This window comes from Mobula hypostoma, chromosome 29 (genome assembly GCF_963921235.1).
Source record: "Mobula hypostoma chromosome 29, sMobHyp1.1, whole genome shotgun sequence".
Lineage (NCBI taxonomy): Eukaryota > Metazoa > Chordata > Chondrichthyes > Myliobatiformes > Myliobatidae > Mobula > Mobula hypostoma.
Genome location: NC_086125.1, coordinates 21,694,551 through 21,918,558, shown reverse-complemented (window position 1 = coordinate 21,918,558; position 224,008 = coordinate 21,694,551). Strand labels below are relative to the sequence as shown.

Below are 224,008 nucleotides of genomic sequence, written 5' to 3'. Positions count from 1 at the left end.
TATGCAGAGAGTGGTGAATGCGTGGAATGGGCTGCTAGTGACGGTGGTGGAGGCAGATACGATAGGGTCTTTTAAGAGACTCCTGGACAGGTACATGGAGCTTAGAAAAACAGAAGACTGTGGGTAACCCTCGATAATTTCTAAAGTAAGTACATGTTCAGCACAGCATTGTGCTGTAGGTTTTCTATGTTTCTATGTCAAATTTACAGAAACGGGGCTCAAGGCTTGGGCTGATATTTAGATCAGCCCTGGGCAGTGAGAACACAGGATACGGTGTGAATGAGGAGTGAGAGCATTCGAGTACTGTGGAAACCACTTTAACAGCATCCACATCTCCTGCTGACTGCTCCTACCCTTCAAAGAGCTGCTGCTAGGAGGGCTTGCTGAAAAATGACTGCATCCAGGGCAGGAGGTGCCACTCTCACACTGTTAGCTGCTAAAAGTTTGTTATCACTCAGGAAACTACACGTACACACCAACATCCATGTATGGAGGGGAGGTGGTGGAGAAAATCTGCAGCCTGCATTTTGCCTCTGGGGACAGCAAGGAGCGATGTTGTGTTGGATCCATCTTGTTTATATATTTTGTCCAATCACCTACACCCAGTGGCCACTTTATGAGTTACCTCCTGTACACAATAAAGTGGCCATGAAATGTATATTCTTGGTCTTCTGCTGCTGTAGCACACACACTTCACATAAAATGTGTTCTGCATTCAGAGATGCTCTCCTGTACAGCAATGTTGCAATGCATAGTTATTTGAATTACTGTTGCCTTCCTGTCATCTTGAACCAGTCTGGCCATTCTCCTCCGACATCTCTCAGTAACAAGATGTTTTTCACCCACAGAACTGCTGCTCACTGAATGGTTTTAGTTTTTCACACCATTCTCTGTCAACTTTGGAGACTGTTGTGCGTGAAAATACCAGGAAATCAACTCTTTCTGAGAAACCCAAACCACCCCATTTGGCAACAAAAATCATTCCGCAATCAGTCACTTAAATCATTTTTCATTCCCATTCTGACATTCCGTCTGAACCCTTTGACCCTGTCTGCATGTTTTTATGCATTGAGTTGCTGCCACATGATGGCTGATGAGATACTCACATTAATGGGCAGGTATACAGGTGTAGCTAATAAAATGGCCACTGAGTGTGTGTCCCATAGTGGTGGACAGCTTCACCATGGGGAAATAGTTTTGTACTTTCTGCCCCAGTTATGCTGCCTGTGAGTTCCAGTTAAAATAAGATCAGATGTGATCCCTGAGGAATTGATTCTTGCTGCTGTTTCCTGATGGTGAGGAAGTGCAACGATCAGTAACTTTTGCAGTGTTGGGTTGGACTGGGGCAACACTATCACAGCTCGGGGTGTCAGAGTTCAGAGTTCAATTCCAGTGTTGTCTGTAAGGAGTTGCCTCCACAGTCCAAAGACTCTCTGATTGGTGGGTTAATTGGTCATTGTAAATTGTCCTGTGATTGTGCTTGGGCTAAATCGGTGTATTATTGGGAGATGTAGTTTGGCCAGAAGAGCCTGTTCCATCCACACTGTAGCTCTACATAAAATAGACAAAATAATTATTATTTCCCTTGTAGTTCAATTTTCTTATGCTTGCTGGTATTTTATATAATCAACTTTATATATGTAATTGCTCATTGTGTTTTTAGTGCCTTTGCATCATTCTAGAAACTTCTCAGTTTCGGTGGTGGGAATCACATTACTTGAATCGGGGCTTTCTTATTGGTTAATCTAGGCAATGGAATTTGAGTGGTACTGGTATAAGAGGACCAGACCATGTTGGTTTGTTCTCTTTTGTCTCATCTTCCCTTGGCCACTGGGCTTTGCTTTTGCTCTCCACTATCGTCCTTTGTTCTTGTAACAATTAATGAAATGTTTGTAAGTGGCAAGTCTTATGCCTCATTCTTAAATTCTGAATTGTTGAATTGCAAAAACATCAGGATATGACGCAGAGGACATCACACCATGAGCAGTTAAATCTATCACCTCCTCATCTCCTTTGCCGTGTGTGTGTGTATATATACACGTGTGTGTCCCTGCATAATTCTTTCAGATGTCCTTTATCAGAATCAGATTTATGTTGTAAAATTTGTTGCTTTCTGACAACAGTACAGTGCAATATATTTTTAAAAATCACAATAGTATATATATATATCTTCACGGAATGTTGCCGCAATAAAGTGGGGATATTGTCAGGAATTCCTGCCACCCTTTGCTATTCCCTTTTCTCTCTTCTACCTTCTGGGAGAAGACACAGGAACTTGAAAGCCCAGAACTCAAACTCAAAAACAGATTCTTCCCCACTGCAGTCAGATTCCTGGACCAGTCACCTCTTTCACACACCCTTTCCGATGATGCTACCACATGCTCGGACTCTTCACTTGACCTCTCTCGGTACCTTTTGCGTTGCTTTCAGTACCGTTTAGAATGCATGGCCATCGTTGTGTCATTCTGTTGTCCTGTGCTCATGTTGGATTTACATTCAGTGACCGCTTTATGCGGGGCGCCTGCATACCTGCCCTTTAATGCAAATATCTCATCAGCCAATCATGCGGTGGCAACTCAATGCATAAAAGCATACAGACATGGTCAAGAGGTTCAGTTGTGAGTTTCTCAGAAAGAGTTGACTGCCTGGTATTTTCACACACAACAGTCTCCAGAGTTTACAGAGAATGGTGCAAAAACCTAAAACCATCCAGTGAGCAGCAGTTCTGTGGGTGAAAGTGCCTTGCTAATGAGAGAGGTCAGAGGAGAATGGCCAGATTTGTTCAAGTTGACAGGAAGACAATAGTAACTCAAATACAGCATGTTACAACAGTGTTGAGCAGGAGATCATTTCCAAACACACAACACATGGAGAGGCTACAGCAGCAGAAGACCACAAATGTACAGAGATACACTCAGTGGTGTAGGGTAATGTACAGTGGTGTTAGAGAGTGTGTGAACCCGATAGAATGTTCCCTATTTATATATATATATGACCTAAAATGTAATCAGATCATCGCCCAAGTCCGAAAGCTAGATAAGGGAACCCAATTCAATAAATAACATAGAAACTTCATACTTGTTCGTTTATTTATTGGGAAAATGATCCAATATTAAATGTATTTGTTGGAAATAGTATGTGAAACTTTGCTTTCAGTAATTGGTGTAACCCCTTGTACAGCAATAACTTCAACCAAACGTTTCTGGTAACTGTTGATCAGTCCTGCACATCGGCTTGAAGGAATTTTAGGCCATTCCTCTTTACAAAACTGCTTCAACTCTGGCATGTTGATGGGCTTCCTTGCATAAACTGCTTGCTTCAGGTCCTTCCACAACATTACTATAGGATTAAGGTCAGGACTTTGACTCGGCCATACCAAAATACTAATTTTCTTCTTTTTAACCCATTCTGTTGTTGATTTACTCTTGACTTTCAGATTATTGTTTTGTTGCATTATCCAACTTCTACTGAGCTTCAGGTGATGGACTGATCCCCTGACATTCTGCCATAAAATATCTCAACACAATTTTGAATTCATTGTTTTCTCAACAATTGCAAGCTGTCCAGGCCCTGAGGCAGCTCCAAACCATTGTGCTCCTTCCACCATGCTTCACAGTTGTGATGAGGTTTCGGTGTTGGTGTGCAGTGACATTTTTCCTCCAAACGTAGCAATGTGCATTTCTGCCAAAGAGTTAAACTTCTTTCTCATCTGTCCACAGAACATTATCCCAAAAGTGTTGTAGAACATCCAGGTAGTCTTTTGCAAACTTCAGATTGCAGCAATGTGTTTTTTTTTTGGAGAGCAGTGTTTCCTTTGTGGTGTCCTTCCATGAACATCATTCTTGTTCAGTGCTTTTCTTCTAGTGGACACACGAACAGAGACTTTCGCAGCTTTTAGATTTCTGCAGGTCTTTTGCTGTTACCCTTGAGTCCTTTTCCACATCCTTCAGCATTGCATGTTGTGCTCTCGGTGTGATCTTTGCAGGGTACCTACTCCTAGGGAGAGGAGCAACAGTACTGAATTTTCTCCATTTGTAGATAATTTCTCTTACTGTGGACAGACAAACACTCATATCTTTAGAAATGCTTTTGTAAAAGACAGAGAGAAAATAAACACCTGTGGAATTGGGACAATAGATGTAAGTGACCATGCACCTATATATTTATCTGATTTTGACCTACAACCAAAGAATACTATTTAGAAAGTAAAATCAAGTCTACTCAATGATCCCTACTTTAAGGAACAAATTAAAAAAGAAATTGGTCTTTACTTAGAATTCAGTGATGATGGAAATACTCTGAACACTGTCATAAGAGGGAAAATTATAGCGATATCTTCATATAAGAAAAAAATAAGGAATAAAGCTTTAGAGGAATTACAAAATGGGCTGAAGGAAGTAGAAAAAACACAAATTGAATTTGGCACAGGATACATTAGAGGAAATTTTTAAAATTAGGAATGAAATTAATAGTTTGGCTATGCAAGAAATCAGGAAAAATTTAACGTTTCTGAAACAGAGATATTATGAAAGTGGATCTAAGTCTATGAAAATACTGGCATGGAAACTGCAGAAAACGATAGCAAAAAATACAATTCGTAGAATTAGGGATCCAAGAACAAAAAAGACAAAAAATAAGCTAAGTGAAATTCAAGAAGTTTTTGAAGTGTTTTACAAAACTCTATATTCCAAAGTTCCAGGGGGAAGCATAACCCAAATTGACACTTTCCTGAATTCTCTAGAGTTACCCACTTTAAGCGAAGAACAAAATAGAACGATGACTGCTGACATAACTGAAGTTGAACTGAAAGCTGCAATTAGTAGGCTTAAATGAAGCAAGGCAGGTGGGTATACGGCAGAGTGGTACAAAGAATTTAAAAATGAGTTAATTCCTTACTCTCCACACTGAACTGGGCTCTAAAAAAGGCACAAATGCCACCCAGCTGGAAGGAAGCGATAATCTCAGCTATACCAAAAGAAGGCAAGGATAAAATGGAATGTGGTCATTTAGACCAATACCCATTCTTAATGTAGATTATAGATTATTTACCTCCATCATGGCCAAATGATGAGAAGAGTTTCTACCCATACTGATACTTAAGGATCAGACAGGTTTTATACAACAACGCCAAACGCAAGACAATATACGAAGGACACTTCACATTATACAAAAAAAATATAATCGAAGCAATAGTGATAAGCGTGGACTCTGAAAAGGCATTTGATTTGGTTAATTGGAATTTTCTTTACAAAGTTTTACATAGATTTGGTTTATATGACACAATTATTAAAACTATACAGGCACTATATGACAATCCTACTGCTAGGATTGTCATATAGAACTGCTGTGTACCAGTTCACAGAAATGGAGGGAGATTGGATGGAAAAACTTCCACATCTTTCCTATAGCGAGGCAGCCAGAACTGAGCACAGTGCTCCAAGTGGGGTCTGACCAGGGTCCTATATAGCTGCAACATTACCTCTCGGCTCCTAAATTCAATTCCATAATTGATGAAGGCCAATACACCATATGCCTTCTTAACCACAGAGTCAACCTGCGCAGCTGCATTGAGCATCCTATGGACTCGGACTCCAAGATCCCTCTGATTCTCCACGCTGCCAAGAGTCTTACCATTAATTCTATATTCTGCCATCGTATTTCACCTACCAAAATGAACCACTCCACACTTAACTGGGTTGAATTCCATCTGCCACTTCTCAGCCCAGTTTTGCATCCTATCTATGTCCCACTGTAACCTCTGACAGCCCTTCACACTATCAACAACACCTCCAACCTTTGTGTCATCAGCAAACTTACTAACCCATCCCTCCACTTCCTCATCCAGGTCATTTATAAAAATCGCAAAGAATAAGGGTGCCAGAATAGATCCCTGAGGCACACCACTGGTCACCGACCTCCATGCAGAAAATGACCCGTCTACAACCAATAGGAGCAGGAGTAGGCCATCTGGCCCGTCGAACCTGCTCCAACATTCCATAAGATGATGGAAGCAGTCTCCCAATCTACATTGGGTCTCACCGATACACAAAAGGCCAAGCAAGAGCACCGGACGCGGTATACAACCCCAACAGACTCGCGGGTGAAGTGTTACCTCACCTGAAAGGACTGTTTGGGACCCTAAATGATAGTAAGGGAGGAGGTGTAGGGGCAGGTGTAGCATTTGTTCCTCTTGGAAACGTAAGTGCCAGGAGAGAGATCAGTGGGAAGGGACAAATGGACAAGGGAGTCACATTGGAACTGATCCCTGTGGAAAGCAGGAAGTGGGGGAGAGGGAAAGATGTGCTCGGTGGTGAGATCTCGCTGGAGATGGCGGAAGTTCCAGAGAATTATGTGCTGAACGCATAGGCTGGTGGGATAGTAGGTGAGAACAAGAGGAACCCTATCCCTGGGAGGGTAATAGGAGGATGGGCTGAGAGCAGACATGTGTGAAATGGAAGAAATGCAGCTGAGGGCAGCTTTGATGGTGGAGGAAGGGAGCCCCTTTCTTTGAAGAAGGAGGGCATCTCCTTCATTCTGGAATGAAAAGACACATCCCGAGAGCAGATGCGGCTGAGATGGAGGAATTGAGAGAAGTGGATGGTGTTTTACAGATAACAGGAATGGGAAGAGTTATAGGCAAGGTAGCTGTGAGGGACTCTGGGTTTATAATAGATATCAGTAGATAAGCTGTCTCCAGAGAAAGACAGAGGGATTGGGACAGGGGAGGGAAGTGGTGGAAATGGACCAAGTAAATTTGAGGGCAGGGTGGAAGTTGGAGGTAAAGTTGATGAAGTCAATGAGCTTGGCATGGGTACATAATTCATAACCACTGACATTGAATTGGAGTTCAGGTTGCTGAAAATTTACCTTATACAGACTTCTGGATTATCGGAGTCTGTGCACACAAAACAGTTGTTGTCCTTGCCCGACTTCAGCAATGCTATTCCATTGGAGCTAATGGAACACATGTTGTCTCTCCTGGGAAATCACCATCCTCATTTTATTTTTAAAGAACTTTCATACAGCAAATGCCTATTCAAGTTTGCATAGCCCTCAATAACGCACCCGTGAAGGACTATAGTGAGCTTGCTAAAATGGTTGATAGTCTACACTCAGCTAGGCAGCCATGCATCATTCCTCCTCTTCCCCTTCCCTGCTTCAGTAAGCCCCGTCAGCAGGGCCCCTAGCATAAGGACGACCGTGGCTGTGAAACAGATGATGCTGGGTCTGTGTTTTTACCACGTTTGCTTTGATACGAACGCCAGGAAGTGCTGACTGCCTTACATCTTCGACAGTGCCAGTGCATCGGAATGTCAGAGGTCTGAGAACACCATGGGTTCCAGCTGCCTGGGTGGTCTGCTGTTTATTATGGACACCCTTTCATGGTGACGCTTCCTGTGTGACATGGGTGCTCAAGTGAGTCTGCTGTTAGCATTGCCTAATGATGAGAAACCAACGAGTGACGATACCTCGCTGGAGGCTGCCAACAGCAACACAACCCAGACTTAACAGGACACGACGGGTGACGCTCTGCTTCAGTGGGCGGTTACTTGTGGGACTTTGTCCTGTCTAAAATGACTAGACCTCTGCTTGGTGCGGACTTCCTGCGTGCCCAAGGACTGTTAGTCGATGGTTAGTCGAACTGCCGGATTGTGGATGTCAAGGATGTTGGGTCGTTACCCTGCTCCCCCAGTAAGTTCCCCACAACGACAGGAGTTTATAGGCATGGTGAATTTCTATCACCGCTTCATTCCACAAGCTGCTGACCTTAGCCTCACCCTGTATACCTGTATAGTGCACTTAAAGGCAACGTCCCTAATCACATGCTTGACGGGTCATGGATTTGACCAGGGAATTTGATGATACCAGATAAGCTCTTTCCAACGCGACCCTACTGGCACACCCGCCTCCCAACGCACCTGTAGCCATTACTATTGATGCTTCAGATGATGCTGTGGGTGCTGTGCACGAACAGTTGGTCGGAGGCGTGTGGCAGCCCCTTGCCTTCTTCAGCCGGCAGCTCCATCCCCCTGAAAGGAAGTACAACGTGTTTGACTATAAGTTTCTTGGTCTCTATCTGGCTGTCCACCATCATCATTTTCTTCCAGAGGGTCGCCATTTCACAGCATTCATTGACACAAAACCCTCGTGCATGCGATGGCCAAAGTATCAGACCCTTGGTCTGCAAGGCAGCAACACCACCTGGACTACATATCAGAGTTCTCAACTGAAATATTGCATATCAAGGGGAAAAATAATGCTGTGGCTGATGGTCTCTCAGGGCCAACCACTGAGGCCATACACACAGGGGTTGACTATGCTGGCATGGCAGCCAACCAAGCTACTAACCCCGAGCTCCAGGCTTATTAAACAACAGTCACGGGCCTGCGGTTTGCTGACATTAAGTTTGGGGAAGCTGTGGTTTCTCTCCTGTGCAATATCTCAGCCAGTCACCCTCACCCCACAGTGCCCACAAACTAGAGACGGACTGTTTTGGACTCCGTACAGGGCCGCTCATGTACAGGCCGGAAGGCCTCACAGAAACTGTTTGCACTAAAGTTTGTGTGGCACGGCCTTAGGAAGGATGTACGTGACTGGACTGCAGCCTGTGTGGAGTGCCCGTGGGCAAAAATTAACCATCATGTTCAAGTGCCATTGGCATCGTCTGAGGTTCCTGAGCAACATTTGACCATGTCAATGTGGACCTTCTTGGTCCTCTTTCCCCATCCCATGGTTTCACATCCCTCCTTACCGTGGTGAATCCTACCACGAGGTAGACAGGGGGGTCATCTCTCCAGCATCGACAACGGCCACAGATGTGGCTCAGGCTTTCGTCAGCCCCTGGGTCGCTCGGTTTGGTACACCGTCTGATATTTCCTCTGACCTCTATCCCCAATTCATATCAAACCTCTGGGCTGCAATGACCCAGAACCTCGGGGTGAGGTTACATCACACCACAGTGTATCACATGCAGTCCAATGGCCTTCCCGAGCAGTTTCACCTCTGCTTAAAGGCTGTTCTGAGGGCCTCCCCGATGGATGAGTGTTAGCATGATCATCTCCCGTGGATCCTGCTGGGGCTCAGAACAGCTCTACAAGAGAAGCTGCAGTCATCCTCTGCTGAGTTGGTACATGGGCAGCCGTAACGAGTGCCTGGTGATTTCATTCCTGACACCGTGACTGTCTGGTCAGACTCTCAACAGCATTCCACCCTCCTCAGTAAATTCAATTCCTCTGTACCTATTCCTGCCTCCCTCATGGTGTACAACACTCTTGGGTTCCTGTTGACCCACATTCCATCTCATTTGTTTTTGTCCTCCATGAGGCACACTGACATCTTCTGAGGCCCCCTTACGATGCTCAACACACCTGTGGTTCCTCCACCCCTGGAACATGGGATCCGAGCCGGGCGGCTCGTCTGAGCTCCGGACGGGCTCACAATGCCAGTTTTAGTGAATTCTGAGGGGGACTGTGTATGGCAATGTAATTGGTGGAAACATACAGAAATCACAACCACTGACAATCAGTTGGGATTCACTTTAAGAGGCTGTTCTGACGTGATGACATATTACATGGAATTTTGTCACCGCACTTTGTGTTCAGTGTTTTGGGATATAATAAATGAATTGTTACCATTTTTCATAAACGTAAAACACCTCACATCATTTTATTTGTGAAAATATACAGTGGTCACTTAATTAGGTACAGGAGACACAGAATAATGTGGCCCTTCAGTGTATTATTGCTGTGCATACTGGTAAATCTGTGGGCTTCTTGCAAACAAGGAACTTCATTGCAGCCTGTATATAATAACAGGATAAGCCAGGCTAATCTAGAGGCGGACATATTAGGGAAAGTTAAGTAACCCTTAGACAGGTACGTGGATGATAGAAAAATGGTGGGCTATGTTGCAGGAAAAGGTTATTTTGGTCTTAGAGTAGGTTAAAGGGTTAGGACAATATAGTGGACTGAAAGGCCTGTACTATGTTGATTTGTTCTATGTTCTAACCTACTTGGAAGTGCTCAAGTATTCCTGGCATTTGTGTGTTTCACTGAGCCTCATGGCTAAGGTCTTGATCACAATCTGATGGACAGACCTGATTCACCGGTGTAGGGTCCTGTGCAGCCGATGTTGTTGTTGGTGCAGGTGGAAGGGTTTCAGGGACCTAGACAAAGCAACTTGTGTTTTAATGAGGATTATTTCAGGGAAGTGGATTTTTACAGAAGAAAGTCTGATTGTCAAGTTTCACAAAGATCCTGCAGATCTCCTGTCCACCTCACCCTCACATTCTTCAACAGGACAGTGGGGTGAACTAGTTATAAAGGGGTATAAGAGCATTCTAACTGGTTGCATCACTGTCTGGTTTGGAGGGGCCACTATACAGCACTGGGAAAAGCTGCAGAAGGTTCACACTCAGTCAGCTCCACCATGAGCACTATCCTCCCCAGTATCGAGGACATCTTCAAAAGATGATGCTTCAAGAAGACGGCATTTATCACTGGGGACTCCCATCACTCCCGACATGCTCTCTCCTCATTGCTGCCATCGGGGAGGAGGTACAGGAGCATGAAGATACACACCGAACATTTTAGGAACAGCTTTGTCCTCTCCACATTGTATTTCTGAACAGACAATCAACCAACCCATGAACACCCCCTCATTATCTTTGTTCAGATTTATTATTGTAATTTACAGTTTTCAATGTATTGCACTGTTCTGCTGCAGAAAAACAACAAATTGCATGACATAGGCCAGTGACATTAAACCTAATTCTGATTCTGAATAAAGGACAGTTTGAAGAATTGTGCAGGGACAGACACACACAGTAAAGATTAAATAGATTAGAAACCACAAGGAAATCTGCAGTTGCTAGAAATCTAAAGCAACACACACAAAATGCTGGAGGAACTCAGCAGGCCAGGCAGCATTTCTGAAAAAGAGTAAACAGTTGACGTTTTGGGCTGAGACCTTCCCCTCCCACCCAACTTCTTATTCTGACTTCCTGCCTTTGATTCTGGCTGGTCTGCTAAGTTCCTCCAGCATTTTGTGTGTATTGCTTTAAATAGATTAGAGCTGTGTTCTTTATGGCTTAGAGAAATTGTAGGGATCTCATTGAAACTTACCAACTCTTATTGCTAGAGAGCCTGCATGATGATGGGGTAAGTTCAGAGGAGATATATGGGAAAAGTTATTTTACACAGAGAGTTGTGGGTGATGCTGGGGTGGTGGTGGAGGCATATACTGTACGACAGAGGTGTTTCAGAAGCTCTTAAACGAGCATATGAATGTGCCGAGGATGGAGGGATATGGACGTTGTGTAGGCACAGTAGTGTAGTGGTTCGCACAACACTTTTCAGTACAGGTGACCCAGGTTCAATTCCCGCTGCTGCCTGTAAGGTGTTTGTACATTCCTCCCATGAACACGTTCATTTCCATCTGGTGCTCTGGTTTCCTCCCACAGTCCAAAGTTGTACCAGTTGGTGGGTTAATTGGTCATTGTAAATTTTCGTGTGATTAGTCTCAGATTAAATCGGGGAATTGCTGGGCAGTGCAGCTCGAAGGGCCGGATTGGTCTATTCCACACTGCATCTCAGTAATAATAAATAAAAGAAGGGATTAAAAACGCAAACACGAGGAATTCTGCAGGTGCTGGAAATTCAAACAACACACATCAAAGTTGCTGGTGAATGCAGCAGGCCAGGCAGCATCTCTAGGAAGAGATACAGTCGACGTTTCAGGCCGAGACCCTTCGTCAGCACTAACTGAAGGAAGAGCTAGTAAGAGATTTGAAAGTGGGAGGGGGAGGGGGAGATCCAAAATGACAGGAGGGGGAGGGATGGAGCCAAGAGCTGGACAGGTGATTGGCAAAAGGGATATGAGAGGATCATGGGACAGGAGGCCCAGGGAGAAGGAAAAGGGGGAGGGGGGAAAACCAGAGGATGTGCAAGGGGTATAGTGAGAGGGACAGAGGGAGAAAAAGGAGAGTGAGAGAAAGTGTGTGTATATAAATAAATAATGGATGGGGTACGAGGGGGAGGTGAGGCATTAACGGAAGTTAGAGAAGTCAATATTCATGCCATCAGGTTGGAGGCTACCCAGACGGAATATAAGGTGTTGTTCCTCCAACCTGAGTGTGGCTTCATCTTTACAGTAGAGGAGGCCATGGATAGACATATCAGAATGGGAACGGGATGTGGAATCAAAATGTGTGGCCACTGGGAGATCCTGCTTTCTCTGGCGGACAGAGCGTAGGCGTTCAGCAAAACGATCTCTCAGTCTGCGTCGGGTCTTGCCAATATATAGAAGCCCACATCGGGAGCACCGGACGCAGTATATCACCCCAGCCGACTCACAGGTGAAGTGTCACCTCACCTGGAAGGACTGTCTGGGGCCCTGAATGGTGGTAAGGGAGGAAGTGTAAGGGCATGTGTAGCACTTGTTCCGCTTACAAGGATAAGTGCCAGGAGGGAGATCGGCGGGGAGGGATGGGGGGAACGAATGAACAAGGGAGTCGCGTAGGGAGTGATCCTTGCGGAAAGCAGAGTGGGGGAGGGAAAGATGTGCTTAGTGGTGGGATCCCATTGGAGGTGGTGGAAGTTACGGAGAATAATATGTTGGACCCGGAGGCTGGTGGGGTGGTAGGTGAGGACCAGGGGAACCCTATTCCTAGTGGGGTGGCGGGAGGATGGAGTGAGAGCAGATGTGCGTGAAATGGGGAGATGCGTTTGAGAGCAGAGTTGATGGTGGAGGAAGGGAAGCCCCTTTCTTTAAAAAAGGAGGGCATCTCCCTCGTCCTGGAATGAAAAGCCTCATCCTGAGAGCAGATGCGGCGGAGACGGAGGAATTGCGAGAAGGGGATGGCATTTTTGCAAGTGATAGGGTGAGAAGAGGAATAGTCCAGATAGCTGTGAGAGTCAGTAGGCTTCTAGTAGACATCACTAAATAAGCTGTCTCCAGAGATAGAGACAGAAAGACAGAAAGGGGAGGGAGGTGTCAGAAATGGACCAGGTAAACTTGAGGGCAGGGTGAAAGTTGGAGGCAAAGTAAATAAAGTCAACGTGCTCTGCATGCGTGCAGGAAGCAGCACCAATGCGGTCGTCGATGTAGTGAAGGAAAAGTTGGGGACAGATACCAGAATAGGTTTGGAACATGGATTGTTCCACAAAGCCAACAAAAAGGCAGGCATAGCTCGGACCCATACGGGTGCCCATAGCTACACCTTTAGTTTGGAGGAAGTGGGAGGAGCCAAAGGAGAAATTATTAAGAGTAAGGACTAATTCCGCTAGACGGAGCAAAGTGGTGGTAGAGGGAAACTGATTAGGTCTGGAATCCAAAAAGAAGCGGAGAGCTTTGAGACCTTCCTGATTGGGGATGGAAGTATTTCGGGACTGGACATCCATGGTGAAAATAAAGCGGTGGGGGCCAGGGAACTTAAAATCATCGAAAGGGATTAGGTTAGTTAGGCATTTCCCTAGTTTATCAGTTCAGTACAACACTGTGGGCTGACTGGCCTGTTCCTGTGCTGTACTGATCCTATAGTACTTTCTGCCCGTTACACCGCTGGCATTTAGGGCAGCAATGAAATTCCTCCGTCTGTCTGTGTAGAAGGTTTCTTCATTGCTGTTTCTGTAACAATTGTTTCTTACCAGTCAGGGTGGTTAGTCCAGCGCATAACCTCCGAACGTGGAGAACCAGTGAAACAACTCTTCATCTGGCCTCTACCCTTTGACCTGTTTAGCATGGGTAGCCCTACGAGCACAATGTCCTGACTCCACCCAACATTGCTCTCAGAATCATTGAGGCACACGAGTCTCCAAACCACAACCAGGTTGTGATCCTCTTGGAGGAAGTTACTATCGGTCCCAACAGAAATAGTGTGAAAGTAGAGGATGAGCCATGATGTGGATGAACGGAGGAGCAGATCTGAAGGGTCAGATGTCCTGTGCCTGCTCCTTATTCTTCTCCTCTTCTGACCCAGCTGATCAGAACTGGGACAGGATTGTTCATTGGGCTTGAACTGGGAGGTGGGAATTGAAATTCCACGGGCTCCTGTGTTCCACACTGTGAGAACAGGTTTGAATGGGAGAAACCAAAACTGAGATAAAGACATTATCCGATCAGCAGAATTTGATAATCTTCATGGCTTACACAGCTGTAACGTTCATCCATTTTAAAATGATTTTTGGATCACCCTTTCTCTGTGAGACAAGTGGCTCCCAGTATTGACTGTCCCCCGAAATCACACATGACTGTAGCTGGTAGAGCTTCTGCCTCATATCTCCAGTGATCCAGGTTTGATCCTTACCTCAGGAACTGTCGGTGTGGAGCTTGAGTTTGTTACCTCCCCTTAGCAGAAGCTGGTAGACCAACCCCCATCCATCAGATGTAAAGATCTCACCACCATGGAGTACATTTACATGGAGTTCTGCCGCAAGAAAGCAGCAGCCATCAACAAGGACCCCCACCATCCAGGCCAGGCTCTCTTCTCACTACTACATCATGCAGAAGGTACAGCAGCCATAAGTCCCACACCATCAGGTTCAAGAACAGTTATTATCCCTTCAACTATCAGGCTCCTGAATTGGTGTGGATAACTTCATTCACCTCAACTCTGAAAAGATTCCACAACCTACAGACCCACTTTTAAGAACTCAACAACACATGTTCTCAGTATTACTTATTTTTATTTCTGCTATTTATCCACCTTAGCATATTGGTTGTTTGTCTGTCCATGTTTAAGTATAATTTTTCACAAATTCTATTGCATTTATTTTCCTGTAAATGCCTGCGAAAGTGAATCTCAGGGTAGTGTATGGTAACATACAAATACTTTAATAAGTTTATTTTGACTTTTTTGATCATTCAGTTCATGAACTTACCAGCAAAACCTTAGTCACTCCCTCACCACAACAACACTATGACTCCTTAGCGCTACAGTAAACGTTTTCTCCAAACTTCTAATTGTAACATATTGTAATTATCTAATCTGATGCACGATATGCTACCCTAAACAACAAATTTCACAGCATAAGTGATTATAAACCTGACCCTGTTTCTTTTCTTTCTTGCATAGTTTGATAATTAATGTTAATTTATGATTCTCTTGTGAGTGTTGTGTAACTGATGCAATGTGCCTGTGATATTATTGCAAGTATGTTTTTCATTGCACTGTCCATACATGAATTGTACACATGACAATAAACTGGACTTTGATGCATTGTGCAACAGAAAATGTGTCGAAGCGGTCACCACCCATTTCAATTCTACTCCCCATTCCCATTCCGGCATGTCAGTCCATGGCTTCCTCTACAGCCACAATGAGGCCACACTCAGGTTGGAGGAGCAATATATTATATTCTGTCTGGGTAGCCTCCAGCCTGATGCCATGAATATCAATTTCTCAAACTTTTGGCAATTTCCCCCCCGCCCCCTCCCACCCTTCACTGTTCCCCATTCTTGTTTCCTCTCACACTTTCTCTTCTAACCTCCCTTCGGTTCTCCTTCCCATTCCCTTTCTTCCATGGTCTTCTGTCGGATTCCCCCTTCTCTAGTTCTTTATCTCTTCCACCAATCAACTTCCCAGCTCTTTACTTCACTCCCTGTTTCTGAATATGCCCACAAGAAAAATAACCTCAGGGTTGTATGTGGTGACATGTACGTACTCTGACAATAACTTTCACTTTGAGCTCTGCCACCTTGCACTCCTTCCTCCCTTCCACCCACCTTCTTAATCCGACTGCTTCCCCCTTCCTAGCAATGCACACAAAATGCTGGAGGAACTCAGCAGGCCAGGCAGCATCTATGGAAAGAAGTACAGTTGATGTTTCAGCAGGACTGGAGAAAAAAAGATGAGAGTAGATTTTAAAGGTGGGGAGGGGAAAGAGAAACACAAAGTGATTGGTGAAACCAGGAAGGAGAAACCATGAAGTAAAGAGCTGGGAAGCCGATTGGTGAAAGAGTTACAAGGCTGGAGATGGGGGAGTCTGATAGGTGAGGATCGAAGGCCATGGAAGAAAGAAAGGGGAAGGGGAGAAGAGCACCAAAGGGAGGCGATGGGCGGCCAAGGAGATAAAGTGAGGGAGAGAAATAGGAATGGTGAATGGTGAAGGGGGGAGGCAGTACCAGAAGTTCAAGAAATCGATGTTCATGCGATCAGGTTGGAAGTTACCCAGATGGAATAAAAGATGTCTCCATCCAGGGGGTCAGTGTGGACATGCTGGAGGATTACAAATACCTGGGGATACGAATTGACAATAAACTGGACTGGTCAAAGAACACTGAGGCTGTCTACAAGAAGGGTCAGGACCGTCTCTATTTCCTGAGGAGACTGAGGTCCTTTAATATCTGCCAGACGATGCTGAGGATGTTCTACGAGTCTGTGGTGGCCAGTGCTATCGTGTTTGCTGTTGTGTGCTGGGGCAGTAGGTTGAGGGTAGCAGACACCAACAGAATCAACAAACTCATTCATAAGGCCAGTGATGTTGTGGGGATGGAACTGGACTCTCTCACGGTGGTGTCTGAAAAGAGGATGCTGTCCAAGTTGCATGCCATCTTGGACAATGTCTCCCATCCATTACATAATGTACTGGTTGGGCACAGGAGTACATTCAGCCAGAGACTCATTACACCAAGATGCAACACAGAGCGTCATAGGAAGTCATTCCTGCCTGTAGCCATCAAACTTTACAACTCCTCCCTTGGAGGGTCAGACACCCTGAGCCAATAGGCTGGTCCTGGACTTATTTCCATCTGGCATAATTTACATATTATTATTTAATTATTTATGGTTTTATATTGCTATATTTATACTCTATTCTTGGTTGGTGCAACTGTAACGAAACCCAGTTTCCCTCGGGATCAATAAAGTATGTCTGTCTGTCTGTCGTTCCTCCAACCTGAGTGGCCTCATCGTGACAGTAGAGGAGGCCATGGATGGAAAGTGGAATTAAAATTGGTGGCCACTGGGAGATCCTGCTTCTTCTGGTGGGTGAAGCTTAGGTGCTCAGTGAAACGGTCTCCCAGTCTACATCAGGTCTCACTGAGGAGGCCACAGTGGGAGCAATGGACACAGTATATGACCCCAGCAGACTCACAGGTGAAGTGTCGCCTCACCTGGAAGGACTATTTGGGGCTCTGAATGGTAGTGAGGGAGGAGGTGTAGGGGCAGGTGTAGCATTTGTTCTGCTTGCAAGGGTAAGTGCCAGGAGGGAGATCAGTGGGGAGGGACAAATGGACAAGGGAGTCGCGTCGGGAGCAATCCCTGCGGAAAGCAGAAAGTGGGGGGGAAGATGTGCTTGGTGGTGGGATCCCATTGAAGATGGCAGAAGTTTCGGGGAATTATGTACCGGATGCGGAGGCTGGTGGGATTTTAGGTAAGACAAGAGGAACCCTAGCCCTGGTAGGGTGGCAGGAGGATGGGGCAAGAGCAGACCTGCATGAAATGGAAGAGATGCAGTTGAGGACAGTGTTGGTAGTGAAGGAAGGGAAGCCCCTTTCTCTGAAGAAGGAGGACATCTCCTTCGTTCTAAAATGAAAAGCCTCATCGTAAGAGCAGATGCGGCGGAGACGAAAGAATTGAGAGAAGAGGGTGGCGTTTTTACAAGTAACTGGGTGAGATGAGGTATAGTACAGGTGAGAGTCCATGGGTTTATAATAGACATCAGTAGGTAGGCTGTCTCCAGAGATAGAGACAGTGAGATCGAAAGGGGAGGGAGGTGTTGGAAATGGACCAGCTGAATTTGAGGGCAGGGTAGAACCTGGGGGCAAGGTTGATGAAGTCGATAAGCTCAGCAGGAGTGCAGGAAGCAGCACCAACGCAGTGGTCAATGTAGCGCAGGAAAAGCGGGTGACGGACACCAGTGTAGGCTTGGAACATGGGCTGGTCCACATAGCCGACAAAAAAGCAGGCATAGCTGGGACCCACGCGAGTGCTCGTTCCTTTTGTTTGAAGGAAGTGGGAGGCGCCAAGGGAGAAATTATTGAGAATGAGGACGGGTACCACCAGATGGAAGAGGGTGGTGATGGAGGGGAACTCTTTGGGTCTTGTGTCCGGAAAGAAGCGGGGAGCTTTGAGACCTTCCTGGTGGGGGACGGAGGTATATAGGGACTGGACAGCCACAGTGAAAATATGATGGGGGCCAGGAAACTTGAATCAATGAAAAATCCATAGCTTGTGAAGTGTCACAGATATCTTGTAGGAAGGGACTGAACTGGCAGGGAGGCGAGGGGGAGAAATAAGACGGAGTCCAGGTATGCAGATATCAGTTCAGTGGGGCAGAAACAAGCTGAAACAATGGGTCTACCTGGACAAACGGGTTGGTGGATCTTGTGCAGGAGGTTGAAACAAGAGTTGCGGCTTGCAGGGCTTGTAAGGGGTCTCAGCTCAAAATGTCAACTGTTTATTCTGATTCATAAATGCTGCCTGACCTGCTGAGCTCCTCCAGCACATTGTGTGTATCACTCTCGATCTCCAGCATGGTGCAGTATCTCGTGTGTCTGTGTGGCTGACTGGCGCCACCTACTGAGCTTTATTGATACTGCAGCGCTTTTTGCCATTAATTCCAATACATGAATGCTCACCAACCTGCAGGTAATGGAAGGAGTTTTTCTTTTATGGTTCTCAGATCTTATTGTAGCTGCTGTAACATTGTCTTCTTGTAAAAAATGTCTAACTTAGAAATATCATAAGAACCTGTACAGGTTTCCATCTGGTTATACAGAACGCACACACAGAGACAGACTGTCGAGCCTGTGGCAGTGTTTCTCTTCCTCAAAATCCACGCCCACTATCAGACCATCATTCTGTCCCTTTATCCATTGTTACGTACCCCGTAACTGGGTTGCCAAACCAGCAGAAATGGAAAACTCAGTTGGAGTCTGGATTACTAGATCTAAGAAAGTTTTATTAAAGAAACAAGCAACACAGTAATCGAAAGGATAATAAATGCAACAGTTCAGCAATGATAAACACACATGTGCACAGAATTAAGATAACAGGATCAACCAAGCTCTATCGTTGTCTAGGAGTAAATGACCAATTTCAAAGTGACACAAAGTCCAGTTCAATTTAGTTCAGTTCGCAGTAATCGTTGCCATGGTGATGGACAACGTGGGGGGGGGAAGGAGAGAGAGAACAAGAACGAATGATCGTTCAGAACGGCTTCCACACACAGACCAGCGATATTGCTCACAAGCAGCTTTCGGGCGAGTCCTTTGTGATGTCACCTGAGGTCACCGACTGTGACCCCTCCTCCAGATGCAGTCGATCCTCTGCAGTGAACCTGGCACCCAAGCAAGGGCGGACACACACCGGGTTCCCGCTGATCGTACCTTTCCACCCTGTGCGTTTATGGCCCGGTACTTCCCACCGACTCGTGAGAGGCGCACCGCTTCCAGGGTCTCGTTACCTCGAGTGTCATATGTGCCCTGCCTTAGCGAACCTGTCCCTTTTTATCCCCCTGCTGGGTATCGCCTGTCCATCACTTCAAACAGTTCAGGGTTCAAAGGGGCAGCCACTCTAGACAGCTCTCTCTCCCGTCCCTTCATTACACATCTCCAAATCGCCTGTCCATCACTTCAAACAGTTCAGGGTTCAAAGGGGCAGCCGATCTTGACAATACCCAGACTGATGGCTCCTTCGTTAACATCTCCAAATGCTGCTTCATTGTGTTCCTTATCTCTCCCTCCCCTGAGGACAGGTGGCAGACCAACTGCTGATGCCACTGGTGCTAGCCCAGGCCAGCAAACATCTTAATTTATGTGTATTCTCGTCACACCATCTTCCCTCTAAATTTTTCAATTCCATTCACCCCAACTCAGAGCGGTTTCCACATACCATCCAATCGATAGGTAAAGAGGTTTATCCATAAACCATAAGACATAGGAGCAGAATTAGGCCATTTGGCCCATCGAGTCTGCTCTGCAATTCAATGATGACTGGATTTTTAAGCCCATTCTCCCACCTTCTCCCTGTAACCCTTAAAACCCCTTACCAATCAACAATTTATCAATCTAACTTAAATCCACACAATGACTTTGCCTCCACAGCTACCTGTAGTAATGAATTCCATTGATTCACCACCCTCTAACCTTGTCCAGTCTGAGGCTGTGCCCTTGCACCCTACCAATGGAAATATCCTCTCCATCTACATAGGTGAGGCCAGTGTTCTGTACTGGGTGTCGGATGTGGGATGTCTGGGAGACACCCAGCCTCCCGAACGGCCACTTCTGCGCCAGGTGCGTCGAGCTGCAGCTCCTTAGGGACTGGGTTAGGAATCTGGAGATGCAGCTCAATGACCTTCGTCTGGTCAGGGAAAGTGAGGAGGTGATAGAGAGGAGCTATAGGCAAGTAGTCATACCACGGCCTCGGGAGACAGATAAGTGACTAACAGTCAGGAGAGGGAAGGGCAGGAGTCAGATACTAGAGAGTATCCCAGTGGCTGTCCCCCTTAAGAATAAGTACTCCTGTTTGAGTACTGTTGGGGGGTGGAGCGTGGTGGGAAGAGACAGCCTACCTGGGGGAAGCAACAGTGGCCGTGCTTCTGGTACGGAGTCTGGCCCTGCAGCTCAGAAGGGTAGAAGGGTAAAAGGAAGAAGGCAGCAGTGATAGAGGACTCTATAGTTAGGGGGTCAGATGGGCGATTCTGTGGTTGCAGGAAAGAAACATGGATGGTAGTTTGCCTCCCAGGTACCAGGGTCCGGGATGTCGTGTCCATGATATCCTGAAGTGGGAAAGTGAACAGCCCGAGGTCGTGGTACATATTGGTGCCAAGACATAGGTAGGAAAAGGGAGGAGGTTCTGAAAAAAGACTACAGGGAGTTAGGAAGGAAGTTGAGAAACAGGACGGCAAAGGTAGTGATCTCGGGATTACTGCCTGTGCCACGTGACCGTGAGTATAGGAATAGAGTGAGGTGGAGGATAAATGCGTGGCTGAGGGATTGGAGCAGGGGGCAAGGATTCAGATTTCTGGGTCATTGGAACCTCTTTTGGGGCAGGTGTGATCTGTACAAAAAGGACAGGTTGCACTTGAATCCCAGGGGGACCAATATCCTGGAGGGGAGGTTTGCTAAGGCTACTGGGGAGAGTTTAAACTAGAATTGCTGGGGGATGGGAACTGAACTGAAGTGACGGAGGAAGGGGCGGTTGGCTCACAAGTACAGAAAGCTTGGAGACAGTGAGAGAGGGTAGATAGGCAGGTGATAGAGAAGGGATATGCTCAGACCGATGATTTGCGACATGTCTATTTTAATGCAAAGCAGATGAGCTTAGAACGTGGGTCAGCACTTGGAGCTATGATGTTGTGGCCATTACAGAGACTAGGATGGCTCAGGGGCAGGAATGGTTACTTAGAGTGCCAGTCTTTAAATGTTTCAGAAAGGATAGGGAGGGAGGCAAAAGAGGTGGGGGCGTGGCACTGCTGATCAGAGATAGTGTCACGGCTGCAGAAAAGGAGGAAGTCATGGAGGGGTTGTCCACTGAGTCTCTGTGGGTGGAAGTTAGAAACAGGAAGGGGTCAATAACTCTACTGGGTTTTTTTTATATATAAACAACCCAATAGTAAAAGGGACATCGAGGAGCAGACAGGGAGACAGATTCTAGAAAGGTGTAATAATAACAGGGTTGTTGTGGTGGGAGATTTTAATTTCCCATATATTGATTGGCATCTCCCTAGAGCAAGGGGTTTAAATGGGGTGGAGTTTGTTAGGTATGTTTCGGAGGGTTTCCTGACACAATACGTAGATAAGCCAACAAGAGGAGAGGCTGTACTTGATCTGGTATTAGGAAATGAACCTGGTCAGGTGTCAGATCTCTCAGTGGGAGAGCATCTTGGAGATAGAGATCACAATTCTATCTCCTTTACCATAGCATTGGAGAGGGATAGGAACAGACAAGTTAGGAAAGTGTTTAATTGGACTAAGGGGAAATATGAAGCTATCAGGCAGGAACTTGGAAGCATAGATTGGGAACAGATGTTCTCAGGGAAATGTACAGCCGAAATGTGGCAAATGTTCAGAGGATATTTGCGTGTGTCAGGACACTGGAACGGGGATCCAATCGCAGACCCAGTACTGTGCACACAGTGATATTAATTGAGAAACAAATCCCGAGGTGCAAACAAAGTTGGTGTCAAAGTTCAGGCAGAGATCAAGAAGTCCAGAGAAATCGAAAAAACAGTATTGGGAAACAGGCAAAGCCTATATTCAGATGGACCAAGTGCAGATACAAATGCTGGAAAGGCTCAGGAAAACTCACTGGCACAATCTGGCAACAAACAGGTGAAAACACAGGACTGAAATACACTGAGCAATAAACAGAGAGGCAGATGATAGGTGGAGCAAAATGAGACACAGGGGGCAGCAATACAGGTAATAATGAGAAACCAATAAGAGACAGAGTACTCAGTAATACAGGGGCTGGAGTAGAGCAGGAGCGGGGACAGGAGCAGATGGCAATACAAAACCACAGACTGACAGCTAGGGGGAAACACACAGAAAGAGAGTTCAACTGGAGGTACTGACGGGATGGCGTTCTGCATAGATGCATTCCAATGAGACAGGGAAAGGATGGTAGGGTGCAGGAACCGTGGTGTACAAAGTCTGTTGAAAGTCTAGTCAAGAAAAGCTTACAAAAGGTTCAGGAAACTAGGTAATGATAGAGATCTAGAAGATTATAAGGCTAGAAGGCAGGAGCTTAAGAATGAAATTAGGAGAGCCAGAAGGGGCCATGAGGAGGCCTTGGCGGACAGGATTAAGGAAAACCCCAAGGCATTCTACAAGTATGTGAAGAGCAAGAGGATAAGACATGAGAGAATAGGACCAATCAAGTGTGACAGTGGAAAAGTGTGTATGGAAACATAGAAACATAGAAAATAGGTGCAGGAGTAGGTCATTCGGCCCTTCGAGCCTGCACCGCCATTCAGTATGATCATGGCTGATCATCCAACTCAGAACCCTGTACCAGCCTTCCCTCCATACTCCCTGATCCCTTTAGCCACAACGGCCATATCTAACTCCCTCTTAAATATAGCCAATGAATTGGCCTCAACTGTTTCCTGTGGCAGAGAATTCCACAGATTCACCACTCTCTGTGTGAAGAAGTTTTTCCTAATCTCAGTCCTAAAAGGCTTCCCCTTTATCCTCAAACTGTGACCCCTCGTTCTGGACTTCCCCAACATCGGGAACAATCTTCCTGCATCTAGCCTGTCCAATCCCTTTAGGATTTTATATGTTTCAATCAGATCCCCCCTCAATCTTCTAAATTCCAATGAGTATAAGCCTAGTTCATCCAGTCTTTCATCATATGAAAGTCCTGCCATCCCAGGAATTAATCTGGTATGGAACCAGAGGAGATGGCAGAGGTTCTTAATGAATACTTTGTTTCAGTATTCACTACGGAAAAGGATGTTGGCGATTATAGGGATGACTTAAAGTGGATTGAAAAGCTTGAGCATATGGTCATTAAGAAAGAGGATGTGCTGGAGCTTTTGGAAAGCATCAAGTTGGATAAGTCTCCGGGACCAGACGAGATATACCGCAGTCTACTTTGGGAGGCGAGGGAGGAGATTGCCGAGCTTCTGGCAATGATCTTTGCATCATCAACAGTGTCGGAGGAAGTTCCGAAGGATTGGAGGGTTGCAGATGTTGTTCCATTATTCAAGAAAGGGAGTAGAGATAGCTCAGGAAATTATAGGGAGTGAGTCTTACTTCAGAGGTTGGTAAGTTGATGGAAAACATCCTGAGGGAGGATTTATGAACATTTTGTCATGGGGGGGGTGCTGTTGGCAGACCCAAATGCAAGACACAGACACTGAAGTACTAGGAACAGGACTTGACTAGAGAGTTGGGACAAGAACACAGACTAGGGTTAGGACATTGGCTAGGCAAGCGGGACCAGGACAAGGAACTGGGAACTGGGAGCCTGGGCTTGGACTCCGAGCCAGAGACTGGACAAGGACCCAGAACCTGGGTCTTAGCTCGGGCTGGGACTCCAGAACTAGGCAAAGACATGATGTGGTCTTGGGAGACAGGACATGAACACAGAGCCTTGGTCTAGAGCACAGGAACACAGAGCCCTGGACTTGAGAGACAGGAACACAGACATGGAACACAGAGCCAGGACCTGTCCTTGGGAACAGGACTTGGGGCCGGGGCTCTACACAGAGTCAGGACCCCACCTAGAGAGCAGGACATAGGGCCAGGACTCATACACAGAACACAGAGAGGCAGTTCCCAACACAAGGTAGCGGCAAACAGCCAGACCAACCTAGCAAAGGCAGTTGAACTTGACAGCAGTGCAGGCGAATGTTACAGGCAAGGCTTCAGATACAGGTTGCAGGGGCATAGCGAGGCTTCAGGAGGAAGGGGCAGAGAGGGAACAGGAACAATGCAGCAACTGAAGCTGAACCAAGGAGCTATTTATGTAGCCAGCCAAAAATGTGTATCAGCTGCCTCAATCAGAGCACCCAACAGAAAAAGGGAAAACCAGAAAACCTGGAATAAGGAACGATGGACCGGACCGTGAACCGGAATCCAGACTTCACGGACCAGACCGTAACACATTTGAAGAGGCATAATATGATTGGGAATAGTCAGCATGGTTTTGTCAAAGGTAGGTCGTGCCTTACGAGCCTGTTGAATTTTCTGAGGATGTGACTAAACACATTGATGAAGGTAGAGCAGTAGATGTAGTGTATATGGATTTCAGCAAGGCAATTGTTAAAGTACCCATGCAAGGCTTATTGAGAAAGTAAGAAGGCATGGGATCCAAGGGGACCTTGTTTTGTGGATCCAGAACTGGCTTGCCCACAGAAGGCAAAGAGTGGTTGTAGACGGGTCATATTCTACATGGAGGTCGATCACCAGTAGTGTGCCTCAGGGATCTGTTCTGGGACCCCTGCTCTTTGTGATTTTAATAAATGACCTGGATGAGGAAGTGGAGGGATGGGTTAGTAAATTTACTGATGACACAAAGGTTGGGGGTGTTGTGTATAGTGTGGAGGACTGTCAGAGAAATTGATAGGATGCAAAACTGGGCTGAGAAGTGGGAGATAGAGTTCAACACAAATAAGTGTGAGGTTCATTTGGTATGTCAAATACAATGGCAGAATATAGTATTAATGGTAAGACTCTTGACAGTGTGGAGGATCAGAAGGATCTTGGGGTCCAAGTACATAGGACACTCAAAGCTGTTGCACAGGTTGACTCTGTGGTTAAGAAGACATACGATGAATTGGCCTTCATCAACAGTGAGATTGAATTTAAGAGCCGAGAGGTAATGTTACAGCTATATAGGACCCTGGTCAGACCCCACTTGGAGTACTGTGCTCAGTTCAGTTCAGTTCAGTACAGAAAGGATGTGGAAACTATAGAAAGAGTGCAGAGGGGATTTACAAGGATGTTTCCTGGTTTGGGGAGCATGCCTTGTGAGAATAGGTTGGGTGAACTTGGCCTTTTCTCCTTGGAGCGACAGAGGGTGAGGTGACCTGATAGAGGTGTATAAGATGATGAGAGGCATTGATTGTGTGGAAGGTCAGAGACTTTTTCCCAGGGCTGAAATGGCTAGCACAAGAGGGCATGGTTTTAAGGTGCTTGGAAGTAGGTACAGAGATATCAGGGGTACGTTTTTTACGTAGAGAGTGGTAAGTGCATGGAATGGGCTGCCGATAGGGTCTTTTAAGAGATTCCTGGATAGGTACATGGAGCTTTGAAAAATAGAGGGCTATGGGTAACATAGTTACCATGGTTAACATGGTTCCATACCCAGTCGGCATTTCAGTAAATCTGATCACTTGGCTGTCCTTCTCCTACCTGCCTACAGGCAGAGGCTAAAGATCAAAGTTCCAGAGATCAGGAGAACAAGGGGGTGGCCACGGGAGGCAGAGGAGCAGCTACAGGATTGGTGGATTAGATCACGTTCAAGGACTCATCTGGGGATCTGAATCAATACACCATGGTTGGAACAGACTTTATGAAAACAGTTGTAGGCGAGTGTGTCCCACAAAATCATTCCAAGTCTTCCTCAATCAGAAGCCCTGGATGAACCATGAGATCTGCAATCTGCTGAGGGCCAGATCAGAGGTATTCAAGTCTGGTGACCAAGGAAGTTACAAGAGCTCCAGGTACAAGCTCGGGAAGCCACCCCATGGGTGAAGTGGCAATTCCAGATTAAACTTGAATCAACAAAGAATGGTCAACTACTGTAGCAGGGCTTGAATACGATCACCTCTTGTGTTGTTAAATCAAGTGACAAATGACAACAGGGCTTCGCTTCTAGGTGGGCTCAATGCCCTTTACGCTTGTTTTGACCATTAAAACAAGGAGGAATCATTAAAAACTCCCTCAGCCCCTGATGATCCTGTGATTTCGGTCACAGAAGCCGATATGAAAACAGCCTTCAGAAGGGTGAACCCACAACAAGCAACCAGCCCAGAAGGGGCATCTGGCCAGGTACTAAAAACCTGTACTGATCAGCTGGCTGCAGTGTTCACTGAGATCTTTAACCTCTCATTTCAGCAGTCTGAGGTACTTCACTGCTTCAAGCAGGTTTCAATTATACCGGTGCCTAAAAAGAACATGGTAACCTGCCTCATCCAGGAGCACTTACATCCAGAGTCATGAAGTGTTTTGAGAGGTTGCTGATGAAATATATCAACTCCTGCCTGAGAAGCGACTTAATTCTGCTCCAATTTGTCTACCAGAGATGCCATCTTACTGGCTCTTCACTCAACCTTGGAACATCTGGACAGCAAAGTTACATACATCACGATGCTCTTTATCAACTACAGCTTTATCGATGCTCTTGTTCAATTGAAGCCTTGATTTCCTCACTGAAAGACCTCAGCAAGTTTGAATTGGGAACAACATCTCCTCCACAATCTCCATGACCACATGTGCACCATAAGGCTGCGTGCTTAGACCCCAGCTCAACTTGCTTTGCATTTATGACTACGTGGCTAAACACAGCTCCAATGCCATGTTCCAGTTTTCTGATGACACTACAGTCGTAGGCCAAATTGAAGGTGGTAATGAGTCATTATGTAGGAGGGAGACCGAAAATCTGGCTGAGTGGTGCCATAACAACAACTTCTTACTCAACGTTAGCGAGACCAAGGATCTGATTATTTTCTTCAGGAAAGGGAAATCAGAGGTCCATGAGCCAGTCCTCATCCGAGGATCAGAGGTGGAGAGAGTCAGAAAGTTTAAATTTCGCTGTGTTATTATTTCAGAGGACCTGTCCTGGGCCCAAGCAAATAAGTGCAATTATGAAGAAAGCACCATAGTGCCTCTTACTTCCTGAGAAGTTTGTGACATCTAAAACTTTGACAAACTTCCATGGATGGGTAGTGGAGAGTATATTGACTGGCTGCACCACAACCTGGTATGGAAGCACCAATGCCCTTGAACTCTGACCAACGACGAGCCTGGATGTCAGAAGTTTGCGGGGAGAGGAATTCATCCAGGTCCACAGTCCGAGTCACAAAAAGGCAGTGCTGGATTGCGGCAGCTTATCCGAGCTCTGACCAGCAACCGTTCAGTGTTTGGGATTGATGAGCAAGAGCAAATTGAAGGAAGGCGGGGGAAGGCACAGCAGCCGTAGTTTGAGTGGATAGAGTTAAGAGTGGTGAGGCTTTAGCTCGACGAGGCTTCAACAAGGAGAGGCTTCAGTCAGAGAACACGGAAAAAAAAGCTCCAGGTGAAGTTTTTTTCTGCCCTTCCCTTCTTTACACCCGCTCATGCCAGACAGGATAGTTGAATGCTCCTCTTGCAGGAAGTGGTGAGGCAGGGAGGTCTCCAGTGTCCTTGACGACTACAAATGAGAGAAGTGCATCCAGTTGCAGCTTCTAACAGTCTGCGTGACATATGGAGAGGTAGTTAACCTAAGGTGCTGGACTCAGGAAACTGGGTGACAGTCAGGAAGGGGAAAGGGGAAAAGAAGGTTAAGGACAGGACCTCCAGGGTTATGATCCCAGGACTGCTACCCATGCCATGTGCAAGTCAGGCCAGAACTAGGAATATTATGCAGATTAACATGTGGCTGAGGAGTTGGTGTAGAAGAGAGGGCATTAGATTTTCGGATCATTGGGCTCTCTCCCAGGGAAGGTGGAACCTGTACAAAATGGATGTTTTACACCGGAACTGGATGGGAACTAATATGCTAGAGGGAAGGTTTGTTAATGCTGCACGGTGGGATTTAAACTAGAGTTGCAGTGGGGTGGGAAGCAGAATGTTAGAACAGTTAGTAGAGAGGTTGTGGAGATGGATGTTGATAAGACCTCAGACTAAGTCAGGAATCATAAGGTTGAGCAGGGTGCGACTAGTGTCCTGAGCTGCAGATATTTCAATGCAAGAAGAATCATAGGAAAGGTGGATGAGCTCAGGCCATGGAACAACACCTGGAGTTATGACGTTGTGGCCATCGGTGAGACTTGGTTGCAGGAGGGGCAGGACTGACAGCTCAGTATTCCGGGGTTCCGTTGTTTTAGATGTGACAGAACAGGAGGGGTTACGGGAAGAGGGGTGCTATTACTAGTCAAGGGAAATGTCACGTCAGTATTCTGTCAGGTCAGACTGGAGAACTTGACTAATATAGTATTATGGATGGAACTGAGAAATAAGAAAGGTATGACCACATTAATAGTGCTATATTGCTGACCACCCAACAGTCATAGGGATTTAGTGGATCAAATTTGTAAAGAGATTGTAGAACATAAGAACATTTAAGAAATAGGAGCAGGAGTAGTCCATCTGGCCCATCGAGCCTGCTCCACCATTCAATAAGATTATGGCTGATCTGGCCATGGACTCATCTCCACCTACCTGCCTTTTCCCCATAACCTTTAATTCCCCTAATATACAAAAATCTTTCCAACTTTGTCTTAAATATATTTACTGAGGTCACCTCCACTGCTTCATTGGCCAGAGAGTTCCACAGATTCACCACTCTCTGGGAAAAGCAGTTCCTCCTCATCTCCATCCTAAATTTACTCCCCTGAATCTTGAGGCTATGTCCCCTATTTCTAGTCTTAACTACCAGTGGAGACAACTTTCCTGCCTCTATCTTATCTGCCCATTTCATAATTTAAGATGTTTCTCTAAGATCTCCTCTCACTCTTCTGAATTCCAGTGAGTACAGACCCAGGTGACTCAATCTCTCCTCATGGTCTAACCCCGTCATCTCTGGAACCAACCTAGTGAACCTCCTCTGCACCACCTCTAAAGCCAGTATATCCTTCTTCAAATAAGGAGACCAGAACTATACACAGTACTCCAGATGTGGCCTCACCAGTACCCTGTACAGTTGCAGGATAACCTCCCTGCTCTCAAATTCAATCCCTCTAGCAATGAAGGCCAACATTCCATTTACCTTCCTGATAGCCTGCTGCACTTGCAAACCAACATAAGGTTGTTATAGTAGGTGATTTTAACTTTCCACGTATTGACTATGAGTCCTATACTATAAAAGGACGAGATGGGATAGAGTTTGTCAAATGTGCTCAGAAAAGTTTCCTCCATCAATACATAGAAGTCCCTACAAGAGAGTGTGCGATACTGGATCTGCTATTAGGGAATGAGACAGGGCAGGTCTTATTAGTTTGTGTAGGGGAACACTTTGATTCCAGTGACCACGATGCCATTAGTTTTAAAGTAAATATGCAAAAAGATAGACCTGGTCCATAGGTTGAGCTTCTAAATTGGAGAAAGGCCAACTTTGATGGTATCAGAAATGATCTGGCAAGGGTGCATTGGAACAGACTGGTTTCTGACAAAGGTGTACTTGGTAAGTGGGGAGGTCTTCAAAAATGGAAGTTTGAGAGTACAAAGCTTGTTTGTGCCTGTCAGAATAACAGGAAAAGCTAACAAGTGCAGGGAACTTTGGTTTTCAAGAGATATTTAGGACCTCATTAAGAAAAAAAAGGAGGTACATAGCAGGTATGGGCAAGCAAGAACAAATGAGGTGCTTGTGGAGTATAAGAAATGCAAGAAACACTTAAGAAAGAAATCAGGAGGGCTAAAAGAAGCATGAAGCTGCTTTATCAGGCAAGGTGAAGGAGAATCCTAAGGGATTCTACAGATATATTAAGAGCAAAAGGATTGGTCCTCTGGAAGACCTAAATGGCAATCCATGTTGCAGTCAAAACAGGTGGAGGAGATCTTAAATGAATTTTTTGCATCTGTATTTACTCAGGAGATGGACACAGATTCTATAGAAGTGAGGCAAAGCAGCATCAAGTTCATGAACCCTGTACAGATTACAGAGGAGGAGGTGTTTGTTACCCTGAGGCAAATCAGGGTGGATAAGTCCCTAGGGCCTGACAAGGTGTCCCCTCGGACCCTGTGGGAGGCAAATACAGAAATTGCCGGGGCCCTAGTACAGATATTTAAATCATCCTTAGCAACAGGGGAGGTGCCAGAGGATTGGAGGATAGCCCATGTTACTCCACTGTTTAAAACAGGCTCTAAGCCAGGAAATTAGAGGCTGCTGAGTGTGATATCAGTTGTGGGAAAGTTATTGGGAGCTATTCTAAGGGACCATATACATAAGTATTTGGATAGACATGGACGGATTAAGGATAGTCAGCATGGTTTCATGTGTGGTGGGTCATGTCTAACCAATCTTGTAGAGTTTTTTGAGGAAGTTACCAAGAAAGTAGATGAAGGCAAAGGCAGTGGATGTTGTCTACTTGTACTTTAGTAAGGCATTAACAAGTTGGTCAAGAAGATTCAGTCACTCAGCATTCAAGATGAAGTGGTAAATTAGATTAAACATTGGCTTTGTGGGAGAAGCCAGGGTGTGGCAGTAGATGGTTGCCTCTCTGATTGGAGGCCTGTGACTAGTGTTGTGCCACGGGGATTAGTACTGGTTCCTTTGTTGTTTGTCATCTATATCAATGATCTGGATGATAATGTGATTAACTGGATCAGCAAATTTGTGGATGACACCAAGATTGGGGGTGTAGTGGACAGTGAGGAAGGCTATCATGCCTTGCAGATGGATCTACATAAGCTGAAAAGATGGGTTGAAAAATGGTAGATGGAATTTAACGCAGACAAGTGTGAGGTTTGCACTTTGGTAGGACCAACCAGGGTAGGTCTTGCACAGTAAACGGTAGGGCACTGAGGAGTGTGGTAGATCAAAGAGATCTGGGAATACAGGCACATAATTTGTTGAAAGTGGCTTCACAGGTAGATAGGATTGTAAAGAAAGCTTTTGGGATATTGGCCTTCATAAATCAAAGTATTTTATGTTATGTGGGATGAGATGTTATGTTGAAGTTGTATAAGACATTGGTGAGGCCTAATTTGGAGTATTGTATGCAGTTTTGGTCACCTACCTACAGGAAAGATGCAAACAAGATTGAAAGAATACAGAGAAAATTTACAAGGATGTTGCCGGGTCTGGAGAACCTGAGTTAGAAAGAAGGTTGAATAGCTTAGGACGGTATTCCTTGGAACGTAAAAGATTGAGTGGAGATTTGATAGAAGTATACAAAATTATGAGGGGTATAGATAGGGTAAATGTAAACAGGCTTTTTCCACTGAGATTGGGTAGGACTGCAACCTGAGGCTATGGGTTAAGGGTGAAAGGTGAAAAGTTTAAGGGAAACATGAGGGGAAACTTCTTCACTCAGAGGGTCGTGAGAGTGTGGAATGAGCTGCCAGCACAACTGGTGCATGCGAGCTTAATTTAAACATTTAAGAGAAGTTTGGATAGGTACATGGATAGTAGGGGTATGGAGAGCTATGGTCCCTGTGCAGATCAATGGCAGTGGGCAGGTTAAGTGGTTTTGGCGTGGAATAGATGAGCTGAAGAGCCTGTTTCTCTGCTGTACTTCTCTAAGACCCTATAAATGGAAAATCCCACAAAAGGTAGTGGATATGGCTCAGTCCATCACAGATACAGGACTCGCACCAACAGGTTCAGGAACAGTCATTACCCCTCAACCATCAGGGTCTTGAACCAAATGGAGATAACTTCACTTACCCCATCATTGAAATGTTCCCACAACCTATGGAATCACTCTTAAGGACTCTTCTTCTCATGTTCTTGATATTTATAGCTTATTTATTTATTTATTATTATAAAAGCACTTTTTTCTCAGTTCAAGCTGGTAAAACCTGAGATGCCAGCAGAGCCAAGCACACTCGTTTCTCAATTGCCAGGAACTTTCAGACTATTCTGGTGGTGTTTAGTATTGTGGTTTTCTGAAAATTTACAGTACAAAGACATTGCTATGTAGCCATAATTGTTTAATGCTATTGTGTAGTGCCTTTGGGATGATACCAGTTGTAGATATTACTATTGGGATCATGTACACCCTGTTCAAGTTCCATAGTCTTTCAATTTCCTCTTCTAATTCTGCATATTTCTGGTGTTTTTCCACTTACTGATTTCTGTAAGTTGTGTGTGTTTGAAATGGCTATATCTATTAAGTAAGTTGTTCTTGCTTGTTTATCCTGTATTATTATATCCAGACAGTTATTATGGATTGTCCTGTCTGTAATAACAGATTGGTTGTAACTTGTGGGATTCTGAATCCAAAACTGAATGAGGCTTGTATTTATAGTAAGGTGTGATTTCTTTTATGAGTTTGTATTTTAAAGCAAGATTGTGGTGAATGATGTTTGCCACTTGATTGTGCCTGTGTAAGTAACCAGACTGTGTTAAACTACTACAGAATCCTGTAATGCAGGGGTCCCCAGCCTCCGGGCCGCAGACCGATACATTGCCGTGAAGCATGCAGTGGTGCAGTGGTAGTCGGAACACACCCAGCGCATCTTTAAGAAAAAAGCCAAAATAAACAAGCTAATTAATTAGGTGCTACCCGGCACGTAAGTGATCAGGATCTGGGCCAACATTTACGTGCCGGGCGGCACCTAATTAATTAAGATCCCAGATGTTGGCAGATGAGATACAACGTTGACAAATGTACGGTTGTACATTTTGGAAGAAGAAATAATCCGGCAGATTATTATTTAGATGGGGAGAAAATTCAAAAATCGGAGGTGCAAAGGGACTTGGGGGTCCTCGTGCAGGATACCCTAAAGGTTAACAACCAAGTTGGATTGGCGGTAAGGAAAACAAATGCTATGTTGGCACTCATTTCAAGAGGAATAGTGTATAAGAGTAAGGAGGTGTTGATGAGGCTCTATGGGGCATTAGTGAGAACTCATTTGGAATACTGTGTGCAGTTTTGGGCCCCCTATCTTAGAAAGGATGTACTGATGTTGGAGAGAGTTCAGAGAAGATTTACAAGGATGATTCCTGGATTGCAGGGGCTAACATATGAGGAGCGTCTGTCGGCTCTTGGATTGTATTCATTAGAGTATAGAAGAATGAGAGGGGATCTCATAGGAACGTTTCGAATGTTAAAAGAGTTGGACAGAGTAGATGTGGAAAGGTTGTTTCCCTTGGTGGGTGAGTCCAGGACAAGAGGCCATAGTCTTAGAATTAGAGGGTACCCAGTTAAAACAGAGATGAAGAGAAATTTTTTTTAGCCAGAGGGTAGTGGATTTGTGGAATTCATTGCCACATACAGCTGTGGAGGCCCGATCATTAAGGGTGTTTAAGGAGGAGATTGACAGGTATCTAATTAGTCAGGGTATCAAGGGACATTGGGGAAAAAGCCGGAAATTGGAACTAGATGGGAGAATAGTTTAGCACATGGGGGAGCTGCAGAGCAGACTCGATGGGCCGAATGGCCTACTTCTGCTCCTTTGTCTTGTGAAACCATAGTGGACTTAGAGAGTCACCTTGGGAAATGCCTTGGTTTATAACAGTGGTTGTTCTTTTTTGGTTGTTAATAGATAGCGTGGTTATAGTATGACTATTATTATTATTTCTTGCTTTTTGTATTTCCACAGTTTGCTGCCTTTTGCACACTGGTTGAATGTCCAAGTTTCACTGATTCAAAGTTCAAAGCAAAAATTATTGTCAGAGTACATACATGTCACCACATACAACCCTGAGATTCTTTTTCTATGGGCATACTTAGCAAATCTATAGAACAGTAACTGTAAGCTGTAGACATCAGGAACTGTTAACTGTAAATAAACTGTGTAAATGCAGATATAAATAAATAGCAATAAATAACAAGCATGAAATAACAGAAACTTTAAATGAGTGTAGCTATCCCCTTTTGTTCGAAAGACTGAAGGCTGAGTGGTAGTAACTGTTCTTGAACCTGGTGGTGCGAGTCCTGAGAATCTTGTACTTTCTGTCTGATGGCAGCAGTGAGAAAAGAGCATGACCGGGTGACGAGGATCTTTGATGATGTTACTGCTTTTCTAAGGCAATGTTTCATGTAGATGTGCTCAGTGGTTGGGAGGGTTTTATCCGTGATGTATTATGGTTATTATTTTATTAATGATTTATTGAGTATGCCCACAAGAAAACGAATCTCAGGATTGCATATGGTGACAGTTGCAAGAATAAGTTGTGAAACCTTTGCCATTTCCTGGTTTTCTGCATTAATTACTCATAAAATGTGGTCTGAACTTCATCTAAATCACAATAATAGACAAACACAATCTACCTAAATGAATAACACACTGACAATTGTACTTCTTCTGGTCAATACTGAGTACACCATTTAAACAATCACAGTCGAGGTTCAAAAAGGGATGTGAACCTCTGGGGTAACGCCTGCTACAAAAGCTACTTAGAGTCGGGTGTTCCAATCAATGAGAGGGGATTGGAGGTGTGGGTTGTAGAGGTGCCCTGCCCTATAAAAAAAGGCACACAAAGTCAGGTTACTGACAGAGCCTGCTCTTCTCAAGAAAAATCTCTTTATGTACGCCATGCCTCAATCAAAACTACTTTCAGAGGACCTTGGAAGAAGAATTGTACAGCTGCATGAAGCTGGAAAAGCCTACAAAAGCTTACCTAAAGACCTGAGTGTTCATCAGTCCACAGTAAGAGAAATTGTCTCCAAATGGAGGAAATTCAGTCCTGTTGCTATTCTCCCTGAGAGTGGCCATCCTGCAAAGATCACATCAAGAGCACAACATGCAATGCTGAAGGAGGTGACAGAGAACCCAAGAGTAACAGCAAAAGACCTGTAGAAATCTCTAGAACTTGCTAAAATCTCTATTCATGTGTCCACTATAAGAAAAGCACTGAGAAGGCCTTGGCAGATAGGATTAATGAAAACCCCAAGGCATTCTACAAGTCTGTGAAGTGCAAGAGGATAAGACGTGAGAGAATAGGACCAATCAAATGTGACAGTGGAAAAGTGTGCATGGAACAGGAGGAGATAGCAGAGATACTTAATGAATACTTTGCTTCAGTATTTACTATGGAAAAGGATCTTGGCGATTGTAGAGATGATTTACAGTGGACTGAAAAGCTTAAGCATGTAGATATTAAGAAAGAGGATGTGCTGGAGCTGTTGGAAAGCATCAAGTTGGATAAGCTGCCGGGACCAGATGAAATGTACCCCAGGCTACTGTGGGAGGTGAAGGAGGAGATTGTTGAGCCTCTAGCGATGATCTTTGCATTATCAATGGGGACGACAGATGTTCCAGAGGATTGGAGGGTTGCAGATGTTGTTCCATTATTCACGAAAGAGAGTAGAGATAGCCCAGGAAATTATAGACCAATGAGTCTTGCTACAGTGGTTGGTAAGTTGATGGAGGAGATCCTGAGAGGCAGGATTTATGAACATTTGGAGAGGCATAGTGTGATTAGAAATTGTCAGCATGGCTTTGGGAAAGGCAGATCACGCCTTACAAGCCTGATTGAATTTTTTGAGGATGTGACTAAACACATTCATGAAGGTAGAGCAGTAGATGTAGTGTATATGGATTTCAGCAAGGCATTTGACAAGGTACCCCATGCAAGGCCTATTGAGAAAGTAAGGAAGCATGGGATCCAAGGAGACGTTGCTTTGTAGATCCAGAACTGGCTTACTCACAGAAGGCAAAGAGTAGTTGTAGACGGGTCATATTCTGCATGGAGGTCAGTCACTAGTGGTGTGCCTCAGGGATCTGTTCTGGGACCCTTACTCTTCATGATTTTTATAAATGACCTGGATGAGGAAGTGGAGGGATGGGTTAGTAAATTTGCTGATGACACAAAGGTTGTGGGTGTTGTGGATAGTGTGGAGGGCTATTAGAGGTTACAGCGGGACATTGATAGGATGCAAAGCTGGAGCTGAGAAATGGCAGATGGAGTTCAATCCAGGTAAGTGTGAGGTGGTTCATTTTGGTGGGTCAAATATGATGACAGAATATAGTATTAATGGTAAGACTCTTGGCAGTGTGGAGGATCAGAGGGATCTTGGGGTCTGAGTCCATAGGACACTCAAACCTGCTGCACAGGTTGACTCTGTGGTTAAGAAAGCATACAGTGCATTGGCCTTCATCAATTGTGAGATTGAGTTTAGGAGCTGAGAGGTAATGTTGCAGCTATATAGGACCCTGGTCAGACCACACTTGGAGTACTGTGCTCAGTTCTGGTCACCTCATTATAGGAAGGATGTGGAAGCCATAGAAAGGGTGCAGAGAAGATTTACAAGGATGTTGCCTGGATTGGGGAGCATGCCTTATGAGAATAGGTTGAGTGAACTTGGCCTTTTTTCCTTGGAGCGACGGAGGATGAGAGTTGACCTGATAGAGGTGTACTAGATGATGAGAGGCATCGATCGTGTGGATAGTCTGAGGCTTTTCCCCAGGGCTGAAATGGCTAGCACGAGAGCGCACAGTTTTAAGATGCTTTGAATTAGGTACAGAGGAGATATCAGGGTAAGTTTTTTTTACAGGGTGGTGAGTGGGTGGAATGGGCTGCCAGTGACGGTGGTGGAGGCGGATATGATAGTGTTTTTTAAGAGACTCCCGGTCAGGTACTTGGAGCTCAGAAAAATAGAGGGCTATGGGTAACCCTCAGTAATTTTTAAGGTAGGGACATGTTCGGCACAGCTTTGCGGGCCGAAGGGCCTGTGTTGTGCTGTAGGTTTTCTATGTTTCTGTTTCTAATATGTACCTACCTCTTTAGAATGTTGTGGACCCGATCCTGGAACCTGGGAGACAACATAGCATCTGGGCATCTCTTCCACTTCCACAGAATCTCCTGGGGGGGGGTGCTTTTTTAATTATGGGACCCCCTATCATTACTACGTACCTCTTGTCCCCCATTCCCTTCTGAGCCACCAAGACAGACACTGCCAGAGACCTGGTCGCTGCAGCTTCCCTCTGGTAGGTAATCACCCCCAACAGTTTTGAAAATCATATACTGTACTTATTATTGAGGGGAACTGCCACAGGGATGCTCAACATGGGCTGCCTTTTCCCTTTCCCTATCCTGACAGTCACCCAGCTACCTGCCTCCTGCAACTTAGGCATGACTATCTCCCTGTAGCTCCTATCTATCACCTTATTCTCCTGAATGAGCCGCAGGTCATCCATCTGCAGCTCCAGTTCCTTAACACCATCTCTAAGGAGCAGCAGCTCAATGCACTTGTGCCGATGTAGTTATCAGGGAAACTAGAGGTCTCCCAGAGCTCCCACATTTCACACAAAGAACTTACCACTAACCCTGGGTCCATTCTCAAAGCTGGTGGGCTTTGTACTAACAGACAAAGAAAGGCGGGGAAGCCTCTGCCTGTCCTTGCCTCAGCCTGTTGAGTCGAAGCCTCTCACTCTAACCCTGGCCCTCTCACACAATGGCTGCTCCACTTACTCCTCACTTTTTATTGGCCCTTGCTAAGTTTCTAATAAGCCGGGCAATCTCCCACCCCACAGAGGTCCCGTCAGGCCACGCTCACCTTCGAAAACTGGCACATAAACTCCACAAGGGACTGTCTCCAACTCTCTCTGCCACCTCCTGCTGTGCCAATACTTCAGAGCACCAGCAGAGTTCAATCCCCACCGCTGTCTGTAAGGAACTTGTACATTCTCCCCATGACCACTGGCTTTCCTCCGGTGCTCTGGACTCTTCCTGCTTTAGTAGATCAATTGGTCACGTGGGTGTAATTGGGCAGCGTGGGCTCATTGGACCAGACGGGCCGGTTACCATGCTGCAAGTGTCTAAACAATACAAATAAGTAAGTAAATTACATGGTTTGTGGCAGAGTTTTAGGAGTGCAGATTAGGGTTAATAAGTTGTGGGCGTGTTATGTCAGAGGCAGAAACGTGGCAACACCTCTGGTCTGTCCCCAGCACATCCCCAGATGTGTTGGCCATTGACACAAACAATGCATTTCACTTTATGTTTTACTGTACATGTGATAAATAAAGCTAATCTTTTCACTTAATTTCCCCCTCCCCCTACCCCCCACCCCGCACCTGGTCTCACCTACCAACTGCTAGCTTATACTCCTACCCTCCTCCCCCACCCCAAACACCTTTCTCTTCTGGCTTCTGTTCCAGTCCTGCTTAAGGGTCTCGGCCCCATACATCGACTGCTTATTCCTCTCCATAGATACTGCCTGACTTGCTGAGTTCCTCCAGCGTTGTGTAGGCTGGAGACCTGAGTCGAGGCTGGAGGCTAGAGACTTGAGGCGAGGCTGTAGACTGGAGACTTGAGCTGTGGCTGGAGGATGGAGGTTGGGGACTTGAGGTGAGGCGAGGCTGGAGACTTGAGGTGAGGCGAGGCTGGAGACTTGAGGTGAGGCCAGGCTGGAGATTTGAGGTGAGGCTGGAGGTTAGAGGCTGGAGACTTCAGGTGAGGCAGGAGACTTCAGGTGAGGCAGGAGACTGGAGACTTGAGGTGAGGCTGGAGGTTGGAGGCTGGAGACAAGGTGAGTCTGGATGCTGGAGGCTGGAGACTTGAGGCGAGGCTGGAGACTGGAGACGAGGCAAGGCTGGATGCTGTAGACTTGAGGTGAGGCTGGAGGCTGGAGACTTGAGGCAAGGCTGGAGGCTGGCGACTTGAGGCGAGGATGGAGGCTGGAGACTTGAAACGAGGCTGGAGGCTGGAGAATTGAGGCGAGGCTGGAGGCTAGAGACTTGAGGCAAGACTGTAGGCTGGAGACTTGAGGTGAGGTTGAAGGCTGGAGGCTGGAGAGTTGAGACGAGGCTGGAAGCTGGAGACTTGAGGCGAGGCTGAAGACTTGAGGCGAGGCTAGAGTCTGGAGACTTGAGGCGAGGCTGGAGGCTGGAGACTTGAGGTGAGCATGCATGGTCGAAGCTGGAGGCTTGAGGCGAGGCTGGAGAGGTGAGGCGAGGTTGAAGGCTAGAGGCTGGAGACTTGAGACGAGGCTGGAAGCTGGAGACTTGAGGCGAGGTTGGAGACTTAAGGGGAAGCTAGAGTCTGGAGACTTGAGGCGAGGCTCGAAGCTGGAGACTTGAGGCGAGGCTGTAGGCTGAAAACCTGAGGCGAGGATGAAGACCTGAGGAGAGGCTGGAGGCTGGAGGCTGATGATTTGAGGCGAGGCTGGAAGCTGGAGACTTGAGGCAAGGCTGGAGGCTGGGGGCTGGTGACTTGAGGTGAGGCTGGAGGCTGGAGTCTGGAGGCTGGAGACTTGAGGCAAGGCTGGAGGCTGGACACGAGGCGAGGCTGGAGGCTGGAGACCTGAGGCGAGGCTGGAGGCTGGAAACTTGAGGCAAGGCTGGATGCTGGAGACTGAAGGCAAGGCTCCAGGCTGGAGACTTCAGGCGAAGTGAGTCTAGAGACTTGAGGCAAGGTTATGCTGGTGGCTGGAGACTTGAGGCGTGGCCGGAGGCTGGAGACTTAAGGTGAGTATGGAGGCTGGAAGCTGGAGAATTGAGGCAAGGAAGGAGGCTGGAGACTTGAGGCGAAGATGGATGCTGGAGGTTGGAGACTTGAGGTGAGGCGAGGCAAAGCTGGAAATGAGGTGAGGCGAGGCTAGGGACTTGAGGTGAGGCTGGAGGCTGGAGAATTGTGGCGAGACTGGAGAGTGGAGGCTGTAGACTTGAGGCGAGGATGGAGGCTAGAGGCTAGAGACTTCAGGAGAGTCGAGGCTGGAGACTTGAGGCAAGGGTATGCTGGCGGCTGGAGACTTGAGGCGAGTCCGGAGGCTGGAGACGTGAGGCGAGGATGGAGGCTGGAGGCTGGAGAATTGAGGCGAGGATAGAGGCTGGAGGCTGGAGACGAGGCGAGGATGGATGCTGGAGGTTGGAGACTTGAGGCATGGTGAGGCGAGGCTGGAGACTTGAGGTGCGGCAAGGTTGGGGACTTGAGGTGAGGCTGGAGGCTGTATAATTGTGGCGAGGCTGGAGGGTGGAGGCTGTAGACTTGAGGCGAGGATGGAGGCTGGAGGCAGGAGACTTGAGGCGAGGCTGGAGGCTGGAGACTGAAGACGAGGCGAAGCTGGAGACTTGAGACTTGAGGCAAGGCTGAAGGACGGAGACTTGAAACGAGGCTGGTGGCTGGAGACTTGAGGCATGGCTGGAGGCTGGAGACTTGAGGTGAGGCTAGAGGCGGGAGACTTGAGGCGAGGCTGGAGGCTGGAGACTTGATGCAAGGCTGGAGACGAGGCGAGGCTGGAGGCTGGAGACCTGAGGCGAGGCTGTAGGCTGAAAACATGAGGCGTGGCTGGAGGGTGGAGACCTGAGGAGAGGATGGAGGCTGATGGATGATGACTTGAGGTGAGGCTGGAAGCTGGAGACTTGAGGCGAGGCTGGAGCCTGGAGACTTGAGTCAAGGCTGGAGGCTGGAAACTTGAGGCAAGGCTGGATGCTGGAGACTTGAGGCAAGGCAGGATGCTGGAGACTTGAGGCAAGGCTGGAGACTTGAGGTGAGGCTGGAGTCTTGAGGCGAGGGTGGAGGCTGGAGACTTGAGGTGAAGCTGGAGGCTGGAGGCTGGAGACTTGAGGTGAGGCTGGAGGCTGGAGACGAGATGAGGCTGGAGGCTGGAGATTTGAGGCAAGGCTGGATGCTGGAGACGAGGTGAGGCTGGAGGCTGGAGACGAGATGAGGCTGGAGGCTGGAGATTTGAGGCAAGGCTGGATGCTGGAGACTTGAGGTGAGGCTGGAGGCTGGAAACTTGAGGTGAGGCTGGAGGCTGGAGACAAGATGAGGCTGGAGGCTGGAGATTTGAGGCAAGGCTGGATGCTGGAGACTTGAGGTGAGGCTGAAGGCTGGAAACTTGAGGCAAGGCTGTAGGCTGGAGACTTGTGTCGAGGCTGGAGGCTAGAGACTTGAGGCGAGGCTGTAGACTGGAGACTTGAGGTGTGGCTGGAGGATGGACTCTTGAGGCGAGGCTGGAGGCTGGAGGCTGGTGGCTGGAGACTTGAGGGGAAACTGGATGCTGGAGGCTGGAGACTTGAGGCGAGGCTGGAGGCTGGCGACTTGAGGCGAGGCTGGAGGCTGGAGACCTGAGACAAGGCTGGAAGCTGGAGTCTGGAGAATTGAGGCGAGGCTGGAGGATGGAGATTTGAGGAAAGGCTGTAGGCTGGAGACTTGTGTCGAGGCTGGAGGCTAGAGACTTGAGGCGAGGCTGTAGACTGGAGACTTGAGGTGTGGCTGGAGGATGGACTCTTGAGGCGAGGCTGGAGGCTGGAGGCTGGTGGCTGGAGACTTGAGGGGAAACTGGATGCTGGAGGCTGGAGACTTGAGGCGAGGCTGTAGACTGGAGACTTGAGGTGTGGCTGGAGGATGGACTCTTGAGGCGAGGCTGGAGGCTGGAGGCTGGTGGCTGGAGACTTGAGGGGAAACTGGATGCTGGAGGCTGGAGACTTGAGGCGAAGCTGGAGACTTGAGACTTGAGGCAAGGCTGAAGGACGGAGACTTGAAACGAGGCTGGTGGCTGGAGACCTGAGGCGTGGCTGGAGGCTGGAGACTTGAGGCGAGGCTGGAGGCTGGAGACTTGATGCAAGGCTGGAGACGAGGCAAGGCTGGAGGCTGGAGACCTGAGGCGAGGCTGTAGGCTGAAAACATGAGGCGAGGCTGGAGCCTGGAGACTTGGGTCAAGGCTGGAGGCTGGAAACTTGAGGCAAGTCTGGATGCTGGAGACTTGAGTCAAGGCAGGATGCTGGAGACTTGAGGCAAGGCTGGAGACTTGAGGTGAGGCTGGAGGCTGGAGATTTGAGGCGAGGCTGGAGGCTGGAGACTTTAGGTGAGGCTGGAGGCTGGAGGCTGGAGACTTGAGGGGAGACTGGATGCTGGAGGCTGGAGACTTGAGGTGAGGCTGAAGGCTGGAGACGAGATGAGGCTGGAGGCTGGAGATTTGAGGCAAGGCTGGATGCTGGAGACTTGAGGTGAGGCTGGAGGCTGGTGACTTGAGGCGAGGCTGGAGGATGGAGACCTGAGACAAGGCTGGAAGCTGGAGGCTGGAGAATTGAGGCGAAGCTGGAGACTTGAGACTTGAGGCAAGGCTGAAGGACGGAGACTTGAAACGAGGCTGGTGGCTGGAGACTTGAGGCATGGCTGGTGGCTGGAGACTTGAGGTGTGGCTAGAGGCTGGAGACTTGAGGCGAGGCTGGAGGATGGAGACTTGATGCAAGGCTGGAGATGAGGCGAGGCTGGAGGCTGGAGACCTGAGGCGAGGCTGTAGGCTGAAAACATGAGGCGTGGCTGGAGGGTGGAGACCTGAGGAGAGGCTGGAGGCTGGAGGATGATGACTTGAGGTGAGGCTGGAAGCTGGAGACTTGAGGCGAGGCTGGAGCCTGGAGACTTGAGTCAAGGCTGGAGGCTGGAAACTTGAGGCAAAGCTGGATGCTGGAGACTTGAGGCAAGGCAGGATGCTGGAGACTTGAGGCAAGGCTGGAGACTTGAGGTGAGGCTGGAGTCTTGAGGCGAGGGTGGAGGCTGGAGACTTGAGGTGAAGCTGGAGGCTGGAGAGTGGAGATGAGATGAGGCTGAAGGCTGGAGATTTGAGGCAAGGCTGGTTGCTGGAGACTTGAAGTGAGGCTGGAGGCTGGTGACTTGAGGCGAGGCTGGAGGCTGGAGACATGAAACAAGGCTGGAAGCTGGAGGCTGGAGAATTGAGACGAGGCTGGAGGCTGGAGACTTGAGGCAAGGCTGTAGGCTGGAGACTGAAGACGAGGCAAAGCTGGAGACTTGAGACGAGGCAAGGCTGAAGGACGGAGACTTGAAACGAGGCTGGTGGCTGGAGACTTGAGGCGTGGCTGGTGGCTGGAGACTTGAGGCGTGGCTGGAGGCTGGAGACGAGGTGAGGCTAGAGGCTGGAGACTTGAGGCGAGGCTGGAGGCTAAAGACGAGGCGAAGCTGGAGACTTGAGACTTGAGGCAAGGCTGAAGGATGGAGACTTGAAACGAGGCTGGTGGCTGGAGATCTGAGGCATGGCTGGAGGCTGGAGACTTGAGGCGAGGCTGGAGGCTGGAGACTTGATGCAAGGCTGGAGATGAGGTGAGGCTGGAGGCTGGAGACCTGAGGCGAGGCTGTAGGCTGAAAACATGAGGCGAGGCTGGAGGCTGGAGATCTGAGGAGAGGCTGGAGGCTGGAGGATGATGTCTTGAGGTGAGGCTGGAAGCTGGAGACTTGAGGCGAGGCTGGAGCCTGGAGATTTGAGTCAAGGCTGGAGGCTGGAAACTTGAGGCAAGTCTGGATGCTGGAGACTTGAGTCAAGGCAGGATGCTGGAGACTTGAGGCAAGGCTGGAGACGAGGTGAGGCTGGAGTCTTGAGGCGAAGGTGGAGGCTGGAGACTTGAGGTGAAGCTGGAGGCTGGAGATTTGAGGCGAGGCTGGAGGCTGGAGACTTTAGGTGAGACTGGAGGCTGGAGGCTGGAGACTTGAGGGGAGACTGGATGCTGGAGGCTGGAGACTTGAGGTGAGGCTGGAGGCTGGAGACGAGATGAGGCTGGAGGCTGGAGGCTGGAGATTTGAGGCAAGGCTGGATGCTGGAGACTTGAGGTGAGGCTGGAGGCTGGAAACTTGAGGCGAGGCTGGAGGCTGGTGACTTGAGGCGAGGCTGGAGGCTGGAGACCTGAGACAAGGCTGGAAGCTGGAGGCTGGAGAATTGAGGCGAGGCTGGAGGCTGGAGACTTGAGGCAAGGCTGTAGGCTGGAGACCTGAGTCGAGGCTGGAGGCTAGAGACTTGAGGCGAGCTGTAGACTGGAGACTTGAGGTGTGGCTGGAGGATGGACTCTTGAGGCGAGGTTTGAGGCTGGAGGCTGGAGACTTGAGGGGAAACTGGATGCTGGAGGCTGGAGACTTGAGGCGAGGCTGGAGGCTGGAGACTTGAGATGAGGCTGGAGACTGGAGATTTGAGGCAAGGCTAATGCTGAAGACTTGAGGTGAGGCTGGAGGCTGGACTCTTGAGGTGAAGCTGGAGGCGGGAGACTTCAGGCAAGGCTGGAGTCTGGAGGCTAGAGACTTGAGGCGAGGCTGGAGGCTGGAGAATTGAGGTGAGCCTGGATGCTGGAGGCTGGAGACTTGAGGCGAGGCTGGAGGCTGGAGACTTGAGATGAGGCTGGAGGCTGGAGGCTTGCGGTGAGGCTGAAGGCTGGAGACTTGAGGCGAGGCTGGAGGCTGGAGACTTGAGGCGAGGCTGGAGGCTGGAGACTTGAGATGAGGCTGGAGGCTGGAGGCTTGCGGTGAGGCTGAAGGCTGGAGACTTGAGGCGAGGCTGGAGGCTGGAGACTTGAGGCGAGGCTGGAGTCTGGGGCCTGGTGACTTGAGACGAGGCTGGAGGCTAGAGACTTGAGGCGAGGCTGGAGGCTGGAGACTTCAGGTGAGGCTGGAGTCTTGAGGCCAGGGTGGAGGCTGGAGACTTGAGGTGAAGCTGGAGGCTGGAGATTTGAGTCAAGGCTGGAGACGAGGCGAGGCTGGAGGCAGGAGGCTGTAGACTTGAGGCGAGGCTGGAGGCTGGAGACTTGAGGCGAGGCTGGAGGCTGGAGACTTCAGGCCAGGCGAGTGCACTGCTCTCCATCCACTGGACTTGGTTACACCTACTCTAAAGTCTCTGCAGTAATTGTGGGTAAACAGTTAAGGGTTTTTATATATTCATTTAGTTTCCTAGGAGATTTTCTTTCTGTCAGTGGGAGTGCAATGCCTAAAATTGATTTTGGGTATCCCAAATTTTGGCATATGGGAATTTATTTTTGAGCATTTTAAGTCATCTCTGCAGTTGTTTAATAGCAGGCTGGGATCTTTGTGGGTGGTTATTAATGCTAATTGAGAAGTTAACATATTAAATTTCTGGGCTTAGTTCCAACATCTCCAGCACAAATTTAGCATGAATAAATTTGGCTATTTGGAAACTGTCCAATTGTTTGCACTAGGATTAGGGTGAGGGTTAGGTTTCTGATTAGGGTGAGGGTTTTGATGAGGGTGAGGGTTAGGTTTCTGATTAGGGTGAGGGTTTTGATTGGGGTGAGGGTTAGGGTAGTAAAAAGGATGTATCAATCAAATGGGAGCAGCCATCATTCTAACCATGAGTAAGGAGTTAGGGCTCAAAGCAAGTGCCAAGTTCTCAGTGAGAAGATTTCCTACCTAGGGAAATGAAACTGAGAACCAAACATGATTATATTTCCATTCATGGTGATGGATATGTACAGTAAGAAAAGATGAACTTATAGAGAATCCTTCAAGATTTTTCAAGGCACACTACAACCAATGAATGGTAGAATGTAGAACACAGATTGCATTGATGAAATAATCCTATTCAATAGAGACACCTCCTCCCTCATCACCAATCAGGGCCCTAAACAGTCCTTCCAGCTGAGGCAGCACTTCACTCATAGGTCTGTTGGGGTCAACTACTGTATCCGGTGTTCCCGGTGTGGCCTCCACTACATCGGTAAGACCCAGATACAGATTGAGGGATCGTTCCACGAGCACCCTCACTCCATCTGCCGCAGCAGGTTCTCCGAGTGTTCACCCATTTCAATTCCACACTGACGTGCTTGTCCACGGCCTCCTCTACCGCCATGTTGAAGCCAGGTGCAGGTTGAAGGAGCAACACCTCATATTCCATCTCGGTAGTCTCCAATTTGACAGCATCAACTTCAATTTCTCTAACTTCTGCTAACCACTCCCCTCTGTTTTCCTCCCCCCACCCCAGCTTGTTTTCCATCATTCCTGTAGCATCCACACCACTTCTCTCCCACTACCCTGCCCTCATAACATGCTCCTCTTCTGTCTCAGGTTCTCCACCTCCTTCCCTTTATTCCATGGTCAACTGACCTCTCCAATCAGATTCCTCCTTCAGCCCTTTACCTTTTCCACCTATCAACTCCCAGATTATCACATCATTCACTGCTGTCCCACCCACCTACCTTCCCCCTCTCATTTGGACTCACCTATCACCTGCCTGTTTGTGCTCCTTCTCCTCCCCTACCTTTTATTCTGGCTTCTGCCCTCTTCCTTTCCAGTCCTAATGAAGGGTCTCGGCCCAAAATGTCAAATGTTCATTTCCCTCCATAAAAGCTGCCTGACCTGCTGAGTTCTTCCTGTTTATTTCGGCCCAGGGAGAAAGAAAAGGGGGAGGAGGGGAAAAACCCAGAGGATGGGCAAGGGGTATAGTGAGAGGGACAGAGGGAGAAAAAGGAGAGAGAGATCCCTGGGCCTCCTGTCCCATGATCCTCTCATATCCCTTTTGCCAATCAACTGTCCAGCTCTTGACTCCATCCCTCCCCCTCCTGTCTTCTCCTATCATTTCAGATCTCCCCCTCTCCCTCCCACTTTCAAATCTCTTACTAGCTCTTCTTTCAGTTAGTCCTGATGAAAGGTCTCGACCCAAAATGTCGACTGTACCTCTTCCTAGAGATGCTGCCTGGCCTGCTGTGTCCACCAGCAACTTTGATGTGTGTTACTTGAAATTCCAGAATCTGCAGAGTTCCTCGTGTTTGCATCCTCCAAACCTTCATTGTCATTGTAATATTCCAGACGATTGTCAGTACCTTCAAATTAAGTGGCATAGTGTCCCAAATAAATGAAGAGCATTCCAGCTATTTTCTCAATTAGTTTTTGTTTTTTAAGATTTGCGCCAAATAGGCCACTGCCCTAATTAACCGATGGCCCAATTAATTTGAATTCACTGTACATGTAAATGTATATGGCGAATAAAATTGATCCTTGATCCATGATATTGGAATACTGATAAAGCAGACTCACATCAATGGATTACTCAGAACAAATTGAAAACTTCCAAAGTAAGCCATTGTACAACATTAATATTATCTTATACTTGTTGCTGAGTCAAGTCAACCCAGTGCAAGGAATGGATTAAACTTGGTAGGCTTGGAGTTCCCCCTCATGTGTTGGTCATCTTTAGAGCTACTGTGAGAAGTGGCCTTGATTCCTCTTTCCATGTTTTGAGAGGCTACGATAAGCATTAGTTCGATGTGCTCTTGCCTAGGGTGGAAATTGCATCCAGAAAGTGTGAAGAGACATTTTCTAGAATAGTATTTGAACTTATTTGATTTGGGGGGAGGGGGGGGTTCTTCGTTTTTTTTTGCCTCTTCCAGAGAATAAGAGTGGTGAGCATGCAAGTAACTTGGTGAATTGTCCTGAGTGAGTGAGAGAGTGTGTGTGTGTGTGTGTGTGTGTGTGTGTGTGTGTATGTGTGTATGTATGTATGTGTCAGGCTTAATGGTCCAGCTGGTTTCTAGATCAAGTCTATAGTCATGTGCACAAGTACAAGGAAAAACTTATAGCAGCGTCACAGGCAAATACTCTTATGGCCACCTGTACACCTGTTTGTTAATGCAACTATTTAATCAGCCAATCATGTGGCAGCAGCTCAGTGCAAACATGGTCAAGAGATTCAGTTGTTGTTCAGACCAAACAGCAGGATGGGGAAGAAATGTGATCTAAGTGACTTTGACCATGGAAGAATGTTCTGTCAAATGGGGTGGTTTGAGTATTTAAAGAAACTGCTTGCAGGAGTTCTGTGTTACGCGTTTATTGTGATTATTATAGTCAGACTAGCGGGGACGTGGTAAGAGCAAAGGAAATGAGTCGTGCTGATTTTGTAGCAGTTTGTGGCTTGTGACTGGCAGAGGTCATATTGTTGCTGATCACTTGATATCACTGAGATAATACTTAATACCGCTTCATGATTGTATGTTTGCTAATTGCTAATAAAAGATCGATATAACGAATTCGACTCTTTCGAAGAATCATTTCACTGGAGCTGAGGGTGTGTCATGCAGGTATAAAAACCCCGTGGCAGTCGCAGGCTAGTGGTAATTATTTTGATTTGTGGGTTCGTTCTTGCTACAACATTCCTGGGATTTTCGTGCACAGCAGACTACAGAGTTTACAGAGAATGGCGTGGAAAAACAAACAGCATCCAGCGAGTGACAATTCTGTGAATGAAATCGCGTTGTTAATGAGCGAGCTCAGAGGAGAGTGGTCAAACTGGTTCAAACTGACAGGAAAGCAAATCTGAGGAAAGACATTCTTGCCATAGAGGGAGTACAAAGAAGGTTCACCAGATTGATTCCTGGGATGGCAGGACTTTCATATGATGAAAGACTGGATTGACTAGGTTTATACTCGTTGGAATTTAGAAGATTGAGGGGGGATCTGATTGAAACGTATAAAATTCTGAAGGGATTGGACAGGCTAGATGCAGGAAGATTGTTCCCGATGTTGGGGAAGTCCAGAACGAGGGGTCACAGTTTGAGGATAGAGGGGAAGCCTTTTAGGACCGAGATGAGGAAAAACTTCTTCACACAGAGAGTGGTGAATCTGTGGAATTCTCTCCCACAGGAAACAGTTGAGGTCAGTTCATTGGCTATATTTAAGAGGGAGTTAGATATGGCCCTTGTGGTTAAAGGGATCAGGGGGTATGGAGGGAAGGCTGGTGCAGGGTTCTGAGTTGGATGATCAGCCATGATCATACTGAATGGCGGTGCAGGCTCGAAGGGCCGAGTGGCCTACTCCTGCACCTAGTTTCTATGTTTCTATGTAACAGTAACTCAAATAACCACATGTTACAACACTGATGTGCAGAAGAGCGTCGCTAAACACACAACACATCGAACCTTGAAGTGGATGGGCTACAACAGCAGAAGATCATGAAAATACACTCAGTGGCCACTTTATTAGGTACAGTACAGGAGGTACCTAATAAGGTGGCCACTGAGTGTATACTCAGGGTTAAGGACTGTAAACTGTATTGCCACAGATATGCTTATCCAAAGCAAATTTTCCTTCAAGGTTAGTTTGACGTCCGGGGAAGATAACAGTATGATTGGCAAAGATGAGTTTGGGTTTCCACCCATCCAGGATTATCTTGGATTCTCTAGGAATTGGAAGGCAACCTGTCGGATGCTGCCTCAGCCATCAAACCCCAGAAGTAATGGTGGCATCAAACAAATACATTGCTGATGTTTCGAAGAGAAATCTTTCACTGGATAGGGTAGGTAAAGGTATGATATCAAGCGATCAAAACTCCTGTAATATGTCAAACCAACCTTGATAACCCTAGGCTCAAACAGGTCAAACTTAAACAAAACATGGAAAATTCTGGGGAGGAACTCAGCAGGTCAGGCAATATGTGTGGAGAGAGAGAGAGAGACCAGGTTACTATTTCAGGTTGAGAGTTGGATTTATTTATCACACATACATTTGGAAACTACAGCGAAATGCATTGTTTGTGTTAACAACCAAGGGTGTGCTGAGGGCAGCCCGCAAGTGTTACCACATATTCCAGTGCCACAGTGCTCAGCAGAAAACACAGGACATACCAAACAACAAAGCAGCAACAGCACCATATTAAAGATATAAAATTGGGAGAAAATTGTGTAGACGATGCTGGTGATGTTGGAATTAGAGAAGGCAACACATCTCCACCACATCCCACTGAATCTGCAAACCACACGCTGAAATGAAAGGTGGGGGAGTAGCATTGCTTGTTGGGGAAAATATTACAGCAGTGCTCAGGCAGGACAGATTAGAGGGCTTGTCTACTGAGTCCTTATGGGTGGAGCTGAGAAACAGGAAAGGTATGGCCACATTAGTGGGATTGTATTACAGACCACCCAATAGTCAACGAGACTTGGAAGAGCAAATCTGCAGAGAGATAGCAGGCAACTGCAGGAAACATAAAGTTGTGGTGGTAGAGGATTTTAATTTTCCATACATTGATTGGGACTCCCATACGGTTAGGGGTCTAGATGGTTTAGAGTTTGTAAAATGTGTTCAGGAAAGTTTTCTAAATCAATATATAGAGGGACCAACTAGAGGGGATGCAATATTGGATCTCCTGTTAGGAAACGAATTAGGGCAAGTGACGGAAGTTTGTGTAGGGGAGCACTTTGGTTCCAGTGATCATAACACCATTAGTTTCAATTTGATCATGGACCAGGATAGATCTGGTCCTAGGGTTGAGGTTCTGAACTGGAAGAAGGCCAAATTTGAAGAAATGAGAAAGGATCTAAAAAGCGTGGATTGGGACAGGTTGTTCTCTGGCAAAGATGTGATTGGTAGGTGGGAAGCCTTCAAAGGGGAAATTTTGAGAGTGCAGAGTTTGTATGTTCCTGTCAGGATTAAAGGCAAATTGAACAGGAATAACGAACCTTGGTTCTCAAGGGATATTGCAACTCTGATAAAGAAGAAGAGGGAGTTGTATGAAATGTATAGGAAACAGGGGGTAAATCAGGTGCTTGAGGAGTATAAGAAGTGCAAGAAAATACTTAAGAAAGAAATCAGGAGGGCTAAAAGAAGACATGAGGTTGCCTTGGCAGTCAAAGTGAAGGATAATCCAAAGAGCTTTTACAGGTATATTAAGAGAAAAAGGATTGTAAGGGATAAAATTGGTCCTCTTGAAGATCAGAGTGGTCGGCTTTGTGCGGAACCAAAGGAAATGGGGGAGATCTTAAATAGGTTTTTTGCATCTGTATTTACTAAGGAAGCTGGCATGAAATCTATGGAATTGAGGGAATCAAGTAGTAAGACCATGGAAACTGTACAGATTGAAAAGGAGGAGGTGCTTGCTGTCTTGGGGAAAATTAAAGTGGATAACTCCCCGGGACCTGACAGAGTGTTCCCTCGGACCTTGAAGGAGACTAGTGTTGAAATTGCGGGGGCCCTGGCAGAAATATTTAAAATGTCGCTGTCTACGGGTGAAGTGCCGGAGGATTGGAGAGTGGCTCATGTTGTTCCGTTGTTTAAAAAAGGATCAAAAAGTAATCTGGGAAATTATAGGCCGGAGAGTTTAACGTCAGTAGTAGGTAAGTTATTGGAGGGAGTACTAAGAGACAGAATCCACAAGCATTTGGATAGACAGGGGCTTATTAGGGAGAGTCAACATGGCTTTGTGCGTGGTAGGTCTTGTTTGACCAATCTGTTGGAGTTTTTCAAGGAGGTTACCAGGAAAGTGGATGAAGGGAAGGCAGTGGATATTGTCTACATGGACTTCAGTAAGGCCTTTGACAAGGTCCCGCATGGGAGGTTAGTTAGGAAAATTCAGTTGCTATGTATACATGGAGAGATGGTAAATTGGATTAGACATTGGCTTGATGGAAGAAGCCAGAGAGCAGTGGTAGAGAATTGCTTCTCTGAGTGGAGGCCTGTGACTAGTGGTGTGCCACAGGGATCAGTGCTGGGTCCATTGTTATTTGTCATCTATATCAATGATCTGGATGATAATGTGGTAAATTGGATCAGCAAGTTTGCTGATGATACAAAGATTGGAGGTGTAGTAGACAGTGAGGAAGGTTTTCAGAGCCTGCAGAGGGACTTGGACCAGCTGGGAAAATGGGCTGAAAAATGACAGATGGAGATTAATACTGACAAGTGTGAGGTATTGCACGTTGGAAGGACAAACCAACGTAGAACATACAGGGTTAATGGTAAGGCACTGAGGAGTGCAGTGGAACAGAGGGATCTGGGAATACAGATACAAAATTCCCTAAAAGTGTCGTCACAGGTAGATAGGGTCGTAAAGAGAGCTTTTGGTACATTGGCCTTTATTAATCGAAGTATTGAGTATAAGAGCTGGAATGTTATGATGAGGTTGTGTAAGGCATTGGTGAGGCTGAATCTGGAATATTGTGTTCAGTTTTGGTCACCAAATTACAGGAAAGATATAAATAAGGTTGAAAAAGTGCAGAGAAGGTTTACAAGGATGTTGCCGGGACTTGAGAAACTCAGTTACAGAGAAAGGTTGAATAGGTTAGGACTTTATTCCCTGGAACGTAGAAGAATGGGGGGAGATTTGATAAAGGTATATAAAATTATGATGGGTATAGATAGAGTGAATGCAAGCAGGCTTTTTCCACTGAGGCAAGGGGAGAAAAAAACCAGAGGACATGGGTTAAGGGTGAGGGGGGAAAAGTTTAAAGGGAACATTAGTGGGGGCTTCTTCACACAGAGAGTGGTGGGAGTATGGAATGAGCTGCCAGACGAGGTGGTAAATGCGGGTTCTTTTTTAACATTTAAGAATAAATTGGACAGATGCATGGATGGGAGGTGTATGGAGGGATATGGTCTGTGTGCAGGTCACTGGGACTAGGCAGAAAATGGTTTGGCACAGCCAAGAAGGGCCAAAGGGCCTGTTTCTGTGCTGTAGCTTCTATGGTTCTATGGTTCTATGGGAAATAATGTATGTGGTGCACCACAGAATGATTTCTGCATTGTCTGTTACACAAGCAACTCATCCAAGTCTGTTCTCGCAATGTGTTGTCGCAGCACAGAAGCGTAGCAGTCAGCATTACGCTTTACAGTGCTGGTTATTAGCGATCGGGTTTCCAGTCCCGCCGCTGTCTGTGAGGGGTTTGTACACTCTCCCTGTGACTATGTTGGTTTCCTCTGGATTCTCCAGCTTTCTCCCACATTCCACAGACACATGGGTTGGAGCTAGTAGGTTGTGGGCACACTATGTTGATGCTGGAAGCTTGGCGACACTTGTGGACTGCCCTCGGCACAATCCTCAGAAAGCAAAACGCTGCATTTCACTGTATGTTTCAATGTGCTGTACGTGTTACAAATAAAACTCACTTTTAATCATGCAGCTAGTCCGATCCATGCAGCAACCACAACACTCCAACATCCTTACACTTGGAAGTCATTGTCATACTGGTGGAGGGTGTAAACTTCAAGAGCAACCAAGCCCCAGCTATATCCAACCAACACTGCTGCAGATATAATAATCTAAATAATGTGATTGTGTGTGGGCAAGTGTTTAAGGCATTGGACTAGCAACCTGAAGGTCGTGAGTTCGAGCCCCAGCCGAGGGAATGTGTTGTGTCCTTGAGCAAGGCACTTAATCATATATTGCTCTGCGACGACACCGGTGCCAAGCTGTATGGGTCCTAATGCCCTTCCCTTGGACAACATTGGTGTCGTGGCGAGGGGAGACTTGCAGCATGGGCAGCTGCTGGTCTTCCATACAACCTTGCCCAGGCCTGCGCCCTGGAGATTGAAGACTTTCCAGGTGCAGATCCATGGTCTTGCAAGACTAACGGATGACTAAAAATAAATGTGATTGTAAAATATTAATTACAAGCAGAGGACCCGCATTGTCATGGTGGTCTGGATGAAGTACTGTGCACCTATAGAATTTTGTCAAAATTTGAGATGACATGGCAAAATTGCACAACTTCTCTATTCCCTTAGAAGTTTGCTCAGATTCAGCATGTTATCTGAAACTCTAACAAACTTTTATTGATGCACAGTGGAGAGTATCCTGACTGGTAGCATCACAGCCTGGTATGGAAACACCAATGCCCAAGCCTGCAAAACATGGTGGATACAGCCCAGGCCATCACAGGCAAAGTCCTTCCCACCATTGAGCACATCTACAAGAAGCACCACCACCAGAAAGCAGCATCCATCATCAAGGTCATCCCACTATCCAGACCATGCTCCCTCCTCACTGCTGCCATTTGACAAGAGGTACAGGAGCCTTAATTCTTGTACCACCAGGTTCACTAACTGTTATTATCCTTCAACCATCAGACTCCTGAACAGAATGGGCAACTTCACTCACCTTAGCACTGAACTGATCGGAGAACACAAACGACAGACACCTCACTTTCAAGTCATGTTCTCTGTATTACTGATTCACTGATTCATTATTATTATTTTTTGTATTTGCATGGTCTGTCTTTTGCACATTGGTTGAGTGTCAGTCTGTTTGTGGGTAGTTTTTAATTGATTCCATTGTATTTCTTTGTTCTACTGTGAATGCCTGCAAGAAAATGGATCTCAATGTAGAATATGGTGACATGTATGTACTTTGAACTTTGAGCAGGATTGGCAGGACACCCTGATCTAACTGGAATGTTGTTTTAGAATATCTAACCAACATGAATTTGACACATTTAGTTTGATCTCATTGTACTAAGATTGAGGAATTAGGCTTTGCAGAGTCGATGACGGAAGGGAAAGGATGGGGAGGGGTGTTGTCTACTGCTTTCAAGGAAGATGTATGTCAGCAGACTGCAGAAAGTTTTCAAAGTTTTAGAAGAGATAGAGGGGGAGGTAAAGGAGGTGGGGGGAGTTGCACCAATATCACAGCTGTACTCAGGGGAGACATGGTGGAGGGGTCAGACACTGAGTCCATTTGGGCGGAACTCAGGAATAGGAAGGGTGCAATCACACTGATAGATTTGTACTTCAGACCAGGACATTGAGGAATGGATATGTAATCAGATTAAGGAAATGTGTAAAAATAATAGGGTTGGTGTCATGGGAGAATTTCAACTTTCCTAATATAACCATATAACAATTACAGCACGGAAACAGGCCATCTCGGCCCTTCTAGTTCTTAGTGTAAGAAGTTCAGAGTGTATCCAGGAAGGTTTTTTTAAATCGATAGGTAGACGTCCAACGAGAGGAGGGGCCATAGTGGACCTGGTGTTGGGTAATGAGCCTGGCCAGGTAACTGACCTTTCAGTGAATGAACAGTTAGGGAACAGTGATCACAACTCCCAAGTTTCAGGATATCTATAGGTAAAGATAGGCATGGTCGTTGTGGAGAGTTTTAAATGGGAGTAGGGCAAATTGCGAGGACATTAGGCAGGAACTAAGAAGCACAATTTTTTATGGCAAGTCCACATCAGACACATGGAGTGTGTTTAAAGATCAACTGCACAGAGTGCAGGAAAGTTATGTTCCTGTTCGAAGGAGGGACAGGGATGGAAAGACAAGAGAACTTTGGATTTCCAGAGAGGTGATGAATTTAGTCAAGAAGAAAAGGGAAAAGTAAGTAAAGCTTCGGAAGTTAGGATCAAACAAAGCACACGAGGAGTATAAGGAATCCAGAAAAGAACTAAAGAAGGGAATTAGGAAAGCCAGGAGGGGCCACGAACAGTCCTTGGCAAGTAGGATTAAGGTGAATCCCAAGGCATCAAGAGGAAAAGGATAACTAGGGAGAAGGTGGGACCACTCAAGTATAAAGGGGGGAACATTTGCATGAATATGGAGAATGTGAGTGAGGGACTTAATGAGTACTTTACTTCAGTATTTACCAAGGAAAAGGATATGGAGGACCTGGAGATCAGTGCAGAATGTATAAATGTATGAGGGCATTTAGAGTTCAAGGAGGAGGAAGTGTTGGGTCTCCTAATGAGTATTAAGGTAGATGAGTCCCTAGGGTCTGATGGGATTTACCCCAGGTTATTGAAAGAGGCAAGAGATGAGATTGCTGGGCCCTTGACTCGTACCTCCATGTCCTGTCTAGTCACGGGCCAGGTTCCAGAGGACTGGCAAGTGGTTAATGTTATACCTCTATTTAAGAAGGAAACAACTATAGTTTGGTGAGCCTCACGTCAGTTGTAGGGAAATTGCTGGAGAAAATTCTTAGTGATAGGATATATGAGCATTTGGAAACCCCTGGCCTAATTAGGGAGAGCCAGTATGGCCCTGTGTGTGGCAGGTCATATCTAACCAATCTGATTGAGTTGCTTGACAAGGTGAGGAGAGAGATTGATGAGGGGTAGGGCAGTGGATGGTGTCTACATGGATTCTAGTAAGGCGTTTGACAAAGTTCCTCACTGGAGGCTAATCCAGAAAACGCAGGGAATCTGCGACAAACAGGCGGTTTGGGTTCAGGATTGGTGTGCACATAGAAGACACAGAGTGGTGGTTGAAGGGATTCATTCGAGCTGGAGGTCTGCAACTACTGGGGTTCCGCAGGGATCTGTGCTGGGACCTCTGCTGTTTGTCATGATAATGAATAACCTGGATGAAAATGTAAATGAGTGGGTTAGTAAATTTGAAGATAACACCAAGATTGGTGGAGCTGTAGATATTGTAGAAGACTGACAAATAATACAGCACAATATAGATCAGTTGCAGATATGGGCAGAGAAATGGCAGATGGAGTTTAACCCAGATGAATGTGAGGTGTTGCACCTTGGCAGGGCAAATGCAAGGAGACAGTACACTATTAGGGGCAAGATCCTGAACAGTGTTGCTGAGCAGAGAGATCTTGGGATCCCAGTTCATAGCTTGTTGGCAGTGGTTGCACAGGTTGATCAGGTGGTTAAGAAAACTTATGGAATTCTTGCTTGTCGAAGCATTGAGTTCAAAAGTCAGGAGGTTATGTTAAAACTTTATAAAACTCTGGTTAGGCCACATCTGGAGTATTGCATACAGCTCTAGTTGCCCCACTATAAGGAAGGATGTTTAGGCTTTGGAGATGGTGTAGAAAAAGTTTATCAAGATGCTCTCTGGCTTAGAGGGCATGTGATGTCACGAGAGGCTGGATAAACGTGTTGCTTTCTCTGGAGTGCCAGAGGCCGAGTGGAGGTCTGATAGAGGTTTACAAGATTATGATTGACATAGATAGAGTGGACAGAGAATATCAGTCTCCCAGGATTGAAATGTCTAACACCAGAGGGCATGCATTGAATGTGCGAGGGGATAGGTTCAAGGGGGATGTGAGGGATAATTTTTTCTTTTTACTCAGGGAGTGGTGGATACCTGGTGTGGTGGTAGAGGCTTTTGAGAGATGTTTGGATAGGCATATGGATGTGAGGGAGATGGAGGGATGTGGACATGGTGTAGGTACGAACGATTAGAGGTTGGGTGTTTTTGATTTGCTTTTTAGCTGGGTCAGCACAACAATGCGGGCCAAATGGCCCATTCCTGTGCTGTACTGTTCTATATTCTAAGGAGTGGACATTAAGTGAGAGGATGTAAGGGTGGCAGAGGAGTGAGCAATCTTACCCTCTCTCACCCCTTTAAGTTCCACCATCAGTAACTTCATCTCTTTAGTTCCCACTTTTTCATACTTCCCTCCACGTCCCACCACTTCCACCAAGGATGGCCCTCCCCACAATTGAAAGTACAGCCATGAGGCACGGCCTCAAGAAAGTAGCTTCTCCCCTCAAAGATCCCCACTGTCTGGGTCAGGACCTCCCCTCACAGCGGCCTGCCTCCCAAACCACCAGGCTCAGCTACAGCTACTTTCTTGAAGTGACCTTCACAACCCTAATTCTGCCTCAGAAAAACTACAGTCCACCTTTTGCATGACCATGGGGCTGTCCCTGATCGTGCTATTGCTTGCACTAATGCCTTGTGTTACATTTTTGAATAATTTATATCCCATGTTTTGTGTGAAACTACATGCCTGTGATGTTGCTGCAGACATGGTCTTTCATTGTACCTGTAGCTCACCATGCGTGTGCACGTGACAATGAACTCAGCTTGACTTGACTCCCAATTCCAGTCGGTGAGAAGAGCTGTAAATGCAGATTGATATTGGGTTTGTTTCTGCATCATACCTCGTGGCACAAATACAAGTTAAATGCTACTTTCTGTATAACATCAAACCACTACCACAGTGCTGTACACTGTGTTGGACATCTCATTACAGGAACAGGCAATGAGAAGGCGAAAGGATGACTGACAGTGCTGGGGATGGAGACTGGTTGGCCAGGCTGGTTTTTCACTGAAGAAAGATGTCATTAGAAATATCACAAACCACCCCAGTCTCTCCATCACCCTCTTCATCCCCAACCCTTCTAGACTCACCCCACCATCAACTCCATAACCCAAGCCTCGGCTACCAAATTGAAATCTTTGATCTCACTCAGACTTCGCTGTACACGCCCCACCCTGACCCCAAACTCATGCCACCTTTGTGATTCTTGAGCCTTTCCTGCCTTACATCCCAACCTTGCACCCTACTTTGTATTTACCCTTGTTGCTTTGTGATCTTCCCTTCTACACCCTACATTGTGCCCCCTTATGCACCTCATTTATTGCTCCCTCTTTGTGCACCCCACTTTATTGCTCCCTCTTCGTGCACCCCACTTTTTGCACCCACGTTGGTTCCCCCCTTGTGTGATTCCCTCCTGAGTACCCTACTGTATGCTATCTTGTTCCTTCAGCTGTATGGTTTCCCCCCAATACATCCCACTGTGTGAAACCAGGCCCCCTCCCGCACTGTGCATCCCATTCTAAGGTCCCACTGTTCTCTGAATTTATGACCCTCCCCTCCCCTCTTGCACCCCAGCCACCATCGCTGTCATTCCGTGCAGAACGGAAACACAGGGCCCGGACGCGTGACTGGCAGCCAGCCCGGCCAATCCCAGCCGGCGGTCCTCCCCTTGGGACCCCGGCCACTCTCTCGCTACCGGCCAATGGACGGGGTGGAGAGGCGGGCTCCTGGCCCGACGGACGGACGCGCGCCCAATAGGACACGTCGGTGGGCGGTACGTCCGCCCCAGCGCGTTGGGGCTGAGCCTGGGATTTCCCAGCCAGTAATGGATGCCACTTGGCTGGGATTGCAATGGAGCAGCACTGAGATTGTAGCAGGGTCTGCAGTTTCCAGCAACATTCAGCAGGCTCTGAGTGCAGGGACCCAACAAGGAGAGAGTGCAGCCTGAGGGATTTCAGGTGCAAAAACCCATCTTCCTCCAAAGCCCTGTATGTGGTTTATCCCATTGCAAAACAAAAGTGGGATTTGATTGTCTTGAATGAAAAAGTGCATATTGGCATTGAAGTGGTTTTCATTGTACAGTGACATTGCACTGAGCTGCACTTACATTTCTTGGCTGTAAAGTTTCAGGTGCATAGAAATTAATTTTGGAGAATTGAAGATTGAAGAGTGTGTCTTTATTGTAGTTGCTGAACTGTGAATCTTGGTACAGTGACTGTTGTAAAGTGGACCTCTTAAAGAAATGTTCCCCACCCAGACTATGGATGGTGTTATTGTGTCTTCCAAGGGCAAGGTGTCTATTGTGATCTGTTGCGAGGGAGGGGTTGGATTCACAGCTAAGCGCTGTCTCAGAGCTAAATGTGTGAATGAGCCGTGACACGTAAAGGTGGATTCTCGTTGCATTGTCTCGTTGCTGTCCCCTGCGTGGACGAACCCTGAAGTTGCAACCATCTGAATTATTTGATTATGATCAGTTGTCTTGTGTTTAAATTAAATTGATCAAATACCATTTTTCTTTAAATGTCTATGTTGTGTCACCTGTACAATAAGGGAATTGTTAGTCCCCTAGAATGTCATTATGCAGCTGTTGTACTTTGAAATACTGTGCATGTCTATTAAATGAATAAGAGAGTGAAGCATTGTTTCTGAATGATGTAAAGGAAATAACATGCTATTTTAATATTGTATTGAGGTACTGGCTGGTATTTAGGCTGGTGTTTGAAACAATACAATTGGGCTTTCACAGCCCTGATCCAGCCAGGGCAATAGGGCAGTGCTCCCATTCTTAATCACAGTGAGTGTGAAAATTGTGCTTATGTCACTGTTGGGCGAAGGGCAGGTTTTGGTTTGATTGCGGTTTTTACTGCTCAGCACTGGTCACCCATGCATCATTACCTCAAACAGGAGAGCAAAGAGAGGATTAAATAAAGGACAGTACTCTGTTATTACATTGTGTGAAACTGTGCTATTTTCGTATATAATGTGAAACTATACTATTTCTGTATGTTGTGCTGGCAGGTCTCCTGTGACATTGCTCAAGACAGTTTGGATAATGCACTGCTCTATAAAGACCACACAGTTCCACCACATAATGCAAAATGTATATTTCAACTCCTAAGGTAAATTTCTGATTAAGCCTTGCAGCTGGTTTTGATTTTTAAAGACATCAGTATTTGTAAGACTTCCAGAATGATTGTAATTTTCATCTACTGTATCAGTGATAGCTCCATTTTGCTCATTTTACAATAACAATAGCTTAAATTTGTTACAAGTATTGCAGTAAATTCTAACTAGAGTTGTTTTGAACTAGTAGAAGCATATACAGTCAGTGGCCACTGTATTATGTATCCTCAGTTCAAATGGTCCAATTTAATGTCAGAGAATGGATACAGTATACAATCTGAAATCCTTGCTCTTTATCGACATCCATAAAACAAAAAAAAACAAAGAATTAACAACAGAAAAATATTAGAACCCCGAAGACCTCCTTCCTTCCCCTCCCATGTGCAAGCAAAGCATCAACCCACCCTCCGCTTGTCCCAGCAGAAAGCATCAGCCCCCACCACCACTCACCAAGTCCCCAAAGACCATGATCTATAGTCCATCAAGGACTAGTATTCATTCCAAAACCCCAACATCTCAATAGGCTCTCTCTCTCACTAACGAGGGCGAGAGTGATATCCCTCCTGCCACTGTGAGAGGGGAGGCCGACAGCCCACTGGTTCGATGTTACGGTCTGCAGCGTCACTTATAAAGTACCTAAAATAAAGAGGCCGCTGAGTATATGCTTGTGGTCTTCTGCCCGTCCACTTCAAGGTTCAACATGTTGTGCGTTCAGAGATGCCCTTCTGCACTCCACCGTTGTAATGTGTGGTCATTTGAGTTACTGTTGCTTTGAGCCTCTGCTCTCTCTCAGTGACAAGGTACTATCACCCACAGGACTGCCGCTCACTGGATACAATCCTTGTTTCGCGCACCATTCCCTCTAAACTCGAGAGACTGTTCTGCGTGAAAATCCCGGGAGATCACCAGTTTTCAGGCCGCTCAAACCTCCCTGTCTGGCACCAATAATCATTCCACAGTCAAAGACACTCGGATCACATTTTCCTTCGCATTCGGGCGTTGGTCTGAACAACAACTGAACCTCTTGACCATGTCTGCATGCTCTTATGCATTGAGATGCTGCCACATGATTGGCTGATTAGATATTTGCACTAATGAGCAGGTTTACCTGATAAAGTGGACACTGAGTTCATCTCTCAGTATTGCAAAGAGTATGCTTATAGTTCCATGTAATGCACAGTGTCTTTTGCACATTGGTTGTTTGTCAATCTTTGTTTATTTTCAGTTTTCAAAATGCTATCGTATTTCATTATTTTTCTGTAGATGCCTGCAAGAAATGAATGTCAAGGTAGTATATGGTGATATGTAGGTACTTTCATAATAAATTTACTTGGGCCTTACTTTCAATTTCAAAGAGAGCTCTATTTCCTCCAGTACCAATTTCCTACTTTCAAGCGGAGACTTTTTGTCGGGGCATACTCAGTAGTCCTTTTCCACTGTTGTGTAGATCATGTAGCGTAGAGCACCAGAAGTCCAGTAGCAAAAACTAGTTAAAGTTCGATGAAGGTGTAATGTGTCAGGTGCTGCTTGATTAATGTAAAATATGAGCCACTCAGCCTGATTGCTGGGACCAAGGGCAGATGATGTCATCCACCGTCCTTGATGTTTCTGGTTTGACCTGATGCCCGTAATACATAAAAGCATATAATAAGGCCATTCGTCCTGTCAAGTCTGCTCTGCTGTTCTGTCAAGTCTGCTCTGTTGTTCCCTCATGGCTGACTTATTATCCTTCTCAACCCCATTCTCCTGCCTTCTCCCTGTAACCTTTTGAAGTCCTTACTAATCAAGAACCAATCAACCTCTGCTTTAAAGACACCCAAGGACTTGGCCTCCACAGCTGTCTGTGGTAATGAATTCCACAGGTTCAGCACCCTCTGGCGAAAGAAATTCTTCCTCATCTCTCAAAGTCATTTTCTTCCCTGAGTCATAGTCATACTTTACTGATCCCGGGGGAAATTGGTTTTGTTACAGTTGCACCATAAATAATTAAATAGTAATAGAACCATAAATAGTTAAATAGTAATATGTAAATTATGCCAGTAAATTATGAAATAAGTCCAGGACCAGCCTATTGGCTCAGGACGGCTGACCCTCCAAGGGAGGAGTTGTAAAGTTTGATGGCCACAGGCAGGAATGGCTTCCTATGACGCTCTGTGTTGCATCTCGGTGGAATGAGTCTCTGGCTGAATGTACTCCTGTGCCCAACCAGTACATTTTCTTTCATTTTCTTTCAGGCTTTTATAGGAAAATAAAGAAATGATAGAATTTATGAAAAGCTATACGTAAAGACTTGTCAAGCAACCGATGTGCAAAAGAGAACAATTTGTGCAATAAATAAATAATACAGAGAACATGAGTTGGAGAGTCCTTGAGAGTGAGTCTGTAGGGTTCAGTGCTGAGTTGAGTGAAGTTATCCACACCGGTTCAGAAGCCGATGGAATTGGTTTATTACTGTCACGTGTACAGGGAGAAGCTTGTCTTGCTCACTGTTCATACAGATCAGATCATTGCACAGTGCATTACGGTAAAATGATCATGCAGGATGCTTGTACTCTTCCCCTGCCCCCACCACCTTATTCTGGCTTCTTTCCCCCTTCCCTTGCAGGCTCGTTGAAGCGTCTTGGCCGTCTGTTTACTCCCCTCCGTAGATGCTGCCCGTCCTGCTGAGTTCCTCCAGCACTTTGTGTGCGTGGCTCTGGATTTCCAACACCTCTTGTGTTAACAATGCAGAATAAAGTGCGACAGCCAAAGAGGAAGTGCCGTGCCAGTAGACAATAAGGCGCAAGATCACAATGAGGTACATTGTGAAATCGAGAGTCCATTTTGTCACACTGCTGTGTGGCTATGACGTTCCCCTCTGGGGCTAGTGATTGGGGCAATGATACGTTGCTAAGGTGAGGACAAGAGAAAAGAAGCTGAAGTAATCTGGGAACAGTGTTACTTAGTGTGTACAGGAGAAAGTCTGTCAGGGGCTGGTAACATATTATCTCTGTTCCGTGTTTCTTAAGGACAACCTTTCGATAACCAGCATCGGCTCATTATGGATGTTGTTGCAGAGGGATTCAACAGAGATGGTGACTAATGGAGGACCCCATCAATTGAGAAACTGGCAGTCATGATGTCTGTCACAGATAGATCTTACCCTTCCTCAACGACAGAGTGACAGGTCAGATCTCTCTCTTTTTCTCTTCCCTGAGCGATTCTACCCAGGGGTTTTTTTAATCATAATTTGAGTGGGGAGATTGCTGTGGAACTGTCTCAGTTTGTGGAAGTAATAATAATAAATGATCTGCTGGGGGAGATCAGCATCTATCGGGAGGAAGGACCTGTCGAGGTTTTGGGTTGAAACCCTGCATTGAGATTCTGGCAGGGTTTTGACCCGAAAAGTTGAAAATTCCTCTGCCACTCATTGACCTACTGATCTCCAGGTACAACTCAGTATTATTTATTTACTTCTATTTATGATTTGCTCATTTTGTTTTCTTTTGCACACTGGTTGTTTGTCAATCTGTGTAATTTAGTCTTTCACAAATTCTCTTATATTCCTGCAAGGAAACGAATCTCCGGCTTGTGTTACGGTGACCTGCATGTACTTCGATAATAAATTTACTTTGAACTTTTGAGTTCCTCCAGCAGATGGTTTGTGGCTCTGGATTCCAGCATTTGCATCTCTTGCCAGCTGAAAGTAAAAATCGGATGAGTTTACGGAAAGTTGTTGGGTGGTACTAATCAGACTCTGATTATCCACGCTTTGCTTTCACCTTTTTGTTGCAAAGAAGTTCCCTGTGGAAACGTGCCAAACAACCGGATGCGTCGCGGGCAGGAAGTGGCTCTGGTTCCCGCTGGCCTGTTTGCACCCCACCATTCTTACCCAGCTGTTCACTAATTTTAGAAACCGCGTGCAGGTGTATCGATCGTGTACAAAGCTGCGTACGACATTTATTGCCTTTCTCTGTCTTTCATTTTTGTCGTCTCAGGCAGGCTGTAGGGGACCCCCTTTCACCCTCCCCACCAGCTCCCTGCTCACACCTAGCTTTATCTGCCTCTGTTTTCTCATTGTCTTCAACCTGTCGGCCATGACCACCTGCCACAGTCACTCACCCTCACCCCCCTCCTCCCCTACCCGGCCCGTTATCCGTCCCATTCCCCCAGTAACCTAGGGCCTCTGTCTCACCAGAGCTTCCTTGGATGTGATCGGACTAGGATACGCTACTGGTAATGTTCACACCGAGGAACCTGAAGCTCTCAACCCCAACACTGTTGATGTAAACAGGAGCATTTGCACCGGAACCCCCTTGGCTGGTGTGCAGATGAGCCTTGGGGGGGGGGGGGGGGGAAGCTGATGAGGACGTGGGGAGAGTTGGAAAAAGGTGGATTAGTATAGGGTTAGTGTACCAGAGGACCTGTTTCTGAGCTGCAGCTCAGCCCTGGGTTACGAAAGGATGCTATTCCTGAGAACTGTCTGTGCCCCGGACTGTCCATGAGTCAGGAATGTGGCCTCCTGGCAATAAATATATCTAAATAAAAACACAAGCCAACCAAGGGAAACCTGTGGCTGATGGAGAGCATTTAATTTAAAATTGAGTCAGATTTCTCTGCACAACGCAGCGATACAGTTCCCACACAGCAGATGCTACCTGCAGTTTTTCAGCAGCCAGCAGATTCAACCCACTGACCTGCCAGACTCTCGCCCGTTTGTCCGGATTGTGCATAAGTCGAGTGTTTGTAACCTGGGAGGACCAGTATAGGAGTCCTTGGCTGTCTATGAGTTGATCATAGCGTATTACACCAAACCAGGCCCTTTGGCCCATCTAGTCCATGCCTCGTCCCATCTACCTGCACCCAGACCGTTTCCGGGATGCACCTGTCCAAAATTTGCTTAAATGTTGCAGTTGAACCTGCAGCTGCCATCTCTGCTGGCAGCTTGTTCCACACACACACACACCACCCTCTGAATGAAGAAGATCCCCGTCAACATTTCACCTTTCACCCTGAACCTGTGGCCCCGAGTTCTGGTCTCGCCCACCCCGAGGGGGATAAGCCTGCTGCAGAGTCTTGTTGGCCCAAGTAAAGATCTGATGTTGGCTCATTAATCCTGCTCCGATCAGGATGCAGTAGAGACCCGCTTGTTTCAGATGCATTAGACGTAGAACAGTACCCCACAGTTCAGTCCTTTTGGTCCATGATGTTGTGCTGACCTTTTAACCAACTCCAAGACCAGCCTAACATCCTCCACCACCGTGCCTGGCAGAGCATTACATGCATTCACCACTCTGTGTGGAAAAAAAAGAAACAAAACACAAATTGTTCTGACATCTCCCCCCTATACTTTCTTGCAATCACCTTGAAAATATGTCCTCTCGTATAGGTTATTGCCACCCCGGGAAAAAGCACTGGCTGTCCACTCTTATCTATGCCTCTTATCAGCTTGTGAACTTCTATCACTAATTCTCTCATCCTCCTTCACTTCAAAAAAAAAATCCCAGGAGGCAACAAGATTTATTTGCTGGAAGGTATATGCTTGATGTGCTGACAGTTGGCTTGCGGAGAATCATCACACCTCCACAAGCCAGCTACCACTACGCCAAACATTTAGCCAGGGTGAACGAGAACAGGAGAAAATAGGAGTGGGGGTAGGCCTTTCAGCCCCTCTGGCCTCTGCTTCCATCCAGTTTGATCATGGCTGATTACTCCAGGTCGTCTCTGTACCAGATTCCCATGGACCTAATTTTTCAAAGTTATCTACCTGCAGTTTAGACACTTACAATGGGCTTGCCTCCATGGCACAGAGTTCCAGATGTTAACTATCGTCTGCGAGAAGGGGATAGCTTTAAATGGCTCCGTGTCCCCTCATTTAAGGAGCTCCCACAAGTGAGAACATCTCAGCATCAGCTTTGGCACCAACTAAAGCCCATGTGTGTCGTGAGCTTTTCTGAATACCCAGCTCTCCGTCACTTTATTGTGTGACCGGCAGTGGCGATTGCATGATCAAATCAGTTACTAAGAAAGAAATTTGCACACGAGCCACCAAGGCTACCAGTGATATATTAAACATGAAGTGAGTATTTCCCTCTGCATGCTGGGTTCATCCAGCGTTTGTGTGTGGTCTTGGGATTTCCAACAGCTGCAGAATCCCTCGTGCCTCTGATCGCACGAAGACGCACGCTCAACACAGATGGCACCAGGGTGGAAGTGGCTAATACGAGGGGGGATAATTTTAAGATGATTGGAGGAAAGTATGGTGGGGGGGGGGTGTGCAGAAACATCAGAAACACAAGAGTTCCTGCAGATGCCGGAAATCCAGAGTTGACACACAAAATGCTGGAGCAACTCAGCAGGTCAGACAGCTTCTATGGAGAGGAATAAACAGTCAACGTTTCAGGTTGAGACCCTTCACCAGGACTGGAAAGGGAGGAGGAAGAAGCCAGGATAAGAAGGTGGGGGCAGGGAGGGAAGGAGTGCAGGCTGCCACTCGGTGAAGCCGGGGGATGAGCAAGGTGGGAGAGAGGGGCTGGAGTGAGGAGCTGGCAGGTGATGGGTGGAAAAGGTAAAGGGCTGAAGAAGAAGAATCTGATAAGAGAGGAGATCAGAGGTAGTTATTTTTCAATTACTCAGTGTGGTGGGTGTGTGGAATGCACTGTCAGGGGTGGCGGTAGAGGCAGATATATTAAGGTCACTTAAGAGACTCTGAGATCGGCGTGTGAATGAAATGAGAATGAAGGGCTGTGTGGGAGTAGATTAAAATGTTAGCACAACATCATGAGCCAAAAGGCCTGTACTATACAGTAGTACTGTTCAATAAATATCACTACTTGCCACCAAGACTGAGCGAATTCTGAGGCTGACACCAGAATGTTATGTGAATCAGTTCAAGAACCCGTCATTCTTCCAGACTCCAGACTCCAAAGAACGAAGGAGTCACGGAGTCTCACGGTGCAGAAGCAGGACATCCTATCCCTTCCCCACACACCAGAGCTCCTTAAACCACCACTCACCTTCCCTCCGCCATAACTCCCCCCACCCCCATTTTTCTTTCATTCAGGTGTCGATTCCCACCACTGTCCCGTAAGGAGTTTGTACGTTCTCCCCGTGACCGCATGGGATTCCTCCGGGCGCTCCGGTTTCCTCCCACAGTGCAAAGGCGTCAGTTAGGGTTGGTAAATTGTGGGCATGCAGTGTTGGCATTGGAAGTGTTCTCCCTAGCACAATCCTCACCGCTTTGATTTGACGCAAACAAAGCCTTTCACTGTATGTTTCAATGTACATTTGACAAATAAAACTGATCTTTTACTTCTATCTTTACACTCTAATCTTTATACCCAGCACCCGAGGTCGGGAACAAATCCATTGTAGGTGTGAGGCAGCAGTACTCTGCTGTGGTAGAGTAGCCTGTAAGATGTCCTACTGAATTTGACTTCCCTTTTATTTTAGCTTAACAGCTTTAGAATGGGTTCTAAATTGTCAATTAATTGTTGGCAACAGAGAGGTTCCAGGTGAAGGGTCTGGGCCCAAAAAAATTGATGATCTGTTTCCCTCCGCAGAAACTGCCTGACCTGCTGAGTTCCTTCGGCACCTTTTGTGTACTTCAAGGTTCCTTTCACCCAATCTCCAACCGCAAAGTAAGAGTAGGAGCAAGTGTGTGTTTGGGCAGTCGAGTCAGGTTTGTGTAGAAACTAACAGCATTATAGCAGTCCTTCCCACCTCCCTCCCCCCACCACCTGACTTCACCCATCACTTTCCAGCTTGTATTCTTTCCTCTACCCACTTCTTTCTCCTTCCTTTCCAATCCTGATGCGGTTGTGGCGGGGGGCGGGGGGGTGTCACAGCCTGAAACAACAACTCTTTATTCCCCTCCATAGATGCTGCCTTACCTGCTGAGTTCCACCAACGTTGTGTGTGTTACTTAGCATCACAGCAGATTGTGTTTGTCAGTGTGTTTCTGCTCTGTACATACCCACATTATCTCACCAGCCACATTTCCTTCCATCCCTTTTCCCTCGTGCATCTCACTTTCCCTTAATATATTAATGACTTTTGCCTCGAGCACTCTATGTACCAATAGCTCCAGTCAGGAGAACATAGAACACTGCAGCACAGTACAAACCCTTCACCCCTGATATCGTATTGACCTTGTAACCTACTCCAAGATCAATCTAGGCCTTCCCTCCCATATAGCCCTCCAATTCTCTTTCATGCACATGGCTATCAAAGGGTCTCTTAAATGTCCCTAATGAATTGGCATCCACCCCATCCAGTCCATGCATTTACCAAGCTCAATGTAAAAACAACTGCCTCAGTCATCCTCGTGCTGTCCTCCAATCATCTTAAAATTATGCCCTCCTGTATTAACCATTGCTTCTCTGGGGAAAAGGTGCTGGATCTCAGTCTAGTCATCTTGTGTATCTCCAGCAAGTTGCCTCTCACCCTGCTTCACCCCAAAGAGAGAAGCCCTAGCTCATTCAAAGTCATTCAGGGAGTATTCATGTGAACTTCTTTTCTAAAACTTCCACGTTCTTCCTACTCTATAATGAGTAAGTAAAGAACTTACTGAAATTCTTAGTAGGTGAGTTATCAATCACTTTACCCTCTAGGCACCAGCTCTGCCAGATAAGCGTACCTGCCCTATCAACGTCTTTCATAGGCTTCCACTGGATCTGATGAAGTGAAGCAAAGCCATTGAGTTTACACCAGCTGTCAAGGTCCCACTTATACTGAGGCTACACAAATCCCACTTCATTCTTTCCACTTTCCTCCACCCATTGTCTACCTCTCCTCCCACGCCTGATTCCAACACACCTCTACACACGGGCGGTTCTTAAAGCTCACTGCGTGGGTTTCCTCAAGGTGCTTTGGTTTCCTCCCACAGTCCAAAGACCTGCCAATTGGTAGGTAAATTAGTCATTGTAAATTGTCCTGTGATTACATTGGGGAATTGCTGGGCATATTCCCTTTCTCCCAGTTTTCCCTATCACCTGCCGCCTTGTACTTCTTCCTCCCCTCCTCCTATTTATCTTACTACTTGGATTTCTCCGCTTTTTTTTCCAGACCTGATGAAGAGTCTCAGGCAGAAACGTTGACTGTTTACTCTTTTCCTTAGATGCTGCCTCGCCTGCTGAGTTCCTCCAGCACTCTGTGTGTGTGTGTGTGTGTGTGTGTGTGTGTGTGTGTGTGTGTGTGTAGTTTTGGATTTCCATCATCTGCAGATTTTCTCATGTTTGGGAAATAAAAAAAAATCCCAGGAGATCAGCAATTTTTGAGATACTCAAACCACTCTGGCATCAATAATCATTGAAAGCTCAAAATTAAAAGTGAATTTGTTATCAAAGTATATATATGTCACTACATACAACCCTGAGATTCATTTTCTTGTGGACATACTTAATAAATCTATAACAGAGTGATAACCATAATAGAATCAAATTGGGTGTTCAATCAGTGTGCATAAGACAACACGGTGTGCAAATGCAAAAAGCAAAAAATAGTAATAATAAATAAATAAATAAGCAATAAATATTGAGAACATGAGATGAAGAGTCCTTGAAAATGAGTCCATAGGTTGTGGGAACATTTCAGTGACTGGGCGAGTGAAGTTATCACCTTTGGTTAAAGAGTCTGATGGTTGAGGGATTCCATGGCAAAGTCACTAACATCACATTTCTTCCCCACTCTCGTGCTTGGTCTGAACAATAATTGAACCTTTTTATCATGTTTCAATTCCCACTCATGTTTGTAAGTTCTCCCCGTGACTGCGTGGATCTCCGGGTGGCGCGGTTTCCCCCCACGTCCCAAAGGCGTGCGAGTTAGTAGGTTAGTTGGTCACATGGGTGTAATTGGGTGGCATTGGTTGTTGGGCCTGAAGGGCCTGTTACCATGCTGGATCTCTAAAATAAATTTTTTTTAAAAAAGAAATCGATCTGAGATTTGTGTAAATGGCCGGTTGATGGTCCACATGGAATTGATAGGCTGAAGAGCCTGTTTCTGTACCTCTCTACGGCTCTGCAACTTCTAGCCAGCAATGACGATTCTTGCCCTTCAATCACAATGTTTGTACAGAGCACAATGCCAAATTAAACCACGACCCCTGTAAGAGAGCTCGCCGCACACATTCCCTTAGAGCTTTTCTCCCTTCTCCCTTTAATGCGTATTCTCTAGCTCTGTGATTCCTATGCTATGTGACAGCGATGCTGCTGCAAGTGAGCTTTACATTGCACCTATGCCTACACGTGCATGTGACAATAAACTTAGGTTTCACTTCAGAAGAAGGGCATCAAAACAGAATTAATATGTATGGCTACAGGGCTACCCCTTGGACAGATTAGTAGCCGCTAATCAGGCTCGGACACGGGCGAAGTTTGTCAATGGAAAAGGAGAAGGAGAGGAATGTAAAATTAGTGAGTTATGGCCAGTCTGACATCTGGCAAGAAGATCATATCCCACAGGGCCTCACACTGTGCTCTATTTATAGATAAGTGTTAAAGGTTAATTAAGCAAAGGTGTAAAAATGTTGGGTTTAATGAGGCATGGTGTTCCTTTGTGGGTTGATTCCAATGGAGCCAGCGGCATAGAAGGTGCTAATTAATTTAGGAAGATATGAAGGAATTTGGAATTTATTTTGCGGTACGTTTCTCTCTGCTCCTGGATCGGGGAGTGGAAGCCGCTCTCTCCAACTGTCAACGGGTGAACTTGACGCTCAAATTGGACAGCAGCAGTTAAAGAGAAGAGGGGTTTTAATGATAGCTCGTCAACGTTTAGGGTGCCACGCGGTACCGCAGCAGTCAGTGCAGAGCTACAGCCCGGGGCATCGGATTTCAGAGTTCAATTCTGGCGTCTCTGTAATGATGCCCATATGCTTTACCCATGGGCACATGGTTTCCTCCGGTTGCTCCAGTTTCCTCCCACAATCCAAAGACGTCCCTGTTGATAGGTTTATTGGTCACTGTAAATTGTCCTGTGATTAGATTGGAGTTAAATAGGTGGGTTGCGAGTGGTGAGGCTCGTTGGGCCGGAAGGGTGTGTTCTGCGCCCTATCCCTAAATAAGCAAACTGAAATAAAACATCTATCCTGCAAAAAATACAAAAGCAGAAAACACTGGGAACACTCAGCAGGTCAGGCAGCATCTGTGGAGAATGAAACACAAGTTAACACTTCAGGTCAAAGACTCTTCATCAATAAGAATCACGATTCTTTATCATAGAACATAGAACAGGCCCTTGGACCCACAATGGTGTGCCGAACCAATTAAATTAGTCACCTAATAACCAACTAAGCTAATCTCTTCTGTATACACAATGTCCATATCCTTCCATTCTTCTCACAGTTCCATGTCTATTAAAAGTCCGGACTGTATCTGCCACTACTACCACCCCAGGTAGCACATTCCAGGCACACACCACTCTCTCTAAAATAAAACTTGTCCCTCACATGTCTCCTTTGAAATTACCCCCTCTCACCTTCAGTGCATGCCCTCTGGTATTAGACATTTCAACCCTGGGAAAATGATACAACCAGTTTACTCTGACTGTGCCTCTCATAATCTTGTAAACCTGTATCAGATCTCCCCTCGGCCTCTGCTGCCCCAAGAGAAAACAACCAAGTTTGTTCAACCTCTTGGTGAAATGTACTCATTGGAAAATACAGAGAAATCTGTCATTTGCATTAACAATTCACAAACCTGAGAATGTGCTGGGGACAGCCTGCAAGTATGGCCACACGTTCCAGTGTCAAGAAAAGATTAAGTCGCAAGGAGTGGGTGAATGGCAGGGGAATATTTCAAGAGGATGAGGTCAGGATTATCGTGGTAATCTGGTGTTGGTGAAGCCGTCCTTATGAGTTGCTGATGTAGTCAATGTTACTAAAACGGAAACAATTATCTGGGTCACCGACACACTGTTGTTTGCTTCTTGTCTGTGCTAGGTAATAGAGATTTCACAGGGTTTATCCCTTAATATTTTACAATTAGACAGTTGCTTCAGACTAGCAACCGTAAGCAAAGAAGAAGCACAAAAATAGTCAGAAAGGTTACCCATATGAGAATGGATAAGGTTAACTAAGTTTGGACAGCCTCTCATTATACCTCTTGCCCATCCTCTGGGCTCCCCCCCACCCCCTTTCCTTCTCCCTGGGCCTCCTGTCCCATGATCCTCTCATATCCCTTTTGCCAATCACCTGCCCAGCTCTTGGCTCCACCCCTCTCCCTCATGTCTTCTCCTATCATTTCGGCTCTCCCCCTCCCCCTCCCACTTTCAAATCTCTTACTAGCTCTTCTTTCAGTTAGTCCTGACGGAGGGTCTCGGCCCGAAACGTCGACTGTACCTCTTCCAATAGATGCTGCCTGGCCTGCTGCATTCACCAGCAATTTTTATGTGTGTTGCTTGAAATTCCAGCATCTGCAGATTTCCTCGTGTTTGCAGAGTAAGGCCATTTGGTCCATCAAGTCTGCTACACCATTTGATCATGGATTTTCCCACTCAACCCCATTCTCCCGCCTTCTCCCTGTGACCTTTGACATCCTCGCTAATCAAGAACCTACCAGCCTCTGCTTTAAATATACCCGATGACTTGTCCTCCACACCTCTCTGTGGCAGTGAATTTAAGATTCACCACCCTCTGGCTGAAAGAAATCCACTTCATCTCTGTTCTAAATCTTTCTATTCTGAGGCTGTGCCTTCTGGTCCGAGACTGCCTCACAATTGGAAACATACTCTCCACATCCACTCTATTATGGCCTTTCAGTATTTAGTATGTTTCAGTGAGAACGCCCCCTCATTCTTCTAAACTGCAGCAAGTACAGGCTCAGAGCCATCAAACACTCCTCTTCATTCCTGGGATCATTTCCATAACCCTCCTCTGGCTCCTTAAATGGGCCATGATTGAACCCATGGGTATTGGGAGAAGAGCGTTTCCATCTATGGGAGCAGAGAGAAGAAATTGACAAATAAATGACAAATCTCTTCATATTTTCCAGCATATAGCTCAATTAGTGATGTGTTCCAAAGATCTATAAAGCTGCACCTATCTGATGTTTTTCACTCCTCGGGATATCCCAATCCGTTTCAAAGCAAATTAATTACACTAGCACAAAGTTGTGATGTAGGAATACAACAGCTCTCACAGGCAGCAATGTGCTAAGGGGAAGACACAAGATGCTGGACATCTTGGACAGCACACTCAAAATGGTGGAGACACTCAGTAGGTCAGGCACCATCTACTGTGGGGAGGGTGGGGGAAGAAGAACAGCTATGTTCTTTGGTAGGAGCTAAAGAATAAATATTGGCTCAGGTTTCAGGGCCAAGGAACTGCTCCTCTTTGAAACGGCGTCTTACTAACATTAAACTGCAGGTGAGGGTGGTCTGGGGCTCAGTTAAGGTCACATCTGAAAGATGTCACCTCACTCACGTACTCAGCTCTCTGGAGTGAGAGATGAACCCACTGCCACCTTGCACTGATGTGAGGACAAGACCCACCGAATAACCTCAGACCCTCATAAAGTCAACAAACAATGATTTCGTTGTTCTCCATTTTTACCCCATTTTGAAGTTTTCCTTAGCAAACTACTGAAGACATCAAACTGATGCAGATAGGGTGAAATATTCCCTATCAGGAAGCTCATGTTAATGGCCTATTGAGTGATTGTTGGCAGCGCATTGAGAATGTTTAAGAGAAACATATAAATCAAATCCATCATGTAATGTAACTTCCCATTCACTGAAGCATCTGCACTCAGGAAAGCAGCCAACATAACCAAGGACCACCTTACAGCCTGGTCTTTTTCCATTTCTCCTCTCTCTTGATGGGCATAAAATACAAAGGCTTATGAGAGCACGAACCATCAGGCTCAAGGACACTTCTGTCTCACTGGTCAGACTCTTGAATAGACCTCATGCACTAAAAGGTGAAGCCTTGATCTCCCAATTTACCTCGTCATGGCCTTTGCACTTTATTTGCCCACTTGCACTTCCTCTAGAACATAGAATAGTACAGCACAGTACAGGCCCTTTGGCCCACAATGTTGTGCCAACCCTCAAACCCTGCCTCCCATATAACCCCCCACCTTAAATTCCTCTATATATCTGTCTAGTAGTGCCTTAAATTTCACTAGTGTATCTGCCTCCACCACTGACTCAGGCAGTGCATTCCACGCACCAACTACTCTCTGAGTAAAAAAAACCTTCCTCTAATATCCCCCCTGAACTTCCCACCCCTTACCTTAAAGCCATGTCCTCTTGTATTGAGCAGTGGTGCCCTGGGGAAGAGGTGCTGGCTGTCCACTCTATCTATTCCTCTTAATATCTTGTACACCTCTATCATGTCTCCTCCCATCCTCCTTCTCTCCAAAGAGTAAAACCCTAGCTCCCTTAATCTCTGATCATAATGCGTGCTCTCTAAACCAGGCAGCATCCTGGTAAATCTCCTCTGTACCCTTTCCAATGCTTCCACATCCTTCCTATAGTGAAGCGACCAGAACTGGACACAGTATTCCAAGTGTGGCCTAACCAGAGTTTTAGAGCTGCATCATTACATCGCAACTCTTAAACTCTATCCCTCAACTTATGAAAGCCAACACCCCATAAGCTTTCTTAACTACCCTATCCACCTGTGAGGCAACTTTCAGGGATCTGTGGAGAGTTAGATCTCTCTGACTACAACACGATATTTTGCATTCTGCTTTCTTTTTACCACGTCATTGTGATAGTGTGTGGCTGGATCTGTCTGGATCAAAGCCCAAAGTGCATTAATTATCGAAGTATGTATACCTTATACAAACCTCGAGATATGTCTTCTTGCAGGCAGCCACAAGACAAAGAAACACAGTAAGAATCCACAAAAGAAAACCCACACAACAAAGACTGTCAAAAATCCTGTGTCTTTAAAAAAAAAACAAACGTGCAAACAATAAAAAAAGCAAACAGTTAATACAGGATGCTGCAATGTCAGGTCGTACAGTCATTTTAAAAGCCCAACTCCCAAAGGGAAATTACAGGCTGCAGATTACAGTGATTGTACTCCAGAAGAAGTATACTTAATAAAATAGTGGTTTCCTTTGCTGCCTGCAAAATGTCGCTGTGTCTTGCCAGCACCAACTTTGTCAGAATTGTCCCTGTCAAGCTTTTCACAGTATATGACAATAATAAACTAAACCAAACCAATCACAGGTGTCCCTGATTGTTTTCCTCCCACCTTCTTATCCTAGCTTCTACCCCTTTTCTTTCCGGAGCCGATGAAGGGTCTTGGCCTGAAATATCAACTCTTTATTCCCTTCCATCAATGCTGACTCCCTCTGCCATCTTGTGTTTGTTGCTCAAGAGTGGAGCTTGTCGATTTTCAAGGTAGAGCTTGTGGGGGGGGGGGCGGGGGTGGGAATGCAATTTAAGACAAAAGGCTGTATGGAGTTTGGTAAAGACTCGCAATATATTAGTAGTCCACTAATTAATTGATTTTTGGGCCCTTTATCCAAGAAAGGATGGTGCTGGTATTGGGGAGAGTCCAGAGGAGGGTCATGAGAGTGATCCCAGCAATGAAAGGGTTAATGTATGAGGAGCATTTGATGGCTCTGGGCCGGTACTCACTGGAGCTTAGACGAATTGGAGTAGGGTGTGAGGAGAGATCTAATTGAAATATCAAATATTGAAAGGCCTAGATAGAGTGGACTTGGAGAGGATGTTTTGTGTAGTGGGGGAGTCTAGGATCAGAGGACACAGCCTCAGAGTAGGAGGGCATCTTTAAATTTCTTTAGCCAAGGGTGGTAAATCTGGTGAATATATTGTACACATGGCTGTGGAGGCCAAGTCATTGGGTATATATAAAGCTGAGGTGTTAAGTTCTTGATTGGTAAGGGTGTAAAAGGTTATGGGGAGAAGGCAGGAGAATGGAATTGAGAGGGTAATAAATCAGCTGTGATCGAATGGCAGAGCAGACTCGATGGACTGAAGGGCCTGATTCTGCTCCTGTGTCTTATGGCATTATGATCTAATTAGAATCATTGATGAGATTGAATTTGGTGAATAAACCACATGATTATTGGACTTAGAAGTAATGATATTATAAATCTCTTCTCTTCCAGCTGCCAAGATCATTAGAAGTATAAAGACAGTTTGCAAGAGGACACGGTTGTTGCATCAGTTCAATGGAGAAAAACAGTCATCAGGAATTAATACAATGGGACGAAGAGCTGCAGACCAACATCAACAAGGGGTTTTGCAGTCCCGATGACGTGTTGAATCTGTCCGGAGATCAAGTCATCAACGCCAGACTTTTGCAACGTAATCCGGGAGGGGAGGGTGGTGCCAGTTTGCATGTGAGGGGCATGGGGGAGACGTGTGGTGGAACCGCCTGTCTTCCGGAGTGTGAACAGTCCCTTGGGGGTGTCCCGGCATTGCTGACGACTCCGCCAGGCTCGAGACCCAGGGTGGAATTTGAGAGCCAGTACTCGGACTGCCCGAGCTACAAGCCGATGAGCCCGTTAGAGCCACAGGTCCACGTTGGGCACAAGGAACAAATTCACGCCGACCCAGAGCCCGTGAGAACCAAAGTTGGACCCGCTCCAACGCACCCCATGTTAAACGAGAACTTGGCGTCTGGCCCAAGCCGCTGTGGCCAATCAAGTTCTTTCTCCGCTTGTCTGCCGGAGAATATCCTGGACGGAATAAATCTGAACATGTCGGAAGTGGGAGGTAAGGAATTGTTGGCAACCTACATGCAAGATGAACAGGACATGCACGCATTAAATACGGTTCGTGGCAGTGCTGTGGATGGGATATTGTATAGGTTTGATTTGTCTTGTGAGAGAGAGGGAAGCCAGTACACACCTCTGGATCAGATGACCTATGAGTATGACGTAGCCTGCGGAGAGGAGGTGCAATATACTTCCTTGGATCCTGTCTCTTACAGCTTCGATGTGTCTTGTGAGCCCGGAGAAGACATAGACACTTCTGTCAATCCAATGTCCTATGAGTTTGAAGTTGCTTGTGCAGGAGACGATGAGGAAATGGAGTGCTTTGATCAAGGTTCCCTTGGCGACGGCAAGGAAGATGCTGCGATGTCAGCTGACAGCGGTGGAAAGTCGAGTGGTGATTCGCACAACGCTCTCTGCTCCTGGCCCGAAGCACAGCTTGTCACCAGCCCTCTCAAGCATCAGAGTAATGTGGAGAGTTCCTCCAGCATTACGTCTGTAAGGAATGAAGGCGGCTCCAAGGTCATGGCTGCGAATGAGATTTCCGTCATTATGTCTCGAGACCAGGCATTGCCGGTGATGGAGGTTCATCAGACAGATCGAGCTCTGTCGAGTCTGGGCACAGGTAATAGTGCTAAGTCAAAAAGACCCAATGCAGAATTTAAAACACCCCAGGTACTAGGATTGGTTCATTATTGGCATACATATGTACCAAGATACAATGAAACGCTTGTCTTGCATGCACAGTTCCTCCAGCATTGTGTATGTGTTGTTTTGCATACTGTTCATACAAATCAGAATCATTACATAGTACATCGAGGTAGAACAATGCAAAATAAAGTGCAAAAGCTACTGAGAAAGTGCATAATGTTCATAGTGAAGTAGATGGTGAGGTCAAGGGTCCAATTTATTGTGTAAGAGGTCCATTCAATGGTATAACAGTGGGATAGAAGCTGTCCCTGAGCCTGATGGTATGTGCTTTCAGGCTTTCTTTTGCCCTTTGGGAGAGGGGAGTATAGAGTCCGGGGTGGGTGGGGTCTTTGATTATGCTGGCTGCTTTACTGAGGCAGCGAGAAATATAGACAGGTCGTGGAGGACAGGCTGGTTTGCATGATGTGTTGAGCTGAGTCCACAACTCTCTGCCATTTCTTACAGTTGCACGACATAATGCTTTCTGTGCTGCATCGACAAAAATTGGCCAAGAGCAAAAGGAGAAACCACACAGCTCTTAAATAAATTTTAGAATGTTCAACAAAAATATAAAGAAAGAGAAGGGCAGACCATGGAAGAAGGATTGATACCTGGATTGGAATGAGGGAATACCTAGTAAAGGTGTTCATGATCCTACTTGACCATTACGTCAATGTGATTGGATGAGTACAGGTTATTGGTACTGTACATTCCCAGGATCCTAAAACTCTCAACCCTCTCAACCTCAAAATCAAAAGACTATTCCAGAAAATGCTTCTGCACAACTTTGTGAAACGATTTCCAACACGGGCAAGAAGATGTTGGTAAACCTCAGTGCTGATGAGGATTTGCTGTTTTTTGTAGAGGTTCTCTCTCCACAGATGCTGCCTGGCCTGTTGAGCTTTCCAACATCTTCTGTTTTTGTTTCATAAGGCCATAAAGCTGTAAGACATTGGAGCAGAATTAGGCCATTCGGTCCATCGAGTCTGGTCTGCCATTCCAACATGGCTGATTTATTATCCCTCTCAACCCCATTCTCTTGCCTTCATCTTGTAAACCTTTTGACACCCTGACTAATCAACAACCTCTGCTTTAAGTATACCCGATAACTTGGCATCCACAGCCGTCCATGGCAATGAATTCCACAGGTTCACTACCCTCTGGCTAAAGAAACTACTCCTCACCTTGGTTCTAAAGGGTTGTCCTTGTATTTTGAGACTGGTCCTAGATTCCCCCAACATTCTATCTAGGCCTTTCAATATTCGATAGGTTTCAGTGAGATTCCCCGTCCCCACCATGCTTCAAAAGAATGAGTTTCAGATCTGCAGCATTGGGATTTTGTTTTGATGTGTGATGCAGAATTTAATCTGTTCACATTTCTAAACAAACATGCTAAATGCGTCTTGAATGTAACAATGTATATGCTTGATGCTGGCGTTAAAATTGGAAATGCATTCCTCTTCATTTAGAAAAGAATTCTTTGCTGATAGTTCCCTGTGCATTACTTCTTGCTGGAATATTGCAGAATACTTCCTTATCGGAGTCCTGATGAAGGGTCTCAGTCCAAAACGTTGACTATTTATTCCCCTCCGTAGATGCCACCTGATCTGCTGAGCTCCTCCAGAACTTTGTACTTGCTCATGTGCTCTTTAAACACAGAGGCTCAGACCATGTGCACGTCCATGACTGACAGTTCCACTGTGTTGAAGTAGTGAAATTGTTTCTGGCATCTCCAAGCCTGAATGCGTGAAACCTCAGAAATCAAAACAGTTCTGAATTGTCTTACCACTTATTTCTTGCCAACTATCAGTGACAAAAACCACTTTTTTTTAAACACGAACACACACAACTAACGCTATTTAAAAAGCTGTTTGCTTTAAGCAGGGAGTAGAGTATAACAGCCACACAAGTAGTGCACATGACTGCCGCTAGCTAGAAACTGTTCAACAACAGTCTCCTGTCCCAATTAAGTGGCATAGTGTCCCAAATAAATGAAGAGCATTCCAGCTATTTTCTCAATTAGTTTTTGTTTTTTAAGATTTGCGCTAAATAGGCCACTGCCCTAATTAACCGATGGCCCAATTAATTTGAATTCACCGTACATGTAAATGTATATGGCGAATAAAATTGATCCTTGATCCATGATATTAGAATACTGATAAAGCAGACTCACATCAATGGATTACTCAGAACAAATTGAAAACTTCCAAAGTAAGCCAGTGTACAACATTAATATTATCTTATACTTGTTGCTGAGTCAAGTTAACCCAGTGCAAGGAATGGATTAAACTTGGTAGGCTTGGAGTTCCCCCTCATGTGTTGGTCATCTTTAGAGCTACTGTGAGAAGTGGCCTTGATTCCTCTTTCCATGTTTTGAGAGGCTACGATAAGCATTAGTTCGATGTGCTCTTGCCTAGGGTGGAAATTGCATCCAGAAAGTGTGAAGAGACATTTTCTAGAATAGTATTTGAACTTATTTGATTTGGGGGGAGGGGGGGGTCTTCATTTTTTTTTGTCTCTTCCAGAGAATAAGAGTGGTGAGCATGCGAGTAACTTGGTGAATTGTCCTGAGTGAGTGAGAGAGTGTGTGTGTGTGTGTGTGTGTGTGTGTGTGTATGTGTGTATGTATGTATGTGTCAGGCTTAATGGTCCAGCTGGTTTCTAGATCAAGTCTATAGTCATGTGCACAAGTACAAGGAAAAACTTACAGCAGCGTCACAGGCAAATACTCTTATGGCCACCTGTACACCTGTTTGTTAATGCAACTATTTAATCAACTAATCATGTGGCAGCAACTCAAGTGCTAACATGGTCAAGAGATTCAGTTGTTGTTCAGACCAAACAGCAGGATGGGGATGGAATATGATCTGAGTGACTTTGACTGTGGAATGATTGTTGGAGCCAGACGAGGTGGTTTGAGTATCTCAGAAACTGCTGATCTCCTGGGATTTTCACACTCAACAGCCTCCAGAGAATGGTGCAAAAAACTTTTTTTAAAAATCCAGTGAACAGTAGTTCTGTGGGCACAAATGCCTTGTTAACGAGAGAGGTCAGAGGAGAATGGTGAAACCAGTTCAAGCTGACAGGAAGTTGACAGTAACTCAAATAACCACACGTTACAGCAGTGGTGTGCAGAGGCACACTGATCAGCATCAGGCCTTGAAGTGGATAGGCTGCAGCAGCAGAAGACCATGAACATACACTCAGTCGTGACATTATTAGATACAGGAGATACCTTATAAAATGGCTACTGAGTGCAGGTTCAGGCAGAAATTCACACAGAAATTAAATTATATAAAGGCAGTGGCTGCAGTCTACCTTCACTGCAGGACTTGTATGTGTCCTGGACAAAGTAAAATCATTGCAGGCTCTACTCACCCTGCAAACTGCCTTTTCCAAAAACTCCCTTCTAGAAAGTGCTGTAGGGCCATTAAAATAAAAATTTCATGCTACCTTAGAAGTTTCTTCCCCCGGGCAGTTAATCTGATCAACTGGTTCACTTAGCTCCCCCACCCTCCTCTATCTACTACCCTGACCCTGCATTGTAAACACTTTAAACCATTGTTTACATTGTACATACATGCTGGCATTTACGTATTCATGCACGTTTTATTCAATATCTGTACTTTAACCTCTAAATTATTTTTATATAATTCATTATTCTTAATTGTTGAATATTGTTTTGCGTTGCATGTCGTGCCCAGGCCAACACACTACAGTAAATTCCGATTACATGTAAATATATATATATGGCAAATAAATTGATATAAATTGTACAAGATTTAAAAAAAAACTGCAAAACCAGGCATAGTGCAAGAAAATCACAATCAGTCCATGGTAGTGTACTGTTCCATAGTGTTCAGTTGCTGAAGTAGGGTTAGGGTTGTACAGGTTAGTTCAAGAACCTGATGATTGTACAAAGTATGTAGCTGTGGGTGATCCTGGTGGTTTGGGACTTCAGGCTTCTGTACGGCAGCAGTGAGAAGAGGGTATGACCCGGATGGTGAGGATCATTGATGACAGAGGCCACCTTTGTTGCCATTGTAGTGATACATTAATAAAAGCTTTGGCTAGCGTGTGGTTTCCAGGGTTACTGTGTCTCCAGCACTTAGGTTTCAGTTTGTAACCTGACAGTCGCTACAAGACATCCTGCTGAATGTGTGGCCCAGTTACGGTTGTATCAAATGTCAGCATTCCTCAAACTGCTACTTGCTCTGAATGAAATATTGTTGCAAAGTCTCCTTTCTCCGAGGAGCCAGCAGCCACCCACGTGGGTTCTTTCTGCTGCAGTTACAATGTTTCCAGTGTACAGTATGCACCCCCAGGAACAACTGAATCAGCAGGGCAGATAGCAGCTTCAAATTGTAAATGGGCACTGCGCTGACTTCCCGCTGTCGCTGTCCTCTCCTCCGCCGGCCCTGGGCATCTCAGCTGAAAAAAACTGGAGATTTGTTTTTGTCTAGTTCCCAGGGTGCGGTAGAAAACCTAAAACACAAGAGATTCTGCAGATGTTGGAAGTCCAGAGCTACACACACAAAATACTGGAATAACTCAGCAGGTCAGGCAGCATCTATAAATAGTTGGCGTATTAGGCCAAAACCCTTCACCAGGACTGACGGGGGGGGGTGGGGAGAAACCAGAATAAGAAAGTGGGGGTATGGGGGTACAAGCTGGCAGATGATCAGTAAAACCAGCTGAGGGGGAAGCTGTGTAGGTGAAGTGATAGGAGAAAAAGGTAAAGCTAAGCTGCCAGATGATAGGTGAAGAAGAAGAAGAAGATTATATCCGATAGGAAAGGAGAGTGGGCCATTGGCACTATTCCCTCTAAGCTGTGTGGGTGCGCAGCAGTGCAATAACTGAAATGCTCCCGCGCACATTGCCTTCGTTGCCTAGCAACTGGAATTTTCTTTTATATAGAGTTAATATGGTTGTGAAATACCTTGCAATTATTTCTCTGTTAATTAATACAATCCATACATTTTCAAAATAATAAATGTAACATAACCTTTACTTTGAAGCAATTTAGGGCTTCAATGTATTTACATTGTCAGTGTTGCAAGTTACAACATTGTTACAAATTGTAACAATAAACACAGAATGGAAGTTGGTAGCTCATTATTAATAAACTGCTAGCCCGCTGAACACCGACACCATCTCGTCAAAATATTTTACTTTTGGCATTATGTCTGTCAATTGTTTTGATTGCCTGACATAATTTATCTGCAACAACCCCTCATTTTTTCCCCCAGCTACGTGGACCAACCATTGTTCTGAGCAGGAAATTTTTCCATGGCCTGAAAACCACATGGCACTTTAGACCATAGGATATAGGAGCAGAATGAGGCCATTTGGCCCGTAGTTGGAGACTACTCCACCATTTCATCATGGCCTGTCCAATTTTCTTCTCAGCCCCAATCTTCTGCCTCCTCCCCCCCCCCCATATCCCTTCATGTCCTGACCAATCAAGGTCCTAACAACCTCTGCCTTAAATATATGTAAAGTCTTGGATTCTGCAGTTTCCTTTCACAAATAATTCCACAGATTTATCACTCTCTGGCTAAAGAAATTCCTCCTCATCTCTATTCTAAGGGTCTTAGACTCTCCCACGATAGGGAACATCCTCTCCACATCCACTCTATCAAGGCCTTTCACCATTCAATAGGTTTCAATGAGGTCATCCCTCATTCTTCTGAATTCTAGTGAATACAGGCCCACAGCCATCAAACGCTCTTCATATGACAAGCCGTTCAATCTTGAACTCATTTTTGTGAACCTCCTTTGAACCCTCTTCAATTTCAGCACATCCTTTCGGAGATAAGGGGCCCAAAACTACTCACAATACTTCAAAGTGAGGCCTCACTGGTGCTTTATAAAGCTTCAACATTACATCCTTGCTTTTATATTCTAGCCCTCTTGAAATGAATGCTAACATCACATTTGCCTTCCTCACCACAGATTCAACCTGCAAATTAACCTTTAGGGAATCCTGCACAAGGACTCCCAAGTCTCTCTGCACCACAGTTGTTTTTTTGTATTTTCTCTCCAAATAGTCAACCCTTTCTTTTCTACCAAAGTGCATGATCATACCCTTCCCGACACTGAATACCACCTGCCACTTCTTTGCCCATTCTCCTAATCTGACTTAAGTCCTTATGTAGCCCCTCTACTTCCTCAAAACTACCTACCCCTCCACCTATCTTCCTATCGCCTGCAAACTTTGTAACAAAGTCATCAATTCCATCATCAAAATCATTGGCACATAACGTAAAAATAATCAGTCCCAATCCTGTGGAACGTCACTAGTCACCGCAGCCAACCAGAAAAGACTCCCTTTATTCCCACTCTTTGCCTCCTGCCAATCAGTCTCTGCACGGTCCATGCTAGAATCTTTCCTGTAATAACATGGGCTCGTAGCTTATTAAGTAGCCTCATGTGTGACATCAAAGGCCTTCTGAAAATGCAAGTACACAACATCAACCAATTCTCATAAAAAGTTGCTGATGAATGCAGTAGGTCAGGCAATATCTCTAGGAAGAGGTACAGTCGACGTTTCAGGCCAAGACCCTTCACCAGCAACTTTTATGTGTGTTGCTTGAAATTCCAGCATCTGCAGATTTCCTCGTATCAACCAATTCTCCTTTGTTTATTGTGCTTGTTATTTCTTCAAAGAATTCCAACAGATTTGTCAAGCAAGATTTTCCCTTGAGGAAATGATGCTGACTGTGGCCTGTTTTATCAAGTGGCTCCAAGTACTCTGAGACCTCATCCTTTATAATTGACTCCAACATCTTCCCAACTACTGACATCAGACTAACTGGTCTATAATTTCCTTTATTTTGCCTCTCTCCCTTCTTTAAGAGTGGAGTGACATTTGCAATTTTCCAGTGCACCAGAACCAATCCAAAATCTAGTAATTCTTGAAAGATCCGTGCTAGTGCCTCCACAATCTCTCCAGCCACCTCTTTCAGAAACTTGGGGTGTACACCATCTGGTCCAGGTGACTTATCGGCCTTCAGACCTTTTGGTTTCCCAAGAATGTTCTCTTTAGTAATGGTAACTTCACACACTTCATGACTCTAACACCCGGAGCTTTCACCATACTGCTAGTCTCCCACAGTGAAGTCTAATGCTTATTCAGTTTGTCCACCATTTCATAATCCCCTAGTATTACCTCTCCAGCATTGCTTTCCAGCAGTCCGAAACCCACTCTCAGCTCTCTTTACACTTTATGCAACTCAAGAAACTTTTGGCATCCTCTTTAATATTATTGGCTAGCTTACTTTCGTATTCCATCTTTACCTTCTTAGTAACTTTTTTAGTTGTCTTCTGTTAATTTTTAAAAGCTTCCCAATGCTCTAATTTCCCTCTAATTTTTGTTATTTTTTATGCTCTCTCTTTGGCTTTTATGTTGGCTCACTCTTGTTGTGTCATCTTGCCTTTAGAATACTTCTTCCTCTTTGGGATGTATATATCCCGTGTCTTCTGAATTGCTTCCAGAAATTCCAGCCATTGCTGCTCTGCCATCATCCCTGCCAGTGTTCTTTCCCAATCAGTTCTGGCCAACTCCTCTCACGTGCCTCTATAATCTCCTTTACTCCACTGTGATACTGATATATCTGACTTTAGCTTCTCCTTCTCAAATTTCAGGGTGAATTTGATCGTATAATGATCACTTGCCCCTAAGGGTTCTTTTCCCTTTAAGCTCGCTAATCAGTTCCGGTTCATTGCACAACACACAGTCTGGAATAGCTGAATCCCTAGTGGGCTCAATCATGAACTGCTCCAAAAAGCCATCTCGTTGGCATTCTAGAAATTCTCCCTCTTGGAATCCAATACCTACCTGATTTTCCCAATCTACCTGCGTATTGAAATTCCCCATGACTATTGTAACATTGTTCTTTTGGCATTCATTTTCTATGTCCCATTGTAATTTGTAGACCACAAATTAGACCACATCCTTACTACTGTTTGGGGGTCTGTATACAACTCCCACCAGGGTCTTTTTACCCTTACAGTTCCTTAGCTCTATCAAAAATGATTCAACACCTTCCAACCTCTTTCTAATTATTTGATTTCATTTCTACCAACAGAGCAGTGCTGCCTCCTCTGCCTTCCTCCCTGCCCTTTTGCTACAATGTGGGAGCTGGACATTAAGCTCCCAGCTGTGATCGTCTTTCAGCCATGATTTAGTGATTTCTACGGCATCATACATGCCAATCTGTAACTGTGCTACAAGTTCATATATCTTATTCCATATACTGCGCGCTTTCAAATATACACCTTCAGTCCTGTATTCACCCTTTTCGATTTTGTCCACCTTTTGCTTTGCAACTCATCCTGTTGACTGCAATTTTGCCCTATCAACAGCCTCTCCTCACTACACATTGCCTCTGTTTGTAAACCGAGAACCTCATCTTTGATACTATCACTCTGATTCCCATCCCCCTGCCAAATTAGTTTAAACCCACCTGAACAGCCCTAGCCAACTTGCCCGCAAGGATATTGGACTTCCTCTGGTTCAGGTGTAACCCATCCCTTTTGTACAGGTCATACCTGCCCCAGAAGAGATACCAATGATCCATAAATCTGAAACCCTGCCCCCTACACCAGTTACTTCGCCACGCATTCACCTGGCAAACTCTTCTATTCTTACCCTCACTGGCACATGGCCAGAGATTACTACACTTAAGATCCTGTTTCTCATCTTTCTGCCGAGCTTCCTAAAATCTCTCATCAGGACCTCCTCACCTTGTCACTATGTCATTGATGCCAATATGTACCAAGAATTCTGGCCGCTCATACTTACCATTGAGAATGCCATGGACACAATCCAAGATATCCCAGATCTTGGCGCCAGGGAGGCAACATACCATTGGGATGTCTCTATTGCACCCACAGAACCTTGTCTCTGTTTCTCTGACTAGGTAATCTCCTATCAACACTGCAGTCCTCCTCACCTCTCTGCTCTTCCAAGCCACAGCAGCAGATTAAATGCCAGAGAGCTGGTGACTGTGGCTCCCCCTCAATCTCAATGGTATCTAAAGTTATATACTTATTATTGAGAGGAATGGCCACAGGTGTTCTCTGCACTGGCTGTGCATTTCCACTCTTTCTCCTGACAGTCACCTGTCTCCTACACCCTAGGGGTGACTACCTCCCTGTAGCTCCTATAACCTCCTCATTCTCCCATATGAGATGAAAGTCTTTAATGCAGTTCCTTTATATATTCTCTCAGGAGCTGCAGTTTGGTGCACCTGGTGCAGATGTGCTTATCTGGGTGACCTTAACTGTTAAGAATATTCCAGCTGCATAGCAACAAAGGCTATGTGCACGGGGGCATTTCAGTTAATGCGCGGCCATGCACCCACGCAGCTTAGAGTGAACAGTGCTTACTTGTGTTGTAAATTGTGGTTTGTGTTTGTTTGATGTGAAATATTGTATTTTTTAACTTTCTAGTAAGATATCTTTCAAAAAATTATAATATAATAATAATTTTAATTAAAAATTGTTAGAACAAAAAAACCATGCAGTTATCAGGCCATGTAAAACTTTTCTCCTCGGAGCAATGGTTGGTCTTTGCAGCTGTTTTAAAAAAAAATAGAGGGAATGGTAATCATGGAAGTATGGGAAGGAGGAGGGTCACCAGAGGGAGATGATGGGCAGGTGAGGAAAAGGGATGGGTTAAGAGGGGTAAACATAAGGAAATCTGCAGATGCTGGAAATTCAAGCAACACACACAAAAAAGGCTGGTGAATGCAGCAGGCCAGGCAGCATCTACCTCTTCATATAGATGCTGCTTGGCCTGCTGCGTTCACCAGCATTTTTTGTGTGGGTTAAGAGGGGAGCCAGAATGGTGAATGGAAAAAAGTTGGGGGGGGCGGGGAGTGATTACTGGAAGTTAGAAAAGTTGATGTTCATGCCGTCAGGTTGGAGGCTACCTAGACAGAATATGAGGTGTTGTTCCTCCAACCTGAGAGTGGCCTCATCATGGGAGTGGGGGAGGCCATGGACCAATGTGTCAGAATGGGAAGTAGAATTACCTTGTTTGTCATTAAACCAAGATATTATATGACAAAGGGTTAACGTGGAACAGTGCAGCACGAGAACGGTCCCATCAGCTACAATATCTGCACAGAACACATTGACAAATCAATGTCTCTTTTGCCTGTACATGATCTCTATCCCTCCATCCCTTGTATATTCATGCGTCTGTCTAACAGCTAAATGCCACAATCCTATCTGCTTCCCCAACAGCACATTCCACTCTCACTTTTTAAAAAAAACTTGCCGTACACATCCCTGTAAATCTTCCCTCCCTCTCACTTTAGACATATGCCCCCTAGCGCTTGACATTTTTCCCCCTGGGGAATAGACTGTGACCACCTACCCAATCTATGCTACTCATAAGTTTACAAACTTTATCAGGTCTCCCCTCAGCCTCTGCTGCTCCAGAGAAGATGACCCAAGTTTGTTAAAACCTCATGCCCTCTAATCCGGGCAGCATCTTGGTAACCCTCTTCCATAGCCTTTCCAAAGCCTCCACATCCTTCCCATAATGGGACAACCAGAACTCACACAAGGACAGCCACTTCCCTTCAACCATTTGGTTCTTGAACCAATCGACACAACCTTAAACTCCACAGTTTAGCTACACTATGACCACTTTACACTAAAAATTAATATTCTAATTGTGTTCTTTCCTGTACATGATTGGGAGTCAAAGCTGAGTTTAGTCAGCGTTGAATGTATTGTCATATGAAGTAAATAAGGTTTTATACAGCTACGTTATGACTTTGTTACTCTTATACTCTGTGTCCTGATAAATGAAGGCAAGCACGCCATGTGCTCTCTTTACCATCCTATCTACGTGCACAGCCACTTTGAGGGAGCTGTGGATTTGGACCCCAAGATAGAATAAATAAGGAGAGAGATATCTGCTGGGGTCTTTGGCAGGTAACAAAGATTTTGGCTGATTGGCAAAAGGCTGAATGTGACCCCCAAAAAAGTGTGATGGAAGCAGATTGAATGTTCCTTTTTTTTTAAGTAAGGGTATTACACCTAAGGAGGAATATCCAGGTTGTAGGGAGGAGAAATAATTAGCATAGGTTCGATGGGCCAGAAGGAAAAAAAGAGTTAACTTAAGTTGTTGAACTCAGCGTGAGAACGGAGAACCATATGCAGAGGCAGAAGATGAGCTGCTGGTTTCCATTGGACCATAAGACACTGGAGTAGAGTTAGGACATTCAGGCCCCATCAGGTCTGCCCTGCCGTTCCAGCATGGCTGATTTATTTTACCCCTCCCCCTTTCTTTCTCCCTAAGCCTCCTGTCCCATGATCCTCTCATATCCCTTTTGCCGATCAACTGTCCAGCTCTTGGCTCCATCCCTGCCCCTCCTATCTTCTCCTATCATTTCAGATCTCCCCCTCCCACTTTCAAATCTCTTACTAGCTCATCCTTCAGTTAGTCCTGACGAAGGGTCTCGGCCAGAAACGTCGACTGTACCTCTTCCTAAAGATGCTGCCTGGCCTGCTGCGTTCACCAGCAACTCTTATGTGTGTTGATTTATTGTCCCTCTCGTTGCACTGATCATTCCAGCGGCTCTGCTCAACGTGACCTAGAGCGGCGGGTGGGTTGAGGGGTTCGGACCAAGCTTTCCCACGGACTTAACCTCATTTCTACCCGCAGAGATAAAGCAGTCTCCGGACAGCGGTGAACCAGTGACGCTTCGCTACCACCGGTATCTGAGCACCCCACAGGACGTGGAGCCGAGTCAGTAAGTGCCAATCCGCTACAGCTTCCTTGTTTCGCCTTCCCTGTTTAGCGGCATTTGTGTAAGCGAGTTATCATGTCATTCTGAACCAGAAAACCAGGAGGATGCTGCAGCGTTCCAACCGCTTTGATGTCTTTCTTCAATGGCCCTAGTGATCTCGTGAACTGGTCTAAGGGCAGTCACATTCAAACTGCCCCGAGATTCATTTTCTTGCAGGTGTTACAGGACAGAAAAAGAAATGCAACAGAATTATCAAAGAAAAACTATGCATAAGCAGACAAAGACTGACAAACAGCCAGTGGGCGAAAGAAGACAGACAGTGCAAGTAAAAGTGAGAATGAGAACTTGACCCCTTGAAAATGAGTCTGTAGGTTGTAGAATCAGTTCAGAATTGAAGTAAGTGAAGTTCGCTCTAGTTGAGGAGCCTAATGGTTGTAGGGTAATAACTGTTCCTGAACCTGCTGGTGTGCTACCAAAGGCTCCAGTACCTCCTACCCAACGGTAGTAGCAAGAAGAGAGCATGGCCTGGGTGGTGGGACCTTGTAGCAGACCTCCATGTAAATGGGCTCAGTGGTGGAGAGGGCCTTGTCTGTGTTGGACCGGTCTCTTTTCTGTTTCCTGAATTCAAACTACTTACTGTCTCTGGGTATCATTCCTCTTGCAGGAGAGTAGTGGCTGCAGGGAAGGGTTGGGTGGAAGAGGGTGTACAGGGATAAGGCAGAGAGTAATTATTTAGTCTTGATGCTTTAAGTGCTCTTAACACCGTGTGTCGGCATTATGACAAGTTGACTGTCCATTGTATGCCACCTCTCTTTGCGATTGGAAGGTTGGGACTGGTGTTGTACCACTGGAATCATTTGTTGTGTACACTCAGTGGCCACTTTATTAGGCACACCTCTAGCCAATCACGTGGCAGCAACTCAATGCATAAAAGCATGCAGGCATGGTCAAGAGATTCGGTAGTTGTTCAGCCCAAACATCAGAATGAGGAAGAAATGTGATCTCAGTGACTTTAACTGTGGAATAATTGTTGGTGCCAGACAGGGTGGCTTGAGTATCTCAAATACTGTTGATCTTCTGGAATTCTAATGCACAACAGTCTCTGGAATTTACAGAGAATGGTGTGAAAAACAAAAAAAAAGGCAACCCGTGAACGGCAGTTCCATGGGTGAAAACAACTTGTTAATGAGAGAGGTCAGGTCAGAGGAGAATGGGCAGACTAGTTCAAGCTAACAGGAGGGCAACATTAACTCAAATAACCATACATCAGCGGTCCCCAACCACCGGGCCGCAAAGCATGTGGTCACGCACTGTTGAACTTGAACATGGGGTTGCCAACTGTCCCGTATTTGCCGGGACATCCCGTATATTGGGCTAAATTGGTTTGTCCCATATGGGACCCCCCTTGTCCCGTATTTTCCCCGCTAAGGTAGAGCGTTCCTATGAAACCTTTTGTGCTGAAATGGCGTGAAGCGAAGAAGCAATTACCATTTATTTATATGGGAAAATTTTTTGAGCATTCCCAAACCCAAAAAATAACCTAACAAATCATACCAAATAACACATAAAACCAAAAATAAATAACACTAACATGGAGTAAAAGCAGGAATGATATGATAAATACACAGCCTATATAAAGTAGAAATAATGTATGTGCAGTATAGTCGGGAAGATGAAGGCAAAACCAATTTGTGGGAGAAAAATCGACACGCATGCGCACACAGGTGCCCGCACAAGGCTTTATGGTTATAGTAGTCTTTCCCAGGGTAAAGTGTCCCGGAATTTGACTGCTACTTTTGTCCCTTATTTGGGAGTGAGAAAGTTGGCAACCCTAACTGTAAAAGACATGTTGAGGTGAGTTTAACCCTACTTGAACACCCACCCCCCCCCCACCCCCGGTCGGCCGGTCCGCAAGAATATTGTCAATATTAAACCGGTCCGCGGTGCAAAAAAGGTTGAGGACCCCGGCCATACATTACAACAGTGGTGTGCAGAAGAGCGTCTCTGAATGCACAATCTGTTGAACCTGGAAGTGGATGGGCTACAGCAGCAGAAGACCTTGAACATACACGAATACACCCAGTGGCCAGTTTATTAGGAATCTCCTGTACCTAATAAAGAGGCTAACCGAGTGTATATGGAGGATTTGGATGTGAATGTAGCAGGAGCAGTTAGTACATTTGCAGACGGCACAAAAATTAGTGGGGTTTTCAATAGCGAGGGGGTTAGTCATAGGCAACAGGATGGTATTGGTCAATTGGTTGTCAGAGCAATGGAAGATGCAGCTTAGTCCTGATAAGTGTGAGGTGATGCCTTGCAGCGTGTTCCACACACCCACCACTCTCTATCTAAAAGTAATTTACCCCTGATATCCCTTCCTATGCTTTCCATCAATCACCTTAAAAGTTATGCCTTCTCATTCTTGGTCAGTACATTACGTAGTGTAAGCATTACGGAGAAAAAGAAAAAAAAACACAAAAGCAGAGATAGCATCGTAGCCTTGATCTGGCCCCCTGAGATGATCAAAATTGGATTATAGTCATTCTTCAGTGCACAAGTGTAAAGGAGAACAAAATGATCGTTCCTCCAGATCTGATGCAGCATAAATAATGCAATAAAAAAAAGATAAATATAAAAGTAATCCAGTGAAACAATGTGCAAGCAAATACTTGATGCTCCCTGCCGTTGCTCGAGGGGCTTCCCCACCCAACTCCTGCCCAAACCTTAACATTTGTTCTGGACTTCACTTAACATCTGTGATTGATGGAGGAGGGATGTAGTCTTTTCAAAGACTGAGAGTGGATTGTATTGCATGATTAATGAGTTGTGGGTGAAGCCACAATGGTGTTGCATGCTCACTGCCATTGGCCTAATGCAAAGCAAGGGGTGGGGAGAAGGTCGCACTCATCTGTTGCCTTGCTGCGGGCGCACGTACAAAATAAAGGAGAGCTGCTGTTCCCGGTAACGCTGTCTCGCTCTGTGTCTCTGCACAGGTCAAGGATGGACGAGCACTTCTCTGGGCAGTGTGTTGATGGCAGCACAGAAGCGACCAATGCCTCGGTGGCCAGCTATGCCCCAAGCCTTTGTCAAGCTGCGTCCTGGGACAGTGCAACGGCCACAAGAGTGGACGGTGTGGGAAGCCCCACCCTATCCGCAGGAGGGATCTCTGCGGGATGTGACGGTGAATCTTCGGGGGCCGGCTCGGCTCTTCAGCTAAGCAGAAGTCCTCCGGCTGTTGATGGTGACCCTCCTGTCCTCGCTGCCTTGGGCAGCCCTGAGGGGCCCAGACCAAGTGGCCAGGTGGTGCAGGCCACTGAAGGAGAAACTGAGACAACTCCACCGGCATACTCTCTGTTTGCTGAGAAGGAGAGATTTCAGGGAGGGTTTGCTGGTCAAAATGGTGATGTCCTGACTGAAGGTGCGTTGGTCCAAACAGACGTGACATTGAGTCCGTCCAGACAGGGTCAGCACAGTGGAGAAGGTCTGGAGTCACCCCCAGCCGATTGCCCTGGCCTTTTCTCACTGCAGGTTTCCATGGCGAGGGAGCCCTCCATACCACGTTCAGCCTCAATGGAGTCCTTATACAGGCCAGCAGCTAAGACATTCGGGAAGGAGAACCTGGGAGGAACGGGAGAAGATATGAGGGCAAGTTCTGACTCTGACTCCGAAGAGACATCTGAAAAGCTCCATTCACCTGTAAACGAGGAGGGAATTCCGTCCGAAGAGTCAGGAGCACCGGAGTTGGCCTCCTCATCCAATGTGTCAGCTTTAGTTGTCAGCCAAGAACCAGGTTTGAAACAGTTGGATGATTGTCCAGAAATGCCTGAAAAAGCCCAGGCAAAAGTACGGCAGGAGTGTGAGAATGAGGAGCAAGGCACTGAGGGGCAGCAAGACTGGGAGAGCCGAGAACTTGTGGTAGAATGTGATGCAACTTCTAAAGAGACGCTACCCCCAATTTCTGGTCCAGAGTCAGAAGAACCGTTAGAGCCACGAGCTAACCTCCCAGACCAGCACAAGGTCAATAAGCACCAGAACATTGGCACAGATTACCAGATGGAATGCGCCAAGCCCGTGGAGGAACAGATGGTGGCCAGTGTGTGTGATGGGGTGGAAGGTTCCCAGATGGCATCCGCTGAGGTGCCGGGGAAGGCCGGAGCCTTTGGCGAACCCGTCCAGCTTTACACCTGCACCAAGTGCAGCGTTTACTTCCAGGTCAAGGGGCACCTTCACAGGCACATGCTCGACCACTTTGATGGGCAGGGCGGTGAGGGCTCGGTGGGGGGGCCGCACCCTTTCAGCTGCCAGGAGTGCGGCTATTCCTTCTGTGAGCCGGCATCCCTCCAGTCCCACATGAGCCAGCACCAGGCGCGCAGGGTAAGCTTCATGGAGGCCATCCAGGAGCTGGCAGAGCCCCGATCAAAGGGCTCTATCCGCACCACTGGTGCCAGCCCCCCTGCCTCGCTGGGGGAGCTGGAGGGGGTACACTCCCACCCAGGAAAGCTCTGCAAGGCCCAGGCGACAGCAGGCAAAGAGCAGCAGGAGCACAGTTTGCTCCTCCAGCCGGACGTTTCTCGGGAGGTCAATGTTCCGTGTCAGCCCGGCCCCAGGCCGCCACCTCCGGCCGCTAGGGGCGACCCGCATGTGGGCAAGGACTATCCCCACACCCGCCGGGACGAGGCAGGTTGCGTGAAGCTGGGTCAGCCTCCCCTCTATCAGCGGAAGCCCGGCTGGTCCCCGGGCAGAACAGCTTGGCTACCTGCTCACCAGGGGTCTGGGGAACCACCTGGGCCCTCCGACAAATGGGAAGGCCCCCAAAGGTTTCTGCCATGCATCCCGGAGCGGGTGCTACCACCTTCCGCTGCCAAGGACCCGTGCCACTATCGGGCCAGGCAGCCCCTGCTGCAAGGCGGAATAAAGAGCACCGGTTTCAAAATGCACTCCACCATAGGCACGGCCAGGAAGGTCCGTCCGCATGTTGTCCAGTACACGTCGCCCGTGGGCCTGTGCCAGTACCCTGGGTTGCAAGAAGGTGCCAGGCCGTCCCTTCTCCTCTTGCCCGAAGAAAGTTATCATCCTCAGAAAACAGACTCCTCTGCCGACCTGCACTGGAAGGGAATGGAGGCGGGCAACGAAGTGGGCACAAATCTCGGAGGCGCCTTAACCTACAGGAAAGTAGTAATTGACCACTTCTTGCCCAGGACGAGTGGCAGTGGCCCTGCAGCCCACAAGGCTTTGGAGGCAGGAGACGCGGAAGCAGCAGTGGGAGGTAGAGCCTGTCACGTTCCGGCAGAGCCTTGGCCGGAGGATTCCGAGCAGAAGGCGTCAGGGTCAGCGGGGCTCGCTGGCGGTGCACGAAGCCCTCGCGCGAGAAAGAGAAGGAAATCTGGAGAGCCGTCTGCAGCTTCCTGCAGGCCCAGGGTGGTGAAGAGGCGCACGAAGGAGATGCTGGCAGCCGTCAACATTCCCTCAGACCTCCCTGTCGACCAACGGCAGCAGCTGATGAGGATGACACCATTAATATTGCTGGAGAAAATAGACAACCAGTCAGAAAGCAAATCTGCTTCGGATGACCAGGGGCTGGAACCCAATTTAGAACCATTAGGCATCTGTCTAGAGAATGAACTTGCAAATGGTCTTTCACAGGAGCCAACAGAAACGCATTTGGTTCACAAACCTACAGATGTCTTTTCTCAGCTTGAACCCATGGACACCCAATCACACTGTAAACCTGCCAACAACCACTCGCAACCCAAGTCCATTGAAACCCATTCGTATGACTCAGCAGAAGACCAGTCACCATGTAAATCCTTAAACAGCCACCCACAGCACAAGTCTTTAGAGACCCATTCACATGAACCCATAGAAATCCATTCACTTTACAACCCCGCTAATAGTCATTCACTGCAAGAGAAAATGCTTTCACGTTGTGAATCTGTCTGCAGCCATTCACAGCCTGATGTCTTGAGCAACTGTTCCCAGTCCCACCCCTTCTCTGAAGAGAGAGAATTGGATTCTTCTTTGGAGGTGCAAGCTGACAGGGCAATCTTCTGGGAAGTACCCAGTGAAGATATGACAATAGATCTGATGAAAAAATCGAAAGATCTCTTGAGCCGGAACTTATTACGGATGTTCCCACTGGAAGAGAGAGAATGCCCCTACTGTCCAGATAAATTCCACACCGGGATTGGCCTGGCCAATCATGTGCGAGGACACCTCAAACGGGTTGGCATTAGCTACAACACACGCCATTTTGTTAGTGCAGAAGAAGTCACCGCTATCGAAAAGCAATTCTCGTTACAGAAGCTGAAGAGGAAAGGTAACTTCACTTGCATGTACTATGCATTGACCAGATTGTTGTGTGTGCTGGTTGTGACCTACACGCAGCTGCCACGTTTGTAAATGTGTGCGTAGTTTAGTATTTAGATTAACGAGTCCCTCATTCAGGCTGTAGCTCCAGTGAGCCCTGTGGTACGTGAAAAGAGGCAGACGACTATCATTGCCCACTCCGCCTTCCCAAGTGAATTCTGTAGATGAGCAACACACCCACACAAAGTGCTGGAGGATCTAGTAGGTCAGGCAGCATCAATGGACAGGAGTAAGCAGGCAATGCTGCCTGACCTGCTGAGTTCCTCCAGCAGTTTGTGCTGGGTTCCAAGTTATACGTTCCCAGTGATGTTCAGCCTTGTACACTGAACTTGGGAAATATTCCTTGTAGTGTATGCCTTGGAAATATTCCACATTCCTTGTAATCTTTGGTTAACAGGAATCTGCTTATCTCAGTTTTAAGGTGGATTGTTAACCTCCCTCCCCAATTTTTGCTAAAGATTTCTGCGGCCTATGCATCTCCAGTGTTATCCAACAACACCGCTGAAAGATCTGATTTAATTTTTTAGAGTTTACCATCTCTCTTGTGTGATTTAATCTTCTGGAATCCAGCTGCAATTCCAGTAGATGGTCACTGCACTCTCTCCAATGAGAAGTCCTTCCCAAGGCGTGTGCCCAGAAGTGAACACAGAAGCCCGGGTGTGCTCTGCACATGCCGTGGAACATTTCTATCAGAATTACTGCTGAGTAGTCCAGAGAGCTGGGGAGTTGTTTTACTGGGATCAGTTAGGACACAGAATGTACAGCTGAGGATTTGGGAAAGTTGTCAGGGCAAGCGCGTGTGGGGGAGTTTACTTGGGTTTGGTCATGTAGGAAAAATTTTTTCGCTGTGAGGGGTAATTTTGCTCCACTGTTCCCCTTTCTTAGCCCTTAAATTCCGTGGTGGTGTCGTGGAAAAGTGCAACCTGTGTGGTGCCAGTTTCGATTCCCGGGCAGGCATGTCAAGCCACGCGCGCGCTCACCTGCGGGAGCTGGGCGTGATGACCTGGAGTGCGACCAGCTCCCCCATTGACCTACTGAACGAGCTCCTTCAGGACCAGGCCCCTCCCAGCCAGACTGACGGCCAGCCCGTCCCAGACAGTGCCTCTGCAGGAACCCCCACCCACGGGCCAGGAGCCATGGCGGGGGGGTCAGAGGCTCCGAGCCCTCGCCCGCTGGGTAAACCCTTCGCATCCATCAACTGCAGTTCACCACCGCCAAGAAACAAGGGTGAGTTGTACAGTAAACATCGTGTCTGTGTGAAAAATTGTAAACTCTTCTTGTGTATTGTTACCATGGCTATTGCTCCAATATCACTCATCTCTTCCAGGAACACACATGCTCAATTTAGTCTCATAATTAGCCTTGTGGGAATAAATGATTGTTGTGCCAAGATTTATGTCATTAAGCTGGAAACAGTGCAAAGAAAGTTTACAACGATGCTGCCAGGACTTGAGAGGCTTGAGTATTAATGAGAGGTTGGGCTAGCTGGTACGCCGCGCCAAACCAGACGGTAATGACTGACATGAGGATGCGCTCTCTGACGGCATTGTAGGTTGCCCCAGCATGGTCCGGGGAAGATGGAGTTTAATCAACTGTCTCGAGAGTACATCCTGTGCTGAGACTTTTTGTTACTGAGGCAGATATGGTTCTCCCACATGAGGCTGCGTGCAGAGATGATGCCTAGGAGCCCGAAATTTAGACTGTGCTAGTTGTTGGTAATGAGTGGGTGGAGAGGAAACACATTTCTCCTGACGTGAATATGCATCTTCGTGGTTTTGAGGGCATTCAGCCATGAGTTGTGGTTACACGTGGACACAAGCCTGTTTACTTTTTCGCCCATCGGAAGGCCAGCTCTGAGGACAAAGGTTAAGTCAGTGGTCAAGAGAAAGGCAAATAGAGCAAAATGTGGTGAAATGTAAACTTGCTTTAAAATAGATTGCTACACTCAGTGGCCACTTTATTAGTTACAGGAGTGTAACTAATAAAGTGGCCACAGGAGTTGAACGCAGTCTGATCTGCTCTGCTGCTGTAGCCTATCCACTCAAAGGTTTGACGTATTGCACATTCAGAGGTGCTCTTAGACCATAAGACATAGAGCAGAATTAGGCCATTCAGCCCATCGAGTCTGCTCCACCATTCCATCATGACTGATCCCGGATCCCATTCAACCCCATACACCTGCCTTCTCTCCACATCCTTTAACCGATCAGGAAACTACAGCTTCCGCCCTAAATGCACCCAAGGACTTGTCCTCCACCGCAGTCCGTGGCAGAGCATTCCACAGGTTCACTACTCGCTGGCTAAAAAAAATCCTCTTTACCTCTGTTCTAGAGGGTTGCCCCTCAATTTCGAGACTGTGCCCTCTAGTTCTGGATATCCCTACCATAGGAAACATCATCATCACATCCACCCTTTCTAGTCCATTTAACATTCAGTAGGTTTTAATGAGATTTCCCCTGCATCCTTCTAAATTCCAGTGAGTACAGACCCAAAGCTGCCAAATGCTCCCCATATGTTAACCCCTTCATGCCCAGAATCATCCTTGTGAACAGCCTGTGCACTCTTTCCAATGACAACACATCCTTTCTGAGATTTGGAACCCAGAACTGTTGACAGTACTCTAAGTTCTGCCTGACTAGTGCCTTATAAAGGATCAGCATTATCTCCTTGCTTTTATATCCTATTCCCCTGGAAATAAATACCAACATTGCATTTGCCTTCTTTACCACAGACTCAACCTGTAAATTAACCTTCTGGGAGTCTTGCACAAAGACTTCTAAGTCCCTCTGCACCTCTGATGTTTGAACCTTCTCCTCATTTAGATAAAAATCTGCACTATTCTTACTTTTACCATAAAGCATCATCATACGTTTCTCAACACTGCATTCCATCTGCCACTTTTTTGCCCATTCTTCCAATCTGTCTAAGTCCAGTTGCAATTACATTGCTTCCTCAGCACTACCTACCCCTCCACCTATCTTGGTATCATCTGCAAACTTTGCCACAAACCCATCAATCCCATTATCTCATCATTGATAAACAATGTGAAAAGTAGCAGTCCCTATACTGACCCCTGAGGAACACCACTGGTAACTGGCAGCCAACCAGAAAAGGCCCCTTTTATTCCCACTCGCTGCCTCCTGCCTGTCAGTCATTCCTCTATCCATGTCAGTGTCTTTCCTGTAATGCCACAGGATTTTATTGTGTTAAGCAGCCTCTTGTGTGGCACCTTATCAAATGCCTTCTGAAAATCCAAGTGAATGACATTCACTGTCTCTCCTTTGTCCACCCTGCTTGTTACTTCCTCGAAGAACTCTAACAGATTTGTCAGGCAGGATTTCCCTTCACAGAAACCATGCTGATTTTGACTTATTTTATCATTAGTCACCAAGTACCCCGAAACCTCATCCTTAATAATAGACTCCAACGCTTTCCCAACCTCTGAAGTTAGGATAACTGGCCTATAATTTTCTTTCTTTTGCCTTCCTCCCTTCTTAAAGAGTGGAGTGAAATTTGCAATCTTCCAGTCCTCCAGAACCATGCCAGAATCGAGTGATTCTTGAAAGATCATGACCAATTTGTCTGTTATCTCTTCAGTAACTTCTCCCAGGACTCTGGGATGTAGTCCATCTGGTCCAGATGTCTTATCTACCTTAAGACCTTTGAGTTTGCCTAGCACTTTTTCCTTTGTAATAGCAATGGCACTCACTCCTGCTCCCCGACACTCACGGACTTCGGGGACACTGCTAGTGTCTTCCACAGTGAAGACTGATGCAAAGTCCCCATTAAGTTCATCTGCCATTTCTTTGTCCCCCATCACTACCTCACCAGTATCATTTTCCAGTGCTCCAATATCAACTCTCACCTCCCTTTTACTCTTTATATATCTGAAAAAACTTCTAGTATCCTGCTTTACGTTATTGTCTAGATTGCCCTCATATTTCATCTTTTCCCTTCCTATAGCTTTTTTTATTTTCTTCTTGTTGGATTTTAAAAGCTTCCCAATCATCCAGCTTCTCACTCACTTTTACTACCTTGTATGCCCTTTCCTTGGCTTTATGCAGTCCCTAACTTCCCTTGACAGACACGGTTGCCTACCCCTGCCATTTGAGGACGACTTCTTTTGTGGGACGTATCTATCCTGCACCTTATGAACTATTCCCGGAAACATCTGTCATCTCTGCTCTGCAGTCATCCCTGCTAGTATCATCCTCCAGTCCACCTGGGCAAGTTCCTCTCTCATGCCTCTGTAATTCCCTTTATTCCATTGCATTACTGATACATCTGACTTGTGCTTCTCCCTCTCAAAATGCAGTGTGAATTCAATCATAGTATGATCACTGTCTCCTAAGGGTTCATTTACATTAAGCTCTCTAATAAGATCTGGGTTATTACACAACACCCAGTCTAAGATAACCTTTCCCCAAGTAGGCTCAAACACAAGCTGCTCTAAAAAGTCATCCCGTAGGCATTCAACAAATTCCCTCTCTTGCGAACCAACACCAACCTGATTTTCCCAATCCCCTTGCATATTGAAGTCCCCCATTACAATTGTGACATTACCCTTATTATATGTCTTTTCCAGCTTCCTTTGCAATCTTAACTCCACATTTTGGCTACTATTTGGAGGCCTATATATCGGGGGTCCCCAACCACCGGGCCGCAGAGCATGCGCTACCGGGCCGCGAAGAAGCGATATGATTTGGTTAGCTGCACCTTTCCTCATTCCCTGTCACGGCCACTGATCAGCCATTATGCATGCGAGGTCATGACCCGCGCGTCATCCGTGTCAGGGCGGGAAGGCGATCAACTCCTCGAGCTTGCAAATGACGACGGGCTGAAAAGTATGTCTGACATAACATCTCTGTCGACAGTTTGGATCAAAGTCAAGGCTAAATATCCTGAGATAGCCACGAAAGCACTGAAAATGTTGCTTCCATTTCCAACATTTTTCTGCGAAGCGGAGTTTTCTGCAGTGAATGCAATGAAAACTAAACTGAGGAATAGACTGGACATCAGGAACCCCCTTCGAGTATCGATGTCTCTCATCACCCCTCGATAGGACGGTGTTGTTGCAGGAAAACAAGCCCAGGGCTCCCACTGATTCAGCGATATTGGTGTGTTGCAATGATTTTATATATTCATACGGGGAAAATATGTGCTGTGCATTTAATATCCAAATATTACTTAAAATGTTATGATGCTATTGACTTATAAGTGACCTATATAACCATATAACCATATCACAATTACAGCATGGAAACAGGCGATCTCGGCCCTTCTGTTCCGTGCCGAACGCTACTCTCACCTAGTCCCGCCGACCTGCACTCAGCCCATAACCCTCCATTCCTTTCCTGTCCATATACCTATCCAATTTTTCCTTAAACGATCATATCGAACCTGCTTCTGCCACTTCTACTGGAAGTTCGTTCAAAACTTACTTCAAGCTCCCCCAATAATTGACTTATCATTATATCCATGCGAGGAAAATATGCGCTCTGCGTTTAATATTAAATTTGTTAGATAAACCTTTTTAGAAACAAAATTGAGTATATTACCCACTTATCACCTATATTCCGGTAGTGATTAACACCCACCCCCACGAACAAAATCGTCAAAAAGGATTTGCTTGGGAGGGGCGGGGGGGAGGAATCGGCAGGTCACGACGCGCATGCGCATTGGTGCCCACGCACGGCTTCATGGTCATTGTAGTCTTTTGGGTAAATAATGCATTTGACCGCTACTCTTGACTGCTATTCGTTGGCAACCCTACCCCCCGTCGGCCGGTCCGCAAGAATATTGTCAATATTAAACCGGTCCGCAGTGCCAAAAAGGTTGGGGACCCCTGCTATATATGATTCCCATAATGGTTTTTTTAACCCTTGCAGTTTCTTAACTCCACCCACAAAGATTTGACATTCTCTGACCCTGTGTCACCTCTTTCTAAAGATGTAATTCCATCTCTTACCAACAGAGCCACACCACTGCCTATGCTTTCCTGCTTGTCCTTTCAATACAAAGTATATCCTTTAATGCTAATCTCCAAACTGTGGCCTCGTTTCAGCCATGTCTCAGTGATGCCCACAACGTCTCACCAACAATCTCTATTTGTGCCACAAGTTCGTCGACCTTATTCCGAATGCTAGGCCAGCGGTCCCCAACCTTTTTTGCACCGCAGACCGGTTTAATATTGACAATATTCTTGCAGACTGGCTGACCTGGGGTGGCGGGGGGGTGTGGGTAGGGTTGCCAACGGACAAGAGTAGCAGTCAAGTACGTCGTGGTTACCCCGAGAAAGACTACCATGACCACATGACCATGAAGCCTTGCGCGGGCACCTGTGTGCGCATGCGTGTACGTGCCAATTTTTTTCTACAAATCGTTTGTGGCAATTCTGTTCGGGGGGGTGTTAATCACGATTGGAATATAGATGATAAGTGGCTAATACACTCAATTTCGTTTCTAAAAGAGTTTATCTAACGAATTTAATATTAAACACACAGCGCTATTTTCCTCGCATCAATATAGTGATAAGTCAATTATCAGGGGACAGGGGAGCTTGAAGTAAGTGTTGAACGAACTTCCAGTAGAAATGGTAGAGGCAGGTTCGATATTATCATTTAAAGAAAAATTGGATAGGTATATGGACAGGAAGGGAATGGCGGGTTATGGGCTGAATGCAGGTTGGTGGGACTAGGTGAGAGTAGCGTTTGACACGGACTAGGAGGACAGAGATGGCCTGTTTCCGTGCTGTAATTGTTATATGGTTATATGTCAATAGCATCATAACATTTTAAGTAACATTTGGATATTAAACACACAGCACATATTTTCCCCGTATGAATATATAAAATCATTGCAACACACCAATATCGCTGTATCAGTGGGAGCCCTGGGCTTGTTTTCCTGCAACAAGATGGTTCTATCGAGGGGTGATGGGAGACAGCGATACTAGTTTTCGTTGCATTCATTGCAGAGATATGTTGGAAATGGAAGCAACGTTTTCAGTGCTTTCGTGGCTATCTCAGGATATTCAGCCTTGACTGATCTGGAATGCTGACAGAGATGTTATGTCAAACATACTTTTCAGCCCACCGTCATTTGCAAGCTCGAGGAGTTGATCTCCTTCCCACGCTGACGTGGATGACGCGCGGGTTATGACCTCGCATGCATAATGGCTCAACAGTGCGTGGCAGGGAATGAGAAAAGATGCAGCTGACTCATATCGCCAAATCATATCGTTTCCTCGCAGCCTGGTACCAATTCGTGGCCTGGTGGTTGGGGATCGCTGTGCTAGGCGCATTTAAATTTAAGTACAGCGCTTTCAGTCCTGCATTCTTAGCCCTTTTGAATTTTGCGTCTGTGGAGCAACTTAACTCTTTACTTTGTCTGCATTTGTCCCCAATCCTTCCTCACTGTCATGTTACATCCATCATCTACCTGTAAACCTGCTGCCTGATCCTCAGCTCTATCATACTAGTGCCCATCCCCCTGCCATATTACTTTAAACCACTCCCAACAACTGTAGTAAACCTGCCCGCAAGAATATTGGTCCCCCTCGGATTCAAGTGCAACCTGTCCCTTTTGTACAGGTCACACTTGCCCTAGAAGAGGTCCCAATTATCCAGAAATCCGAATCCCTGACCCCCCCCTGCCAGCTCCAATTCTTCAGCCACACATTTATCTGTCACCTCATTCTATTCCCATCCTCACTGTCGCGTGACACAGGCAGCAATCCCGAGATCACTAGTTAAGTCTGCACACTGCTAAATGTGTTTGAAATGTTGCTGCAGTGGCGAAAGAATTTTCCACTTGGGATCAATAAAATATTTTTTATTATTACTATTATTATTATTACCACCGCCAGGGCTGGACTTTAGGCAGGGCTAGGCTGGGCTACAGTTCAGGGGCCAGAGCTGCAGGGGGGCCCAAATTAGGTAGCTATCATCACGGCGGACAAAAAAAAACACGAGAGTGGAGCACAGAAAAGAAAAAAGAAACAAGAAAAAGAGGAACGTGAGAAAGAAGCATTAAAAAAGACATTGAAATTGACAGAATTTTTTAGACCTGTTCTCGATGATGCAGCAGTACCATCGCTCTTGTCGCAGTCTGAGACCGGTGGGCAAACGGAGACTTGTTCAACAGCTAGTGCCAGCACCAGCGTTAGCACAGGACCACCGTCCTTTAACAGTCAGTCCATCTTCGAAACTGGCTTTAGCGACTGGAAACATGCTGCTGAGCACATAGGAGAGCATGAAAATAGCGAAAACACCACAGGAAACTGATACTGACCTACATTATACTGGCGTCTGACAGCGGAAGAAAAGATAGAGAACTGCAAAAACAGTTCGAGTCAGATTGTGTCTCCTGGACCGAGTCTGACGTATTGAGAAGATTGGTGGCGATTGTGAAGTTTTTGGTGGAGAGGAGACTGGTTATCCGAGGCTCCAGTGACATATTTGGCGGGCCTGATAACGGCAACTACATGGGCATTCTAGGGGTAATAAGTGAGTTTGACCCGTTTTTGAAGGCGCACATACAAAATCTGGAAATGCAGGATCAGGCACCCCTTCATATCTTTCACCTAAAACGTGAGGAGTTTATTGAGCTCATGAGCGATCGAGTTCTGTCAGAGATCGTCAGTGCAGTCAAAATGGCCAAATACTTTTAAAACCATATAACATTACAGCACAGGAACAGGCCTTTTGGCCCTCCTTGGCTATGCCGAACCATTTTCCTGCCTAGTCCCACTGACCTGCACCTGGTCCATATCCCTCCATACACCTCTCATCGATGTACCTGTCCATCTTTTTCTTAAATGTTAAAAGTGAGCCCGCATTTACCACTTCATCTGGCAGCTCATTCCACACTCCCACCACTCGCTGTTTGAAGAAGCCCCCCCCCATGTTCCCTTTAAACTTTTCCCCCTTCACCCTTAACCTATGTCCTTTTTTTTTCTCCCCTAGCCTCAGTGGAAAAAGTCTGCTTGCATTCGCTCTATCTATACCCATCATAATTTTATATACCTCTATCAAATCTCCCCTCATTCTTCTACGCTCCAGAGAGTAAAGTCCTAACCTATTTAACCTTTCTCTGTAACTCAGTTTCTCAAGTCCCGGCAACATCCTTGTAAACCTTCTCTGCACTCTTTCAACCTTATTAATATCCTCCCTGTAATTTGGTGACCAAAACTGTACACAATACTCCAAATTCGGCCTCACCAATGCCTTATACAACCTCACCATAACATTCCAACTCTTATACTCAATACTTTGATTTATAAAAGCCAATGTACCAAAAGCTCTCTTTACGACCCTATCTACCTGTGACACCACTTTTAGGGAATTTTGTATCTGTATTCTCAGATCCCTCTGTTCTACTGCACTCCTCAGTGCCCTACCATTTACTTTGTATGTTCTACCTTGGTTTGTCCTTCCAAAGTGCAATACCTCACACTTGTCTGTATTAAACTCCATCTGCCATTTTTCAGCCCATTTTTCCAGTTGGTCCAAATTCCTCTGCAAGCTTTGAAAACCTTCCTCACTGTCCACTACACCTCCAATCTTTGTATCATCAGCAAATTTGCTGATCCAATTTACCACATTATCATCCAGATCATTGATACAGATGACAAATAACAATGGACCCAGCACTGATCGCTGTGGCACACCACTAGTCACAGGCCTCCACTCAGAGAAGCAATCCTCCACTACCACTTTCTGGCTTCTTCCATTGAGCCAATGACTAATCCAATTTACTACCTCCCCATGTCGACCTAGCGACTGAATCTTCCTAACTAACCTCCCATGCGAGACCTTGTCAAAGGCCTTACTGAAGTCCATGTAGACAACATCCACTGCCTTTGATTTCTACTAGCATCGATTCAAGCACAGATGTTGCAAACATAGATCAGCTCACATTCATTTTACGTTATGTGTCAACTGATGGAAAATTTCTGGAGCAATTCTTACGATTTCTACCCATTGAGAGTCACATAGGGGAGACTTTATGTGAGTCTGTGCTCAAAGTTTTAGGAGAGATGAATATTGACATAAGCAACTGCAGGGGGCAGTGCTGTGACAATGCTGCAAATATGTCCGGTGCATACAAAGGCTTACAATCCCGCATCAAGGAAATCAATCCACTTGCTGAGTGGGTTCCACGTGCAGAACACACATTGAATCTCATTGGAATCAACAGTGTCAACTATTGTGTTGAAACAGCTGATTTTTTCAGCTTCATGCAGAATGCGTTCAACTTCTGCTCCAAGCCAACTTCTAGGTGGAAGTTGGTGACCGCAGGACTTCAGCCTAATGCGAACAAGCGCATTGAATCTCTGGTCTCTCTCTAATACGAGATGGGCTGCACACGCAGAAGGCACACAGGCATGGTGTGGAAATTATGCCAATATTCAAGATTCGTTAAAGAGCATTGCAGATGACATTGATCAGAATGTGGCAACTAGAAATGAAGCAAGGTCACTATACAAAAAAATGGACAAGCTTGAGATAGCCTTTCTGAGCAAATTGTGGCATTGCATTCTTCAGCACTTTGAAAGGACAAGTGTTGCATTGCAATCTGTAAATCTAGACCTGTGTGATGCTGTGGATTTGGTGAGATCACTACGGGGATTAATAGCAGGCTTGCGTGATCAATTTGATACTTTTGAGATCTAAACTAAAACTATGTCTCAAACAGTCTCACAAGTGTACAAAGACACCCAACGACAAAGAAAACGTAAAGCCTTTCTGGGTGAACCCACAACACTTGATGTTGGCTTGTCAGCCAGAGAACAATTCTCAGCTACTGTTTTTTTGGTCGTGATGGATAGCTTATTTGCGGAAATTGATTGCCGGTTTGCATCATATAATGACCCTAACAATACATTTGGCATCCTAAACAATATCCCTTCTCTCTCTGTACAAGATCTGCGCAAGAGAGCATCTGATCTCCAAAGCAGATATTCAGCTGACCTGGAGTTAGACTTTGTGGAGGAGATTGTCCATTTCAGGGAATTTGTAAGTGGCAAAGACATTTCATCCGTAACAGAGCTTTTATGCTTCCTCGGAGAAAAAAACTTGCAGGTCATCTTTCCAAATGTGAGCATTGCTTTGAAGCTTTACCTGACTGTCCCTGTCGCAAATGCAAGTGGTGAGCGATCTTTCTCCAAGCTCAAACTAGTGAAGAATAGGCTGAGATCCACAATGGGACAGGACAGGCTGAATCATCTTACCCTGATGTCACTTGAAAGTGATCTTGTTTGGAAACTGGATTTTAGTGATCTGATCAAGGACTTTGGTGCGAAGAAATTCAGAAGAACTAGGCTTTAATTTTGAAAAACAAGCATCTGACTTTGTAAATATCTAGGCTTGTGTGTCAGTGCTGTTCCTGTTTTTGTGGCAATAGGCTAATAGTTGACTGTTTACAAACCTAGTAATAAATGGTCATTACTCTGCAAGCCACAGTAACAGGTTAGTAAGTGCTAGATCTCATTTTTCAAAAAGATTGTTGGATTATTGTCAAGTTTCCTAGTTCGCCATAGTGCCATCTCTCTTGGCCTTTTTGTCTCTCATTTCCATTTTACTTTCTCAGAACCAATGTTCCCTCTAATTTTTAGTAGTCAGTGTGCGCAAAAATCTTATGTTGTGCAAATTTTTTTCCTGTGACAAAAGTATGTGCACACTGAATGCACGCATGGCACAGTTTATGTAGGTTTACAAAATACTTGACATAAAACTGCACAGAATAACAACAAAATAACACACATATTTAAGTCACACACACAAAAATTGCTGGTGAACACAGCAGGCCAGGCAGCATCTATAGGAAGAGGTACAGTTGACGTTTCAGGCCGAGACCCTTCGTCAGGACTAACTGAAAGAAGACGTGGTAAGAGATTTGAAAGCGGGAGGGGGAGAGGGAGATCGGAAATGATAGGAGAAGACAGGAGGGGGAGGGATGGAGCCAAGAGCTGGACAGATGATTGGCAAAAGGGATACGAGGCTGGAGAAGGAAGAGGATCATGGGACGGGAGGCCTAGGGAGAAAGAAAGGGCGGGGGGAAGCCCAGAGGATGGGCAAGGAGTTATAGTGAGAGGGACAGAGAGAGAAAAAAGAAAGAAAAAAAGGGGAAAGAAAAAAAATCATAATAATGATAATAATAAATAAATAAGGGATGGGGTATGAAGGGGAGGAGGGGCATTAACGGAAGTTAGAGAAGTCAATGTTCATGCCATCATGTTGGAGATATTTAACTTTTATCATATTTAAGTCACAGTTATTTTTTCTCTCTCCTGTCTTTGGCATTTACCCATTCTTTGTAAACTCTATCTCGACTAATAGAACTTCCGTGGCATTGATAGATTTTGATTCTCATTAACATATCCAAATGACATTCACCTAAACGGTTTCTCAGCTTGTTTTTGAGTTGATTCATTAGGCTAAAACCTCGCTCACAGTCCGCACTAGACGCAAGAAAGGTTCCCCCAATGTCCATCAACTGTGCAAGGTCGCAAAACTGTTCACTTTGAAGTACAGATGCCACCATTTGAGAAAAGTTTGAAATCGGTTTGGATTTAATTTTTTCTTGCACGGAAAATTTCAAATCAGTAAACTGTCTAACTATTACAATATTTTCAGCTAGAAAATCATGATATTTTAGACATAAGGCATTAACTTGTTCATCGCCAAATGTGAAGTCACAATCTGCAATTGCGGAGAAATCAAAAGCTGACCATTCTTCTACCTCAACTTTGATCTCCTCTGAGTTCAATCGTTTTCGTTTTCGCTCGTCTGCACTCAACCGTAACATGCGTAGCGGATAATGATGGGTTCTGTTGCCTGAGCTTTTGTACACCATCCAAATGCAATTTACTTGCCAAATGACGCTTCAAAAAGTCAAGTTTCCAAATATCATCCCACTTCTTTCCACTAGCAAATTCTCCAGCAACTTCCGCATCACGACAATACAAACATAACTCCAGTTTCCGAATCATACATAAATATTTCTCGTAGCTGAATGTCCATGACCTCATGAGCTTTCGGTGTAACAGTTTCTACTATTTTGTTAAGCCATTTAACTTTAAACAAATTTGCAGTTCTTTTGCGCTTCACGCCCTTCACTTCTTTTGAATTCGACATAGTGAATCAATATTTTTTCCAATAAAAACTTAGTAAGCTATCTACAGGATTTGAAACAGATCTTTGTAAACTTTACGATATGAACACTGTCCACCAAACATGGCTGCCGCCGTGATGCAGCTGTACAAACCGGAACAGGAAAGGTGAGGTGACGTAAATTAGTGACGTGCATTGTGGTATTTGAAAAACCGACTAACTAGTTAACAGAAACAGTTAGCTAAAAGATGTATAATTATTAACTACTACATTATTTTAGGTAACTAACCTTTTGTGCGCACATTCATTTCCTTTGTGCGCTGGTTGTAAAACGTGTGTGCGCACGCACACGCGCACAGCTTAGAGGAAACTATGCTCAGAACACACGGTTGAGAAAAATACCTAGATAAGAATGCTTTGGCATTGTTCGAGAAATAAGGCCTATGGTATGTGCAGCACTAGCTAAATAAAGATTTAAGATTGGGTACATCATACTTCGTCTCCCTCATAACTCTACTAAGCCAAATAAGCCTAGGTCAATTTTTGAGTGCTCTAGATGCTGTCCTTCAAACTAAGAATTTGTGTTACTTTCTGTCCTCCGTCATAAGGCCTGTAAGTTAGACCAGTATGACCTTTGCTCTTGTTCTTGCCTTTTTTTTGCTTGGTACAGCAGCATTTTACAATGTTGGCAGGGGCCCAGGCCCCACTAAATCTGGCCCTGACCACTGCCACCCTCGAGTTCCTGCTTTTCAGTTTCCCTCCTAACTCCTTGTATTCTGTTTTCAGGACCTCCTCCCTTTTCCTAACTATGTCGTTGGTACCAATATGTACCACGATTTCTGGCCGCTCACCCTCCCTTTTCAGGATATTGCAAACGCGTTCAGAAAAATCATGGACCCTGCACATCACGTTGTTAACACGTGGTTATTTGAGTTACTGTCACCTTTCTGTCAGCTCAAACCAGTCTGGCTATTTTCCTCTGACCTTTGACATTAAGAAGACATTTTCGCCCACAGAACTGCTGCTCATTAGATTTTTTTTTTGTTATCACACCATTCTCTGTAAACTCTAGTCTATAGAGGTTACAGACCCCTCGATTAATGGTAAGGCTCCATGACATAAAACAAAGGTTGGGAACCCCCTGTATCTAGAGACTATGGTACATGAAAATCACAGGAGATCAGCAGTTTTTGAAATACTTAAACCTACACTCATGCCACAGTCAAAATCACTTGGATCACATTTCTTCACCATCCTGATGTTTGGTCTGAACAACAACTGAACCTCTTGACTATGTCAGCATGCTTTTATGCTTTGTGTTTCTGCCGCATGATTGGATGATTAGATGTTTGGATTAACGAGGTGTACAGATGTACCTAATAAAGTGGCCACTGTGTATTTAAATGAAAGAATGCAGAAAGCTGTTGCCCAATGGAATCTGTAGACATGAAATACAGAAAGCTAACATGAGGTACAGTAGGTAAATGGGGAAGTTAAATGGGGTTATTTCAAGGGGATTGGAGTATAAAAGTAAGGAGGTGTTACTGCAGAAAGACCAATCTGATGGAGGAACTCAGTGGATCAAGCAGCATCTTGGGTGCGGGAAAGAGATTCTCGTATGTTTTGGGTTGAAGCCCTGCATCAGGACTGAGAGTGGAGAACAGGGATGTCTGGTCTAAAGAGATTCAAGATTCATCTTTATTTGTCATGTGTGCATTGAAACATACAGTGCAATGCTCATTCTGTGTTTACAACTAACTACCGAAGATGTGCTGGGGCAGCCTGCAAGTGTCACCACACTCTCCAGTGTGAATGTAGCATGCCCACAATGTTCGGAAGAACAACGCGGAACACAGCAAGCAACAAAACAACAACAGCAAAACAAGCCCTGTCCCTCCCTCCTGGCCCACCATGCACATACACAATGAATGGAAGGACAAGGGCCTGAAGTGCTTGGTGGACTGGGGAAGGGTGGAGGGTGATGGACAGATGGAGCCAGGTAGGAGAGTAGGATGGTTGGAGTTGGAAGATAGAGGCAGTGGGATGACAGTTGAGGTCTTGTGGTAGTGTAAAGCTACATCAAGAATATCCTATCCAGTTATGATTCCTTTATTTAAGGAAAGATGCACATTAAGCTTGTAAGCAGTTACTTGATTGTTTGCAGGAACGATCCTGGGTAGGGACGGGTTGTCTTACGAGAAAAGGTGTGAGTGGGTTGGATCTCATTCAGGCATGTAAAATTTTAAAGGGGGCTAGATGGAGTAATTGTCCCTCACGAGACTGGAGCACGTATCTCTTAATGTAGGTCCGTCCTTTAAAGACTGAGATGGACCCTTGAACGAAGTTGAGAGATTTTACATGGGTATGTGAATCAAAGGTTATGGGAATAGGATAGGGGAAGTAGATAGTAAATCTTAGATCTGACATTCTCTAATTGTTGGATCAGGATTAAAGAGCCAAATGGTGTTCTTTTGGTGAGTACACCTAAGGTATTTATTCAAGTTTCTCACATTTCCTTATTTGTTAGTTTAATTTGGAGCAAGTTTTTATTCTACACAGTGGTAGGTGCCTGGGATGCATGCCAAGGGTGTCAGTGGGGGGCAAATACAACAAGGGTGTTTACAAAGTTCTTAAATGGGCAGGTGAATGTGCAGAGAATGGAGGGATATGGAGATTATGTAGGAAGAAAGGATTAGTTTAGTTAGAAGTTTAATTGCTAGCACATCATGGGGGACTGTTCCTGTGCTGTACTGTTCTCTGCTCTACTAATGTCTTCATTTGCTATGTAAGAGACTCCCATTAACGTTAGCCACATTTTAATGTATCTCTGAATATTTTATAGTTGCTAATATTCTTCTTTCCCTTTTATCAATGACTTTACTGAAAATTGAATTTTCCCAATCCTCGGGATAACTGATTTTTTGGCAACATTATATGACCTCTGATCCAATAATGTATTTAAATTTTCTTATTGGCCATAGCTGGGCACTTTGCCTTTGGTTTTCTGTGCCTTAAAGAGAGAGATCAGATGAGATAGATGCTTTATTGATCCAAAAGGAAATTACTGTGTCACTGTAGCATTACAAGTGCACAGATATACAAATATTAGAAAAGTAAGAGGAGAGAATTTAAACTAGAATTGCTGGGGGGTGGGAACCGAACTGAAGTGACAGAGGAAAGGGAGGTTGGCTCACAAATAGAGAAAGCTTGGAGACAGTGTGAAAAGGGAGGATAGGTAGGTGATAGAGAAGGGACGCACTCAGACTGATGGTTTGTGATGTGTCTATTTTAATACGAGGAGTATTATGAATAAAGCGGATGAGCTTAGAGCGTGAATCAGCACTTGGAGCTATGATGTTGTGACCATTACAGACACTTGGATGGTGCAGGGGCAGGAATGGCTACTTCAAGTGCCAGGCTTTAGATGTTTCAGAAAGGACAGGGAGGGAGGCAAAAGAGGTGGGGGTGTGGCAGTGTTGATCAGAGATAGTGTCACGGCTGCAGAAAAGGAGGAAGTCATGGAGGGGTTGTCTACGGAGTCTCTGTGGGTAGAAGTTAGGAATAGGAAGGGGTCAATAACTCTACTGGATGTTTTTTACAGACCACCCAATAGTAACAGGAATATTGAGGAGCAGACAGGGAGACAGATTCTGGAGAGGAGTAATAATAACAGGATTGTTGTGGTGGGAGTTTTTAGTTTCCCAAATATTGATTGGCATCTCCCTAGAGTGAGGGATTTAGATGGGGTGGAGTTTGTTAGGTGTGTTCGGGAAGGTTTCTTGACACAATATGTAGATAAGCCTACAAAAGGAGAGGCTGTACTTGATCTGGTATTGGGAAGTGAACCTGGTCAGGTATCAGTTCTCTCAGTGGGAGAGCATTTTGGAGTTAGTGATCACAATTCTATCTCCTTTACCATAGCAGTGAAGAGGGATAGGAACAGATAAGTTAGGGAAACGTTTAATTGGCGTAAGGGGAAGTATGAGGCTATCAGGCAGGAACTTGGAAGCATAAATTGGAAACAGATGTTCTCAGGGAAACGTACGGAAGAAATGTGGCAAACGTTCAGGGGTTATTTGCGTGGGGTTCTGCGTAGATACGTTCCAATGAGACAGGGAAAGGATGGTAGGGTACAGGAACCATGGTATACGAAGGCTGTTTTAAATCTAGTCAAGCAGAAAAGAGGAGCTTACGAAAGGTTCAAAAAACTAGGTAATGATAGAGATCTAGAATATTATAAGGCTAGCAGGAAGGAGTTTAAGAATGAAATTAGGAGAACCAGAAGAGACCATGAAAAGGCCTTGGCAGACAGGATTAAGGAAAACCTCAAGGCATTCTACAAGTATGTGAAGAGCAAGAGGATAAGATGTGAGAGAATAGGACCAATCAAGTGTGACAGTGGAAAAGTGTGTATGGAACCGGAGGAGATGGCAGAGGTACTTAATGAATACTTTGCTTCAGTATTCACTACGGAAAAGGATCTTGGCGATTGTAGGGATGACTTGCAACGGACTGAAAAGCTTCAGCATATAGATATTAAGAAAGAGGATGTGCTAGAGCTTTTGGAAAGCATCAAGTTGGATAAGTCACCGGGACCGGACGGGATGTACCCCAGGCTACTGTGGGAAGCGAGGGAGGAGACTGCTGAGCCTCTGGTGATGATCTTGGCATCAGCAATGAGGATGGGAGAGGTTCCAGAGGATTGGAGGGCTGCGGGTGTTGTTCCCTTATTCGAGAAAGGGAGTAAAGATAGCCCAGAAAATTATAGTCCAGTGAGTCTTACTTCAGTGGTTGGTAAGTTGATGGAGAAGATTCTGAGAGGCAGGTAGTCAGCATGGCTTTGTCAAAGGCAGGTGGTGCCTTACGAGCCTGATTGAATTTTTTGAGGATGTGACTAAACACATTGATGAAGGTAGAGCAGTAGATATAGTGTACATGGATCTTAGCAAGGCATTTGATAAGGTACCCCATGCTAGGCTTATTGAGAAAGTAAGGAGGCATGGGATCCAAGGGGACATTGCTTTGTGGATCCAGAACTGGCTTGCCCACAGAAGGAAAAGAGTGGTTGTAGACGGGTCATATTCTGCATGGAGGCCAGTGACCAGTGGTGTGCCTCAGGGATCTGTTCTGGGACCTTTACTCTTTGTGATTTTTATAAATGACCTGGATGAAGAAGTGGCGGGATGGGTTAGTAAATTTGCTGATGACACAAAGGTTGAATGTATTGTGTATAGTGTGGAGGGCTGTCAGAGAAATTGATAGGATGCAAAACTGGGCTGAGAAGTGGCAGATGGAGTTCAACACAGATAAGTGTGAGGTGATTCATTTTAGTAGGTCAAATATGATGGCAGAATATAGTATTAATGGCAAGACTCTTGGCAGCCTGGAGGATCAGAGGGATATTTGAGTCTGAGTCCATAGGGCACTCAAAGCAGCTGCGCAGGTTGACTCTGTGGTTAAGAAGGCACACAGAGCATTGGTCTCCATCAATTGTGGGATTGAGTTTAAGAGCCGAGAGGTAATGTTGCAGCTACATAGGACCCTGGTCAGACCCCACTTGGAGTACTGTGCTCAGTTCTGGTCACCTCACTACAGGAAGGATGTGGAAACCATAGAAAGGATGCAGAGGAGATTTACAAGGATGTTGCCTGGATTGGGGAGCATGCCTTTGGATGAGAGGTGACCTGATAGAGGTATACAAGATAATGAGAGGCATTGATCATATGGATAGTCAGAGGCTTTTTCCCAGGGTTGAAATGGCTAGCACGAGAGGGCATAGTTTTAAGGTGCTTGGAAGTAGGTACAGAGCAGATGTCAAGGGTAAGTTTTTTACGCAGAGTGTGGTGAGTGCGTGGAATGGGCTGCTGGCGGTGGTGGTGGAGGTGGAAACGATAGGGTCTTTTAAGAGACTCCTGGATGGATGCATGGAGCTTAGAAAAATAAAGGGCTATGAGTAAAGCCTAGGTAGTTTTAAGGTAAGAACATGTTCGGCACAGCTTTGTGGGCCGAAGGGCCTGTGTTGTGCTGTAGGTTTTCTATGTTTCTAAAGAATAAAAAATAAGTTACCTCAACAGTCTGACAGGAGGGGTTCTTCACTTCCCCGGCTGTAGTCTGACCCATTATAGAGCCTAATGGCTGAATATAAGAATGACCTCATCTAGCACTCTTTGAAGCAGGACAGTTGTCTTAGTCTATCACTGAAAGTGCTCCTCTGTTCAGGCAAGGTGGCATGTAGAGGGTGAGAAACATTGTCCAGAATTACCAGGATTTTCCGTAGGGTCCTTTGTTCTGTCACAGCCTCCAGTGTGTCCAGTTTGACTACTATAACAGAGCCAGCCTTTCTAATCAGTTTATTGAGCCTGTTGGCATGACCTGTGTTGATCCCACTGCCCCAGCACACCACCACATAGAAAATTGTACTGTCGACACGAGACTGGTAGAACATGTGAAGGAGAGCCCTGCATATGCCAAAGGACCTCAGCCTCCTCAGGAAATAGAAGCAACTCTACTTAATTATTAAAGTGATATTTATTTGTTTTCTTCTATGTATTAATATTATCTATGTTAACCTTTGCTTATTAAATCGAATTCTTTGACATCATTTACCATCCAGCTACCTGAGACAACTTATACCTCTACAGTTTGCTTCATTTAGATCTGAGACTCTGATTTCAGATCAAACTAAACAGTTTCGGATCTGTATATAAAATTCTTTCATATTGTGATCATTCTTCCCTGCAGGCCTCTTAATTGCAAGGTTATTAATGCTTCATTGTGCAGTGTAAGAGCCTGAAGAGTAACGGTCTACACAACTATCTCTTTATAGAGGATGAACTCATCTTCTGCAAGTCAACAGCTGATTTCATTTACCCAATCTATATGTATAATGAAGTCCCTTATGATTACAGTCTACTCAATTTTTCTCTTCTAAACACTTATCTTTAATGTGATGCTGGTATCAAATCTCAGGGAGCAGTGACGAGCACTGTACTGGAGGCTTCAGAAGAGAATGGCCAGGCTGATTGAAGTTGACAGGAAGGCGATGGTGACTCAACCACACATTACAACAATGGTGCGCAAAAGAGCGTCTCTGAGCGCACAATACATCAAACATTAAAGTGGATGGGCCGCAGCTGAGGAGACTCAGTGACGCTGGTATCAAATCTCTGGGAGCAGTGATAATCATCGCACTGGAGACTTCAAACTTGCGTGAGCACAAAAAGAGCTAACAAGATTTTCAGAATCAGGTTTATTATCACTAGCATGTGTCATAAAATGTGTTGTTTTGCAGCAGCAGTACAATATGCAATACATAAACATTTACTATAAGGTACAATAAGATATATATATATATATATGTTTTTAATATATATGTATGTTATATGTGTGTGTGTGTGTGTGTGTGTGTGTGTGTGTGTGTAGTGTTGGTGCGTGGCCAAGTGGTTAAGGCGTTCGTCTAGTGATCTGAAGGTCGCTAGTTCGAGCCTTGGCTGAGGCAGCGTGTTGTGTCCTTGAGCAAGGCACTTAACCACACATTGCTCTGCGACGACACTGGTGTCAAGCTGTATGGGTCCTAATGCCCTTCCCTTGGACAACATCGGTGGCGTGGAGAGGGGAGACTTGCAGCATGGGCAACTGCCAGTCTTCCATACAACCTTGCCCAGGCCTGCGCCCTGGAAACCTTCCAAGGAGCAAATCCATGGTCTCGTGAGACTAACGGATGCCATTCTCTTCCTTTCTCCCCGTATCCTTCAACACCCTTACTAATAAAGAACCTATCAGCCTTTGATTTAAATATACCCAGTGACTTCAGGGATGATGAGGGTCCTTAATGATGGATGCTGCCTTCTTGAGGCATTGCCTTGTGAGGGCATCCTTGATGGTGGGAAGGCTAGCACCCAATATGTAGCTGGCTGAGACTATAGCACTGCAACCTTCTCCGATCCTGCGATTCGGAGCGGTGATATAACCAGTCAGAATGTTCTCCACAGTAAATCTGTAGAAATTTTCTAGTCTTTGGCGACATACCAAATTATCAGCTGCTAATGAAGTATAGCTGTTGACATGCTTTCTTTGTGATTGCATCAATATTTTGGGCCTCTGAGTTGTTGATGCCTCGTATTTCAATGGAAAATTGCAATGACAGTGTTTTCAGTTCTCTATATAGAGAGCCGCTTCTCTGAGAATGAGGTGGAAATAGGTGTAGATTGCAAGTGGAAGGGTTAAGTCAGTGTTAGGTTGCTTTACGTGATTAGGTGCCCGACAATCACACAGCTGATTCTTCAACTCAAAGGAGGTGGGATGAGGAGGTGAGATAATATTTGGCAACAGACAGGTTCAGGTTGTGTGTAGTAAGGAGGAAATAATACAATCAGATTCAGGTTTATTGTCGCTGGCATATGTTATGAAATCTGTTGTTTTGTGGCAGCAGCACAGTGCACTACATAAAAAAATGAAAAGTTACATAAGAAATATAAAAAAAAAAGAGACATCTGATGGCGGAGGGGAAGATGCTTCTTCCTGAATCATTGAGTGTGAGTTTTCAGACTCCTGCTCCTCAATGGCGGTAAAGAAAAAGGGGCATGTCCCAGATGGTGAGGGTCCTGAGTGATGAATGCCGCCTTCTTGAGGTACTACTTCTTAAGGTGTCCTCGTGTATTTCAGGAGCTACACCCAGCAATGATAAAGGACTAGTGATATATTATAATTTAGGGTGGTGGTCAACTTGGAAATTCGGGTGCTGTTCCCATCTGCCTGCTGTTCTTGTCTTTCTTGCTAAATCTTGTGCTTGGCAGATCGAAATTGAAGGTGGAGTACAAGGTTAATGAGAGGATTCTTAGCCATGTGGAGGAACAGAGGGATCTTGGGGTCCAAGTCCATAAATCCCTCAAGTTGCCTTGCAAGTTGATAGGGTGATTAGGAAGGCTTATGGCGCATTGTCCTTCATTGGTGGAGGATTGGGTTCAGGAACCGCTAGGTAATGTTGCAGCTCTATAAAATTCTGTTTGGACCACACTTGGAGTATTGTTTTTGGTTCTGGTCACCTCATTATAGGGAGTAAGTGGAAGCTTTAGAGAAAGTGCAGAGGAGATTTACCAGAATGCTGCTGGATTAGAGAACATAGCTTATGGGGAAAACTTGAGCAAACCCCAGTACAAAGCCATGCTGACTGTCCTTAGCTAGGCCATTGTTTCCCAAATCTTCATAATTCCTATCCCCAAGAATTCTCTCCAATAACTTCCCTACCACTGACAGGAGACTCACCGGTCTATAGTTTCTAGGATTATCCCTAACCCTACATTCTCAGAAACAACGGACTCTTTCAATGGGCACAGGCACGTGTATAATTGTTGCAAGCACACAACAAAGGAAGGAATGGCAAATTGGAGGAAGAATGGAATAAGATAATATTATGCTGTTCCCCTCCTCTTCCACCCCACTCCTCACATTTCCATGCATTCAACTTCAAGTTTATTGTCATTCAACTGTACCCACATATACAGCTAAACGAAACAATGTTCCTCTGGGACCAGGGTGTAAAACACAGCACATAGAGTCACATACAGCGTATAAAATAATATTAACAGATAATGAAAAAATAAATAATGTAGTGCATATATGACATATAGTAGTTAATTATACAACAGTATAATGCTAATGGTGCTGTCATAAATAATGTGTACTAGGTGGTAGCAGGGTGTTCTGAAGTCTCACAGCCTGGGGGAAGAAGCCGTTACCCAGCCTAACAGTCCTCGTTCTTATACTGTGGTACCTTCTGCCTGGTGGTAGGAGGTCAAACAGATTATGCGATGGATGGGAGGGGCCCTTGACAATGCTGAGGGCTCTGAGTACACAGTGGTTCCAGACTGTAAATTGACCTCCTATTCTTTCTGGCCAAACTAACCTGGCTGACTAAGAGTCAGACCAAAATTTCACTGGTGTATATTGTAACTCTATCATATTCCAGTTTTGGCAAATGGAAAAAAAAGACTCATGAGACACACAAATTTATTATTAAAGTAGATTCCTCTTCCTTTGCTTAGCAGAAAAACAAAGAAAAACCTAAGGGTAACAACAGGAATTCTGCAGATGCTGGAAATTCAAACAACACACATCAAAGTTGCTGGTAAACGCAGCAGGCCAGGCAGCATCTATTGGAAGAGTTTCAGTCGATGTTTCGGGCTGAGACCATTCGTCAGGACTAACTGAAGGAAGAGTTAGTAAGAGATTTGAAAGTGAGAGGGGGAGGGGGAGATCCAAAATGATAGGAGAAGACAGGAGGGGGAGGGATGGAGCCAAGAGTTGGACAGGTGATAGGCAAAGGGGATATGAGAGGATCATCGGACAGGAGATCCGGGGAGAAAGACGTGGGGGGGGGAGCAGAGGATGGGCAAGGGGTATAGTCAGAGGGACAGAGGGAGAAAAAGGAGAGTGAGAGAAAGAATGTCTGTATAAAAATAAATAACGGATGGGGTACTAGGGGGAGGTGGGGCACGAGCGGAAGTTAGAGAAGTCGATGTTCATGCCATCAGGTTGGAGGCTACCCAGACGGAATATAAGGTGTTGTTCCTCCAACCTGAGTGTGGCTTCATCTTTACAGTAGAGGAGGCCGTGGATGGACATGTCAGAATGGGAATGGGACGTGGAATTAAAATGTGTGGCCACTGGGAGATCCTGCTTTCTCTGGCGGACAGAGCGTAGGTGTTCAGCAAAGCGGTCTCCCAGTCTGCGTCGGGTCTCGCCAATATATAGAAGGCCACATCGGGAGCACCGGACGCAGTATATCACCCCAGCCGACTCACAGGTGAAGTGTCGCCTCACCTGGAAGGACTGTCTGGGGCCCTGAATGGTGGTAAGGGAGGAAGTGTAGGGGCATGTGTAGCACTTGTTCCGCTTACAAGGATATGTGCCAGGAGGGAGCACATTGGGAGCACTGGACGCAGTATATCACCCCAGCCGACTCACAGGTGAAGTGTCGCCTTCCGCCACCTCCAACGGGATCCCACCACTAAGCACATCTTTCCCTCCCCCCCCCCCACTTTCTGCAGGGATCGCTCCCTACGTGACTCCCTTGTCCATTCGTTCCCCCCCCATCCCTCCCCACTGATCTCCCTCCTGGCACTTATCCTTGTAAGCGGAACAAGTACTACACATGCCCTTACACTTCCTCCCTTACCACCATTCAGGGCCCCAGACAGTCCTTCCAGGTGAGGCGACACTTCACCTGTGAGTCGGCTGGGGTGATATACTGCGTCCGGTGCTCCCGATGTGGCCTTCTATATATTGGCGAGACCCGACGCAGACTGGGAGACCGCTTTGCTGAACACCTACGCTCTGTCCGCCAGAGAAAGCAGGATCTCCCAGTGGCCACACATTTTAATTCCACATCCCATTCCCATTCTGACATGTCCATCCACGGCCTCCTCTACTGTAAAGATGAAGCCACACTCAGGTTGGAGGAACAACATCTTGTATTCCGTCTGGGTAGCCTCCAACCTGATGGCATGAACATCGACTTCTCTAACTTGCACTAGTGCCCCACCTCCCCCTAGTACCCCATCCGTTATTTATTTTTATACAGACATTCTTTCTTTCACTCTCCTTTTTCTCCCTCTGTCCCTCTGACTATACCCCTTGCCCATCCTCTGTACCCCCCACCCCGCCGTCTTTCTCCCTGGATCTCCTGTCCCATGATCCTCTCATATCCCCTTTGCCAATCACCTGTCCAACTCTTGGCTCCATCCCTCCCCCTCCTGTCTTCTCCTATCATTTTGGATCTCCCCCTCCCCCTCTCACTTTCAAATCTCTTACTAACTCTTCCTTCAGTTAGTCCTGACGAAGGGTCTCGGCCCGAAACGTCGACTGAAACTCTTCCAATAGATGTTGCCTGGCCTGCTGTGTTTACCAGCAACTTTGATGTGTGTTGCTTGAAAAACCTAAGGGGTTGTTCTCCTCTGAATCAGAATGACCAGAGCACTTGCCCTGTGAAAACAGTGAACTCAAACTGAAGCCCTGAAACGTAGTGGTTAATTCCCTGTGTTGCTGCTCACAGAACCTTCTAACAAACCTGATTGATTCTGGCTTTGGACTGAAGGCTTTTTGTTTAATGTCTCCCAGGATACAGTCTAAATCTTTTGGAAGATACCATGGTGCAAAAGACATTGAAACATTCACGTTAATTTCCTTCAGGGTATCAGACGTTCACAGGATTTGAAACAGTGTTGGCATGTTTAATTACAACTGCCAATCAAATATTTATTATCATACAGCCTACAAAATGCATCTTGTTGGGTTAATTGGGTTTCTTCATTAATCATTTTGAAGTGCTGAGTGATCTGTCCTGGGTTCTGTTTTAGAGGCAAGGGTAGTGATTACATCGCGTGAACTACACATTATATCGGGCTTATTTTGGTCTAAATCAATCATCTTGCCATGTGTATTCTGCATGGCTTGCAGAAATAAGTAGCGATAATCAATGTGGCGTATGTGATTACAGTAAGAAAGTATCCAATTATAAATCCATCGTAAATAAATGTATTCACTGCATCTCACTGGATACTCACTACACACACTTCATTCCGTCTTAATAAGCAGCACATAAAAGCATAACTTGCCTTTTATAAGGTTTTAATGCATCAAACATCCTAACACTCCATTACTGCATTCACTTGGGAATCACTAATACTATTGTAAGCACATCCAACTCTTGACAGCCATTTCAGGCACTCTTCATTGCTGCATTCTTTTCCTAGTGCATGTTTTGCTGTAATCAGTTCTTACCCTCAGATTATAAGTGATTCATTATGATATTTCCACTTTCTAAATTAACAAGCCCAACAATGTTTTCCTTTCCTGGGGTTCTAAAAAATGTATTTTAGTAAAAAGTTTCTCCACCAAAATCAATGTTCTTTTATGTCCAGAAGTTACTACATTGTGAATTTTGTATCTTCGTATATTTTCTATCCATTATGCCCATTATAAATTCCCAGTGACCAACCATTTTAATTCCTATCCATATTCCTGTTCCAACATGTCTGCCCATGGCTTCCTTTTGTGTCACGATGAAGCCACTCTCATGGTGGAGGAGCAGCACCTCATATTCCATCTAGGTGGTCTCCAACCTGATGGCGTGAACATCGATTTCTCCTTCTGGTAATTTTTCTATTCCCCACACTGGCCTCTTACCTGTTCTCCTCACCTGCTTATCACCCCCTCCACCCCCCCCCCCAGTGCCCTTCCTTCTTCCCTTTCTTCCATGGTCTACTCTCCTCTCCTATCAGATTCCTTCTTCTCCAACCCTTTAACCTTTTCCGCCCATCAGGCCTCACCTATCACCTTTTCGGTAGTCCTTCCCCACCCCCCCCCACCTTTTTTTATTCTGGTGTCTTCTCCCCTTCCTTTCCAGTCCTGCAGAAGGGTCTCGGCCCGAAATGTCGACTGTTTATTCATTTCCGTAGATACTGCCTGACCTGCTGAGTTCCTCCGTTACTTTGTGTGGTTGCTCTGGATTTCCAACATCTGCAGAATCTCTTATGTTTATAAATTCCAAGGGCCATTTTTATAATGGAAACAGTTATGCTGTAGTTATATATTCCTGCTTCAGTAACCCTATAGCCTCGGATTCTCAGACTTAAAGTTCAAAGTAAGTTGACTATCAAAGTACATATCGTTCACTATATACTACCCTGAGATTCATTTTCTTGCGAGCATTCACAATAAATATACAGAAACACAATAGAATTAATGAAAAAACACACACGACAAAGACTGACAAGCAACCAATTTGCAAAAGTCAATAAATTGTGCAAATACAAAAAAAGAAGAAAAAAATAAAAAAGATCAAAGTTGGAAGTAAAATTTATTAGCAAAGTACATATACGTCATCACATACAGCCGTGAGATTCTTTTTCTGCAGGCATACTTAGCAAATCTATAGAACAGTAGCTGTAAACAGTAAACATTGGGAACTGTTAACTGTAAACAAACAGTACAAATACAGATATAAATAAATAGCAATAAGCAAAGAGCATGAAATAACAATATGACAGAGTTCTTAAATGAGTGTAGCTATCCCCTTTTGTTCAAGAGTCTGATAATTGAGGGGTAGTAACTGTTCTTGAACCTGGTGGTGCGAGTCCTGAGGCATCTGTACGTTCTACCTGATGGCAGCAGTGAGAAAAGAGCATGGCCTGGATGTTGAGGATCTTTGATGATGGATGCTGCTTTTCTACAGCACTGTCTCATGTAGATGTGCTCGATGATTGGGAGAGCTTTACCTGTGAAGTACTGGGCCGAATCCACTACCTTTTGTAGGATTTTGTGCTCAAAGGCATTGGTGTTCGCATACCAGACCATAATGCAACCAGTCAGCACACTTTCCACCACACATCTATAGAAGTTTGCCAAGGTTTTTGATGACTTGTCAAACCTCCGTAAACTCCCGAGGAAGTAGAGGCCCCATTGTGGTTTCTTTGCAATAATATTTATGTAATGAGACAGGTCCTCTGAGCTGGTGACACCCAGGAATTTAAAGTCACTGACCTTCTCCTCCTCTGATCCTCTGATGATTACTGGCTCATGGACCTCTGGTTTCCCTCTCCTAAAGTCTACGGTCAATCTACAGTCTACATTGAGTGAGAGGGTGCTGTCGTTACACCACTCAGCCAAGTTTTCAATCTCCCTCCTGTATACTGATTCATCGCCCCCTTTGATACGGCCCACAACAGTTGTGTCATCAGCAAACTTGTATATGGTGTTGGAGCTGTGCTCAGCCACACAGTCAGAGGTGTAGAGTGAGTAGAGCAGGGGGCTCAGTACACATCCTCGCAGTCCTCCTGTGCTGTTGGAGATCGTGGAGGAGATGTTTTTGCCAATCCAACCTGACGGGTCTACAAGTGAGGAAATCCAGGATCCAATTTCACAGGGGAGTATTGAGGCCCAGGTCTTCAAGTTTACTGATTAGTTTTGAGGGGATGATGGTGTTAAATGCCGAGCTGTAATTGATAAAGAGCATCCTGATGTATGCATCTTTGCTGTCCAACTGTTCTAGGGGATTATGAAGAGCCAATGAGATAGCATCTGCTGTAGACCTGATGCTTCTGTAGGTGAATTGGAGCGGGTCCAAGTCACCATTCAGACAGAAGCTGATATGCTTCAGCACCAGCCTCTCAAAACACTTCATCACTGTAGATGTAAGTGCTACTGGGCGACAGTCATTTAGACAGGTTACCACAGTCTTCTTGGGCACTGGTACGATTGAAGCCTGCTTAAAGCAGGTGGGTACCAGACACTCAGAGCAAGAGGTGAAATAGAGAATAAATATCAAGAACATGAGATTGTAGAGTCCTTGAAGGTGAGTCCATAGGTGGTGGAATCATTGCAGTGTTGGGGTGAGTGAAGTTATCTCCTCTAGTTCAAGAGCCTGATGGTTGTAGGATAATTTCAAGTTCCTGGCTGTCATAAGAACATAAGAAATAGGAACAGGAGTAGGCCATCCGGCTCATCGAGCCTGCCCCACCATTCAATAAGATCATGGCTGATCTGTCCGTAAACGCAGCTCCATCCGCCTGCCTTTTCCCCATAACCTTTAATTCCCTTGCTATGTAAAAACCTACCTAACTGTTTCTTAAATATATATAGTGAGGAAGCCTCAACTGCTTCCCTGGGCAGAGAATTCCACAGATTCACCACTCTCTAGGAAAAACAGGTTCTCCTCATCTCCATCCTAAATCTTCTTCCTTGAATCTTGAGGCAATGTCCCCTAGTTCTAGTCTCACCTACCAATGGAAACAACTTTCCTACTTCTATCATACCTATCCCTTTCAAATTTTTGTATGTTTCTATAAGATCCCCTCTCATTCTTCTGAATTCCAGAGAGTATAGTCCCAGGTGTCAATATCTAACCTGGTTGCAACATATTGATGCAGCTGTAAAGAAGGCAAGACAGTGGCTATATTTTATTAGGAGTTTGAGGAGATTTGGTTTGTCACCTAAAACACTGGAAAACTTTTACAGTTGTACCATGGAGAGCATTCTGACTGACTGCATCACCGTCTCATGGGGGGGGGGGCGCTACTGCACAGAATCAAAGTAAATTGAAGAAAGTTGCCTCCGTGGTATCCAAGACATCTTCAGGAAGGTGGTATCTAGCATTTAAGGACCAACACCACCCAGGACATGCCCTCTTCTCATTGTTACCATCAGGAAGGAGGTACAGGAGCCTGAAGGCACACACTCAGCGATTCAGGAACAGCTTCTTCCCCTCTGGTATCTGATTTCTAAATGGACAATGAACCCATGGACTGTATATCACTACTTTATAAAATTTATTCTCTGTTTTTGCTTTACTTATTTTGACTTAACTATTTAATATACACATACATAACTGTAATTTTTTCCTATATTTATCATGTCTTGCATTGTACTGCTGCCACAAAGTTAACAAATTTCACAACATATGCTGGTGATTCTGATTGTGATTAACTGTTCCTGAACCTAGTGGTGTGGGGCCTGAGGCTCCTGTGTCTTCCTGATGGCGGCAGTGAGAAGAGAGCATGGCCTGGTTGGTGGGGGTCCCTGTTGATGAATGCTGATTTCCTGCGACTATGTTCCTTGTAGACGTGCTCAATGATGGGGAGGGCTTTACCCAAGATGAACTGGGCTGTATTTATTTCTTTTGGTAGGCTTTTCTTTTCCAGTGTATTAGTGTTTCTATACTAGGCCATGATGGAACTAGTCAATATAGTCTCCTCCGTGCATCTGTAGAGTTTGTTAAAGTTTTAGATGACATGCCAAATCTTTGCAACTGCAGAGAAACTTCAACTCTCCAAGGGGGACGAAAGGGTTGACCGCTTTCCAGGGTTGACCTGAAGTCTCCAGGAACCTATTGCCTGGATGGTACTGTGCAGCAGGGAAAGATGCTTTGAGGCAGGTTGTTTTGAATTATATGATTGGGTTGGGGGTGTTTTTAAGATGATTGCTTCAGAAAACCAACCTGATTTGACAATTGACTCTATATTACAATAATTTTATTGTAAAATAGCAGAACATGCAAAATAGATCACATAAAAATACGTTCAGAGTGCAAGATGTTGAAGTTATGACTGAACATCTTTCTGTTTCAGTGACAGCCCAACCTTGGGAATTGATCAGTATTTACTGAATCATTAAGGGAGGAAGAATGGATAAGGTATCATTTATTTAGAGATACAGCACAATAACAGGCCCCACTGGCTCAGCAACACCCTTATGACCAATTAATCTACAAACTCATACGTTGTTGGAATATGGGAGGAAACCAGTGCAGGGGCGTATCTACGGAAAATAGCGTCTGTGGCAAGCACTGAAATAGCGCCCCTGTCCAAACATCTGACTCCCATCTTTTAGATAACTCTACCATAATATCAGCTCAAAAATACAGGTCAAGCTTGTTAATCTTTTAATTAACAAATTATGGCACTACATGAAAATTATAACTGCACCTTCCTTGCTTTCACTGATGCAAATTGGTCTATGATGTGATCAAAGTCAGTTTTTTCAGTTTTTTCTCTTTCTACACTCAGCAGAGCAAGATCACAGACTCTGCCTTGACCCATGGCGGCTCTCAAATACGAAAGTATTAGTTTTAACTTGCTGAGTGATCTCTCACAGCTGGCGATGGAAACCGATGGTTAGCATTATCTGAATAGCAATGCGAAGATTGGGGAAGACGCTCTCATCTCCATACTGAACAATAAATTCAGGAATCTCTTCAGGTCTTGATATTTTCATGTTGATCTGCCTTGATAGCAACATTCTGCAATCCAAAATTTCTTCATATAGCTGCTGTCCATCAACATCAGAGCTGTACAATTCGCCCAAATTTTCACACTTCTTCTTTAGGTCGTTACTGTCGGCGCCGTAACACAGTCCATCGACATCAAGAAGGAACCCAAACCTGGCATCAGTGTCATGCAAACAAGCGAACCTTTCATCCATTTCTCTGTGAAGACGGTCAAGTGTTCCCTTCATGACTCTTTCCATTTCCTCCTTAGCCGTTAACCCAGTATCTCTCGAGTTCTCATCAGCCATTCGGTTCTTTCATCTCTGACGTCTTTCAACTTCAATATTCCATTATTGACAAGAGACCAACTCCTCCTTCAAGTGACTCACTGACCAACACTTCTCTTTCATCATAAAAATGATCTCGGAGGGCTTTCAAATCCAGGGCAGCATCGTGGAAGTTCATGCTAGGATCCTGCAGCCTCTTTTGAATACGGGCAATACGAAGGAGTACTCCGTTCCAAAATCCTAGCAAAATCAGAAAATTGTAACTCAACATGGGGTTGTACAGCCACCTTGCGTTACTTCTTGTGTCACTGGTCTTGTTTTCATTGTCTATCATGTCCTGGAGAACTTGAAGTATCGCCTCAAGGTACTTGTTGACGGGCTTCACTGCTTCTGTCCTTGCACTCCACCTGGTTTCGGACTTCGACTTAACAACCACAGGCACGGCATTTTTGAGTTTTTCCCAGTGCTGTGTTGAACAAGAAAAAAAAACGTAGAGAGCTTGATGGTTCCAAAAAAAACGTGACCATCATTGTATCCTGCTTGGCTGCATGTACACCTACCAAGTTGAGTGAGTGATTGTCACAATTCTCAAACACTGCCAGTTTTTCTCACTTATTCTTTGATGAACGCCACTTCTGTGTCCAGCCATCGCAGCAGTGTTGTCATAGAACTGTGACCAACAATCTTGTAGCTCCATTTCATCCCCCTCTAGCTGTTTAAAGATGTCTTCAACCAAGCTCTCAGCATCCTTCTGGCTTATCTGGATAAAACCAAGGAAGGACTCTCTAACACAGACTGTTTTCCTCTCAAAATCAACTTCCATATACCTCACTACTTTTGACATCTGCTCACAGTGTGCCTGATCAGGAGTCGAGTCGAACATGAGACCATAGTACTTGGCTTTACAAATGCTTCTCAGTAAATTCTGGCGAACAGTGGATGCCATCATGTGGATGAATTTGTGTTGGACACCCAGTGAAAGATAAGACGTAGATTCAGGATGACTTTCCAAATAAGTGAGGTGTTCTTTTATGACAGGGTCAAGGATGGCCAGTAGTTTCGGTAAGCCAAGGAAATTTCCACATTGGAGTCATCGTCTAGCTGAAGTGACTCCCTGTGTCCTCGCAAAGCCAGGTTCTGAGTCGCAAGGAATTTTATGCAGTGAAGGATTCTCGTCAAGATATCACACCACTTCTGCTTTTCCTTCTCAATCTGTGACTGAAATACCGCGTCAATAACTCCTCTGTTTCCAGCTAAATTTCTTTCCATTTCTTTCTACTGTGTGAAGCATTCCCAATGATTCTTGGCATTTTCATGAACACTAATCCTTTCAGGTGCTATCCACTGATTGAATCCACTTTCCTGCTCCAATGAGGATTGATGGTCTGACGGGGAATGGAGAAGACAACAGATACAAAATGCAGACTTTTTAGAAGGGGAATAGACCAGCCATGAGTGAGTCACTTCCTCACCACGACCATTTCCTAATTTCCTCTTGAACCAAGTTTTGTTCATTGAGCGGTTATTTGTTGGTAGGAAAGGCACCTCACTGCTCTGAAAATACTTCGAACCCAGCTTTATTATTTCTGTTCTCAACGCGTCAGGCAGAATTGCTTTTTCAGTATCCTTGTTGGACTTCAGGAGTCCAATGTCATGCTGTTCAATCACCTCTGGTATGACAGTTCGAGGCTCTTTGACACCATCCAGTTCACTAGGTTCAGTGTCGTCAGGTTCAATCTCGTCAGGTAAAATCTCGTCAATAAACTCAACATCACCACCACCACCATCGTCTTCCCCTCCTGTCATGTCCATGTTCTCTGTGGCAGCCTCACTCTTAATCTCGTCATACTCGGATTTATCTGACTTGACTTCCTCCTCGGCTTGTGACGCATTTGTACTTGATCCACCTTCGGATTCTAACAAACTTGTAGCAGGTGCAGGTGACTCCATGGAACGTGTCAAACTACTTGTTCCGGGCTTTTCAAAGAAGGGCATGAAGAACTTGCTCGACTTCTTGGCTTCCTCCGCCTCCAACTTTCGTCTCTTCCGTCCTTCAGCTCCACTTTCCTTCTTCTTCGTGAAGAGACGTTTCGTGGTCTTCTTACACAATTCTCTGAAATAAGGCCATCCCAGTGCTTCTCACCCATGATAATCAAAGACAGATCATACATCTGAAGAAAGTTCTTTTTTCACTATCCAAGGATGGCTTGTCTGACTTTAATAGAAACTGCTCAGTGGCACCCCCTTCGAGTGGCACCCAGGGCATGTGCCATACCTGCCATACCTTAGATACGCCAATGAACCAGCGCACCCGGAGGAAACCCATGTGGTCATGGGGAGAACGTACAAACCCGTTATTGACTACGGCAGAACTGAACACAGGTCACTGGCACTGTAACAATGTTACACTAATTGCTACACCACCATGCTGCCAGATAATTTCTGTTCCTATTATTAATTATTTAAGATTATTTTAAAATAATTTATGAAAATCGTTTGTCTGTGTGGTTGAGGGACAACGATTGTTGTGCTTCCGGCCTGGAGATTCTGCTACCCAAGTCAAAGAGGTGGTTGGGGGGGGGGGTTGCCTCCTAATGGCAGACGTAATGTACCTAAACACTTCGCTCTGGCTAATTAATGCGGAGTGGGCGGCTGCCTGCTGGGCATTCGGTCTGGTAACTTCAACTGATGGACCGGTAGTGCAGACAGCAGGCTGACAGCACCTTCAGATTCCTGATGGGAATGGAATAACGCCTTCAGCATCCCTCCCGGCCACAACCAACCCGGTCACAATCGGGCGGCTCAGCCCGTTACCAAATCGACTCCGTCTTCGTGTCAGATCCTGTCGTTTTTCTCTGACCTCTCACCTACGGGAGGACCAGAAAGCAGGCGGGGGACGTGGACCCCAGAGAAGATTAAGGAACCAGAGATGGAATACACCGGAGAACCTTGAGACTCTTCTTTGATTCCCATGCTCACTGGCGGGAAGCGACCAAGGGGAACACCAAGAGGTTCTTCACCCGCAAATGGGTTCAGCCGTAAGACAGGGTCAGAGAGAACTGCGTAAGCTCCAGAAAGAGTTGCAGCAACTTCTTCTGCAGTCGGAAGGAGGAGTTACAAGAGGTGAAAGGCCGGCAAGCCCAGCACTTCGTTGCCAGATCCTCCGAGATCATCTTCCAATGCAGGGTCTGCAGGGTAGAACAGGATAAGATGTGCTCACGTTTCTTCTTCCAAAAGGTTCACAGGGGGAGCTCGGTGATCCACAGCCTTAAGGAAGAGGATGGCTCAGTAGGTATTGAAGATCTACAGATCTTTCTACGCCAGTCTGTATGATAGAAAGGCCACAGACGCCACAGTCTCTCAGAACGTCCCATCTTCTATCACGACAGCAAGGTGTTAGACGACAGCAAGCGGGAGAGTCCGGACCAGCCACTAACCCTGGAGGAGCTGACAAGTCCCATCCGTTCCTTTGACTTGAATAAAATTCCCCGAAGTGACAGCTTATTGTACTCATCTCTGTGGGCCCAGACCTGCTAGAAGTGTACACTGCTATGCTCCTAGCTGACAGCATGTTGAACTCCATGAGGAAGGGCACCATTATTCTCATCTACAAGCAGAAGGGGGAAAGGGACAACATCAGAAATCGGAGACCCATTTTGGTCTTGAATGTAGACTATAGATCCTGTCCAGGTCCATTGCCAACAAGGTCAAGTCTGTTCTGGGACAGGTGATCTACCCGGACCAAACCTGTGCTGAACCTAGCATTAAGATATTTGACAGTCTTGGGCTTATCAGGGACACCATCGCCTACATGTAGGACAGAGGGGTGGATGCCTTCCTGGTCAGCTTGGACTAGGAATAAGCCTTTAACAGACTATCACACACCTACATAATGGATGTACTCTCCAAAATGGGCTTTGGGGAGGGAATAGGTAAATGGGTTTGACTGTTCTACACAGACATCTGTAGTGCAGTCCACATCACTGGGTGAGAAACGGATAGCTTCCCCATCAAGTCTGGAGTCAGGCAGGGTTGCCCACTCTCCCATCTTGTTTGTGTGTTCCATGGGACCCTTTGCCAAAACCATCAGGAAGGACAAGGGGGGCGATGCTGCCAGGCAGTGGAAGGACCCAAGAGAAATCTTCCCTGTACATGGACAGCGCCACCATTTTCTGCTCTGATCCATAATCAGTTTGCAGATTGATCAGCATCTGTGGCCAGTTTGAGTTGGCATCAGGATCCAGGGTTAACGATATGAAGTGTGAAGCCATGCTCTTCACAGCTGGCCCAACCAATCTAGTGCCCCCTTCACCATCAGGTCCGATTACGTGAAGGTGCTAGGGATCTGGTTCAAAGGGGCCAAGGTGTGCAACAAGAATTGGTTGGAGCAGACCAGGAAGATGAAACAGAAATAGAGACTGGGGAGAGCACTACCTGTCAGTAACTGGGAAGAATCTGGTCACCAAATGTGAGGTGCTGTCAGGCCTGCCCTACTTGGCACAGGTGTGGCCCATTCCTCCAGCTTGTGAATCACCCACTCTTCCATCTTGTTTGTGTGCTGTATAGAACCCTTCACGGAATCCATCAAGAAAGATGAGAGCAGAAGAGGGTTCATCTGGGGGTCCAGGATGGAGCTGATCAAACAGGTCCTGATGCACAATTCCCTGGACAATAGGGGCAGAAATGTGCCCAAAGCCGCCCTCACCCTGATGACCACCTTTGTGGGTGCATCAGGCAGTGCGTGGAACCTAAATACATGGGCATCAAGTACCAATTTTGTGCCAAGGTACTATCTGTCCCCAGTCTTGCAAAGGAAGGGTCTGGCCCCGTTGGCACACTATCTGTCCTTCATGAAAAGTTCTTACGAACCAACACCTTTAACCACAAGGTCATCAGAGAGTGGTCAGCACAGAAAGTCCTGCAGACACTGCAGGAAAAGGACTGGATCGATACATGGGGTGGTTTCCAAGCAGACTGTCCAGACCGTCTGGCAGAATGCCTCATTGCCAGGCCTCACCTACAGACACCAAGCCCTTGCCTGGCTGGCAGTGAGCGGGGCCTTCCCAGTCAGATTCCTTCATGAATGCCTGGAGCATCACTCCCACTGTGTACTACCTGTGGGACGACTGTAGTGAGGAAGAGACAGTAGGTCACCTCTTAGTAGACATAGAAACATAGAAAATAGGTGCAGGAGTAGGCCATTCGGCCCTTCGAGCCTGCACCGCCATTTATTATGATCATGGCTGATCATCCAACTCAGAACCCTGCACCAGCCTTCCCTCCATACCCCCTGATCGCCATAGCCACAAGGGCCATATCTAACTCCCTCTTAAATATAGCCAATGAACTGGCCTCAACTGTTTCCTGTGGCAGAGAATTCCACAGATTCACCACTCTCTGTGTGAAGAAGTTTTTCCTAATCTCAGTCCCAAAAGGCTTCCCTCTTATCCTCAAACTATGACCCCTCGTTCTGGACTTCCCCAACATCGGGAACAATCTTCCTGCATCTAGCCTGTCCAATCCCTTTAGGATTTTATACGTTTCAATCAGATCCTCCCTCAATCTTCTAAATTCCAACGAGTACAAGCCTAGTTCATCCAGTCTTTCTTCATATGAAAGTCCTGCCAGCCCAGGAATCAATCTGGTGAACCTTCTTTGTACTCCCTCTATGGCAAGGATGTCTTTCCTCAGATTAGGGGACCAAAACTGCACACAATACTCCAGGTGTGGTCTCACCAAGGCCTTGTACAACTGCAGTAGTACCTCCCTGCTCCTGTACTCGAATCCTCTCGCTATAAATGCCAGCATACCATTCGCCTTTTTCACCGCCTGCTGTACCTGCATGCCCACTTTCAATGACTGGTGTATAATGACACCCAGGTCTCGTTGCACCTCCCCTTTTCCTAATCGGCCACCATTCAGATAATAATCTGTTTTTCTATTTTTGCCACCAAAGTGGATAATTTCACATTTATCCACATTAAATTGCATCTGCCGTGAATTTGCCCCCTCACCCAACCTATCCAAGTCACCCTGCATCCTTTTGGCATCCTCCTCACAGCTAACACTGCCGCCCAGCTTCGTGTCATCCGCAAACTTGGAGATGCTGCATTTAGTTCCCTCATCCAAGTCATTAATATATATTGTAAACAACTGGGGTCCCAGCACTGAGCCTTGCGGTACCCCACTAGTCACTGCCTGCCATTCTGAAAAGGTCCCGTTTATTCCCACTCCTTGCTTCCTGTCTGCTAACCAATTCTCTATCCACATCAATACCTTACCCCCAATACCGTGTGCTTTAAGTTTGCACACTAATCTCCTGTGTGGGACCTTGTCAAAAGCCTTTTGAAAATCCAGATATACCACATCCACTGGTTCTCCCCTATCCACTCTACTAGTTACATCCTCAAAAAATTCTATGAGATTCGTCAGACATTATTTTCCTTTCACAAATCCATGCTGACTTTGTCCGATGATTTCATCGCTTTCCAAATGTGCTGTTATCACATCTTTGATAACTGACTCCAGCAGTTTCCCCACCACCAACGTTAGGCTAACCGGTCTATAATTCCCCAGTTTCTCTCTCCCTCTTTTTTTAAAAAGTGGGGTTACATTAGCCACCCTCCAATCCTCAGGAACTAGTCCAGAATCTAACGAGTTTTGAAAAATTATCACTAATGCATCCACTATTTCTTGGGCTACTTCCTTAAGCACTCTGGGATGCAGACCATCTGGCCCTGGGGATTTATCTGCCTTTAATCCCTTCAATTTACCTAACACCACTTCCCTACTAACATGTATTTCGCTCATTTCCTCCATCTCACTGGACCCTCTGTCCCCTACTATTTCTGGAAGATTATTTATGTCCTCCTTAGTGAAGATAGAACCAAAGTAATTATTCAATTGGTCTGCCATGTCCTTGCTCCCCATAATCAATTCACCTGTTTCTGTCTGTAGGGGACCTACATTTGTCTTTACCAGTCTTTTCCCTTTTACATATCTATAAAAGCTTTTACAGTCAGTTTTTATGTTCCCTGCCAGTTTTCTCTCATAATCTTTTTTCCCCTTCCTAATTAAGCCCTTTGTCCCCCTCTGCTGAACTCTGAATTTCTCCCAGTCCTCAGGTGAGCCACTTTTTCTGGCTAATTTGTATGCTTCTTCTTTGGAATTGATACTATCCCTAATTTCTCTTGTCAGCCACAGGTGCACTACCTTCCTTGATTTATTCTTTTGCCAGACTGGGATGAACAATTGTTGTAGTTCATCCATGCAATCTTTAAATGCTTGCCATTGCATATCCACCGTCAATCCTTTAAGTGCCATTTGCCAGTCTATCTTAGCTAATTCACGACTCATACCTTCAAAGTTACCCCTCTTTAAGTTCAGAACCTTTGTTTCTGAATTAACTATGTCACTCTCCATCTTAATGAAGAATTCCACCATATTATGGTCACTCTTACCCAAGGGGCCTCTCACGACTAGATTGCTAATTAACCCTTCCTCATTGCTCAAAACCCAGTCTAGAATAGCCTGCTCTCTAGTTGGTTCCTCGACATGTTGGTTTAAAAAACCATCCCGCATACATTCCAAGAAATCCTCTTCCTCAGCACCTTTAACAATTTGGTTCACCCAATCTACATGTAGATTGAAGTCACCCATTATAACTGCTGTTCCTTTATTGCACACATTTCTAATTTCCTGTTTAATACCATCTCCGACCTCACTACTACTGTTAGATGGCCTGTACACAACTCCCACCAGCGTTTTCTGCCCCTTAGTGTTATGCAGCTCTACCCATATCAATTCCACATCTTCCCGGTTTATGTCCTTCCTTTCTATTGCGTTAATCTCATCTTTAACCAGCAACGCCACCCCACCTCCTTTTCTTTCATGTCTATCCCTCCTGAATATTGAATATCCCTGAACGTTGAGCTCCCATCCTTGGTCACCCTGGAGCCATGTCTCTGTGATCCCAACTATGTCATAATCATTAATAACAATCTGCACTTTCAATTCATCCACCTTGTTACGACCTTCAGGCGCTCTTTTACAACTCTCTTAGCCTTTATACAATTATGTTGAAAAGTGGCCCTTTTTGATGCTTGCCCTGGATTTGTCGGCCTGCCACTTTTACTTTTCTCCTTACTACTTTTTGCTTCTACCCTCACTTTACACCCCTCTGTCTCTCTGCACTGGTTCCCATCCCCCTGTTGTGAACTAACCTCCTCTCGCTTAGCCTCTTTAATTTGATTCCCACCCCCCAACCATTCTAGTTTAAAGTCACCTCAGTAGCCCTCGCTAATCTCCCTGCCAGGATATTGGTTCCCCTAGGATTCAAGTGTAACCCGTCCTTTTTGTACAGGTCACGCCTGCGCCAAGAGAGGTCCCAATGATCCAAAAACTTGAATCCCTGCTTCCTGCTCCAATCCCTCAGCCACGCATTTATCCTTCACCTCGTCGCATTCCTACTCTCACTGTCGCGTGGCACAGGCAGTAATCCCGAGATTACTACCTTTGCAGTCCTTTTTTCTCAACTCCCTTCCTAGCTCCCTATATTCTCCTTTCAGGACCTCTTCCCTTTTCCTACCTATGTCATTGGTACCTATATGTACCACGACCTCTGGCTCCTCACCCTCCCACTTCAGGATATCTTGAAAACGATCAGAAATATCCCGGACCCTGGCACCAGTGTTCCTGGGAGACTGTGGGTTTGTGAAGAAGGTGAAGATGAAAGGGCCATTCCAAGCAGCTGCATGATAAAGGACCCTAATCTACAGACAGTTCCCAGGAACACACACTGAGACAAGCATCAAATGCTGCTGGCAGATCATCAATTCGGTGAAAGCCACTCTTTGGTCTGCCTGAAACTTGTTGATCGACCAGCTCACAAAGATGTCTGTGGAAGAGTGCTGCCAACTTGCACATTCCAGGCTGCAGGAGTATGTGCTGAGGGACACATTGAAGCTTGGTGTGGGTACCGCAAGGTCTTGGTGGGGAAGGACCATAGTGTAAGGTTCTTCTCTTACTAGAAAGGGAAGGGCTGGGTGGAAGGGGAAAGCCCCTCAGTTACTGTAGTAGTTAGTATATCAGCCCAGAGTGCCACATGAGTGGTAGCGGTCCCATTGATGTGGATGAATGTAATAGGACTGTATGGAAAGCTTTGACCATATATGTAAAGAATGAAAAGGTATTGAACGGTTTATTCTTGTAAACATTTTTACTATGAATAAAGTTTTAACAATCTCTGAAAATGTTAGCCTAGTGGACACAGCCAGTCCATCACAGTCAAAGCCCTCCCCCACCGTAGAGCACATCTACCTACGTACAAGGACCGCTGCCACACAAAAGCAGCAACCGTCATCCAGGAACTGCACCATCCAGGTTATGGTCTCTTCTCACTGCTGCCACTTGAGAAGGAGGCACAGTAGCCTTGGGTCTCACACCACCGGCTTCATGGACAGGAATTACCCTACAACCATCAGGCTCCTGAACCAGTGTGGATAACTTCACTCGCCTCAACTCTGAACTGAATCCTATAACCTACGGACTCACTTTCAAGGATTCCACAATTCATGTCCTCAGTATTATTCATTTACTTGTGTTTTTTGCGCAGTTTGTCTTCTTCTGCACATTGATTGTTTCCCAGACTTGATGTGTAGTTTTTCATTGATTCCGTTGTATTTCTCTGTTCTACTGCAAGAAAATGAATCTCAAGGTGACATATACATATGTTGATAATAATATTTCTTTGAATTTTGAACAAAGGTAGGTTCAAGATTAAAGTTGACCTTCACAGTTCAAAAATACACTATTCAATTTTATAACATTTAAATAATTTCTGTAGCAACCATCTATTTCCCTTTAGAACAGATCTAGCTAATATCATCTGACCCATATAACTAATGGGGTCATTGATTTCTTATGGAATAATGTCTCACTATGTTCTCTGTCTACCTTTGTTGAGGAAAATAAAGAAGGAATACCTAGCAATGACATCTGGCCCTTCAATCATGGTCATACGGTAGTTATGTCAATAGAAAGAGAATAGTGAAAGGGGGGACTTCTCTCTTCTCAAGATACACTCAGTGGCCACTTTATTAGGTACCTCCTTGGGTAAAATCTTTTGGGGTTGTCTACTGTATCCAATCCTCCCTATGCAGTCTCCTCTACGTTGGTGAGACCCAGCGTAGATTGAGGGACCACTTTGTCGACCACCTTCAGTCCATCCACAAAAAGCAGTTATTCCCAGTGGCCAACCATTTCTATTCCAATCCCCATCCCGACATGTCAGTCTTCCTCTTCTGCCATGATGAGGCCACTGCAGATTAGAGGAGCAACACCTGGATAGGTAGCCAGCAACCTGATATTCTGTTTTTTTTACCCCCTTCCCCTCACTCTTCTCCCCACCTGCTTATCACCACCCCTGGTGCCCCTCCTCCTCCTCTTTCTCCCATGATCCACTTTCCTCTCCTATTAGATTCCTCCTTCTCCAGCTCTTTACCTTTTCCACCAATCACCTCCCAGGTTCTTACTTCACCCCTCCTCCCCCGTGGACCTAGCTTCACCTGTCACCTTCCAGCTTATACTCCCCCCCCCCTTCTAATTAAGACATCTTTCTTCCTTCCTTTCCAGTCCTGATTAAGGGTCTCTTGATTCTTGATCCTCCAAAATATTCCGCATGGAATTTAAACTGGAGGTGGCGGAGGATGGGCTTAAGAAGGTGATTTTTGAAGAAGAAAAGCTGCCTTAAATTTAATTAGTCTGTTCCCAAAACGCGGACTGTTTATTCAATTCCATAGTTCCTCTAGCATTTTGTGTGTGTTGCTCTGGATTTCCAGCATCTGCAGAAATACTTGTGGTTATGGATGTTTTCTTGTATGTCTTATATTTTGTTTTACTCAAAAAACGGTTTACTTTTATTGCCAAAGGTGGATTGCTTTCAGAGGGGGTGTACAAGTGGGGTGGCGATGACGTCAGTTGGGTGATCCGCGATGCGGTGTTCGACTGCTCCAGCCTGGATTCCAGTCTCTCTTTCCTGCTGCACCACCTCCTCCTCCTCTTTCCCGGCGATCGAGTGCGCCGCGCTCGCTCCCGCCTGGCCGCGCGCTCTCTCCCTCTCCTAAGATGGCCGCCGCCGCCGCCAGTCTGGAGGACCTGACAAAGGCCGAGCCCCGCGACTGCCCTCCGATGAAAGAACCGAGCGGCGGAGGCGACGGTAGGCAGGCCGGGGACGAGGAGGGCAGTGTTCGTGGGGTGGTGGTGGTGTAGAGATGGGGAGGGAAGGAGTCCTCCCTCATCCCCCGGGCTGGAAGGGTTTGCGGCCTTGCGGCGGCGGTTGATTGTAAAGGAAGGGGGAGGGAGGGAGGTGGTTGCTGGGGTCACCTGTAGCACCCCGGGCTCTCAGTGACCCACCTCCCAGCGTTAACGTCCTCCCACTTCTTCCTCCCCTCCCCCCCGCCCCCCGAGAGCGCCAGAACCCGCCTCCCACCTCAGTCCTGCCAACCTTGCAGCACTTGCCATGATTCCAGGCGTCCCTTTGTACAGAGGGCTGTTCACATATACGCCCGCATTCCCTTCTGCTCGGCGGGCCTGCGGATCCAGCATGCTGTTTGTGTTTTCTTTTGTTGATTCCACTAATGCAATAAAAAAAAAGTCAACCTTCATTTCAAGAATGCGTAGTTTTCCTTGTTACCAAAAGTTTTGAATTTCTGAATAAATTGATGCTCACGTGCCGAGCTTTGCTGAGGTGATTAGCTTTCATCATCCATAACGTACATCTGGTTTCCTAAAGCCTAGAAGCTGACAGTGGAATTTAGTTTTTTTCCTAAAGTTGGGTTTTAAGCAATTAATCTATAGGGTGAGTCCTTTCCATACTTGCAGGGTGGCATGGTAGCATAGTGGTTAGCACAATACTTTATAGTACCAGCAGCCTGGATTCATGTACTGCTGCTGTCTGTAAGGAGTTTGTACGGTCTCCCCGTGATCACGTGGGTTTCCTCCCACAAAACAAAGATATACCAGTTGGTAGATTAATAGGTCATTGTAAGTTGTACGTACTGTGATTAGACTAGGGTTAAATTGGGGGGAGGGGGAGGTTTGCTGGGCAGCGCAGTTTAAGGCAGGAAGGGACTATTTCACCCTGTAACTTGATAAATAAATTATTTTTATTTCTGAATGAAAGTTGCTATCAGGATTTCTTTTGTGGTCATTTTGGGTGTTATTTTCTATACTAAAAAGGTGCTGGGGAGGAAATGAATTAGGGGGAGTTATTTATGTGAACTTAAGATATTTGAAGATTTTGCAGGAAAAGCCCAACAAGAACTACATGTTTTACGTCCATGCTACTGATCTTTGCTCTTCACCTCAGCTTCTAACTGAAAAAAAAACAACAATCTAATGAAAGAGCTCAGTGGGTCAAACTGTGGGAGAAGAGGAATTGTTGATGTTTTAGGTCAAAAAGCCCTGCACCAGGTCGGACAATTCTATTCCTCCCACAGATGCTGCTTGACCTGCTGAGTTCTTTCAGCAGGTTGTTGCTCTAGGTTCTAGCGTCTGCTGTCTTTTATGTCTAATCGATGAAAGCTGTTTCCTTGTGAAGAGTCAAGCTTTGAGATGAGTGAACACAAGAATACATTTCACTGTGTCATTTCTTCTGCCAAAATGAAGCTAGCTTTCCAAAATGATGCAAAGAGTACAGTGAGCGGAAGCTTTGAGACTGCAAGACTTGTAAATGTAAACAAGAATGTTAAATTTATGTACTGGGAGATAGGAAGCAGTTAAAAATCTGTAAGACCAATGGGTGAAGTAGTACGTGATGCATCAGGTGCAGTTTTGGGCATCTTATATGGTCATTACACTCGGAGGGTATCTGAAAAGCCAAGCCTTGAATAAATGCTGCTTGCTTATTTTAATTGACTTTGTTGGAAGGAAGTTGGTGTGGAAGCTGAACAGATAAGACCATAGTCAGTCTGCTTGTTTTTCTGATGTAACTTAACAGGGATTTTATGATATTATTGCTCTATCTTCACCGGCAGGATGTAAGGTGTTGTTTATATGGTGGAAGGAATATTTTAAGGTAGCTTTTAATATGTCATTCTTTAAGAGAGCCTCTTGGATAAATATTTCTGTTTTAGTGTGATAGAGGAAGTGCGCATTGTCGTCACATTCAAGTTTATCATTGACGTTGTGAAATTTGCTGTTCTGCAGCAGTGGATTGCAAGACATAACAATTGCTATAAGTTGTAAAATAAAAGCAAATTATAAGTTAGTATTCATGGACCCTTCAGAAATTTGATGGCAGAAGGTGAGAAACTGTTCTTAGAACGTTGGGTGTCTGCCTTCAGGCTCCTGCACCTCCTCCCCAATGGTAGTAAGGTGAAGAGGACATGTCCCCATTGGTAAGGGTCTTTAATTAAGCCTGAATATCTATCTTAATTGTTAAACACACACAGATTCAGGCTTAATTAAAGATCCTCACCATCTAGGCCATCTCTAGCTATATAAATGCATCTTATTATAAATGTGTCTGTTATACACAGTTACATACTTGGAGTATGTTGAGGCTTTGGCTGTCAGTTTGGGAGAGTAACTTTCAAGTGAGGTTTTGCAGGATAAGTTACCTTTCCTTTTAACAATTCTTGTGGCACATTGGACAAAAATTTAGGAAGTCAGTTTTGTTTATTTAGAACAACAGACTATTTAATAGGAGTTTTAAAGTTTGGACAAAGTTAAATAGAAGCAGACTGATTGCAGTAGGTGAGGGGTCAAAGATAAAGAGCTATGTCTTACATGTTTTAATTGACAGAACAAAGATTTCCGCTGAGAGTTGTAACTGCAGAATTCACCTGCACGGTGACCAAGTTAAGCAGGAATAAGCAATGGGTTCTTGGCAGCAATTAATCATATTAACTCACATGCTTCTCATATGTGACTTTTCATTCAACCACCTATTCTGTTTAAATGCTGCTAATATTTCTATCTCAGCCATTTGAAAAGAAGACTCCTTTGAATGACCTCCATGTTTTATAGTGTGCTGCCACTGTTTATTGCATTGTCATTGTTCGTGAAATGTCATTAGCACTCAATGCACTTCAACTGTTTCAGTTGAACTTCCATATGCTGTTGGGTGTTCTTGCAAGCTATTAATTGTCTAACATCTCCTGACTTTTAAACAAAAGCCTTCTTGAAAAGAAATAATTAACTTTTTGAAAAAAAGGGTATTCAGATTTATTTTAAATGAAGCACTTAAACAGAGAGTAAGGACAGATTTTTTTCTTAGATTTAAAGTGTTACTTCACTTGTTTATCTATTTGGCTATGCCACCGGTAATTGTGAGTTGGTATTCTTACAGTTGGGAGTTGCAAGCAAAACCTGAGAAATAATTTCCAGAACTTTTTAGTATTTAGCCAGTCACAGGGAAAGTTCAAATGAGGATGTGGGATGATCATGAGAAAGTAGCTTTACAAGACTGAACCCAGTTATTTTTAGCACTGCTTTGCAGGTAGCTTTTTAAACAAACAGAGTGCTTATCATGAATGTATGTATTTGAACTCTTGAATTAGCATTCAACCAGCAAACCAAATATATTTTGCAGGTTTTAAAATCTTTTATTAAAGAACAAATAAAACATAGATGGATAAAAACATCATTAATATTCTAGTCCTAAAATTGGAATTAATGAGTTGAAATTGAACTCTTGGATTGAAAATTAATGAAAGTGATCTTGATGTAAAACATTTTGATAATAAATATTTGTTTTGTTCCAATTTCTTTGGAATGTAGAGGTACAGGAAATTATTTTTGATTTTAAGTAGGTCATGTTAGGATGACGCAGATCCTATGCACCTTTTTGTGATGTGTTAGATTTTTGACCCACTCTGAGGTGTAGTACTGCTTGTACTGCTTGTTTACAGGAAAATCCCTTTAAGCAGCACTCTGAGTCAGAGAGGAAACACCTTTTTAAGGTCACTCAAGAGTGCAATGAACTCTTTAACGTTGTGCTTGAACATTCGAAAGCTACAGCAAAAAGCCATTCAGTGATGGAACACTCAGAAATCTGTTTAGATTTTGCACATTTTTCAGCACTTCGATTCAGTAGCATTTCTTGCTTGGATGTGTATTGAGCTGTTCTGCCAAATTTTGCTTAGGCTGAATGTGACCAGGTAGTGATGGCACTTTTCATTGAAATATGAAGAGACAATAAAATGTTTGTATCAAGTCGACATTTTTAAACCTGTATTACTGAATTTTATTTTTCCAACATTTAATGTGGAAGGGCAGAACATCTGAGGTATATGTCACTGAAGAAGCTGTTTCTGGCCTAGTACTGAGTTTGATGGGATTAATGTGAGATTTAATGGTCAATTGATAGAACCAGTTGGAGCACAGTGCTTAATGTGAGGGTAGGGAACACTAATTTGTTGTGCGGTTTTCTTGCAATTTTTCTGTTCACGTATAGTAATTGTCTTATGTAATCACAGAGTTGCACAAACTATTGACCCTATTAAGACCATAAGACATTGGATCAGAATTAAGCCGTTCGGGCCATCAAGTCTGCTCCATCATTCCATCATGGCTGATTTATTATCCTCTCAGCCCTATTAGAACATAGAGCATAAAAATCTACAGCATATACAGGCCTTTGGCCCACAATGTTGTGCCAACCATGTAACCTACTCTAGAAACTGCCTACAGTTACCCTACCGCGTAGCCCTTTATTTTTCTCAGCTCCATGTACCCGTTTAAGAGTCTCTTAAAATACCCTATTGTATTTGCCTCCACCACTGTTGCCAGCAGTGCATTCCATGCACCCACCACTCTCTGTGAAAAACATACCCCTGGCATCCTCTCTGTACCTGCTTCCGTGCATCTTAAAACTATGCCCCTTCATGTTAACCATTATTTTGTTCTAGGAAAAAGCCTGTGGCTGCCCACACAATCAATGCCTCTCATCATCTTATACACCTATATCAGGTCACTTCTCATCCTCTGTCGCTCCAAGGACAAAAGGCCAAGTTCACTCAACCTATTATCATACGGCATGCTCTCCAATCCAGTCAACTATTCTCCTGCCTTCTCCCCATAATCTTTGACACCCTGACTAATCAATAACCTATCAACCTCCGCTTTAAATGTACCCAATGACTTGGCCTTCACAGTAGTCTGAGGTAATGAGTTACATAGATTCGCCACCTTAAGTATAACTACAGTGGTGATGCACCATGTATATGTTTGTCACTTGTCTATGGAGTTCAAAGTAAACTTATTATTAAAGTACATATGTCACCATATACAACCCTGAGATTCGTTTTCTTGTGGGCGTTCACAGCATATACAAAAAACACAATAGAAACAATGAAAGACAGCTCGCAACAGGTGCAAAAGATAAACTGCAAATTTTAAAAAAAAGAAATAAACAATAAGTATCAAGAACATAATGTGAAGTGACCTTGAAAGTGAGTTCATAAGTTGTAGGAACAGTACAGTGATGGGACTAGTGAAGTTATCCCCTTTGGTTCAAGAGCCTGATAGTTAAGGGGTAATAACTGTCCCTGAACCTGGTGGTTTAAGTCCTGAGGCTCCTGTACCATTTTCCGGATGGCAGCGGTGAGGAGAGAGCATAGCCTTGATGGTGGATGCTGCTTTTCTGTCACAGCACTGTGTAGATGTGCTCAGTGGTTGGGATGATGGACTGCACCCTATCCACTACTTACTTTAGGCATTGGTGTTTCCATACCAGGCCGTGATGCAACCAGTCAATATACTCTCCTTCACAAATCTATAGAAGTTTGTCAAAGGTTTAGATGACGTGCCAAATCATCAGAAACTTTTAAGAAAATAGAGGCGCTGCCATGCTTTCTTCGTAATGGCACTTGCGTGCTGGGCACAGGACAGATCCTCTGAAATGACAACACTGGGACTCTCTCTATCTCTGATTCTCCGATGAGGACTGGCTCATGGACTTCTGGTTTCTTCTTCCTGAAGTCAATAATCAGCTCCTTGGTCTTGCTGACATTGAGAGGTTGTTATTGTAGTACTCAGCCAGATTTTCCATTGCCCTCCAATATACTGATTCGTCATCGCCTTTAATTCTTCCAACAACAGTGATATTGTCAGCATATGGTATTGGAACTGTGCTTAGCCTCAGTCATAAGTATAAAGCGAGTAGAGCAGGGAGCCTTGTGCACCTTTGCTGATGGAGATGTTCTTGCCAATCCGACCTGACTGGGGTCTGCAAGTGATGAAATGGCGGATCCATTCGCACAAGGAGGTTTTGAAGCTTATGGATTAGTTTTGAGCAGATGAGAGTGTTGAATGCTGAGTTGTAATCAATGAAGAGCATAATAATGTATGCACCTTTGCTGTCCAGGTGTTCCAGGGTTGAATGAAGAGTCAGTGAAATGGCATCTGCTGTTGACCTGTTGTACTGTTGGGCAAATTGGAGTAGATCCAAGTCACTTCCTCAGGCAGGAGTTTATGTATTTTATCACCAACCTTTCAAAGCATATCATCACAGTGGGTGTAAGTGCAGGTTATCACATTCTTCTTAGGCATCAGTATAATTGAAGCCTACTTGAAGCAGTTGGGTACCTCAGATCACCAAAGCAAAAGGTTAAAGATATTGGTGAACACTCCAACCAGTTGAATAGTACAGTTTTTCAATATTCGGTCAAGTAGCTGCCTGGGCCGGCTGCTGTCCATGGGTTCACCCTCCTGAAGGATGCTCACGTGTTGGCCTCAGAATAGTCTGAAATCACAGGGTCATCAGAGACTGTGGGAGTTTGTGAAGCTGTACATGTGTTTTGATGTTCAAAGCGAGCATAGAAGGCATGGAGCTCTTCTGGAAGTGAGGCTTGTTACCCGTAACACTTGGTTTCACTTGTAGGAGGCGATAGCTTCCAGCCCTGCCCATAGCTTTTGAGCATCCTTCAGTGATTCAAATTTAGATCAGAAATGCCACTTTGCACATGAGATGGTTTTCTGAAGATTGAACCTAGACCTCTTGCATTCTGCTTGGTCGCCAGATCTGAATGCTACTGATCTGGCCCTCAGTAGATTGCAGATCTCATGGTTCATTTAGGGCTTCTGGTTGGGGAAGACTGAATGATTTTGTGGGGACACACACATCTGACTATTTTTATAAAGTTAGTGATAATCGAGGTCCTTAACAAGGCTCAGTCCACTGATTCGTAGCCACTTATTTGCCTCTTGTGACTACTTATTTGTTGTCCTTATCTCTGGAGCCTTGCTCTTTAGCCTCTGCCTGTATGCAAGTTGGAGAGGGGCAGCCAAGTGATTCAATTTCCCGAAATGCGGTCTAGGCATTCCTATTTGTAGTATAGCAGTGGTCAAGTGTGTTGGAATCCCTGATGCTGTAGGTGATATTGATGATAATTCATCAGAGATTTCTTTAAACAAGCCTGATTGAAGTCCCCAACAATGATTTGAAAGGCATTGGAGTAAGCTGTTTCTTGTTTGCTAATCATGGTACACAGTACCTATGATAATGATTTAGTGGATTCAGGGACTGCTTCAGAAGGATGTGCAGGAATGCTCGATAAAATCTTTGTTCAGGTTAAAGGAGATTATTGTACTTAAGTAGCTTGTGGGGAATTTTCATGAATGGGAACAATCCCGAACAGCTCCCTGGGCTTTGAAACCTCTGCCATGTATTTCATTGTCTTTTGGGAAATAACTGGCATAGTGGTCTTAGCGTAGGAAAAAATTCTTCAATGCTTTTGTTTTAAGGAAGCAAGCTGGATGGAAGCTGTCACAGTTGTGGGGAAGTTTGCACTTTGCATTGTTCAGGAATGCTAAAAACACAAGATTTTTCACTGGCTTACGATAGAAAGTTATGTCCTTAGCAAGGGTCAGTGAGTTTCTGCACCTCCGACACCAAGCTCTTCTTCCTTCACCTCTCTCATTGAGTCTACTCCTCACCTTGCACCAATGACCCCTTCTCCCATATCCAAACCTCCGCCCCTTAGACACTCCTCTCTGGTTCTCTACCTGCTGTAGATCTTTTCATCTCTAATTGCCAATGAGACATCAAGCAGCTTGATTTCAGTACTCCCTCCTCTTCGAACTTTACCCTCTTAAGAAAAAGAGTCCCAATGAAGTGTCATGGCCTGAAATGTCAACTGCTGAATTTCAAGGCATATTCCCCCTGCCCTGCTCAAAAATGATAGAAGCGGTAAAATCCTGCTTGACAAACTGCAGGACTGGAGATGTGATTTAGAGAAAAAACTGTCTTTTTTTTTGTGCCGGCAAGTTGCTAAGAAAGAATGAAGGAAACCAGAAAATTCAAAGGTGTCTCCGAAGGAGTGAATAGCAGAGTAGAAGAGCAGATGTGTGTGAACTGAGTGTATTTGCTTCCAGGTTGGAGGTAGTGTATTGGCATTCTTGTGGCGTGAACTGAGTTAATGGTATAGAGATGAAATTTATTTTCTGACCAGTAGTCATCCAGATGCCATTCAATCAGTTCATAGCAAGTTCAAATCTTATAAGATAATGTTATTACACCGTCAGCGACCAGGGTTCAATTCCACTGCTGTCTGTAAGGTGTTTGTATGCCTGCCCTGTGACCTTGCAGGTTTCTTCCAGGTGCTCCAGTTTCCTCCCACCTTCCAAAAACATAAAGGCAAAGTAGGTTAATTGGTCACATGGAATTTGGTGCACAAGTCATTGGACCACAAGGGCCGGTTACTGTGCTCTATCTCTAAATAAAGTTAAGTTTAATACGTTGATACTTCTAGAACTATTTTCAGTAAAAAGAGAAAACGTCAGAAATTCAAAAAGAGTCATTTAAATTTCTATGTGTTTGAATATTATTTTGCTAACGGATCTGTGGATAATGCAGTTTCCTGTGAATCCCAGTCAAATTAAAAATACTGCCAGAGCTCTCGTGGCATTTATTGAATTAGTTCAAGCCTTTTATGTTGGCACAGGAGCATCACTACCACACAGAATTACATGACTAAACAAATACTTAGTGCTTGTGCAGAAACCAGTTGATGACAGCCAATTCTAGTTCATTTTAACTTGCTGGCCAATTTGGACAGCTTGGGTTCATTTTGTAGTGCTTAACAAAAATATCATCCGTCTGTTGGGATTTTTGAACATATGGCTCAGTCTAACACTGAAGATGAGTAATCAGATACCACATACATGCTTAACCTCAGAGGGTTAGGCACACAATTTGTTGTGTTAGCTGTAAAGTTCCTCTCCAGTGGAGTGAGAGTTAAACTGGTGAATCTCTTGCAAATACCTGGAGAAAAAATTGGCATGTTCTGTAGTGAGTTTTTAAATTTCTATTTACTGTTCTGAACTATAGCTTGCTGCAGTGGAAGTAAATGTTCCCTCCTTTCAATTAACAGTTTTGTACTAGGAATCTTTGGTAGTTGTTTACATATTTAGATAATTTGGTATTCTCTCTTAACATGTTAAATTGCTTAACATGTTCAATAAGTAATCTGTATTTGAATGAAAAATTATTGGTCAGCAGACTAGTTGAAATATAATTGTAAAATTGTCCTCAATATAGCTCGTTGTTAGCATTGTCTAATGCCTAGGGTATGAAGCTTGCCATACCATATTACAGTGTGATAAATGTTCTTTGATGTTTTTGCCAGTATTGGGGTTTAGACTACTGACTGTCAGCTGTTTAGCATTTTTTGACAATGCATAAAAATTACAACTAATCCACAATGATGTTTTTCCATTACATCAGCGATAGTTGTAAACTTATAGAGAAAATATATTGTGAATTAAAGTTCTAGGATTAGGAGACCACACAGAGTACTGTTCTAGATAAATGTTCCCTCATTTAATGAAATATTTACAGTTTCAGACAGGACTCTAAACTCATAAAACCCTCAGCTCGTGGAAGGCTCCAGGTGCTGATGATGGATCGTTATAGTGAAAAATAACAAAGGAGATTTTAGTAGAAGCAACAAACAACTAAAGAAGAAACGGGGAAGATTTTATTGGAAAATGTACTAGAAACTATAAATCTGCATCACTCTTTGATTATAAAACCACACCGATACAGTAAAATGTTACCTGAGCAAAAATTTAAATCTACGCATTGCAAAAATCATATGTATAAGCAGTTGTGGACGACACAACCTCTCAGATATCTCTGCAGGTCCAGGAAAGATCTAACTTGGTCATCAGCATAATCTATTTCTGCTGAGAATACCTCGATCCATTGTTTTTTTTTCAGTCCAAATATTTGTCAATCACAGTCATGAATTTATTCAACAACCAGACCATAAAGTTTTCTGGGATGGAGAATTCCAAAGATTTTGCATCCTTCTTCATTAAAGCTGTTTCTCCCCTTCTCAATCCTTCATCCTGTGCCTATCACTCCCTAAGTCTAACAGTTCCTCTAATGGAAAACTGATTAACAGAACCAACTCTTTGAATCTTCTAATTCTTAATGAGATTGTGTCTTGTCTTCTGAATTAGAAACAGAAATTGCTGGAAATACACAGTTCACTTGAAGAGCTGTCAGTCTAAAAAAGTTAACTCTGTTTCTCTCTCCGCAGATGCTACTGGTTCTGCTGAGTGTTTCCAGCACATTTTTATTACAACTTATTACATTGGTATTTCTCATTCTAAAGCAATTTTGTTTAACACAATCTCCGTCTATACACAGTATTCCAGAAATGCTTTTTGATTTTGCAGGGCTGCTTTTATATCAACCCCTTCCAATAGAATGGAACTTAACTTTTTGCCTTTCTAGATGATTCTCTGGAAATGCCATAGACTTGACTATACAGATCTTCGTAGACAATGTTATGTCCCTGCTCTTCAGTATTTTATCTAAATTTGACATTTCCAGTTGTGTATGGCCATGAGAGCTGGACTATTAGTAAGGCTGAATACGAAAAAGAAATCGACGCCTTTGAACTTGGATGTTGGAGTAAAGTGTTAAGAGTTTGTTGGACAGCAAGAAGATCCAACAAGTCAATACTTGAAGAAATACAGCCGGGCTGCTCATTAGGAGGCTTGATTAAGAGACAAAAGCTCAAATATTTTGGCCATATCATGAGAAGACAGGATTCCTTGGAGAAGACTCTCATGTCAGGTAAAACAGAAGGTAAAAGAAGGAGAGGATGACAGAGGCTACGATGGATAGTTGATATTATTCAGACAATGCGTATGACCTTGGGGGATCTTAGAGAGGCAGTTTCCAACAAGAAGGCTTGGTGCGCATGAATCTATGAGATCACAAAGAGTTGGACTTTACTTAACGACAACAACAAACTCTCATGTTAGCTTCATTACATGACCAGCACAGTAAGATCATCCTGTTCACTGATTTTTATTTTTGTCGTCTTGCAATTTAAGTTTATATTCTGTCTTAATCATTTTGTACATTGTGTCTACTTGTCCTTCCCTGTCTTTGTTTCTTTCCTCCCATCATTAAAACGCAGTAACAATCTTATCTACATCCTGTTTGTAACAGTCTGCCAAAATGAAAAAGAGCCAGTCCTAATAATTGTAGAGCTATAGCACAAAAGTAGGCCTTTTTGGCCCAACATTTGCACCAAACATTGTGCATCCATTTCTGCACTAATCCTACCCTTGACCATTTTATTCTCTATACTTCCCATCAGATCCTCCTAAATTACTCATCTACACTAGAGGTCATTTGCCATGGTCGATTAACCTAGCAAACCTTTAGAATTTGGGTGGAAAACACAGCCCAGAAGGATTGAAACTTGCGTTTTCTCTCCTTTAATCAGTCTTCTGTTAATATCACTGTAGTATTTTATATGATAACCTAATGGCTCTTCAAAATTAAATTAGGCTCCAGTCACCAATTTCTCCCTCTTGCTAGTTTCTTTTTCTTGTTAGTCTTAGAAACAATATTGTGATTTATGAGCCTCCTGTTTACTACATTCATAATAATGGATTCCAATATTTTCCCATCAACTGATGAGACTAACTAGTACTTTGTTCCTATTCAGGAAGATAGGGAATTTGTAATTACCAAATGTGGGGGACAGGAAGGTTCTACAACGGGTAGTCAAAACTGTCCAATGCATCATCGGCACCAGCCTACCCGCCATGAAGATCGTATATACAGAAAGATGCTGGAAAAGGGCCAGTAACATCATGAGGGGTCTCACTCACCCTGCTGATGAACTGTTTGATTCACTCCCATCATGGAGGAGGCTACATAGCGTTCACTGCAGGACCACCAGTTACTTTCTCCAAGCAGTAAAGCTGATCATCACCCCCATCCATGCCCCCAACCACCACTACTTTATCATTTTCTGTCAGTCACCTTATGTAAAATCACTCCTCTGAGTAACAATTATTTCATTCTTCTTTACCCTTGTGTACAGGAAATGACATTAAACAATCTTGAATCAGTATCTTTGTAGCCATGTCTTTTCAGCGCTAAGATGCTATAAACATTGTATTTGGGAAATTTGTCAGTGTTTAGTGCCATTAACTTCTCCAGTATTTTATCTTATGGCATTAAGTTCATCACAGTTGTGAGAATGTCTCATCTGCCTTTCAACAATGAAGACGAAGAATATATTTCTTCTGGTTCTGATCAGTGGAGTCCACAGTTACTTTTGTTTTTCTTTCTGTTTAGCTTTATGAATGCTTAAAACTATTTCATATTTCTTATCCTAGTCTTGCATCCTGTCTTACTCTTTATAGCATTTTTAATCATCTGCAGTTAATTGAAAAACTCTTCCAAGCATCACTTACTGCAACTTTCTGTAACGATATAAGCCATTTTAAACTAATGCTATCTATAGTGTTGCTGCTGCCAGATGGACTTAATACACTTACATTTGTTTTCTATGAAGAAATGTATCAATCCCAATAGACACTTGAAAAATTGCTTTCAGTGCAGTATCAAAGGATATAATCTAGTTGTGCCTCTGTTTCTTCACAATTCAAATGAATAAAGAATGAGAAAGGACCACTTACCATCCAAACTCCTGTATAGACAGCACATGAAGATTCTCTAGTATCTGTGGTTGTGTACAGCTGCTGCTGTATATTTCTGCTGCTTCTCACCTTGTCATATGTAAATTTTGTACCACAAATGTAAACCAAAGATATAAATAGCCAAGTTATTTTTCAGTGAAATCTGTTACTCTGTTGTGGTAAAGCAACCACAGAGAAAACTGCTTTTGTGTGTCCAAAGAGCGCTATATGAGGTGATTCTTGCCTTCAGCCATTAGGATCTCTAATGAGTCAGTCTACAGCTCTTGTTAGACTGTTTGAGGTAACTTATTTTTTATTCTTTCTTTCTAATATTTGTATATCTGTGCACTTGTAATGCTATTGTGACACTGTAATCTCCTTTGGGATCAAGAAGTATCTATTTATCTATCAAATACAGGTAGTAGTATTTTGTATACTGATCTCTTAATGCCTTCTTAGAATGTGCATGGTTGCCTAGCAAAAAAAAAGCCATTCTCAACTAGGAATGTGAGCCCCATTGCGTTGCCAGTCACTTCAAACGATGCTCTCAATTTTACATGTTTTAATTTGTTAAAATTTAACAGCTGTAATTCTTCCTTTTATCCTCATGGTCGAAACGTATCTCTTGGTTTGGTTCTAAGCCACACAAGAAGTTCTTTGATTCAGTTGTTTAAACAGTATCTTTCGGGAGTCTCCCATCAATTTTGATATTCAAAGATAAGATTAGCTTTATTTGTCATATGTAGATTGAAACATGCAGTGAAATGTTTTGTTTTGCAGCAAAGACCAGTGCAGTCTGAGATATATTGGCAGCCTGCAGATGTCGTCATGCTTTTGACATCAACATAGTTTGCCCACAACCTACTAACCCTTACTTGTATGTCTTTGGAATGTAGGAGGAAACCAGAGCACTCAGAGGAAGCCCATGCTGAAGAATGTACAAACTCCTTACAGGCAGTGACAGGAATTGAACCCTGATCTTGCAGCTGGTGCTGTAAAGCATTACGCTTACCGTACCGCCCTGTTGGTTGAGGCAAAAGATAGAGATGCAGAATGAGCATCATGTTCTTTAAATGCTTTCTAGTTATGATGGCATGGATAGGACTGGTTTTACCTCAGTGTTGTCAGTAGTAAATCGCTCAGTGGACCTTCTTTAGGTAGCTGACCGTAACTGTTTGAGTGATGGTGAACTCTCATGCAACTGTACGTACAGGTAGACAAAGTCCTATCCTGAGGATGGGAGATTCGAGCAGTGCTAGTACCTTCATTTTAGTCTTTCCTAATTCTTGCATTTTGGACACCAGACCTACAGGAAATGTATTTGGATATCTTAACTGGTGAAATAACTTTAAATTTATTTGTTTCAGTGGTGATAATTGATCCAGATGATGATGATGAAATGTCCACTCTGGAGATGGACTTGCCACCTGGGCATAGTTCTGGAGAAACTGAATTGCAAGAAAAAAATGGATTTATGGGAACACTGGACGGTAACTCGCATCCCAAGCAATCACTTACCAAAATTGCCTTGGTCACCCAGGGGGAGGATTCACTACAGTCAAACAAATGTGAGTTTATAGTAGTTTTCTTGATCAGTGAAGAGATGACAAAATAGTCTGATCTAAATCCACTCTGGTGTGTGGGTAGGGACAGTGTTAATCTTACAGCTTTTTTTTTGCATGTTGTGCTATATGAGGGATAACGTATGTACTTCAGTACTGAAAACCGGGTAAAATACTGAATGAAGTAATGAAATATGATACAGAAATTCCTTGGCAAGACCATGTACTAGACTGCATTTTGTTCTCGCATAATTAGCTGGTGAAAGTATTTGGCATCTGATTGTATGATGAACAATTGTTTGCATGATCCATCAGTGCTATGCACACTGGAGTGCCATTGATAAGATTATATTTTCCTTTACCGACAAGAGATTCTGCAGGTGCTGGAGCTCCAGAGGAACAAACACAAAATGCTAGAGGAATTCAGCAAGTCAGGCAGCATCTGTGGAGAGGAATGCACAGATGCTGTTTCAACTGACACCGTTCAGTCAGGACTGGAAAGGAAGCAGGGGTGGGGGGGAAGAGGAAAGAGTACAAGCTGGCAGGTGATGAATTAGGCTAGGTGAGGGGACCAGTAGGTGGGTGGCGGAGGGGAGATGAAGGGAGAAGCTGGGAGGTGATAGGTGGAGAAATTAAAGGGTTGAAGAGGAAAGACTCTGATAGAAGAAGATAGTAGACCATGAGAAAAAGGGAAGGAATTAGGGCACCAGGAGGAGGTGATGAGCTGTGTCTAGATTTTTCTAATATTTTGGAAATACAACAATTTAGAATTTGCTTTAGAAACATAAAAAAACCTACAGCACATACAGGCCCTTCGACCCGCAAAGTTGTGCCGAACATGTCCCTACCTTAGAAATTACTAGGGTTACCCATAGCCCTCTATTTTTCTAAGCTCCATGTACCTACCCAAAAGTCTCTTAAAAGACCTTATCGTATCCGCCTCCACCACTGTTGCCGGCAGCCCATTCCACGCACTCACCACTCTCTGCGTAAAAACTTACCCCTAACATCTCCTGTGTACCTACTCCCAAGCACCTTAAACCTGTGCCCTCTTGTGGCAGCCATTTCAGCCCTGGGAAAAAGCCTCTGACTATCCACATGATCGATGCCTCTCATCCTCTCATCCTCCCATCCTCCGTCGCTCCAAGGAGAAAAGGCCGAGTTCACTCAACCTGTTTTCATAAGGCATGCTCCCCAAACCAGGCAACATCCTTGTAAATCTCCTCTGCACCCTTTCTATGGTTTTCACATCCTTCACCAGAACTGAGCACAGTACTCCAAGCGGGGTCTGACCAGAGTCCTATATAGCTGCAACATTACCTCTCGGCTCCTAAATTCAATCCCACGATTGATGAAAGCTAATACACCGTATGCCTTCTTAACCACAGAGTCAACCTGCACAGCAGCTTTAAGCATCCTGTGGACTCAGACCCCAAGATCCCTCTGATCCTCCACACTGCCAAGAGTCTTACCATTAATACTATATTCTGCCATCATATTTGACCCTCCAAAATGAACCACTTCACACTTTTCTGTGTTGAACTCCCATCAGCCCAGTTTTGCATCCTATCAATGTCCCGCTGTAACCTCTGACAGCCCTCCACACTATCCACAACGCCCCCAACCTTTGTGTCATCAGCAAACTTACTAACCCATCCCTCCACTTCCTCATCCAGGTCATTTATAAAAATCACGAAGAGTAAGGGTCCCAGAACAGATCCCTGAGGCACACCACTGGTCACCGACCTCCATGCAGAATATGACCCGTCTACAACCACTCTTTGCCTTCTGTGGGCAAGCCAGTTCTGGATCCACGAAGTGATGTCCCCTTAGATCCCATGCCTCCTTACTTTCTCAATAAGGAGTACCTTATCAAATGCCTTGCTGAAATCCATATACACTACATCTACTGCTGTACCTTCATCAATGTGTTTAGTCACATCCTCAGAAAATAAAGTCAAGCTCATAAGGCAGGACCTGCCCTTGACAAAACCATGTTGACTATTCCTAATCGTATTATACCTCTCCAAATGTTCATAAATCCTGCCTCTCAGGATCTTTCTTGGATACCTTTCCTGAAATCCATCTCAACTTTATGAAATGAAATTGAACCTGCTCCCTGCATTGATACTATTGAAAGTAAGTAGACTATATGGGCATAAATGCAACAGGTGTTAAGGAAATGGAAAATCAAAACAATGTTTTGTGATCAAAATTGATGCTGCATAAAGAGCAGAGGACTGTTGCGGATTTGGACAATGCTGCATTTCATCCATGAATGCTTAATATGATGCCTGTCACTGAGAGGGTTCCATTTTTTGGAGATCATTATTACTTGCCTGCATCAGTTTAGAAATTCATAGAGAGAAGAAACATTTAAGCCTTTAAAAAGCTTCATGTCTGTTTCTGCACAGTTTTGCTTTTATTCATAAGAATAAATTATAGAGCTGCGTTTTCAGCGTGTGGAATCAGGGCATTATCCTTAACAGCAGGAACTTGACCTTTGCAGCTGAACTGTATAAATAAATAAATTCAAAATATTTGCCAGCATTTAACAAAAATATTGTTAATATAGGGTGGAGGGTTTAAATTACAAGCTGAACACTACCTTTATTGCTTACACTTTGTCCCGTGGAAGTGGAAAAGGCTCTTAGTGGTGATAATATCACAGAAAAACACTTTTGTCTTTCAGACAGCACATTCTACTCATGGGATACTTACTGAGAAATTCAGTTTTTGATGCTGTGTACATGCAGTGACTGTTTAGATAAGAGTAGCATGGTGTGAATGGTAAGAGCAATATTGTTCCCATTTCTACAAATAACTGAATAGAGAGAAAGAAACCTGTGCTTAATTAGTTCCAATTATATTCAATGTTTTGGTTCACGTAAAACTGAAAATGCTGCAACTTGAAGTTGTTAATGTAATTTATGCCTCTGCAGGAAAAGATGGAGATTTTACAGCTTCACTAGACTTAGGTTAGTCATGTAAGTGAGATGATGGTTTATTTAGTTTTCTCAGCTTGTTTATCATCAAAACCAATCTGAATACAAATGTAGGTGGATCTCCAATCATATCAGTTAACACAGTTGGTTCAGTGGTTCATTTATTATCAAAGTATATAACTCTGCGATTCTTCCCAAGAGAGCCACCAAACCAAGAGGAAAAAAAGAGCGGCAACACTATCACCAGCCCCCAAACACCCTTTCCCACAGGAAACGCAATAAGAATATCAATCCCCTGCCCCAAAACCCTTACCCCACACGAAATGCAGAAAGAACACTGGTCTCCATAATCCCCCTCTCCTTGGACAAACTAACCAAAAAAATGCAACAAGAACCTCAACCCACAGACTCCCCCCCCTGCACAAAATGCCACAAGAACATCGACTCCCAAATCCCCCTCCCCCACACAAAAAAAAGAGAAAGGGCAGGTGAAAACACACAATATAAAGCTTTAAGACTGGGGAAAAAGGTCTATAGTCCAAATCCATATCCATAATGCAGAAAAACACTGGTAACATCTTTTGGACACATTGGCAGGCCACACAGGCCCCTTCTCCGGCAGCAGAGCGATCCCACCAGTAATCAGTGGGCAGGCAGCCAGCGTGACCTTCCACATTCACCGCGATGTTTCAATCTCCCTTGTCACTTTAATCAGCAAACAATGGGGTCAAACACTGGCTCACAGCCACCCACAATTTCCTCGCCTCAAGGTTCACATTCGCTGCCTCCGGGAATCCTCTCAGAGATTGGATCATCCAGACGATTTCTAAACTGCAAATCACAGGCTCTAATGGTTCCAGAAACACATTCAAGATGAAAAACAGACATAAAAGAACTGAAAAAACTAGTTTTGTGGTCTATCCAGAAGATGTTAACAGTGGGAGTGTTATACGCAGGTTAGAAACCTTTTCATAAAAATGAATTAGCACTGTTTTCGGCAAGTTGATTTAGGCCATTATCTTGTCATAAAAGGTGACATTTTAAGTCACCAACATTTATATGTTGCTCTTCACATTCATTTCATGACATCATAGGTCCAATAAAATATTTTGGTCACTGTTGCAATAAAGCATCTATGGTTACCAATTTGTGCACAACATTCTTTTCCCAAACGACAGCATGGTAAAGGCTAGATAATCGATATTTTTAGTGATGTTGATTGAGAGTCAAATACTGACCGGGAATAATTCTCCTTCTCTTTAAAAATGAAGTGAAGGAATCTTGCACACATGCAAGGATGAGGACAGGATTTAACATTTCAATTGAAAGGCAGTGTGTTCTCCGGACTGCTGTGAAGTATCAGTCCAGGCTAAAAATGTGCAGTACTAGAGTGCATTTTAAAAATGTTTTTGAAGAATGAACATTTGTTTGATTGCTCAGGATTTTTGGCATTTGGCACATAACAATTGAGCAAGATGATGAGGTGATGTTGAAATGCATATCTTTTCCAGAAATGCTAAAGATGAACTGTTGAGCTAAGAAATGCCTTGATTGTGGATAAAAGCAGAGGTTGAAAGCTACTGTAATAACAATGTCACATTCATATTTTTGCTCCACATGCAGAAAGAACCTATAGAATTTGAAATTGGATAAGCCATGCTTTGCATTATTTTGGGCATATGTGTTTTCTGAAAGGATACAACCTGGGAAAGAAGGTTGTTTATAGGATCATGGCTCAACAAACACAGTATTTTGACTGGTAAGAATTTTAAATTATCAAAACTTTCCATGTATGTCAGAATTGACCATGTCTGTGTGTTTTTTTTTTTGCTTTAGTGCTGAATTCCTGTCAGTTATGTGGCACCTGCTTTGAAACTCGTAAAGGATTGTCAAGTCATGCACGCTTCCACCTGAGGCAGTTTGGAGTACCAGATTCAGAAAGCAGCGGTGCCCCCATTGGTACATTGTACGAACTGATGAAAAGAAAAGGGATACCCAATGTTTTACCCTCAGCTTTGGCTAATGATAAACCACAAAGCTATGCGCCAAAGGACATGTCTGGGTTAAAGCAAGAGGCTCTTGGAAAACCACTTGGAGAGGAGTGTCAAGGTGAAACAACACCAGCAGCTAAATCACCAAAGCTGGGCATCAGCAGCCCTCCCAAGAGTCATTCTCAGACATCAACACTCAAGAAAGTGCATCCCATTCTACCAAAGCCTGTATCCAGTAAATCTCCAGAGCCAGGGAAAGCAGGTAGATCATTGATGAATACTCCTCAGACATCAGGAGAACTACTATCAAAAAAACTGTTTTGGTCTCCTCAAGATGATAATACACCTTTAAACCTCAGTAAGTTAAGGTCACTATTGGGTTTTAAGGTGATCTAGTTTATAAAGTCCCAGTGGTATTTATGTTTTAAAAAATTAAATTCCCGTTGATCACAAAACTGGCTGAATTGAACAAATTTATTGAGTCATCAGCATTTTGTTAACTCAGTCTTGGGGATGGAGAAGTTTAATTACTTGATTGTATCTTGTGGAGAAGGAGCGATATCAACAATAATTTCCCATTTCACTCTTAAAATCAGGATTCATCACACGTCATTGGTTCTTTACCGCCATGTCAAAACCTCATTGTCATTAACCTTCCTTTACTCCTTCATGAAATTTTAAGTTTCTAAGGCCCTCACTAATTCCTGATTACCTCTTTCTGTTGCTTCACTTTTTGATTTTTCCACCATGGACTTTGTTTGCAAACCTGGATTTTTCAATAACAAAGATAGTGGCATGTTTAATTTCTTTAGTTTTTTTAAAAAAAACTATGCTTTTTTTGTGCCTGGGCTTCAAGACATTACACTTCAAGGGTACATCATTGTAGATGAAGCTTGGAGGCCAAGTTATTGGTTATATTTAAAGCGGGGGTTGGTCGTTTCTTGATTAGCAAGGGTGTCAAAGCTTAGAGGAAGAAGGCAGGAGAATGAGGTTGAGAGAGACGACAAACAACAGGAATTCTGCAGATGCTGGAAATTCAAGCAACACACATCAAAGTTGCTGGTGAACGCAGCAGGCCAGGCAGCATCTGTAGGAAGAGGTGCAGTCGACGTTTCAGGCCGAGACCCTTCGTCCTGAGATGTCGACTGCACCTCTTCCTACAGATGCTGCCTGGCCTGCTGCGTTCACCAGAAACTTTGATGTGTGTTGCTTGAGAGAGACGATGTACTTCCAGGTGCATTAGACTGAAAGAACTTCGCATAAAATTCGCGCAGCCAACTTTTTTTTTCATAAAAGTTGAATAAGTTCTCGGCTTGTAGCATATTGCAGCAAAAAGTTCTAGTCACAACCTTATTTCTATATTTCCTAATTGAGGTAGAGAAATGACAAGTTTTTCTTAAGCATAATGTTGTCAATTGATTGGAATCTGTTACTTCGTCTGGTGTTCACAGAACTGAGGGCAACGACTTATTAAAAGTGGTACTAGAGGGCTTCTATCTCAGTGAGGAGTCTTGAAGTAGGTCAGATCCAGAGAAAGGTTAATTTTACAAGTTTTGGTCTCTAGTTTCAAATTTAACATTTGACATTATATAGATTTTCAGACTGCTAACTAAAAGTTGAAGCCTGAGGAACTTGACACATTAGTGATCTAGCTGGCAAATTGACAGAGCTGAAGTGAGAGGGATAATGAATAAAGCTGGTTTCCATATATAGAGCATTAGGGTGAATTTGGGTAAAAGTTATATCACCTGTCAAATTGGAAGGATGTAACTAGTTATGCTTTGTAATGATCTACATTGGTGCCACTGTTTTATAAATAGGTTATGGGTAGAAAATCACATCACAAAAGGTAGAAACATAGTAAGTCATGTACATGGAAGTGTTGTATTAGATATTAATAGATAAAGCAAATGGGCAAAACTATGGCAAATTGATTTCAAATGTAAGGTTATCCATTTTCTGTGTGAAAAGCTACAGGCTGCAGAGGTCTGAAGAGTTGAAGGTTTGTGCATGTATCTCATAAAAATGTTATGGATGGGTAAAGAAAATAAGGCTAAAGAAATATCACTCTTTAATCAGATAACTGATGGATAGAAGCTATAGCACATCTATATAAAGTCGTGGTTAGTATATGGAGTTCTAGGTATAATATTTCTGCTATATTTGGACTGAAATTGAGATTTGCCAGCGGTATTCTTGAACTTGGATTAAGTTTTGAGGATAACACAAACAAGGGCGTATATCCTGGAATTTGGAAGGCCATGGGGTGAAGTTTTGAAGGTATTTGATAGTCCCTATAGATAAGTTGAGGAACTCATCAAATAGCAGAACAGGCTCTAGGGTCTAAATAGCTTACTACAGTTAAGACAAGTAAATGAGTCTTCATTACGGATGAAAATTGGACAGAGGTCATTAATGAGCATCTCGCATCCATGGGAGAAGAGAAGGTCTGTTAAGTGAAATGTAGTTCATACCACTTGTGGTTTTTGCTTCCTCCTGTTTTATACCCTATTCAAATATAGATTCAGAATATGCAACAGTCCTGTGATACCATCCTTGTAAAGAAAGGAATTGTAAACCATTGAAACTCATCCCAAGAATAGGATAAAATTGTGCCTGTGTCATTGTTACCTGATTTATTCTTTAATGAAAAATTTTAGCTTCTAGACTTGAAACTAAAGGTTCAAGTTGGCATTTGATCTTAACCACATAAAACAGTTAATTTGCTGGGGTTGTTTGAATGTGTGTGCACACAAAGTGCCAGGGACCACTGCCAATCTCAAAAATTCTGAAAAAAAACTTTTAGCTTGCAGTTAGAGGATCATAATCATTGTTACAAATTCATAGTTGAGTTTTTATCATATTTCTGAAAACAGTTTTTTCCTGTCCCATCTCAAGTTTATTTTAAAAAAAGAGCAAGCAGTAGAAGTACTTATTTTCTTAGCTTGGGCATGTGGAACTCACTTAGCTTTGCTATCAAGGATGTCTTCCTTTCTTATTCTTGCCCTTTTTGAGGAAACCTGTGTGTTGTAATGCTTAACATAACTGGGTGCTATAGAAACTTCCAGTATTCTAAGAAACGGCTGATGTAATCTTCATAAACCTTCAGTTTTAAAAGCCCAAATTCAATGATAAACAAATCACAAACTAGGTATTAGCATCAACAGAAATGTGTTTAATCAAAGTTCAAAGTAAATTTATTCTCAAAGTGCAAATAGGTCAGCATATACAGAGATTCATTTTCTGTGGGCATTCTCAATAAATCCATAACTATAATAGAATCAGTGAAAGACTGCACCAACTTGAGTGTTCAACCATTGTGCAAAGGACAGCAAACTGCACGAATACAAAAAAAAAGGAGTAATAAATATCAATAAAATAAGATGAGGAGTCATTGAAAGTGAGTCCATAGGTTGTTTAAACAGTTCAGTGATGGGGCGAGTGAAGTTGAGTGGTTATCTCCTTTAGTTCAAGAACCTGGTAGTTGAGGGGTAATAACTGTTCCTAAACTGTGTGTTATGAGTTCTGCAGCTCCTTCCTGATGGCAGCGATGAGAGGAGAGCATGGTGTGGGTGGTGGGGGTATCTGATGGATGCTGCTTTCCTGCAACAATGCTTCATGTAGATGTGCTCAATGGTGGGGACAGCTTTACCCGTGATGAACTGGGCCATATCCACTACATTTTGTAAGATTTTCTGTTCAAAGGCATTGGTGTTTCCTTACCAGGCTGTGATGCAACCAAACAACATGTTCTCCACTACAAATCTATAGAAGTCTGTCACAGTTTTAGATGTCATGCCAAATCTTCACAAACTGCAATGGAAGTACCGTGCTTTCTTCGTAATTGCCCTTATGTGCTGGGCTTAGGACAGGTCCTCTGAAATGATAACGCTAAGGAATTTAAGTTGCTGGCCCGTTCCTCTTCCTGAAGTCAATAATCAGCTCCTTGGTGTTGCTGACATTGAGTAAGAGATTGGTGTTATTGTATCACTCTGCCAGATTTTCAATCTCCCCCCCCATATGCTGGTTCAGCCAACAGCAATGGTGTCGTCAGTAGACTTGAATATGGCGGCTTGTAAGAGTGACAGATTGGATGCAAACTTGATTCACTGCCAGAAAGCAAAAGGTAATGGTTTTTGGAAGTTCAAATGACTGGATATTTAATAAATATCTGCTTAAATTTATTGACCATAATTAAGTTTGAAGATGGTGCCAAAATTGAGAGCTTGGTTAACAGTGTGGGAAAAAGTTAGAGTCCACAGAAAAATAGCAGTAAATCAGCTGAATTGATTCCAGAGAAATATGAGGTAATACATAAGGGTATATTTAAAGGTAAGGGACACACAGTAGATGGTAATTTACTAAAAATATTTATAGCACTTTTAGTGTACATTATAAAATAACTGATGGATGTTGACGCATGTCCACAATTTGACAAAGTTGCATATGGATTTGGTGAGACAGCTTAGTGTTCTGCCTGCAGCTTTGCTCTTATTGAAGGAGGGGTATGTTTTCATAGGCATTTTAGAGAAGGGACAAATGGGTTGATTCCTGGGATGAATTGTCTTATAGAGGAAGATTGAATGTGTACATTAAAGGTTAGAAGAATCAAATATGACTGAGAGTCTTGACAGGTTAGATACTGAGAAGATAGTTTTCCTGTTGGGGTTTGGGGAATCTAAAACTTACGAGTATAATTTCAGGATAAAAGGATGCTTATTTAATTTGGCAATGAGGATGGGTTTTCTTTTATGAATCTTACATATTCTGCACCTCAGAGAGCTGAGGTTCAAGGCTGAGAGTGAGTCCTAGTCAGTGTGGAAGTTGGGTGCTATGGAACATGCTGATTGGTGTAGATCAGCCATAATCTTATGATGCAGACTTGGGGCACTCTGTGGCCTACTTCTTGTGTCCTTTTATGCGCAGTATACATGGCAGAAACAGGCCGTTTGGCTTCAATTTGTCTTTGCTGACACTTATGCTCCATTCAAAATCTTTCATCATCTGACTTTGTCAGTATAATGTATTTCCTTCCCCTTTGTCCAATCTGCCTTGAAATGGACTTGCACGTTTTTCTTCAGTGTGTTAGTGGGTTCCCTATTTTCTCCATTTTCGTAATAAAAATTCTTCTGAATTTCATAGTGGATTTTTTTGGTAACGATCTTGTACTGATGACCTTTTGTTTCTATTTGCAAGAGGATTTCCATGATCAGAGCTTTTCATGACTTTAAAATCTCTTTTTGGTAACACTTCAACTTTTTCTCAAGGAAAACGCAGTCTGTTCATTCTTGGTTGAAGGACAAAGATGTTTTGCTTTTAATAGCCAAAACATTGAATACAAGGGTAGTGATGTTATGTTGGCGCTGCATAATATATAATATGGTATAATTCTAGTCACAGGAAAAATTCTTGTGAATTTTCTTTCTAATGCTAATACAGGGAAATATTAGTTAAGGATAGAGATTAGCTAATCACAATTGTTTTCTTTGGAATAGAAGAAGCTGGGGTTGTGGTTGTTTTAATCATGTTACAGAAAACTCAGTTCTCTGCTGAAATTCAGTTTTCTACCATAATTCATTTTGGACCAGATAAGGTTGACTTATTATCCTCCTTAGCATAATGGTTAGTGACTGGGAAACATGGATTTAATGTAAAAGGTAGAAAGATTGGAGGTGACTTGAACAAGAATGTTTTAGCACCAAATCTAAAAGTGCTAGAATTTGCTGGCTGAAAATGTAGTGGAGCCAGAACGCTATATCACAATTAAGAAGTACCTGAATGAACAAGTGCTTTGCCTTGAAGTCTGCATACTGAGAGCCAAGGTGTGGAAATAGTCTGGAATACTGAAATAGTGGAAATAGAGATAACTTTCCAATAAACCTAATGGACTAAGTGACTCCTTTCCATCCCTATAAATTTCTCACGTGTGTGTGTATGATTTTGATACTTTCATGCTTAATTGAAAAGCCAAAGGGATCACTATTTCTAGCAATAGACACACAGTTTCCATAACTTCTCAAAAGTACCATTTAGAAAAACCAAAAGTTTTCAGTCCTTTATTACAAGCTATTTAAAGCTGAACGAGATGATATATAAACATTTTTCATTCTCAAGGTATAACAACCTCTTGAAATGAGTGTAGTATTTTAACCTTTATCCAGATTACTTTAATTATTGCCATTTCTGAAATAAATATTTCTGTTCTTAACTTGCCTAATCACCAATTTCAGTTGTAATTTGGCACATGTTTAAAATAATGTCTGGGATCTTTGCTATTGAATGTCTTTGTACTGTACATTTCTAAAAGGTTACTTTATATTTACTTCCTCTGAACTGTGTTCTTCAAAGTGTCATGCAAATTCATTGTTTCACATCCTGCTTTGTGATATTTCCCTGTACTTTCTCCAAGACTTAATAGTCTTGTCACCAAATCAACATAAATATCCAAATTTCTATCAAGCCTTGGCACTGCAGAATTTTAACATGACAGTGATAGTATTTGTCTGAATGAGAGATAGTGTGAGCATTCCTTTCATTTTAAATGAGACCTGTAAGTAATTTGAGAGTAGGTAATTTAATGCTAAGTTTTGGATCTGCTATAGTATACGGAATTTTTATTTTCCATATTTAACTCATACTTTACCATCCTTGATATTTTTAGCAACATCAATCTTCATTTCATTTTGTACAATAGTCAGCCTGTAATTTTCTTAATCGTAGGTTTTATCTAGCACCTTTCGTAAGTCACTAGTGTAGCTATCAAAACCTGCAGTTTTCCCTGGATTAGTTAAGTTTAGAGTTGAAGATTATTGGAGTATGACACACAACCTATCACTTTTTACCAGAGAAGTGTAACGACATTTCTACAGCCCCATGAGTCTCTGCATCCAGCACACCATTCTCTGCAACTTCCACATCTTCAATGGGATCCTACCACCAAACTTATCTGTGCTTTGCACCGGGATTACTCCCTCTGTGATTCGTTGCGCACTGATCTCTCTCCTAGCACTTATCCCTACAAGTGGAAGAAGTACTGCACCTGCCTATTTACCTCCTCCATTACTTTCATTCAGGGTCCAAAGGCAACACTTCACCTGCAAATCTTTTAAGGTCATCTGCTGAATCGGGTGGTCTTATGCAACCTCCTCTGCATTGGTGAGACCCGATGTAGACTGGGAGGGCCACTTTATCAAGCACCTACACTCCCTCTGCAGAAAACAAGATTTCCTGTTGACCAACCATTTTAATTCCAATTCCCATTCTGACATGTCGGTCTGTGGCCTTCTCTCCAGCCACGATGAAGCCATTCTCAAGTTGGAGGAGCAACACCTCACTCTGGCTCTCCTCTTCTCCTCACCTGCCTATCACCTCACCTGCCTATCACCTCCCTCTGGTGCCACTCCTCCTTCCCTTGCTTCCATGGTCCACTCTTCTCTCCTATCAGGATCCCTCTCCAGCCCATGACACTATCCCCCTATCACCTCCCTGCTTCTTATTTCCTCCCTCCCCCACCTTCTTATTCTGGCTTCTTCCCCCCTTTCTTTCCAGTGCTACGGAAGGGTCTCAGCCCGAAATGTCGACTGTTATATTCATTTCCATAGATGCTGCCTGGGTTGTTGAGTTTCTCCAATATTTTGTATGTGTTGCTCTGGATATGCAGCATGTGCAAAATCCCTTGAGTTTAGATAATTCTATCAATAAGAAACACACATAATGGTATGCTTTGTTTTATATGCCAAATCTATTTCTATAAAGAAGATTGCTGATATACATAGAGTGTTATGAGAAGTTTTATTGGAGCTTGGTGTCAATTTTGTTATTGACTTGCTACAACCAACAGCAGCATGGGTTTGATTAAAGATGATTTGCTCTTTAATTGGAAGAGCCATTCTTCTACAAATAAAGACATTTCTGTTGTAAATAGGATGTGAAAAATATGTCATCCATGACTTGTGGGATGTCATGATTTTGTGGTCTGTATTAGGGTTTATCATTTTTTTATTCATTGTTTCTAGCGGCAATAGAATTTGCTTTGAGTGAAAAGCAATTAACTCATTTATTTGATCCCAACTTCTGCTATGAAGTTTTGAAATTTCATTTAATAGTGGCTAAATTTAAGCACCAGCTTTGTGTTGGATGCATTGTTTAATATTAAAGTTGATAGGGAACTTATAACTTCATATCATGATCATTGTAATTTTGCGTTTTAAAAAATACCCAACTGTTTTTTATGTTGTGATCATGGTGTGTTTCAGTGTATAGGAGTGTCTATTTGTCACTTCTGTCTTAAATCGTGAGGGTTGGTGAGTATAGCATTTATGTGATTAGGGATACTGGAACTGATATATGTGATATTTTGAGGATCATATGAATTCCCAATGAAATTTTATTCACACATTTTTATGACAGAATGTTCTTGTGCATAATCTTAATTCAAAGGTCTGATAGACATGCAGTAAGTCTACATTTATTAAATTAAGATTTTATGATTTGATTATCATAGATGTAGTGTGTGTGTATATATGTAGACATAGATATGTGTGTATATATATATATATATAGAGAGAGAGAGAGAGAAGGATATATTTACAAATATATATATGCATACATTATTCTACTATTAATTTTCTCTGGATTTAGTGCTGTGAAGATCTATAGCAACTCTTGGAACATTTCAGACGTGTCTTTCTTTGAATCTAGCTATGTCTTAAGTATCAATTAAACCTTTTTCATGCCCCTCTTGACTTTTATCATTACACTTCCAGTTGAGACTGTCTGTGAGGGGTGGGGAGAGAGTTTGCTTCTTGTTAACATTAGTAATCAAACATAACTCTTAGTTGAACTACACTATCTTCATGTTGCAGCTGCCAGTGTAGCACAGTCCTCTTTAAAATTTCTTTGTTTTATATTTTTATTCTGTTGCAAGTATTTTCAGTTCACCTCAGGGATTTTATTTCAACAGGTTCTTAATTAGGTCAGAAATTAACAAGGATAGATGTGTGATCATGGAAGTTTTGAAATTACATTTAATGTTAGCTAAATTTAAGTGCTAGCTTTGTGTCAGATGCATCATCTAGTATTAAAGTTGATGGGGAACTTACTAACTTAAAACCTGATAATCGTAATCTTGCATTTTTAAAAATCCCAAGTATTTTTTGGTGTGTTTAATGCACGTACCTAACACTGGCACCAACTTAATTTTAAACTGCACTTTGTAGATGGCATTGCTTTCACAGTTAAAGCTGTTCATGTTTGCTCTGGTACCTGCCTGGCTGTGTATATTTTATTTATGCTACTGTACGCATGGTTGTGCTTTGGACCCTTTTGTCTGTGGTGCTTTGTTTCCATGTACTTCAGTGACCTTTATTTTATAATGGTGGCAGTTGTCTGTTTCTCTTGAGACTTTGTTTTCTGTTTGAGTTCTGTTGCCTCATAAACCACTGTCTTTTACTTTTGATGGGGATGCTGGAGGTGGAAGGCAAGGGGTTGTTGTGCATCTGGCATTATAGATTTGCTGTCCTGTGATGTGGACTCTTCACGGTACTGACATAACTGTTTTATAATTAATGTCCCAATTGAAATAACATCATGCAAGTCAGTCTTTTCTCCTCCTCTCGTCCCCACTTCCAAAAAAATAATAGATTTTCTGATCACGAAACTTATGAGAACATAGGATGAACAAGCTGGCATTGGCAAAACTGCTGTAGACAGCTTGTCAGTTGTATTTTGTTACGTATTGTTTAGTTTTATTTACTTTAACTCTTTCTTTTTTTCAGTCATGCGCAGCATACCTTTGGCCCAGAGATGTGCCTGGTGCCTTCAGTATTTCTGCACCTCTTTACCTAAAACAACACTGATAAGCAATGATGCTTATCATGTGGAATGACTCGGATACAAAGGGAACACGTGTGGTTTCTTGGCAAAAGCTCTGTGCATGCTGGAAGTCCCCCAGCTCCAAGTTGGCAGCTGAACTAAATGGACGAATTAGCTGAACCCAGCATTCTCATTCAGAGTCTGTGCATAAGATTCTTCCACCATGAGTTCCTATTGACTGACCAGGAATGAAACTAATAGCTGATTTTAATTTATTTCCTATCCACACTACTCAGTTATAGATTCTGTTATGGTTCCAGTTGAATTGATAGAAAAGGCAAGTTCAGTCTGATACCAGGTATCACCTGCTTCAGCCCTAAATTTCCATCATTAGTTAAACCCCGAAAGTCTAAATACTGCAAAATATGGTTACTGGTTTAATCCTTGGAGCTACAGAATGTTTCCTAGATTACATTGGGAATAGCAAGGTTGATGTATGTGAGAGGTTAATGAACATAACACAGATGCCGTTCTAACGGTGTTAAATACGACTTCTCTCTTTCATTCACAGCAGTAAACAGTGAACACATAAGCTGTCGGTTGTGTGGTGCCTGCTTTGAAACCCGGAAGGGGCTGTCGAGCCATTCCCGAGCTCATTTGAGGCACTTTGGAGCGGTGGATGTGGATTCTAAAGGATCTCCGATTGAAGCTCTGAATGAATTCATTAAGAAAAAAGGGATCCAGAGCGCTTTATCATCCATGCTGCCGATGAAGAAACCACACAGCTACCCTAAAGTGTCTGCCCTCAAAGCGGAAAGGAGCAATTTCAAATTAGGGGCACCAGACAAGAAAACATCTGTAACATCCCCTTCAATGTCAACACAGAAAAAGCTGAAGCACGTTACTATGAGAATGCAAATGGAACCTGGGATTTCTCAGGCCTCGACGCCTAATAATGGGCTGACTTCAGAAAATTATTGGCCAACGTCACCTATAAATCTGTGTAAGGTCTTAATTAGTGATAGGTGGGCAAGATACTGTATTTTGTATGTTCCTCTGGTCACGTTGACCCAAGGGGTGAGTTGGTGGCATCTGTATAGATGTCTGTACGTCAGGCCACTCTGCTCTCTCTGCAATGGAAAGGTAAAGAGAAATCCACTGCAGTAGGAATCTGTGAGAAACGGTTTGAGGGAGGCGGGGGGGTGGGGAGTGCTGGTGGTGAGCATGCAGTACTTGCAAGAACAGTTCGAATTTTTAGCTTAGTAACACAAGTAATTTATTCCTAAGCACTCACAGAGCTTTATAGTTGCAAATTTCAAGTTTGAAAGATCAAACTGTGTTAATCTCTCTTTTTCCAGGACCATGTCATCTTTCAATTAGGCATAAGAGTAAACAATGTAATATTGTGTTCTGCATGTTCTCAACATATTTAATTGCTTTCTGGGCAACAATTTGCTTTGATTTGAGTCTAGTCACTCTGGTGAGTTGCTTAGCAAGTCCTTACAACCAGCAGTGATGTGAATGGTCATTTAATCTGCTTGATATTAGTTAATGGTTGCCAGCTAGTTAGGACATTGGATGATCTCCCAGCACATGCAGAGGTGCCAAGGGATCTTTTGTGTTCACCTGAAAAGGTAGAAGGCACTTAATTTAGAAGTGTTACCTTTAGGGTGACAATACTTAAGTCTTGTGGAACTGAGTTAGGTTACGTACTGAGATTTGAACTCAACAGTCATTGGGTGTTACCATTGAGTAAAGCTGACATGAAACTGTCAAAAGTATCTTGTCATAAGGGCAAGGTGCAGCCTCTCAAGTGATGTTTTTCTTTTGTTTGTGAAGCATTCACAAGGTAGTCCTATCCACTAGAAAAAGGCAGTTTAAGAAGAGTACATGTGTTGCATTCATCCAACGTTTTAGGGAAATAACGGCAGGTGATAACTATTTCTATTCAATCTTGTCTTTCCTGAGAAATCCACAATATTTCAGTGCATTAACTCGTGTGAAAACAAGAGTGCTAAAAGTAATTTTGTGTTACTGGGGGGGAAAAAACAGTGAATTGACTGGAAGTACCTTTAAATCATCTGATGTACTGAAGTGTTTATTGTCATTCAATCATACATGTATACAGCTAAATGAAACATCAGTCCTCTGGGTCCAAGGTGCAAAACAGAGTATATATAGTCACAGTTCATGCAGCCACAATATAATAGCACAAGTCCCTGAGTGGCATGGTCTGAAGATTGACAGGTTGACATAAAGTGCAAGGTGCATGTTCCTGTAAGAAGGCATAATGTTACTGGCACTATTATATGTTAAAAAACAGTAGCTTAAGTCTGTGAAACAGCAGTAATAAAAGATGAAAAAAATGACTAGGGCATTTAAGTTGAGTGTATGTGTATTATGACCTGTAATACAATGCATGTATTATTTTCAATATGTAAAGCAGGTTTTCAATGTTACTGTAATCGTGTGTGGGTAGTGATTCAGTGTGTATTTCAGCAGTTTGAAGTTGTAAAATCCAGTTTTTGTTGTCAACATTGCAGCTTTTGCTGTTGCTCAGGAATAGGGTAGACTTTGGCACTTCTGCTACTGTCTGTGGTGAGGTACGTGGGAAAATTCTTTCCAACATTTTCTCTTCCCTTGGAGCTTAATTGATAAAAGTCATGCCTGTTGTAGCGACTTCAACAGGGCCTCCGTTCAATCCCAAATCTGCTGGTTAGATGTATTAGCAAAGGAGAATGGGGGAAAACAAAATAATGATCGTGGTTCCAGAATATTGCTTCCTATATTAAGGAGGTGCAAGTGGATTATGTTATGATGCGTCAATAGATCCCCGGCACTCAGTGTCTAGGTTTGCATTATAACCACTCATGTGCATTATAACCATTTGGACTGCCAGAAAGTTGCTGGAGTCCAAGGGACAGGACACAACACATAAGACTGCTATGATCAGGATTTAGGAGGGCCAATTAGAGGTCTGGATGGAGGTGGGGGCTACTGGGTGGGGGTTTTGGTAACTGCACATTATGACCCCATATGATGTGGTTCTCCATACATTCCTTATGCCAAACCCTGGGTGTGGCATGTGCAAACCAAGTGTTTCTCTTTGGGAATGCATGAAGTAACCCAAGCCACTTTCTTCATATGCTTAAATTACACAGCATTGCCCTGTCGCCCACTTGCTCCTCATCCAAGTAAAGGCTTGTGGCACAAGGAAACCTAAAGTGGGCCAATCAATTTCACTTTCATTTAAGGGGAAATCTTTTTTTTAAAAATGTTCATTGCAATTTCCCCTTTCTTTTATTTACAGCGATTGATTCAGCGCCTAACAAAGAGACGCGTTGTGAATTTTGCGGTGATTACTTTGAGAACCGCAAGGGGCTGTCGAGTCACGCAAGGTCACACCTGAGGCAGTTTGGGGTGACTGAATGGACAGTTAATGGTTCGCCAATAGACACATTGAAGGAGCTCATGAAAAGGAAAATGCATCCTCTTGAATCATCTGTCACACCTGGGCTCAAAATGCCCCCAAAGCCAGCGGCGACTAGCACGAAATCACCAACCGAGGACATGCAGGGGGATCCCTTCTCACCCACCACGGGTAGATCAACTAAGTTCAGTCTGACCATTCCATCCGTCCAGCAGGTTTCATCAGGATCACTTATACACAGAAAGGTTCAGGGCCAATTTCTCTCCCCATCACCTTTGAAAAAGATGAAACTGAACCCGCTGAAAAAAGTGAAACAAGAACATTTCCAAATAGAATATAACCCTGAAGAGGCAGCAACCTCACTGAAGAGCAACAGTTATTTACCAGAGCAAATGTGGTCACCCAGAGGAGATACTTCACCTTTCCATTTAAGTAGGTCTTTAATTCCCTGTTGCTGAGACAGTTTTGTGTACTTTTATCTTAGTCAAGCAAGAAGTGTAATTATTATGCTCTTGGAAATAAGTAGAAGATAATGGTTATGCGGAAGTAAGTTAGAAGTTTTAAATATGTGTATGTGAAATGAAAGACAGCCCAAGTCATACAAATTATTAAATTTCGTGAGCTGCCTGGGGTATTAGATTTGAGATAATGCTTAGAAAATTATATGAATCACTCTTCCCTCTTGATTCCTTTTCTATTCCCTGTCCTTCTTTTCTATGGTACATTGCAGTAGTCAGTCTTTGGGATGTGATCCATCTGATGCTCCATTATACTGCCTGATGGCTAAAATGGTTTAGAAATGCACTGATCTAGAGCAGTCATGAAAATAGGTTTTTCCATAATGCTTTGAAATCTCTTATTTCTGAAGTCCATATTACTTTTTATAATATAACATCTCCTGTGTATGGTCCATTTTTAATATAAACCAATAGCTTTTAACTGTAACACACGAGCTTTGGACAGTAAATAATACTTGGGAATTGCCATGCATGTTAAGTAGATGTACCTAGGAATGGTGAGTGTATCTCTTGACATGAAGTATACTCAAATTTCAATGCATTTGATTTTACAGAGCCTGTTTGTGGAACTCCAATCTGTACTTCCACTGATTTTGTTTGATAAATGAGAGTCCCATAGAGTAAATGTTGGGGAAATTTTTTTTTAAACAAATTCATTCATACCCTTATGAGACCATATGATATCAGACTAGCTGGCTCAATTTCCTGCCACTTGCTCTTTAACTCCTGTTGTATATGACACTACACTGTTTTTCAATGAATATGTGCCAGAATTGAAGAGGAGTAGGGAGGTTATGGTAGGAGAAGTTGCTTACGAAGATCTTTGATTTTTAAAGTTTGAATATTATACTTCAAATCATTGTTCTGGTCACTGAATTATGTAAACAAGGGAGCAATATGGAAAACATTATGAGATGGGCTTTATAAATTCTGAAGATTAGTATATTTTAGGCGATATTTTGCAGATTAAGAATTCTTGTGTTAAAGACACATTCATCATTTTGACCTTGCAACAGGACTTCCCACAGTGCTTAGTCACTGGTGGGGGGGCTTGAGTTTGGTGCTCTTCCAACAGTGTCTTCGCATCTTTGAAAGAGTAGATGGGGGGTTTAGGCTAATTCCATCAGTACACCACTTGGGTTAAAATGTTGCGCTTAAGCACCCAAGGGTAATATTAAATCTGCAACCTTTGATTTACCAGCAAGCCATAAAGATTTATCATTAAAATGTGCCGAGATACTGGCTATCTAACCCCTTGCACTTCAAAATTAATCTGTTATCCAGAAAATTACTTTGCATAGAATTGAATTGCTGCACACCTCTAATTTCCATATTAATAGGAAGCAGAGTAACATTAGATTGCAAAACAAAAGCTCTTTAATGTAAACCAGGGTTTCCCAGTATGATAGTGGAGCTTCAAGATTTGTCTGTGTGGAGTTGTTGGAAAAGGAGTTGGGCGTGGTCCTAGGTTTTTAACCAGTCTCAAAGGAGCCCTACACTTAACTTCACCATTCCATGTGTGTGGGTTAGAGCTGGGAATGAGGAATTGGGTCATGAAGGGGAGAGAGAGAGAAAGCAGAAATGCTTGTGGCTCCTTTGTATGAACTTGTCATTGAATCAAAGTATAGTAACCCTGTCCGCTTACATTGTTGATGGCATCTCTCATTACTGATAAAAACGTCCTTATTTTGATTTCCCTCATTAAATAGTCACTTAATAATTGACTCAAAACACCTTTCAGATTAGTACTTGTCGCTTATTTATATATTTAGCCGCAACCCTCTTTTACTTTAATAACAGTAATTGAATGATGACTCTAGTCTTCCCACTTGCACCTTTCGTCATCACGTGTGATCCACTGCCATTTGCGTTCCTTGGTAGCCTTGCTCTTGACTAAGAGAATAACATCTAATTTAGTAGTGCTACAGTACACTGGTCATTTCTCTCAGGTACATATTAAAAGTTAGAATAAACAAGAGATTCTGCAGATGCTGGAAATCCAGAGCAGCATACAAAATGCTAGAGGAACTCAACAAGTGAAGCAGCATCTATGGAGCAGAGTAAACAGTCAGTGTTTCACACAGACCCTTCCTCGGGACTCATAACTCCTGATGAGGGGTCTTGGCCTGAAACATCAATTGTTTGTTCCTCTTCAATGAATGCTGCCCAACTTGCTGAGTTCCTCCAGCATTTTGTGTTTGTTAAAAATTAGAAAGTGCTTTGCAACCGAAGTACCCAACTGTTGATAGTTTAGTGGGAAAAAATCTGGACAAACTCAGTGGTTCAAAGAGCATCAGTGAAGGCAAAGGGGCCCAGCAATGGACCCTCCAATTTTTTGACATGTTGGCCTTCGTAAATCAAAATATTGAGTACAGGGGTTGGGATGTTATGTTGAAGTTGTATAAGATGTTGGTGGGGCCTAAATTGCAGTTTTTTTGTGCAGTTCTGGTCACTAACCTACAGGAAAAATCAATAAAATTGGGAAGAGTACAGAGAAAATTTACAAGGATGTTGCTGAGTTTTGAGGACATGAGTTATAGGGAAAGGTTTCCTGGAGTGTAGCAGAATGAGGGGAGATTTGATAGAGGTATTTTTGTGTGAAATCAGGTTCATAGGTTCAGTGATGATGTCAGTTAAATGGCAGGTAGTGGGAGGTGCTGCATTGCTCCTTGCACAATCTAATCCCTGCCTTTCAGCAACGGGATACACTTGACACTTACGGCAACACTGTGACACTTGGCCCACAGGCTAGTGTAACCCCTGCTGTCGTCCCACCATACAACATACAAAACATAAAACACTGTAGTCATTCTTCTATTATGTGCTGTGTCACACGACGTAGCCAGTCTCATGACCTTGATAGTTCTTGGCAAATTTTGCTACAGAAGTGGCTTGCATTGCCCCCTTCTGGGAAGTGTCTTTACAAAACACATGACCCCAATCATTATCAATTCTCTTCAGAGATTGCTTGTCGTCACATAACCAGGACTTGTGAAATGCACCAACTACTCATACAGTCATCCAGCACCTGCTCCTATGGCTTAACGTGACTCTGATTGGGGGCTAAGTAGGTGCTACACATTGCCCAAGGGTGACCTGCAGGCTAGTGGAGGGAAGGAGTGCCTTACACCTCCTTTGGTGGAGACCTATCTCCACCACCCCACCCAAAACACGATAATATTCTGAATTATCAGCCCACTAGTTACTAACCAGTGTGCTACAGTAGTCCACCAGCCTCCCAATGCCCCAAAAGACCACCAGCTTCTCCCCGGAGTACAGTAATTATGGAGCTGTCCCCCTAACTTCCTGATCTTTTTACTGACTGCTAGATACGATCAGCCAGGTGAGGCATGTTCCCAGACTCGGGGATGTAGGTGCAGCACTCCTGACCAATCACAGCACGGGAGGTGCCACCTTTCTCCACGAGCAGTTAGTCCAAGGCCATCTGATTTTGCAAGGCCACCGGGGGAATAGCCATCATCTCAGCTGACACTCTGGTCAGTGCATCCTCTGTATGTTTGAACGCTGAAGCCGTCTTGTTGGTCAGCACTTCCATCACGGGCCATGCCTATCAGTTTCGGGACAGCCTGGCCATACCATGCAGAGAAAAGGCTTATGATCCAGAACCTTTCTGTCTCTGTGGTATGCCTCTTACTGCGCCAACCCTCATGAGCAGGGTGCTCATCCAGACTATTAAGGCAGTATGTGTATGATACCACATACTCCAGATAGCAGCAGCTCTACCATCCCACAGGAAGCCACAGGTAGGCCCGGGTACCATATATCCAGTATATGCCTTTTAATGTCCAGGGAGTATACTCAGTGTTGACACAGTCATCTCAGGGTATTGCTGTCACTCTTACTCACTGCCCCACTGATTGTGTGGTCCGGTGCTCATTGTACTGCCTGCTACTCTTTTTTTGTTATTCCTGGCTAGGATGGACTACTCCCTCCCAGCAACACACACAAAATGCTGGAGGAAATTAGTGACATTTCAGGCCAAGATACACCCTCCCAGAACGTGTTGTCGGATCTCACAGTGATCACCATCATCACCACTGCCTTTAGCAGTCAGCACTTTGCCATTCTGTAATACTCCGAGACACAAACCCACTCCCTCCTGGTTAGTCACTGAGGACTTAGACAGACTATCCTCATTTCTCTCAGTAACACCACCAAGGTATGTATTCCGTGATCCAGGCACCAGAATCTCCCTGCGTTCTGGTGGCCCTTTGGGTACTGTACCCAAACCTTCCCTGATTCCCCTTCTAACTCCAGCTCTTTCACCTTCAGAGAATCCAACACTTCAAAGTGCAGGACATGGAGGACCCTCCAGGGCCCGCTGGCCAGGAGTTCAGATTGTCCACTGCCAGCTCCATCCAACTCAGCCACCCAGTAAGATCAATGACTTGATCTGTTGTTCCAACTGTACGTTCATGTGCTTAATGAGGCCTGCTGCCTGTGGGATAATAAAGGATGTGCAGCACTCACAGAATGCTGTACTCCACAGGCCACCCTGTACTTCGGTACCGTGTGGAATATGAGCCATTGTCTTAAGTGGGGCAGGTGGTCATCACCCATCAGCCAGCACTTGCTGCTGCTGAAGATCTGCCATTGTCTTTTGCAGTGCCTCCAGCAAAGGATATAAGGAACCCTGAGCTGAATGCAACGAATCCTGCAGAAGGCAGGAGGAGTCCTCACCAAGTGAGGGCTTGGGGAATAACCCTTCTTCCTTAACAGCCTCCTTGCCTCTTTCCCTGGCTTTTCTCCCTCCACATGGCATAGAGGATGGAAATGAGAACCCCATCTATCTGCCCCCTCAGGACCCTGGCTCTGAGCAACACCGAAACATTTCCTTACAGTTCACGCAGGGTCCTTCAATCCCAGACCACATCTAATTTGTGAACCTGTCTATGGGACCTTTCCCTATTGTAACAGTGTTGGTTTAACACTTACACTTAATTTCTCAAATTATCAACCACCTTCTCCTTCTGTGAGGTTGTCTCATTCTGCTGTTTCACTGTGACTGCCAGCACCCCTCTGGTTCCCTTTCCCCTTGGGAACCCTGCCTTATTAAGTACAGACAGAATGTGGTGTCCATTTTCACCCTGCAGGAGTTCAACTTGTCTGACCAGTCTACTGCCTCCCATAGTTTGTCAGCAGGTTAGTGAGACTCCCAAATCCCACACTGTTGTCGGTCCATACCGAAACTCGGCACTCCTCTCAAGCGGGGGGGGGTCTCAACCTTATTTTTCCTTCTGAAGATATTCATCTTTTGTTCAATCACCAAACCCTGTTCGCAGTGCCAGTTGTGTGAAATCAGGTTCGCGGATTCAGTGAGTGGGGACAGAAGACACTAAACATACACTTGGTGGCAGATACTTACTTAAAGTGAGCGCCTGGGCCCCCTTCACTGCAGTACATCTTTGCTGCTTAATTTCCACGGCACCACAACCCTCAGCCCATGGCGACCCAGAAAGTGAAGAGAGAGCACATGATTACTGTGCGCTAAATTTAAATGCTACCAGTGCGGTGATGTCATCAGCTAAATGGCAGGTAGTAGGAAGGGCTGTAATACCCCTTACACAGGCCCATCCCCATCCCTGCCTCCACCAGGGAGTGGCTTTCAACAAGTAGGTAAGTTTGACACTTACTGCAACAGGAATACAAAATTATGAGGGGTATAGATGGGGTAAGTACAAGCTGGCTTTTCCACTGAGAATAGATAGACTAGAACTAGAGATCATGGATTAAAGTTGAAAGGTGAAATGTTTAAGGGGAACATAAGGGGAAACTTCACTTGGGATGGTGAAAGTGTGGAATGAACTGCCAGTGGGTTTGATTTCAACATTTAAGAGATGTTTGGATAGCAGGTTATGGAGCGCTATTGTCCAGGTACAGCCCAATGGGATTAGGCAGAATAATAGTTTAGCATGAACTAGTTGGGCTGAAAGGCCTGTTTCTGTGCTGTAGTGCTCTATGATTATTTATCATTCTCTGTTAATTAGAAAGTCTTGGGCTTCTCAATTAAAAGAAACTCGTGAGGAATTGGGATTTTCAACAACAGTGCTTCCTTTATTGGATATCTTTAAGATCTTGAAGCTTCCCAGGAGTGATAATGGGATGAAAGATGGTTGTAAGGGCAAATAAACAAATACTTGATCAAAAATGTAAATAAGAGTTATATGGATTCTGCCTCTTCAGTCTCCTGTACTGTTTCATACAATTACAGCTAATTTGATTATAACCTAAACTTTGCATTCCATCTTTACCACCAGTAACCTTCCTCTTGCCTTTCAAGAATCTATTTAACACCTTAAAAAAAATTCAAGACTGCTCCCACTGCCATTTTAGAGAAGATGGTTTCAAATGCTCTTCACCCTCTATTAAAGTGAATTTCACCTCATTTGTCTTGAATGGGCAATGTCTTATTTATAGAGAGTGAACAGAGTTCTGCATTCTCCCATAAGAGGAAACAATTCAATGTTCCCTCTTTTTTTTAACAGCTGCGTGGACCAACCATTGCTCCAAGCGGGAAATTTTTATGCAGCCTGAAATCAGCAGGCATTTTAAATTAATGTTATATAAAAGAAAATTCCAGCTGTGCGGTAACAAAGGCTATGTGTGCAGGAGCATTTCCGTTGCTGGGCAGCTGCACACCCGTGCACCTTTGAGGGAACAGTGAGAAACATGCTCTCCGCATTCACCAGCTTGCTATCCTCCAATACCTAGAATGCTTCAATCAGTTAATTTACACTCCAGCAAATGCAAGCCAGGCTTTACCTTCACAGTCTGTCAAGCAACATCTGAACTGCTTCCATTACACCTACATCCTTTTAATAAGGAGATCAGTACTGTGCACATTACTTCAGGTGTGGCCTCATTAATGCTCTACGGAGGTAGAGCAAATCTGTAATATTCCTTTCCAAGATGGCATGCACAACAAAATTTTTGGTATGCAGCATGCAGGCTACCTTTCGATTATTTAAACTCCACACATAATTTTAAAAAAGATACATTACGATTATATTTACTACGAAATGAAGCAGAGAATGATTTTTTTTACAACCCGGGAGTAGTGAGATTTTTACAGAAAACATCTCATGAAGGTTTGGTGCCAGCTAGCCAGTTGCAAGAACACGTGATGTTGGTTGGTATGTTTTGAAATCCTTGCAAACCTAGTGTGAACATCAGTATTTGGATAGGTTGGTCTACAGTAACAATATTATTTAGAAATTTTGTTATTTTTAATTGTCTTTAAAAAATAATACTTTTTGAACTGGTTTTCTAAGATTCTTCATCTAGTTCAATCTGACCCTGTTATATTTTTATTAATAGTAAAACAATGAATACACATATAGTTTCAAGAAAAAGTTTGTGAACCTTTTGCAATTACCTAGTTTTCTGTATTTATTACTCAAAATGTAGTCTGATCTTCATCTAAGTCACAATAATAGACAAATACAATCTGCCTAAACTAATAATGCACAATTGTACTTTTCATGTTTTTATTGATCATGTTGTTTTATCATTCACTGTCCAGGCTGGAAGAAGTTTGTGAACCATTGAATTTAGTAACTGGTGGAACCTCCTTCAGCAGCAATAACCTCCACCAGACATTTCTGGTAGCTGCTGATCAGACTTGCTTAACAGCAAGGAGGAATTTTAGATCATTCCTCCATACAAAACTCTTTCAGTTCATCAGTATTTCTGGGACACCTTGCATGAACAGCCATCTTCAGATCACGCCACAGCATCTCAATTTGGTTAAGGTCTAGGTTCTGACTTGGCCATTCCAAAACACAAATTTTCTTCTTTTTAAACCATTCTGGTGTTCATTTGCTCTTGTGTTTTGAATCATTGTCTTGTTGCATCATCCAACTTGTTTTAAGCTTCAGGTGACAGACCGCTACCCTGACATTCTCCTGTGAAATGTCTTGACACAATTTTGAATTCATTGTTTCCCTCAACGATTGCATACTGTCCAGGCCCTGAGGCAACAAAGCAGCTCCAAACCATGATGCTCCTTCCACCCTGCTTCACAGTTCGGATGAGGTTTTGGTGTTGGTGTGAAGTGTCCTTTTTCCTCCAAACATAGCAATGTGCATTTCTTTTTTTTTTGTAATTTTTTTTTTAAAGTTCCATCATCAAACAAACATTTCCGTAAGATGTATTTCAGATATTGTAAATATATATCATATAGTCATATATGCCACAAATCTCTACATCATATTTATCTGAGGTATACACTTATAGAAAAGAGAGGAAAGAAAGAACAAGCAAAAGGAGAAAACTATATACAAGTAGGGAGTGATTTTTTTAACAACATATTCATTGATTTGTGAGAATAAAATCAGGCTTGAGGTGTTATGTGTAGTTAAACCATTTTTCCCAGTATGATTCAAATTGTTCCAACTTATGATTAACAGATGCTGTTATATTCTCAATTTTGTAAATGTCCATTGTGATTTCCATACATGTATTTAAAGTTGGGCTCTCCTGTGATAACCATTTCCTGGTAAGAGTCTTTTTACCAGCCACCAGCAGTATATTCATTAAATATTTATCTCTTTTCAATCATTCTTGAGGTATATACCCAAAATATATGGTCTTACTTTCTAAGGGTATTTCACATTTAAAGATGTCTTGTAGGGCATTGTGTATCCCACTCCAATAGTCTATGATAATGGGGCAATCCCAGAAAATATGATAATGGTTTGCATTTTGATTTCCACAATTTCTCCAGCAAACAGGGAGGTTACTATCATAATGGGATTTGTGAGAGGGTGTAATAAAATAACTTATCAAGTTTTTCCATCCAAACTCCCTCCATTTCTGTGAACTGGTACACTTCCATTCATACCTCCATATTATTGTCCATTCTTCCTCAGATATAATTATCCCTCCTTCCTTCTCCCATTTTGTTTTAATGTATGATGTATGAAGTCGAATGTGTTTTAAGATTTGACAAACTCTTATACACGCTTGAAATTATTCTACTATTGTTATCTGAATTATATGCTTTTCTAAATAGCTCTATCAAACACGTACTTGCCTTGGTTACATTTTTAACCCTCCTATTAACGTACTGTCGCATCTGTAAATACCGACAGAAGTCCTGTTTTTCTAATAAGTGTTTCTCTTTAAGCATTTCAAAACTGAACAGTGTTCCTTCTTTCATTATATTGCAAAGACCTGTTATTCCTTTAGCTGTCCAATCCTTAGAGCTAGCATCCAGTTTATTCAGCGTAAAATCGGAGTCATATGCACACCATTTAAGAATTGCAATATCTCCCTCTAGTTTATATTCTTTTATGATAGTTTTCCATATTTTAAGAGTCCATTTCACCCATGGGTTATCAATAATATTTATGTTGTTAACAGCCAACATTGCCTGTATGAGGATGGGAAGTATCCCCTCCCCAATGTTTTTCCATTGAGCATCATATGATGGGTTGCACCAACATATCACAGCTCTCAACTGTGCTGCAAAATAATAATCTCTGAGAGAAGGTAGGCCCCATCCCCTCTCTTCCTTGGCTAATTGCAAAGTTTTGAGACGAACTCTAGGCCTCTTACCTTGCCATATATATCTTGATAACATTGTGTTCCATTCATTGAATTAATTTTGATTAATCTCTGTTGGTAGGGTCTAAAAGAGATATAATAGTCTGGGCAGTATATTCATTTTAATAGATTCAATCCTTGAACTGAGACTAAAAAAAGGAATTAGGTTCCATCTTGTTATCCTCCTTAATTTTTTTTATATATAGGCAGATAATTGCATTCTGATAATTTTGCCAAATCTTTTGGCACAATGATGCCTGGATATTTGAAAGACTCTGCTTGCCATGCCTAAGGATATCTACTTTCAATTTCTCTTGGTGTGCTATAGTTATATGAAAGTAATTGGGTTTTATCTATGTTGACCTTGTATCCTGATAATTGACCATATTGTTCAAAGGATTGCATCAATTTAGGTAAAGAGTATGTTGGTTGCCCTAGATAGATCAAAATGTCATCCGCGTAACAGGTCAATTTATGCTGTGTCCCTTTAATAGTAATTCCCCTGATATCTTCATTTTGTCTGATGTATTGAGCTAATGGTTCCAGATATAATGTGAAGAGTAGCGGTGACCATGTACAACCCTGTCTCGTGCCCCTTTCTAGGGTAAAACTATTTGATAAATATCCATTGATTTTAATCCTAGCAGTAAGGTTGTCATATAGTGCCATATTATAATATTGTCATATTATAATTTTAATAATTGTGTCATGGAAACCAAATCTATGTAAAACTTTGTAAAGAAAATTCCAATTAACCAAATCAAATGCCTTTTCAGAGTCCACGCTTATCACTTGTTGCTTCGATTTTATTTTTTTTGTATATGATCCATAATGTAAAGTGTCCTTCATATATTGTCTTGTGTTTGGCATTGTTGTATAAAACCTGTCTGATCCTTATGTATCAGTATGGGTAGAAACTCTTCTAATCGTTTGGCCATGGTGGAGGTAAATAATCTATAATCTATATTAAGAAAGGATATTGGTCTAAAAGACCCACAATCCATTTTATCCTTGCCTTCTTTCGGTATAGCTGAGATTATCGCTTCCTTCCAGCTGGGTGGCATTTGTGCCTTTTTTAGAGCCCAGTTCAATGTGGGGAGTAAGACAGGAATTAACTCATTTTTAAATTCTTTGTACCACTCTGCCGTATACCCATCTGATCCTGATGATTTGCTTAATTTAAGCCTACTAATTGCAGCTTTTAGTTCAATTTCAGTTATGTCAGCAGTCACCGTTCTATTTTGTTCTTCGCTTAAAGTGGGTAACTCTAGAGAATTCAGGAAAGTGTCAATTTGGGTTATGCTTCCCCCTGGAACTTTGGAATATAGAGTTTTGTAAAACACTTCAAAAGCTTCTTGAATTTCAATTAGCTTATTTTTTTTTAATCTTTTTTAAATCTTTTTTGTTCTTGGATCCCTAATTCTATGAATTGTATTTTCTGCTATCTTTTTTTCAGTTTCCATGCCAGTATTTTCTCTGTTTCAGAAAGATTAAATTTTTCCTGATTTCTTGCATAGCCAAACCATTAATTTCATTCCTAATTTTTAAATTTTCCTCTAATGTATCCTGTTGCAAATTCAATTTGTTTTTTTTCTAGTTCCTTCGGCCTATTTTTTAATTCCTTTGATGTTTTATTCCTTTTTTTCTTATATGAAGATATCTCTATAGTTTTGCAATGTGCACTTCTAACAAGAAGTTCCACTTTTGTCTCACCTGTCCACAGAACATTGTCCCTGAAACGTAGAACATCCAGGTTTTTTTTCTTTTGCAAATTTGAGACATGTAGCAATTTTTTTTTGGAGAACAGTGGTTTCCTCCATGGTGTCATTCCATGAACACCATTCTTATTCAGTGTATTTTTTAAAGTGCACACATGAACAGAGGCTTTAGCAAGTTCTAGGGATTTCTGCAGGTCTTTTGCTGTTATCCTTGGGGTCTTTTTCACATCCTCCGGCATTGCACATTGTGCTTTTGGTGTGATTTTGCAGGACGCCCACTCCTAAGGAGACTAGCAACAGTACTGAATTTCCTCCATTTGTAGACAATTTATCTTACTGTGGATTGATGAACACGCAGATCTTTAGAAATGCTTTTGTAGTCTTTGCAGCTTTATGTATCTCTACAATTCTTCTTCTAAAGCCCTTGAAATTGTTTTGATCAAGGCATGGTGCACATAAACAGATCTTTATTGAGAAGAGCAGGCTCTGTCAGTAACCTGACTTTGTGTGTCTTTTTTACAGGGTAGAGAAAAGCACCTCTACAACCCACACCTCCAATCTCATCTCATTAATTGGAACACCTGACTCCAAATAGCTTTTGAAGAAGGCATTATCCCAGGGGTTACATACTTTTTTGAACCTAAAATGTGATTGTTTAAATGGTGTATTCAGTATTGATGTGAAATACAATAGTTTGTGTATAATTCGTTTAGGCAGATTGTGTTTGTCTATTGTTGTGACTTGGATGAAGATCAGACCGCATTTTATGAGTAATTGATACAGAAAACATTAATACAGATAATTGTAAAGGGTTCACAAACTTTCTTGCAACTGTAAAAAAAGCAACAGAACTCATCCTTTTCCTTTAAATAATTATTGCTAATTCATTCATCAGTGATAAACTCTGCTGAAAATTACAGTGGCTCACAAAATTTTGATTTTTTTTTAGAAGATTACTGCCAACTTGGCCATTCTCTCAAAAAGGTTCACTAACCCTCTCTGCATATTGAGGGAACACACATCAAAGTTGCTGGTGAACACAGCAGGCCAGGCAGCATCTCTAGGAAGAGGTACAGTCGACGTTTTGGGCCGAGACCCTTCGTCAGGACTGATCCTAACCTTACTATAAAAAGCTTTAGGACACTGCATATTGAGGGGTAATCTTTCTGCTTTTTTGTTCAGTTCTCCTCACACTAAATAATGTTATGTTAGCATTCCTAATCGCTAACTGTACATGTAAATGGCCTTTTGTGAATCATACATCAAAGCTCCCAGTTTCTTTCACACCTCCTTAATGGGGATCATAAATATGGAAAGATTTGGTGAAGGAATTCCACATCTTAAGATGTTGGTAGCTGAAAGCTGTGCTGTCAATGATGGAACAATGGAAACAGCAAATATTCTAGGATAGAATTCGCAGTGCATATATTTTGAATGGGTAAAGGATGGAAGAGGTTGCATTTAAGGAAAGGCAAGGCTATGGAGAGATATCTGAACAAGGGCAAGAATTTAAAAGCCAAGGCATTGTTTAACTAGGAGCCAGTGTTCCTCACAGAGTACTGAGGTGATGGATGAATGGATCTTGGAGTCATTAAGGACAAAAGCAGTATTGATGCCAAATGTATATGGAAATTAGAATGGAGGATCACTATGAGTGAGTTGACAGAGTCAAACCAAGCAGGAGCAGAATTAAAGTAGTCATTAGAAAGTAGATCTTGTTGATGGCATGGATGTGAAACTGAACTGGAAGACAGATATGAAAGCAAGGTCACAGATAGTTTAATTTTGTTTCAGAAGTTCCTGGACTGGAGGTTGTCCTTTGCAAAGCTTACCTAAAGGTTATGTATGACAATTTGGAGCTGTTTCTGATGTCATAGTGATGGAATCATTAATTGGAGGAAATGTCAGCTTGTCTGTTAAGTGAATATTGAACATGTAATCTTAGTGACAAAGTAGAGCGGTGGTGATCAGTTTAGGTATTTAAAAAAATAACAAATGCCTGTATGCTCTTATATTGCCAGTTCAACAATGTATGGAGTGGCAAGTGTTAAATGAGGGATTCATGAAAGATCATGGTGTGGCTGTTGCTGCTTTTTCACTGGCTGTAGATAGGTAAGCAAAGAATAGAATGGGTCAAGTGCAGTCCCACACAATTGGACATTGTGAGAATTGGAGAAGGATGGTTTTGTCAAAGGCTGAGCATAGGTTTTAGACCAGTTACCCAACTTAATTTACTCTTTTCTTTCTTTGTAGCAAATACACTCTAGGCCTTCCAGCTCGTGGGCTTCCTACAGCCTTGGGATTTGAGCTTCATGGGAATTGTTATGCAAACTTCACTGTTTTATGCTGCTCTTCGGCTAGATAGAAATTATTGCTGTGTGTTCTTGAGTTAAGTTTGTATTAAACAGTTATGTGGTTTAACTACTAAACTTGGGTTCTCCGCACCGCTGCATCAGGACCTGAGCATATAGCCACATCATACTAATAATAATGGTAGTGAGTCTGTTGGATTGTTAAAGACTTAAAAGATCCATTGAAATTGAGCTTCTGGTATACACTCAGTGATCACTTTATTCAGTACACCTTGGAGTGCTTTGTGGTCTTCTGCTGCTGTAGCTCTATATGTTGTGTGTTCAGAGTGCTCTTCCACATACTACTGGTGTAATGTGTGGTTAGTTACTGTCACCTTCCTGTCAGCTTGAATCGGTCCAGCCATTCTCCTCTGACTTTCCTCATTAACAAGGGGTTTTCACCTACAGAACTGGTGCTCATTTGATGTTTTTTGTTCTTCACATCATTCTCTATAAACTCTAGAGCAAGGGATCCAATGGACCCCTACCATTAACCTAGGGATCTGTGGACCCCAGGTTGGGGACCCCTGTTCGAGAGTCTATTTTGCGTGAAAATCCCAGGAGATCAGCAGTTTCTGAGATACTCAAACCTCTCCATCTGACACCAACAATAATTTCACAGTCAAAGTCACTTAGGTCACATTTCTTCCCCATTCTGATGTTTGGTCTGAACAACAAGTGAACCTCTTGACCACGTCTGCATGCTTTATATATTGAGTTACTGCCACATGATTGGTTGATTAGATATTTGCAAGGTGTACAGTTTTACCAAATAAAGTAGCCATTGAGTGTATATAATAAATTTGTGACGTTAAATTGCTGAGTAGTTTCTGGACCTTCCTACATCTTATAAAGGACAATTTTGACAAAGAATTTTTAGATAAGTGATTAATTTTTAATTTACTTGTTCAGCAGTGAGAAGAATGTTCTATCAATAGCCAGCAACTACTCACTGTGTTGTTAGGAATAACAGTATTAAAAAGTTGGAATTAAATTATTGGAGTGTTTCCAATACATGTCTGTAACTGGGGAACTTATTTTTAGTTCTTTAGATAAATAGAAGTAAAATGCCACTGTTAGTAAATCAGTAATGGTGGCTATGAAATGCTTGGATTGCCGAAAAACTATATTTATTTCATAACATCCTTTAGAGAAGGAAATCTGCTGATCTTCCTCAGGTGTGTGACATCAGACCCTTTGCAGTGTGGTGACACTCTAAATGGTCCAGCATGTTACTTGTAGAAAACTGCTACATCAAAGCAATGTAAAAATAAAACATGTTATATAGAGATCAGAAATGGTTATGGCTACAGCATATAGAGTACATTTCAACCTGCTCAGTTTTATCACTCAGTCTGGGAACTTCTCTGAAATTTGATACCTATCTCACAGGTTGGTAAAGGCCTGATATTGTTGTACTTGGAGAATTGTACCTTTCAGCCAGCATCCAGAGTGCTGCATCATGACCATTCACTAACTGACATGGCGGACCTACCAGATGTGGCAGTGTAGTAATAATAAAAGGATAAAAAGTAGTGGCTCTATGAATCGTTGGTGTTAGGCATATGGTGCGTCTGCAGTCCTCGCACCAGTATTGAGCCACGTTCTTTGATTTGATGGCAATGATAGTGAAGGCTTTGCCAGACCTTGATCTTGATGACCCATGGCATCAGGTCATTCATGGGTGAGAAAATCGCCTATTTGCTGACCCTCAACCATAACATTACATGAAAGAAGCATGGAGAAGCTCAAGAACTCCAAATATATTTTGTCCATTACCCATACCAAGCTGGCCAACTCGTGAAGGAAATAACTGACAAATTGGTGTATTATAACAGATGGTGAACAACTTCCTAACTTTGCCCTCATCGTTTCACCAGTTGACCATTATAGTACTGATTGAAAAGAAGACAGAGCAGTCTTTCTAAGAGTAAAGTCCAGTCTTCAGACAGAGTATCCTCCACCCTATATGGCTTGTTCTGACAGTATCCTCATGATGGATTACAGTCACGATCTATAGAATAAATTCAGAACAGATCTGGAAGCTAAATATTGCCCAACCAAGTCATCAGAAAAATTATATTCCACCTAAATCTTTAATCTCATGGCATAGTATTTTCTTCATTCAACCATTGTAATCAGGCTGGAAAATTAACCTTGATGCGATGAAATGGAAAGAACATTGTGGCAAAACATCAAGTGTGTCCAGAAAAGTTATCCTAGTGAAGGATTGTGAAACTGTTAAATAGCAAAAGCAGCCTGAAATAGACACAGCTACGAAACATTACAACTAATGGGTTGGATCAAAGTTCTGTCTGTCCTCGGGGTTGAGACAAGATTTGATTGATTGTGACTTCAAGAAAACAAAATTGAAGTTGGAGGGAATCAGAAGGACTTGGAAATTGTACAAAGGAAAATGCTAATGGTTGTTGAAGGTCTTTTATCTCTGCCTGGGGACATAGCTGCAGAAGTTCAAACCCATCCATCTTTAGCTGCTCCAGCAATATCCTTCTCTCCACAGTCAGTAATGGAGTATTTTTCTTTATTGTAAAATAATCAATTTCATTCACAGCTGCTCAGTATATCAGGATCTGAGCAATATTCAGACAAGTGTTGATAATGTTACGTGTGCCAAGCAGTGATCGGGGGGGGGGGGGATTAACTACTAGCTCTTTTCATTGCCAGATTCCCCAAACGGTATCTTGGAGGTCACCATTATCTGGAAGCTTAACCAGGGCAATCAGACCGTACTCTGCCTTTAAGAATAGGTGAAATATTCCATCTTTCAACAGTTTCAAGTTCCTGTATGTCAACATCTCTGAGGATTTATCCTGGGATACTACATATTGATGCAGTTACAAAGAAGGCACAAATGTATATATATTTCATTAAGAGTTTGAAGAGGATTGGTATATCACCAAAGATGCTCACAAATTTTTACAGATGTACCATAGAGAGCATTCTAACTGGTTGCATCACCATCTGGTATCGGGGCCCCACTACACAGGATCGGGAAAAACTGCAGAAAGTTGTAATCTCAGTCAACTTCATCATAGGCACTAGCCTCCCAAGCACTGAGGATATCTTCAAAAGGCAGCGCCTGAAAAAGGTGGCATCCATCGTTAATGACCCCCATCATTCAGGATATGCCCGCTTCTCATTGCTACCATCAAAGAGGTTGTACAGGAACCTGAAGCCACACACTCGACATGGGACAGTTTCTTCATCTCCGCCATCAAATTCCTGAATGGACAATGGACCCACGAGCACTACCTCAGTATTTCTCTCCCTCTTTTTAAAAAATTTGTTCATTTACGGACATGGGCGTCGCCAGCTAAGCCAGCATTTATTGCCCATCCCTAGTTGCCCTTGAGAAGGTGGTGATGAGCTGCCTTCTTGAACCACTGCAGTCCCTGAGGTGTAAGTACACCCACAGTGCTGTTAGAGAGGGAATTCCATGGTTTTGATCCAGCAACAATGAAGGATCAGTGATATGTTTCCAAGTCAGGATGGTGAGTGACTTGTAGGGGGATTTCCAAACGGTGGTATTCCCAGGTATCTGCTGTTCTCGTCCTTATTGATAGTAGTGGGTCTGGAAAGGTCTTTTTGCACTACTTAATTTCTTTTTTATATATACTTATTGTAATTTATAGTTTTTATTATTGCAATGTACTGCTGCTGCAAAACAAAAAAATTCATAACATATGCCAATGGTACTAATTCCAATTCTGAGATGTTCAACAGAGTGCCCTGCATCCTAACTCAATCTTTCCATCACCTACATCGCAGAGGTTAATTACACCCATGTGGATCAGTACAACTTAGTCAAGTAGCTGAACAACATCAGGAATAAAATGGTTAATTTTATTAGCACCTGGTTCCACAGTGTTCATTCCATTTACAAAATGAACAGCCGTGGGTTGATAGAGTTGTTTTAATAACATCTCATCAACCATTGATTTTCACCACTCGAATATGGGGCAGCATATACCTGAAGTCACAGTTATCTACAAGTTCCACATCCATCCTAACAGATACTCACTACCCTACAGTGTAAACACTGGCTCACCATCATCTTCTCAAGGATAATTGGAACAATAAGTAATAGTTGGCCTTGCCACTGATGTTCATGTTCTGTAGATATTTGTCTCTAGTGTTTGCATTTTGCTGGGTCCTGAATTTATCAGATTTCAACTGCTGTATCTCCTCAGGACGTGAGTTATTTCATCACTGGGCTAAAGTGTACAACATTATGAAAACAAGGTTATATCTTCTCAGTGTGGAAGCAGAGACTAGATTTAAAGTTGAAGCTGTAAAGCGTCTCTTGTGTTGGAATCCTTTTGCAATGAACAACAGTATACTGTTTGTCTTCCTAATTACTTGCTGTCGCTGAATGTTTATAATCTGTGGACAAGGACATCTATTTCCTTCAGAATGTCAATACCCATCAGTCTTAGTGAAACTGTTTCCTGTTTCTTCTACCAAATTCTACATTATTGCAGCTGTTATGTCCTTGCCCTATTACTCAAACTGCCTACATCCCTCTTTACTTACAGCCTACATTACCTCCTAACTTTTTGGATATACTGTATTACACTTGATTCTCTCAATCCTAGATTGACATTTGGGACCACCAACACCAATATTTGTGGTACCCTCCTTGTGGGTCAGTAATCTAAAGTGAAAAATTACCAGTTTATTCCGTTGTCTATTTTCCACCCACGTCAGTTCTTGCCCCTCTCACCCCCCCATACTATATACTTTAATTTTGCTTAATGAGGGAGACCCTGACAGTTCTTAAAAAAAAAACTAGAATGTAGAAACTCCATTGGCATCTACATTGAGGTCCGTTTTCGATGCTGAATCTGATTGTGCTCTGTTACACTGTGTTTAACAGTCTGATTGTAATCCGATTGTTCTTTGTTACGTTACATTTAGTGTTACATTTCTCTTTGGAGTGAAGGAGAATGAGGAGAGTTGATAGAGGTGTGTAAGATGATAAGAGGCACAGATAAAGTGGACAAGCAGTATCTTTTTTTCCCAGATGGTAATGGTTAATGCAGAAGGACTCATTTTTAAAGGTGATGGGTGGAAAATATAGGGGGATATCAGAGATAGTCTTTCTTCTGAGTGTAAGTACATGGAATGCAGTGGTGGTAGAGGCAGATACATTAGAGACATTTAAAAGGCACATGGATGAGAGGAAAATAGAGGGCTGTGTGGGAAGAAAGGGGTAGATTGATCTTGGAGTAGGTTAAAAGGTTGATGCAACCTCATGGGCCAAAAGGCCTGTTCTGTTCTATCTTCAGGTAACTTTGGTGATTTTGCAAAAGGACAGCCTGTGCCCTCAACTGTTTGCAGACTGAACACGCTCACCCAAGTAGTTGGGGAGAGCATAAATGTGAAGTTGCTCTTCCTAAGTCACTGTTCTAATGGAAGATGTGGGTGACTGCATGGATCATCATTAAATATACCAAAGTCATGGACTGTAAGTTTGAGACCTTGCTGGTTGCTCCCTTCTGTGCAGTTTTAAAATCAGCTTTTCCCTTTTAACCAGTCATATAAGCATGTGACAAATTGAATCAGTCCAACCTATGAGCAGCATGACAGGTGTGTTTCTGCACAGATATTGGTTCCATTGTCAGCTGTCTGCCAAAAAAAGTGTTAAAAGTAGTATTTACTGATTGGTTTAGCATAGTAGGTTATATTCCAGCACAGCAGGAAGTCAGACCTTCAGAATCTCTTTACATTGTTGAAGAACCTGCGATCCTGCCAGGTTTTTTTTGGTAAAATAATATTGCATATTTTATTGTTGTAACATATTTTTCAATGAGTATAAACATTAGAAAATGTATTCATTAGAACAGTTTGGTTTGAGTATTGTAGTTTTGTAAGTTCTTGGGATCTGGATTTGGAATCTTGGTTAATGGAAGGAGACACTCTGTTTTCATCCTCTTTGCCATTTGAGTTCTAAATTGCTTATTAAGTACTGTGTTCCAGACTAATCAGGTACTCTGCTTACCTCTACTGATGTGTGTTTTATATTTTAGCCCCTTGCATGGCAATTATTACCATGTATTTCACTCCCACCCCACTCTTCCTACTGAACTCCCAAAGGAAAAAATATTCAAAGCTTTATAAATCTTGAATTGCACAATATCTTCAGTCACAATTTCTCTATCACCTCTCCCAAGATGAGCATAACACAGCTTAGGAATATCAAAGATTTATCAGATTCACTCCAACTATAAGTATATATGGAGTTTGAAAGCACTTAAATACTCATAAAACTTAAACCACAAGTTTGATTGTGTGGGAATTGGAAATGTACTGAGAAAAGGAATATTCATTCCATGTCTCGTTCATTTAATGTTTCTGGGTGACAGAAACTTTTTTTGTATTTGTAAATGGTTTCACCCTCACTTTACAATGTTACAGCTATATTATACCTTAGTTAGACCCCATCTGGAATGCTGTGTTCAGTTCTGGTCATCTCATCACAGGAAGGATGTGGATACTATAGAGAGAGTGCAGAGGAGATTTACAAGGATATTGCCTGGATTGGCGAGCATGCCTCATGAGAATAGGTTGAGTGAACTTGGCCTTTTCTCCCTGGAGCAATGGAGCGTGAGAGGTGACCTGAAAGAGGTGTAGAAGATGATAAGAGGCATTGATTGTGTGGATAGCCAGAGGCTTTTTCCCAGTGCTGAAATGGCTAACACAAGCGGGTATAGTTTTAAGGTGCTTGGAAGTAGGTTCAAGGGGGCAGAGATAAGTTTTTTACACAAAGTGTTGAGTGTGTGGAATGCACTGCCAGCGAAGGTAGTAGAGGCGTATACAATAGGGTCTTTTAAGAGACTCTTAGATGGGTACATGGATCTTAGAAAAATAGAGGGCTATGCAGTAGGGAAATTTTAGGCAGCTTCTAGAGTAGGTTACATGGTCGGCACAACATTGTGGGCCACGGGCTGTAATGTGCTATAGATTTCTATGTTTCTGTGTTTACCTCCAATTTACTTTTAATGATCTTGTTTTCAAATTAAAACTCAAATGCAATTTCTATTTTTTGGTAGCAGTTGATCAACCCAGCAAAGATGTCCGTTGTGAATTCTGCGGTGAATACTTCGAGAATCGCAAGGGGCTGTCAAGCCACGCCAGGTCACATCTGAGACAGTTTGGGGTGACAGAATGGACTGTGAATGGTTCACCTATTGACACACTGAAAGAACTGATGAAAAGGAAGGGAAAGCCTGAACCACTAGGCCAAGAACCAGAGCAACGAGAGATGCAACAGGATCCTCAGAACTACCAGTATGATGAGAAACCTATTAAGCCATTTGGACAGATCATCAAGTCGCCAGTTAAGGATATGCAGCAAAAGCATATGACACCCCCAGCTAGAAAAGTATTGACCTATACATCTAACGGGCAACATCCAACTGTGTCACCTCTGGGGAAAAAAATACCCATGGGTTTTGTGTCAACTGCATCATTAAAAAAATCCATCTCAGATGAAAGAAGCCTGCCACAAGAGTTGAAGCATGGCTATACTACAGAGTCAGGTTCCTATAAGCCGAAGGCCACTTGGTCTCCACAAGAGAAGGTGACGACGACGCCAGTAATTGGTAAGTCAAACTACTTTGAATACTATTTGCTTTCACCATGCTGAATGTTTGGCACAAAGTAGTGAGCCATTGGGCAAGCTGCTCTGTACTACTGGCACTGACACAGCAGCTGGTCACAAGAAAATCTCTAGGGTACCCAGTTTTCCTTTTCTTTCTGTCTCCGTCGCTCTGTGTGTCTCTGTGTCTCTTCCTCTCAATCTGGTGAAAATGCTTGGCATTTTGGCATTCCTTCTCCGCATCCTCTAAGCTGCGTAGATGAGGCTAAGTATCAGATTACTGAACCAATCTGTCATCCACTTTCAACCCTGCTCAAATATTTAATTAGAACAACTAATTAAGATGCTACAGGAGAGTTTAGGGATACCAGCTGCAGGCTTGCACCTTGCCATATCCTACTGAACTCATTGCAAACTCAGTAGCCTACAGTGCTATAACTGCACCTATAGTCTGAGCGTCACAGATGTCATTTGCCTCCTCTGAGGATGTCAGTGATTTTAGGAAGGCTGGATATATTGTCCATTTCTAGATACCTTGAGAGAGCACTGAACTGTCTTCAAAGGCAATTATAAGAAAGCATCAAGAGTTGGCATAGTGAGGAATAAGAACCAAGATAGGAAGGCAGGTGAAAGGCAAAAACATTACTTGTTTCTTTTCCATTTTAATTGTTTTTGAAGTCAGGTTACTGGAGGAATCTTACTTTCCCATCCATTTCAAGCTCTGCAGTTGTCTCCCTAAGTAATCTCTGCACTGACCTGGCCATGCACTGAAGCACACCTCAGAATGGCAAAAGGAAAGGATAGAAGCTGAGGCTAATTTGAACAACCTTCCAGAAAAGATTTATTATGTAGTCAAAAGGATACTGGCATGTCAAAAAACTGCCTGATACGGTGATGTTACGTATTTATTTAGAGATACAGCACGATAACAGGCTCTTCCAACCCAAGTACTTCACTCTGCCCAGTTACACCCATGTGACCAATTAACCTACTCACCTCTGTGTTTTTGAAATATGGGAGGAAACCGGAGCACCCAGAGGAAACCAACACAGTCACGGGGGAACATGCAAACTGCTTGCACTCAGTGGCAGGAATTGAACCCGGGTCACTGGTACTGTAAAGCATTGCACTAACTACTATGCTATCATGCCATCCCTAATATTTATTGATTTATTGGTAATGAAATAGGTTTTCTGGACATATTTCTTTAGCAATAAAGACTAAGTTCACAACTTTTACCTTGTGTTGACATTTTAAAAAGATTTGCAATGATGAGAATACTGCTATATTCTAAGAGTAATATTCACTTTATTGAAAAATATTGACCCCTGACAAGTTTAAGCCTTTTAAATACCTTGCAGAATGAGTAATCTATTTGATTATCTTTAAATTTTAGAGAAAGCTAATGGTTTTATTTGAGTTTATACATTATAGGTTTTTATCTGTGCAACTCTCCCTAATTCCTGACAGAAGGAATTTACAACAGCTGAAATAACTTGCTCAAATCTATTACAAAGCCATTTTTATTCCATTAATCATTGCCAAATATTTTGATGTTTTATGGTATAGATGTCTGAGGTCGGGAGTTTAAACTGCAGGTGTTTTGCATAAACTCAACATTTTCTGATGGAGCATTAAAGGATTCAAAGTACAGTAGTACTGAGTACTGTAATTCTCAGTATCAACAGGATACTGAGAATTATTTCTCATAGTGATATGGAATAAAACAAACTATGTGAAAAGCCAATTCTTGTTTTATATGTGTTTTTTTCAGTTTCTCTTTGTCTCCTTCAGGCACTGACTTTCTCGTTTACAGGCCCAAGGTTGGGACCAGCCTTTTATATGTGCATTCGTCACATTGGAGCCCTAGACTGAGAAATCTGCAGATTAAATCATGGCGAGCAATGCAACTGGGCCTAATTTGAGCTTGTCCAAAGAACTCTCATGCAACATTGTATGAAAGATCAGGAACATCCCAGCAGATTTTAGTGTAGGCTCCTCCTGTCCCACAGCAGTATCCAGGTCTTCACTATCATTTGTAGTTCTTTCACTTTGCTCCTGTCTGAGACCGGCTAATTCAACATCAGAAGTCATTCCTGTCTGGTCTTGTAGAGCAATTTCCTTTGCTTACCAAACCAATAGCCAAATCCACACTGAAATCTGTGGTTCCCTTCTAAGCAGAATCATTTACAGGAATAATCAACATTAAAATAGGATAGTACAAGATCCAGTAGTGGAGTTCAAAAAATACTTTGATAAGATGGTGGAATTTTATGCTTGTGTAAGGACAGGTATATTAGGACATGGAACAGTGGGGAGAAAACAGAAGCTCATAATACTGCATTTTGAAAGGAAGATGAATAAATATTAGATAAGTGTCACTTATACAGGTAGGCGGGCATTTGCTTGGGACTTGGTTTAAAGTCGGTGATCTAACAAGGCTCACTGGCTGGACTTCCCAGCTCCCGTGCTACGAATTGTTCAGCTCAGCATGCACAGAGCAGACTACAGTCTTTACAGTTGGGACTGTTGTATATTAATCTGACTAATCAGATTAATATTAATCTGATCGTTGCATCATGAAGCAGCTGGAGTCACATTAACACATTGATTTGTGTCCTGGTCTCTTCCCTGCAGCCGCAGATACTTGCTGTGAATTATGCGGCCACTACTTTGAAAACCGGAAAGCTTTAGCCAGCCATGCCAGAGCCCATCTCAGACAGTTCGGGGTGACTGAATGGCACATCAACGGCTCACCGATAGACACCCTGAGGGAATGGATTCGCCAGAAGCCCAACATTAGCCCGGGTACCTCTCTGAACTGTGTGCAGGACCGTCCCCTTCCAAAGCCCATCAGAAACAATATCAAATCTCTAGTTAAGGAGTTGCCAAGGGAGCTGTGTTCACTACCAGGGGGTAAGACGGTGAAGTTGGAGCCAATGCAGCCCAAAACAGTAGAGCTGGGCTTTCCAGCCTCACCAGTGCAGAAGAATCCAGAGACAGAAAAAATGCCTCCGACCGAGTGCTACACTCCCACAGATCTGAGCCAAAGCAGCATAACTGAATGCACCCCGAGCTCCTCCATGCCATCCGAGGACGAGGAGCCACATCCAAAGAAAAAAAGAAGTAAGTTTGTATTCAGTATTTAAACAAGTATTTTGCAGAACTTAAAAGAAAAAACTGAAATTGGTCACTTGTTTCTGTGCAGCGTTCTCATCTTAAAGGTGTAGGTTGGAACTGCAAATAAAGACAGAATAACTGTCAAATTTGACCTACCACTTTAAGAGCCAGTTCCTGTGAAGCCCTTTTAGTTTTAACCACTGGCCGTAGGCTGCTTAAACAAAAGTAAGGACTTCAACTTGACATTCTAATAATGTTTTCTGTGAATTTGGTGCGTTAGACTAGTTAGAGAAGGGACTTGTTAGGGCAGATAGTTAACCCTCACTAACAATCCGTTGGACATCATAAAACTATTTTGAAAACATCTGACTATTTTGGAGCCTTTTTTTCAGTTGTCTTAGCAGTTGAGTGATATATCAGTGTTGGAATGGGGAGAGGTTAAAATTACCCAGTATTTATAGTGTCCCTTTAAAGTTATACAAATGTTCCCTTGCATAAATCCTAGCAAGCTAGTACCCAGGCAATTGTTTAAAAACTCCTAAAACTTCTTGCAACAAATTTAGTTTTTGGTTTGATCTTGATATTTTCCTGTACATCTTTCCTAAATGAGGGCTATTCTATACAAACCAATATCCCGTAATCCAGTTACATTGCATGGCATTTTATTTGATAAATTTTGTAACTAATGTTCTCAATCTCCAATTCTTTCAATTATTTGTTCTCAGTATGTGAGCAGTAATGGCATTTCTTGCCCAACCCTGACTTTTCTTGAAGTTGGTAGTTATTCATCTTCATCAAGTGGTCTGTTGAATGATTACTGTATTTACATGTTTAAGAGCAATGTTACTCTATCAATATGAGCCATTGATTTTATTTAACGAGGACTTATCTTCCCAATACTTTCACATATTTTCAAATTTTGACAAATACAATGTTAGCATTAATTTTGAAAGGACTAGAATATAAAGCAATGATTTCATGCTGAGACTTTATTAAAGTATTAGTCAGTCCATACTTGGAGTATTATGAGCATTTTTGGATCCCTTATCTTAAGAAAGGAAGTGCTGGCATTGGAGAGGGTCCATGGAAGGTTGAGAATGATCCCGAGAATGAGAGAGTTAATAAGGGGCGTTTGTTAGCTCTAGGTCTGTACTCACTGGAGTTTAGAAGAATGAGGGGGATCTCATTGAAATTTATCGAATATTGAAAGGCCTGGGTAGAGCAAATTTGGAGGGGATGTTTCATATTATGGGGGAGTCTAGGACTAGAGAGCACAGGCTCAAAATAGAAGAATGTCTCTTAAGAAATGAGATAAGGCAGAATTTCTTTAACTAGAGGTTGAAGAATCTGTGGAATTGATTGCCACAGACAGCTTTGGAGGACAAGTCATTGGGTATATTTAAAGTAGAGGTTGATAGGTTCTTTGATTAGTAAGGGTGTCAAAGGTTAAAGCAGGAAAATGGGGTTGAGGGGAGATAATAAATCAGCCACAATAGAATGGCACAGCAGATTCAATTGGCTGTATGGCCTAATTCTGCATCTCTGTCATAGGGTCTTTCTGCCATAGCTTTATTTCTTTTCACTTGAAGTAGATTTTTCTACACTTGCTCAAGAATCTCAGCAACCCTTTAGAATTGGTAAGCTGGTTTATTACTGCTAGATATACCAAGGTACAGAGAAAAATTCATCGTGATTGGTCCGTACTGATTTTTTCATTACAGTATTACATTGAGATAGTACAAGTAAAACAATAACTGAGGGCAGAATAACTTGTTACAGAGAAATTGCAGTGCAGGTAGACAGTAGTTCAGGGAGGTGGTTAAAAAGAGTAGCAAGAACCAGCCAAGGAACTACTGATGCATCAGTAGAGAGGAAGTTCATGGGGATTCTGAGGAGCAGGATCTACCAGCATTTAGATAAACAGTGTCTGATTTAGAAGGAGCCTTCTAGAGTTTTTTGAAGTGGTAACCAAAAGGGTTAATGAGGGAAGGGTAGTGGATGTTACCTGTTTAGACTTTAGCATGGCCTTTGACAAGGTCCTACATGGTAAGCTGGTCTGAAAAGTGTGGCCCCATGGAATCCAGAGACAGCTAGTTCGTTGGATTCAGAGGTTGGAAGCAAAGAATTGTGGTTGAAGGTTGCTTTTTGGAATGGAGGCCAGTGACTAGTGGTATGCCACAAAGGTCGGTGTTATTCATTATTTGCATAAATGATTTGGATATCAGTGCAGAGAGCTTGATCAGTATGTTGGCTGATGACACAAAATTACAAGGTATTGTTGACAGTGAAGAAGGTTAGCAAAAGAGAAACTTGATCAGTTAAGGAGGTAGGCCAAGTGGTAAGTGTGAGGTGATGTATTTTTTGAAAATCAAACCAGCGTAGGACAAAAGGCACTTAGCATACTAGTCTTCATCTGTTAGGCGGCTGAGTATAGGAGTTGCTTCATTATGTTGCAGTTGTATAAATCATTGGTAAGGCCACAGTTGGGAGTACTGTGTACAGTTTTGGTCACCCTGTTTTAGGAAAGATGTGCTTAAACTGGAAATAGTGTAGAAAAGATTTACAAGCATGTTGCCAAGTCTAGAAGGCCTGAGTTATCGGGAGAAGTTGGCCAGGCTGGGTCTTTATTCCTTGGAACTTAGGAGAATGAGGAGCATTATAGAAATCTTTAAAATTATGAGAGGCAAAGGTAAGGTGGATAGTAACACTCTTTTCCCCATGGTAAAGGAGTCCAAGACAAGGGTGCATAGATTTGGAGTGAGTGAGGGGCAACTTGTTCACACTGAGGGTGGTGAGGAAATGGAATGAGCTGCTAGAAGTAGTAGTTGAGGTAGGTTTAATAGTATCATTTAAGAAGCACTTGGAAAGGAATATAGAGTGACAGAGCTTAGATGAATATTGGCCGAACTCTGAAAATTGGGACTGGCTGGGTGGGCACCGTGGTCAGCATGCACTTGTTGGGATGAAGAGCCTGTATCTGTGCCATGTTGCTCTATGATTCTATAATGTACAAGGCCATAATGAGGTAGATTGTGCAGTCAAGAGCTTATCATATTAAGGGACTGCTCAATAGTCTTAAAACAGGGGATTTCAGGGCTTTTGCATCTTCAGTCTAATGGGAGGAAGGAGATGAGAGAATGTCCAATATAAAACCATTTGACCTATTTTGCACTGCTTTTACATTGATCATGTTCCCTAATACTTTCTCCATAATATTTCAAGATACATAATGCATAGCCTCTCAATTCTTGAAATAAGAACTGCAGTTCATTTTTTAATTGTTCTGCAATTATTTTTGTTCTCTTTATCAGTTGCATTGTTTATACAAGTTAATCATGCTGTGCACAGCGTTAGAACTTTAAAACATTGACTCCTTGGAGATGAAGCTTTGCTATAACTCCTGTTACTGGTTTTGGCCTTCCCTTTCATGTTCCCACTGGGTGGTGACTGAGATTTGGATCCTGGCCATAAGAATTCCTTCAGTAATTTGTTGAGTCACACAGACAGTGAAGGAGGCAGGGGGAGGGGGATTGTTGCATCCAGGCTTTTCTGTGCATTGTGTCGAGTTGGGGGGGGGGTGGAGTCTGGGACCAGGAATAGTCATATGTGCAAGATCACTGAATAATGCTTTAACTCACAGAGCAGTTGTGAGTTGATATACTCAAAGTCAGAAGAGCTAGCTCAGAAATAAAGTTCAAAAAGGCAATTTTGCTTTGAACTATTGTCATCATACTTTGGGACAGCTGCGTTGATTCAATCTCACCTCTAAATGTTATGAAGATATGTTATGATCTCTAAATGTTATGAGAGCTGTTATTCTGGATGTTTACTCTCCAGCCAATGTTGTTTGTGTGCTGTAATTCACAACATTCTGTGCAATGTTGCTTGTGGTCTTTCAAAGTGTTCAAGTGCAGCGGACACAGTGGGCTATCCAAATGGCACAGAAAATTTATTATTTAACATCGTCCTTTTCAATCTCCATCCAACTCACCTCAGACTTACCAGAGTTGGTGAAGAATGAATGAAGGTCTGGTGTCAGATAGTTATTCCAGTTTAGGATTTAATCAAATAAATGCCTGTGAGTGATCATTGTTTTGAAGTGATTTGGGTTAGTTTCTTGTCATATACAACAGAAGTTCAGTGAAACTCCTTGCTTGTATAAAGATCACAAGTGCATATTACATGACTGAACACTGTACGGTTAACTTGCAGTTAATTTCTGCAAGTAATTGTGTGTATGTATATAAAAATATATATACACACGCACGCACATACATGCAGTGGATTCCAGTTAATTGGGTCACTGGTTAATCTGGGCAACTGTTTATTTGGACATCTCTTAAAGAACAAAAACTGAATCGAGAAAACAGCTAGGATTCTCTTTGTTTATTTAGGACACTATGCAACTTAATTGGGGCAGAAGACTGTCACCAAACAGTTTCTAATTAGCATGTATTGCATACACTTGCATTGCTGTGTATGCGATACTTACATCGTGCTTAGAGCGATCAGTTTTTAAATAGTGTCAGTTTGTGTTAAAAAGCAGTGATTTTTGTCACTGATAGTTAGTGAGAAATAAGCAGTAAGATAATTCGGAAATTGTTTTGCTCACCGAGATTTCAAAAATTCAGGCTTGGAGATACCAAAAATGGCCGAGAGTAAGAATGAAACAATTCCTCTTCAACAAGTTATGAATTACGAAGATATCAACTATCATCTTGAGGGTTACAATGAAAATGATGCAATAATCTAAAGCAGCCTTTCTCAACCTTTTTTCCTGGAGGAACCTGTGAGATAATTTTCAGGTCTCAGGGAACACCTGTGTATAAATTATTATATCTAGAGCTCACAGTACATTATTATGATCAGTAAGTTGTAGATATAATAATCCAAAAATAATTGTCAATGCTCTTTAGAGTAGAGAATGATTTTTTTAGCCAACCTTTCTTGGGGAAAAAAAAGCAGGTAATTAAGCTAACCATTGATGGGGCACCATCAGTACAGATGCCAACACAGTTCCTCCAGACAGACCTTTTGTTTCCAGATATGAAGGCAAAACATTAAATATATCTTGGCCTTTGCTTATTTCAGATAGCTCTTTGCAACAGAAAAGGTTTTTTTTGAATTTCACCATCATTTACAAATCTTACAAATGCTACATGACATTTGTTGGTGAAATTTGTTGACTCATCAACCTGGATAGAGAAGCTGTTGTTTTTCAGTTTATCACACAAAGCCTCTTCCGCATCATGTGACATGTCATCATTACATCAACTGTTTGAGAGTGAAACCTCTTCAAATTCTCGTAATCAGAATCAGGTTTATTATCACCGGCATGTGTCATGAAATTTGTTAACTTAGCAGCAGCAATTTAATGCAATACATAATGTAGAAGGGAAAAAAACCAAAATAAAATAATAATAATAATAATAATAAATAAATAAATAAGTAAATCAAGTATATGTATATTGAATAGATTAAAAATCGTACAAAAAGCCAAAATAATACATATTTTAAAAGGCAATGTCCAAGGGTTCAGTGTCCATTTAGGAATCGGATGGCAGAGGGGAAGAAGCTGTTCCTGAATCACTGAGTGTGTGCCTTCAGGCTTCTGTACTTCCTGCCTGATGATAATAGTGAGAAAAGGGCACGCCCTGGGTGCTGGAGGTCCTTAATAATGGATGCTGCCTTCCTGAGACACAGCTCCTTGAAGATGTCACGGGTACTTTGTAGGCTAGTGCCTGAGATGGAGCTGACTAAATCTACAAGCCTCTGCAGCTTCTTTCGGTCCTGTGCAGTAGCCCCCCCCCCCCCCCCCGGCCATACCAGACAGTGAGCGTCAGAATGCTCTCCACGGTACAAATATATAATATATAAGTTTTTGAGTGTATTTGTTGACATGACAAATCTCTTCAAACTCCTAATGAAGTATAGTCGCTGTCTTGCCTTCTTTATAACTGCATCGATATGTTGGGACCAGGTTAGGTCCTCAGAGATCTTGACACCCAGGAACTTAAAACTGCTCACTCTCTGATCCCTCTGAGGATTGGTATGTGTTCCTTCATCTTACTCTTCCAGAAGTCCACAATTAGCTCTTTCGTCTTACTGACGTTGAGTGCCAGGTTGTTGCTGCGACACCACTCCAACAGTTGGCATATCTCACTCCTGTACACCCTCTTGTCACCATCTGAGATTCTATCAACTATGGTTGTATCATCAGCAAATTTATGGATGGTATTTGAGCTATGCCTAGCCACACAGTCATGGGTATATACAGAGTAGAGCAGTGAGCTAAGCACACACCCCTGAGGTGCACCAGTGTTGATTTGCAACAAGGAGGAGATGTTATCACCAATCCGCACAGTTTGTGGTCTTCTGGTTAGGAAGTCAAGGATCCAAATGCAGAGGGAGGTAGAGAGGCCCAAGTTCTGCAACTTCTCAATCAGGATTTTGGGAATGATGGTATTAAATGCTGAGCTATAGTCGATGAACAGCATCCTGACACAGGTGTTTGTGTTGTCCAGGTGGTCTAAAGCCATGTGAAGAGCCATTGAGATTGCATCTGCAGTTGACCTATTGCGGCGATAGGCAAATTGCAATGGATCCAGGTCCTTGCTGAGGCAGGAGTTCAGTCTATCATGATCAACTTCTCAAAGCATTTCATCACTGTAGATGTGAGTGTTAATAGTCATTAAGGCAGCTCACATTATTCTTCTTAGACACTGGTATAATTGTTTCTTTTTTGAAGCTAGTGGGAACTTCCACCCATAGCAGTGAGAGATTGGAAATGTCCTTGAATATTCCCACCAATTAGTTGGCACAGGTATTCAGAGTCTTAACAGGTACTCCATCGGGACCTTCTGCCTTGCGAGGGTTCACTCTCTTTAAAGACAGCCTAACATGGCCTCTGAGACAGATCACGAGGTCATCAGGTGCATCCAGGGATCTTCACAGCTGTAGTTATATTCTCCCTTTCCAAGTGGGCATAGAAGGCGTTGAGTTCATCTGGTAGTGAAGTAATGTCTTCCAAACCCTCCCAGAGTTGTCATACATCCAGTGTCGCCTCGAACCTCGTTCGAAATTGTCTCTTCGCCCTTGAAATAACCCTCTGCAGATCATACCTGGTTTTCTGGTGCAGGCCTGTATCATATCCTAACATTTTACCCACTATAATTTTACATAGTGTCATTATTAGGGTCTTACCAACTGTGTGACTTTTCCTTTTCTGGGTAATAAGTTCTGCTACTAAATAACTTGCTTCCAGAGTTTTTTTTTCTGACTGACTTTATTAACAAAAGCTTTACTCTGTTTGTTTTGCAATTCCAATAACCGTCAGACATGTCCATAAAACACGGGTTAATAAAATATGAAAAAGAACGGTATAATAAATAACTAAATGAGAAAACCACTAAAAATACAAAAAACTTCACAATACAATTCACTTGTAATCTACACAATCCACCTTTTGCAACATTTGCGACAACAGCAAGCGGCAGGCCAGCAGCTGAATCCTGGCGTGTAAAAATTCCTGCTCTAACATGAATATTTTTCTCCCAATTTTGTACTACACTGGTAGAGTTTGTTAGCTCCCAGTCAGCGGTGCTTAAGGGAAAGTTGGGGGAGGTAATTCGGGGGAGAGAGGCTGACGTCACTGCCCAAGTTGTACGTCTTTTCAATGCTCTTAAAACGCACTTCATGCACCTCATCAGCCTATTGTCCTCCCCTCTGTGTAATACAGCACTCACCAATTATCAGCCTACTGTCCTCCCCTCTGTGTAATACAGCACTCACCAATGGCCTCTCCTAACTCGCGTCAAAAGTGGAGAGTGGACTCTGTCCTACTGCACACTGCCATACTGGGCTGAGAGACTGCAAACAGGGTTGCTCAGTCACTGCCCACCACTGCATCACATGTCACGCAAAGTTCAAAAAACTATGTTTTTTAATCACTGCCTCTTGCGGAACCCCAGTTGAGAAGCCCTGGCCCTAGCATTGTTTGGAGGCATCCATTATCTCTGAGCTGATTTTGTTAATTTACAGTCAATCAAAAGAAACGGTAGATGAATTCCTCTGTCAATAACTATTAGGAATTAATACACAGCGTTATAGTACTGTAGAGGTATTGGTAGTATTCTGATTTGTCCCATACTTCATTTAAATACATAAATTGTTCCTCAGTTAAATAGTAGTTTCTTTCTTTTTGTACCTTTTAACTATTTCAGTGAAACTTCGACCAATTGTGGCAGCTGCTGAATTGGGCCAAAATGTACTGGTCCCAGTGTGTCTCAAGTATGTATATTAAGGGTGCTTAAGACTTTTGCACAGTACTGTATTTGTCAACATGGAGCAGAGAGCAAGTTTGTAAATCTGGCAGGAGCAAAGGATGTTTGGAATGGCGAGGGTGGAGCACTGTGGGAGGGGTGTGAGACAGAAGGCAGAAAAGGAATACCGAGGTGGGGGGGGGTGTGACACAGGTGCAGACACTCCCAGCCCTGAGGTGTCAGACAAGGTTCTTTGATTCAAAATTGGTTTATCGATCAATACAATGTCTCTCTGCTGTTTCCCATTTCATCGCCTTTCTCTTTTGCCAACCATGATTCCCCTCTCCCTGCCCCCTTCCCACTCTCATTCCACAATAGAGACCCATATCAGAATCGGGTTTATCATCACTCACAAATGTCATGATTTTTTTTAGTAGCAGGATAGTGCAAGACACAACGCACATGGGCACACATACACACACACAGGCACGTGGACACACACAAGCGGACAGTTCGGCAACCTGTACTTATTGGCCCAATTAAGGGCAAAGTTTCATGGAATTTGTTTAAAAAGTATTTAGAAGACCAACTACCATTTAAGTAAGTAACAGATTATGTATTTAATGAATGCAGAGCAAATTAGAACACTTTCAGTACTACTGCAGTACTATAGTACTGTATTAGTAACACAATGAGGAACTCAGCAGGCCAGGTAGCATCTATGGAAAAGAGTACAGTTGACGTACCGTCCTTCAGGACTGGAGGAAAATAATGAGGAGTCAAAGTTGGAAGGCAGGAAGAGGAGAGGAAGAAACACGAGGTGATAGGTGAAACTGGGGGGTGGGGGGTGAAGTAAAAAGCTGGGAAGTTGGTTGGTGAAAGAGATACAGGGCTGAAGAAGGGGTGTCTGATAGGAAAGGACAGAAAGAAAGGGGAGGAGCACCAGAAGGAGGTGATGGGCATGCAAGGAGATAAGGTGAGAGAGGGAAAAGGGAATAGGGAATGGTGAGAGGGGGGTGGGTGGGCCTTACTGGAAGATCGAGAAATCGATGTTCGTGCCATCTGGTTGGAGGCTGCCAAGACAAGAATGTAAGGTGTTGCTCCTCCAACTTGATCACGACAATAGAGGAGGCCATGGACTGACATGTCGGAATGGGAAGTGGAATTAAAAATGGGTGGCCATTGGGAGATCCGGCTTTTTCTGGTGGACGGAGTGTAGGTATTCAGCAAAGCGGTCTCCCGATCTATGTCGGGTCTCACCGCTATACAGGAGGCCCCACTGGGAGCACTGGATGCAGCAGATGACCCCAACAGACTCACAGGTGAAGTGTTGCCTCACCTGGAAGGACTTTTTGGGGCCCTGAATGGTAGTGAGGGAGGAGGTGTAGTACTTGTTCCACTTGCAAGGGTAAGTGGGGAGGGACAAATGGACAAGTGAGTTGCCATAGGGAGCAATCCCTGCAAAAAGCAGAAAGTGCGGGGGGCGGGGTGGAGATGTCCTTGGTGGTGAGGTCCCATTGGAGATGGCGGAAGATACGGAGAATTATGTGCTGGACGCGGAGACTGATGGGTGGTAGGTGAGGAGAAGAGGAGCTCTATCCCTGGTGGGGTGGCGGGAGGATGGGGTGAGGGCAGACGTGTGCGAAGTGGAAGAGATGTGGATGAGGACAGCATTGATAGTGGAGGAAGGGAAGCCCCTTTCTTAGAAGGAGGAGGAAAAGCCTCACCTTGAGAGAAGATGCAGTAGAGGTGGAAGACTCCTCATCTATTTTTCTCCAGTCCTGATGAAGGGTCTCGGCCTGAAACATCATCTATACTTTTTTCCATAGATGCTGCTTGGCCTGCTGCATTCCTCCAGCATTTTGTGTGTATGTTGTATGCAAGTATGTATATAATATGGTTGATTTGAGTTTTATATATCTTTACATTTATATATATATATATATTCCACTTTGATATTACCAATCCCCTTCGGAGCTGGGCTCAGGAATTTACATATGTTCCTTCAGCCTGGTGGTTATCATGCCTGAGAGGACCTTCCATGTTGTTGGCAGGCAGGTTATATGCTGTTCTGCATAGGTTTGAACCCCATCAGCTAGATCATCTCAAAGTGTTGTCATGAGTATAGGTTCTAGAATGGATTGACCATCAGTCACCTCCTGTGCATGGATGAAATCAAGCTGGAATGAAAGAGACATTGGGATGCCATTTGGACTAGAAAAGTGCAGCCAGATGATAGTGAAAAGAGGCAAACTCATCAAGACTGAAAGAGTCGAGTTGCCTGAAGGCCACATACCAGGACTCCAAATACCCGGGGATCCTGCGGGCACATGAAGCCACAATGAGGATGCAAGGAAGGGTGCAGCATCCAAGTACCTCTAAAGAGTGAGATTCCTTAAAAAAAAACAGCTGAATGGGACGAACAAGATCAGAGCCATGAACACATTCGCCCTACCAATCATCAGATACCCAGCCACAATATTGTGCTGGCCAAAAAAAGAAATTCTCATAAACTACTAACAACACATAGAGGATTCTACCCAAAGTCCAACATTGAGCGATTGTGCACCTGCCAGAATAAAGGAGAACAGGGACTTGGGAGTGTCAAGGCCACAATCCTGGAAGAAATCTGAATTATCCATGAGTATGTCAGGAAGATGGCCCCTAAGCATGATCTGCTAGGAGAATACCTCTGACAGCAGGCAGGAGACATGGAAATGGAAGTCGGTGAAGCAGAGCCAGAGGACCAGAGGCCATGGCAGCACAAGCCACTGCACCTGATGTACCATTGCCAGATATCAGAGGTGGCTGACATAAGTCCTACCAGTGACTGAAAGTGGAGGGTGAGGGACAGCTCAGAGGCACTTGGCTACGCAAGAACAGGCGTTGAGCCCAAGAGCAAAAGAAGCAGGGTCTATCACACCAAACAAGACCCATGATGCAGACTGTGCACGGAAACTGCTGAAACCATCCAGCACATAGTGGTAGGGTGTGAGATACAGGCAAGAACAGCATACGCTGAACAGCATAACCAAGTTGCAGGAATTGCGTACAGGAATATCTGCGCTGAGTATGGATTAGACACTCCCAAGTCCAAATGGGAAGCACCCAAGGGGTCATAGAGAATGACAGAGCTGAGATCCTGCGAGACTTCTGAATACAGAACTGATAAGCAGGTACTGGCCAACCAACCAGCCATGGTAATATTGGACAAAGAGCACAAGAAAGCAATAGTAATAGATGTCCTGAATGACTGTGACATCAAGAAGAAAGAATATGAGAAGCTGGAGAAATACCAGGGCTTGAAAGAGCGGATAGAAAGGATATGGAAGATTAAAGCCCGAGTAATCCTGATGGTGTTAGCAGCACCTGGAGCTGTGATACTTGGACTGGGAAAATGGCTCCAACAAATCCCAGGAAGAATATCTGAGATCTTGGTCCAGAAGAGTGTACCGCTAGGAACAGCAAGGATACTGCACTGAACACTCAAGCTCCCAGGCCTCTTGTAGAGAACCTGAAATTGAGGGAAAAATACACATACACACCACCCAAAAGGGGTGAGAAAAAAATCTGTATATACACAGTGGATTTTTCCCCTAATAACTTCCCCAAATTAGATGTTGTGCTAACTATGTCCTGGGTCCTCTGTTTTAGTATTTTTAAACTAATAGTTAAGATATGGTTATTATTTTGATTATTTTCCATGTTCAATCTAGATAGTAGGTATCAGCAAGCTAATTACCCCATTAGGATGGTTGAGAGTGCAGAGATATCACATCATAAGTATTTCCCTATCCTAGTCTTATCCAGAATAAACACATGCAGACATGTATTTGATTAGTAGTTACTACTGAGTACTACTCATGAACAGAAGCCTTTTCTATCCTTTCCCTCATGTCTCAAGAGTTGGTTACTACTGCCAGCCAAGCTGTCCATACCTCCTGCTTAACTACAGCTAACTAATTTCTCAGAGTTGGGAAACTTCTGCTTTGCATAGCTTGACTTATTGAAAATAAGTCCTTCATTGTCAGTCATTCTGTGAAACCATGACATCTCTGTAATCCAATGACTATATGTTTAGTGATGGTCTGGAAAGACAATATCCTGTCACATTGACATCTGTGTGTCACAACAGGGTTGTGATTTTAAAAAATACTGACAGAATATGATGCTGCTATGGGGGGGGGGGTCCATCCTTCATCCTTGGGAGTGGGACAGGTTCTGTGGCTCTGCACTTTTGGCTTCAAATGCCCTGCCACTATTTTGAATATTAAATCTTTTCTGTGTTTGAATTCTTCCAGTCCATCTCAATTGAATGGAAATACACAATGAACTTCTCATAATACTTTCCTAGAATTCCTTTCAAATTCACCAGGAACTAAAACTAAAGCATTTTCTTTGTAGTTTTGTAATTCCATCTTCTAGAATCATTTACAGCGTAGAAACGGGCCCTTGAGCTCAGCTCGACCATGATGACCAAGGTGTCTTTCTGAGCTAGTCCCATTTGCCTGTATTTTGCCCATATCCTTTTAAGCCTTTTGCTGTCTTTGTAACTGCCTAAATGTTTTTTAAACATTTGGAGCTATTGGTTCCGATGCTTTTAAATTCATTGTTCATCTAAGCTGACTTTATTTTAAACTGAGGTGAAAAACTAAACACAACAAGATTTGGTGTCCAAAGAAAGTTTCTGTCTTAGCTTCTGTGAAGTGTCCCATTTGAAGCTTTGTTAATTTTTCTGAGTTTCTACTGCTATATGTTTTTTTTTAATTGATTTTAGATTTCACAAAAAGTTTGAGTGGTTAATATTTAGGCAGATCTCCTGCAGTCCATTGCATTTAGAGTATTGCAGATGTCTCATGCAAATATCACTGGGGATTCTCAATGGACTTGTGAACCCTTTATCATTCTAAACTTGGAAATGAATGGAATAATATATCAGAATAAAAAGATGAAACTGCTACTTAATGGCAGCCAAAATATTTATAAATGGAACATTGTTACTTGCTAATATTCAAATCATTGTGTAGGGCTAAATTACTTTTGAGAGTATCTTGGAGGAAAAAAAATCCTACTTTTCATTTTGTATTCAGTAGAGCATGGTTGGGAGATTAATGACCAAACAAAAATTTATAATAAAGATTTTCTTCTATAAACAAACAGGTCAAATCTATAGTGTTTTTTTTTGCTACTAGCTGTAAAAGTCGAGTAACTTGACATCCAAAAATATCCAATCAAGAATAAACCTCATCGATAAACAGTTAATGTGTTAGTTTGTGCAAGGTGCTATCTTAAAAGATCAAAAAATTCCCAGAAAAAGGTAATATCGCAGGGAAGTGAACACAAAAGTAAACTTCAATGTGTTGTTGTTAAGTAAGAATAGTGATGTCTGCTTTATTGAGGCCCTCAGATGGTCAGGGTCGAGCATGGATGTTACGTCCTAGCTGTGAACACTCAAGCCAGGGCAGTATGATATGGAGAACAGCAGGCTCCCACTTTCCACACAGCTGATAAATCCTAAGGAATGGAAGAGACTGATGAATTTTGGCACCAGTGGCATCGCAGGAATTGCCAGTCAGCATTGAACTCAACATAGGACTGCCTTAGGGACTCCAGCTGCAGATTTTTTTCTCTGGGTTTCCTCTCGAAGCCTTCCCCATGAGTGGATATAGCTGCAGGGCAGTGGTGCTTGAGATCAGAGCTTTCCTTCTCCGAGGTGAGCTGCCAACCTCGGCTCATGAGCCCAATCTTCCCATAATGACTGGTTTTATGGCCCCAGAAACATGCCTTACCCCTTCTCCTGTCAGTGGAAATGGGTCCGCCAGGCTTCGTAGCTAAGCCACACGTGAAGGGCAGGAGCTGGATTTGGTTGTCAGACACATACCAGTGGGAGCATTTATTGAAATACGAGATGTGAGGATAACATGTTTTGTAAGGAAAGCAGTTGTGTAATTTCTGTTGTGAAATGCGCTGCAGATTATCTTTTGCTCTTGTTCAAATACTGCCATCAACAGCCTATCCAAGAATGCATCTGGGTATCCAAAAAAAGTCAAAAGTTCATCTTTAGCCTCTGAAACTTCAGAAGTTCGGCACTTTGGTTGATGAAGTTCCTCATTTGTATGTGGCTCTTGCTATAGTTTGATCAGTTAGACATTTTATTTTCATTTTTATTTAGAACGAAACAGACCCTTCCGGTCCAACGTGTTGCACCACCCTGCAACCCACCTATTTAACACTAGACTAATCACGGGTCAATTTACAATGCCCAGTTAACCTAGTGACTGGCACATCTTTGGATTATGGGGGGAAACAGGAGCACTCGAAGGAACCCCACGTGATCATGGGGAGAACGCACAAACTCCTTGCAGGCAGCACTGGGATTGAACTCTGAGTTCCAACACCCCAAGCTGTAACAGCATTACATAGCTGCTATGCTGCCGTGGTGCATATGTAAGATTTATTTCTTTGAAGGTTGGAAAATTGCATTCTGTCTGCAGATGATCATAGTTCTTCTAAAGAAGAGAGATAAAAAGAGTTGGGAAAGTACAGCCTTGTCTAGTCCTCGTTGCTTTGGGCCTTCGTCACATTCTGTATGTCCCAGTTGTTCCTGAATCAATTTGTGATCTTGAATTTCTTTCTTCACAAAAGACAGATGTGTTTACCTTATAGTTTTCTTGCATCTAATGAAGAATTTCTAAGATCTTGCATCAAGTTCTCTATATTTGACATTTTAATTAAGTTGCCTAATTTTACTTCAGAATTTTGCTATTGCAATGATGCTGCTGTGATGTAATTATCAATACAAACTATGAGTTCTGTTTTAGCTTCATATTTTGAATCCTGATGGATTGGAAGTTCCTGAAAGTAAATTTTTGCAGATGGCCAGAAACAATTGCTTTCAGACCAAGCTCTGCCCCAAGACATTGACATTATTTTACATCCTGGCAATTAGCAAAGGCTGAACCCGTAATCCAGGTATCATACTCAGGCCTCAACTGAGCTTCTGTCACAGGTCAGCCCATCGACCTACTTTCAGTTTGATATCATTATGCCTGCTCCATTCCTGTCTCTGCTCATTTGCTGCACCTTCCATCCATCCTGTTTTTAAACTATTTCTGTTCGTGCCATTCTCCCATACTCAGCCTGACCTTGTGCAAAACCCAGCCATACTTGTCCTAAAGCCCATTACCTGTTTGTTGACTTTCAGTATTGATTTTTAATCACTCTTCACCTTGACGGTGGGGAGGAGGGATAATTAGCGATGGACAATGAATTCTGGTGACATTCACATTCAGCTTTTCAATACATTTTTGAGTGGTTCATAATATGGCAAAACAAAGACTCAAGATTCTGCCCTTGTTTTTAAATCCTTCCATGTCCTTGCCTCACCTTCTTGCTGTAATTTCCTTTATTCCTAAAACACTTATAATGTTTGCACTTAGAGAAATACTGACCAGGTGTGCAATCCAAATTTCCATAATTGCATACCTTTCCTTGGGTATCTGCTCTTTAAACTATTATGTTTGGTTTTCCTCCTGCAAGATGTTTTGCAGCCTACATCAGTCCAAATCTTTGGCCTTCTGCCCTAATTCTGTGATAGTCATAGTCATACTTTATTGATCCCGGGGGAAATTAGTTTTCGTTACAGTTGCACCATAAATAGTTAAATAGTAATGCGTAAATTATGCCAGGAAATAAGTCCAGGACCAGCCTATTGGCTCAGGGTGTCTGACCCTCCAAGGGAGGAGTTGTAAAGTTTGATGGCCACAGGCAGGAATGACTTCCTATGACGCTCAGTGTTGCATCTCAGTGGAATGAGTCTCTGGCTGAATGTACTCCCGTGCCCAACCAGTACATTATGTAGTGGATGGGAGACATTGTCCAAGATGGCATGCAACTTGGACAGCATCCTCTTTTCAGACACCACCGTCAGAGAGTCCAGTTCCATCCCCACAACATCACTGGCCTTACGAATGAGTTTGTTGATTCTGTTGGTGTCTGCTACCCTCAGCCTGCTGCCCCAGCACACAACAGCAAACATGATAGCACTGGCCACCACAGACTCGTAGAACATCCTCAGCATCGTCCGGCAGATGTTAAAGGACCTCAGTCTCCTCAGGAAATAGAGACAGCTCTGTCCCTTCTTGTAGACAGCCTCAGTGTTCTTTGACCAGTCCAGATTTGTGTCAAGTTTTGAGTCCTAATATTCCTTGTGTTTTTTTTCATCAAGGACATCAGTATTTCATTGCATAGATTGTCCTCAACAAATGCAAAAAAAAAAGACAGGAGACTGCAATTGCTGCAATCTGGAACCACACCAAAAGTGATGGAAGAACTCAGCGGGTCAGGCAACGTGTGTGAAGAGAAATGAACAGTCGACGTTTAGAATCGATGTTCTTCATCTCCCCCGTTTTTTCAAGTCCATGTACCCGACATGCTGCATTCCTCCAGTGCTTTTTGTATTGATATATAATAATTGTCTCAATCGTACAATATACATTTATCTAATTATTCTGTTCCATGAATAGATCTGTTTCCACTGTTAACTGCAGTCAGAGCCAGAGAACCACCAGTGGCGGCTTTCCTTCCTATTCCGCCATCGCTGCTTCTGGTGACCTCAGTGTCTTTTGCCTTTTGGTGACAACATTAAAAATTGATTTTAATTTCCACATACAAGCCAATAACACCCAGCTTTAGTTTGCCAGCATCGTTCTTGATTCTTGTGCTTCTGAGCTAACTGTGTTTGTCAGGATCTATTACTGGGCATGCAGAAGTTTCCTTCAAGTAAATAGATGGTTCAGTTTCTTAGCTACCAACACCTCCAATTAACGTGACAACTGTCTGAAAGCAAACCAAACAATTTGCAATCTTGCTGTCTTACTTGACCCAGAATAGAACCATAACTGCCATTGCACTATCATTTGTCGCAAGCTCTGTATTGCTAGTGCAGCTCTCTGCTTCTGACATGGTTCTTGCAACTCAACTATTCTAAATGCATTACTGGCCCCCCTCTATGTAAAGTTAAGGTGTCAGTAGCCTTGTTCCCATCATCTATTAATCTTGCTTACCCACGCCTCCCAGTTTAAAACTATCTCATTTGTAAACTCTCATCCTGTTGTTAAATCCCTTTGAGGACTTGCCAGACCCTGTTTTGTGATTGAACTGTAGCCCTTCACCCTCCAGTTCTGGGTGGATCGCCATCAATTTTCTGAACGGATAATGAACTCATGAACACTACCTACTATTTTTCTCTCTTTTTGCACTACTAATTTATTTATATATACATTTCTTGTTTTAATTTATAGTGTATTATGTATTGCACTGTAAAACAAACAGATTTCACAACACATATCAGCAATAATAAACCTGATTCTGTTCATCTCTGAGTGTAATTGATACAGATTAGTTGCTTCACCTTCAGCTGCTAAGGCCCTAAATTTGAGAACTCCAAATCCTGCTGCTTGCTGCTCTTTCCCGCATCAAGGCATTCCTTAAATCCTGCTGGGCTTTTCCCCCTTCCGTGGCTAAATGTCATTTGTTTTTGCTCAGCCCCTTGTGGAGTGCTGAGTGGTATCTCTGCAACGTGGGAGGTTAGAAGTGCTTTGTCTGCGGAGGTGCCTGGTTATGGGGGTTCAGGGAGAGAATTGGCATCATAAGGAGCTTTCTGCTTGTGGCAAGTGGGAGGAAAAGGTTTGCACTAAGAGAGGCCATTTGTAGGCAGGGTTAGGGAGTGGGATGTGTCGAGCCAAACTTGGGTGGATGGAGAAGGTGCATAGAGCAATGGGCCATTCAAGGAGGCTGAATGAGTTTGTATTGTGGAAAAGGAGCAAAAGTAATTAATAAACACGAGAGATTCTACAGATGCTGGAAATCTTAAACAACACAAAAAGTGCAGGAGGAAGTCTGCAGCATCTATGGAAAGGAATAAACAGTCGACAGTTAAATAGATGTGACCTGTTTGCTGAACTGGTGTAAAATATCCGTGCCCTGCGCATGATAGCATTATTGATTACTGAATTCCTTTCTCCAGTTACAGGGTCTTTTAAAACCTTTTAGAATCAAGCATTTCTATTGGTTTGAATCTACTTGCATTTGGGAATCTATTAATGTCTCAAACAATAATGTGAAGACTTGATCAAAATACTTGAAATTTTAACCTTGTGTCTAAATTTTATCCAGCAGCATTTTGAAAGAAATTGTGTTAAAGAACATTTAAAAGTTGGAAGGAACTAATTGTTCATTAGTAAATGCTGATGGTTGAGTGGGCTCTGGGGCTTCCTTTACTTTGCATCTTTTTCCCATTCCAACTACCTGGCATGACGCATGGATGAGGAATGAAAGTGAGAGTCTGTGTGAGATGTGACTGAAAGTGGAGCATTTTCCTGCTTTGCAGTTGTTGAGAATTTCCTAGTCAGATAGGGCTTCACCTCCATGATACAGAGCTCCCAGCCTAATGCTCTAACCTTGCCTACATACCCCAGGTGTCTTCCATCTTAACTCCCAAAAGTAGCCCCTAGTGGTACGTTAATTTCTATTTCCATTTCACACACCATCCGCTAAAGAAATCTGCAGACGATCATTGCTAAATTAATGAGCCTTTAAAGTGCTGTGGGCTCCTGTCCACTAGGAACTAGGCTGAGACCTGCCAGAACCTCAAATTAAGTTAGGAATTAAACTGTGGAAGGCAGGGTGGTAACTGAATCTTAATTTCATTTTGGACAACAGAGCACCCAGTCAAGTTAGGAACCTGTGAGTATTGTGGAGTGACACTAACCACGGGTGTAGGCCTCTCCAACCACATGCGTGGCCATCTGAAATCTGGATTGAAAAGGAAGTTACCGAGTCTGTCTCAGTTTGAGGAACTCCACGAAAAGGCTGAACCTGCACTCACCGACACATGTGAGACCCTTTGGCTTTGTATAACTTAACCAAAAAGAAAGAAACTAAATGTAAACTTTTGACAGTGCTGAAGAGAAAGCTTGTTAAATTGCAATGCACTGTAAAAGGAAACTGTATGTGTGATTATACATGCTGTGATCCAAACACAAAGTTGGTCCCCACTAATGAAGTTGAGCGTCTATTCCATGACGTGCTTGAGAATGCAAAGCCTAACCCTAGAAGTTCAGGGAATAGTTGCAGCTTCTGCTTGCTTTTATGTATGTAAGTTTTTGTTCTAATTTGCACGTGAGTGGATTGTATTTATTGTGCCTTTGTTCTTGCACTCTTTTCTGTATAGAAACGGAGCCAAGGTGCTTAATTCATTGTAATGTGTAAGTAAGTTAAACCGGTATAAGATTGAAATCAAGCCCCGTTCGCATGCGGTTTGGTGACTCACTCTGCAGGCACAAATTTCAGAGTTCATTGAATTCTGGGAAAGGTTGGTTAACGGCTGAGAAAGTAGAAGAAAATGGATTGTACTGACTCACTCTGTCCTGTTTAAGTATAATCTTATATAAAATACATTTGGCAGTAAATGTGAAAGTGTATGGGGGATACTTTTCTGATAAATGGTATTTCTGCTTGATTCATGGCATATGTATAGTAATTGTCTGCCCTGTCTGGTAGGTGCAGTTAAACCCTCCAAATTACCACTTGCATTAGCCAGAGAGGTGTTGTGCCTTCAAAGTATCATGTTCCAAGAATGTGACTTCCTCCCAAAACAGAGTCCTTCAGTGCATCTGAAAGCTTAAGAACTGTGGTAACACGATAGGTTCTTTGATATGTAACTGGATTGTTTGCAATCATATAGTCAGAATACAAATTATTGTATTCAAATTATTTTCACCCTAAACAAAAGTACCCACTGATGCTTAAATAGTTTTGTGTTTATTCATTTGGCGAAGGATATAGGATCATACATTTGGCAATGGACTATTCATAATTAGAATTTTTTTTAATGGCTTACTCTGTACAGGCAAATATTTTTTGCTGTTATCTAGGGTAATGCACATCCATGGGAATAATATAGAAGTTACTGCTGTTGAACAGTGTGATCTTTGGAGGGTTTAAGTGTACAGACAGGTTTTCAGTCTAACCTTACCACATCTGATGTTGTCTTTGAAACTGTCTTCCCAAAAAGTGGATGTAATGTTTAATGTCTTAAAAAGCTAACGGTTTCTCTTTCATGTTCAGACAATGAGCGTAAGCAGCAAAAGCCAGCGACATGCACAGAGAGCTTGTCTCCGAAACACGAGGAAGGGAAGGAGCCAAAGACATTCAGGTCAAAATCAGAGGAACCAAAACCTCTCCGAGTGAGACCTGTGATCTTTCCAGTGCTGAAACCTGAACCTCTGTCCCTGGTGAAGTTCATAGGGAACATCTATACTCTGAAATGCAGGTGAGTGTGGCATTGTCATGTCTTCAGTTCATGTCGCCTCATTATAGGAAAGATGTGGAAGCTTTAGAGAGGGTGCAAAGGAGATTTACTAGGATGATACCTGGATTAGAAAGCATATCTTAAGCCTGGTTTATACTTCTGCATCAAAGCCGACGCGGAACCCTACGCGGGAGCTTGCGTTGCTGCAACGCGCACCTCTTCCAAAATATAATCGCGTGTCGCGGCAACGCAGAACGCAACAACTGTGATTGGTCCGCTTGGTAGCATCGCATTTCATCCTACGCTGCAGTAGGTTCCCATTGGGCGACTGAAGGGCAGGGAAGGAACTCTGGCTGCAATGCTTTCCATAAAGCTTTACAGACCTCCGAAATTATGGAGGACACATTTCACACGAAAAAAGACGCTCACATCTTGTTTACCCCGAAAGTACCGTGACCATGAAGCCTTGCGCGGGCAGGTGATTGCTCATGCATGACGTGCACGAATTGCTGAGCGACGCAGACAGACCAACGCACAAGTATAAAAGCTCACAACACGCGTAGGCTACTTGCATAGGTTACGTATAAAATCCTAAAGGGATTGGACAGGCTAGATGCAGGAAGATTGTTCCCGATGTTGGGGAAGACCAGAATGAGGGGTCACAGTTTGAGGATAAAGGGGAAGCCTTTTAGGACCGAGATTAGGAAAAACTTCTTCACACAGAGAATGGTGAATCTGTGGAATTCTCTGCCACAGGAAACAGTTGAGGCCAGTTCATTGGCTATATTTAAGAGGGAGTCAGATATGGCCCTTGTGGCTACAGGGATCAGGGGGTATGGAGGGAAGGCTGGTACAGGGTTCTGAGTTGGATGATCAGCCATGATCATAATAAATGGCAGTGCAGGCTTGAAGGGCCGAATGACCTACTCCTGCACCTATTTTCTATGTTTTCTATGTTTCTATGTTACGGCGTCCAGTTAACGCTGAAGTATAAACCAGGCTTTAGGAGGATAGGTTGAGCGAGCTAGGGCTTTTCTCTTTGGAGGGGAAGATGTGAGATTTATTTATAGTCATTGTCATAGTCATACTTTATTGATCCCGGGGTAAATTGGTTTTTGTTACAGTTGCACCATAAATAAATAGTAATAGAACCATAAATAGTTAAATAGTAATATGTAAATTATGCCAGTAAATTATGAAATAAGTCCAGGACCAGCCTATTGGCTCAGGGTGTCTGACCCTCCAAGGGAGGAGTTGTAAAGTTTGATGGCCACAGGCAGGAATAACTTCCTATGACACTCTGTGCTGCATCTCGGAGGAATGAGTCTCTGGCTGAATGTACTCCTGTGCCCAACCAGTACATTATGTAGTGGATGGGAGACATTGACCAAGATGGCATGCAACTTAGACAGCATCCTCTTTTCAGACACCACCGTGAGAGAGTCCAGTTCCATCCCCACAACACCACTGGCCTTACGAATGAGTTTGTTGATTCTGTTGGTGTCTGCTACCCTCAGCCTGCTGCCCCAGCACACAACAGCAAACATGATAGCACTAGCCACCACAGGCTCATAGAACATCCTCAGCATCGTCTGGCAGATGTTAGAGGACCTCAGTCTCCTCAAGAAATAGAGACGGTTCTGACCCTTCTTGTAGACAGCCTGTGTTCTTTGACCAGTCCAGTTTATTGTCAATTCGTATCCCCAGGTATTTGTAATCCTCCACCATGTCCACACTGACCCCCTGGATGGAAACAGGGGTCACCGGTACCTTAGCTCTCCTCAGGTCCACCACCAGCTCCTTAGTCTTTTTCACATTAAGCTGCAGATAATTCTGCTCACACCATGTGACAAAGTTTCCTACCGTAGCCCTGTACTCAGCCTCATCTCCCTTGCTGATGCATCCAACTATGGCAGAGTCATCCAAAAAAAAAAAATTTAGAGATACCATGTGGAATAGGCCCTTCTGGCCCTTCAAGCTACACTGCCCAGCAACCCCCGATTTAACCCTAAACTAATTATGTGACAATTTATATTTAATAACCATTTACTAACCGGTATGTCTTTTGACTGTAGAAGGAAAGAGGAACAGCTGGAGAAAACCCATGCATTCCACAGGGAGGACTTATAGACTCCTTACAGAGGATGCTGGGACTGAACTCCAATGCCCCGAGCTGTAATAGCGTTGCTCTAACCGCTACACTACCATGCCAGCCCATGTCAAGGATGTCTTGGCTGCAACTTTAAAACGTTCGGTGGAAAATACGGTGGGAGTGATGGGGTGTCAGAAATAAAAGTTTTTAGAGTGATGGGTGCAAGGAACGTGCTGCCGGAGGTGGTGGCAGAGGCAGGTACAATAGAACCATTTTAGAGACTCTTAGGCACATAGATAAAGAAAAATGGAGGGATATGTGGGAGGGAAGGGTTAGATTCATCTTGGAGTAGGTTAAAGAAGTAGGCGCAACATCGTGGGCCAAAGTTGCTTTCCTGTTCTATGTATTGTCAGTGGTTGCTATTCCTCAGAAAGTTGTTCTTGGGATGTGGGTGAGGTCATTTTTTGTTGGTCTCTAATTCCCTCAATTTATGCTTGAACCACTGTCTCCTTGTTAAGTTTGGTCTCTATTATGGTGTTGGGTTTGAACTGGTAACCATCAGAAAGCATTTCAGGAAAGTCGATGGCTTGATGTAGACTTTAGACATGGTATTCTCACAATCTTGTTGCACTTGACTTGTTATTTCAGTAGAAATTGTAGATGGATCCATCACTCTCAGAAGTGCTCATGTTCCAGGAGTTGATGCCTGTTGATCTCTCTCCATTCTCTAGGTATAGAATGTTTAGCTCCCACCCTCACACCTCAGCTTTGTAATGAGCAGCTGCCTCTTGTGTTACAATTGTCTTCAGAATGTGCTCTTTGATGTGGGACAACAGGATGGCTGAGTTTGTGTCATTGTACTGTTCACTGACATTATAGGACTTGTCTGACAGGTTAATCAATTGGGCAGATGTTACTAGATGATAGAGTTGTTGTACGTCCTAGTGCTTCAGTAACATACTGCGGAGTTAGGCACTAATACCTTTTTGGTTAATTCACAGGGTTTATTTTGACATTGACATTGGTGCACATTAACATCAAATTGGTTAAAAGCTGTCCTAATGATCACTAGTTTTGAACTCCATGTTGATCAATCAACAGAGGCTGAATTCCATTCCATCCTGTAGCCTTTGACCCAGGGCATCGACACTAAGTCTCGTTTCATATCATACTTAAGAAAGTCTGATGTTTTTACAGGACCCTAGTTTTTTTTTACAAGTAGTACTGAGCTGGCGTCCTTGCTATGATGGATCAGTGTCTCCGAGGTGTCTGCTCTGCTGATCGGACATCACTAAACCTGCAGAGCCAAAAAAAAACATGAGAAATGTGAAATAAAAACGCAGAATTCGGGAAGTACTCAAGCAGGTCTGGTGAGACAAAAATAGGTCAAGCTTTCATTTGACACTTGAAACAGGAACACAGTTGCATAGCAGTTAGCATAGCACTATTACAGCACCAGCAACCTAGGCTGTCTGTAAGGAGTTTATACATTCTTCCGGGACTGTGTGGGTTTCCTCCAGGTACTCTTGTTTCCTCCCACATTCCAAAGACATACTGTTTAATAAATGGGCATGCTATGTTGGCATTGGAATACTTGCAGGTTGCCCCCAACATAGCCTTGCTCTGTGTTGATCATTAATATAAATGATGCATTTTACTACATTTTTCGATGTACATATGAAAATTAAAGCTAATCTTTAGCTGTCTGGAGCAGGAAGCACCAGAGAGTCATTCTGTAATTATCAGTAAACTAATTGTTTGAAATCAATTACCTTGCTGGGTGTGTCTCCACCCACGCCACCCTCCGCCCCTGACGCTCCTTCTCTGCCACCTGTCCCACGTTTCTCCCGCGGTGCTCCATCCCTGCCATTCCGGATATTCTTTGCTCCTGCCAGTTTTACAAACTCACTCTCAGCTCCACGTTGACAAATACAGTACCATGCAAAAGTCTCAGACATCTTAGCTATATATATGTGCCAAAGACTTTTGCACAGTACTGTATATGGAAGGAAGAGAATGAATGTGGCAGGGATGATGGGAAACCGAAATTGAAAGTGGAGTCCATGTGAAAGGAGAGGCTGAAACTAGGGAGGCAAATGTTTCACGTGCTGGCAATCTGAAATAAAGACCACTAGTAGAAAGCATTGAGATCAGGAGGCATATGTGGAGAGAGGAAGAATTATTGTTGTAGATTGATGACCTTTCAACAGAATTGGCCAGTTCTGATACAGATGTAAAAGCCCCATTATCTGAAATGGAGACACCAGAAACATGCTGAAATCTGAAGCAGCACACAAAGGAGCTGGAAGAACTCATCAGGTCAGGCAGCATCTGTGGAGGGAAATGGGCAGTTGATGTTTCAACTTGAGACCTATCATCTGGACTGATGAAGGCTTTTGGCCTGAAATGCTGACTGTCCATTTCCCACCACTTCCTGACCCACTGTAACCTCCTTTTGTGTGTTGCTCTCATCATCTAGATTAGTTGAATTCATTGTTAAGTCCTAAGATCTGCCATGTGTCCAGTCCAATGATGAACTGCTGTTACTTAAAGCTTGCTGGAAAGGCTGCATTGGAACGATGTAAAAGGCCAAAGGCAGACTGTGGGTGAGATGGAAAACCAGCCTGTTCTGCCACATTCTATTACCAGGCTATCAACATTTGCATCTTCTTCCCCAACATATAAGGAGTGGCACAAATAGCATGAGGCTTCACAGCACAGCGATTGGGATTCAATTCCCATTGCTATCTTAATGAATATTGTATGTTCTCATCATGACCACATAGATTTCTTCTGAGTGCTCCGGTCTGTCCCCACATTCCAAAAGATGTACAGGTATTAAGTTGTGGGCACGATATGCTGGTGCTGGAAGCAAGGCAATGCTTGTGGGCTGCCCGCAGCACATCCTCGGGTCTAGGTTGGTTGTTGACACGAGCAACTCATTTTGCTCTGTTTTGATGTACATGTGACAGTTAAAGCTAATCATTTAATTTTTAACAGGTTTTGTGATGTCGAGTTCCATGGGCCCCTTTCAATTCAGGAAGAATGGGTGAGACACCTACAGCGACACATCCTGGATGTGAACTTCCCAAAGGTGGAGGCTGCTCGTGAGGAGATCTCCACATCTGCAGAGCCTGAGAAATAGGTTAAATCTGCTGCCTGTGTCGAAACCTGGTAGATGGGGTCAGATCGACTATTGCAGTCTCTCTCCAAGGCACATGCCATTATTTTTTATGTTCTAGTTTAGTGACGTTGGAAAGGTTCTTCTGTACCTTTGAACGTTTAAGTCCCTGTGTAGTAATGAAAGTACTGCCTTACGTGAGTTTCCTTAGAGTAATTCTGCATTCACCTCATACAAGTAGAATGTTTCGAGGAACAGCATAGCCCTGGTTAATTTTGTATAATCTAGAAGCAGTCATGTGTCTCAGTTCGGTTATGGAGAGCCGCAATGCGTGGGGAGGGTGAGGAAATAAATGGCGCTAACGCAGCCTGGGGCAAAGATTTAGCTTGTTGGATATTCATCTGGCTGTCTGCCATCAAAATCCCAGGCAGGAAATCTTGCATTAATCCTGCCAGGGGTGGGATGAAGAGAAAGGGAATGAGGCAGAGGTGACAAGAACATCTTAGTTCATTTTTTAAAATGTGCCACGTTTTAAACTGCAGCAAGTAAAGCTTAAATTTCATGTATAGCTGGAAAAAGACAAGAAATAGACTCTGCAGGCTGCTATCTGCCTCCAGATCATTGTCTTGATGCAAATGCAAGCAAAGGTTTGGAAGTAGTGCTCTAGTTCGTGAAAGGTAACTTTGCTTGTCTGGTTACGGGCTGCAGGTCACCCGACCCCGCATGGTGAAGGCCTGACCAGTGAAACAGCTGTCCAGCACTGAGTGATGGCCACTGCAGTTTCTGATCCTTGGTCCTGAGGTAGTTACCTTGCATGCTGCCAGCCTATAGTAGGAGAGTGGGCAGTGGATACTTCAGCATAAACAGCAACTCCATCAGCATATGAAGGGGTGATATGTTGGAATGGATTTGATTGGAAACAGACGCTGCCGTTGCTGTGTATTCCTCGCACACTCCTACCATGGGTAGATCAAACCATCTGTATCCCAACTAATAGGCACGTGGCTGTAAGGATGAATAGCAGAGAGTGGGTGGGGTGTAAGGGTGGGGCAATGTGAGCCTAAAAGGGGAAGTTGATTCCTGAGCGTCCAAGCTACTAATTCTACATTTTGGTCATAGATGTTTCAGAGATTAGTTGCTTTTTTTAATATTTAGCGATGGGGCTATTTGCTTTTAATGTGTTTAGGTCACCAAGTGGCAGTGCATTTGCGCAGAAGGATGTAGGTATACTTGATAGTTTACTGTACAGATGCCTTATTTTTCCTTTTATTGTCTTGTACTTGCTGAATGATAGTTGATTTTTAGCGAAGTGTAAAAGCAGGTCCATGAATCATCTTGTGCACCCTTTCATGCTCAAGGGCTCCCTCACCACCTTTGTGTCTGACTCAATGCGAGTGGAAGCAAGGTGCAGTGGTCCCATAGGACCCAGACCCAGCCCCATCTCTGCTCGCTGGGCCAATCCCATCAGGGTTACATGTTTGTTTCATTGGTTGTGCATCCCTACTATTGGGATGATCCACCCATCACTGGTCCTTTGCAAACTGGGTAATGTATCTGTGGGGAGGAAGGGGAAGGAGTTCTCTCAAGGCTGCTTATTAGATGTTTGTTGAATTCAAATCTCTCTTTCCCCTCTCTTTCCACCAAAATCTGTCTCAGAACCACCACTTCCGATCTGTAAGTGGGGCACAAACAGCTGATTCATTTTTATTGACTGTTTGAATTAAAACTTATTGTTTGTGGTCACTATCTATTTTCAGTGTTGTGATGTGGGTCTATGCATCTAATGCAGCTGGACTCTGTGACCAAAAAAAAATCTTGTTACCTGTTTGTTCCTGTAACTGTGTATTGTAACTTGGAGTGTACTGAAATATACCTTCATAACCAAAGGTGCTATGAAATTGGTTGTTGGGTATCACAGAAAAAGATTTTGTTTTCCAGAATGGACTGTGTCTCAATACATTTACAGAGCCCTACATTGAACCTGTAGAAATTCATTGTATTTAAATCCAGCTCTGATGCTCATTTGGGTAGTTTTAATGTTGTGGGGTTTTTTTGTGTATTGGTGACAGAATATATTTTAGAAATATTTCATTTGATGTATTTTAGTATTGTGTGGAACCTTAATAATTCCCACCATCACTGCCAAATCTGTCACTGCCTTCGCTGCTGCTTCACCTTGAGTTTGCTCATAAATTCGGCACTTGGTAATATGGAGGTGAGACTCTTCAGGGCATCGCAGGGACCTACTCACAATTCCTGGGGTCGTGATCTACAAAGGTCTGTACGTGACCGCATTATGTTTGTCTTAAACCCTGCAATCACCTGTGAAATCCTGGGACCTCAGTTCTCCCAGTTGCTGTGAGGCATCTCCCTCTTGGCCTTTACCCACTTCTAGAACAACCCTAGGAGTTGGCACTTGAGGTGCTGTTGGGCCTTGGTTTGTGTTTGTAACAGGTTTCGTTAATTTAAAATTTTAAAGTACTGATTATGGTGAGTCTTTCTGAACTGGGGAGTTTTATTGCAATAATCCAGACTTTGCCTGGAGTCTTCCTGTCCGTGGGAATGTTATTCTGAGGCAGCAAAATGGCATCTTCATATTTTGGTGGTTTGTTTTCTTAGCAGTGTGATTTTCATTGGGTTGTATCTTTGGCTTTTGAGATTTGCCAGAGGCTTCCTTATTCTTGTGGATGGTTTGATCATATTCGGTGGCACTATGAAGTATGCTTATAACTGCTTCAAAAGGCCTAGCCATCAAACTCGTTGGCATGGGAGCAGCCTGGTCCCAAGATTTTTCAGTCATAGGAGCTCCTTTGGTCCATAGCCTCTGTGCTGAGTCAGTGAAAGTGTTATTCAATTAATCCAGCTTCACTGCCCCTCCACCATTGAACTACTGATATCCCCCTTAAAGTACATGCTTATTCTGTGATAGTCTCAGTGATCAGTCTCCTATAGGAACAAATAGCTAGTCTTTTACTTCAAAATTCAAAAGGAATCTTCGGTGTAGTTGGTAGCCTGGTTATTGGGACTGAAACATTTCCATTTATTGTTTCTAGAGGTGAGCCCCATGGCTAAATTGGTAAAGATGAGGTGGAGCAAGAAACCAGCAAGTGACTTTCAGTGTGGTTGCTTGTTGCCTTCTAGG

The 224,008-nt window shown here is 43.7% G+C and overlaps 1 protein-coding gene across 7 annotated transcripts; it reads left to right on the top strand.

The window, feature by feature from the left end:
• The first annotated feature begins 58,529 nt into the window (after window positions 1–58,529).
• Window positions 58,530–223,464, top strand: LOC134339309 (uncharacterized). 7 transcript variants are annotated; one of them, XM_063035697.1, is made up of 17 exons: window positions 58,530–58,660; window positions 59,721–59,821; window positions 62,431–62,719; window positions 62,834–62,991; window positions 75,887–77,120; window positions 88,872–88,959; window positions 91,950–95,272; window positions 96,208–96,549; window positions 151,811–152,011; window positions 156,787–157,299; window positions 167,326–167,757; window positions 170,065–170,616; window positions 191,412–191,963; window positions 194,597–195,085; window positions 214,063–214,236; window positions 215,470–215,674; window positions 220,746–223,464. In XM_063035697.1, exons 5-17 carry the CDS (start codon window positions 75,950–75,952, stop codon window positions 220,888–220,890), a joined length of 8,187 nt encoding a protein of 2,728 aa, XP_062891767.1. In that variant the 5' UTR covers window positions 58,530–58,660; window positions 59,721–59,821; window positions 62,431–62,719; window positions 62,834–62,991; window positions 75,887–75,949; the 3' UTR covers window positions 220,891–223,464. The 7 variants fall into 7 exon arrangements, with proteins under 7 accessions (XP_062891767.1, XP_062891768.1, XP_062891766.1 ...); XM_063035698.1 differs by having other exon boundaries at window positions 58,560–58,690; window positions 62,431–62,622; XM_063035696.1 differs by having other exon boundaries at window positions 58,560–58,690.
• Window positions 223,465–224,008: the final 544 nt, after the last annotated feature.

What these genes read in the sequence shown, in the direction of transcription:
- LOC134339309 (XM_063035697.1), top strand. Translation starts at nt 75,950, where the DNA reads ATGGAGAAAAACAGTCATCAGGAATTAATACAATGGGACGAAGAGCTG. An exon ending in TTCACTACAGTCAAACAAAT is followed by an intron (nt 152,012 to 156,786) that starts GTGAGTTTATAG and finishes TTTTTGCTTTAG; the next exon opens with TGCTGAATTCCTGTCAGTTA. An exon ending in TACTTCACCTTTCCATTTAA is followed by an intron (nt 170,617 to 191,411) that starts GTAGGTCTTTAA and finishes ATTTTTTGGTAG; the next exon opens with CAGTTGATCAACCCAGCAAA.